This window comes from Pectinophora gossypiella, chromosome 15, assembly GCF_024362695.1.
Source record: "Pectinophora gossypiella chromosome 15, ilPecGoss1.1, whole genome shotgun sequence".
In the NCBI taxonomy this organism is placed as follows: Eukaryota; Metazoa; Arthropoda; class Insecta; order Lepidoptera; family Gelechiidae; genus Pectinophora; species Pectinophora gossypiella.
In genome coordinates this window covers 2,597,593-2,879,476 of record NC_065418.1, presented here as the reverse complement: position 1 = coordinate 2,879,476, position 281,884 = coordinate 2,597,593, and the positions used below count along the sequence as shown (strand labels likewise).

Sequence of the window (281,884 nt, the reverse complement as noted above, 5' to 3'; positions counted from 1 at the left end):
GTTACCTAATACTTGACGTTACCAATCGTCCATACAAAAATGCGGTCAAAAAATAACATACCTACTCGTACAGTCATGAGCAATGTAATGTACCCACTTTAGGACTCTGTCGCACTAACATATTTTGACATTTAGTGAGACTTACAGTTCAATTTGAGGAGCTCGGTGGCGCAGCGGTAAACGCGCTCGGTCTGCGATTGTTGAAGTTAAGCAACTTTCGCAAAGGCCGGTCATAGGATGGGTGACCACAAAAAAAAAGTTTTCATCTCGAGCTCCTCCGTGCTTCGGAAGGCACGTTAAGCCGTTGGTCCTGGCTGCATTAGCAGTCGTTAATAACCACCAATCCGCACTGGGCCCGCGTGGTGGTTTAAGGCCCGATCTCCCTATCCATCCATAGGGAAGGCCCGTGCCCCAGCAGTGGGGACGTTAATGGGCTGGTGATGATGATGACAGTTCAATTTGTCAAAAAAGTTAATGTGACATGGTACCAAAGTGTATACCTACATATTAATGCTCGTGGCCGTACATACATACACAATAATCCCTACCTACCTAACAATCAAAGCAACCTACCTAAATTATGGAAAATAGCAAAATGCATTTTTTGAAAAATACACAAACATACATAAACTCACGCCTACGAGTATTTCTCACCGGGGTAAGCGGAGACTATAAAATTAAGTACATTTGTTCCGATCCTGACCTGACACACTTCTCTTGCTTCCTCTACATTCATCAATCGCTTCATTCAGAGTAGATCGTACTAAACCTTTTCTAAGGACATCTCCAATTTGGTCAATATAAATCCTTCTAGGTCTTCCTCTGCCAGCCCTACCATCTGCCTTCGCTTTATAATTATACAGCTGTCGCAATATATAATTATATTTTTAACCTTACTATTTATTAGAAAATTTATCCTTTTTCAATCAACAGCAGTAGGTACGAGTATTATAAAATCTTACGTCATTCGACAAACAGTAATACAGTTCCATACAACTAAGTATTAACTATGTGAAGGATTATTAGACCACAAACCACGTAGAATACTAAGCAAGCCAGGAAATGTAGAGCAATTCTGTTGAAATCGACAAAATGTCAGTTAGTACTGTAAACATTTGCGCTACTGCGAGCGATATAGCGAAGTAGACATTTTAATTAATATTTTAGTAAGGAATCGACTCTCCGCTCCCCACCAGCGTCTGAGCTAGGTATACCTTGTATTATATTCAGTGCTCCGGTCAATAAACGATACGAATGTTATCTACGTAGATGGACGTCAAACGGCTATTGGTCAAAGGCATCGATATAATTCGCGCCGTGCGCGGCGCAGTTACCATGCAGACCTTGCTGGTATTATCTAAACATCAACATAACGCGTCGCGTTGTAAACCCTCGCCAGCTATGTTTGAAGTTCCTTGTAATTTTTTAAAGTTATGTTTGTACACATTCCCCGCTGCAGTCTCTCTTCGACAGTCGATCGTAAGCCTAAGGGCACCTTAGTGACCCGTAATTACAGAGTAGTATGGCACAAATTGATACGTATTCGAACCCACAACGCGCCTAAGACCGCGTGTGCGCCGCTTGGCAGGGTAAATGGAACAATGGTCAGTAATGTTTGTTTAGCCGAGAGAGTTTTCACATTATTATCTTCCAGCACTGTTGCGTATATGTTTACTGGGTACGAGCCCTCAACGCTCCGCAGCGAGAGACTTTCTATGGTACTTTCCCCAAGAACAATAAGAGATGCAACTTTAACTTGATAATTACCTATTTTCTCAATACTAATTACTAGTATGAAAAATAATTGCTGCTTTATATTTGGATCACATTATGTTGCTATCTATGCTTCTCTTTATTTTTTTGATCAGAATAATTAAAAAATTAAAAGGGGCATCATTATTATACCCAAAAACAAAGATAAAAGATGCATATGTCTGTTATCCATGAAATTGGAAGGTTAAACGAAGAAAAATCTGTACAGCGCCATCTATATTGTTTTTGAGGAACATAGCATGGAAAGCCCCTCATTGTCCAGTTTGTTTATGTGTGTGTGTATGTGTGTTTCCAGAATTTCTGTCCGAATAATGGCATTACACTGCCCATATTACATGAGACTTAAACATAGTTAGCGAGGAGTGGGTGTAACAAGACACCTCTTCCTGCCCTTTAGGGATACAGGCGTGAAGCTATGCAATGTCATATGGATTCGCAACTAGCGCTTGCGGCATCCTGAAAAGAAACTACTTCAAAAGTCGAACTATTTTTATTTTGACAGTTTAAAATAAAAACAGAGTCCGTCGACGAGTCGAATAGCAGTATGATTCTACATTAGACTGGGTGTAAACTGCTTAATTTCCGGGGCATCTCGTAATGAAGTGATTCTGCCCTTTCCAACATGTTTAAATCATTAATTATGAGGGATGAGCTGAACACGACTCCATACGTGAAATCGTATTATAACTCCAAACTCCAATTTCTGCGATTTTTGGAAACTCGTCAATTTTGGCCATCTATCACTCGCTGTACCAGAAACGAAATTAATGGAACAAATTCAGCGGGATCTGCATAGCAACCACACCGCCATAGCTATCTACGCAGATATACCTATATATTTCGATTCTGCTCCGCACTACCCAAATCATCTGATAGTTGCGGCTTCCAAATATATCCCGCTTAGGGACGGCACTGAAAAGTATCGGCGTCGGAAGGACGTAATATACGATCCTGATGACCCGATTCGTTGACTCTAGTCATAGAGGCAGCTAATCAGCTCGCGACAACAAACACTTCAGAACCTCGTGACCCCGCCGGCGTGGTCGACGATTTCCCTCATTCAGCGCTTATCGCTATCGACCCATTAGAGTCGATTCATTCTTTCAAATTCTCGAGGTTCGTGCCGAGCTGGGCAACCTTAAGTCTGTTGTCTTATATACCGATTGAGAGCTATTATCGCTCCCCCTTTTTCCAGCCAAGACGTTACTTCATGTCATTTGCGACAAATCTACAATAAATTACTATTGACTGAAACCCTCGATATAATTCGCGCCAAACGCGGCATGGCTGCTATGCAAACCCAGCTGAAGTAAAACGTAATTTTGTCTGATGTGGCAGACTGACGCGATCCTTATCAATTGCGGATATGAAGTAAGTTTATAAGAAGAATTGAGTCAAGATTTAGGCTTAGATATTGAACTAGGTATTTCAAATGCCATTTTTTTAATTTTAAATATACATTTTTGGAGATTTACGCGGTTTATTATCATAATTAAAACACAATACATGATGTGATCATGGCACTTGCAAGTGTTGAATTATTGGGAGTCTCAAATCCCTGAATTTAACGCGGTAAGAACCCGATATTATAATTATGTTTTAATATCAAATAAAATTCAAAATGTGATTTCACAGTGAAATTTTCTTGTATCATACTTTTTAGAGCGCGATTTCTGCATTGTGTTGTAAAAAGTATGACTAAAATATTACTATTGCATGCCAAATGTAGCCTATCATCCCATCCAGATAGTTTTACTGACGGAACATCCATATATCTAGATTCAAAGCGAAATAAATGTCGATTTTATGGCTTCTAAAAAAATAAAAAATAGACGTTATCAAAGCACACATTCAAATAACTTGCCTGAAGGTAATAAACATAGATTTACTACTACCGTAGATTAAACGTCAGCGCTCAAAAAGTGGGACGCAAACTTACTGTTAATATAGCGACGTTGACAGTACTTTACCTCATTGCGCGATTAGACGCCGAACTGGCAATACGGGTAAAAACTTGCAAAAATAGAAGCTCAAAGCGAAAAAAAGAAGAATGGAACATCATATTTCTAATTATTAATGACATTGTGCATGTTACTATAGTAAAAACATTTAAATTTTCACAGTAAACCCACCAAAACCATTATTTAAGTTTAAAATGCACTAAAACAAGTACTCCCGGTCAATCCGAGTCGCAGTATAACCCGACCGCGTTACGAAGCACCACACGCTATATACGTAATAAGACGATGCGTACTTTCTTAATTTGACATTTTATTGAATCTATACCATACCACAGTGTTCGAATGAATATCTAAACAAGCGTCGAGTTTTCGCTGCATTTTTTTGTATAAGCGCTGTGTCTACGGTAGTGGTAAATCAATGGTAATAAAAAAAAAACAGAAAAAAGTTAGGCCTACTCGGAAAACAGAAAATTGAATAATAAGCTTCTTCTTCTAACGTGTTGTTGTAAGGTCAGTGATCGACCGCATCAAGTCTGGTTAATGTTATAGGATTACTGTTGGTTGACTTCAAACACTGCCATCTAGGAACATTGAAATCTCTTCTCTTCTTTTTTATTTCTTTTTTCATTGATCTTCTATTCAATGTACCGTTGCTTTAATTATTTTTTTAAATATTTGTACGCCATAATATTTGTATGCATGCAGGCCGAACATATCATAACATTGTTGTAAAATTATTTTACCACCTTTTTGGATTTTATGTGTTCTCGCAAATATTTTTTTTTTTATAAAACGATATAAATCTAAAAATAATAAAATGGTTCCGTATCCGACCGTGACTGTTATTTTACTGCGTTATTTAGCATTTATAGAGTATAACATATAGTATATAAACCTGATCTTATATTCTGTGAACTTTATATGCCAAACGGAGTGATAGTGGAATGCTGCACTGATCTAAGCATGTTTGTACTTTTATATTGAAAGGAAAAATGTAAAATATATATTTATATATGTTTTCTTTCGCATAAACAATACAAATAAATTATGAAATAAATTGATTTGATTTTATTTGACCCGAGGTCTTTTCTAACCTAATAGGGATTGCTAGTGTGTTATACCTTGTTTCATTTAAAATCCGTCATGATAATGATGATGAATACGTCAAAACAGATATTACGTAATAGGTACTTACTGTATAACAGTTTCAAGGTTTATTATTAAGCTTTAGATTATCCCACATTCTTGCCTGAATTTATTGTGGGAACAAAAATGATTGATTCCTTCATTATAATTTAATTAGACAGATATAATTATATTTTTTTATACACAAACAACACATTTTGTATCTAACAATTCTTAGTACGACGGATGATTGACAACTATTAATTTTAAAATGGATGAATAACCCGGGCGCAACAAATAGGCATCTCACTGGTATGCAACCCGTTTGACGTGTGCCGTCAACTTAATTCTGTCGGGTATTTGGCCAATATATAAATTTGGGAGGATTTTTAAAATTCTTGCCTAAAATTGACAACATATGTGTTCCATAAATTTTATGCGTGTCGATTACCCGCCCCTTTCCTTTTCGGCGGATAAGAAAATGACAGGTGTAACTTAAAATAAAATTAGATATCAGAATTTCAGGGCGGTTAAAATGACCACATCGAAACAATTCGTCTAAGAAAGCAATACTGCAATTTGACATTTGCGCATATACTAAAAGTAAGTGCGCAATGCAAACAAATGTCAAATAGCAATATTGCTTTCATAGATGAATTGCTTCGATGTAGCAATTTTAACCGCCCCCAGTACTCAGACCGTTAAGTAAAGTTAACTAACATAAATCAAAAAAATCCGTACCTAATAATAATTTTACACTGATCCAAAATAATGCCAGATGCCCTGTAAGACCTTTTGTGTACCGAAGACCTTGATGAATCACAATGTTCTTTACTCTAGTAGCTCTGATACAAATAATAAGACATACTCTAAAGTTCACACAGGTACCTATCTCGGACCAGGAACTTTACCGAATCACGATTTGTTGAAATATCTAAACCGTTAGCAAAAAAACAAACTATTATTTTCCTTCAGACAACTCGTTCGCAAAAACGTCTGACCGCAACGAATTACTTTTAAAATCTATAGGTACTTAGGTTTTTATGTTACATACATACATAAACTCACGCCTATTTCCCACCGGGTTAAGCAGAGACTATGGAATTCCATTTGCTTCGATCCTGACACACTTCTCTTGATTCTTCCACATTCATCAATCGTTTTATACACACACGCCGGTTCAAAGTAGATCGTATGTACTGAACCATTTCTAAGGACATCTCCAATTTGGTCAATGCACGTTCTTGTAGGTCTTCGTCTGCCAGCCCTACCACCAACCTAATAAATACTAATTAAATAGTGATTTTTATTTTACATGATAGAGAATAATAATTGTTACGTGGAATGGGCTGAACCCTTGTCAAAAATCAAAATTCAAATTTTCAAAATTCAAATGTATTTTTATTCAGTAGGTAACATAGTTACACTTTGAATCGTCAATTTTTACATTTTACTACAGCTTCTCACAACTTGTATAGCCGGGGAAAAGAAGCTGCAAGAAAAACCTCGGCACAGGGCCCTAGACATTCTTTACAAAAAAAACATAAAATATTGTCACATAAGGTTCATATGATGAACCATCTTAGGACTTCGTCACAACAACAGTGGCTGCTAGTTGTCTTTGACTTTACAGGCTTGAATCACCTGACTGTCTCAAAAAGTAAGAAGATTCTGTGCTTCGGAGTGCAAGTTAAGCCATTAGCTAATAGCCGGGTTACCCGTAAAAAACACCTCGACCTAACTGCAGCGGAGCAGCGTGGTGAAGTATGTCCCATACTTCCGGTTACTTACCGGTTGATTGAAGGGAGGCTTATGCCCAGCTGTGGGATGTATAGGCGGTTTATGTTGTGTTATGTTTACTCCCAGTATAGCAGGAATGTTCCGTTCCCCACACAAAAAACTGGATGTATTCTAGAAAATCCTGTGGTTTCACTTTTATTTTTTAATTCCCACATCCTATCTGGAGGCGGAGAAAATCCGCTTTACGTCCGCCCAGCACAAAGCCTCTAATGTCATTTCCGGTTTTCGATACCAATTTGCAGTAACATCCTGTTCTTCGTCTACCCTCAAACGCAATCTTTAAAAAACAAACTGCGGGTCTATCTCTTGGAGACTCTTCCATTGCTTTGTGTCCTAGATCTTTATTTTATGGTGTAAATAGGTAAGCGTTAATGGATGTGGAAGTGAGCGATTTTAACAGTGGCATTTGCCGATATGTCTTCCCTTTTGTTTCAATTAGTAGGAACCAGGAACATTATTGCCCATGTTAGGTTCTTGTTTTTTGATATTCGCCCACGCACGAGTGTGTTAAGTATTTTAATGAATTAATGTACTTCGTCCATATCACTGTTGTTGAAACTAATTATTATTTATATACCCTTATAATAATGTCCTCTTGATATCAAGTTTTGAGTGGTTGCAAGTCCCCTAGTAGAGGAGTCAATGAAGGGTTTCACTTGCCAGAACTCTCTTAATTTTTGAAGTTGAACTTTGAGACCCTCTGACAGACAGACGGAAAAATGGATTAGGAGTACTAATCGGAACCCGTCTCTGTACAGAATCAGAAAAGTACATTGAATCCATTTTTCGTTGGAACAAAAAATCTAACTTTTTTTTTATAAGATCGAAATATTTATTTGCCCCAATCAAATTGTTTTTTATTTAAAGAAAAAATAAAATCAAACTCGGCCCTGTCCCTGGCTTATAAGAAGTTAGTAAGGAAAACAAATTCGACAATCATTGACTAGGCCTGTGCTGGATTCGAACTGGAGACCTCAAAGTGAGAGGCAACCGTTTTACCGACTGGGCTACCACGGCTTTTGTCATAATTCAATACAAAATCCTAAATATTTTTTCCAGAGAATAAAATAAACTTTATTAAACGGAATCGTATTTATCAAATTATAATGGCCAAAGGCATTTTGACGTCATGCGAGCGACAACATCGCATTTTTTTTTAAGTAAGTACCTACAATGACTTTTTTTAAATTGACGATGCAGCAAAAAAAACCAGTGAAACACGGAAACAACTAATTGACAATGAAATGACATCCCGTATCGATTAATGTGAATTGATTCATGATCGGAAAGTATCCTTGATTGCGACGAACGCTTAAGAAATAGAGAGGTACCGATTTTATAAGTACTTATTTTTTTCTAATGTACATGCTCGATACAATCCTTAAGACCAAAGGTTCGAAACCTGATGTAAGTATCACACCTGCGCAAAAAACCCGAGTATATGGCCACAGCAATGCAGACAACTGGCAAATAGCAATATTGATTTTTTAGATGAATTGCTTTGATGTGGCCTTACTCCCTGATTTTTGTTATGTCAGGTAGTTATTTACCATTATTGCTTCATTTCTTTCTACTTTTTTTACAGGTACCTAATCTGTGGCTATGACTCAATTCACGCTACTCAGCTGAGTAGGATGGAGTATCCCATTAGCTAGTCCTATTCAGTGAACATTACACTACTATACTCTCAGAGGGGATTTTAGTGTTTGAGAGTCCCACATAACCCAGCTGCTTTCCCGAGCTTTTTTCTATAAAAAAAAAATCTGTGGCTAGAGTTTAAATCATTTAGAAATATTTTTCGCATATCTACTATTTATATTTTTCTACATATCATGCAAATATTGATGTCACATTTATCTTTCAGAACTGAGCCATAAACCTTATTCGATTTATGAACAGAAAAGTACCAGTAAATCTAAAGAGATTTTTTCGTTTATAAAGCTTTAGTCCACCAGAACAAATTGCTTTTACTAATACTGAACAAATCTATCCGTTAGCCGATTCAATCAAAATGAGATTTATACAGAATTGTGGACAAAACCTCACTTGATGAAATAAAACTATGATGCAATAAAACTATTTTGGAAAGGTATTGTGTTCATAAAACTTACTTAATATTATAAGTAAAGCCAAATTGCACTGCGCCTTACTGGACTTACTCGAGACCTTTCAGAAGATAAATTTAGGTACTACAAATAGTGTTGGACTGGTGGCAAATAAAATTGATACATTAAAATTCTCAGCCGTTTTTCTTACCCGTAAAACTGTTCAAAATATGTTAACGCCAGCCGAGAATAATAAAAAAACACGTGTGTTACCAACAAAACACACTCATTTATCAAAATGAGTGCCTGTCAAAAAAACATGCGCAATGACACGTTTCGTCATTTTGATCTATAATTAAATCATTTATAAGTCAAGTGATACTGCGAGTTAGTTCTCATAATATCAACTAGATGGCGCCACTAGTATTTTAGAACGCGGTTACGATTATAACTCGCGAAGTTATAAGGGACAGAAGTTTATTGTCACTCGTTGCCATCAGGAGGGTCTTAACTGACTCGACTGAACAGCGAGTGATGACTCAGGAAATGATCCTTTGTGATTAAACTCCGCTCACGCACATCTCAACTATCGCAGAGGTGTGCGTAGAAGAACTGACGCTGTTTTTGGCCAACTTATAAAAACCACAAATACCCCGAATTTCAAACTGGAAGTAATTCGGTTCGGTTTGACTTTACCGAGAATATTCAGCCGAATTATTTAATTTTGCTTGGCAATATCTTCACTTTTTTTTTTTTTTGACGTGACTTATTGTAGATTTGCCGCAGATGGCATTAACTACTTGGCCGGACAAATGGGGAGCGCTGAAGGCTCTCACCCGGTACAACGTTTAAGACAACAGGCCTGAGGGTGCCCAGTTGGGCGCGAACCTCGGCTCAGGGCGTCGTCTGAGAGGAAAAATATTTGAAAGAATTAATCGACCCTAGTGGGTCGATAGCGATAAGCGCTGAATGAGGGAAATCGTCGACCACGCCGGCGGGGTCGGTATCGGGGTCGTGAAGTGTTTGGTGTCGCGAGCTGATTGGCTGCCTCTATGGCTAGAGTAATCGGGTCGTCGGGATCGTATATTACGTCCTTCGGGCGCCGATACTTTTCAGTACCGTCCCTAAGCGGAATGTACTCGGAAGCCGCAACTACCAGGGGATTTGGGTGGTGCGGAGCAGAATCGAAAAAACGTTTGGAAGCTAATTTGAGCCATTGGGCAATGGTTGGCAGACCTAGGTCAATGTGCAGATTTTCATTGCGAAGGAACCACGGAGCTCCCGTGGCTTTCCGCATGAAACGATTTTGTATTACCTGTAGACGGTGAATTTGAGAGGGACTCGCGTGAGCGAATTATCTTCACTAACTGACTAATTGACTATGTCTTATCTGAACTTTTGAACTAATCTGAGGAAATAATCTTGTTTTAAAATCTATCCATTCATACAACTTTCAAGTTATTTTTAATTTAAAAAAATGAATTTGCGTTTGATCACAAGACATTATATGCGACCTCAAAACCGAATATATTATAATAAAATGATACCCAATTATAATAACAATGAGTTATTTCAAGAACCTGCTATGCATTGTGTAAATGTTAAATTTTTAGCTACGGTATTTCGGGAACATCTGAGTCAGCTACATTTCATATTTCATTACCTATCTAATTAAGATATTCAACTAACAAGCAAGCTAATTGGTGTGTAATTTCTGCAACAACATTGCAAGCAAATTATATTGGGCGTAAACATTTCGTACGATACAACTTTATTGTGTTGAATTTTGAATAGGTATTGTGTGTAATTGAAATAATAGTACGTTAGGTATATCTTTTTAAGATTGTGACGATCCCGACGACCCGATTACTCTAGCCATAGAGGCAGCCAATCAGCTCGCGACACCAAACACTTCAGGATACCGACCCCGCCGGCGTGGTCGACGACTTCCCTCAATCAGCGCTTATCGCTATCGACCCACTAGGTCGATTAATTCTTTCAAATATTTTTCCTCTCAGGAAACGCCCTGAGCCGAGGTTCGCGCCCTACTGGGCACCCTCAGGCCTATTGTCTTAAACGTTGTACCGGGTGTTTTAATTACTTATTAAGTACTTTCATTCTTAATTGTTGATTGTTCTGATTTTATTGCATGTACCTAATAATTATTAATAATAATTCTCATTCCCAAAGGTTGTTACTCCACCTCACCCACACGACAGAAGGAGAAGAATAAGTAATTTATTTAATTGTATTAAAATTAATAAATTAGTATTTAATTATTTAATTTTTCTAGGTAAGTAATTTCTATGTCGGTTTCCTTTCTTTTTTTTTGTCGGTTTTTTTTATAGTGTAAATAAATATTGCTATATTTTTCAAGTGCGTTCTTAAGCTTTTAACTAACATATAAGTACTCAGTCACTAACTAATTATAGCATAAAAAATATACTGTTGTACTATTGACCGACTAGTCGGCACATCTACTCATCGTATTATCATTATCGTAGATTAATAAATGATATATATGTGTATATATATACATAATCTAAGTCCAACGAAATTACTATCGCACAAAAACTAGAACAAATTGATTACCTATTTAATTATAATATTTTCACGCTTTATTATCGAGCGAAAAATTAAATTGTTCCGCTGAGTAACCATCCTTCCCTTTGCAAATGTCTGACAAAATTAATTTTACATGCATAGATAATATCACGCCCGTATCCACTAATGGGGTGGGCAGAGCCACAACTAATCAGAAGACAACCTGCTTCTTATACGAATTCTACTACTGTACTGTGGGTTGTGAGGTGGATTACCAACCCCATCAACCGCTTTTGATTTTATGTGTCAACTTATTCCGGCCAAGTAGAGTGCGACCAAGTATATCAGAGGCAAATCTACTAAAAGTGACGTCACAAAACACAGCCTTGGGATCATTGATGTATAATATGTTACTTCTTCTCTTCTTATCGTGTGGGTTGTGAGGTGGAATACCAACCTCATCACCCCGGTATCAGGGTCATTATATTACTGAGCCGCCAAAGGACCACGGAGGTCGGAGGTTTGTTGTGTCAGGTATTTACCTTAATTGCTTCATTTCTTTCTACTTATTTCATCATCATCATCACCAGCCCATTAACGTCCCCACTGCAGGGGCACGGGCCTTCCCTATGGATGGATAGGGAGATCGGGCCTTAAACCACCACGCGGGCCCAGTGCGGATTGGTGGTTATTAACGACTGCTAATGCAACCGGGACCAACGGCTTAACGTGCCTTCCGAAGCACGGAGGACCTCGAGATGAAAACTTTTTTTTTGTGGTTACCCATCCTATGACCGGCCTTTGCGAAAGTTGCTTAACTTCAACAATCGCAGACCGAGCGCGTTTACCGCTGCGCCACCGAGCTCCTCCTACTCTACTTATTTACAGGTACCTAATCTGTGGTTATTACACACACAGATGCGCAGTGTCTGTGTAAAACGAGGTTTTTTGTATGAAGTGTCCGGGGTATGACTATTGTAACGCTAGGGACACCTTACCCAGGTACCGACCCGGTATAGTTACCTACGTGTCAATGATAAATATCTCTAACAAGTAATACCTACAATGCGGTTATTTTTTACAACGATATTAACAAAAAAAAAAGATTGACCTTAAAAAAGTTCACACGTAAATCGACGTAGTTCGCATAGACCATACGATTCGCAACGGTGCGTCGTTTTATTTGTGATACTATTAAATAATGTTACTGCTTATTTTTTTTTAAATAATATTTTAATAAGTTTATTTTAACATAGTTTATTTATTTAAAAAAAAGAGAATCAAAATGTTACTAGAGATGCGAATTCGTCGGCCTTAAAAAATATTATAGGTAATAGGTCACACACAAACACACACACACACACACAAAACACACATTCACACACACACACACACACACACACATTTAAACTGAACAACACCATCAACTTATATTGTTTTTGGTGAACATAGCCTGGAAAGTCCCTGATTAAATACACCATGAAAAAACTATTTGCTTAAAAAAATTAAAGGTTGCACCGTAATAATGCGCATGGCGTGTAGACATGAATCAGAGCGGCGTAAGCGGCGGCGCGCGCGACTGTCAAGTTCACCAGTTTTTATGATGGTTATGCAATGCCTTTGTTGTTTGAACGGTCGGAAGACTGGTTCATAACAGGTTGATACTTTTGATGGTACTCAAGAGCCCTGACCAAGCGTGGTGGAATATCATAATATGCTAAGACGAAGATCTGGTAGCCTAGTTAGTCCAATGTGTGCGGAGCTGGAGTTATTTAAATGAAATTGCGCATAAAAGTTGCTATCGCAATTGATAACAATTGATATCACGTGGTTTCCAATATTTGTGTCAGGTTGAAGTCTCGTCCCCTATTGGGACAACATGGGACTAAGGGTGGTATTAATAAACTAATCTCAGCTTGGAGACTGCCCTCAAGATCATGTCAATGTGACTGTTCTCATATAAAAACAGGGACTTGAGCATGATCTTGAGGACTGTCTCAGCTGAGATTAGTTTATTAATACCACCTTTAAACATAGCTGACGAGGAGTGAGTGTATATGCTGTACACCACTGCCTACTCCTTCGGGGATACTGGCGTAATGTTGTATCAAAAGTCCTAATCCCACTGACATGCACGCCATATTTAAATCATAAAAGCAGATTATAATTTTCACTAGTGAGTGAGAGTCTTTTTAACCCCACTCTCTGGGGATTCCTGGATGAAAGTCCCGCTATTCAGTAAAGACCTTTATGGCAAGGCAAAGACCAGAAAATTTATATTCCATCTAATAACTCACTTCCTTCCCGACAGATAATAAAAAATCAGCCGACATTTATCGCAGTTAACCGCTGAAATCTCTTTTTTTTCGTATCGGTTTCAATCTCTGATGGCTATAAATACGGATTGGCGTATCTCCTGGGAAATACATACTCTGACAGTACGATATACCGGCGAGGTGAGACTGTGCGTTTGTTTTGCATATAAAATGAGGATATTTTATACCGAAAGATGTAAATTAGAGTGTCGCTGATAATTTGCTCGGGTGAAAAGTTTCTTTGTTTTTATTCGAAATGGATTTGCGGCTGAGACAATGTTCTTACCGACCCCGCCAGAAAGCTTGGCGCTTTCCTTCACAAGTTCCCTCCTTTGTTTATTTTATATTCTTCGGAAAACCAACTGCAATAGAAATAATAGATTGGTTTTTAAACAATTATAGGTTTTCGAAAATAACAACTTAATATCTATATAAGATGAGAATAGCTAACTCGCCAAAAAAATTCACGCCCCAGCATTTGGAACCCGCTTAGCATACACAGAAAAACCACAACTCAGCTGGTGCCTAATAGGTCTAATATTAAACAGATCTTCCTGCAATTGGGTGGTGTAGGCCAAGGTTGACTGTAGACAGATGACAATATAAATAAATAACATAACATAAGATCACGACTATAACCCATTTGGGGTAGTCAGAGATAAATTAATTGTAAGATAAACTATGTTTTTAATAGTTAAGCCGTTGGTCCTCAGCAGTGGGACGTATATATAGGCTGTTTAAACCATTCTACTTCAAGAAACTCATATTCATTGACATGTCATTACAACCATTGCCAAACAATATAACATGGAATAAGCGTGAAAATTGTTCATTTGCCTCGAACAAACATGTGTGCAAAGTTTAGCGTACGTGTAAGGAATGACGGATTGGGTTGCGACATATTGGCTTCATTTTGGTCTCCTTTAGAACATGAGACCAAATAGAAACATTGGAATTAGACTCAGCCCTTTTTAGGACTGCAAATAACGCGTTGAAGTCTAGATGCCTTATGACAAAAGGAAGAATGAAGATACAACTGATTTATAAACGTCCACACATATATCCTACATACAGGTTGATAGTGACATCGTAACGAATACCGAGGGGATGATTCAAACCATGATTCTGAGTTAATATCAAGTGGATTTTTCCGTCGCAAAATTATGGAACAGAAAATAAACAGATTAAACAAAAAAATAATTCATGTCTTTTTCGACAGGAAATTCCACTTGATATCAACTCAGAATCATAGTCTGAATCATCCCTCCAAGGTTTCGTTACGATATCAATAACACCGTAAATATGTGTGATGTGAGTTTAATTTTCTACTAGTCCACCGCGTAAAAACAACCACAGGATACTCAATTTAATATCAGTTACAAAATGTTTACGCCTCTTAATCAAAAAGGAAGGATATTAAACAATAAATACATTTATTATGTTACCTTTAACGATCGCGATGCGGTGTTTTTCCAACCATTTGTTTCAAGATCCACAGATAAAGAATAAAATAAATCATCGCATTATGCTGATAGACCAAGTCTGAATGGTTTTCAAACTAAAATAGACCATTATGTACATCCTAATGAAACAAACAAGAATTTAATTTTGAATTTTCAGTCTTACAAAACATCATTCAATTGCGCAGATTTTCGCAAAATAATTGTTACTTGCCTTAAAAAATGTGTCTGCATATATAACCCCAACCTGCTGTTTAAGTTATAATTAGACATTAATGCAATGTTCTGTGCATAAATAATCTGTCTGACGCGAAAAAAAAAACCTAAGTAGGTACTTATCTACTATTGGGGTACATTTGCAAATGACGATTTGTATTTGTATTGTATTGTTTAGAACCCGAGCCGAAAATCACAATCGAATGTGAAGAAAGGCGCTTTCGTGGTTTTCAGTGTAAGGCTACTATACGGTCGTAAGACCCAGATGCCTTTTAAAATCCAAATCCCATTGTTTAACTATTGTGTCTGGAAATCCGGGCCTTACGAGGATACAGTATTTAGAAATAGTTCCCCAGCAACAACCCTCGCCACTTTAAACTGCGGTATCGCAGAACAGACTACAGAAGTACCTATAGCAACAAGTACTTGCGTATGAGTAAATGAGTGTTCGTATTTAACGTTTCATAACCTCCAAGGCGCGATGATTCACAGCGTGCACAGAACTAGGGCGATAGTTCAATAAACAAGACAGGTGTAAGGTTGGTAAAACAGGCTGGGGTTACAGCTTATTTGATTTCGATTTCACCTATGGACAGTCAGGACAGTTTGTTCAGAGACTCCACTCTGCAGACTGTCTGGATGCAGAAGAAACTGCCTACCATATAATCCTGCCGAGTCTGCCTGACAACCGCGTCGCGCGCGGCGCGAATTATATTGAGCGCTTCGAATGCTATCTACTTAGATAGACGTCAAACGGCTATTAGTCGAAGGCCTCGATATAATTTGAGCCGCGCGCGGCGCGGTTACCGTGCAGAGCCTACTGGAATGCACAGGATTGACAGCACAAACAGTACAAATGCTCAAAGTAATGGCGTCGTTCTGCGAATCTTGTGAAAACCCCAGGCGGCTTCTGATCTTCCGAAAGAACTTATGTTAGCTTACATGGTCAACATTATGACGACCTCGCCGGCGGTGGCGTGGTCGACAATTTAAAAGGTTCATCAAATCCATTTTAGAACTAAATATTGCTTTATATTTACTGTTTTGTTGAGCTACTTATATGTACTTATTTAAATCTAAATATATGTATAAAAGGAGAAACTGACTGGCTCACTGACTGACATATCAACGCACAGCCTAACCGGCTAAACGTAGGCAATTGAAATTTGGAAGGGACGTAGCTTAGGTACCCTAGAGGTGCACTAAGAAAGGAATTCCCGAAATTCCCACGGGAACGGGAATTATATGAAATTAATAAACTAAAATAAAATAAATATCTGAGGGCACGGCAGTGCCCCGACCAGTTGCCAAACATTAACAGTGTCTGAAATGTCTTCTGATTACTTGTGGCTCTACCCATGCCATCAAGGATTACGGGCGTGAATTTTTTGTGTAATGCTCTGTCGCGGGGTCACCATTTCCAATAGAGTTGAAAACTATAATAGTTTAATTGAAATTCAAATAATTTATTTCTGATAGTTGTTAGTAATATGACTTATTCTATGTTAGTATCATTAAATTATGCGAATAGTAAAAATTACAAAATGACACAAATAAATTAACAATAATAATATACTTGTACATTTTAATAACACTAACTAGCTTACTAACACCGCCATCCAGTGGTTAGCAATAGGACACTCAAGCTTACCCCCGATCGGACCTGTGGGTCCGATCATAGGTCCCGTGCTGTAGGGCTCCCCAAGTGTTCCGGGCAGCCCTCGGCGGAGGGGGAGGCGCTTGACGCGCTCCCATGGACGCTGGGCCCCAAGGGCACCCGCCGGCGGGGACGCGGTTGTGAGCAATTGCACCGTTGGGTTTTAGAGGGTATACCGGGTGGCGACACCCGGGGAGTCCCACATAACCACGTCGCCCCCCCCCCCCCCCCCCCCGGCGTAACGCATTTCACAACGTTAAAAAAAAACTTACCCCGATCACCTGTAATGTACGCATAAAATCTTTTCACGTACACTATGTACGTAGTACGTACATTAAACTATATCGTTCTCAACTGTACTGGAAGGGGAGGCCCCGCGACAGAGCATCACACATTTTTTTGTATATTTACAAAATTACTGCAGAGTTCCATTGTTTTGCATACCGTAAACACATTTACTCCATATACGGTAGTATGCAACATCAGGCGGCGCCCACACTGAGCTTCGATATTCAATCGGACAGCTATGAAGTGCCAAAGTTTCAAGCTGATTCACACTCCCACTAGTTGCTAGTGCCGCTGCAACCCCCATATTTTTTCAAGAGACAGCTTTAATCTAAAAATCCTATTATACAGGATGTTAGTGACATCGTAACGAAAACTTTGTGGCATGATTCTGAGTTGATATAAAATGGAATGTATATAGAAGAGTATAGATAAGAAAATAATTTAAAAAAGACATAAATTTCAAATTAAAAAAAAATCTAATATTATCTTTATTCAGTAGGTAACATAGTTACACTTTGAATCGACAATTTTTACATAACGAACGTCTCATCCGCCTAAAACTACTGCAGACTCTCACCACCTGTATAGCCGGGGAAAAGAAGCTGCAAGAAAAACCTCGGCACAGGGCCCTAGACGTTCTTTAAAAAAATAACATACATAAACATAAACAGCCTATATACGTCCCACTGCTGGGCACAGGCCTCCCCTCAATCAACCGGAGGGGGTACAAAAATAAAATAAACGTAAAATATATATATATTCTAAGAGTACAGTACATCCTAACCTACGAGGCCCTTGCTTCCCTGCGTGTACGTCTCTTCCCGGTGCGCGGGCGGCAGGATTCAGCCTACAGTGTTCAGTTCCGCATCGCCGAGCGGCGCTGCCGCGCGACCTATTGATATTTATGTGAATTCTTAAGTTATTCGAATACTTATAGGCATATTTCTTTCTTGATTTTTTTCTTTTTTTTAATATTGCATAAATGATCTACAAATAGTATGGTCACTACAGATAAGAAGTTCAAAACTATCGATAACGTATTTTGTTTTTTGTCATCGATAAACTATCGTTTGCTAACGACACTGGTCTATCGAGCGCTCGAGCGGCAATATTACTTACTAGCTGAGAGTCAATTGAAACTTCAGTACAAAGAGCATGAAGTATCAAGTGTCTTTTTTTTTTACTTCAAAATAGACCTCTCTTAACGTTAGAAAGCTAAAAATTCTGCGCTAAAAATCAACCAGTTTGCAAGAGAAATTGTAATTGATACGAAGTATAGCGCTTATCGCTATCGACCTGCTAGGGTCGATTAATTCTTTCACATATTATCAAGAATAAGAATAAGAAACGTGAAGCTGTGTAGGTACATACATGCAGGTGACATTATAAAAGTCTCAACAGCATGTCCATGTCGTGACGTATCCTCTCAGGCGACGCCCTGAGCCGAGGTTCGCGCCTAACTGGACATCCTCAAGCCTCATCATCAGCCCATTAACGTCCCCACTGCTGGGGCACGGGCCTTCCCTATGGATGGATAGGGAGATCGGGCCTTAAACCACCACGCGGGCCCAGTGCGGATTGGTGGTTATTAACGACTGCTAATGCAGCCGGGACCAACGGCTTAACGTGCCTTCCGAAGCACGGAGGAGCCACCCATCCTATGACCGGCCTTTGCGAAAGTTGCTTAACTTCAACAATCGCAGACCGAGCGCGTTTACCGCTGCGCCATCGAGCCCCTCAAGTCTATTGTCTTAAATGTTGTACCGAGTGAGACCCCTCAGTGCTCCCGATTTGTCCGGCCAAGTAGTTAAGTGTGGTCAAAAAACTAAATCATGTAGGTATCGACTATCTACCCAATCAACGATGTGCCGTTCCGTTAGCAGTAAAAACGCGCAAAACTTATGTACTTACTTAAAAAGAACTTTATTACCACATCTTTACACAAATTAGATCAGAGAAAAGCAGCGGGAACACGGCCTCCGTGGTCCAGTGGTTGAGCGTTGGACTCACGATCCGGAGGCCCCGGGTTTGAATCCCGGTGGGGGCATATCACATTCCAGGCTGATCACCCGATAGTCCGAAAGGAAGATGATCCGTGCTTCGCAAGGCACGTTAAGCCGTTGGTCCCGGTTTCTACTCACTGATCTAAGTATGTAGTCGTTACATGAGGCATGACACGATAAGAAGAAGACGGGAACATTTCCTTGGTCACACCACTGGACCAAACTAAAATAGTTTAGGTACTATGTACAGAACTACGTAAATGTTTTCGGTTTTCTACTAAACGTGCTTCCAGGGAATCTTAAGCTAGAACAAAGACTGTCGAAGTTCTAAAACTCTTAAAGTGCTAACTCTAAGTTCAAACAGTGTTAATTGACCGTGGGGTGTTCACACTACATTCGCCCTTGACCGGGTCATATGGTTTATGGATACCTACCATCGACGATACAAGCTCTAAACTCCTAACAACGGGCAAACGGGTTTTGTCAACGCATCTGACTTATCGATCAGATATAAGATACCGCCCGACAACATTCGACCAATCGAAACCACTTTCGCGACCTTTCGACGTGTTTCGGGTTTTAAGTGCAGTGTCCTGCTTCCCTCACCTTACCTCAGTTAGCTGATGGGATGAAGTTGATGTAAAAAAAGCCGGTTAATTTTTAAATGACAATGAATTTTACTTTCGGAATAACTCTGCTTATATACTTATATACTTACTTACTGTAATATAATTATATAAATATTGGCACACATGCTGCAGTTTGAATACATGCTTTAATTTAGAATAAAATCTTTTTTTATGATTATGTTTAAAAAATAATGATTAAAGTGTCTATTTGGTTTTATCGGCGATGATGTCTACTTTGTGCAAAATAGTACTTATGAGAACAAAGCGAAAAGCCGACCAAATAATAACGCTTTAGTTCTGCAGAACCTATTTATTATTATTTAGTAAGTACTTATAGTACTTACTTATTCTAAGTTTTGAACTATTTAATAATGCATGTAACAGTTATAAGCTTTTTGTGATTATACAGAATATTGGTATTATATTGTTGAAAGGGCGGATTAGAATACTCCAGTAGCAAATTAATAAAATCTATTTTATAGTCAAATAAATTATTTTTGACCTGAATGACTTGAGTTCTATGACCTTAGTCTGATATACAAGGCGTTAGTGACATCGTAACTAATACTGAGGGGGATGATTCAGACCATGATTCTGAGTTGATATCAAGTGCAATTTTCCGTCGCAAAATTCAACATTTTTTTTTAGTTTTTTTACATTATTTTCAAGTCTATACTTTTGAGATGGAAAATTCCACTGAATCATCGGAATCATCCCTCTCAGTATTTGTTACGATGTCCCATAAACCCCGTACAAGTACGTACAGGTAGCCATACAAGTGGGTATGGGTGTTAGTGAAACCGTAACCAATACTGAGAGGATGATTCAGACCATGATTATGTGTCGATATTAAGTGAAATTTCCTGTCAGAAAATTCATGAAAATTTTAGTGTTTTTTTTTTAATTTTTTTTCAGTTCCAGGTCGTATGTCATGAAAATATTTAGTTCTTTTTAAATTATTTTCAATTTCATACTTTTGCGACGGAAAATTCGACATGTCATCGACTCAGAATCATAATTCGAATCATCCCTCAAAGTTTTCGTTACGATGTCACTAACAGCCAGTGTAGGGTATACACACACTCCTCGCCAGCTATGTTTAAATCCCATGTAAGGGGCGCGCCTATTTGTATTAACCACTTGTACCCCAAACTTCCCCTCCCCCTAACCCCTATACCAAGACTAATTTAATTTAATCTCACATATCTCATGTCTTAGACGATGCTTCCATTAGTCCAGTCATGTTCACCAAGGGCTAACAAATTGCGAACATGCGAGATTTATCTGCGGTTCTCGCATTCTATTCTGCTTCATCCAATCTGGATGATTTACAATTACAAGAGATTTAACAATATTGGTTCGCGTATACGAGTAGTCTAATTTGCCTTGTTCCGAAAGGATGTTAGCATGGAGCTGCCGAGTCCCTTTACGCAGATTCTGTTTAAAGGAGGAAGAGACGCCATTACACCTGCTGTGCAGCTGTGAGGCTCTCATACACAGTAGAAACCGAACACTGAGGGCCCCCATAATGGATCCCCAGGAGGTAATGGAGCTTCCTCTCAAAAAGACGCTGGATCTAATCGAACGGATTGGTCTAGAGAAGAATTTTTAAATAAAGGGATTTGGTCACAATAGATCTCGCTAAGTCGCAGTGGCCATTCGGGCTGCATCAGCTCCAGCCTTCTCGAACTCAAATAATAATAAAAAGATGTTAGTATTCTCTCGAATGGGTTGTGAGATCAATGACCGACCTGATCAACCCTAACGACCTCCGTGGTCCAGTGGTTGAGCGTTGGGCTCACGATCCGGAGGTCCTGGGTTCGATTCCCGGTGGGGAGATATCACAAAAATACTTTGTGGTCCCTAGTTTGGTTAGGACATTACAGTCTGATCACCTGATAGTCCAAAAGTAAGATGATCCGTGCTTCGGAAGGCACGTTAAGCCGTTGGTCCCAGTTACTACTTACGGAAGCCGTTTTTAGGGTTGTTTGTTCTCTATCTATTTAAACACTTAACAATCTGACATTCCTTTCAAGGCTAGCGACGCGACCTTCTTGTAACAGTACATTTCGCGTTGTTTACTTTTTTGCAACAATTGTAATTCACTTGCTTAAAATTAACTAACTATCTACTCGTTATAAATAGAAATAGGCAGTAGTTTCCTTCACAAGTTGGTATGGTCACGGACACGGTCAAATTCCATCAGCCTGGTTGAATTCAAATAACATTATAATTGCGTTCACAGACGATTTTGTCTGTTTTGATCTTATCAAATCAAATCAAATGTTCTGTATTGCACACACTAGCACTAAAACGTAGGTATATAGACTATAGTTAGTATTAATAAACTAATCTCAGCTGAGACTGCCCTCAAGATCATGCTCAAGTCTGTTTTTATATAAGAAATGTCATATTGACATGATCTTGAGGGCAGTCTCAAAGCTGAGATTAGTTTATTAATACCACTCTATATTAAAATTTATGTTTGACACACATGCACGAAGCATTTTAAAACAGATAAAAAGATTAGAGCACAATTAGCAAATTTGAATTCTTCGTGAGTTTCACTGAGCACTGGTAGTGATATAAAGTGATACAATCGATTCTAATGATCTCTTTTGTGTATTTGAGACCCCATGGCTAAGATTTATAATTTAATTCAGTAGGTAAAACAGGCGATTTACCACTATCTCTAAAACGCAAACTCATGGACATGTGCATTGTCCCGAAACTTATCGATTTCGACCCACTTGATTGGTTCTTTCAATTATAATCGTCACATGACGCCCTGAGCATACCCTACTGGGCACTCGGGCCTGTTATCTTACTGAATGAAAGCCCTCTGCGCTCCCCAGTTGTCCGGCCAAGTAGCTATAGTGCCATCGGAAGTAAACCTACAGGTAAGTGACATCAAACAAAAGACAATGTCATAGTGAACCAAATAAAATTAAACGGCCTTCGTGGTCCAATGGTTGAGAGTTGGGCTCACGATCCGGAGGTCCCGGATCCCAATCCCGGTGGGTACACGTCATAAAAATCACTTTGTGATCTCTAGTTTGGTTAGGACATTACAGGTTGATCACCTGATTGTCCGATAAGATGATCCGTGTTTCGGAAGGCATGTTTAGCCGTTGGTCTCGGTTACTACTTACGGAGGCCGTTTTTAGGGTTGTTTGTGCTCTATTGTCCGATAAGATGCTCCGTGTTTCGGAAGGCATGTTAAGCCGTTGGTGCCGGTTACTATTTACTGATGTAAGCGTGTAGTCGTTACGTGAGTCATGTCAGGGGCATTTGGCGGCTCAATAGTAATCCTGACACCAGGGTTGAAGGGTGGTATTCCACCTTACAACCCACACGATAAGAAGAAGAATGAACGAAAACAACATTACGCAAACTAGTTTCCCAGACAAAATCCGTTTGATTGAACTCAAATCCTTATTGCGCAATAGCGTAATTCGCAGGCAACAAAGCAGTGAGGGATTAGAAACATTATAGGTGGCTCCATCTGATCGCCAATGAGCGTTATGGGCTCACCGCGATCTGATACCATCGCGGATCCCTAGCTCTGATACTAAAACCCCTACCACGCGTCTCTTTAATAATGCTGAACAAAAACACGGACCCTGTCTACTGTATGCAAAGCCTCGTTTACAGAAACGTGTCGTGACACGGAAGAAGCGCGAGTGATATATCAGGAACGTAGGAAGTGGAATTCCGTGGCCTCTGCCTACCCCAAAGTGGAACAAGCGTAATCTTATGTATACAAAAGCATGTGATTGAAAAATAATTAAAAAAGAACACAAAATATCATGAATTTTGTAAAGGGAAATTCGACTTGATATTAACCCAGAATCCTGATTTGAATCATCACCCTTAGTATTCGGTACAGTGTCACTATGCTTTTGCGTACGGTACGCTCTCATACATCGGCATATGTCTGTATTTACCGCGCGAAGCGCCGCTAGCACCCCATAACCCTTATTGCTGACTTAAATTTTTATCATACCAATATAGTAATTTATTCTATTTGCTTATATATTTTTATTTATACTATCGATTATGATTTAACCCCTTGGCATACTACTGATTTTCATATCATACTTTGTTAACATTATTTATTTATTTATTTTTTTCGTTTTTACAATTCACGGCACGGTTTTTTGTTAACACTTTCAATTAATTTATTACCAATTGATAAGCGTAATTTGGGTACTGGCAGAATATTGGTGTTGGTGAGAGTGGGTACTTGTACCATATTCTTAGCAACAATATACTGAGTCAGTCCCATTTCCCTGGGCAGTGTTAGCTACTAGTCACAAATTGTTAATCTTAATTTATGTAAATGCTTTTGTAACCTTCACTGTTTTGGGAATAAAGTTATTCTATTCTATTCTATAACGAGCCAATCTGTGACCAAATGATACATTGAGAATCCAGATTAAAAGGCAATATGAGTAAAATTTACAGGTATTGTTCATCAGGTTGTATGTTACGCTTCCTGCCTAGAGCTCTATTTTAAGATTTTACGCCTTGTGATAAGTAATACCTGCAACTAATTGCCGTTACTACACAACTAGCAATGTTTTGTACTAAGTGCTATGGAATTAAATAACTAAATTGGCTATTATCGATTGCTATGACTTAATCAGAAGCCTCTATGGGATTTAAGTCAAAAATTACTTCAACTTCTTGTACCTACATACATAAAAAATCCACTTGATATTAACACAGAATCATGGTTTGAATCATCCCCCTCAGTATTCGTTACGATGTCAGTAACACCCGGTATATACATAAACTCACTACTATTTCGCACCTACCTCAGAGACTATGGAATTCCATTTGCTTCAATCCTGACACACTTCTTTCTTCCTCCACATTCATCAATCGTTTCATACACGCACGTCGGTTCACTCTGAACTTTTGATCGTATTAAACCTTTTCTAAGGACATCTGCAATTTGGTCAATGGCCAACTTCTTGTACTCAGATAAATTATGCATCGATATTAGATCCAGTGGTTCAATGTTCTTCGGCAATCATCTTTTTTCCGAATGCTAAACAAACGAATTTCCATGTTCATCAATTGTTAGATAAATCGTGTATTAGAAATTAAATTCAAGATCCCACATTGAAAATAAACGGCTCTTTTTATTGAACAAGGGCTTTAGCCAAGTTGCAAACGATTTATGATAATCGAGTGAGAGTAATAAAGATATATGGGATCACATGTCACGTTACGTCAAATCCATACATTTTTATCACTGTCACTCTTGATTGCCATAAACGTTTGTAACTTGTCTAACCCCCAAAGACTTATGTCCTTTGTCCTAAATTAAATAAGTAGCAGAACTCATTCTATGTTATCTCTTTCCCCTTTGTCTAAGTAGCGAAGAAATAAAAAATACCCTTTAACCTCAGAAACCAAGAGTCTTTAGTAAGGGCAACAGCGTTTGAGAAACGTTTTCCCATTTAGTTGCGATCCTTTGTATTCTTGCGATAAATGCATGTTCGCTTCTGGTTTCTTTCGTGGTTCGCGATTACCTTCAGTTGTGCACTTTACTCGTTTATCGTATTCTTATCTGCTTTCGATTTGCCACCAAAACGGTCGGTTGGAAATTAGCCCACGCGACGCGCCCCACGAGTTATGCGTTTGGAGCGCGCTCTGCTTTTTAAAGGTTGATTTTTTTCGGGTAGTTTTATTTCTTGTAGATCTTGACTTCGATTACTTCGTCCTTTTCCTAAATACCTTTTTATTTTTCGTACGAATGCTAGTAAAATGGAGACTTAAACTTAGCTGGCAAGGTGTGGGTACATACATAACTCACTCCAATTTCGCACCGGGGTAAGCAGAGACTATGGATTTCCATTTCCATTGATCCTGATATTACTTCTTTATTTATACTTTGATGACGATGCTTTTTTATTTTCCTCCTCATTCATCGATCGTTTCGGCGCACGCCGGTTCAGAGTAGATCGTACTAAACCTTTTCTAAGGACATCCCCGATTTGGTCACCGAGCTCATACACTTCGCAGCAGAAAATTGAGCATTTTATGAACATGTCCCACTTAAATTGCCATTATAGTGGTGATTATGGAAACGTCCTTTGAATATAAAAGAGGCAGGTATCCAGCATAACAAAAGTAGTGCAGGGCCTGGGAACGTCTCAAATAAAGCAAAACTTACTGCTGCAGTCATCGTCCTTGACTTGACAGGCTTTTTTCAAGCGTCTGCCTATCTGACCTTCCAACTAGCGAAGAAAAAAACCAGTCCAATATAGGATAGGTACACCGAAACGCATCTCTCTGGAATGTGGGTTTCCGTACGATTTTTTTTTTGTGATAGTTAAGCGTTCTTCCAACAAGACTACCACTGTTTCTCTGGGCTACCACCACTCCTCTGGGTTACCACCGCTCCTCTGGGTTACCACGGTTCCTCTGGGCTACCACGACTATTAAAGGAATAAAATAATAACACAGGGAAATCATAGACCACAGTAACACATTAGTCACACATAATTTCCCCCTATCAGCCACTCTTCAAGATCGGATTAAGATAATAGTAGCAAATTAATACTAAACTCAGGGTTGGCAACATGAAAAATTTAACAATTTTATACAATAAAATGTTTATTAAATTAGCACCTCCTGTGGTATAACCTTGACCTTGACCATCAAATCGGAGGTCGAGGTTAGATGTCGGGTTTAATAGGGCTTGTAAATGATCTGTCTAACCGTATGGGAAAAAGGCGTCATTTTATAATGTGTATGTAAGTACATGTCGTATTAGTAACGTTCAGATTATTATGGAACTAGTCGATAGAGTCCTTAATGTTAGCCACTAGTTTTAAAAAAAGAAAAACAATAGCATAGATATTTTTCCTACAACTGGCAACCCTACAAACCATACACACATACATAACAACAGGTGCACCGTGGGAACTGACCAACCTTGCTAGATTCCTCTAAATTGAATAATAATAACTACATTAGTGCGTGTTAAATAATACCATGAAAATAAATTACTATAATAATATAAAATATTACTAATAAAAAGTGCAGAAATTAATTTAAAAATTAAAAGACGGCAAAAGAATGGTTAGATTATGTAGTTTTATGCAGAGTAGGAAGCGATTACACAGATTAACATTGTGATGTCATTCTAAACTTAATGATAGATAATAATAATTATTATATTTCAATGATGCATAACAAGTGAGTCAGTAAATAGAACAATACATACTTAGGTATATTATACAGTACAGTAAGAAGTTTTCATCTCGAGCTCCTCCGTGCTTCGGAGGGCACGTTAAGCCGTTGGTCCCGGCTGCATTAGCAGTCGTTAATAACCATCAATCCGTACTGGGCCCGCGTGATGGTTTAAGGCCCGATCTCCCTATCCATCCATAGGGAAGGCCCGTGCCCCAGCAGTGGGGACGTTAATGGGCTGATGATGATGACAGTACAGTAAGTAGTACAGTTGGTAGAACGCTTGCCCCTCACTTTGAGGTCGCAAGTTCCAATCCAGCACAGGCCTATACCAATGATTGTCGGATTTGTTTTTGAATTCATGTTTCGATTTTAAACGATTATCACGTGTGCAACGGTGAAGGAAAACATCGTGAGGAAACTCACATTCCCGACAAATGCATTTTCGGAGGTATGTGACCTAGCCTGTATTGGGTTAGTTTTCCCTTCGCGGGTTGGCTAGCAAGACAGGCAGTCGCTTCTGTAAAAAACCGGATCTATCAAATCGTCAGATAATATAAGCGGAACCTGTGAAAAACGGGATATTGCTAGGGGGATGAATAAGTAGTATGTGAAGTGAAGTGGTAATCAGTATGGTTCTGTCCAATGCGGGTTAGTGGAGGTGTTTTTACCAATTAAGTAATATATGCAACTCAAGGAAGCACAGATAAACATTAGAGTGTCAATTAAAATGTTTTTTCCGCCAAAATGGGGGTCACTTTGACAATTTAAAACAACATAATATGCCTTAAAGAATGCCAGTTGCAAGAGATTTTGTTTTGAGAAAAAAACTAAATGTATATTTTTGTAAGTATGACATGTTTGACGTAAATTGTTTTAAATACGTAAAAATAATTGTGTAGTTGCAGAACTCTCAAATAGGTAAAAAAGATCTTGTGACTGGCCTAAGTACCAGAATCGAATTGCTATGCTTAAACCAATATTTGGTAAACCAAATTACCTAGATAATGGTGCTGATTGCAGTACACAGCATCTTATTTTATTTTAACATATACTTGTCATTTTCTTATCCACCGAAAAGGAAAGGGACGGGTAATCGACAGACATAAAATTTATGGAACTCACGTCAATTATGGGCACAAATCAAAACAACCCTCTAAAAATTTTATATTGGCCAATTACCCGACAGAATTAAGTTGACAGCACACGTCAAACGGTTTGCATACTAGCGAGGTAACAATTTAATTCGCCCGGGCTATTCATTAATTATTTTTAAAACAACTGTCAATCGTCCGTCCCTTTCCTTTTCGGCGCAAAAGAAAATGTCTGCAGGAATCGGGGCCAATGCCGCATTAGGTTTTTGATAAATAGGCAGTATGAATGCGTTCCGTTGTCTTCCTTTATGAGGCTACCGTGTCATAGCGAGATATAGCCCTAAATATACATGATCATTGATCGACCATACTTAAGTCTAATAGGCTGGTTTCCAACTAGTCAAATCAGTTACTTTTTACTAAACGCCAAAACACGAAATCACTAGGGAAATGGTATGAAAATGCACACAAATACAAAGCGTAATAAAATGTCCGACTTATTATAACGCTTTTCTTGATTAAAATTCATAAGTAAGTTAAATAGATTAAAAGAAAACGTTTTTCTTTATTTTTAGATCTGTCTTTATTTAGTACCTAATCAGAATTTCTTAATTTACCACGACCAAATTATTCTCAATCGTAATCATTATCTATGCGACATCAGTTGAAGCCTATTTCTATGCATATTGAAGCATGTAATGATGAGAGAATGTCGCCATACCCTTGTAACGTATCATTGTCACCGCCAGACTTACTGAACCTTAAACACTATAAACTTGAGGTTTTCCCACAAAAAATTGGGCACGTCCTTAGCGAGGCCGCTCCAATTATTCGTTGGACTGTACTTGGGTGTTTTATTCGCACCTTTGTACGTGCTATGACGTGATTGCGTGAAGTGTAAGTGTAAAGGTGCACCTACACCGGAGCGGAGTTAGACATTTTCAATATTTTTTGTAACATTAAAAAAATAGCTTAACACTTTCAAGGACAGAATGTCTAATGACGTTCCGATCCCAAGGTATCATATTAGTACCTATTATGAACCATCAATGACCCATGATCTCTGTCCGTGAAAGGATTAATATAATGGCCTCTGTGGTCCAGTGGTTGAGCGTTGGATTCAAGATCCGGGGGCCCCGGGTTCGAATCCCGGTAGGGACATATCACAAAAATCACTTTGTGATCCCAAGTTTGGTTAAGACATTACAGGCTGATCACCTGATTGTCCGTAAGTAAGATGATCCGTGCTTCGGAAGGCACGTTAAGCCGTTGGTCCCGGTTACTCTACTTACTGATGTAAGTAAGTAGTCGTTACATGAGCCATGTCAGGGGCCTTTGGCGGCTCAATAGTAACCCTGACACCAGGGTTGATGAGGCTGGTATTCCACCTCACAACCCACACGATAAGAAGAAGAAGAAGATTAATGTAAATAATTTAAAATTACTTATTGGGTAAGTACATTAAGCTGTTACGGTCCCGGTGGTCCCGATTACTACTTACTGATGTATACGTAGTAAATGAGCCATGCTGTGATGTGCCGGTCCAGGGAATGTTCCCATTTTGGGAATATCTCCGGCAGTAAAAAGGCGCAAAACCTATGTCATCATCATCTTCACCAGCCCATTAACGTCCCCACTGCTGGAGCACGGGCCTTCCCTATGGATGGATAGGGAGATCGGGCCTTAAACCACCACGCGGGCCTAGTGCGGATTGGTGGTTATTAACGACTGCTAATGCAGCCGGGACCAACGGCTTAACGTGCCTTCCGAAGCACGGAGGAGCTCGAGATGAAAACTTTTTTTTGTGGTCACCCATCCTATGACCAGCCTTTGCGCAAGTTGCTTAACTTCAACAATCGCAGACCGAGCGCGTTAACCGCTGCGCCACCGAGCTCCTCAAAACCTATGTAAATGAGCTCTATTACCTAACCTTTAGGCAGATAAGTTCAGAGTACAAGAACAGTTTGAAAAAGTAAAGCAGCCAGTGTCCTTAATATTAAAGAGTTTTTACAACGGGAACATTCCCGCTTTGGGAATGTCAGAGGCCCTTGGCGGCTCAATAATAACCCTGACATCTGGGTTGATGTGGTTGGTCATCCGCCTCATAACCCATATGATATAAGAACTTAATATTACTCGAGTTGCCTGATTATTTATCTATTTTTGACAAGACTTATTTTCCGTAGTTAATGAACTGCTTGGCCGGACAAATGGGGAGCGCTGGAAGCCATCCCGGTACAAAATTTAAGACAACAGACCTGAGGGTGCCCAGGTGAACGTAAACTTTGGTTCAAGGTGTCGTCTGATAGGTTTATATTCAAAAGAATTAATCGACTCTAGTGGGTCGATAGCGATAAGCGCTGAATAAGGGAAATCGTCGACCATGCCGGCTATATTTGAATATAGTGAAGTGAAGTGATAGGTAGAAAATTGTAAAAGTATTACGAAATAAACCTACTATATTGGCTACAAAGTTACCGTCGAGTCTAGGGCCTAGACATATGTAGACCCTGCAGGTATAGGCTTTGAGAGCAATTCTTGAGCCTATCTCTTATGGCATCTAGCCATAAACTTATATTTATTGATGCTCACTGAATAGGCAAGCTTTAAAATCAATTTATGTGTATACTAAGTTCATTTATACATAACATGGCATTACACTTGTCCAAACACGAATTCAAACGAAGTCGAATCCAATAGCAATGGTAGGTATTAGAATTTTACATATCTACTTATATGAATAGTATTCCCATTGGGGTGTGCTGAACTTCCTCTCATTAATGAGACCTACACTGAAATCCTTTCAAGATTTGAATGATCTGGTTATAATAGTGGGCCCATCGCACAATGTGACAGTTCGTCATTTTGGAAATCAATTTTGTTCCAAGCAACAAAATCGAAGTTAATAAATAGCACTCCAGTAGCAAGAAGAGTATCTATAGAAGCGACCCTCCTCACAGCACGACGCGATTGGTGCAATATCGAAAAAATTGACGGTTTAGCTACCTATAAGGTAGATGAATTATAACGTATGATTTTCATTTTGTTTTGTAACTTAATGTAGATTTGCAGTAGCATTAACTACTTGGCTGGACAAATAGGAGCGCTGAGTGTTCTCACCCTGTACAAAATTTAAGACAACAGATCAAAGGGTGCCCAGTCAAAACGCATCAAAATATGGAATTTGTATGAAATAATAAGTTTAAGTCTTTGTATCGTCTGGGATCCAATTGGGGAATCTCGCGAGATTTCGGCTAATTTTTCGGGATCAATCCATATTAAGACGAGATCCCGTTCAAAATTGACGGGATTGGGCGAGTCTCCTTGAGTTATACTTTTTGTTTTGATTATGCTGATTTCGCTGATAACAGCCTCCGTGGTCAACAGCCTCCGTGGTCAACAGCCTCCGTGGTCAACAGCCTCCGTGGTCTAGTGGTTAGAGCGTTAGGCTCACGATCTGGAGGTCCGGGTTCGATTCCCGATGGGGACATTGTCGAAATCACTTCGTGAGACTGTCCTTTGTTTGGTAAGGACTTTTCAGGCTTGAATCACCTGATTGTCCGAAAAAGTAAGATGATTCCGTGCTTCGGAGGGCACGTTAAGCCGTTCGTCCCGGCTATTAGCCGTAAAAACACCTCCACCAACCCGCAGTGGAGCAGCGTGGTGGAGTATGCTCCATACCCCCTCCGGTTGATTGAGGGGAGGCCTGTGCCCAGCAGTGGGACGTATATAGGCAGTTTATGTTATATGCTGATTTCCAAAGAAATCTTAATTATTTAGTTAGTAATATTGATAAATAAAGTATTTTGTTTTCTTTCGAAAAATATTTTGTATTAATTAACCTCACAATCACAAGCAAGCAGTTTTCGGCGTTTCCAGCCATCCTAATTAATATTTTTTATGAACTAGGCGAAATCCCGAAAATTTCCACTTCTCGCGATTCTCTCGAATTTGCGATCTCGAGTCGGGATTGCATTCCCTAGGTCCAATACTTTAAACTTATAATATCGAATCGTGCTGTGGGGAAGATCCCGAAGAATCCACATATTAGCAATTATTATAAAACAATGCCCCTAGAGCGATACAGCCCGTATAAGGAAGTTATGTTATTGTTTGCAATTTTGTTTGATGCGCAATTTGGATCGTAAGACTGAAATTGGTTTAATGTTCACATTTAATATACTATAGGCAACTACGCGTAACCGTGACTCCCACTCTGAGGTCGTAGGTTCGAGTCCAGCACGGGCCTAAACCAATGGTTTTCGAATTCATGTTTGTATCATAAATTATTTATCACATGCTCAGCGGTGCAACCAGCAGCGATTTTTTTTATGAAGACCACAGGTTATTTATTTATTTGGTTCAAGCAACCAAGGTCTATACAATATATACCTAAGTACCTTAACCTAAGAATACGTACAATACTATAATTATCATTAAAATATAAATCTATTTAGGGAATTTATTGTTCGCCTTCTAAGGAGAAGGGGAAGGTTTTCTAACGAAAACCACTCCCTCTGGCCTGAAGACTGCACTAAGCAGCTCAGCAGCGAGTGTTGTAGAGACACGAAGTTTGAAGGACCTAAAGCTTGTAGGCCTCTCAGACTTGAGGAGAACCTCCACCCGCATCGGCTTCGCTAGAATAAAATAGAAATAGTTTATTATAAAAGGGCGCCACACACAAAAAAAGACAACAACATCATATCAAATTTCCACTAAAACAATTACAAAAAAGCAAGACGGATGTTTGTCGAAATGATCACAAGGTGGTGGTGGACGTCAAAATCAAACTCAAAATCAAATCATTTATTCGCATAGGATTCATGGTTTCGTAAACAGTTGATATTATGTTTTATGTTCCAAGTATCACATAATCCGCTAGATATAAGCATGCGAAAATTTAGGAGGTAAGTAGGTAGATACGTAAGTAACTAATATAAATCTACTTACTAACTTAACTAACCTAATATAAATGTAATAAAAAAATAAAGAAAACAAACTTACAATAATTAACAAAAATAAATATATATCCTCAAAACTTTCTAAACATTATTAATATTAAACTTTTTAGCATCTTCAAAATAACTTTTTATACAATAATAATATACAGTTGAGATTTAAAATAATTTTGTTTGCAATTCTTTAATGAGTCCTGAGATAAATGGGCTTCACTCAGCACAAGTCGCGGCGTGAACCACTACATCAGCTGCTGGGCGTCCTCGGCGCGTCTTCTTAATGTGTCCTGGATATTATATATGAATGGTCCATCGTGTTAGAATGAACACCATCACACTGTCTGTCTCTTTTCTCATAGTAAACATACCATGCATAATTATCCTCATAAAGTTGGAATGTTCTTGCACAGAACTAATAATCCTATTTTACACAGACCTCTTTAAAAAATATTATATTTCTTGAGTTCATGTTCCACTGCAGTATCATACAAACTTACCTTAAGATGCAACGTTAGTGCTAAAACTCCATACAAATTGCCTAATGTCGTCGTAACTCAAAAAGAAAAGACTGTACATTTTTCTTCTTTTATTTTAGGTACCATCTTGTACAAGCACCTAACTATCTACGTATTGCAGTCTTTACTTAAAAAAAAAAAATACATAACATAAACAGCCTATATACGCCACACTGCTGGGAAAAGACCTCCCCTCAATCAACCGGAGGGGTAAGGATCATACTCCACCACGCTGCTCTACTGCGAGTTGGTGGAAGGGTTTTTACGGCAAAAAGCCGGGACCAACAGCTAAACGCGCCCTCCGAAACACGAAATCATTTTACTTTTTCGGACAATCAAGTAATTAGAATCTGCAACATCAATGCAGTTGATTTTTCATTACATAGATGTTTTAAAAGCTGTATAAAATTATTAATTAAAAATGGAATCACCATCATGTGTGTGTGTGTAATGTATGTGTCTTTAGTATTAGATAAGCTCTTATATTTTTTTCTATTTGCCGATATTTCTCTACGTTTAAAACAACCAGATAACCCAAAATAAATGAAGCATGAATATTGTAAGTTGTAAACATAATAAATATATAAAATCCGTAATTAATACAAAATAACAAACAAAATTATATATACCAAGCACGTTTAAAAAAATACCGTGCAAATAGTTAATAATACATCATTAATAAAGCCCTGAAAAAAAAAAACACATTTAAGTCTTCAAAACACACCTACATTCCAAACAAAAGAACAAAACTGTTCTAATTTCAAATACATACCTAACCTAACAACAACATCCCTTGTTGCAACGAATTCCAAGGCGGTATCCTTGGTCATTGAAAAAATGCAATAATTGGGGCTCTCCATATTCACTAGCACAACTTCATACAACCACCTTAAGGTATAAAAGCTAAGTGCGCAAGAGTCGGTCATCAGTCGTCTATTGTACAGTGTGGTGCAAACTAAACAAGCAACATGAAATTCTTGGTAAGGACCTCTTTTGACTACGCTCGAAGTTTATTATTTTCGGCATTTAAAAAATATTAACTTAAAAAAATAATTGTTCGAAATACGAAAATGTTCTGTGCGAAGTGTTTGTTTCAAAAAGGCGGGAAAGTACAATTCTATTTTTGAATTTTGATGTTATTTTTTTAAACATAGAAGGTAAATAATGTTTGTGAATAAATCAAAATTATGTTGTTTAAAAATATTACTAACAAGACTGACAGGCACTTACAAAAAAAATACAATAAGTAAACCTTCAATCGTATTACCAAATATTAATAAATTAAGTAAGTATAAAGAAAATAAATAAAATACACCAATTTTTATTGTAGCTACGAAATGAAAATAGTTCTTCTTTGCTAAAATGTAAATTTTACTTTACTTTATACACGAATTGCATTTTAGTTGCAAAGCGAGATTGTTCCAAACTATTTCAGTTGAAGAGTTTCATGAGTATGACTATAAGTATACTCATATACTCAGTGAGATTTTGAGCGCGAAGGTGAGTTAAGAAATAAAGTTTTACTAATCTCATTAGATATTCAACTAGTTTGCATATTTCGGGAATAAATTACATACCTATACACATACAGTGCATACGATGTCTTAGTTTTATCACAGATAGTACCTTATTTAAAAATTAAAAGAATAACAATGCATAGGTAAGGTATCTACCAAGTTTCCCAAGGGTGGGCAAAGGTGTATAGTACAAACACCCTATTCTCGCCAGCTACGTTAAAGCCCATTTAACGGAGGGCGGCTTGTTACCATTGTTAACGTATATTTTATCTATTAAAATGTATTTTTTTAAAACAGAAAAACGCTAAAAAACTTGTGTGAAAAAGAAAATACATGTACTTTCGTATTCCATGTCAGAGAATACCGAAATAAAGATACTATTTTACCACAAGAATATCTGAAATAATATATACCTACTGTTTGTTCTAGACAATTTTATATCATGCGTATAATATATTTTTCTAACCTAAAGAAAATTACAATACTGAACACAAAACTGTAGAAAAGATGTAGTCTATTTATTAGATAGCATAATAGAAATATGAGGAATTTATTTACTAAATATATTACCAAAACGTCTTGCTAAAATTAATTAACTAAGTAACTTATGAATTCCGATTTAATATTCAGTAACTGTAAGTACATTTTATTTTAATTATAACTTTGAAATGTTTTACTAATGTGTCACTGGTTCGTATCGCGGCTCTAAACCAGTGAATTCGAATTTATGAGTTTGAATTCATGTTTGGATCTTAGATAATTGATATCACGTGGCTCCAGGATTTGTGCCCGGTTAATGGCAATAGGCTCACCCCTATTATATGGGACTCAAACATGGCTGGCGCGGAGTGGGTACAGTCATGAGCAATATAATGTACCCACTTTAGGACTCTGTCGCACTAACATATTTGACATTTATTGAGACTTACAGTTCAATTTGTCAAAAAAGTTAATGTGACATGGTACCAAAATGTACATATATTAACCTCTCATATGCCGAGATACCAGACACAATAGATTTTACATTGTGTCTGGTCGAGATCCGCGTTCCGGCGTTCGAAAGATTAATGCTCGTAACCGTACACTCTACATTTCTGATAACCCCTTCGTAACATTTCCTATGTCATGTTCATTATTATGCACAACAATAGGGTATTTGACTGACTCAAAGATAAATTATAAAACGCTAATCTAGAAATAGAAACCAGTATAAGATAATCAAAAATCAATCCCATTTTAGTTTTCGAGTTATGTTCGAATTTTATTTATGAATTACTAGCGACCCTAGCGGCTTCGCTCGGGTGCAATGCTGAGAAAAAAAATGAAATTATTTACATCACCTTAAAAACCTCAAAAATAACAGTATTTCTCTACTATTTAATGGATGCTATTATACATATAAACCTTCCTCTTGAATCACTCTATCTACTAAAACAAACCGCATCAAAATTTTTGCGTACTTTTAAAGATTTAAGCGTACCTATGTACGCTTTAAAGATTTAAGCGTACCTATATTCCAATGGATATAGGGACAGAAAAAACGATTTTGTTTTATGTATTGAAGTAACAATGAGTACGACGTTTGATCGCTTTTATTGATGACGTCACAGGATTGTATTCCATACATATTCCATAGAAACTTTCGTAAAAAGTATCTCATTTGACCAGGTTGTCAAGTAGCCTATTATGTCATTAACATTTACCCAGCTAGGTTTCCCAACTTCATATCATGTCTAATCAACCCTTTGTTGTGTTTGAGGAAGTTGTAGCCTCATTACTCCATAGGTTGGTTGGCTTGGTTGGTTGAAGGTCGAATTTGTACATTCTACTAATGTATACAATTAGTGTTTCTGCGTCATTTCGGCCAATTTTAGGTACTGGTACTTTGTGATTAGAGATATGGTCGAAGAATCAGCTGCATAATATTATGGTACATTAAATTGGGTAGCTTCCTAGGTCAAAGATAAATTATGAAATTCTGATTTCTAAACAAAGACAAATCTAAAGATGACAAGAAATGTTTTCTCTTAATTAAAGCACATAATAACGGGTTCTTACCGCGTTTAAATGGGGATATGAGACTCCCGATATTTCGACACTGTTGCAAGTGCCATGATCCCGGGATGACTGATGAGATTGGAGTGGAGTAGGTAGATCCATAATTTTCTACGATGTCGAAATATCGGGAGTCTCATATCCCCATTTAAACGCGGTAAGAACCCGTTATTATGTGCTTTAATTATGATAATAACCGCGTAAACTTAAAACAATGTTTTCTCTTTTCTATTCCACTTATTTGTGAATTTTAATAAAGAAAAATGTAATAATATGTGCGACATTTTTCACGTTTTTCTATGACGTTTCAGGTTGCTTTTTCAGCAATTTCGTATTTTAACGTTTAGTAAAAAGTAACTTATTTGGTTGGTTGGAAACTACCCTATTTTTTTTTTAATTTATTTATTTGATAAACTTTGAGTATACAGTTTTGACGCATAGCATCGCTAAACCAGGAATGGTTTGTTTGTATTGCAGACGTAGATACGTATACATGCTTGAATTGGCCCCAACTTTAAAAAGAAAATTTGTATGGTGTGGGTGATATATACGAATGTAAGAACCCGTCTATTTAGTGATGGGATATTGTGATTATGATATGCAAGTAAAATGGAACCTTACTGAAACAGAAGTTATAAGAATGAGAGCCGTCAGCGCTCGCTATTTGTCCGGCCAAGTAGTTAATACTATCTAAAACAAACCTATAATAAGTCAACATATTGATGACCTTCCATTTCATATACTTTTTAACATTTTTTAAACTGCAATAGTAGTTTTTTTTTTTCACCTAACATTAACTATTTGGCCGGACAAATGGGGATAATGAACGTGAGCACAGTACGTATAATTTAATCATTTTTTTATTTCTCTTGCAGATCGTAGCAGCTCTTGCCATCGCGGCAGTGTGCGCCGAAGAGGCTAAAAAGACCGAGAAACGAGGTCTGTCCGGTCTCGGCTATGGCGGTCTAGGATACGATGGCGGTCTCGGCTATGGAAGCGGTCTCGGCTATGGAGGCGGTCTCGGCTATGGAGGCGTCGGCTATGGCGGTTACGGCGGCTATGGTAAGTGAACTGACACGTAACTCAACTGTGTCAATAACACTATTGACTAACGATCCTACGATCTGCCCTTCACTACGGCACTAAAAATACGTTATATACGATCCTGACGACGCGATTACTCTAGCCATAGAGGCGGCCAATCAGCTCGCGACAACAAACACTTCAGGACCCCGACACCCCGCGTGGTCGACGATTTCCCTCTTTCGGTGCTTACCGCTATCGACCCACTAGGGTCGATTAATTATTTCAAATATGATCCCTTCAGACGACGCCGAAGCTAAGGTTCGCGCCTACCTTGCCCAATTTGCCCTTCACTGATGGACTATTTGTGCATAATAGTTTATTGTATCTATTCAGGACAATACTTAGAAACAAATACAATGGGGACATTAGATACAAAAGGTATAGCATTGCAGTCTGTGCACATAAAATACGCGTGCATGTTAGATACTTATATTACGCAATTTCTGTTCTCATAATTTTCGTAAATTTTTTTTTTCTACTTGACAAACTTGTCAAATGAGATACTTTTTTCCAACGTCAACACGAAAGTTTTCTTTGAAGTTTGTTTGGAAATACTGTCCTGTGACGTCATCAATAAAAACGGTCAAACGTCGTCCTCATGGTTACTTAATTCATAAATAAAATTCGTAAATAAGTCGAAAAGGAAAATAAGATTTATTTTATTCAATTCCTAGATTAGCATTATATTAATTATCTTTGACCCACTAAAATACACATAACATAACATAACAAATACTTTATTGCACAAACAGGAAAAACAAAATACAAAACAAAAGAGAAACAGACACACACACACACTATAGTATACAGAGTGTTAGTGACATCGTAACGAAAACTTTGAGGGATGATTCAGACCGTCATTCTGAGTTTATATCAAGTGAAATTTTCCGTCGCTAAAAACACTAAAATTTGCTTGACTTTTCCTACAAGAAACACTTGATATCAACTCAGAATTATGGTCTGGATCATCCCCTTCAGTATTCGTTAAAATGTCACTAACACCTTGTATTTTATCTGTTTCGATTCTTAACCGCAATGCGGAACCCATAAGGCTGGATTCTTTACTTTATTACTTTAGACAAGTGCTTTGGTTTATAGTTAATTTGAACGAGGCTCAATAGCCTGGAAAGGCCACTTGAGTGTAGTATTAGATCGATAAGAGTGCACTTACTAGAGTCAGCTCTGAAACACGCCAATCTTTATTCTAGAACTGGTTTGGAAATAAAAAACAACATTCAAATCTAATCATTTATTTAATTTGTATTATACATTTATTTCATTGAGTAATCATCTTATTTGATTCATTTGTTTGTTTATATAAGTAAAGAAATAACAATCTAAGATAACATAACATTTCATCGGCAGCTATCGCCTTTTAGAAACGATATAAGAATAACATTTTTTAATTTATATAATTATATTAGCAAATATGTATACTTAAAACAAACTTTAAGTATAACTATAACTTTGGATAGTATCATTTACAAAAAAGTAATAATGATGGTGAATTTTACACCAAAGTATAGGTAAGAAGCAGAATTCGAGTTAATCTTTTTACTTACAAAAAAGCAATGTAGAGAAGACAAACACAACTCAACACATTTGGTAGTTGAGGATTTGTGCCCGGTTAATAGCAATAGGCTCGTTCGTATTAACTGGCTAGTATACATCTCTGCCTACCCTTTCAGAGATAGAAGGCGTAATGCCATGTTATGTTGTGTCATAAAAAGTTTTCAGATGACATCAGAAACGAAACGCCAATTCTCAATCGCCATCTTTGCTTCAAAAATCTATTTACCTATACCCACGACAAAATGTAAGTTCCCCAAACACAACTTCTCAACAATAATACCACTGTTCGAAATTCAAAACCTAGTTTTCACGTATCAATAGCTCATAAAACTTACACAGCGCCCTCAGGCCTTAGCCGACCAAGTTTAAATTGACCAAAAGCTTTTAGTTTCCGCCGTAGTAGCCGGCAGTTTGAATTCAAAAGGTTTTCATTTTCTTCAATTTGCAGTTTGTGAGTTGGAATAGAATTGTTCGGGAGGAAATTTTGTTGATTTCGGAGGGGGTTGCTATTTGACAGTGACTGTCAAGTGTCAAAGTCTGTTGCGATTAGTTTGTAACTTCATACTAAAAGTAATAGCAGATAAATAGTTCTGTTCCGGGACTAATTGATATGGCAGCCATTTTTTAACCGACTTCATAAACGAGTAGAGAAAGGTTTTTACAGAAACAAATGCCGTTTAACCTTCCCTTTGACAGTAAACCAGGTACATAATAATTCTCAAGTGTGTCAAATTTAATACAAATGTTCGTTAAATTCTGGCTCATTAAAAGTTTCTAATATAATTTATCTTTGTTTAATTCAACACGTGAACAAAATTTCTAAGCGCCAAATGAGCCAGCACCGTAGCTAGGGTGTTAATACAGCCAGTGTAGCTTCCTAACATAACATAAGCTCACGACTATATCCCAATTGGGGTAGTCAGAGGTAGAAGACAAGATGAACTAAGTACCCACACCTCAACGAGCTTTCGGTACCTACCTATACCATAAATCATACATCAGAATCGGAAATCAGAATCATTTATTCAACGTAATTATCATGGATAAACTTGTTGAAGATCAGTTTACCATTTTGGTATCTACGACATTTCACAAGGTGTTATGACTGAGGAGAAGAAATGACAAGACACTGCAACAGCAACACATCTTTTAAATCAATGAGGAGAAACACATTTAATACCAGGCCTTTTTATCACTAATATTTTAATAAGCATTTGTAACTATCACAACAGTTTCCAACAAAGAAGAAGAGCCTAATAGTCTGAAGGTATATTAACCAAATCATCCTCCCAAACGTGCCGATAATATTCGCGACGTTACCTCTGTAAAGCCAACGAGATTCCTGAAGCTAAAAAATATGAATTTATCAAATGTAAATTAATTAAAATCTCGTGTTGATTATGAAGCCAAGCAACCCATTCATTCATCCTTGGGGTGACACCATTGACATGTATAATACCAGTTCGCTGGACCTCATTTTCTAAACAAAATGACAGGTTTTATGTGCCGCCGTGTAGTTTGGACTTGCCTATAATAATTGTCGTGCAATATTGTGTAACGTTTAATATAACACTTAATCTGTGCCTTTACCTATTTGTTTTGCGATAATTATCATTTTTGGTACCTACATACCTACTATTGAGGTTTAATCTTTTTAGAAATGTCGATTTTGTCACAATATTTTATCGATTGCTATGTGTCATCCCTAATATTAGTTCCGTGGGCGCTCACGCGAAGTCCCGCAGCAATCAGCGCCAAAATGACGGCCTCCGTGGTCCAGTGGTTGAGCGTTGCGCTCACGATCCGGAGGTCCCGGGTTCGAATCCCGGTGGGGATATTTCACAAAAATCATTTTGGGATCCCTAGTTTGGTTAGGACATTGCAGTCTGATCACCTGTATGTCCGAAAGTAAGATAATCCGTGCTTCGGAAGGCACGTTACGCCGTTGGTCCCGGTTACTACTTACTAATGTAAGTACGTCAGGGACCTTTGGCGACTCAGTAATAACCGTGATACCAGAGTTGATGAGGTTGATAATCCACCTCACAACCCACACGATAAGAAGGATGATGAAAATCTAATATGGTATGATTTTGGCATCACCAATCCAGCGTACTTGTATTATACCTGAGGTAGACCGGGTGTCCCCAGCCTGGCGGCGCCACTGAATCTAACTAGCAGACTTTCTAACTTTGTTAAAGATTCCCCAAACTGGTAGTCAAATTAATTTTGTATTCGTGCATAGTGTTAGGTATTTAGTGATGTCATTTCAGCGACAAGATATTCCCTTAGGTTTAGGGACTGGAATTCATAGATTATACTATTAAATTAACACATTGCAAGGTGTGTATTACACATTCAAAAATGATATGGAGCGTACTTTACCACACTTAGCTTATAGAATATCATGGCTCCCCGGAGTGGTTGATGATTTCCATTATTCACCGCTTATCACTATCATACCCTTCCTTCGAATTTCAAATATAGTCCTTTCAATCGAACGTCCTGAACCGAGGTTCGCGCCCAACTGGAACCCTTAGTGGGCGCTCCCCATTTTTCCGTCCAAGTATAATTAATGTTATATTCCACAAATCTACTTAAAAAAATACTATTTGGCTGCCATCACTACTTTCCCAGTCGAAAAGGGAAGGAGTAAATTGTTTTATGATAAGAATTACATGCCACAATTGTACTTATATAAAGTGTCTATAAAAGAACCGGCTTTAAAAAGTAAATTATCTGCACTAAGTCTGCCTTGAAGTTTACACTGTACTAAATGAGAAAATAAAAGCAGTAATTAGTTAAACGCACAAGTTCGTAAGTAATAGGGAGGGGGAACTAAAGTGCCTTCCAAGTCTGCAGCGCTCGTTACTCATAGAGACGCCCGTACGGATAACCAGATTTATCCGGATACATACATAAAATTGGAGGAGCTCGGTGGCGCAGCGGTAAACGCGCTCGGTCTGCGATTGTTGTAGTTAAGCAACTTTCGCAAAGGCCGGTCATAGGATGGGTGACCACAAAAAAAAGTTTTCATCTCGAGCTCCTTCGTGCTTCGGAAGGCACGGTAAGCCGTTGGTCCCGGCTGCATTAGCAGTCGTTAATAACCATCAATCCGCACTGGGCCCGCGTGGTGGTTTAAGGCCCGATCTCCCTATCCATCCATAGGGAAGGCCCGTGCCCCAGCAGTGGGGACGTTAATGGGCTGGTGATGATGACATACATAACATAAGCAAGAGAAGTACGTGAGGATCGAAGCAAATGGAAGTCCAAAGTCTCCTAGACCTTTGGGAAATATGCGTGAGTTGAGTCACACATAAAACCTCATCAATTTCCCATTGACTTTGTGACGTAACTTATTGAAGATTAACAGCAAATGTTATTAACTACTAGACCGGATTTGGGGTAAGAGAGACGATGGAATATCAGTTACTGCCATCCTTAAATATGTAGTACAATGGGGTGTTACATAGGCATAGGAACTAAAACATGGATCCTGTAGAGCACAGCAACGTTGAAGGGAAGAGAGGAAGTGTGCTAAAATTAAAACTTATCATTTAAAAATTTGCAGTTACTGTTTAGCATATTCCTACCACTATTCTGTGAAATGCAAACACTTTTAATCCTGAACGTCACACCCCTAAGTCCAACAACACTGCAGCTCAACTTGCCGACAATATTATACGGAACCTTGCCATTTCACTTCAATCTCTTCTTATAGGGCTTGAATAACAGATTTCCACTCCTCGCGATCTTCTGCAGCCTCTGTAGCTTGCTCCCATGATATGCCGAGAGAGATTAAATTAATTAAAGATAATTATCATAGGTTGTATCACAGAGATAATTGGCATCATTTCTGTAATTTCGTGCCTAGTTAATAGCCCCGATTCCTGCAGACACCGTCTAATTTTATTTTAAGTTATATCCGTCATTTTCATATCCGTCGAAAAGGAAAAAAAAAAAAAAAAAATAAAATAAAATACATTTATTTCAAGCAACATAAGGCTCATATACAATACTTTTGACACAATACAGTAAAAATAAAAAATAAATAAAAAAAACAAAATGAAATGACAACTAGATGATATAAAATACAATGAAAATAAACTAAAATAAAATTAAAATGAAATAAAAAAAAAAAAGGACGGATGATTCACAGCTCTTAATTTTAGGAAGAATGAGTGAATGAATGAATAACCCGGGCGAATCAAAAGGTACGTCGCTGGTATGCAATCCGTTTTACGTGCTGTCTAATTAACTGTGTCGGGTTATTGACTGATGTAAAATTTTTAGACGGTTGGTTTAGATTTGTGCTTAAAATTGACGTGTGTTCCATAAATTTTATGCTTGTCGATTACCCGTCCCTTTCCTTTTCGGCGGATAAGAAAATGACAGATATAACTTAAAATAAAATTAGATGGTATTTACAGGAATTAGCACCAATGGCAATAGACTCGCCCGCTATTACATAGGACAAAAACATAGCTGCCGTGAAGTGGGTGTATATAAAGGTATTACACACCTCTACTTACTCCTTCTACCCAGGTCTGCCAACCATTGCCCAATGGCTCAAATTAGCTTCAAAACGTTTTTTCGGTCCCCTGGTAGTTGCGGCTTCCGAATACATCCCGCTTAGGGACGGTACTGAAAAGTATCGGCGTCCGAAGGATGTAATATACGATCCCGACGACCCGATTACTCTAGCCATAGAGGCAGCTGTAATTGTGATGCCGGGTGAGAGCCTTCAGCGCTCCCCATTTGTCCGGCCAAGTAGTCAATACCACCTGTGGCAAATCTACAATAAGTCACGTCAAAATAAAATAATTACTCCTTCGGGGTACAGGCGTAATATAATGTTTTGTGTTAAGAGCTAAAGCTTTTTTCAAATAATTGATTTAGGTACTGAAAAAGTACTATGCCACCATTTTATTATAATTATCTAGTAGATAATTTTAGGATTAATTATACTACTAGTAGGGTAAGCAGTACTACTGTTTCCCTGGTATGTACACAGGGTGTTAGTGATACCGTACTAAATACTGAGGGGAATGATTCAGACCATGATTCTGAGTTAATATCAAGTGGAATTTTCCGTCGCAAAATACATAAAAATTTTGTGTGTCTTTTAATTATTTTCAGTTTCATACTTTTGCAACGGAGAATTCCACTTGATATCAACTCAGGATCATCAGCTGAATCATCCTTCAAAGTTTTCGTTACGATGTCACTTACACCTTAAATGTACTATATTCACCCAATACTCGTTAACAATGTTTAAGTCCCACGATTGCGGGCGAGTTTGCTATTAACCAGTCATAGATCATGGAAACCACGTGATATGAATTATCTATGATCCAAACATGAATTCAAAAACAAATTCGACAATCATTGGTATAGGCCTGAAATGAATAAATGATTATCACGTGCTCAGCGGTGAAGGGAAACATCGTGAGGAAACCCACACTCCCGAGAAATGCATTTCGGAGGTATGAGACCTAACCTGTATTGGGCTGGTTTTCCCTTCGCGGGTTGGAAGGTCAGACTGGCAGTCGCTTCAGTAAAAAACCGGACCTGTCAAATCTTCAGGTTAGGTAAGAAGACCCTGTGAAAAATAAGGATAACGCTAGGGAGATAATGATTATGTAACAATGTATTGACGTCAAAATTGCATTGAAGTGTCAGAGTTCTTGCTAATCTGGCAGCTGGTTTAATAGTCCAAGATACTCTGGGCAAGCAACGGCCTGCCCAGCTGGTGTTCAAAGATACAAATTGAACTTAATAACATTCGCAATCAGGAACCATTAGCTTCAAGGGCCTTAGGGAGGAATGCAATGCTCTATTTCAGTCTACGTACTGAACTTACTCCAATCTAACAGTATATATAATGTTATACAATAACAAAGGCGTTGAGCGGTAATATCAACTCTATACAATATGTTTAGTGACACCGAATACTGAGGGGTATGATTCAACTCATGATCACAATACAATACAAAAATATATTTTATTGCGCCAAAATAAAAGGAAACATTTACAAAAAAACTCTTAACTATGTACATGGCAAATGGCGGCCTTATCGCTTAAAGCGATTTCTTCCAGACAACCATAAGGCGAGGAAAAATTTGAAAATTGAAATTGAAAAATAGCGGGAACTACAAATACATACATACGGAATTCTATAGTGTCTGCTTACCCCAGTGGGAAATAGGCGTGAGTTTATGTATGTATTATGTGTAATGTATTTTTATGTGTAATGTTTGTGTATTTGTATGTATGTGTAAATAAAATATTACTGCCCTGAGAGAAAAAAAAAACGTCGTAAACACGAAAATAATTTGTATTGTTCTAAACGGGAAGTGAATACCATAATAAGCATATAATTAAAACTTGCTTCCTACCACCTTCTTTGATGGTCACCACACTCGGACGGTAGGTTTCACCATCCATAGCGGTCACGTATACAATGTCACACGGTGCAATGACAAACATAAAAACGTGGGAATAATCCTTGACATACTAAGAAACGTAATTATTCGGTTTGTAACTTCATAATTTTATTATTACCATTAATTTGACGTAATTTCATAGGAAGCTCAATTAGGGCATTGACCTCTGAACTTATGTTGCTTCCTGAAGAGGTTTTGCTCTGTCTACCCATGGGGGATAGCAGGTGTGAATGTATGTACAAAATATACTAAATACAAATATTACTTTATTGCACACAACAGCCTCCGTGGTCTAGTGGTTAGAGCGTTAGGCTCACGATCTGGAGGTCCGGATTCGATTCCCGATGGGGACATTGTCGAAATCACTTTGTGAGACTGTCCTTTGTTTGGTAAGGACTTGAATCACCTGATTGTCCGACAAAGTAAGATGATTCCGTGCTTCGGAGGGCACGTTAAGCCGTTGGTCCCGGCTATTAGCCGTAAAAACACCTCCACCAACCCGCAGTGGAGCAGCGTGGTGGAGTATGCTCCATACCCCCTACGGTTGATTGAGGGGAGGTCTGTGCCCAGTAGCGGGACGAATGTAGGCTATTTATGTACTATTAAGTATTTTGTTACAAACTGGATAAATCAATGATAAATTGATAAAGTGTTCACACTTCAGCAGGTACATAACCTTTAAAGGAAGTAGGTATGACTATGTCACCCTGAAATATAAAAAAACGAGTTTTTTTTTCATTGTTTTTTTTTATATGTTCAATGCCTAACAAATTATTAATCAAACTGACAAAGGCCGAATGTTTTTGTGATAAGTTTAAAAAAGTAACCACTCAATGAACTTTTTTTAGACAATACTCGCGTGACCAGTGATTTGGCCTTTCCCGGGAATGTTCCCAAAGTGGGAATGTACCCGTTGTAAAAACTGGCTGCCTTTTTAAAATTGATATGTCTCATGGAGGAGCTCGGTGGCGCAGCGGTAAACGCGCTCGGTCTGCGATTGTTGAAGTAACGCAACTTTCGCAAAGGCCGGTCATAGGATGGGTGACCACAAAAAAGTTTTCATCTCGAGCTCCTCCGTGCTTCGGAAGGCACGTTAAGCCGTTGGTCCCGGCTGCATTAGCAGTCGTTAATAACCACCTATCCGCACTGGGCCCGCGTGGTGGTTTAAGGCCCGATCTCCCTATCCATCCATAGGGAAGGCCCGTGCCCCAGCAGTGGGGACGTTAATGGGCTGATGATGATGATCTCGACTAAGGGTGTCGTCTGGGAGGATTATATTTGAGAGATTCGGCAAAACTGCATCCAACCCATGATAATTAATAATGGTAGGTATAAACTACGATACTAAGTGATACTAAGTGTGTGTAGCTGACATCTGATGGACAACCATAGTGTGAATTTTATGGACAATTAACATAAAAACCGTATTTTTTTCGTTTCAGCCGCTCCCGTTGCAGTTAGCAAGGTCGCCTACACCACCCACCACGTGCCCAGCTATGGCGGCTATGGCGCATATGGCGGTCTAGGCGGCTATGGGGGCTATGGCGGTCTTGGTATGTCACCCTTTTACAATCACTTGATTAGACCCAGAATGTTTTAAAGAAAGACCAGGAAAAGAGTATTCTAAACCGGCGAGCGTGCATGAAGTCATTGATGAGCATGGAAGTAGCTAAAGTGGTGTGTCAGGGTCGTAGTAAGTCGAATTCTGTGGTCTCTGCCAACCCTAACGGGTACTCTACTGGATGGAGCTGATTTAAGTACCTTGTAGGCCCTTGGTATATATAAGCTCACGACTATATCCCAATTGGGATAGTCAGAGAGCTTCCTGTAAGGCGTGATAGATAGGTCTTAGTATACGCAATTAACAAAGATATTAAAAGTTTTCATACCACCAACAACCTGTACCTGTACGTAAAAATGTATCTCTCCTTCCGAGAAACTGTGAAAGGCATACTTACAATACAAGAAATAAACATAAAATTGCTATTCAAAATTCTAGATTAAGTAAATTAAATTCATTTTTTTTGGGGTTATGTATACGTTTTTACAATAAAATACCAGATAATATTTCAAATTTGTCAGAAAATAAATTTAAAGCTCATGTGAAGCTTGCTTTATGTAAAAAAGCTTATTATAAGATTAATGACTACCTAAATGATAAAAATGTCTGGTATTGAATGTGTTCCTCTAGTTATTAAATAACTTGTAATGTATATCCTCATTGGTTTTTAAAAGATGCGTTGCTGTTGCAGTTTCTTGTCATTTCTTCTCCTCAGCCATAACACCTTGCGAAATGACGTAAATTCAAAAATGTTACATTGACCATCAACAAGTTTATCCATGATAATTACGTTGAATAAATGATTCTGATTTCTGATTTCCTGCAGTGGAGCAGCGTGGTGGAGTATGCTCCACACCCTTCAGGTTTATCGAGGGGAGGCCTAGGCCCACCAGTGGGGAAAGTTTTAATCTTTGCAATTTACAAAATTGCAACAAATTGAAGTATAATCCATACAGCCAATAGTCAATAGTCAAAGTAGTTATCTACCTATACTTTTAACCAAATTTTCAGTATTTCTGTACTTAAAAAGGATATTTCATAACACCACCGCATACAAAGGAAGCGAAATATTACCGATAAGTTGATTGTGTATAGACTCTCAGGTTATTATCACATGAAATCTATATCAATTGTTTGAGGGGGTCAATGTATACATGTTTCCCACAGTCAGACAATTAGTGACTAAATTAGACAGCACAACGATTGTAGACTTTATTACCATGGCATAAACTTAGTGCGTACTGTTTCTGTGACATAATACGTGTGTCTTTGACCTTATTTCTAGATTGAGTACTATATTTCTGTTGATTCATCAACTCTTTGTCTTTTTTATATTACCCTGAGTCTGTTTTTATAGGTTTGCTTCCCTTTGCGGCAAATCTACACAATAAGTCACGCCAAAAAAAGATGTGAATCTCGACTACCCCTTCATATCAGAATCATCCAAAGCGCCTCATTTTCAATTGCCCAATTTTTCCATCACATGGTCTATGATACGGTAGTTATACTATTATACATAGTTTCATAATATACTTCTTATTTTCAGGCGGTTACGGAGGTCATTATGGTCCCGCTTTGAGCTACTCTAACTACAACGGCTACAGCGGTCTTGGCGGCTATGGCGGCTACGGCGGACACAGCGGCTATGGCGGCTATGGAGGCTATGGCGGCTATGCCGGCTATGGCGGATATGGCGGACACGGTCTCGGATATGGCGGTCTCGGCTACTACGGTCATCACTAACTCCAACATCGAAGAAACGACGACATTGTGTTCAAATTCTCCGCTCTTAATACTCATGGTTTTATGATTGTATTTAATTGACTCACTGCCAATTTTGATTTCCATTTTTTACAATCGCTTTTCCCAAAGATTCGTAAGGTTTTCGGAATCGATTTTTTTAATGTATTATAACACGTTGTACCTTTAAATTGAGTACAAGTTCGAGTCAATTTTATTGATTTTTACAACGAATTTTACGCCCAAGAGTCTTTGTAAATAATAATTAAATAAAATGTAATAAAAATGATACTGTATTTCATTAAATTTACTATAATACTAATATTACAAATGCAACTAAAAACTTCTTCTTATCGTGTGGGTTGTGAGATGGAATACCAACCTTATCAACTCTGGTGTCAGGGTTATTACGGAGCCGCCAAATGACCCTGACATGGCTCATGTAACGACGACATACTTACACCAGTAAGTAGTAACCGGGACCAACGGCTTAACGTGCCTTCCGAAGCACGGATCATCTTACTTTCGGACAATCAGGTGATCAGCCAGTAATGTCCTAACCAAACTAGTGATCACAAAGTGATTTTCGTGATCTGAGCCCAACGCTCAACTACTGGACCACGGAAGCCGTAAAAACTAAGTAAAAACTCACAAACTATTCATTAGCGTTTGATCATTTATTGAAATGAGGCAGTAAGTACCACTATACTAATGAACGGTACACATCTATACAATGAGGGAGTTTTCAGGGTACGTTCCCCAAGAAAAATGTAGATGGGGCTGTACAGAGTTGCCTTCCTTTAGCCTTCTTCTTCTAATTTCATGGATAACAGGCATAATTATGCATCCTTAGGCGATTTGCACACGGCGCCGCGCACCGCCGCGGTGGGCGGTGAGGCGGTTCTCATGTCGCATTGGCCTGTATGAAATCCGTTGGTGCCTCACACACGTACACCGCCCGACCGCGCGGTGAAGCGGTGCTTTCGCCGCCACCGCCCCTCCGCGCTGCCATCCGCGCGAATCGTCGTGAGTGCAGGAGGTGTTAATGCAATTTAAAAATGGATTTCGATGTCGAGAAGTTTATTTCGGAGATTGAAAGTCGCTCTGCTATATGGGACATGAAAAAACTTTTATCGAATAATATGAATATCCCATTTCGAGTTCTGCTTTGCAAAAATGGATGAACCCAATATCTTCTCATTTTTTTCTTTCTACGCCATAAATAACTCCACTAGAGCCAGATTGCTGCCACCACTTCAGCGTCCATTATTGCCAGTGTCTGTGATCAAACTGTCCAAAACCGCGCTAAATCCATCCGCGCGGACAGGTGCGTAAACCGCCTCACCGCGCGGAGCACTGCTACGAAATCCGCTTCACCGTCGCCGTCCTCCGCGGCGGTGCGCGGCGCCGTGTGAAAACCGCCTTATCTTTGTTTTTGGCTATAAATGATGACCCTTGTTTTTACACCCGGGCACAACACACCTTCCACCCATTATTATTCTGATCAAAATAAAGAGAAGCAATTTAGGTAGCAACATAATTCTATACATAAAAATAAAATAAATAAAATAAAATAAGCCTTTATTGCTGTTACTTATGTTACTTACATTGTACATCTAATTGCCAATACTTTATAAAACTAAACTTAATCTGTTATTTAATCAACTGTATCTGTAACGGCCTCTGTGGTCCAGTAGTTGAGCGTTGGACTCACGATCCGGAGGTCCCGGGTTCGAATCCCGGTGGGAAGATATCACAAAAATCACTTTGTGATCCCTAGTTTGGTTAGGACATTACAGACTGATCACCTGATTGTCCGAAAGTAAGATGATCCGTGCTTCAAAAGGCACGTTAAGCAGTTGGTCCCGGTTACTATTTACTGATGTAAGTGAGTAATCGTTACATGAGCCATGTCTTTGGCGGCTCAATCATAACCCTGACACCAGGGTTGATGAGACTGGTATTCCACCTCACAACGCACACGATAAGAAGAAGAAGATCAACTGTATAGACGAACGGTTGATGATTTGCGACAGCTTGTCTTTCGACAAAGGCCTCCTCTAAACATTTCCATCCGGTTCTATCCCTTGCTATTCAGGTCCATAATGGTCCCGCCACTTTTTTGATATCTCCCACCTTGTCATCTGTCTACCTCTACTTCTTTTAGCATTTATTGGGTACCATTCTGTTGTTTTAAGTTTACGCGGTTATTATCATAATTAAAACACATAATAACGGGTTCTTACCTCGTTTAAATGGGGATATGAGACTCCCGATATTTCGGGTATAAGACGGGTTCAAATTATCGACCATGTGGAATCCAGTAGTAGGTGTTGTAAAAAGCTTAAAACGGCCTAATGTGGTGAAAAAACATGAGGACACAGTGAGTGCGGTTTGTCGTAGTGAGTTTGGTGCGAGTTCAGATGGTTCCGAACATTCCGATATCAAAAACATAAATAAGCGGCAAAGAAAGAGGGTAGACAGATATGTCTGCCCGTAGAAAATTATGGATCTACCTACTCCACTCCAATCGCATCAGTCATCCCGTGATCATGGCACTTGCAACAGTATCGAAATATCGGGAGTCTCATATCCCCATTTAAACGCGGTAAGAACCCGTTATTATGTGTTTTAATTACCATTCTGTTATTAATTTGGTCCATTTCTCTTTCTCTTCTCTCATTATGTGTCCTGTCCATCTCCATTTCGTTTTTTTAGAAACTGTTAACGAATTTTTAAATTTAGTTTTTCTTTTTATTTCGTCTGTTTTAAATCTATCTATTCTTTTAACCCCGACGACACTTCTTTCTATACCATTGGTAATTCTATATAATGTGATTCAAATATCAAGCAACAATTTTTTTTATATAGGTATTCCTCTGCACTTACATGCAGATGTAGAATGAGAAATAGGTAATTATCACGTTAAATCTATACATTGCCATCTAGTCTCGAAAGTCCGGAAACCGCTTTATATATTTAGATAAGGTTAGACAAAATAAATTATATATTATGATAGGCTGGTGCCCGATGTATCATTCGTACTAGTATACTAAATTTTATAAGTAAAATATCTGGTACCTTATGTCTCACGACATTAGCATGTATGAATTATTGAGACCATGCAAAGTAAGACGCGCCGATGTTACTCACGATCGGACATGGTACGACTGAATGGTATGAAGGAACAGGCAAGAGGATAACCTAGTTAAATAGGATGCATTTTACAAAACTTCAAAACACACTCATAAAATCGAGGCTTGTGACGTCATCAATAAACATATAATTATTCAAAGGTCGTACTCTTTGTTATGACATGACATGGACTTTCCATACTAAGTTCACCTATACAATACAAATGGCTTTGTATAGTTTTAACGTGATACATACATACATAAACTCACGCCTTTTTCCCACCGGGGTAAGCAGAGACTATAGAATTCCATTTGCTTCGATCCTGACACACTTCTCTTGCTTCCTCAACATTCATCAATCGCTTCATACACGCACGCCGGTTCAGAGTAGATCGTATTGAACCTTTTCTGAGGACATCTCCAATTTGATCATCGTAAGTCCTTCTCGGTCTTCCTCTGCCAGCCCTACCATCAACTTTCGCTTTATATACCGCTTTTGAAATTCTATTATCCTTCATCCGCTCAACGTGTCCAAACCAACCTAACATTCCCTTCTCAATCCTAGTCACTATATCGTCTTTTACACCACATCTGTGTCTCTTTTTAACGTGATAGTTACCTATTTTCTCTTTTTTTTTATTATTAGCGAAAGTTGATGGTAAGGCTGGCAGAGGAAGACCTAGAAGGACTTACATTGACCAAATTGGAGATGTCCTTAGAAAAGGTTTAATACGATCTACTCTGAACCGGCGTGCGTGCATGAAGCGATTGATGAATGTGGGTGAGAAGTGTGTCAGGATCGAAGCAAATGGAATTCTATAGTCTCTGCTTACCCCGGTGGGAAATAGGCGTGAGTTTATGTATGTGTATGTATGTCATTATTCTGGTACATTTTTATACCAAAATACAATGTAATGGCAGAAGCATATATAAAAATAATTGTTGCTTGATATTTGGATCACATTATGTATACGTAGAATTACGTTGCTACCTACGTATATTGCTTCTCTATATTTTGATCAGAATAACAATAAATGGAAGATATGTTATGTGCTTCTATGCTGTTCTGGGAGCAAATAAAAAACATAGAACACGTTCAGCTGCTTGTCTTCCCGGGTATGTCGTAAAAACCGACAGAGGGATTGCGTCCTCTAACATGATGGACTAATGTTATGGGCGATAGGCTGATCCCTTATCACCGTAAGGTTCATCATATCCATCTTAGGACTTCGTATCAACAGTGGCTGCAAGTTGTCTTTGATTACTTGTGGCTCTGCCCACCCCATTTGGGATTATGGGCGTGAGTTTATGTATGTATGTGTATGTTATTGTGCCTGGGTGTAATAAAAAGGGTCCTCATTTATACCCAAAAACAAAGACAAAAGATTCATAGCCATGATATTAGAAGGTTAAACGTAGAAAATACTATGTACAATGCCATCTATTTTTCAGGAACGTAACACCATGTGTTATCGAAGGCCAAATTTAAGGAAAAAGAGGAAGATATAGAATGTAAGGAACCGCTTGAGGAACAGACATCACAGATCAAATAATTCGCATGACTGAAGACAGCGTCGTATTATATAGACGACTAGGTTGTACAGTCATGAGCAATATAATGTACCCACTTTAGGACTCTGTCGCACTAACATATTTGACATTTAGTGAGACATACAGTACAATTTGTCAAAAAATTTAATAAAAAAAAAGAGTTTATTTCGGACATGTTCCATAGTGGTTAGTAACAAGCAATAAACAACTTAATCTAGTGTTAGTAATAGAACGATTAAAATAAAATAACATTTACACACGACACGGCTCGACAATTATAAACAACAAGAAAACGTACACATTAATACAACACATTACTAATAAGCAGGCTCCCACCGCCTGGTCACCGGTATCTGCAAGTCCACTTCAGTATGTAAGCGCATCCAGTGGCCCAGCAGCGGAGAGTCCCACCTATCAGTCAACACGCTCAGAATGCCGTTCGAGCTGGAACGTGACATGGTACCAAAGTGTATACGTATTAATGCTCGTGACCGTACCAAACACGTCGATCCATACAAAACCAACGAAACGTAGAAAAAATGTATTATTCAGAAAGGTGAGGCAAAGTTGAGGTAATGACGTGTGTAAGTGATGGCAGTTTGAGCCGTTTTCGGCTTGGAAGCTCGGCTTGAAGCCGCAAGCCGGCTTTAGCACCATCTTCTTCAGTCCTGAACAGTGACCATTAGTTTATTTAGAAAATTAACTTGTTAGTTCTTTTGTTTCAACTAGTTACATTTTAGCTACATTAATGTAACTAGTTGACTGACTTTTAGTCCAAGTACTTACCTATGTACATCAATTTGAAATTAATTAAATTGTACTTTATCAATAAAAAAAATATATTATTATATATATTATTATTATTTATATATATATATCATATTCTGAATCATCCCTCAAAGTTTTCGTTACGATGTCACTAACACCCTGTATTTTGTTTAAAACTTACTGGATCTGATAGCGGTATGTACAGTCATGAGCAATATAATGTACCCACTTTAGGACTCTGTCGCACTAACATATTTGCCATTTAGTGAGACTTACAGTTTAATTTGTCAAAAAAGTTAATGTGACATGGTACCAAAGTGTATACATATTAATGCTCGTGACCGTACCCTTAGGCCTTTCTTCTCCAACTCTACCACTTCCACCCGCATAAAAAAAAAATATACTTAACTTATTTCGAATCACACGGGATTTGTAAAGACATGATAATGCTAGCGAAATGATGATGACGAATTATAAGTGTGCCTTCGCAAGCAAGTAAATTGTGGACAGTCCCACAAACAGCTTGTGTTTGCAAACCACTCAGAATTTATCTCATCCAATAACTACACGCTATATTGTTAATTAACAGTGGCCAATAATCTGTGGCTATATCTGTATCACTCGACATTACTACAAACTGAATTGACACTTGTAGTAAGTGCCTCTTAGTACATAGTTAAGTAGGTACACACATACATAAACTTACGCCTATATGTATAGGCATTAGGGAATATTCCCTAATGAGATTTTCATAGCCATAAGTATCCACTATGTTTCTGTGTATCATCATAGAATGAAATACAAGTACTTCCATACTTAGTCAGCTATGGTACCTAATCAGTTATATTTTATGTCAAATAACAACAAATAAAATAATCAGATGACAACTTGATGACTTTATTTTTGTTGATATATATTGTGATTTTGCATTTCTCTAAGCAGAATTTTCAGTAAATACTGAACACCGATTTCCAAAACGCACCTAATATTTAAATGTAAATAGCTAACCTACAAACGATATTTTAATATTAACCGCACAAAACACAACGCCTCCTCGAACGAAATAGCAAAGAACGTGTGCGTAATTGCCATTGTTTTATCGGCAGGCGCTTTTAAAATTCTGCTTACATTGGTGACCAAGCAATAAATAAAACATGCAAATCGTATGTAAATGACTGCTGATATAATATTTATTGCAAATGGTCGCTGACACAGCAGTTTACGAAGCTCCGAGCTAATAGGGCTTAAATCGGCAAAAGGTTGTTAAATATATTTATTTAAAGTGCTGCCCGTCTCAATGCCAGCGATTTACTCTTAAAATATTACTTCTTAATCCTAAAATGTTACTCAATTTATGTAAGAAATTATTAAAAAATGCAAATTTTAACCTTTTGTTTCGGTTGTTTATTGATCATACCTATCGTTAAGGATGTGATGGTTCACACACGTAAATGGGAATAAGTGATTTTAAATGTATCTAAGAGTTTACAGCTATTGTGTAAAATAATAAAATTTAGACAAAAAAATCGTGAATTGGACTTAAATAATTATTGTACCTATTTTATTAATTCAGGCACTTATCTTTATAAATGTCTATTACAGAATTACAGCGTATATTTTTCTTTCCCCGGGAACAGAATTTGTGGGAATTTCGTCGTTTTCATTGTTTTAGGTGGATTAATTGTTACAAGGCATTTTTTCCTCCTCTTTTTTGTGCCTAACAATTAATTGGCTAAACGTTCCTCCAATATTTCGCGTTTGCACTTTCGTTATTTACTTTTTTATAAAGTAAACAAAAAGTTATTTCCTATTTAGATTTTCGGAATCCAATTAGGATCTGTCGGTTATTGGACACAGAAACTTTTCGTTTATTTCGTTTTCATTTTTTTACACCTGACAAAAGCGAAATAGCTGACTCAAACTGAAAACATATTGGTTTGTTTCCAAATCGTACGCGCTGTATGGATTTCTAGTTTTGTATGGAATTATAATGACACAACAGACATGAAACATAACAACACAATCACAGAACTGACAAGTTACACCCGTACGTGTAAGTACTTCCTCTCTCTCTCTCTTTATTTAAGAGCTGCGCTCTTGTCGGTGGAGTAATCGCCATTCCTCTCTTCTTCCCGCCAAATCCTTCACCTTCTGAGACCTTCTCTTTGCTGCTGCAAATTGCTGGAAAGAGTTGAAGAAAGGAGAACCATAATGAAGACTATAGAGAACCGGAGAGGAAATATGATTGGCCACCTGATACGACACGATTAATTAAGGAAAAATTGAAGGGAAGACAGGAAGGGGTAGATCTAGGAGAACATTTACGAAACAAGTAAGTACTTCCACGAGGTGTAATATATTGTATTATAATTAAACTCTATTTAATAGTAAATAAATACCTAGTATGCATTAGCCTGAATGCAATATTATTCAGAACAATGTTTCCAGAAATTTGAAATTACTCGTATCAATAGCAATGACAAATGCAATATTGAACAACAATTATGAAAGTGCTTTTAATTTCATTAGAACGGCTTGATAGGTGAACTACTAGAAATTAACTTTCACCAACGTTCGAGGGTCTTGTTCTAGTCCAAAAGCAAAATGGAAAATAAAATAACTATCATAAATCCTTGCTTACACGGAAACTTCCTAATAAATCGCCTGTTTAAAAAAAAACTTAAAATACCAAAATCTGTCGTAACTTTCTTCCTAGTCCTGCAGTTATGTTTCGGCGTCGACTGTGGTTTTGGCGAACTATACGAAGGGAAGAAACGTAATGCTTTAAAACAAATATCTACTTTCGTTGCGTTTGTCATATCAATCATATTATTTTCACCAATCATAATTCTGTACCATGAGATGTGGTATTGGTGTACCTTCGTCAAATACATTGTTCACTTTTTGACGTTGAAATTGACTAAATACAGGGTCTTTCACTTTCTCAAAGATATCCACGATTTGGGCGAAAAAATACCTGCAATTGATAATGAAAATTTCGGTGTACTAATTTTGTTTTACACCTCAGCTATGTTCTTCTTGAAGCTGTCTTTGGTCACAACGCGTTGTATTATAGGGAAATCTAAGTATTGTAATAGATTTAGTGCTGCTTTCTATATCACATACAGTACCTCTGGCATTAGTGCTGACACTATATCTGGTGTCTTGATCGTTATTTTGTATTATACCTATTCTTTTGTCGTCCATGTTAAGCATTGCCTAAAATCTGAGATGAATTTGGACATTTTTGAAAGGAATTATGTTGCTCTTTCTGCGTTTTGTGATAAAATACGACAGTTTTATGCCAGAATTGTAAGTATTACAATAGTTTTCATTTTTATAATGTAGTTACTACTTAATTTAATAGACTTAACTTTGATGCTTTTGTCGCGTCATAAGCTCCTACTAATTTAATGGAAGTCCAACAAATTTCAAATAATTGTGCTTGCTAAGCACAACAAAGGAATTTAATGTCTCTAGCTTTTGATTACCCTTTTAGCAGAGGCATCAAAATAAAAACAAAATATCCATTTGACACTATTAATTACTCTTTATTTTTACAAATTGACATTACAAAGTATACTGGTTTAACATCAGTAAGTTACTTTGAGTAAATATTAAATACCACTGTAGCAAAATTAAACTTAGACCTTTACTTACTAGGCACATAGCCCTTGACCTGACCCTTTTAATTATTATAAGTGAATTGAATAGAAAGTGTCGCGAATAAGTAAATTATATTTGTATCAATTACATTGATTACATATATCTAGTAAATGTTCACGGCTTTGTTCACATCTTCATCTTTAATAACAATATTCACTTATTACATACAGATGGTACTTATTGTAGTTTCATCTTTATTATTACTGATTTTAGTATCACTATTCTTTTTTAGCTTACTTGTAGTTATTTCCTTATTCATCATTACTTGTTTGTCGGACTGGGAGTTACTTCCTTACTAGAGTGAAGCAAAAACACATAAAACGTTGACCTAAAGACTGATATATCCAATTTCGGACTTTAATTAGAACTCATAACCAATTCTGACTGCAAGTTGTCTGTTGGCTTATGTCATATTCATTCAGATAGAAATTACAGGCGTGGGTAGTTAGCCATTTGCTATTTACTTCGCTATTTTTTTTCATCAATCTACCCATTACACTATTGATAATGTAATTATTCAATAGAAATGTCATTACTAGTAATAGTGTTCACTCCAGACAGCTAATATAAAACTGTTGCCGTAACACAATTTGTTTTTTTGTATGTGTGGATGTATTGCTGAAAAGTCATTAATTCCTTCTAATATTACGTTGAGTGCACACCTGTCAATGGCAACATTTCAATTTAATCTGATACAAGTGCGTGAAAACAATATTTTAGCTAAAATGCCGCAAAATAAAATCCCAAACTCCATCGTAACTTTTTTCCTTGCATTTCAAATATTTCACGGAGTAGACAACGGATTTGCTGAGATTTTCGAAGGCAGAGCTCGCATTCTATTCAAATTTGCATCTACAATCACGGCTGCAGCGGTTGTAATGCTGATGTTATCTGTAATAGTATTAAACCTTAAAGACACTTGGGCTTGGCTCATGTTAACTAAAGCTGTGCTTGAATTTTTCGCTGTAAAGCTGTCAAAGTATAAGCTTTACAATTTTCTAAACGATGTTCACGAAATTGGTGTTGACGAGGCTTCGCTTCAAAGCAATTCTTTTGGAATTTGGCTTATAAATTACACAGTTATTCTTAATTTCCTCAAATTGACTTTAGTTTTGGTCCGGTGTGAGTATCTAACAAACCTCTATTGCAATAAAATGAGTAAAATACATCATGGTATCTATAGTGCAAGTGGGCTCGTCACCGAAACACACACCTGTATATTACTTTCAATAATGTACTACATCTATCGTTTCGTCAAATACATGAAAGAATCGTTCGAAACCGATAGGAATCTTAAACTACTTGAAGAGAGATATGTAGCCATAGCGACGTGTTGTGATAAAATCAAACCCTTATATAATCGTGTTGTAAGTATTCTCCACAATATAACTTCATCGTTTTGTTGTGTGCAATTTTGTAGCTATGTTTATGTTGTAATTAAAACCAGTAGACATCCTGTTAAACAACCGAACTAGAAAGATAAAGCAAAATATCAGGGAGATCGTAATTTTGTTGGTCAGAAAACAAAACATATAGGTTCAATAACATTCACAATGAAGCTCATCATGTTATAAACATCGTAACGGAAAAACTTACTGAAATAAATACTAGAAAAGTAACAGACTTAGAACTTAGGAATTGGTCGTGGTAGATTCACTACTTGGCCTTAGTTTAGGATTACAAGTCAGGCGTAGTACTGAACAACATCTAAATCTACAATTAATCTTGGCAAAAATCGAACAACTTCAATCACATCATCAAACATGAACGGACTTCTTTAACGATATCACTTCACTTTAATAAAAAAGGCGAATCTCAGAGGGGACAAATCACAAAAATCACTTTGTGATCCTTAGTTTGGTTAGAACATTACAGGCTGATCACCTGATTATCTAAAAGTAAGATGATCCATGCTTCGGTAGGCACGTTAAGCCGTAGGTCTCGGTTATTACTTACTGATTTAAGTACGTAGTCGTTACATGACTCCTGTCACGGGCCTATGGCGGCTCAACAATAATCCTGACATCGAGGTTGGTAATCCACCTCACAACCCACATGATAGAAGAGAAGAATCAAAAATCAATTAAGTTATTCCATAAGTGTCTAATTCAGGATTGCTTACCATATACAGTAAATGTCAAAGTGTTTTAGATTTATTAATGGTAAAAAAATATAGTAACAGGAAATTTTTAATATAGTAATGAAATGAAGTCATCACTTTAACGTACACACGTGGTACCTACGTGGCATTAATAACGACATGTTTCACTTAAAATGTTCGTATTTTATCGTTAAGTGTGCTGGGAAGTCCCAATATGGAAACTCCTCCAGAAATAAAGACAAGTAACAATAATTATTTTTCTGAAACAACAGATATGAAGATTCCAAAATCAATATCAACGTTTTTCTTTACAATTCAACTATGTTTTGGAATGGATACTGGGTTTACTAAATTATTGAAGTCACGTACAGCTGTTGCTATTAAACGTTTTTCAGTTTCTATTGCTTTGGCTATATTCTTAACTTTCTTGTCCACTCTAAGAACGACATATGCCACAATGTGGTTTTGGTGTGTATACCTGAAGTACATAGTATATTTTTCAGTCTACAAAACGGCTGCATCCAAAATTTACGATTACATAAATGAAACACATATTTTAATGGGAAATTTAACAACCTCTGAATTAAATTTTGTTGGTATATATACACTCGCTGCCACTTTATTGATGTTCATTGCAAAGTATAGTATCATTACTGTATGTTATGTTATTGGTAAATCTAGATACTGCAATGATGTTAGCGATAATAAAGTACATCATGTATTCTTTACGTATGCTGAAATCAGTGCGGACATGAGCTTTGGTACAATTTTTATTACAATTTACTATTTATATTTCTCTGTGAAAAATATGAAAGACGATTACAAAAGAATGAGAAATGTTATCGAACTTGAAAAGCGTTACGTAGCAGTAACTGATTGCTTCAATAAAATTGTGCCGCTATATACTCGTATGGTAAGTGTGTCATACAACTCTTGAAATGAATTACTTCTAAGAAATAGATCAATTTCTTCCAAAAAGAAAAGCACAAAGTACTTTTTTTTATTCTGACTGATTTCAAGTAAATTAACTCTTCCTCAACACTTGTCGTTATCAAGAAGCAGTTTTTTCCGAACACAAACATCTAAACAAAAAACGTCTTTAAGACGGGTGAACTTATAGCACAAATCCTACTTTGAGAAGCTATACATTCGAGCATTTAGATGTGTAGATTCTTCCTTCCGAACATTATTTTTTGTATAAGTAATTAGTTTCCATAAAGACGTCAAAAAATAATATTAAGAATTGGATGTTACAATAGTTGATATGGTGTAAATACATTTCTTTGAATTAATTATATTCGAAGTAAGGAATTAAGTTCCATTAGTTTAATGACTTAATATAAATTGTTATTATTATCACATTTTTATACTTAATATTTCATGTCATAATGTCGCCCACGTTGTGAAGTCATAATATGGTAACCGAAATAAGTACTTAAAACATTTTTAAGGCAATGGATAAAAAGATATCGAAGTGGATTTTGACGTTCTTTTTCACAATTCAAATATGTTTTGGAATGGAGACGGGATTCACAAAATTGTTGAGGCCTTCAACAGCATTTGCTATTAAACGCTTTTCAGTTTCCATTGCTTTTGCTATCATATTCACGTTATTATCAACTGTCAGATATACATATTCGTTAATATGGTTTTGGTGTATAGTTTTAAAGTATATTTTATACTTTTTAGCCTTCAAAACCAATAACTACAATGTTTACGATTACATAGAAGAATTGCATAATATAAATGAAAATTTTCCAAACTCAGATTTGAATTTAGCTGGTGCTCTTACACTTTCTTTCACTCTGCTGATGTTTATTTCAAAACTTACAATTAATATAGTATGTTTTGTTATTGGTACATCTAGTTACTGCAGTGATATTGGTGACAATAAGTTCTATAATGTCATTTATAACTACTCTGTAATTAGCTCCGACATGAGCAGCGGTACCATTATTATTATTATTTACTATTTATATTTTTTTACAAGAAATCTGAAAAACAATTATAAAAGTGCGAGAAATTTAATTGAACTTGAAAAGCGTTACGTAGCTTTAGCTGATTGCTTCGGCAGAATAACACCTCTATATACTCGTATGGTAAGCTCTAATCAATTCTTTGCCTTTTTAAAGACACTTTGAATAATTTGTTACCTACTGTAAATTTACTTCACTTACTTACTTACTTCAGTACTTCACTTAAAACATTATTTTGTGTTACGTATATTAAATATTTATTTGTTATAGTACATTATATTTCTTCGCTAGAAATATTAAAGACAATTTTATGAGTGTCAAAAAATTTACCAAACTTGAAAAGCGTTAGCTTTAGCTGATTACGTCTGATCAAGTCAATTCAAAGAAATTCCAAAAGATCTCGAGGAGTCTCCAAATAATACTATGAACGTATACGATGATAAGCGACGTCAAAGTTTTAGTTAGAATGAGTATGTGCGGAGAAAGATTCGCACTTTGGTGTATTTTTTAGAGAAACATAATAATTTGACTTTCTACTTGATAGTATCTTGTAAGTAACACTTATTCGTCATGTTAATGATAATGGATTACTAAAACAAAATATTTTTAATTACTTAAGTTAATTTCTAATGCCATTAACTAGATCGCACTTATGTATTCCAATGTTAATGTTATACAAGCATCAAGAACAGAACCTCGTGGCAGTTCAAGAAATTAAAATATAAAAGTCGATATTTCTACAAAAAAGATGGATAATAGTATTCCTAAATCGGTTATGACTTTTTTCTTAACAATTCAAATATGTTTTGGAATGGATACCGGATTTACGACTCCTTTAAAGCCATCGATTGCAACCGCCATTAAACGTTTTTCTGCATTCGTAGCTCTTGCAATGATATTAATTTTTATATCGGCTATTAAATGGGCCTACGTGCAATTATGGTTTTGGTGCATATTTCTCAAGTATATTTTGAGCTTATTACTGTTTCATAATATTCGGTACACCATTTACAACTACGTTACTGATCTGCATAGTATGAAAAATGAAATTTCAACTTCAGAGTTGAGTCTAATCGGTGTACTTACGCTCATATTTACTATTTCCATGTTCATTGTAAAATTTACAATTATCACTTCATGTTTCATCATCAGTGAATTGAAATATTGTAGTGACGTCAATAGTACTAAGTTGCATAATGCATTATTTACTTTCTGCTTGGTTGGATCTGATATGAGCAGTGGGGCCGTTGTGATAACAATCTTCTATATATATAGCATTTTGAAAAAATTAAAAAATAATTTCAAGAAAAACAACAATTTGAAAGAATTTGAACAGCGTTTTATAGACTTAGCCGATTGCTATGATAAAATTGGACCACTACAGTCACTTATGGTAGGTATTATACCATAATATTAATTAACCAAGTGCACAAATCCTTCACTAAGATGTGCCATTCGGTTTTAGTTTCAAATTAGCGTCGCATTCCATTGGATCATAATACAAGTGATGATCATTTTTATAAGCATCAGTTTCTCAGAGTCCATTGGCATCAATTTAATCTATTTTTCTTTTCAGATCATCATCGAGCTGTTCATCAACACACCTCGACTGATGGTGACTCTGTGGTGTATGCTGCTCTACATTAAGGAAAATGTTAGTGGAAATGTATATTAACGTTCATTCGTTTACCTCTATCCTAAATTGACTGCAAGTTTATTTCTGCAAATTCCTGCAACAAAACTCAAAATATATTTTTTTCAGTTGGTTACACAAAATAGTAAATTATTACATAAATATATTTTTTGTCAAACTTCTCATCCGACTAGAACTACTGCAGATTCTCACAACCCGCATAGTCGAGGAAAAGTAACTGCAAAAAAGCCTTGTAATCCTTTTAAAAATCTCAGTACAGAATTTTACCAGAAGACATTATGCTTGAGCTATAAAAATGTCGTGGTCTCCGTGGTCTGACATCCTCCGTGGTCTAGTGGTTAGAGCGTCAGGCTCACGATCTGGAGGTCCGGGTTCGATTCCCGATGGGGACATAGTCAAAATCACTTTGTGAGACTGTCCTTTGTTTGGTAAGGATTTTTCAGGCTTGAATCACCTGATTGTCTGAAAAAGTAAGATGATTCCGTGCTTCGGAGGGCACGTTAAGCTGTTAGTCCCGGCTATTAGCCGTAAAACACCTTCACCAACCCGCAGTGGAGCAGCGTGGTGGAGTATGCTCCATATCCCCTCCGGTTGATCGAGGGGAGGCATGTGCCCAGCAGTGGGACATATATAGGCTGTTTATGTAAGACTCAAATAGTATCTCGCTTCAGCGTAAGTACTTTATGAACGATATTACCCGAGCTGATAATGCTGACCGATGAATCTTTAATCGCTAATTCGTGTGGGATTTTCTACCTATCCTATCCAAAGCCATTTTTTGACTTCTTTTTATGGCATGACTTTCGCCTTCTCCTTGTTTTGTTCCATGTATCCCCTTCCTTGATCTTTAACCTGCATATTGATGATGAACTGCTTATTACAGGCGGAATGGTACTCGTATACCAGCGAGTGGCTGTTCGCGTTCCACCTGACCATTCAGATGTGCATCCCAGCGGTAGTCGCTGAGATGGTTAACTGCCAAATGGATTCCATCAAGCTTATGCTCGCTGAACAACGGCGTCTGGAGAGAGGTATAGTATTATATTCTTCAGATGCCATTAATCATTATTATCATGTTTTTTGACATGACTTATCGTAGATTTGCCGCGAATGACATTAGTTACTTTACCCGGCAAATGAGGTGTGCTGAGGGTTCTCAATCGGTAACAAAATTTTAAGACAGGGCTAACATATACACAACATGATAAAATTATCGATCGATTTAATAAATTTTGTAGAAATCGATATGTTTTTTTTCCCCTAACATGCGTGCTACGTAATTTTGTTCGTATTTTGACAGAACGACATGACTTATTCACATATTAGCATCAATCGACAAAACGACATAATTATAATAATATCGCCAGAATCGATGAAATGACCGTGGCAAAATTTTATCACGTCGCGCATGTTTACTAGCTTTGACAGCGACTCCCCGACGGTCGATTCCCTCGGGGGCGAGTCTTTCAACGGCGAGTGGCTCTACACACAGACACTCTGCACAGTTCAAGACACAATAAAAAAAACTAAAGTTAATATAAGTAATAATATAGTAATAATATATTTACTTTAGTTTTACTTTTAGATATTTATTTTTTTGTTGCACCAACCCGCATCCAAGTTGTTTTTAAATGTTTGCTTGCCTTCTAAATGGTTACCTGGAAGAAATTGCTCTAGAGCAATAAGGCCGCCCAAATTGTACTGTATTCATGTGTTATGTCTGATTGTTGAAATTTAGTTCTGTGCAATAAAGTATATTCACCTCACAACCCACACGATAGAAGAAGAAGAAGTATATTTCATTTGATTTGATTTTGATTTGAAATGGAATTTATCTTTTTTATATTTTCGTTTACAGATCGAGAAAAGTCCGAGGAGTTAACTCGAATATTCCGCTACATCAAGACTCGTCGATTACAAAATGAAATCTGGCGAGTTGTGCCGATTGACTTGCGACTTCCCCTGGCTTTGATCAGCCTTTGCACTACATACTTCATTGTCATTCTGCAGTTCACACACCTTTATGACTAATTCTATGCTTTTGGTTCTATTAAAAAAAAAAGCTACTGTCTCCATTTGCTTTAGATTATGTGTGGTTTCGTGGAATGCTAGACTGTTTTTAATATAAACTACTTAAACGTAAATCTTGACTTGTGAATAATGCACTTTTGGTTTTCGAATAATAAACTTAATAAGTATCATAACTTTTCATTTTAGGTTACCAATACATCCAGCACATAAGCAAAGAATAAAAAATAATAGTACCTATGGAACGGTTATTTTCCTCCGGCCAATTAGTTAATGCCACCTGCGGCAAATCTACAATAAGTCACGAAAAAAAATGATATTTTCCGCCCCGCACCAATTCGTGTCGGGCGCCGACTTCACCCGCTCTGAGTCTTACTTTAGTCTTATATGGCCGTAAACCGGTAAGGAGTAAGGGGAAAGGGCGCGGACTGTATCCCGCTCGCACTTACGTGTTAGGTGGCACACAGTAAGAATTAGATTTTTGAATGGTGGGTCCGAGGTGTGCCATAGAATTACAATACAATATAAATACACTTTATTGCACCAAAACAAAAAGAAATAATTACAAAAAGACATGACATGAGAGGATTAATTAGTTATACCTATCATGATGAAAAATTCAGAGTTTTTCTTTTAATCTCTGATTGAGACGTATGTAGAATATGAGTACCTAATCATGAAAAAGAACCAAATTTAATGACCTTTTAATATATGATCATATGACCTTTAAAAAGAGTGGACAATTAGGTACTAAATCGTTTGCGATAACATCAAAAAGATGTCGTGAGACATTGGGCTATCGACTCGCCTCGGCTCCGCACGCGGCAGAGCATATCCCCCGATCCTACTTACCTCGTGAATCACTTCTTTTATTGGTGTAAACATTGATATATGATGTAAACTAACGCTGCCCAACTATCGATAGTCGTATGTTGCTATGTAGCACAATATCGCGTCAACTCGTGATCGGGTGCTTTGTATGTGGACAGGCCTGCTTCTCTCAGGGAGCTCATAAAACACTGTTTCTGTGATAAAGTCACATAAACTCTTTATTTTTCACATTCCTTCCACCGACTGTAAATATTATGTTATAAATTATGTAATACAAACTGGATTTAAAAAAGAAAGGAAAACATGAAACTGTAGGACTAGGGCCCTGTGCTGGGCCTTTTCTGGCCACGTCTTTCCCTCAGCGTTACAGATTCCGATGTGGTAGTAGTTTTACAGCTAGTTACATAATATGTAATTTAATTTTTGACGTTCAAAAAGCGCTTTGTAAGCCAATTTTGAAAAATAAATATTTTTGAATATTTTTGAATACTTACTATCGTCACACAGCAGAAAAAAATAACAAAAAACATAAAAAAACTGTTCCTCCCCCCGACTCACCTTTTATTTGTGTGAAATGCGGCTAAAGGTGCCGTGCTGCTATTGGCTTGATAATTCACAAGAGATTCTGCAGCAAAACTTGACAGCTACGCAGCTACTCAGCTTGTGGCCCATGATGATAATTGTCACACAATATTTTATGATTATTTTTAAAAATCTAGGGCCCTGTGTTGAGGTTATTCTTGCAGCTTCTTTTAAAAGTCTAGGGCCCTGTGTTGAGGTTATTCTTGCAGCTTCTTTTCCCCGGCTATATAGGTTGTGAAAATCTGCAGTAGTTTTAGGCGGACGAGACATTCGTTTTGTAAAAATTGACGATTCAACTTTAGTGTAACTATGTTACTTACTGAATAAAGATGTTTTTGAATTTGAATTTTTGAATTTGAACACAGCAACACTATTGCAAAAACTATAGATAAAGATAATAAATTATCGATAGTATTGCTTATAGAGAGATGCTATCAACTTAGAATCACGGTCTGAATCATACCCCTTAGTATTCGTTACAATTCCTGGTTTTGGTCGGCTAAGCATTGCGTTAAAGTCTTCTGGTCCATCTGTCTACGCCCTAATAAAAAAATCACAATGCAAATAACTAAATGAAGAACTTTCAGCGTTAACGAGGGCAACACCAACCCACTGAAAATAACAAATGGCAACACCGCCTTGCAACAATTAATTCAGTCCAAAGCAATTAAAGCTAAGCCAAATTGCCTTATTTTTTCAAAGTCGTTTTTACCGGGGGAGAGAAGTTTTTCGCCTAAATTATGTAAATGTGACGAACACGCTTGAATCTGACCACGGAGGGAAAATACGGAAAAATATAAAAAAAAATGGCGCCGCGCCGCTCGGGCTCAAATTCAACAGCAATTTAAGTATTGTGAAAGTTTTTGAATATCAACTTAAGTACGTTCTCAGCTTCGCAATTTCGAGGTCTTCAACTTTTTCGCATGAAAAGCTTGAGAAAGATATTTTTATATGCAAATAATGGTGACCATAAATATTGAATTACAAAAAAATAACACCTTTGTATATTGTTTATTTTTTAAATTAATATTAAATATTTAAATAATAGTCGTTTGGTTCGCCGCTGTTTAGTAAGTGTTGTAAAATATTGTTGACATAAAAAAAAAAATAACCACCGCACACGCCATTAGCATTGCAGACTACTAAATGTTCCAATTAGCTAGTAGCTATTATGTAGATACAGATATGCTAAATCAAGCCAAGAATTTCCTTTAGCCATCCTACAAACTAGTTGCTTATCGATAGGCGACTCATCATCATCATCATCAGCCCATTAACGTCCCCACTGCTGGGGCAAGGGCCTTCCCTATGGATGGATAGGGAGATCGGGCCTTAAACCATCACGCAGGCCCAGTGCGGATTAATGGTTATTAACGACTGCTAATGCAGCCGGGACCAACGGCTTAACGTGCCTTCCGAAGCACGGGGGAGCTCGAGATGTTTTTTTTTGTGGTCACCCATTCTATGACCGGCCTTTGCGAAAGTTGCTTAACTTCAACAATCGCAGACCGAGCGCGTTTACCGCTGCGCCACCGAGCTCCTCAGATAGGCGACTATCGATAGACAATCGATAGTTTAAAAAAAACAATAGTATCGATAGTTCTTGCAATAATCAGAAGCAATACTATAGTCACATAAACTCTTTATTTTTCACTTTCCTACCACCGACTGCAACTGTATGACTGACTGTACTTAAGTTCATAAATTATGTAATACAAACTGAATTTAAAAAAAGAAAGGAAAACATGAAAACGTAGGACTAGGGCCTTGTGCTGGGAGGTTTTCTGTTCAGGTTGGTTTTTAATACAAATACAAATTCCATAGTAATTTCGTGTTTCGACGTTTAGTAAAATGTAACTGATTTGACTAGTCGGAAACTAGCCTGTTTAACAAATTGGGTACCTATTTGGCAACGTCTTAGCTCCACCCACGACTGGCCTGTAATCACTTTGTGCCTCATCATCAGCCCATTGACGTCCCCACTGCTGGGGCACGGGCCTTCCCTATGGATGGATAGGGAGATCGGGCCTTAAACCATCAGGCGGGCCCAGTGCGGATTGATGGTTATTAACGACAGCTAATGCAGCCGGGACCAACGGCTTAACGTGCCTTCCGAAGCACGGAGGAGCTCGAGATGAAAACTTTTTTTTTGTGGTCACCCATCCTATGACCGGCCTTTGCGAATGTTGCTTAACTTTAGCAATCGCAGACCGAGCGCGTTTACCGCTGCGCCACCGAGCTCCTCAACGACTTTGTGCCTAAAAATCCCAAATTCATTCCTCCCAGATTGAACAAAGCAATCCTAAGCACCTTTAGTAAGTAATTGAAGGTTTTAATCAAACAACGATTAAAACTCAATTTGATTGAGACGACGATTGAAGTAAGGCACGTTTCAATCAGGGTGATAATCTTTATTGTTCGGTAGAACTGTAATTACCCACTTTGATTCGGTGATAGTTGTCGGATTGACACTGCGTGTATTGAGCAATAGATTCTAATAAAAACAAAAGAAGCAGGTTGGTTTTGTAAAGGCTTGACTTTCAAATTTACTTGCACCAATGAGTTATATTTTTTTTATAAATGCAGTTTTCACTAACACAGTTGGCTCGACCATTACAGACGGCGATACGGCTCACCACCACACACATACACCACACACACATCACACAAACACACACACACACACGCACGCGCGCGTCACATTGGTGTAACAGAAAACATAGTCTTCTATCGTGTAATTATGTAATTGTTGTTATGTACCAACCCTGGTGTCAGAATAACTACTGAGCCGACTTGCATTCCTCCGATCATGACTTGTGCGAATCGTTTTTCCACAGGCGCGTAGAACGGAATTTCACACTTGAATCCCAACAATACATTTTCATATAAAATGTTGCCAAGACGAGTGAATATCGATCGTAAAAAAACTATGGGGGGGGGGTTGAAATGGCCTCATCGAAGCAATTCATCTAAGAAAGCAATATAGCTATTTGACATTTGTTTGCATTGCGCACTTACTTTTACATGCGTACCAGTCAAATTGCAATTAGATGAATTACGTTCATGTGGCCATTTTAACTCCCCAGATCTCATTCAGAGCCAAGCTTCTAACTCTACACGCATTAACTATACGTGCCCTAATTTAACAAGTTAGGCAAAATATACCTATGGCTTGGCCGTTTCGTTACTACAAGGACTATATAACAAAATGGTAATGAACAGTCAATAAATTTGTTACCTTACGCAAACGGTGACGGCAGCGAAATAGTTTTATCACTTTACGCTCATGTGATGGTAACGAAACAGCCATACATTTTGCCTACCGTGTTGAGTTTGTGAACTTAGAGTAGAAAAGGTGTGTAGTGCCCTGCCCTTGCGCTTTGCTAGTCTTGGCGGGGGCACTTCCGTGCCCCCATATTTGGACGTAATTATTTTTTCTTAAGGGTGAATATACATTCTTACACCCCTTGACAGTTTCTATCTATTTTATCTTCCTTAAATGTCTTCCGTCTACCTAACCTCATCTTTGAACAATGACAATGATAAATATAACGCCATAGTGTCATTTTTATTATGAAAACGTTACACGAGGCAGGGGCAGGAAATTACAGCAAGAAAAAAACGGCTAAGAGCGAGTCGGGGTTTGCATAATTAAAGTAACGTATTTTTTTTTTAACGTGACTTATTGTAGATTTGCCGCAGATGGCATTAACTACTTGGCCGGATAAATGGAGCGCGATGAGGGCTCTCACCCGGTACAAAATTCAAGACAACAGTCCTGAGTATGCCCAGTTGGGCGCAAACCTCGGCTCAGGGCGTCGTCTGAGAGGAAGAAATATAAAAAAATATAAAGGAAAACCATTTACAAAAATTATTACACATTTTATCGTTGTTTTTTTTTCAATATCTACCTACTATTGTGTATAGGTCTGCCTTTCTATCTATTTCTAAATCATCTGACCATTTAAGGTACGGAACCCTAAAAATCGTTTGTCCTCGTGTAGGCGAGGTCAAAACCTCAATTTTTAAATGATTTGTTTACTCGCTGGTCATCAAGAAATCATTTCCTTGAAAAAGGAAACGAAAATTGCTCGAATGTTATGCGAAAGTTGATATCGCTTGTCCTTATTTACAGTTTTGTCCAATTTTTTTCATGTTATGAAAATTACTCGTACAATTGCTGGGAAACTAACTGCAACTAATATCGACTTGTGTCCCAAGATACACTTGAGGGCTTAGCAAGTTGCAAACACACCATCACGCCTGTATCCCATAAGAGGTAAGCAGAGTTTTTTTAGTACATACACATCCTCATCAGCAATATTTTATGTCTTATGTTCTTCTTCGATTACTCACTTAAGTACATCAGTAAATAGTAATCGGGACCAACGGCTTAATATGCCTTTCGAAGCACGGATCGTCTTACTTTCGGACAATCAGGTGATTAGCCTGTAATTTTCTAACCAAACTAGGGATCAAAAAGTGATTTTTTGTGATATGTCCCTACCGGGATTTGAACCCGAGGCCTGCAGATCGTGAGTCCAACGCTCAACCACTGGACCACGGAGGCCGTTATCACAAAATGTCTTATGTAATAGGGGGTAGGCCTATTGCCATTAACCAGGCACAAATCCTTGAAACTTGATCATTGTGACATGAATTCAAACTCATAAAGTCGATTTCAGTGGTTTAGAGCCTGCTTCGAACCCGGGACACTACGGTATAGGTGATATAAGTCACGCTTTCTCCTAACCGGGTTATCCGGGATTTGCTAAGTAGCAAACAATTGGATCGCGTAGGTTCAAGATAAATTATGAAATTCTAATTACTGAACAAAGACAGATCTAAAACTGTCGGAAAACATTTTCATTTTTTTATTAATTTATTTATGAATCAAGAAAAACGTAATAATAAGTCCGACATTTTATCACGTTTTTCTTTGACGTCACAGTGTGCCCTTTCATACAAATTCCATAGTAATTTCGTGTTTTGACGTTTAGTAAAAAGTAACTGATTTGACTAGTTGGCAACTAGCCTATTGGGACTTGTACTAGGTTCACGATAAATTATGAAATTCTGATTACTAAATCAAGACAGACCTAAAACTGACGGAAAACATTATCTTTTTTTCTATTTAATTAAGAAAAGCGCAATAATAAGTCTGACATTTTATCATGTTTTAAAGTTATTTAGTCTTTTGTCGTTAAGTAAAAAGTGACTGATTTGACTAAAGTAGCCTATTACTACGGAAAACGACTGTGTAATCGAATAAAATGTGTTATCAAACTCTACAATAAAACGTAAATATTAGTAACATACCCAGTTTTAATCAGTAAATGTTAAGTACCACAAAATATCACTCTTATTACGGAAACCAAATATTATTACTACAAATTATAATAAGAAATATTATACAAAAGAATACAGCAACTAGTCTTTTACTTTTCGCTTCTCTCGACAATTATCGTCTTCACTTGTTTTTTCTTCGTAGTCCCAGACGGAACACCGGCCAAAACGTTTTTCTCTTAAAAAGTGACGTGACGTTCCTTTTTTGAAAGTGCCAACAAATGTATGTGACCTCAAGTCAATCCCCTTGTTTTATTCCAAGATAAAAACAGGAATCTCTGCAATATATGAGGTTATTCTAAAGCATTAGACTTTATGGAAGGTACGCGTGTGTGGAGAGCAGATGTTATAATTTTATGAACGATCACGCTGGTACGGTTTACGAGCAAACTTGGATCGTATCGTGTGTGGTGGGTTGCCAGCTTCAAATATTAATCAACGTTTACCTGCCTGAAAGGACATTGCTAAACTTTGTATAAGCTTTGGTCCAAATCTTTAAAATATATTAGCAGAGTCCAAGACAGTATGTTCTAACTATAATGGTAACGTTTGAACATGACTTCTGCGATACGGACTTTAGCCTAGTGCAGGAGTTACAGCTAATCTTGTAAGAATGTCTAATAACAGTTAAATATGTACCAATACTTTCATAATCATAATCATTTATTTCCTTAAAACATGGTAACAAGTGTAAATAGGTACATCATGTTTTGCTTAAAAAATAGGCATGCAATATTGGTAGTGCGACGGGTAATCTTCATCAGTTTTATCTCATAAATTCTTCAATTTTATAGTAATTTTGTCTTAAGTTGATTGTTTGTAAATAATTATAACTAATGTTTGTTTCGGAATAAAATATTATTATTAATATTTAAATAATAATGAGTGAAGAAAATCATTTAAAAAACAAAAGAGAAACATGAATTTGCGACAGAAAATTAAGTAACACAGTACCGAATATTCAGCTCACTATTCTGAGTTAATATCAAGTGGAATTTTCCGTCGCAAAATAAATTCATGATTGTTTTTTAGTTTTTTTATTATTATTTTCATTTCTATACTTTTGCAATGGAAAATTCTACTTGATATCAACTCAGAATCATAGCCTGAATCATCCCTCAAAGTTTTGGTTACGATGTCACTAACACCCTGTATATAACAAACAAGATGCGTCATCAGCCACATTGGGTCCCCGTATAAGGTACACCCATACGGCGCGGGTTATTGCTGATGACAGGTGCGGGCTAAACCCTTTGTTCCACCATACAGACAAATATAATATCTGAATACGATCCCTTTTGCTTCCCTAGCAGGATCAACTATTCATTAATTATGTAATATGAGCTGAAAACGTGAAGCGAAGGCAACAATGTTTTTGTGCACTTACTGTAGCTATAGGTATCAATGCTTACATAGGTACTATAGGTCACCTCAGAGGGTACAAATAACCACAAGACAACTTGTATTTACACTTTGTGGTGTTAAAGCCTGACTTTTAAATCGGATTAAAGCCTTCAGCACTCCCCATTTAATTTTATCCGACCAAGTAAGCAGTTAATGCCACTTGCGGCAAATCTACAATAAATTATGTCGAAGAAAACCTAAAAATGAAACGATTAATGATAGAACGAACTTAGAACGCCGTCTATTTTTCTGTAAAACTGGTAAAACCTTTCAGCAACTGCAAAACATCACGATAAACCAGTTTCGCTACATCTCGTGCGTACAAGAAGTCCAGATGAGCGAAATTCTCATAAGGTACAATATGGAACGTGAAATGATTCCTGAGTTTGGCCATGAGTATCTCCAAATCTTGCCGATCAGCCACCCAATCCGCAAGTGCATGGAATATTGCCATCGGCACTGTTATCTTCTCCACTTCATAACGGGGCGGCTCTCTATATCCATACATTTCTACATTGTCCAGTTTATAATCGAATCTTCGAAAATATCCAGATTCTATGCTCTGCGCGAAGTGCTCAAGTTGCTTAGTAGCTGCACCACCAGGAGAGTGATTATTGATCGTAGCCAGAGCTCTATAATTCAACTGGGCATTATCGAATCCCATGAAGAGAAACATTATATTGTTACAAAGGATGTTTTTTATGATATTCCCGTTGCAGAAAACAGCTTTAAGCACGGCTGTAAGTGGGTCGTTATGTGATATTGATGGCCCTAAAACCTTCCGCATTATGGAGTTGTCATCTTGAGCGAAAGGGGCAAGATACTGGAATAGAGGACTGGTGGTGTGAGACATCCAGGCGACTGGAGCCAAAGCGACCATAAAGGATATCTTCTTGTTATATTCTGGCAACTCAGAGCAAAGGACGAAGAAGGCCGTTGTACCCTAAAAATAAATAAAATAATAAATTTTACTAACCTAGAGGTTTACTCCTAAATGAAACTGTAATACCGGTAAAGATACGTTTTTATCGTTGAAAAAAGACAGAAAAGGCATTGCTTCTAATATTTAACAAGACTTTATAAAAGGGTTTAGTTTCAAACACAAGTTAAATGAGAAAAAGTATCAAGATAGTAACATAATTACCTGAGAATGCCCGATATATATGAGATTTGGCTTTTCGTTTAACTCCAATATGTAGTCTATCACCGCTGGCAGGTCGTATCTTCCTATTTCATCCCAACTGAAGTTCCAGAACGCTTCATCATCAGGCGATAACCTTACATGTTGTTGACAGTGCTTGTTTCCACGAGCATTGCCTATCCACACATCATATCCTGCATCTGCTAGCAAGTACGCTAACCCAGTGTCAGGTCCTGTCACCACCCAATCATCAGAATTTGATAAAAATCCATGCTCCAAGTACACGATGGTACCGTTACTTGGAATCCTAAATATCTTCAGAATATATCCATCTCTGGTTGTCACATAATGCGTCTCGGATTTGTAACCATATTTTTTTAAAAGTTGAGTGATGTTTAAATCTTGATCACCTGTTTTGACACCTTCTTCGTATTCAGCAATATGGTCTAGGGATATGTCTCCAATTAAGGCTTCAAGAGTGAGTTTGGGCTTGGCAACACTCAGCACTGTGTTTATAAATTCCACTAATTCGTTTCTTCCAGTTGGGACAGAAGTAACTTTCGGGCTGGCATTTGGTTCTAACGCAGTTGTAGAATTGCAAAGAATATCTATAATTTGAGGAACTACCAAAAATGAACGGAAGATTGCAAAATCTGCACAACCAGTTCCCGGCATGGTGGAGACAGTTTTGAAATCGACTCTGAAAGAAAACTGCTTTATCACTCTAAATATCAACTTGTCTTGTCAAAATAATCTCGTGTGAAATTACTAAACGTCTCGCAATAATATTGAATGTGGAATTTAATAACACTAACACTTCTCGTATTTCTGAGGAAATCGCTTGAGGATAAAGACGCCAATTTACACTTCAGAGCGTTTTAGGACGGTTCTCATTCAGTTTCGGACCGCAAAAAAATATATTTGAGAGGTTCACTTAACTTGGGATATTGGGAATAAAACTTCTAAACATTTTATTCCGTTTTATTTTCTGGTCAACGTTTGTTAAAAATATTCAAACCATAACTCGTTTCTTGTGGGACATGAAAGGCTAGAAAAAAAACCCTTGGCCTGGTAACCCGCGGTGGAGCAGCGTGGTGGAGTATGCTCCATACCCCCTTCGATGATTGAGGGGAGGTCTGTGCTCAGTAGTAGGACGTGTATTGACTGTTTAAACCCCGCAAACTAGCGTCTCTCGAGCGTCGACGACTATTTGTGGGGGTCTCTTTATGAATGTATGGCTCGAGATGTAGGCTGAGTTCTTTATAATGCTGAAAGCACGTAGGATTCATTCACTGTCAGGATTTACAGTCATGAGCAATATAATTGGGTACTTTAGGACTCTGTCGCACTAACATATTTGACATTTAGTGAGACTTACAGTTCAATTTGTCAAAAAAGTTAATGTGACAAGGTACAAAAGTGTATACATATTAATGCTCGTGACCGTACCTGGTACTATTTTGTTTGTTTTGAAAAATTCAGTGTGAAAAACATCGAATTTAGGGAATTTTTGCGTTGACAGCGACTCCCCAAACGGCGATTCCCGCTACGTTGAGTCTCTTTACGGCAAGTGGCTTGATGTCGCTCGATTTTTTTTTGTATAGTACAGTCATGGTGAAAAGCTGATTTCCAAACAGTTTTTCAACAATTCATTCTTGGTGGCATCCGATTGAAAACAAAATCATTAATCGACCAAATCCACCTTATCTTATTCGGCCAGGGTATACGCTTCGATTCGATTTCGATGGGTGACCACAAAAAAAAAGTTTTCATCTCGAGCTCCTCCGTGCTTCGGAAGGCACGTTAAGCCGTTGGTCCCGGCTGCATTAGCAATCGTTAATAACCACCAATCCGCACTGGGCTCGCGTGGTGGTTTAAGGCCCGATCTCCCTATCCATCCATAGGGAAGGTCCGTGCCCAGCAGTGGCGTTAATGGGCTGGTGCTGATGATATGCTTCGAAAGAATCCTGATGTAGGTAATTTCAATTTATATAATTATTATAATTATTCATTTTTGAGCATATTACTACGACTGCTATTAATTAAAAAAGAAGCAAGATAGTAATATCCGAGTGTTTTACCAAACACAACAGCTGGTGAAGTCTGTACTATAGAAGCAATTCTATTCTAAGCATAACCTAACTTTGTTTCAAGTATTATGTTTGACAACCGAAATGAGATCCGTACGGAGGACCGTATGACGTAGTTACGTAACATTTTGCACAGAGGAGATATACAAGCAGTGTGGTAACTTCCCTTTCATTTAGACCAGGATTAAAAGCTACAATGCAATATAATGTTAAGGGTAAGGTAGACATCGGGCAGTCAGTTAGTACCTGCCGTTTGTGTTGGTCACTTGGACCCTTATTTTCATACAGAGTGGGAAAAACTTAGGCGTTTACCATTTTCCGAAAAACTAGCCAATCTCGTTGTAGGGTAATCAACATTGCTGTAGAGTAATAAGCTCGCCTCTTTATAATCATTTTATTTTTATGTAACATAACATAACTTCATGCCTCTACCTCCAAAAGGATAGGTCAATGTGTATAGTACAGTCATGGGCAATATAATGTACCCACTTTAGGACTCTGTCGCACTAACATACTTGACATTTAGTGAGACTTACAGTTCAATTTGTCAGAAAAGTTAATGTGACATGGTATCAAAGTGTATACATATTAATGCTCGTGACCGTACATACATCCTCTCCTCGTCAGCTATGTTCAAGTGCCATGTAATAGAGGGCGACCCTATTGACAATCACAAGATATCAATTATTTATTAAATTCAGTACGAAAACTTCAGTACGATCTACTCTGAACCGGGGCGTGCGTGTATGAACCGATTGATGAATGTGGAGGAAACAAGAGAAGTATGTCAGGATCGAAGCAAATGGAATTCCATAGTCTCTGCTTACCCCGGTGGGAAATAGGCGTGAGTTTATAATCATACATACGTATGTAAGTATTAAATATGAATGTGTTTTATGTGTAACTAAATATAACATTTTTTATGTCCTTTATTTTGTGCAATAAGTCATAACATTTGATTGAAATCTGTATGAAGCTATGGTACTGCTTGAATGGTACGTATATTGTGCCATAGATGTCTGTGCCAGTCAGAAAATGTATCGTGGGAACGTATTGACTTCGCTTCGATGTATGCATGAATTAGTACAATTGGAAAACTAAGAAACACAGGATTCATGTTGCTTAGGTAGGATGATTCAGAGTTGATATTGAGTGGAATATCCCACACTGGAGCAGCGTAGTCATAATCATCATCACATAGGAATTACTACGACTTAATGTCATTACACACTGCTTCCCCCTCCGGGTATACAAGCGTGATAATATGTTATATTATTGACCTATAATGCGCACAGGTTAATGAAAATTTCTGATCTCAACCACAATTTTTTAACTGGCTTAAAGCTTGTCTACTTCGAGGTTTTATTAACAAGAAAAACATAAAGATGTGATTAAAAAAGCGCTTACGTAATTTTCATTATAAGACGATGATACAAGCCATCCGAAGCACGGATCTTACTTCCAGACAATCGGGTGATCAGTTTGCAATTTTCTAACCAAACTGGGGATAACAAAGTGATTTATGTGAAACGTCCCGCGATTAGAACCCGGGACCGCCAGATCGTGAGCCCAACGCTCAACCACGGAAGGCGTTATACGATAACATAGTTCAGTATCAAATATAGCAACATGTAAATTCGCTTGGAACTGAAACGGACAAGTAACAAATGGGACAAATCTGTCGGCAGGCGTGACACATCGCACAAGGCTATCCCGTGACAGGTTTGACATAGAAATTGATACCAGGATTCCGGGATGAAGCCAAGTTTCTATCCCAGGATTTATAGCGAGTCGTTGAATTGATAGCAGTTTACTTTCAGATCGACTATTTTTAGGGATAATCATATTGAATATATTATAAAATGTATGTTTTTGTAGCTGTTTTTGATCTATTACAGAAACGACATGTAACCCGGAGGTCTTATGTGCAACCAGTTAATTTATTACTTTGCAAGAAACTGATTGGACTTTTGCACCTTATCGTACCTCTGATTGTCCCAATCGGAGTTATTAATCGAAAATAATTATGCTGTCAGGATATCAGACATGATAATGATATGAAAAAAACATGTCTTTCTGTACAAAGTCGAGAATAGATATTTAAACTTGGAAGATACAAGTTTTACCCAAAACATACACGAAAGATATAGTATCTGGCGGCCTTGCTAAGCAGCAATTTCTTCCACCAACGGTACCTAAAAAGAAATATATGATAAACCACACCAAATTTTATTATAATTTGGTGTGGTTTATCATAACTTACATTACATCATCGCTTATTTAAGAGCCACGCTCTTGTCGGTGCAGCATTCTCCATTCTTGTCTATCAAAGGCCAATTCTTTCACTTCCTTATAAGACACGACGTGCACCTTCTCTCTAATCCGTTCCATGTAATCTCTTCTTGGTCTTTCCTTGCTTTCCTTGTTGCTTCCCTTCTATGATGTTTTAAACATACTTACATGTATATTGCTTCGTGTTTACGTAGTTATTATCATAATGAAAACACATAATACCGTGTTCTTACCGCCTTAAATATCGGGAGTCTCATATCCCTGAATAACGCGGTAAGAACCCGGTGTTATGTGTTTTAAATATACTTACATGTGTTAAAAATAGACAAGCACCTACCTACTCATATGTTTGCTCAACCCGTTCATTAAACCCACCAATGAGTCAACATGGTGCAATTTTGTGTGACTAAACGTTTCCTTTAAAATGTCTCAATAGCCCTTAAGTATATTTTTATAACTTACTATTTCGATATTTCGACGCTAAAATGCAAAAGACGACGACAAAGAAGACGTTTCAAATTTTACCCGACTGCAAAAAGGAGTGTTATTATGACCGCTATGTATATGATATATTATGTTTGACCGCTATGTATTAAGCATTGTAGAATAATTGTAGTCAAGTGATTCAAACCCGATACCAAACTTGCACCAATGTGTTTTAAGCAAAGTTTTCACTAACACAGTTGGCTCGCAGCTCACTACCCAAGTAGCAACCGATTGTCTTAAAAGAGAATTGTAGATATCTTGAAGGCAAGTAGACTAAATCAAACCCTTGTCTTGGATAAGTCTTATAGGTCTCCAAGATATCCCTCAAGATATCTTGAAGATACAGTTTAGTAAAAGTGGGCACATACTTTAACTCTTATACAAGACAGACTTAAGACAACGTTAAGTCAGACTTAAACCCTACTTTAGACAATGTTCTTGCATATTCTAAACTTAGAATTCTTGTAGTATCACTTAATACCAAGAATGTATACTTGAAGATATCTACAATACTTAGTTAAGACTATAGGATTGAATTGCACTGAGTCAATTGTAACTTAACGAAGTAAAACTTCAGGTCATACTAAAACGATTTTTACTTCACGCGTCTTTATTTTAGAATATAATGGCGAACATTTATATTAACACAAGAAATGAAGTCTGTAAGAAAATGGCGTCTAAAATATTTGTTAAGTTGTTTTAACAAAAGGTTATTCTGCCGTTTCACATACAGGAAATTATAAACGCATGATTGTTTCTCGTGTAAAATCGATAGAAAGTGTTAAAAAACAGAAGGGCCTTTAATATACCAGAAAAATAATAATAAAATTTGGCTTGATTATACAGCAAATAAAAAAAATGGTGACATATAGTATAGAGAAATTCATTTTCTATTAATATGTGACAGCTGAATGCAGTAATTGTTACTACAACAGAAATATATATTAATTTACTTCAGTTTTTGACGATAATATTGTCAAAAAAATATTACATGTTTTCTTCCTGTAAGTGCAAAATGGCGTTAAGTAATATTTTTCTAAATGAAGTAAGACTTTAGAAACAATTGATTTCGTAAGAATCAGTTTAGAAAAGTAAAGTCAAGTTGCACTTCATCAAGTACTAGTTAAGATAAATTTTACTTCAATTGTCTAGGAGTATACCAACTTAAGACAAAAAGTATTTAGTGAATTCCTACTTAAAACTCTTATATCTAAAGTGATCCTCTATTTTGATTTAGTAAAGTAATGTCGTAAAATCATGTTTGTTTATTCTGTGCCAGAATCATCTATGTAACAAGTAACAATTAAAATCGAACAAGCTTAAAACCTATGGAAAGTATGTTTGTTTGAGAGGTAAGTTTTTCGACTCGTGGAAGATAAAAAAATATTGTTATGCTGAGTTCTTACTTGGATAGGAATGTGATTTACTTAATTATTTAATATTTATCACAATTTTGAACTAACAAACATAAACTCAATTTGCTAATGAGTCTCCGCGCATACATTCTCATAGGTACCTACATGGTTCGCTGACGCAAAGTAGGTACGATCACCGCGCTTCTAATTGCCAACGGAAACAATGTGATTATTGTAAAAATTAACGAGTATCCGTTGAATATTGTATATACGAAGAACCCTTGCAATTTGATTAACGTCGTGTGTGTGCGCGGTAGTTTCTAATCCCACCTAAAACATTATTGTTAAAAAAGGCGGCCAAATTCCCGATGTCTTTATCAAGCTAAAAAAATAAAGGAATCGAATCTAATGCCCACTTTAAATGCATTTAACCATACACAAAACTTAAAATAGATAATAATATGTTTTGTTTATGATTGTGAATAAAGCTTAGTTAAAAATAGGTACATTTTTAAAATTATTAAAAGAAAGAATGAAAGAAAAGTATCTAGACACGCGTTAGCATGTCAAGCCAAGTTCAAGAAATAGAACTGGCGAGCCGCACCGTGTGTATTATTACACGAACCATTTGGAGCCACTTTTGACCCCCTCATAAATCAAAAACTATTTCACATAAACGTATCAAATTTGGCTCATATATTGAGACTTGTAAGATACATATAAGTGTTCTGAATTTCATAAGCTTATCTCAAACGGTTATTTAGATATTAATGTCCAAAATCCTCATTTTTATCATTGACTGACTGACTGACTCATTTTTATCAAAACTCTAACCCAGTTCCAGATGACCTAGAGAGTTAAAATTTGGTATGCAGATAGGTAATTAGATGAATATAAAGGAAAAAATAAAAAAACTGGCAACTTTTTAATAATTAGATTCTATCATGAACGCTTAACATAAATACCTAATTAGTGCCTGTACCTAACTATAGATGTAAGAATCAGTAAGTAATCAAAACTCATGACAGCCGGTCTTTTTGTGGTAGGTATGTAGAATAACTTAACATAACATACAATCACGCCTATATGCCCTATCGGGGTAGGCAGAGCACTAAGTGATCATAAAACCACTTGATGCCACATTCGACAAGTACTTTAAGGGTAGGTAAGCAAGTTGGAACATGTGTTTAGCGGTGATAGGTTGTCAGCTTTTCGCCCACGATACAACACAACTCTCATCCATTTTACTGGCTAATTATTTTTTTTTAACTTAACGTGAATCTTAAACGAGTTTAATAGGTATTCAAATGTTTTATACCTATAAAGTCGACGTTTAGTTTTGAATTTGTCCTTTTAAAAGGACCCACGCGTTACGAAGATATGTACTTACCTACAATAAGACAGACCTTAGGCTACAATATATTATCTTATGTTATAAGAAGATATGATATGTTATACTGTTACTTATAAATAAATTTCAAGACTGACTATTGAACTTGGCATCCATTTAGATCTCACTTCTTTTGTCGTTGAAGTCAACAACCAAAGCATTTATCATAATATTGAACTTGGCTCTCATTTCACATTTATGTTTTTGATTGGATTTATTTATTATTAGACTAATAGGTACCTAATTTTATATTTGAACTTAGCAGGTTTTAATATAAAACTCGATTTTTCATGGTGTAGTGTTGCCGTGCGCTTAGACTAGGTTAGACTAGCTTAGTCATTTTTGAGAAGATTTGTGCGAGACGTAGGTACCTGGGCCGCCACACGCTGGATCGGATTTGAAAAACAGGAACTTACGATTTTTTTGCCAAAATTAAATGATTGTGTTATACCAATCGATATAAAAAAAATGATGGCAATGAAGAAGATATCGCATCGCTAACAAAAACAGTGGGATGTGCATTATCACAGGTTAATTTTCTGTATTTAATATTCTGCCTTCGAAAACCACCAGATCCTGTTATTATTTGGACTTCATCCATCTTTCTGCTTGCTTCTATTTCGATTTTATCGTCCATTGAATAGACTTTTCTTATGTTTTACTTATTGTAGTCAAAAACGAATAAAACAGTCTTGTATAGGAGCAACAAATAATAAAAATTGCCTTAAGTATATCTAGGCAATCAATTTTTACTTTACAAGACTAAACTGATACTTCACTAAATCAATTTAGTGTTAAGTGAGCCTTTAAATAATCTGAGTAAAGTAAAAGAATACTTGTAGACTTAACAGTAGGCTGAGATAAGACTAAATAGTTTTGTGAATACTTAACTTGGTTTTGTGTATTCTAAATTATCTAAAGTAGGATTTGTTGAAAACTATATAGTATTAAAGAAGGAAATGAATTTATGAAGTCCTAATAAGTCCTATTTGATTTGGATAAATCTCACTTTAGCTTAAGTTTAGACATATATGACTTAACCACAATTCTTGATTGCTACTTGGGTACCTACCTATCACATTGGTCTTGTGATCAGAAAGGTCGTGAAGTGTGGGTAGTTCGTCTTGCGATGGATGTACCTCTGACTACCCCAATAGGGATATAGTCGTGGGCTAATGTTATGTTGTTACTCACAATGTGTACTTACTCTCTTCAGCCCAACTGTTTACTTTAGTAGTCGTGAACTTATAATACGTAAAAATTAAAAGAAATTTATATCGAGTAATTTCAAGAAATGCCATTTCAATAAAAATAATTGAAAATGAACCTTTGAACAAAATTTAGTCAAATTAGAAATAAAAATACATTTTATTCTGTAATTTAATCTAATTTTGTATAAAAACTCCATTAAAATCAAAACATCAACAGGAAATGTGTAATTTCACTTACGAGCAATTACACAGTAATTATATTTATAAACTTTATTTACTTGCTATAAATTTTACGTGGTCGAGATTTCAAATTCAAGTCTGTGAGAACTTGATAGAAGCAAATCAAAACAAGGCCATTTCTGCTTGCTTTTAAAAAAAGAAACTTTGATACTATAAGTATTTTTGTGTTAGACGACTAATGAGGACTACTACATTGTTTTTTATTATAAATAATATATAAATAAAACTAATAATTATTAATAATAAAAAGTTTCTTTTATGTTTTTCAGTTTATCGCTTTCCCGGTGTGCTGTGCTGTACTGAAAAGATTTCTACTAGAAATAAGCTGGACTGTTTGTCTGTCTTGTGTTAGTCTAATTATTTTTATATCCTGTTCTATGTGCTATAAATTGTTAAATAAAATAAATAAATAAACAAATCAATAAATTGTTAAATGGCATATGATAGACAAGAACGGAGAATATTATACGTACAAGAGCGTGGCTCTTAAATTAATGAATAATAAACGGGAACGACTTTTATGTACATATTATAAATAAATAAATAAAAAATAAATAAATAAATTATAGGTACCTACTATCTGACTCCAAGGTGCTCCAAGCTAAATATACAATAAGTCATCATCTCCCTAGCTTTATCCCGTTTTCCACAGGGTCCGTCTACCTAACCTGAAGATTTGACAGGTCCGGTTTTTTACAGATGCCTTTACAGAAGTCTACCCTTCCAACCCGCGAAGGGAAAACTAGCCCAATACAGGTTAGTTCACATAGGTATCTCCGTTTTCCTTCAACGCTGAGCACGTAATAATCATTTATGATCCAAATATGAATTCGAAAACAAATTCAACAATCATTGGTTTAGCCCTGTGCTAGATTCGAACCTGCAACCTCAAAGTTAGAGGCAAGCGTTCTACCAACTGGGCTACCACGGGTTATCCAAATCTACAATAAGTAATTACAAAAAACTTTTTCGTACGTCAAGTTTAACGTCTCTCATTTTACATCGCCCATTAACATTTTACGATCTTTTATAAACTTTTCGCGATAACATGTGACTTTGCAGATATAAAAGGCATAAAAACAATAAAGGGTTTTAAAAAGTTACATTTAACACAGATAACTCACTCCATCTCTATAGCGTGTAGATTTATTAATTTTATCTTATCTAGCCTAAAGTGTCCCACTGCTCATTGTCACCTACGAAACCAAAGCCAACCCCACCTGCACGTTAGTACTTCCTGCTGAACAACAGACGGGACTCTGGCGAAACGTATGGCTAACTGAGGCTTGTGTAAATCTACACTAAAGGCTCGGTTATTATTATTATTTGAAAATTGTGAGGGTCGGACTGAAAAACAGCCCGAGAGATCACTGCGACCGCGACAGATCTATTGTGACCTTTAGGGGGGGGTTAGGGGGTTTTAACCCTACATTTAAAAATCCTCCTCTAGACCGATCCGTTCGAAGAGATCCAACATCTTTTTGGGAGAAAGCTCCATGACTACCTGAGGATCCATTATGTGGCCCCCAAGTGTACGGCTTCTACTATGTATGAGAGCCTTACAGCTGCACAGCAGATGTAGTGGCGTCTCATCTTCCCCTAAGCAGAATCTGCATAAGGGAGACTCGGTCAGCTCCATTCTGTGTAGGTGCTTATTGAGCCTGCAATGCCCCGTGAGGGCTCTTATTAATATCCTAACCTGCCCCCTAGTAAAGGCTCGGTTAGTGCAGTCGGTGTCAAAGCAGGACATCGACTTAGAGCGACGGCGGAAGAATGTCCAGAACATCAACGGCGGCGCTCCAATGTCGCATCAGCAGCCTTACTGCTTACCTGCCAATTTGTCTAAACCCCTCCAAACAAATATTACCACTTCCAATAATGTTAGGCCCTCAGTGCCCGGCAGCCTTGGGCGCCTTGCTGATGACGGTTGGCAAGGTGATACTGAAGCAGGGGGTGCTAAAATCCCCGTGCGCGATCGCTTCTCCGTCAAACGACCTGTGCTAAACCCAAAACGGACACCGAAATTTTATTAAAAAAATAAATACATGCCTCACGCGGCATTTCAATGGTTTTTAATTTATTGTAAATGTAATTGTAATTTAGATTTATTTTATACCTGGTGTTAGTGATATCGTATTAAATATCAGGGGGATGATTCAGCTCATGATTCTGAGCTAATAACAAGTGGGATTTTTCGTCGCAAAATTCATGATTTTCTTTGTGTTTTCTTAGATAATTTTCAACTCTATACTTTCGCGATAGACTTGATATAATTCAAGTTATATCTAGGTACTCTAGAGCATCAGAGTTTCGCAACATTACATATCAAAAATAACACTGCACTGAACCAGACGGACAACTTGACCGGTTCTTGATGTAGTGATGAGGGGCCGCCGAGATTGTGTTATGAAATACCTACTTACTTACTGTTAGTTGTAACTTAGTGCTCGTTTTTGTTGGCTAGAAAGGAAAGAGGAATGATCCGAAGCAAGCAACCCTATTTTTTTTCGAAAGCCTATTCAAACAGTGACAACTATGAACTGGTCCCATCGTGGTAGTCGATGACGTTATGTCACGGTCCCCTCTCGTACTATCATATTTTGTCAGCGAATAATAGTTGAAATAGTACTCAATAATTGGTGCCCACTTAAATCCGCGTAGTGCCTATCACCAGACATTTCTTTCCCGCGTATTTTAAAAATAAAATAACATATAAAGGTGACCAGTAATAGCCTCCGTGGTCTAGTGGTTAGAGCGTTAGGCTCACGATATAGAGGTCCGGGTTCGATTCCCGATGGGGACATTGTCGAAATCACTTTGTGAGACTGTCCTTTGTTTGGTAAGGACTTTTCAGGCTTGAATCACCTGATTGTCCGAAAAAGTAAGATGATTCCGTGCTTCGGAGGGCACGTTAAGCCGTTGGTCCCGGCTATTAGCCGTAAAAACACCTCCACCAACCCGCAGTGGAGCAGCGTGGTGGAGTATGCTCCATACCCCCTCCGGTTGATTGAGGGGAGGCCTGTGCCCAGCAGTGGGACGTATATAGGTAGTTTATGTATGTATGTATGGTGACCAGTAAAGCCTACTACCTACCCGTAATCCTCTTAACAGCACGAGTAGAATCGAGTGGGGCAATTTTCCTGCTATTTTTGATAATTATAATGAGACAATCTACAACCGTCCAATGTGTTAGAAATGACACAATCTCTTTGTGGGTGTTACGACACACCTAAAGATAAGCAGCTGGTTGAATCACGCATTAAATAATAAGACCATAACATAGACAGCGTGAAGGTACACTTCTCACCACTGCGCACGCCGCACAGGCCTCCTCAGAGCGCGTATGGAGCATACTCCACAATGGAACGTACTTTCATCATCTGCTAGCATTATCCCGTTTTTCACAGGGTCATAGCCTAACATAAAGATTTTGAATTGACAGGTCTATTTTTTACAGAAGGGACGGCCTGTCTAACCTCTATAATATACATTCTTCTCCAAACATTTCAAGTGTTATGTAAACTATCTATTCAGTTTTACTTCTGAATTCTACATCTTAGTTCACCTCTATTACGTATTGTTGGTGTTTAGAAAGGTTTCGGCTCTGTTGCAAATATAAATCGTAATTCTTGTTTCAATTGTTTTATTATTTAAACAGCTCTAGGGCGGGTGGTGAAAATGTTTTATTTATTTTTAATTTTATTTTTATTTATTTCACACCCTCCACACAGAACAGCCTCCGTGGTCTAGTGGTAAGAGCGTTAGGCTCACGATCTGGAGGTCCGGGTTCGATTCCCGATGGGGACATTGTCGAAATCACTTTGTGAGACTGTCCTTTGTTTGGTAAGGACTTTTCAGGCTTGAATCACCTGATTGTCCGGAAAAGTAAGTTGATTCCGTGCTTCGGAGGGCACGTTAAGCCGTTGGTCCCGGCTATTAGCCGTAAAAAACACCTCCACCAACCCGCAGTGGAGCAGCGTGGTGGAGTATGCTCCATACCCTCTCCGGTTGATTGAGAGGAGGCCTGTGCCCAGCAGTGGGACGTATATAGGCTATTTATGTTTATGTTATGTTTTTTATTTATTTATTTACAGACTTTGTGGTCTAGAGGTTAAAGCGGCAGAAGCGGCAAAGGTTAGGTTAGGTTAATCTTCTTAGGCTTCTTCTTCTTATCGTGTGGGTTATGAGGTGGATTACCAACCACATCAAACCTGGTGTCAGGGTTATTATTGAGCCGCCAAAGGCCCCTGACATGGCTCATGTAACGACTACATACTTACATCAGTAAGTAGTAACAGGAACCGACAGCTTAACATGCCTTCAGAAGCACGGATCATCTTACTGTCGGGCAATCAGGTGATCAGCCTGTAATGTCCTAACCAAACTAGGGATTACAAATGATTTGAATTGTTTTAAATAATGTGTGTGTTGTTAAAATTATGATTTGTTTATGTATTTTAATGTGTGTTCATACAAATATTTTATGCAGTAACTAAATTTTAATAACAAATCATTATCACAATCAAACCCCGACATAATAACACATAAAGTAGGGTATAAAATATCTAAATAAGATAATTATTTGCGCATGAGTTGTGCAACTAGTACGGCGACCCTAGCAGGGCGGTTTACGAAAGTTGCAAGTCAATTAAACGCGGTAGACAGACCACTGGAGTTGGTACGCGCACGGGTGTGCCAACATGTGTGACCCTAAACTCAGATCGACGAGAATCGGCGCGTGCGCAGCGAAAATACAACATACATGTACGGTCACGAGCATTCATATGTATACACTTAACTTAACATTAATATGTATACACGTACCATGTCACATTAACTTTTTTGACAAATGAAACTGTAAGTCTCATTAAATGTCAAATATGTTAGTATGACAGGGTTCTAAAATGGGTACATAATGACTTATGACTGTATACATAAACTCAAATCAGATCCAGGATGTTTTAAATAAAGGTTAGGTTAGTAAGTAATTAGGCGAGCATCTATGAAGTCTTTGATGAGAGTGGAATTCCGTAGTTTCTGCCTACCCCAACAGGAAATGGGCGTGGTCTTATGTTTCTTTGTATGCATTAACTCAAACCTATTTCCAACCGGGGTAAAGAGAGACTATGAAATTATATTTGTTTCGATCCTGACACACTTCCCTTGCTTCTGTAACATTAGTCATTCCAAAAAAAAAAATACAATAATTTTACTTTAATAAAGAACCTTTATTCCTCCCACTGCTAGCCACAGACTTCTCTATCAACCGGAGGAGATATGGAGTATTCTTTCTCATGCTGTTCCACTGTGGGTTGACAGAGTAGGTAGTCCTAGAATTATCCCGTTTTTCACGGAGACAAACTTGAAGATTCGGATTTGACAGGTCCATTTTTTTATAGAAGGTACTACCAATTAGGTCTTTCGACTCTAGGGGAAAACCAGCTCAATAATAGGTTAGGTCACATACCTCATTTCTCGGGTATGTGGGTTTCCTCACAACGTTTTCCTTCACCTGAGGTAGTGTATTGCACTGATGTATTAGCGGTGAAATTGACAGTGAACGGTTTCAGGGCATTACATTACATTTCTTTTGCCGATGGCCCCGGTTACTACTTACTGATGTAAGTGAGTAATCGTTACATGAGCCATGTCAGGGGCATTGGGCGGCTAAATAATAACCCTGACACCAGAGTTGCTGAGGTTGGTATTCCACCTCACAGCCTACACGATAGAAGAAGAAGAAGACCGAAAAGTACACGACGAGCCAAATGCAATAGGCTTATTTCTCTCGCACGTTTTATAATATACGAAACACTATAAAGTATGCAGAAAATATTCACACAGCCAATACACACATTCACCATTATAAAGCGCATAAGTGACATGCGCAAGAGCATATAAGCGACAGCGCGCACCCGGCGTGCGCACTATCATCGATCGACCGCGCTCAGGACCATATTTACGCACGGATTGCGCGCAAGCGCACGAATAGATCTAATAGTGACAGTAAACGTCCAAAATGAAGTTAACGGTGCGTCTTTTTTGTTCTATTATGGTTTTATTATTTTAGTTAAATATTATTGTGTAACTTGTGAAAGTTTGTGGTGAAGAAGCTTCGCGACTAGTTGTTTGAGTGCATCACTTGTGTTTTGTTCTATTTTAGTTGTACATTAGAATGTTTATGTTACGTTAAAGTGTAGGTATTTCGCTGATGATGATCATTGGTTTGATGACCGCTGCTATTAAGAATAGAATTATTTTAGTGCGTACACTATATTTTGTAGTGTTAGACAAATTATTATCATCCCAAGACGGCTATAAAAAGCGGCTATTTCACAATAGAACACCATGGTCTCTTCATTTATCATGTGGGTTGTGAAGTGGATTACCAACCTCATCAACCCTGTCAGGATTATTATTGATCCACCAAAGGCCCCTGACATGACTCATGTAACGACTACGTTCTTACATCAGTAAGTAGTAACCGGAACCACCGGGAACGTGCCTTCCACGGACCATCTTACGTTTAGACAATCAGGTGATCAGCCTGTAATGTCCTAACCAAACTAGGGATCACAAAGTGATTTTTCTGATATGTACCCACTGGTATTCGAACCCGAGGTCTCCGGATCGTGAGCACAACGCTCAACCACTGGACCACGGAGGCCGTTAACACCATGAACATCATGGTGGCGTGGTCTTGTTCGTTGCGCAACCAAGAAGACACTACCATGGTTGAGCCATCATGGTGTCCTAGTGAGATAGAGCCCTAAGGGATTATAATTCAAATAAAAAATAAAACATTATTACTTACTTCTTTTTTCGAAGTCTGTTAAAATATACATTCGGCAAAAACATGAAAAAAAATAATCTGTGCAGGTAGCGTTACTTCTGCTAGCTGCTGTAAGCCAGGCCGCAGAGGAGCAATCATCTTCTAGAAGTAGTGCACCTTCTAGAAGTAAACAGAAGACAACGCAGAGTAACACTGAGAAGCGAGCGCTGGTAGAAGGAAACGCGGGAGTAGAGAAAAGAACTCCTGCTGTTCCTAACGGTAAGCTTTTTTAAGATTTTATACATACCCTAAGTACATAACATGAACACCCTATATACGCCCCACTGCTGGGCACTGGTCTTCCCTCAATCAACCGGAGGGGGTTGTAGGAGGTGTTTTGGGCTAATATCCCGGGACCAACGGCTTATCATGCCTTCCGAAGCACAGAATCATCTGACTTTTTCGGACAATCAGGTGATTCAAGCCTGAAAAGTCCTTACCAAACAAAGGACAGTCTCACAAAGTGATTTCATCGGGAATCGAACCCGGACCTCCAGATCGTGAATCCGACGCTCTCACCACTAGACCACGGAGGCTGTTCCTAGACCCTCAGGATACCACTATTTTTTTAATGTGGCTTATTGTAGGTTTGCCTCAGGGATCGCATTAGATGTAAATGACCCACGAACACTTTTATCATGGCTTTTATACATTTGATAATTTATATACAATCTCTTTAGTTTATAAGAATTTCTATGTTTTATTCTTCTACTTCAATCAACCGGAGGGGGTATGGAGCATACTCCACCACGCTGCTCCACTGCGGTTGATTGAGGGGAGGCCTGTGCCCAGAAGTGGGACGTATATAGGCTTTTTATGTATGTGTATGTATGTATTATTCTACTTATATGGTTTGATTGTCGTTTGTCTTTTTTCTTCAAATTTTTCGCTCTCACTAAGAACGGTCGTTGTTTTTAAGTTCCTTTTTATTTTCGCTTTTATTTTAAGTATGTATTTTCCTTTTCTTTTGTGTAATTATTTAGTAAAAGGGTCATACGTTTAGTTTTCCTTTTTATTTCCGTTCACTCGCTGCCGACCATTTGCAAGGGAGTTCTGAGGGCTCTGGCTCGGGACAAAAAGTAATATTATCGATTAAGCCGTGGTAGCCCAGTTGATAAAACGCTTGCCTCTCACTCTGAGGTCGCAGGTTCGAATCCAGCACAGGCGTAAAGCAATGATTGTCGAATTTGTTTTCGAATTCATGTTTGGGTCATAAATTATTATCACATGCTCAGCAGTAAAAATAACAGTACAATTGGCGGCATTATTGCTCTAAGCAATTTCTTCCAGGCGACCAGAGACAGGAATATTTTTGTTTTGCTTTCAACTATCGATAGGCAACAGGAATCGTAATGAGACAACAGAGAATACATATATTTTACTTTTTTATTTATTATATTATTTTTGATACCTATGCCATACCTAGGACACTTCATACTTACACACTCGTTTTACACAGACACTACACATTAACTTTATCGTACACGCGCATCTGTGTGTGTGACGTCTATTCAAGTCTAAACTATCTTCGAAGGGGGTGAGGTAAACCTAGCTCAGACGCTGGTGGGGAGCGGAGAGTTGCCGTTCTATACGTAGCATCAACAAAAACAATCTCTCACAGTCCTTATTTATAAGCATGTAGAACCTGTGACATTTCACGGAATATTCATTAAATAGTTTGTTCCGAACCATCTCTTTGCCCTGTTACTACAAATTACTGAGTGGAATAAAGGTCGTCTATTAAGGAATAAAAGTCCCAAGACTAAGTATAGAATCTTAGCATGCGTAAATATTTAGTAGAAGATAATAACTGAGATTTAAATTTGAGACGACTATCTAGAATAAAACAATACTGCTAAAGTGAATTCCAAAATTAGAATAAAGAATGGGTGTACAGTCACGAGCATTAATATGTATACACTTTTGTACCATGTCACATTAACTTTTTTGACAAATTGAACTGTAAGTTTTACTAAATGTCAAATATGTTAGTGAGACACCAAGTGGCTTTTACCAAGATTCAACATACCCTTTCATCCGACTTTTTTTTTACCTTTGATGGATTTGTAAAGTAACTGGTAGTTGGAAATTAGCCTATTGATGCGGAGCGGGGAGTTACCATTCTACACGTACAGTCATGAGCAACATAATGTACCCACTTTAGGACACTGTCGCACTAACATATTTGACATTTAGTGAGACTTACAGTTCAATTTGTCAAAAAAGTTAATGTGACATGGTACAAAAGTGTACATACATATTAATGCTCGTGACTGTACACCCATTCTTTATTCTAATTTTGGAATTCACTTTAGCAGTATTGTTTTATTCTAGATAGTCGTCTCAAATTTAAATCTCAGTCATTATCGAAATATTTTTTTATGAATAGAAGAATTGCTATATTTGATCGATTGTGAAAATACAATACCTATAGATAACACGTCATCATCACCAGCCCATTAACGTCCACACTGCTGGGGCACGGGCCTTGCCTATGGATGGACAGGGAGATCGGGCCTTAAACCACCACGCGGGCCCAGTGCGGATTCGTGGTTATTAACGACTGCTAATGCAGCCGGGACCAACGGCTTAACGTGCCTTCCGAAGCACGGAGGAGCTCGAGATGAAAACTTTTTTTTGTGGAAAGTTGCTTAACTTCAACAATCGCAGACCGAGCGTGTTTACCGCTGCGCCACCGACCTCCTCAAGTAGATAACACGTAACGTAACATAACCTCACAACTATATCCCAATGGGGTAGTCAGAGGTACATCCATCGTAAAATCAACTAAGTACCCACACGTCACCGAGCTTTCTATACCACCAACGTGATATTATTAATTAGATACTATTGTGAGCCGTGGCAGCCCAGTTGGTAGAACGCTTGACTCTCAATTTGAGGTCGCACGTTCGAAGCCCAGCATAGGCCTAAAAAACCAATGATTTTCGAATGTTTGGATCATAAATTGTTACCACGTGCTCAGCGGTGAAGGATTATCGTGAAGAAACTCACGTTCCCGAATGCGTTTCGGAGGTATGCCACCTAACCTATATTGGGCTGGTTTACCCTTCGCGGGTTGGAAGGTCAGACAGGCAGTTGCTTCTGTAAAAAACCGGACCTGTCAAATCTTCAGGTTAGGTAAGCGGACCCCGTGCAAAACGGGATGACGCTAGGGAGATGAATAAAATACTATCAATTTGACTAGATAATATTAATTTGAATACTAATTAAATTCTGTATGTTTCTTCATTTAAATATTTTTTGTCAAGGAATTAGTTATTTTTTTAGTCTTTTATTTATTTAAGGGCACAAAAAAAAAACATAAACAGCCTATATACGTCTCACTGCTGGGCACAGGCCTCCCCTCAATCAACCGGAGGGGGTATGGAGCACACTCCACCACGCTGCTCCAATGCGGGTTGGTGGAGGTGTTTTTACGGCTAATAGCCGGGACCAACGGCTTAACGTGCCCTCCGAAGCACGGAATCATCTTACTTTTTCGGACAATCAGGTGATTCAAACCTGAAAAGTCCTTACCAAACAAAGGACAGTCTCACAAAGTGATTTCGACAATGTCCCCATCGGGAATCGAACCCGGACCTCCAGCTCGTGAGCCTAACGCTGTAACCACTAGACCACGGAGGCTGTACTTAAGGGCTTTTAACAAAAATTATTATAATTATTATTTTGCAGCACTGCCGTCTCCAACACCGGGCATAGAGTACGCAGACTCCAAAGAACTTCACACCGACAAATCTCCGCAACAAGTAAGCATATTTTCATCTTTTATTCTTATAAATTATCACATCACTCAGTACGTTTGTTATGTTTGAATCCGTGTTAGCCCAGTTGGTAGATCGCTTGCCTCTCACTTTGAAGTCGCAAGTTTGAATCCAACACAGGCCTGAACCAATGATTGTCGAATTTGTTTTCGAATTAATGTTTGGATCATAAATGATTATCACGTGCTCAGCGGTAAAGGAAAACATCGTGAGGAAACTCACATTTCCGAGAAATGCATTTTCGGAGGTATGTGATGTGACATAACCTAGATTGGGCTGGTTTTTCCAACCCGGAAGGTCAGGTAGACAGTCGATTCAGTAAAAAACCGGACCTGTCAAGTCATCAGGTTAGGTAAGCGGACCCTGTGAAAAACGGAATAATGCTAGGGAGATACTTATGGTAGATTTGGCTTGGACCACCTTGGAGTCAGAAAGTAGTTATAATAATATGTGTCTATATGTTTGTTTATCTATATGTTTGTTGACAGCCTCCGTGGTCTAGTGGTTAGAGCGTTAGGCTCACGATGTGGAGGTCCGGGTTCGATTCCCGATGGGGACATTGTCGAAATCACTTTGTGAGACTGTCCTTTGTTTGGTAAGGACTTTTCAGGCTTGAATCACCTGATTGTCCGAAAAAGTAAGATGATTCCGTGCTTCGGAAGGCACGTTAAGCCGTTGGTCCCGGCTATTAGCCGTAAAAACACCTCCACCAACCCGCAGTGGAGCAGCGTGGTGGAGTATGCTCCATACCCCCTCCAGTTGATTGAGGGGAGGCCTGTGCCCAGCAGTGGGACGTATATAGGCAGTTTATGTATGTTATGTATATGTTTGTTTGCACCGGTTCGAACCCCGGTATCAGAATTGCGCCAATGAGTTACGAGTTTTTTTCTTAAGTTTTCCACAGGTGGCTCGACCATTACAGACGGCGATATGGCACATCACCTATCACGTTAGTCTAACAGAAAGCTCGGTGAGTCGTAGGTACTCAGTTCATCTTGCGATGGATGTACCTCTGACTACCCCAATTGGGATATAATCGTGAGCTGATGATATATGTTGTTACTCAGTCTGTGTACTCTCTTCAGTAACTGTTTACCTTTGTATTTCTAAAGCTACAAACAGAATACGAAACCACAGCTCGGACACTCCATACAAAAATCTGTTTCTTACCGTTTGCCGCCTAATTCGTAAGTGCGAGCGAGACAGATAGTCCGCGTGCTCTCCTTTACTCCTTAGCGGCTTATGACCATTTACGACTAAAGTAAAACCCAGAAGGGGAGCTCGGCACCCGATACGAATTGGTGCGGAGAGTTACACTTCTATATTATTCTTTAATCTATGACGAAAGCTCCATCATCTTAGGCAACAATAAAGTGGTGGAAGCGATTGTATATAACATCCCATGAGGTCAGAGGTGCTGCAAGGGCGACGAATACAATGCAACGCACTGACATTTTGTTAGCAAGACGTAATCGTTTGATCATTTAGTATTGCATTTGCTTGTTAGGGAGACTAAGGCGCTGCGCGAAAATAGTTTCAATAATTCAAATTCAATTTGCACGAAAATCAAAGGAAATAGTTACAAAAGAGACTAATGAATGTTAAGAGAGAATAATGAGGTACCTACTTGTAAACTTCATTAAATATTAGCTGGAGTAGAATGACAGCTGGCAGAACATCAAATTTTCCTTATAATGTCTCTTTCATACTAGCACACCCCGGAAATTTCAAACAAAAAACTCATTCTTACTTTAACTGCCTCCGTGGTCCAGTGGTTTGAGCGTTGGGCTCACGATCCGGAGGTCCCCGGTTCGAATCCCGGTGGGGGGGACACAACACGAAAATAACTTTGTAATCCCTAGTTTGGTTATAGGTCATTACAGGCTGATAACCTGATTGTCCGAAAGAAAGATGATCTGTGCTTCGGAAGGCACGTTAAGCCGTTGGTCCCGGTTACTACTTACCGATGTAAGTTAGTAGTCGTTACATGAGCCATGTCAGGAACCTTTGGCTCAATAGTAACCCTGACACTTGGGTTGATGGGGTTGGTAATCCACCTCACAACCCACACGACAGAAGAGAAGAAGACAACCTATACAGCCACTCTAGATATCCGCCTCAAGATTATACTATGATCTTCTTCTTCTATCGTGTGGGTTGTGTAGGTGGAGAATCAACCTCATCAACCGCCTCATTGAGCCACTAAAGGCCCCTTAACATGGCTCATGTAACGACTACTAACTTACATCAGTAAGTAGTAACCGGGACCAACGGCTTAACGTGCCTTCCGAAGCACGGATCATCTTTCATGTCTAGGTTGTCGTATTGATGTCCTACTCCCCTAATCAATAACTCATGTTATCGAGAAAAAAAACTATTGCAAAGACTAGGAAAGTCGAGTCGTAAAGTATGGCTTCGTAAAAAAAGGTTGACGAAATTCTCTCGTGGTAATTTATCGTTTTACTTCGTTCGAGGACAACTTTTATATTAAATTTCTTCAGAGAAAGTTGTTGAGTTGGTATTCAGTAACGTGTTCTTGATGCATTGTCAGGTTACATAATACACAATCGAGATTTAAACGACTGTTTTGACACAGGAAAGAATTTGGGGACACAGTTCGCTATAATTAAAGCACATAATAACGGGTTCTTACCGCGTTTAAATGGGGATATGAGACTCCCGTGAACCCGTTATTATGTGCTTTAATTATGATAATAACCGCATAAACTTAAAACAGTTCGCTATGTAAGAAGTCTAATAAAAAGTGGATAATTGTGTTAATTCCTGTAGACATCATCTAATTTTATTTTAAGTTATACCTGTCTTTTTCTTATCCGCTGAAAAAAAGGGACGGGCGATCGACAGCCATAAAATTTATGGAACACACGTCAATTTTAGTCAGAAATCTAAAACAACCCTCCAAAAATTTTACATCGGCCAATAACACGACAGGATTAAGTTAATAGCACACCTCAAACAAGGTACCATATATTAACGAGATGCCTAATGTACCTACGTAGGAAACTTACCAATGAGTTACTTTCCTCAAAATCAATATAGATGGCGCTGTAAAGATTTTTTTTCGTTTAACCTTCTAATTTCATAGATTTACATCTTCGGTTTTGGGTACAAATGATGACCCTTTTTATTACACCCAGGCACAATTACATCTTCCATCCATTATTATTCTGATCAAAATAAAGAGAAGCAATATAGGTACCATCATAATTCTATACATAATGTGATCCAAATATCAAGCAACAATTATTTTTATATATGCTGCTGTCATTACATGGTATTTTGGAATGATTATGTACCCGATTAATGAGAAAATAGTTAACTATCACGTTTAAAGTAAACAACGCCATCTATATTGTTTTTGGTGAACGAATCTTGGAAAGTTCCTCATTGCCTACTTTGAACGAACCCGTCTTGAAAATCTTGACGCCAAACGCCATATCCGAAAAACTCGACCCAAGCCGTAGGAGGGCTTGGGTCTTGGCACTACACTTATAACTCAAATGGGACTCTCTATTGTGCTTCTTGCAACAGGACTTTCAAAACTAAATTTGGTTTTGCTAGTCACGCCCGCGCCCATGCAAGAGCCCAGGCTAACACTAGCTAAGGGTGTCGCTGTCGACGGATACGTCTGGAAGGACATCATCATCATCACTTCTGGATGTAATTTTAAACAAAAATAAACTTACTCCAACGTAATAAAGTAATAATTACATTTAAAGAACAATACCCTTACTTAGCTTCAGACGGTTAATTATAATAATTCACGGTGAATTATAATGCAATTTATTTATCTTCAAATTTATTACTATGGCATCTAAATTAACCCAGATAATAAAAGATACGTTAGTCATAATATGAGAATCTTGATAATAATAATTGTCTTTGTCAAATTATTGTGGGAATTGGACCAATGGTTGCTACGATAATGTTAAAAATTACCATTAAGGTCCGTATTGCCTTAAATTGCATTTTTGGCTGACAAAATGTCACACATAAATTAAGTAGGACTGTATTTTTTGTCTTCAGTTTTGATGACAGTTTTGATAGTTTTCATGTCTCTCTCTCTCTCTCTCCTTGGCATTTATTATTTCCATCTGATGGTAGGGTCTGCCTTCTTCGTTTTTCTCACAAAAAAGACTGTTAACAGTTTTGATGTGTTATGTGAATGTACAGGGTGTTAGTGACATCGTAACGAAAACTTTGAGGGATGATTCAGACCATGATTCTGAGTTGACATCAAGTGGAAATTTCTGAAAAAAATTCAATAAAAACCACTAAAATTATCATGAATTTTCCGACATCCCGCTATTACCATATTAACATATTAACTCCGAATCATGGTCTGAAACATCTCTCTTGGTATTCGCTACGAAGTTATTTTTTTTGACGTGACTTATTGTAGATTTGCCGCAGATGGCATTAACTACTTGGCCGGACAAATGGGAAGAGCTGAAGGCTCTCACCCGGTACAACGTTTAAGACAACAGGCCTGAGGGTGCCCAGTTGGGCGCGAACCTCGTTACGAAGCCACTAACATTCTGTATATATTATTTATATTTTCTAAAAACCGCTCCTACAGACATTCTATTAAGTAGGTACTATCTTTATTTTAAAATTAAATTTTGTAATTTTATTTTCTAAATAGGAGTTAATAAGACGTTTTAATAAGATAGACGAAAATTTTCCTATATTTAAATTACAAAATTACTGTTATTATTAAAATAACATTTAATTAAAATTACATCGAAATATAATTAATTGAAAGATGCCTGTCAATATTAATACTTAATGCCTAATAACCCGACAATGAAAAGTTTCTTGTTTTTCGATAGCGTAATTAACACGGCCATTAATTTTCGTTTCTTAACCTTTTTAGTTGGAACGAAGTTTAAAATGACGGATAATTTATAAAATAAAAGCCTTTTTAAGCAAAAAGGCCACTTCGAAGCAACTCATATATATAAAAGCAATATTGCTATTTGACATTTGTTTTCATTCTGCACTCGCATATCGCTGGCTGTTCAACGTGGAAACGCAGCCAGCATTATGGGTACATTTGCACCAGGTACGATTCGAGGCGGGCTTCTTAATTAATATAGTTTATTGTAAGTGTTAATTGTACGTAATTTATTTTATTTTGAGTTCTGTTTATTTGTTTTAGTTTCATTTGTTTTGTTTCATATTTTTCTAATATTTTTGTTATGTAACTGTTTATGGTGTAAATATGAAAGTAATTGTATGTATTACTAATAAATAAACTTTTTCGTCACTTACTTTTATATGCGCAAAATGTCAAAGTGCAATGTCTTTTTTTAGAAGAATTGCTTGGATTGGATGAACAGGGGGGTAAATTGGTCACATCGAAGCAACTGGACTTGCACCAATGAGTTATTAACTCGACTATTATATACGGCGATACGGCTCATGCGCCTATCACGTTGGTCTAACAGAAACCTCGTTGAGGTGTGAGTACTTAGTTCATCTTGCAATGGATAAACCCGTTTAGGCGCAGAATGTCCAATTCGCAAAATGTCCAATTCGTAAAACGTCCAATTCGCAGAATGTCCAGTTCGCAAATGGTCCAATTCGCAAAATGTCCAGTTCGCAAATTGTCCAATTCGCAGAATGTCCAATATTCATCGTAACGTGATTAATTTACTAATTAAAAAAGTTGGGTTCTAATGCTAAGTCAAGTTATAAGTATATACATATAAGTGGTCCACTGATTGTAATTTTAAACCTACGGGACTCTCTCCTTTAAATCAACAGGACTTTAAAAGATTCAAACTTTTTAGGGAACTGTTATACAAACGTGACGTCAAATACAAAGAAACCACGAGACAATTGGAAAATAATTAGGCAGTTTGTTTTTGGAAAAATTGAATTGTATTGACATTTAGATAAACCTACTTCACCATGAGCTTCTGTTGTTTACGGAATTGATATAAGCGAAAAGCCGAGAGTGAAACAAACGCATAGTTAAAAGTGTTACGTGGCAAAATTGAATAAATTAGCGACGTCACCACCGAATGCATGTGTAAATTGCATTCGCTGAAGTTTTCAACCGCGTCAGAAAGGAAAATTAAAAAAAAATATCTGTCACTGCCGAAATTAAACTGAACATTTCCTCTTTAAACTTCTGCACAATTTTAAATGCAATAAAAAATTCGTTTACATTTTTCATAAAATCAACAAGTTATAGTGTTTCCCATTAAGCTTGAAAAGTCTGTGTTTCAGTTTTACAATTCAGTAGAAATTAACTTAGAATTAAAAATAAATAAAAAAATGTAAGTAAGTGTCATTAAATTTTTGTCTGGATTAATTACTTTATATGTTTGTGTGTAAACGTGTTTGTGTGCGTGAATGTTCAATTCTGTGTGTGTATGTGTATAATAGAGTGTGCGTGAAAATAATTTTAAAAAATATTTGACTGTATTTACGTGCCATTTTCAATAGAATAAAATATGGTAATACACAGGCCATATTTTTTACTATTTTTAAGTACCTATAGGTACTAAATACACGTCGACGTATGCGTACACTATTACAGATTAAAGATTTAATTTAAAAAATAAGTTATACTTAACAATTTTTTAAAATAAAATTTCACCCAAAACCTCTCCGTCATCATTTTTCTCACGGTCAGCTTACCTAACCTGAAGATTTGACAGGTCCGGTTTTTTTACAGAAGCGACTGCCTGTCTGACCTTCCAACCCGCGAAGGGAAAACCATAGGTCACATGCCTCCGAAAATGCATTTCTCAGGATGAACGTGGGTTTTCTCACGATGTTTTCCGTCACCGCTGAACAGGTGATAATCATTTATTAATATTAATAGCCCGCAAGGTCCCACTGCAGGGCAAAGACCTCAAAAAAGGGAAAAGAAAGGAAAGGGAAAGAGGAATGGGAAGGAGGAGTGGAAGAAGGGATAATCATTTATGAACCTAAAAGCATTTAAAGTCAGTATAAACAAGAAAGAATAAAAAAAAGGGTAAAAGCTAAATAAAACCGTTTAAAAAAAATCCGTTGGGTAGCTAAACACCCCCACAATCATAATATTCGATTTTGCATACGATGCACCTTTTTTTTGACGTGACTTATTGTAGATTTGCCGCAGATGGTATTAACTACTTAGCCGGACAAATGGGGAGCGCTGAAGGCTCTCACCCGGTATACTACACGATGCACCAAACATCCCGTATATATTAGATTAACCATAAATTAATGCTCGCCTTTCGATATTCTTATTCAATAAACAAGTATTTTTTTGCGTAATCTTGTTCCAAAACAACATAAGTAAAAGGCGAATAAGGTTTTTATTATTACTAGCTCGACATTCTATTATACTATAATATTATGTAAGGCAAATACTTGCTCGATTATCAGATGACTAGTTTTTATTTTTATTGCGAATAATCCGGTTTGTGATAGGTCAGTTATCAGTACAGTCGTGTACAAAAGCTGTTTCATGTTAAGTAGTATGAGGTATATTCGACCTAACCCTAACCTAACGTGTATTAGGCTAGTTTCCCTTCATAGGATGAAAGGTCAGATAGCCAGTCGCTTCTATAAAATTCGGACCTTGTTGTTAAGTACATTCATAAAACATTTTTGTGACATAGGTTTTTAATCACTGCTCGTTCGCGAAATTCACAGAAGTCACTATTAGATTATTTAAGTTATTCAATTCAATTCTTTATTCATAATAAATATTACACGTCAACAAATATTTCGATGAGTATGTACACATTATATCAATTACTTTACAATATTTCAATATTACATCACAATAAAATCATAACAATATACAAATTACATCGCTATATTGTCGTCATCTAATTTTATGTTATTGAGAAACTCTGTTAAGTCATAATAAATAGGCTTTATGAACCATATAATGTTTTAATTTATTTCCGAAGCATGCGTCGCTGGGTGCACCCCTGATATCACTGGGTATGGCGTTATACACTTGTGGTTGTGGCCCAATCACATCAAAGAGCCTGCCGGTTTTGTGGCATCTCGTCCCGTATTGTTAAAGAAAATAGATTGTTTTTATTATGTTATACATATTATTATGTGGTACACAGATTTCTAAGTTTATTGTAGAAGTAAATTTATTAATGACTATGTGTATTGAATACTTTATAATAAATTAATAAAATAAATAAATAACTTCTATCATTACGGGATTAGATTCTGTGTGTTCAAATTCTTAATTATATGGTAATTATGTATAGGACGCAGAACAGCTGCCAGAACAGTAGGTTATTTTTTTGTCTGTCTCTTTTGCACTACACTGTATTCTATAATTCTGTTCTGCTCTGCTAAGTACGTACCACAGAACGCATAGAGTATAATGGTACTTTATAATGAATGCTGTAGGTGATTGTACCCAAGCGATGCGTGCGCACCAAAGCAGGTCCGCTAAACTTTAACCAACTTTCACAAGCCACGCCCTGCACCTGAACTGTATCATACATGACTCATACAATATATTAAATACATGCAACAACATGATTAATAAATTTAAATAATGTAATGTACAGGTATAAATTATTATGTGCCTCATGCGTTCAAGGCCTCCGTGGTCCAGTGGTTTGAGCGTTGGGCCCACGATCCGGAGGTCCCGGGTTCAAATCCCGGTGGGGACACATCACGAAGATCACTTTGTGATCCCTAGTTTGGTTACAGGACATTACAGGCTCATCACCTGATTGTCCGAAAGAAAGATGATCCGTGCTTCGGTAGGCACGTTAAGTCGTTGGTCCCGGTTACTATTTACTGATATAAGTGAGTAATCGTTACATGAGCCAAGTCAGAGGCCTTTGGCGGCTCAAAAGTAACCCTGACACCAAGGTTGATGGGGTTGCTAGTCCACCTCACAACCGACACCATAGAAGTTCAAGCGCTACATTTTATTTGCTTAAATATTTATTTTATTTGCGAATTGCGAAATCGTTTATATACTGAATCCCAAGGAAGCAAGCCTCTAAAACCGTCTTATGTACCTACGTAATCTATCATCATTTTTAATAGAGTTAAATTGTAAACTTCAGCTTCGGTCGGACGGAAGGATGAAGTCTATGATTAAGAACTACATAATATGATATTTAATGTACTTCTTACATAAATGTATATATATAAACTCGTTTGTAATCTTCGTTCAGATGGGCCGAGCTAAAATTTTGCTCTAGATGAAACTGTAAATGGATAACAGAGATGAAGAGTATGACAGAGCTTTCTGTTAGACCAACGTGATAGGTGAGCCGTATCGCAGTCTACGTATAATGATCGAGCCAACTGTCTTAGTGAAAACTGCATTTAAGTACTTCATCATTTTCTTAGGCCAATTTAACTTGTCGTAGTATGTACGGTAAAATTTATTTATTTGTATTGTATTTGAAATAGTCACATGAACAGCCCACTGCTGGACACAGGCCTCAATCAACCGGAGCGGGTTGGTGGAGGTGTTTTTACGGCTAATAGCCGGGACCACCGGCTTAACGTGCCCTCCGAAGCACGGAATCATCTTACTTTTTCGGACAATCAGGTGATTCAAGCCCGAACAAAGAACAGTCTTACAAAGTAATTTCGACAATGTCCCTATCGGGAATCGAACCCGGACCTCCAGATCGTGAGCCTAACGCTCTAACCACTAGACCACTTGAAACTTAAAATTAGACACATTTGAAATATTTATTTATTTATTAACACAAATTACATAGACATTACAGGCAGTCCCAATTCGACTATGTAATGCAATTATAACCATAGTCAATCACATTTAAATGTGAACGAATGTGTGTGAATGTTAATGTGTGAGATCATCTGAATGACAGCGATATGTAAATGACATTATATTTATTCATTTATATAAAGTACTGCCACATGATATACATTATACATACATAAACTCACGCCCGTAATCCTTAATGGGTGGGCAGAGCCACAACTAATCAAAGACAACTTGCAGCCACTGTTGATACGATGTCGTAAGCTGGATATGATAAACCTTATGGTGATAAAGGATCAGCCTATCGCCCATAACATTAGTCCATCATGGTAACACACATAGTATACATTAATCATTTACTTATTTCTAATCTTAAAATTATAAAAGGGTCTGATCTAGACCACAGTAACGGCGTACATAGCTCTATCTATAAGTTTAAGTGTTAAACTTTGTAACAATCAAGAATATGAAAATTTTTAAATCTAACATAAATGTTCCAACAGATTTATTAGATTAGAAATTAACATAAATATCGTGAAATACAACTAAATCTAATATATTATTATTTCTATTATTTTTAGTCCCTGGCAAATTCGAACTGAGCCACTATGTATCAATCACAGATATCAAAAGCATTAATAGTATTATATTGAGTCGCTAATGAGGTCAGATTATAAAGTAGCCATTAATATAAGTCACGAATTGGAAACAATATCGCACCACCTACCTATGTGATTGCATACAATGAGCTACCATTGCACAATCGAACATATTATCTTCCGAACCACAGATACAACAATGTCATATAGAATTGAATAGGGCAACTTAATTTAGTAGACGTTAGTCGATAGAGTCGTCATTATTGTTAAAAAATATAAATTATTATTTAAATATATTATTATAAAAAATATTATTTGACAATAACATAAACAGCTTAACATCCCACTGCTGGGCACAGGCCTCCCCTCAATCAACCGGAGGGGGTATGGATCATTCTCCACCACGCTGCTCCACTGCGGGTTGGTGGAGGTATTTTCATGGCTGATAGCCTATTCAACAATAATAATAAGATAATAATTTTTAATTCAGAAATTATTACATCCACATTTTATTACATTATTAAAAATATACAGGGTGCAATTGACACCGTAATAATTAATTACAGATTAATAAGTTATTTTGTCCAGACAAAAACAAATTGTGGTCACCCTAATCTTATGACAAGTGTTCCCAATTAGGAACCGGGATTTTCGTTACTGGTTTAATAATAGATACTCTAACATTAGATGAGATCGTGGTCAAACGCGACTATTAAAATAATAAAAGAATGTTCTCGTTCCAAAAACTCTTTCGTAGTAAGGACACTGGCTGCTTTTCTTTATCAAATCGTTCTTTCTTTTACTCTAATCTTATTCGCCTTCTTCTATCGTGTAGGTTGTGACGTGGATTACTAACCTCATCAACCCTGGTGTCAGGGTTACAATTGAGCCGCCAAAGGTCCCTGACATGACTCATGTAACGACTAAGTACATCAGGAAGTAATAACCGGGACCAACGGTTTAACGTGCCTTCCGAAGCATTTTCGGACAATCAGGCGATCAGCCTGTAATGTACCAAATTAGGGACCACATAGTAATTTTTGTGATAAGTCCGATCGTCTTACTTTCTTATTCGCCTAAAGGTTAAGTAATAAAGATCTTTTACATAAGTTTTGAGGAGCTCGGTGGCGCAGCGGTAAACGCGCTCGGTCTGCGATTGTTGAAGTTAAGCAACTTTCGCAAAGGCCGGTCATAGGATGGGTGACCACAAAAAAAGTTTTCATCTCGAGCTCCTCCGTGCTTCGGAAGGCACGTTAAGCCGTTGGTCCCGGCTGCATTAGCAGTCGTTAATAACCACCAATCCGCACTGGGCCCGCGTGGTGGTTTAAGGCCCGTTCTCCCTATCCATCCATAGGGAAGGCCCGTGCCCCAGTAGTGGGGACGTTAATGGGCTGATGATGACATAAGTTTTGCGCCTGTTTACTTCTGGGAATGTTCCTACGTGCGACACCTACATGATATGCATCACCATGACCTGTTCTAGAAGTGGTCTAATGTGGTCCAGCCCGGTCCAAAGCGGTCCAATACTTTCAACGCGACCGGTTGTTACGAGTCCGATTGGGTCATATCCTGTATGAGCTTATGCAATCTGTGGTCACATCTTTATGTGTGAGAAGTGGACATTTAATTACATAAACATATTGAATCGTTAACATTAATATTCATACATATGCGTACATACTTACTTACGCCAGCAAAGTTGAAGTGTTGTTGTTGTTAAAGTGTATTTGTATTGTATTGTATTGTATTGTATTGTATTGTATTGTTGAATAAGTTACAATTGCGTATTTTCTTCTTCTTCACTTACGAAAAGCACTTACTTAAAAAACATGACTTACCCAGGTGGACATTGTGAGGTACGTCGGAAAGCAATGGATGACAATGCATCTCTCTCCTTCCGAGAAACTGTGAAAGGCATACTTACCATACAAGAAATAAAAATAAAATTGCTATTCAAAATTCTAGATTAAGTAAATTAAATTCATCTTTTTTGGGGTTATGTATACGTTTTTACAATAAAATACCAGATAATATTTTAACATACATACATACATTAACTCACGCCTATTTCCCACCGGGGTAAGCAGAGAGTATAGAATTCCATTTGCTTCAATCCTGACACACTTCTCTTGCTTCCTCCACATTCATCAGAGTAGATCGTATTAAACCTTTCCTAAGGACATCCCCAATTTGGTCATCGTAAGTCCTTCTCGGTCTTCCTCTGCCAGCCCTACTAAATAATAAAATAATAATAATATTTAAAAATAATAATCTATAATATCTATAATATTTTGAATTTGTCAGAAAATAAATTTAAAGCTAATGTGAAGCTTACTTTATGTAAAAAAGCTTATTATAAGATTAATGACTACCTAAATGATAAAAATGTCTGGAATTGAATGTGTTCCTCTAGTTATTAAATAACTTATAATGTAACGCTGTTTGAATCATCTGATAAAGATGTAAAGGCCTGAGATGATGAGATGATACCCTCATTGGTTTTTAAAAGATGTGTTGCTGTTGCAGTTTCTTGTCATTTCTTCTTCTCAGCCATAACACCTTGCGAAATGACGTAAATTCAAAAATGTTACATTGACCTTCAACAAGTTTATCCATGATAATTACGTTGAATAAATGATTCTGATTTCTGATAAGACTCGCTCAGAACCGGAAAGGACGGCGTGGAAGAGAGGAGGCCTATACCCAGCAGTGGATGGACACAGGTTGAGTAGATAGATAGATAGACCTTGGTGGGATGGGGGGATTAGTAATGTTCTAGAATGCCCATATTATATACACACACATTCTCAAACTCGCCCGTAAACCTTAGGCAGGAAAGTAATTAGAAGATAAGTACTTAATCGTTTTTAGGGTTCCGTAGCCTAATGGCAAAAAAGGAACCCTTATAGATTCGTCATGTCTGTCCGTAAAAAAATATATGTTGTAGATTAGCATGCAAACTACCAACGAAAATTAGTTTGAACCAGTGAAGTAGTTTTTTTTTAATACATCATAAATCGTAAACCGTAATTTACTTTTATATTATGTTACTTGCTGTTACGGAACCGGGCGAGTCCGACTCGCACTTGGCCGCTTTTTATAAAAAAACGCGTACTAAACAGCGGAATGCGTTCTATGTTTTCTTTTTTCGCTCCAGAGTGATTGGGAAGCGAATGAATGAATGGATATTCAGCAATATTATCATTTATTTTTAAAGAAGTAAGTACTACTAACTCACTTCACAAACACACAGTATATAGGTACCAAAACTGGAAAATGCCTGGGCCGTACTTAAAATAAAATAAAACGGACAGAATTCCCGAAGGATAATTAAAAAGTCGAAAATAACCGGAATATTTGGCATTTAATCCAAGGGCTTGCCGGTTGCGATAAAATTCAGTAGAATTACAGTTCCCTAACGGCGCTCCATGGTGCTCCAAATAATTTAACAATGTGGGAGAAAACTCCATTGTGTATGAGCGAGTAATAATATTTTCGTAACATTTCGTAGCTTTTAAAGGTTTAACCTATCTTTTTTTACTACCGAAACCTTTTTTTAAGTTTGTAAGTAGGTTCTGTCATTGTATTGTGAAAACTACGTACAATTTATTCGACTATACTGTCGTTTTTCTTTCTGTTCTGTCACTTCAGGACCCCGATACCGACCCCGCCGGCGCGGTTGACGATTTCCCTCATTTAGCGTTTACCGCTATCGACCCAGTAGGGTCGATTAATGCTTCCAATATGATCCCCTCAGACGACGCCCGACGCCAAGGCCGACGCCAATTGCGAATGTAAACCTATAGAAAAAGTAAACTGTGTAACTTACCTTGGAGTTAAAGTAGATTGTAACTTTTCTTGGTCAGCTCATATAGACTATATTATCAATAAATTAAGATTGTTGCTTAGCAAATTTTACCACTTAAGTTTCAAAGTTCCTCTTAGCACGTTAAAATGTATATACTTTGCATTAGTAGACTCAATCTTGGGTTATGCCCTTGATTGCTATGGCCTTACATTCAAAACCTATATTGACAAATTAGAAGCAATACAAATCAGATTTCTAAAGTTACTGGTAAATAAAAAGACTAAAAATAATTGCAAAGGAGACTACAGTAAATTATTCAAAATTTGTAAAATTCTTCCCGTACATTTAAAACATAAATACCTTTTGGCTATTAACCACCATGGCAATCAAGAGCATGACCAACTATCTTTAGCAAGCCATAGCTATGGCACGAGGTCGGTGTGCGCGGGCAAATTCGAAGTCCCTAGAGTTAATAATTACTATGGCGATAGAACTCTAAAAAAGAGACTTCCCTATTTGCTTAATAGTTTGCCTGAGAACATCCGTCTAGAACCAAATAAAAGTAAATATAAAAAATTACTTAAACAACACCTTCTAGACTCGTGTCCTAGCTAACTTATTGTATGTTATTAATTGACTATTAGATATAAGTTCATATTATTAATAGAGACTCTTTTCCTGCAGACAAACTGTTTAAACAGTTTTGCAGGGCATTGATATTTGTATTTTTAGCATTAAGATTTAATAATAAAATAAATAAAAATAAATAAAAGGTTCGCGCCCAACTGGGCACCCTCACGCCTATTGTCTTAAATTTTGTACCGGAGGAGAGCCCTCAACGCTCTCCATTTGTCCAGCCAAATAGTTAATGCCATTTGCGCCAAATCACGTCAAAAAAACTGACGTTATTTGTAATCGTTTGCGACTTGGCTAAGACCTCAACTTGTCCTAGTTTTTTTTTTAATGTATCGCGTTTTAGGTTTTAAATAACTTGTAATGTACCCTCATTGATTTAAAAGATGTGTTGCTGTTGCAGTTTCTTGTCATTTCTTCTCCTCAGCCATAACCCCTTGCGAAATGACGTAAATTAAAAAATGTTACATTGACCTTCAACAAGTTTATCCATGATAATTACGTTGAATAAATGATTCTGATTCTGATTCTGAAAGTACGTAAATCAATACGAAATACGCTACAACTTGGTAGAAACTCAGCATTAAGGTTTCACCATAATGAATGTCCGCCAATACGTTACTCCGCATATAAAAGAAAAATAAATTACCTTTCCCAAACTTTAATTCCATTTTTACAGGGTACGCATTGCCAATAAGAAATAGAGTTTTCCTATACGGTTAAAAGGACTCTAGCTTAAAAGGGAAAGGACTTCTGGCTTCACATTGTGGACTTATAAGAGGTTTGGAGAGCACTCCAACTTAATAGGCTTAACAGTTATTTTGAATACTTATTAAAATGCTATCGTGTGGAGAAGGTGAAGTGCCAACCTCATCAACCCTGGTGTCAGGGTTACTATTGAGCCGCCAAAAGCCCCTGACATGACTCATGTAACGGCTACTTACTCACATCAGTAAGTAGTAACCGCGACCAACGGCCTTCCGAAGCACGGATCATCTTACTTTCGGACAATCCAATTTAGGGACCACAAAGTAATTTTTGTGATATGTCCCCACCGGGAATCGAACCCATCACCTCCGGATCGTGAGCCCAACCCTCAACCACTGGACCAAAGAGGTCGTTCGAAATTATTATGTTGACGCGTACTTCCCGACACGCGTACATCCATCGCAAGATGAACTAAGTGCCCACGCAGCCACGCCCCACCGAACTTTCTATTAGACCAATGTGGACAGGCGGCAAATGGGATTCTCTTAAAATGCATAAATGGTTTTGTCATAATTTTAATTATCATAATCCTTTTCGCATAACGTTTTTAAGTATAATAGTACTTTCCCATAATAACATCTAAGAATACTGGTTTGTTAGGTATAACTTATTTTTGGACTAATATTTGTTGGTATAAATTTGATTCGCATATAAATAGGTATCCATAATTCTTTTTTAGAATAATAGTGTTTTGTCATAATTTTTTCAAGGCATAACAGTAGATTAGGGTGCGGCGGGGGTGGCCCTCGGGCCACCCCTACGCCGCCTGCATATTTATCTTACACACGAAAAGTATGCTGAATGATGACCAACAGCATGAAGTAGAGTCAAAAAATATAAAAAGTCACAATCATGAACCAAATGCAGCCAAGGAAAAAGTAAGTTTCGGAAATGTTTAAAGTTATGCCAATTTTTTTCTTTTTCGGAGTATAGTTTTTATGCTTATAATAATTATGCTTATATATCATTAGTTATTGTCATTAATTATTATTCTTTAAGTAGTTATGAGTTTCAAAATTATGCTTAAAAAGTTATGACAAATTAATACTATGCGTAACTAATAATAGGACAAGTAACATTATGCCATGGTAAATTATTACATTAAAATTTATGCGTAAAAATAGAGAACCGCGGCAAATCTAAACCCAACCTAAGCCTAATAAGTATTTCATAAATTAAAGTTAGAACAAGGAATCTGCCCTATTATATAATAAGATTATCATAATAAGTAATATCTATTGAAATAAAGTTCAAATGACAATAAGCATTCCTTTAAAAATAAACCCGTTTCTATTGTGTGATACAACCTAAAACTACCAGGTAATAAAGTATTCGCTAGTACACTTCTGTTGCTATTAATTCTTAAACGCTTAGACTATAAGCTGGCAATGAAAAACTCGAGCACGTCCATATAATGTTTGCATATTCGTATACTTACCGAGGACACATACCCGAGAAATACGTTTCGGAGGTGTGTGACCTAACCTGTACTGGGCTGCTTTCCTTTGCGGTTTGCAAGGTCAGACAGTGGTGATCGTTTGTGTAAAAAACGGACCTGTCAAACCTTCAAGGTAGGTAAGTGAACCCTGTGAATACAGGATTACGCTAAGGAGATAGATATCTTGTTGAAACGTGCTGAAGTTATGCTCAGAAGTTAAGCTTCGTTTGAATATATGGCTCTGAGTTGGTGCTATTGCTAAATACCGCGCTATAAAAGCATTGATAATGTTTAACCGACTAAATTCGGTGTAATATATGATTGTTTACACTTCGTAGAATTTAGCTAGAAGCGTGGGAAGGGTTTGAGGATTTCCGAATTGGTTTATTTATAGTACCTTTGCTGACAATTTAGACAATTAACTACACATATTACACGTTTTGTTCCGTAGAAGACTTGGAGAAATACTTGTAACAATATATTTTAAATAAAAGCTTAAAAATGGATTTTCATTATTCGGACTTTTTGTATGCAACTTTGGGATGATTGGTGTCCTTAGCTCGGGAAGAACCAGGTATTAAGTGTTTTAATTATCATTCTTTGTTTTTTTACTCCAGCAAAACAGACCAGTCCAGTTTGCCTATGAATAAGTTTCCCAAGACACTACAACGTCTGCGTTACTCTTCTTTGAAAATTTTCCTCACGAAAATTACACCCAGTCATTTAGAAGCTGCACCTTTATAGCCATATTTGAATAGATATTCTTTTTTCTTCAGAAATATTCATATGCCGTCCAAAATTTACATAGAAATGGCAAGTTTAGCTAAATTGGACCTTTTGAGGATGCATGATAAGCTTTATATTGACTAGACCTTGTAGATAAAAGCTTCCGCAACCTGCGATTGTAAAGCCCGGACTCCACCTATACAGGGGGATGTGTAATGCGGAGAGACATGCGTAGATAACCAAAATAATCTACCAGATGATCGCCGTCACAGCGTTCACTATTTTTGTCCGGTCAAGTTTTTAGTAATCTGACGTAAACGTCATCATCATCATCATCAATTAAAGAGCCACGCTCTTGTCGGTGCAGCATTTTCCATGCTACTTTTTTAGGAAAAAATAAGGCAGTGGTTTCCCTCTTGCCTTCCGCCCCGTAGTACTCTGTCTGTAACTGGCTGCCGTCGACTGTTTTTACGACTAGTTATAATTTAGGAGTCTTCAAGGCTAGAGTGAATAGGCATTTGCTAGGTAAGCGTGATCCACCCTAGACCACATCGTCACTTAACATCAGGTGAGATTGTGATCAAACGCGAGTTATTATACATACATACATACATAAACAGCCTATATACGTCCCACTGCTGGGCACAGGCCTCCCCTCAAATAACCGGAGGGGGTATGGAGCATACTCCACCACGCTACTCCAATGCAACCTGCATTGGAGGTGGAGGTGTTTTTACGGCTAATAACCGGGACAAACGGCTTATCCGAGTTATTATATTCAAAAAAAAAGTTGATCTAACAAAAAGGTCGGTGAAGCGTGGGTACTTAGTTCATCTTGCGATGGATGTACCTCTGACTACCCCAATTAGAATGTACGAATGTAAAATTAAAATATTATTATGTAACGTCATGGATCTTTAAAAGTGACTCAGTGATTGTAAGGCATACTTACAAGGAATAAAAATAAAATTGTTGTTCAAAATTCTACATTAAGTAAATTAAATTCATCTTTTTTGGGGTTATGTTACGTTTTTACAATAAAATACCAGAAAATATTTTAAATTTGTCAGAGAATAAATTTAAAGCTCACGTGAAGCTTACTTTATGTAAAAAAGCTTATTATAAGATTAATGATTACCTAAATGATAAAAATGTCTGGTATTGAATGTGTTCCTCTAGTTATTAAATAACTTGTAATGTACCCTCATTGATTTAAAAGATGTGTTGCTGTTGCAGTTTCTTGTCATTTCTTCTCCTCAGCCATAACACCTTGCGAAATGACGTAAATTCAAAAATGTTATATTGACCTTCAACAAGTTTATCCATGATAATTACGTTGAATAAATGATTCTGATTCTGATTCTATGTATAATACATAAAACTATACTTACTTACAGTAAAAAAGTCAAAAACAAAAATGTTGAAACGTCCGCAGTTTCCAAAGCCGAAAAAAACTGGTTAGAAAAAAAAAGAAAATCGAGGAAAGAAGCCTCTGTGAACGGTGCACATTGTCTAAGTGTTGACGATATTATGACGCTAATCGTCTTATCTGTACCCGGGGAAGAACCCCCTCCATTACCGCTTCCTGCTACCACCTTTGTCCTCTCAAATTGGACTTCTATAGGGAGACTCTTTGCGCAGCTCAGAGTAGGACAGTGACGTAGGTTGGAATCTAAACTTCAAAACAAAACACGACATTGCTATGAACTTTGTATACCTAAAACACACACTACCCTGTGACGTCATAGAAAAACGTGATAAAATGTATCGAAAGAAGAAAATGCTTTTCGTTAGTTTTATATGTGCCTTTATTTAGTATCAGAATTTTCATAATTTATCTTTAGGTACCTATGTCACAACCAATCGTGTGCCATTCCCGAGAAGGTTCCCTGAGTGCGAATGTTCCCGTTATAAAAACTCTTTAATAATAAGGACATTGGCTGCTTTTCTTTTTTTAAATTATTTTTTCTTGTATTCTACGGGCCTAGCACCGTAACCACGCGACTCTTTCTCGCCGCGACAGAGATCGTCCGTCTCTTTCTGTGCATCACTGTGAGAGAGTGACAGGTGACGTATGTCGAGGCGAGAAAGAGTCGTGCGCTTACGGTGCTAAGCCCGCTGGTTTTATCTGTCTAAAGGTTTCGTAAACTCTTTTTTTATAAATGAAATGTGGCACCAACCGGCGATTATCCCTGTATGCACTATGGGAGTGCACCCAAAGACAAATCCCGGTTGGAGTAGGACTATTGCAGATTTTATATTTTTACTTAGCTTATTCCGGCGCTTCTGTGCGTAAATACGTTTTCAATATAACGTCTAATCACGGTCATTCGTAGATTATAAACGTTCCAATTTCAATACTTTTTTTTTTCCCTTTCCAAACACATACATTTTACATAGTTGCGGTAGCAGTTATATATTACTTAGCTATGATTTAAAATTAACAAAAATTTTACGTACCTTGCGTTTGGCCACAATGTTGTCTTACAGCAAATGCCTATTCACTCTAACCTAGAAGACTCTCAAACACACACTTGCGATATAATAATCCATAATTAATAACTTGTGAACAGACTTACCAGTTACGACAACATAATCCAGCACCATGTTTACTTGTAAAACTTCGAGTAAATTAATATATTGAACGGGAAGTACTGATCTCGATATGTGATAAGTTTGATCGTTATCGGAAAATATGGAACTTGAGTGTTAAACGTGAGAGACGTGTAGATCGAGGTTTACATAACTCTTTATATAACATACTGTCACAGCCCGAACGTCCAGCCAAGTAGTTAAACCGGCCAAGTAGGTAATGCCATCTGCGGAAAATCTACAATAAGTCACGTGAAAAAAAAACGTTAGCCCGAACACATGCATATGTACAGGGTGTTAGTGACATCGTAACGAATACTGAGGGGGATGATTCAGACCATGATTCTGAGTTGGTATCAAGTGGAATTTTCCATCGCAAAATTCATGTTTTTCTTTTAATTATGTTCTTTTTTTGCGATGGAAATTTAACTTTTCCTAGGTCAAAGATAAATTAGCAAAAGTCTGATTACTAAATAAAGACAGATTTAAAACTGACGAAAAACATTTTCTTTTTTTATTTAACTTATTTATGAATTTCAATCAAGAAAAATATCCTAGTTCAGTTCGCTTACTGAGCATATTGATACCTCGTCCTCAATTTAGGACAATTGTCATTATCATATCATACAGCAGGCGTATTTTCGTCATTCATTTCGCATTGAATTTCTAATTTATTATAATTTCGTTAGAAACGTTTCTAGTTATAGGTGGAAGGTTGAAAATGTTTTGATTTTGAAAACGTGAATTTACTTTTGAAAATGTTTAGTTTTTGATTGACTTAGAGCGCCTACAAATTAGTCGCGTTGCACTGAATCCGCGCGACATTCTCGCTGCAAGATAAATCCATAGAAGTTGTGTTGCGCTGATGTAAAGCTGCAGCAGGACAATAAGCAGAAAAGTAATAATGATCTATAATACAGATAACTCTTATATAGTTTAGGCGCCAGTTACACAAAATCAATAAAAATCAAACATTTATAAAATATAAACATTTGTAGACTAACTTAACATTTTATTTTTAATTAGAGTAGGTACATGTCATAACAAACAAAAAGAAAAAAAAAAGAAAATGTTGTAGGTAAAAGTTAGTAACAGGGAGGATTGGTAGAAAGAAAGAGAGGCCTTTGCCCTGCAGTAGGACACCGAGGGCTATTAATAATAATAATAACAGGTCATACATTATTTAGTTTTCAGATTTTATAGTGTTTTTTTTTTTTTGATAAAATAAAAGGAAAATTATTGTTATTATTATTTGTATGTCGTTGCGATATCTCGGGACCATGGAGTCCCGGACTTTTGGAAGGCCCTTAAGACAATTTAATCTAAATTTCTTTGAAATTAAATACCAAGTGAAGCTGTTACTCAAATCACAAAGTGATTTCAGATAATAATAGTCTAAAAGACAAACGCACTAAGTGCAAAATTTTCATTTTCATTCATACGGCCCAAAATCGAACCCTAGACCTTCTCGAGACACTCTAACCACTAAACCACTCAAGCCATAACCTCTTTAAAAACCGCCTGTTAAGTTCAGTTCATTTCCTAGGTGAAGTTGAACTAACAGCTGTTTGTTAAACTCTAATCAGACAGTACAAGTTAGATTAACAATTGAACTTACTATGAAGCTAAGCGAACGTCCTCACGGCGCGACGTAATTTATGCGATGTCGAAACAAGTTAGCGACGATTTGAGTGTAGTTTTCAATAATCTCTATCTAGTTAAGCGTCCAGACTACCTGGAGAATGCGCCACGTTGCACATTCACCAAGATAAGCTCATGAAGCGTCTAGACTGCCTAGAGAATGCGCTACGTTGCATAAGATAAGCCGTGATGAGATCAGACGCTTGGTCCCTTCCCATTAGTTTTTAAAGTAGTCTTAAGCTGAACTTCTTTTAGAGAATACGTGTGTCTTATTCTAAATAAATAGTTTTAAATTCAATTAAATTGTCTTTTTAAAAACAGTCCTCTCACCCCGGGTGATTTATCTGGCGCAGCCGGTAGGATATTTGCATTAAGGCTGCACCTGAGGACTAGAAAATCGGTCGTCGGGTCAAAAAAGTCGCAGATATCCACGAACCAAATAAATAAGTTAAACACAAGTGAGTGAGCGGACAGAGTGAAAATCGTTTTCACATAATACGAGAGACACATAATTCTACGAAGTTCAGTGCAGCTTTATCGTGGAGGATATGGCAGTAAGCAGCTTGTGAGTGACTAATTCGCATTCCACTTCTTATGCTTATCTATTCCTGTTAGTTGCGGGCTCAATTATTAATAAGTGAACTCTATAGCTCTATATAGTTTGTTTCAGTTAACTTCACTGAGATAAAGAATATCTGATTTTCACATATCGCACTAAAATAGGTGATAAGTGAACTTTTAAGTATTTTTATTACTTTTGTTTGTTACATTTATTTTATTTTGTGTGTGTTTCGTTATAAAACTATAAATATGGCTCAAGTAACGTTAGTTCCCAAAGAAATGCTGTGTTTGATACCGAAGTTTAGTGGTCAACCTGAACAGCTTAATTTATTCTTATCTAAAGCTCAATATGTACTAGATAGTTACACGATACAGGGTAACCTTGCTCAGAGCACATACCTTTTCCATTGTATAAGTAGTAGGCTTGTAGATAGAGCAGCTACCCTTATCAGTGAGAGACAAGACATTACGTCCTGGGATGCATTGAAATCTGTGTTACTTCAGCATTTCGGTGACCCACGCTCAGAGGAGTGCATTAGTATTGAACTCGAGAGCATGAAAATAAAGTCGGGGGAATCCTACAATGAGTTCTGTAACCGCATTCAACATGTTCGCAGCGCCTTATTTGCTAAAGTAAACCGGTTGACCGACGAAGGCGTGAAAGCAGCCAAAATGATCATTTACAATAACAGCGCGCTCAATGTTTTTCTATATAACCTTCCGGAAAACCTAATACGTATTGTTCGCCTAAAAGGTTGCTCCACTCTCGAAAATGCGTTAGGCATCGTAACTGAAGAGGTGAATTTCCAGCACCAATATAACTCTAAACACAAACAGTTAACTTCAACACATAATGTACAACCACAAAATTCTCAAAATGTTCAACCCCAGAATTTTAAATTTAATATTCCACAAAATACACCTGTCTTTCGACCAAGTGCTTTACAACAGTTCCGGATGCCATTACCTGGAAATCCTCAATTTAAATTTGGGATTCCACAGCAGATGGGCTATAAGCCAAACCTGACCCAAAACCAAAATAATTTTAAACCAAACCCTCAATTTAAATTCGGTATTCCCCAACCTCAAGGTTTTAGACCCAACTTCAATCAAAACACACAGGGTTTCAAATTCGGGATTCCCAATCAGTATCGGTTCGGGATTCCACCCCAGCCTCAGGGATACAGACCCCCTGTAAACAACTCCAAACCATTGGACACTGATGTCTCTATGCGAACAGCAACAAGACAGTACATGTTAGATGAACCTGAAGGTAATAATAACCTTTTCTATAACTACGAACTTGCGGAAACTTACTGCCATCCAAATGAAGGAGATTATGAAGCATATTACGATCTGTATGAAGAGCCGACCAGCTCGGAAACAACCAAAAACTACCCCGGATTTTCACGAGCCGGCCGCACCCAACAACCCGAGATAGTAAATCTTAATTGTGATAGCTTATTAAAATTACCACACATCAACTTACCTGAGATAAATGCTCGTTTTATGATAGACACGGGAAGCACTCGATCGTTTATCAGCCCAAGGAAAGTTGACGAGTTCTTCGCCAACTATAAGTTCTTCGAACCCTTCGAGGTTGTAAGCACTCACGCTCGTAGCAGACACGACGAAGTCATCGTCATACCCCTTCTGAAAACTTTTAAGAGCATGTTACAACATAAGTTTTATGTTTATGACGTCGATAATCGCTACGATGGCTTGATCGGTTCCGACCTTCTAAAACAACTAGGCGCCACAATCGATATGCAGAATCAAGTTCTCCGAACGAAAAATGTAGAAATACCAATAATATATAACCCACCATACGAAGTGCAGCTTCAACCACGTACTGAAACACGCGTGACGATTCCTGCGGACCTGAAAGATGGAGAGGCGATTATTAATTTCGTAGATTTCGGTAAAGACGTGCGTATGCCGAGCGCAATAGTGACATACAAGAATGGCAAGCAAAATATCAACGCGGACGCGTTATCCCATATAAGGCTAAATGCTTTAGGTAAAGACGATACTGAATCCATGCAGGTGAATGTAGACGAATCTGAAAGACGATTACATTCTTACTTGGATGATGTGGTTTCTGAAATTGAAAGGTTAAGTAACGCGCAACCAAATCGGAAAGACGAAGTAATATCAATAAGCAGTGGAGAGAAAGAAGAAACAACAAAGCATGAGTTAGAAACTGAGTACCCTATATTATCGCCTTCTGAAAGCACCATTACAATACCAGAAGGAACGATGAGTAACATGTCTCTATCACAAACTGTTCATTCGGCACCAGACATGGACACAAATGGCATACCTATTCTAAACGAAGCCATAGACTCTAAACCTAATCAGATGTTAATTTATACATGGAACAGAAACGAAACGGCTGTAAAGAATATCTCTAGTAACAATCAAAAGATATTAGAAGCACATTTACCAACAAATAGGCCAGATTTGGTCACTCAATTCCTAAAAGAATATGTAAAACCGAAAACTAAGCATTTCATATATTTTGAAAATGAAATTCACCGTAAACAGTTTACACAAGCGGCTATAAAACTTTTTAGAAAAGGGACAGTCAAACTATTTGAATGCACTAAAAGAGTTATACATGTAGAGGACGAAGAAGAGCAACGACAAATTGTTTTAAAATACCACGAGAGTAAGACATGTCATCGAGGAATCAACGAAACTCTCATGAAGCTGAAACGCGTATACTACTGGAACAATATGAACATAACAGTCAGCAGCGTGATAAACGCGTGTGAAATTTGTAAAGCAATGAAGTACGACCGCAAACCATACAAACCTGAATTGCAGTTGACACAGACGCAGACAAAACCTTTCCAAGAATTGTTTATGGATTTGTTCTCAATAGAAGGGAAATACTTCCTGACCATCATTGATGCGTTTAGTAAACTAGGACAGGCTTTCGAAATTCCTAATCGCTCTACACCGGAAGTAGTAAGAGCTCTGATAAAATACTTTTCATTCTACGGTGTCCCTGAGAAGATAAGTGCTGATCCCGGATCAGAGTTCAATAATACATTAATGAAAGAAACGTTAAAATTTTATAAAATAAACTTACACATAGGGACACCTCATAACCCGAATTCTATGGGCATGATCGAAAGATTTCACTCTACCATCCTAGAAATTTATCGCCTTGCGAAATACGAGCAGAAAATTACGGACGCAACTTCGATCATGACATACGCAATAATGGCGTACAATCACACCATACATTCGACAACAGGACTTACACCTTTTGAAGTCGTATTTGGACATACCGACTGTACTAATGCTTTTAACGTCGAGTTTGACAAATATTACACGCAAAAACTGGTAGCCGAACACGCGAGACGAACCAAATATCTGTATAAATATATGACGGAGGAAATGCTAGAAAAAAAGGAAAGGGTTAAAGAAAGACGGGGAGGAGAGACAGGGTTTAATCTAGCAGAAGGAGACACGATATTTATAAAAGGGGTAAACACAAGACGCGGTAAAGATAAGCCCCGGTTTCAAAAAGCAGAAGTGGTTGGAGAGATAAGTAGGAATGTAGTACCTGTCGATGTTAGGAACCGTAATACCAATGTACCTATTAAGGACATTCGTCGTCCTCCACAGGGTCGTGCTCCTGCTGGTGGTCCAGTTGAGCCAGAGCCAGGAGGAGGCCAAGCTACAACGGATTGAACACAATCCCGGGATACTTCCTGTAAAAGAGGGAACTGCTATTATAAGTTACGATAAGTGGATAATAATTAAGAATCTAGATTTAAGTTTAGTATACGATGATATAGAGTTTAATTTCAACCGCTATGCGAACCTCAACAAACACGTCCTAAACCATTTTGGCAAGAATGTTTTTAATTTCGAACTCGCGAATGTCAAAAGTCAAACTGATCACCTAAAACACATAACTTTCACTAAACTCAGACAATTAAATCCATCAAAAAGAATAAAACGTGGACTACTAAACCCTTTAGGGTCACTTATAAAAGTAATAACTGGCAACTTGGACAATGAGGATGCTGTGAAGTATGATAAAATGTTAAATGAACTCAAAACTCGACAAATTTCAGAATTAAAGAAAATGAGTCTGGTCACTGAAATGTTGGGGACATTTACGAATAACAGCAATGTAACAAAAAATAATTTCATCCAATTGGATAGGGAAATTTGGGACATTAGAAAAATACTGAATGAGTCAATGACAAATTTTACAAACAATAGATTAATTCATATTTACAATTTATTTTTACATAACTTCCAAATGTTGTATATCAGATTGGATGAAATAGAAACAGCAATAGCATTTAGCAAAATGGGAACTCTCCACCAGTCAATATTAGACACTGACGAATTTGTAACTGTTTTAGGAAAAATTGAACGTAAAGAGAGCCTTGCATATCCCGTAAATTATGTAAATTTAATTAAAATAGAGCAGTGTGTAGAGATTAAGGCATATATCAAAGAAAATCAGATAGTCTTTATCATCGAAGTTCCCTTGGTCAAAAAGGGAATATACGATTATTATCACGTCTTTCCTCTACCTATTACAAACAACCTAAATCAATCCGTCCTAATTATCCCAAAACAACCTTACCTTATTGCGAATGGTTCGAACACATTCTCACTCACCAAACGCTGCAAAGAGTTGGAGAGAGGCTTCTTTATTTGCTACGAAGAACACATTCCCCCAAGATCCATGGAGGATACCTGTGTGGCGGACTTAATGAAGTTTACTATGAATATTACCACCTGTTATCCTATCCTGGTGGAAGTGAAGACAATTAAAGTAGAGCCCATACAACCTAATCGATGGATTCTCTACTCTAAAGCCAACATCCTTTTGAAGACACGCTGTGGAAGTGAGATGAGCAGAATCTACATCAGAGGTACTTACCTGGCTGTGATCGATGATAACTGCGAACTAAAAATCGATGACGTCACACTGAGGCATCATAGTTCCGAAGCATCTCCAATACTATATCCCAAGTTACCTCTTATAAATTTTCCGGAAATCCCAACTTCAGCAGCAGCATCGCCCTGGAAGCCTATCAACTTGGATGAGGTCGACCTGCGACATCTCCAAGTGTTGTCGTACGCCCTAAAAAAAGCTGACAGTGTTGTGCTAAGTGAAAGTGATAAAAGTGTAAGTGCGGTAAATATAAATAGCATTAGTATAGGAACTCTATTTTTATATATAATCTTAGTTTTAACAATTTTTATCGGTATCTTCATAACTTTAAGAAGACGTCGAAATTCTCAGTCTCAAAAATCATCCCCTGAGAATTTCGAAGTTATGGAGGGAGGAGTTAAGCGTCCAGACTACCTGGAGAATGCGCCACGTTGCACATTCACCAAGATAAGCTCATGAAGCGTCTAGACTGCCTAGAGAATGCGCTACGTTGCATAAGATAAGCCGTGATGAGATCAGACGCTTGGTCCCTTCCCATTAGTTTTTAAAGTAGTCTTAAGCTGAACTTCTTTTAGAGAATACGTGTGTCTTATTCTAAATAAATAGTTTTAAATTCAATTAAATTGTCTTTTTAAAAACAGTCCTCTCACCCCGGGTGATTTATCTATCTATTGTATTCAAACATAACATAACGTAAGCTCATGACTATAGTCAGAAGTACATAACATAACATAACATAAACAGCCTATATACGTCCCACTATAGTATAGGCTGTTTATGTTATGTTATGTACTTCTGACTATAGTCACGTATACGTCCCACTGCTGGGCACAGGCCTCCCCTCAATCAATCGGAGGGGGTATGGAGCCTACTCCACCACGCTGCCCCACTGCGGGTTGGTGGAGGTGTTTTTAAGCAAGTAGTCGGCCTTTGGCGGCGCAATAATACCCCTGACACCAGGGCCGTTAGCCAGGGTTGATAGGGTTGGTAACCCACCTTCCAACCCACACGATAGAAGAAGACCCTAAAATCGCACAGGTATGCAATATCGCGCCGTGAGAAGAATCCCTTGCAGTTGGACTTACCTCTATGGAGCTAACTGTACTGTGAACTACAAACTCGGTTGTACTAACTTCCTTACTGCTTTAACCTAGGATATTGTTAACTTTTATTTTCTAGGCATGACATACATACATACATAAACTCACGCCCGTAATCCCAAATGGGGTGGGCAGAGCCACAAGTAATCAAAGACAACTTGCAGCCACTGTTGATACGAAGTCCTAAGATGGATATGATGAACCTTATGGTGATAAGGGATCAGCCATGAAGTTAGAGAGAAAGAGAAACAGATACATCCTTTAATCCACACTTTCTTATTCATAAAGATCATTGAACCCTTACGTGCCTATCTATGAGCTGTATGTCTGTTTACGAGCATACACGCGCATTAATAATCACTACATAGTATAAAACAAAGTCGCTTTTTCTGTACCTATATCCCTATGTACGCTTAAATCTTTAAAACTATTCACCAGATTTTGATGCGGTTTTTTTATAGATAAAGTGATTCAAGAGGAAGGTTTATATGCATAATAACATCCATTAAATAGTGGAGAAATACTGTTATTTTTGAGGTTTTTAATGTGATGTCGTAAATAATTTCATTTTTTCCTCAGCATTACACCAGCGCGAAGCCGGGGCGGGTCGCTAGTGTATTTAATAAACGGCCTCTATGGTCCAGTGGTTGAGCATTCTGCTCACGATCCGGAGGTCCCAGGTTCGAATCCCTTTGTGATTCCTAGTTTAGTTAGGACATTGCAGGCTGATCACCTGATTGTCCAGAAGTAAGATGATCCGTGCTTCGGAAGGCACGTTACGCCGTTGGTAACGGTGACTACTTACTGATGTAAGTACGTAGTCGGTACTTCAGTCACGTCAGAGACCTTTGGCGGCTCAATAATAACCCTGACACCAGGGTTGATGAGGTTGGTCATCCGCCTCACAACCCACACGATAGAAGAAGAAGACGGTGTCACTAACAGCCATACGTACTCGTATGACTACTTGTACGTACTTTATGTATAGTCATGATATTGATTTAGAAATAGATAAATTAACATACACTTTAATGACTGCTAGAGACAAGTTTGTCCCGATGGACAATCTAAATTACCAAATTAAAAGAGTACCCCGTTTTATCAAACAACTTATTAAAGCTAAAGACAGACTACGTTACCTCGACCAACGAAACCAAAATCTCTACGTACGTAAAGTTATAAAATCCGAAATAAAAACACTAAAACTCCGAATTAAGATTGCCCTTCAACATTTTAATGATAGGTTATGGCAAAAGAAACTCTCCAAAATTGATAACCCAAAATCGGATATTTGGCGCATAGTTAGGTCATTAAACCGAAAACCTGACAGTTTACCTTCATTGATCAAGCCCGACGGTACTCGTACTAGGAACACCCGGCAACAATGCAATGCATTGGCAGAGGCTTTTCACCAAAATACGATGCTAACTGCAGATTGGTCTGATGTTGAAACTGTTGAGAAGGTTCATACCTCCACAAATAAACTGCGAGAATACTCGGGCACAGATTTTGTAAAACTTACTTCCCCAAGGGAACTGTGGAAGCACCTTCGTGGACTTAAGCGCCGAAATTCTCCTGGCTTGGATGATGTCCATAATATAATTTTGATAAATTTGTCCCAGAAATGTATAGTCTTGCTAACTAAAATATTCAATGGATGTCTCCAGTTAAACTATTTTCCTAACTGTTGGAAAGAAGGAAAAATTATTGCAATCAAAAAACCAGGCAAGGATCATACGCTTCCTGTCAATTATCGCCCAATCAGTCTTCTTCCATCACTCGGTAAACTATTTGAAAGGATTATAAGAGATCGCTTGCAAATTTACATTAGTAAACTGGTTATTAATGAACAATTTGGCTTTCGAGAATCGCATTCTACCGTCCATCAACTGGCTAGAGTGAGTGAGCATATTTCCCACAATCTTAACTTGAAGCGTTCTACGGGCATGTATTTACTCGACATAGAAAAAGCATTCGACTCCGTCTGGCATGATGGTGTTCTTCATAAACTTATGGAAATGGGTGTTCCCTTGAACTTGGTAAAAATGGTACAATCTTATCTCAGGGACCGTACCTATAGAGTTCATGTCGAGGCTCAAACATCGGAATTGTTTCATGTCCTTGCTGGCGTCCCCCAGGGGTCAGTGCTCGGACCAATCCTATTTCTCGCCTACGTTAACGATATTCCCAAACAACCCCGAACGGATCTAGCTTGTTTTGCAGATGACACAGCTGTGTTCACCACATCTGAAGACGAAGATCTGATTATTGGTCGACTCCAACTCTCGATATCCCTAATGTGTTCTTATTTCAAAAAATGGCGATTAAAACTCAATGAATCAAAAACCGAAGCTATCATCTTTACTCGCAAGCGCAGAAATCCTGCAAGAAACTTACTCATAAATGGCTATAAAATTCCCTGGAAGCGCACTGTAAAATACTTAGGGGTAAACCTCGACTCTAAATTAAACTGGACTACACACATTGATGTCACACGAACTAAAGGCATTAAATGCCTTAATGCGTTGAGCACCATCTTGAACAGACGGAGTAATCTTAGTCCCAAGACAAAACTTAAAATTTACACTACTCTTGTTCGTCCGTGTATCACATATGGGTCTCCAGTATGGAGTAGCACATGTGACGCAAATTACAATAAACTTCAAATAATCCAAAATAGAGCTTTAAAAATATGTTACAATACTCCTTTCTATACAAACTTAAAATTACTTCATGAAAAAATTGGACTAAAATTTATAAAAGACTTCATTTTAAAACTTTCTAAGACATTCTACATTATTCGAAACCCACATCACAAAAATAATTTAATTTCAAAAATAGGACGTTCACGCTTTACAAATCTTCCATTTGTCGATACTTACGGAGGTTATCGACTACCACATCACTATTTCCTCGGCTACTCGCCCATTGACGAGCCGTAATTATGGTAGGTATGTCGATCTCTGCAATGCATCATACCTATGCCCGCGCGCTGTGAAGTCTACCTACCAATGTTAATGTTACATTTTGTTGCGATGATTGTTGGCATTCTATTGCTTATTACTTAATATTATTTATATTCTTAGCTGCTATAAATGAGAACGTACTGTACTCTCATATTACCATCTACATTCATATAAATTGTCGCTGTGTGATATAGGTTGGCTGTGTGGGTATTATTAATACTCCATTCCTGATTGATAATGCCAACATAGTTAACTTTTCAAAATAGTTCTCAATGTATGTGTCATAAATTTCCGTATGGCTTTATGGCCGGCGAAATATTTGTATTAAATTCATTCTTGTAAGTATTGTTAGACTGTGTCTGTAATACTGTAATCTATTATTGTGTAATAAAGACTTTTGAAATCAAAATCAATCACTCGTATGACTACTTGTACGTACTTTATGTATAGGTCTTTGGTACAATGTCGTCTAAAATTATTGACAAATTATTATGTTCTAAAACTTATTTTCGGACAATCGGGTGATCAGCCTGCAATGTTACCACGGCTCACGGGATTTTTGTAATGAATCCCCACCAGGACCTCCGGATCGTGAGCCCCACTAACGATCAACCACTGGGCCGTTGCGTTGGTGAGATTCTAATAGCTAACATTACATTTGTGTTTGTTTCAGCAAATATACGCAACACCAGTGCCGCAGCTAGCTAAGATATCCGACGTCTTGACAGGCCAGGGTCCACCATTCCAAGCTGCCATCGCCAGTCATCTCTTCTCGCCTGTCTCCATCTATACGCCGCGGGTATGATAACGTAACATTGGTAGTCAGAAGTACAACCATCAAATATTGAACTCAGCCCCCTTGCATTATCCCGTTATTCACAGGGTCCGCTTACCTAACATGAGATTTGACATGTCCGGTTTTTACAAAAGCGACTGCCTGCCTGATCCTCCAACCCGAGAAGGGAAATCCAGCCCAATACAGGTTAGGTCACTTCCGAAAATGCATTTCTTGGGAATGTGGATTTCCTCACGATGTTTTCCTTCACCGCTGAGAACGTGATAATCAATATGATCCAAACATGAATTCGAAAACAAATTCGACAATCATTGGTTTAGGCCTGTGCTGGATTCGAACCCGACGTCAAAATGAGAGGCAAGCGTTCTACCAACTGGGCTACCACGGCTCTTCTTTCTAATAATGAACTTCTTCTTCTTTGTGAGTCGATGGCGATCGATACTAAATTTTTGCTGACCAATAATTGGCCACGCTTACGGCATTGTCAGTGGCTTCGTAAAGGTCTTTAATAGTGCAGGTGTTAGGGCACTTAGGACAGCACAAAAGGTGAGCCATAGTTTGTGGTGATACTCCACACTCGCAATCATCGCAACCATCAACCAGATATCCCCACCTGCAGAGATTATCCTTTGAACTTTCAACTGGTCACTAGTCTAATAGACTTTACAACAAATTCACAACAAGTCCTTAAAAGGTCAAAATTAAAGAAAGAAAAGGTATGAAAACTACCTACGTAAAATTGAGACTTGTAACCTCATTACTAGGTATCATGGCTGTGTGAAAATAAATAAATTATAACTATTTATTATCTGTTTGTGTTCTTAAATAACAATTCTTTCATCCAATTACCGAAGCCACTCGAAAAGAAAACCTCTGCAATTAAAACCCCTCTCATCTGAAAGATAAAAGCTATACTAATCTCCATTCGGGCGTGAAATCAAAACGCCCCTAATCACCTAATTCGAAAACTTTGTCTACAGTTGGCTTCACCAACGTATGAAATTTCCGCACCAGTGCCTTCGCAACTCGCTTACTCGGAGAAGATTACTTATCGGCCGCAAACTCCTGAGCAGTTCACGCCACAAGTCTTCAAGAAGCCCAACTTCCCAAGGCCGACGTATCCTCAACAGATCCAGTATCAACAATTGCCTCAGCAACAACAAGTTTTGCAATATCAACCACCTCAGCAGCTGCCTCAACAGATTGTTCAGTTCCAGCAACCTCAAATATTGCAACAGCAGCCTCAGGTTCTACCTCAGCAATATCAACAGTTACAACCAGTGTACAACCCTCAACCAGTTCAGTACCAGAATCCTGTCCAGTACACTCAACAACCGATTTATATTCCGCAACAATTGCCTGCGCCCGCTCAACCCGGGATCGTCTACGCTCAACAAGAACAAGTCAACCAGAAACCTATTCAAAGAGAATTGAAAACCGCTGAAACAGCTCAAAACAACCCACCTGAGAAACCTGAACAGGTAAAAATATTCTTCTTTTATTTTTAACTTTAATCAGATAACTTTTATATTTGACGTAACTTTTTGAAGGTTTTCCTCAGAAGGAATTTAGTATTTGGCCGAACAAACAAATGATGGATAAGTAGATCGTCCTTTAAATAGCAACTTTAAATGCGAAGGTCAATTATATATTTTCATGTTTAAAAAGTTGCATTGATTTGGATGGAAACTAGCACTTAAACAGATTGAAATCCAGGGCTGGATATAAGGAACTTTTCAGAAAAATACGCATATATATAGAAGTCCACGAGGACGAATAGATAGCAACACTTAAATTTTTAAACTCTGACTCATTATCACTAAACGTATTGTCCCAACTAGTCTAATAGATGCAATAACTTTCGACAGTGCCACCATCGAATGTAATGACAATAATGGAACGTATCCTATTAATAAATCCATGTTGAAACTGCATTTGCGTATATCAGATAAGACAATGACAGTTTTATAATTGCTCGTTTAGAAGAAGAAGTATTATTAGTTCCGAAACCAAATTTCGTCATGACGTCTTGATTTGTTGATAATCTTCCATCAACCTATTTGGATATAGGAACCAATGAGATTTCAAAAAAAAATGTACTGTCTTATTACAATTAATTGCTGAATCCGATTGGGATGAAGATAAAAAGTATACTAGTAATTACGGACATGCAATAAATAATATTACGTTCAAAATGTCTCTAAGCACTCATCAACATTACCCAACTATAATACGGAAAACTTAGCCACATATGATCATCTCGAATACCGCAGTGTCTTAAGATGAAGGTCTTTGACCAGTGTGTGTTGCCAGTGATGACTTAAGAAATGCGATGGAAAGGGTTATGCTCGGAGTTTCTCTGCGTGACCTAATCAGGAACGAGGAGATCCGCAGACGAACGAAAGTCACTGACATAGCCCAAACAATTACTAAACTGAAGTGGCAGTGGGCAGGGCACATCGCTCTTAGAACGGACGGCCAATGGGGCCGTAGGGTTCTCGAGTGGGCGACCGGGGACCGGAAAGCACAGTGTAAGCAGCCCCCACAAGGTGGACCGATGACGTTCTGAAGGTCGCGCGTGAACGCTGGATGCGGGCAGCAGAGGATCGGTCACAGTGTCGAATCTTGGGAGGGACCTATGTCCAGCAGTGGTCGATTTCCGGCTGATGATGATAATGAACAACAATACACACACTAGACACACACACATTATAATATATTATGTATACAATTATGTTATAAAGACGATTCGAGATATCAGAATATGCACAAAATTTCGATTTCAAATAAAATAGTGTATTTGATTGCCTACATAGGGTAGTTTATGAGGCTAATTAATTCGTGTGAATGGCCAAATGCCCATGTATGAATATACGAATGTAAAGAGACTATAACAAGAGGTCAGCCAGCCTATTGTGCTCTTTATTTCTATAATCTGGGAGGTCCAAAACGGCCACAACACAATGTTGAGCATTTCGTCTAAAAACAGCAATATTGCGTATTTGATATTTGGGCCCATTACGTTACATTAGGAGTATGTGCGACAAGTGAAATAAATGACAACATCACAACACAGAATTACGCATATATCCCTCTAGGCTGTTGGCAGAGGCGTATAGTACACCCACTCCTCGTCAGCTATGTTTAAGTCCCATGTCAAATGACAATTTTGCTTTTGGAAATGCTCAAATTGACATTAGTCTGGTCTATCATGTGCTGGTGTTGTACTAATTTATGTGTCTTAATTTCTCTTAAATCTCTTACAGAACTACAATAAAGCTGCCCAAGGAGCAGTCAGCTACGCGAGTTTCTCAGTGGGGCCAGCTACACCATCCCAGCAGAAATATCAACCTCAACCCCAGACAGAAGCACAATACAGACCCCAACCACAGCTGCCGCAGCAACAACCACAACTCCAAACTCAACCCGAAATTCAGTACCGGCAATCTCTGCAACCACAAATTCAGTATCAACCCCAACCGCAAACCCAGACTGAACAATACCGACCCCTACCACAGCAACAGATCCAATACCAACCACAAATTCAACAATACCAAACTCAAACCCCACAAATACAGCAGATACAAAACCAGCAGTACCAAATTCAAAAGCAACCGCTGCCGCAATTCACTCCTCAATACCAAAATTACCAGTACCAGTTGCAACCACAACACCAATTTCAGATCCAACCACAGATAATACAGAAATTAGAACCGTCCCCGGTTAATTCCGTGGCGGTACCATCGAAGGCAGTAGCCGTGGGGTCGGAAAAACAGATTTCCTATTACAGACCCGACCCTGTGGTGTACCAACCGCAAGGTTACCAACATAACTATGCATTCGAAAATCAATTTGCCACTCAAGCGTTAGCAGTACCAACTTTCCCGCCAGTTCAGTTCTTCGGAAAATTTGCTCAATCGATTTTCAAGAACTACCAGCAATAAATTGTTAGTAAAATTTTGAATTGTTTAGGCAACGGTGACATAATTGGTATGCCACAATATTGAATCGCGCCTATTAATAAGCTATTTTAAGTTAAATAAATTCTAAGATGTTTGAATGTATGTTAGTGAAAAACTATAGAAATGTATGAGTCAATTTATTATAAGTACTTACCAACCATTACATTATAACATTTTCGTATTTTCGCACGTTATTTATGATTTTATGTTTTAAGACCATTAAGATAGTATTATAGTAAAATAAAGCATAATAAAATACTGTACTTAATCAAATTATCTGTAATTTACTGTTCTTTAAATAGTATTAGCAACATACAGAGGTGTTGAAAACTGTGATATCAAAAATTTTCATATTTTTCATGCTCTGAGATTTTTATACAAAATATATTTTTACATTTAAATGTAGCTGTTTCATTTAATAAATATAAAAAAATATAATGGAATACTCACACAAAATTTTTTTTTTATTAATTTTTAAAAAAATATTTTTATAAAAACAAATTGTTGTTTGATATTTGAATCAGATTATGTAAAGAATTATGTTGCTACCTATATTTCTTCTCTTTATTTATATCAGTATAATAATGGGTAGAAAATGTGTTGTGCCTGGATGTAATAAAAAAAGATCATCATTTATACCCACTAATCTTCTTCTATCGTGTGGGTTGTGAGGTGGATTACCAACCCCATCAACCCTGGTGTCAGGGTTATTATTGAGCCGCCATGGGCCCCTAACATGACTCATGTAACGACTACGTACGTAAGTAGTAACCGGGACCAACGGATTAACGTGCCTTCCGAAGCACGAATCATCTTACTTTTTGGACAATCAGGTGATCAGCCTGTAATGTCCTAACCAAACTAGGGATCACAAAGTGATTTTTGTGATTTGTCCCCACCGGGATTCAAACCCGGGACCTCCGGATCGTGAGCACAACGCTCAACCACTAGACCACGGAGGCCGTTACCCGCTCATAAAGATAAAAGATGCATTTCTGTTACCTCTGTTATGATATTAGAAGGTTAAACGAAGGCTACATTTGACAGCGCCATCTGTTACCGGGTGAGAGCCTTCAGCGCTCCCCAAGTAGTTAATGCCATCTGCGGCAAATCTACAATAAGTCACGTCAAAAAAAAAAAAAACAGCGCCATCTGTTTTTTATTTTTGGGAAACGGAAAAGTCCCTCATTGGAACTATCAAATATTATACGGCAAAATAGCGTTTTACCTACTCTTGTAAGTTAAACCAGCGCAGGAAATTGTCTACTTGCGAAATATATTACTTTCATCTCTAACCACAAAACGAATTGCTTGCCTATTTCCGTTAATTTCTTTTTATTTTACTAAGGGGGATGATACAGATCATAATTCTGAGTTAATATCAAGTGGAATTTACCGTCGCAAAATCCATGTAAGTATTTTTGTGTTTTCGTTTAATTATTTTCAGTTCCATAATTTTGCGACGGAAAATTCCAGTTAATATCAACTCAGTATCAATCATCTCTCAAAGTTTCGTCACGATGTTTTTGAAGTAAGAGACTTGAAAATGTACTTTTTATGCTCTATAGATTTGTAAAGACACGACGAATTTATTAAAAACATCATAGAAGGGAAGACAGAAGGAAAGAGAGGAAGGGGAAGACCAAGAAGCTTAAATGGGGCAAATTAAAGAGAAGACGAATGGTTTGCCTTCAGCGCTCCCCATTTGTCCGGCCAAGTAGTTAATGCCATTTGTGGCAAATCTACAATAAGTCACGTCAAAAAAAAGTACACTAAAAAGAGCGTGAATTAAATTGATGATGATAATGATAGATAGTGTAGAAGTGTACTAATAATGGCCCCGATTCCTGCAAACACATCCTAATTTTATTTTAAGTTATACCTGTCTTTTTCTTATCCGCGGAAGAGGAAAGGGACGGATGATTAACAACTGTTAATTTTAAAATGAATGAATAACCCGGGCGAATAAAATAGGCTTCTCGCTCATATGCAACCCGTTTGACGTGTGCTGTCAACTTAATTTTATCGAGTTATTGGGCAATGTAAAATTTTGGAAGGACTTTTTAAACTACTGCCCAAAACTGACGTGTTCCATAAGTTTTATGCCTGTCGGTTGACGCGTCCCTTTCTTTTTCAGCTGATAGAAAAATGACAGGTATAACTTAAAATTAGATGGTGTGTACAGGAATCAGCATCATTCTCTCTCTCTCTCTCTCTCTCTCTCTCTCTCTCTCTCTCTCTCTCTGTTTATTTAAGAGCTGCGCTCTTGTCGGTGGAGTAATCGTCATTCCTCTCTTCTTCCCGCCAAAACCTTCACCTCCTGATACGACACGACCTGCTCAGAAGGTTCTCTTTTAACATCATTGTATCTTTAAAAATCAACCCCCTTTAAAAATGATAAATAACTCCACGCGTTCGCCAAAGCTATTTCACTACCAAAATATAATTACGTGTGACTAATTTTGGGCGATGATTACACCTTCGTTCATACCCTAAATTGCCTTTTAAAGCGATGCGTACCGAAACCTCATTTGTATGTAACCGCAGCTCAGATAAATTACTTGAAATGAAGATGATCATGCGAGATCAAAGCCAGTGCGGCGACTCGGAATAACAAACTGTCGGTAAGGAGGTCTTGTGAAAATATGAGCTTGTAAAACATTGCGACGCGTATGCCTCTGTGTACCCTTACATTTTGGCGAGGTATGTGCAACCAGTGCTGTGCCGTGCCCGGAAATGTCCCCAAAGTAGGAATGTTCCCGTTGTAAAAACTATTTAATAGTAAGTATACGACGATCTGGTGAAGGTCGCGGGAAGCCGCTGGATGCGAGCAGCTCAGGACCGATCGTCGTGGAGATCCTTGGGGGAGGCCTATGCCCAGCAGTGGGCGTCGTACGGCTGATGATGATGATGAGTAAGTATACTGGCTACTTTTCTTTTCAAATGGTTCTTTCTTGTACAGTCAGAAGCAAATAGTTATTAACAGCCAAGGTATACATTATAGTTAGCAACATCAAGAATGTCCAACCATTAGGGACGTTCAAGGTGGCCGTATAGATAGTAACACTCTAAGTGACCAAAAACATCGGCCCAACCCGCGTGTTCAAAAAGTTGGCAACAACCTAATCGTCCACATATTTTTGTACATCTTGACTGCTTGAATATCATTTGCGCAGTTACTGTTGTCATATTTACACCGAAATAATTGAGCCGCACTATTTGACATTGTAAGTGTCTCGCGAATCTGGTTGATTAAGTTGTCGCCAACTTTTTGAACACGCAGATTGTGCCGATGTTTTTGGTCACTGGAACATTATTTTGTTTTTACATAAATCTCATAGATCACAGGCATGAATATGCCGCCATTTTCCATATAGGTGCCTAGTTAAGTCTTTTTTTAACTATTTTACTTATTTTGGTGCAATAAAGTATAGTAAGTGTAGTAAGTGTTAGTGTAGTTTAGGTAGTGGTGTGGTGTAGTGGTCGTGTCGTATCGGGAGGTGAAGGTTTTGGCGGGAAGAAGAGAGGAATGGCGGTTACTCCACCGACAAGAGCGCAGCTCTTAAATAGAGAGAGAGAAAGTATAATTACTACATGTATGAAAGTGTTTCAAGACCACAAAAACTAACTAAATAGGCTATATTATATACACCTCGCATCCCAACACCTATAAAATCCAACGTAAATGTAGTAGGTAACTAACAGGATAGTAAACTAAGATGTAATGACCCTAGTTAATGGGGGTCTACGACAACTTTACTATGGTGAGTTTATGAACCCTTTATTAAGCAAGCCTCTAAGTGGTTCATGTCTGCGTAAGCGCGCGGAACTGGTGTTAAATAGCCTAAGCTGTATTTTCTTCACGATAATACGCGTAGCAACACTTTTGGAATAACACCGGTTAACGGCAACCCGGACTCACTGGTTTCGAACAATAAATGTGGTTGTTTTTTTCGACTAGAATAGTGATTCTCTAAGGTGTGACACCGTAACCTCTGGCCAAGTAGTTAATGCCATCTGCGGCAAATCTACAATAAGTCACGTCAAGAAAAAAACACCGTAACGAAAACAAAATACTAAACGTCCATTTGATTGCACTGAAAACGATGGTTGGTGTTTTTCATGTCAGAAATATTTAATTAAAAATTTTAAGTTTTTGCTGCTCTAAACTATACATATACATAAATTATACAACATAACATGAGGGTAACATAATATCCATCGCATCGTATATCAGACAAAATGCCACATTTTCAGTTAAAAATACAACGATTCTAAAGATACAGACGTTCAAAGGTTGGACAAACAAGCAGACGAAGGCGGTGAAAGCTTCGCAATACGATCTGTTTTAGGAGATAAGGAACCCTAAAAGGTACTAACAAAAGGAAAATTACGTAGAGTCTTTATGACACTGCGCTAGGTTTCAGTCTAAAAGAAAAACTAAAACTTTTGCAGTATAATGTTACGTCTAAAACGCCTGCAGCTAATCACACGGCAAATACACGCATCGACAGTTATAATCAGACACAGATTTCAGGCACTGTAGTTGAATCCATGTCAATACCAGGGATAATAATTCATTATACTTACTAATTAGGCACGATAAGCCGTTGTTAACGGCTACTATTCCAAACTTCCACCAACTCGCACTGAAACAGTTTGTTGGATGGCTGGATGGGCCAGCAGTGGGACGTAATATGTTACTTTATTTTTATTTCATGTTATTATTCATTCGACAATGTCCCCATCGGGAATCGAACCCGGACCTCCAGATTGTGAGCCTAACGCTCTAACCACTAGACCACGGAGGCTGTTCACTTTGTGAGACTGTCCTTTGTTTGGTAAGGACTTTTCAGGCATGAATCACCTGATTGTCCGAAAAAGTAAGATGATTCCGTGTTTCGGAGGGCACGTTACAGCCGTTGGTCCCGGCTATTAGCCGTAAAAACACCTCCACCAACCCGCATTGGAGCAACGTGGTGGAGTATGCTCCATACCCCCTCCGGTCGATTGAGGGGAGGCCTGTGCCCAGCAGTGGGACGTATATAGGCTGTTATGTTATGTTATTATTCATTAATACATATTATTAATTAATAAAATGGTCATAATATACGCTCTAGTGTTGACCTCATGAAGGTCCACGATGACAAAGGCGGGAGAACATGGGATGAGTTAATAGCGACCCCGCTCCTTTATAACAGATTACCGTGCTGCGTTTACACGAAGGAGAGTTAGTCTTCTTCTTGTCGTGTCGATGGCCAACTACTATCGGCCGAAAACTTGGCAACAAGTATGGCGCTATCTGCAGCGTTCATCAGATCCTCCTACGTGCAGGTGTTTGAACATGCAGGACACGATGTAAGATGTTCCAACGTTTGGGGAACACTGCCGCACTTGCACTTTAAGTCCGAGCCACCCGAGAAACCCCACCTGAACAAATTGTGCTTACTTCGACCCACCTGAGTCCGAAGTCTATTTAGACATTTCCAGGTAAGCCAAGGCAAATCAAGACCTGGCGGAGGTCTCTCGGACGGTGAAACAAAAGGGTTTGGGAGGTGTACCCGTTCCTGCCAAATCCTGCATCTTTCCTTAGAGCGGTCATCATCGTGTAGAGGCGACAGACATTTGGCGAAACTTTTACAGCTTCTCAGCCTTTGGGGCACAGGATGATAGCTATGGAGTGGATGCCGTGTGTCGTTTGTCATTTGGAGAATTAGTTAGTCTTTGAGTATTTAAATAATAATAATAATAATAAAACACTTTATTGCACACAAATTCACAAAACATTTACAGGATAAACTTATTCTAAGGTGGGCAAAGGCGGCCTTATCGCTAAGAGCGATCTCTTCCAGACAACCTTCGGCAGAGGATATAGTACACTTGTACAGCTGCAGTATAGCGCGCAAAAAAGTAAAATAAAATAAGAGAAAGAAAAAATAAATAAATAAAAAATATATATAATTACATATATATATATATATATATATATATATATATATATATATATATATATATATATATATATATATAAATCATATATATATATATATATATATCACTATAAATATATACATACAATGATACATATAAGTAAAAATAGAGTTAGTGAAAGTGAGATGCTACTTAAAATATTTTAGAGGGATAACTGGGAGGAGAAAAAGTGACGCCTATATCCAGCAGAACGAATAACAATATATAATTGTAGCAAATACTTATACACTTGACGTGGGACACGTTAGATGACATTTAAAAAAAAAACAAATGCGATAAACATAAATAATCGTCTGGAATAGTCGTCTGGAAAGTCTCTCATCCTGTGGAGGTAATACGATCGTACCTAAAAATGTTGTGGACGAATTTATACGTTTATTAAAATTACTTACATTGCAATTGTGCCTAGGTGTAATAACAAGGCACTCTACCGTTATTAAATTTCTAGTACACACCAAACAAACTACACACGTTATACACTCAGTTCAGAGAGGCAAGTCAAATTTTGAGGTTAGTACTTAGTTTGGACGAAGAAGCAAGTAGGTATTTAGTAAACTATAGAGTACGTCTAAACGAGCCTAAAGCTCGTAGAGGTAAGATCAAATTATAATTTTGATGCTAATTGCACCGACCCGCGTCTACCCAAACAATGGCCTTAAGACAATGTGGACGCCACTTTATATCACTACTGTCACATATTTTAGGTTAGGTTAGCTTAATTAAGTACCTACTGTCAACGACATAAATTTCCCCGTTACAATCGAATTTATGCCCTAATACCAAGGTGCAGGTACGAATATTATTTTTAGGACGTAATTAAGCCAAGGTTATCAATTTATGTCGTGATAAGTTTGTTCGCCGAATAAAGACATGGGCTAGGTTTGGTTTTTGGCAAGAATTTATTGAGAAATAAGATATACCTGAGCGTGCTGCATATTAATTTACCTATTGGGCGAAACGAGAATTCGAAGATAACGGGATGGAAAAGGCCATATCGACGACGAGAGGCTGGTATTCCACCTCACAATCCACACGATAAGAAGAAGAGTAAGACCCAGAGGGAGTGAGGTCGGCGCCCGATAAAAATTGGTGCGGGCGGAGAGTTACCGTTCTATACGTGTTATTCTTTAATCTGTGCGCGACTCTCGCTCACGTAGGTGGCGCCTATCCTAGTCACATATGTAAATCGCGACCTCCCGTCAACACCGAATGACCTCCCATTATTTCCTGTCCGATAAGTTTTTGAACAGACAACTTGTCTTTTAGAATTCCGTAGCGAATGACGAGTAAACCTTTTTCTAACTACTAGCCAAGCTTTATTTTTTTAATCGACGGCTTATTAAAAATACTTTTTCATTCTGACGTGACTTATAGTAGATTTGTCGGCAATGGCATTTATTACTTAGCTGGACAAATGGAGAGCACTGAGGGCTCTCATCCGGATATTTTATAGCCATAATTATTGTTTATTATGGTAAAATGGCACACAGTATCCGTTTGTCACACAGAATTCCCGATTGTGCGATTGTGCGATTGTGTTAGTCTACAAACGTAACTTATGTAAAATATTTTATTTAGTGATACTTACAGTAAGTAAATGAAATAACACGAAATCAATTGGTCTCCTGCTTCTTGCACATTAAAACTTTCGTAAAATGCTTTCGCTTCAGAAAATCCAAGCTCTCAGCCAACATTTTCAAAGTTCTGGGGGTGTTAAAAAGGCCACATAAAAATAATAATAAAGCAATATTGCTATTTGACATTTGCGCAAGTGGACAAATAATAATAATATTAAATATTGTTTAATATTGATATAATATTAATATTGCTTTTTAGATAAATTGCTTCAATTTGCCTTTTTGACACCTGGTCTTATCCTTAGTCGCTCCAGAATAGACGTAGTGCTTTTAATTATTTCTTGATATAACCTTTACCCTAAGAGCCAGCGGTTGCCAGACCTCCGTTATTTTATAAAAGCTAAAAGTAATTTGCACATAGTACCAAACACAGAGCAATGTTCATAAAATATGAAACAATGTACTTCAAGTACAGATTTTTCGACTATATAATACCTATACGACGGATGCTTGCCAAGTTACAACGCTTGCGGTAAGAATTACCTCTACTCTGTGCGTGGAAAGCTTAAGAATTGATTGTACTATTCAAAAGCTCCAGAACCCTACGCGACCATTGCCGATACTGACTTGGCTGGTTTTATTTTCGCCTACATTCAATGAAGGTGGCAAATAGACGGTGACATATTGGCTATTATAGAGATTTATGGATCCTCAAGTCCTACATAGTGGGTTAAGGTACATTAACGGTGTGTCTAAAAGACCTAAATTACCTGGATAATTATGTTGCTAAGATAGAAAATAGATGCATAATTAGGTATTCGAATCTCATTCTTTTCATTCTAAATCGTCCAAAAAATGTTAATAATATTTAAATTTAATGTAGGTACCGACTAAATAATTATTAAGTACCTAATTGCTTAAACACTTTTTAATATCTAGGCTTATCAAATTAATAAAAATAATTATTTATTAAATTATCGTGTTTTTGGTAATAAGCAGAGTCCATTCTCTAGCATTTTTTTAAACTCGTAGGCATCAATTATATCGAATGTGAATCTTATTATTTACTTACGAAAAAAAAACTTCAGCTTTATTCAAACCATAATCGACCTGAATTGTTCTGTGCTTTAAATCAAATACAAAGTTCTTTAAAGAGAATGTATAAAGAAAGAAAGAAATTGTACAATAATTAAGTGTTATAGTTTAAAAAAGTTATTTAAGTACACTTACTTTATCTTTATAAGTAACATAGTCGATCATATTGTGTCATAAAAGACCGTGGAACAATATCCGAATGGATAGCCTTTCCCCAGCATGTATGGGAACAATGTGGCCTCGAAGTAAGCGGGACTTTCCGGTTCAATCATCATCACTAATTTAAGAGCCATGCTCTTGTCAGTGTAGCTGCATTCTTGTTTATCAAAGACCAATTCCTTCACCTCCTTATAAAACACGACGTTCGCCTTCTCTTTAATCTGTTCCATGTAAACTCTTCTTGGTCTTCCCCTTCCTCTCTTTCCTTGTAGCTTCCCTTCTACGATGTTTTTTAATAAATTCATCGTGTCTTTAAGTGTCCAATCATCTTGCCTCTTCTGTCCTCTATAACTCTCAATATTTGCCTCTTCTCCCTTACTCTTACTAGCACTTCCTCATTAGTAACACTTTCAGTCCAACTTATTCTTTCCATCCTCCTCCAACACCACAAAGGTTCAAAGGCCTCGAGTCTCTCTCTGATTCAATAACTTGTCAGAAAAAATCTAACAAATATTGCACTCCATAGTATTTTTGTTCTTTTTTTTGACGTAACAGATTGTAGGTTTGCCGCAGATGGCATTATCTACTTGGCCGGACAAATGGGGAGCGCTAAGAGCTCTGACACGGTACAAAATTTAACACAACAGGGTGCTTGTTGGGCGCGAACTTCTGAGGATTACCTATATTTGTAAGAATTAATCGACCCTAGTGGGTTTATAGCGATAAGCGCTAAATAAGGGAGGACAACTTCACAAAGGTTTCAAAATTGATGAAAATGGGTCGGCGACGGGAAATTCCACTTGATATTGACTTTAAATCAAGGTCAGAATCATCCCTCAAAATTTTCGTTTCGATGTCACTAACACCTTGTATTTGTAACGTTTTTTCTGACAAGTTATTAAATCAGAAAGTTCATTTATAACAACTGTCTATTTATAGTCCATTTATAACAATCGCAGATCGCTTGTTTAATGGCCTCTCATATGGAAGGTTCTCACGGCATAGGCACACGACCAAACTGCAAAGAAACTGCAGTCCAACACCTCGACTGATCGGAACACAACGCAAACTTGAGAATTATAGAATTTAAATACATTTAAATATAAATATGAATATTCTTAAGTAATTCTAAATCTTTTTTTTATAATTTATGAAATTTTGGTGTTCTCAACGGCAACGCGTTTGAATTTTAAGGTAAGTTTCTTAATTACCCTTTTAAATAGGTTCCTTTCAAGTTCTTTATTTATCCAATGAACATTATATCCTCGGTCGTTACTTGCGGGGTTCGCAGTGTGTGGTGTATTGAGATGATTGCATCTGAATATCGTTTATAAGGAGTTTAAAAATCTTTTGAGTTTGAATTCATATTTGGATGGTAGAGAATTGAACATACATACATAAACTCACACTATTTCCCACCGGGGTAAGTAAAGACTATGGAATTCCATTTGCGTTAGATGTGTCAGGAGACACAACTCTCCTGCTTCCTCCACATTCATCAATCGTTTCATACACGCACGCCGGTTCAGAGTAGAGCGTACTAAACCTTTTCTAAGGACATCTCCAATTTGGTCAATATACGTTCTTCTGGGTAGAAAATTGATATCACGTGGTTTTCAGGGTTTGTGCCTGATTATGGCAATAGGCTCACCCTTTACAAGGAACTTAAAGCTGGCGAGGAATGGATGTACAGTCATGAGCAATATAATGTACCCACTTTAGGACTCTGTCGCACTAACATATTTGACATTTAATGAGACTTGCAGTTCAATTTGTCAAAAAAGTTAATGTGACATGGTACCAAAGTGTATACGTATTAATGCTCGTGACCGTATGTAATATACCTAGACTTATGCCTACCCTTTCGTGTTATAGAAATAGAGAAGTCTTATTGCGACGTAAAAAATGTGGTGTTATAGAAATACAGAAGTAAGTATTATAGTATCAACATGGACCCGGTAAGGGCACTGCAACTGGTAGAGAGGACAAGATACTTACTTATATAATTATTAGTCAGTGATAAAATTTGTATTTGTCATACTTATTATAGATTTTTTATTACTTATATAAAAAAAAATTGGGATCTCGTCTAGTTAATAAAAAAATATAAAGTTAGGATGGCTGAGAACGATGAAAACTTGTTTGTGATATTGAAGTTAATTATAACAAAATATTTTTTGAAAGAAAACAAAAGCCTTTATTCAAATTCACTTATTACATAACGAACGTCTCATCCGCCTAAAACTACTGCAATATTATTATTCTTCATAGTACCTACCTACTAACTAAATAATTATTTTTTCTTCAGAAATCAGCATATTCAAAACAAAAAGTGTAACTCAAGAAGATTCGCCCAATCCCGTCAATCTCGAATGGTATCTCGTCGTATTATGCTTCGTGCGTGATTGATCCCGAGAAATTAGACGATATCTTGCGAGATCGGGATCCCGGGAAATCGGGATTGCATTCCCTAGATGGTATTCCATAGTCTTTGCTTTCGCTATTTATTTTATTATTTATTTTATTTTATTCGGGTAGCTTACAGCCTCTTTTACAAAGTAAGTAGATATTTATATTATTTATAAATATTATTTATTTGTTAATATATTTTTTTTATTATTATTTTTTTATTTATTTACTTCTATGTTGATTATAATCCAGAGTATTTCCTTTCATTTTATCAATATTTATGTCATACACATTATAACTAAGTGATGTGACCTAGAATGAAGTCATAACAAGGTGTCTTGCTAAAGAAATTAATAGCTCCCCGATAAAGACTGTTTTTAATTAAAAATGACCCAGTATAGACAACTTTCTAAGCTTCGTAAAATTTATTTGCGTTTTTTACTAAATACATTAGACACAAAAATCAATATGGCTAATTAAGAAGTAGAGACATACATACAACTCTCGCCTATTTCCCATCCGGGTAAGCAGAGCCTATGGAATTCCATTTATTTGCTTCGTTCCTGACACACTAAACTTGTCATGCTTCCCCCACATTCATCAACCGTTCAAAAAGGAAAGGCCAGTATGTGCAGAGTTTGCATTCTGCTACAAGTTTTTATACAAAAACAGGAGAGCATGATCTTGAGGGCAGTCTCAGTTGAGATTAGTTTATTAATACCACACTTAAACTACCTCCACAGGCACCAAAAAATATTATCAACCGACAGATAGAGTTACTTACGCTTTTCTATAGTAAAAGTAGACTTAAAACTAATTAAAAGATAGAAATAATTAGTACGTAGTAGTTTATTTAGTAGTTAGTTACTAACTACTAGTTACTAACTACTAAAATACTTATTACTAATTATTATTATCTTTGAATTAGTACTGCGTGGTCGTGGTGTTAGTGGTTGTCTATCATCCCGGACTTCCGAAAAGTGGCACTAAGTAGTTTTAACTTCAGGTAAATTACCAACCTGGTGTCAGGGTTATTAGTGACCCGCCAAAGGCCCCCGACATGGCTCACGTAACAACTAAGTAGTAACCGGGACCAACAGTTTAATTTGCTTTCCGAAGCACGGATCATCTTACTTTCGGGCAATCTCGTGATCAGCCTGTAAGTCCTAACCAAACTAGGTACCAAAGTGATTATTGTGATATGTCCTCACCGGGATTCGAACTCGGGACCTCCGCCCAATGCTCAACCACTGGACCACAGAGGCCGGTAGTTGTTTTAACATCTATGCAAGGAACAGGCGGGGGTGTGTATATTTATTAAATTAAGTTTATCTATTATTTTCAGATGAAGACCTACCTCATCCTTACCGTCGCTTTGACACAACTGCACCCAGTCTTCAACTTTCCGATGCAGACGTCGAAACTACCCAAAATGGCCGACCACATCAACCATATGACTGAAACAAAGCGCCAGCAACGAAACCAAAACATACCTCTATCTTTACCAATAACCCATCAATTCTTAGTACCGTCAAGTCTTCACGTGATACCAATTCAAAATGTCTACCAAAACAAGATCTCGGTTTCGCATCAAAATAGAACAATCGGTACGCAACTGTTTCCCATTTATTCGTACATACCTGTACATCATAATTATTTAGTTCCTGTTCAGGACTTGGCTGTGATACCGTTGAACCATCAGAGTCATCCAAGTCACTACCATGCTGTGGAGAAGAGGCGTGAAGAGGAAGACGTGAATAGATATAGGACTTTCTATGGGGGCTATGGAACAGGGCTGTACTTCGGAGGACACGGCGCCGGTCATGGGTTTTATGTGTATGGGTAAAAAGGTGATTTTAACGTTTTTATAATAAATAAATTATTTAAACAAATTGCGACTTTTGTTATTTTTATTACTTTATTCTGTTTTGTTGTGAAGCCTCTTCCGAATACGTCCAGCTTAGAGACGGTACTGAAAAGTATCGGCGTCCGAAGGACGTAATATACGATCCCGACGACCCGATTACTCTAGCCATAGAAGCGGCCAATCAGCTCGCGACACCAAACACTTCAGAACCCCGATACCGACCCCGCCGGCGTGGTCGACGATTTCCCTCATTCAGCGCTTATCGCTATCGACCCTAGAAATGTTCGTAATAAGATTTCGGGGGGGACCATTTTTTATTTTTTGAACTGAAAGTTGAAAACTACTTTTAGCGCCATCTCAAAGAAACGAATGGAACTTACGAGTAAGCTATGTATAGGTAGAACAGAAACATAAGAGTATGAACCACCTTTCAGTTTTTAGTTCTCAGAGATTCAGCTAGATGGCACGATTACATTCGTTTTCAACTGGCAATGGCCCCGATTCCTGCAGACACCGCCTAATTTTATTTTAAGTTATATCCATCATTTTCATATCCGTCGAAAAGGAAAGGGACGGATGATTCACAGCTCTTAGTTTTAGGAAGAATGAGTAAATGAATGAATAACCCGGGCGAATCAAAAAGGTACGTCTCTGGTATGCAATCCGTTTGACGTGCCGTCTTTAATACTTAACTGTGTCGGGTTATTGACTGATGTAAAATTTTTAGACGGTTGGTTTAGATTTGTGCTTAAAATTGACGTGTGTTCCATAAATTTTATACTTATCGATTACCCGTCCATTTCCTTTTCGGCGGATAAGAAAATGACAGACACAACTTAAAATAAAATTAGATGGTATTTACAGGAATTAGCACCAATGTGGTTCCTAATTGTATGGCATCAAGGTATCTTCTTATTAGTCTGTGATCAAGATGAGGCCTTTGCTCAGTAGTACACCTCAGACACTTCATACAAACCACGTAGTTTTACACAAACACCTCATTGTGCACGCGCATCTGTGTGTGTGACGTCTAACACCACACGATTGAAGACTAAACTATATCCACTATATCTATGGACTGTAGTCTGAGAATAAATGATTTTTATTTTTATTTTTTTTTTATATCCGATTGGGGTGAGGTAAACCTAGCTCAGACGCTGGTGGGGAGCGGAGAGTTGCCGTTCTATATGTAGTACTTATTCTATGTCAGTAGTAAAACCACACTGTGGTGGCCGAAATGTTGAAGACTAAAACAAAAATTTTGAAAAAGAAACTCATTGATTCTACCAGAAGCTCATGTACTTAGCTTCACCAATAATTACTTTCCACTTTAATCGTCTCTCTTTCCGTAAATAGGTATTGTTTTAATTGTCGTTAAGCATGTATCTCGTAGAACTGAATTGGTTTATCTATCAGTTATATTGAGATTTCGATTAGTTTTCTCCTTCACTAGGGTTGTTACTTTATAAATTATAGTCAAACGTTCCATTTTAGGTGTTACTGTTAGACACAAACCTCTTTTCATCAATTGGAGAAAGCACTGCGTAGACCATAATACTCCTTATTTTCTAACGTGAGTTATTGTAGATTTACCTCACATGGCATCAGCGGTCGGACAAATAGGGAGCGTCTCAGCGCTCAGGCTCTTATATCAACTGTAGGTACCCGAGCAATGAGAAAATAGATAATTATCAAGTTAAATCTGACCAGCGCCATCTATATTTTTTGGAGAACGTAGCCTGGAAAGTTCCTCATTACCACGTAAGTAACTATTGAATGGCCACATCAATAATATTGCTATTTGACATTTGGTTGCACTGTGCACTTACTTTTACTTATATGCGCAAATGTCAAATTGCAATATTGCTTTCTTAGATGAATTGCTTCGATGTGGCCATTTTCGCCCCCCTGGTCTCTCCTTTATACCGTCAATAATTTTAAATTTCGAATCGAATCATTCTATTTCACAATTCATTTTATTCTGCTCTGACTCATTACATCCTCGACCCTGATAAGAGTAACATCTATAAGTGTATTGCTTAACTGTGGCCGTGTCTACTAACTGATATCCACTTGTCCATTACATCTTATTTTCTTTATCTTGTACGCTATATAATTATTATCGTTGAACTGTTTAAGTTCCTGTTTATGAAGTGCCAATTAATAAATTGTTTACTGTTCGACTCCTGTCGTGCTACTCTGCCGGCGGGTGTCCTTTAACTTACACATTTTAATAATTGAAAAGTGAAATGGCTATCAACATTTCACAAGGCGTCTCATACAATTTGTTTAGATTTTTTCATGTGTATGAAAACTAACATTATTTTATTAAATTTATGTTTTGTTATTGTTATGAATATTGATATTACGCACATTAAGATTATGCGTATTTATTTTATACAAATTAAGAGTATGCGGTTTTATAATTATGCGGATTATGTTATGCGAATTAAAAATAGGAGTATAATAATGTATGCGTTTTAATATAGACCCCTCTGCCGGCAAGTCGGGACTCTGGGCCTTCGCCTCCACCCGCCCCGTGCCCGCACTAGTACGCACTAGCATGTAATATTTTTTCCTTATTCTATGGTAGTAGCGCAAACTCATGGACATGTGCATTCTTCCCATTCTTACCTACGGCGCTCAGACTTGGTCTTTGACTGACATCCAAAAGTCCAGACTCAAGGTTTGCCAGAGACGTATGGAATGCAGCATCCTTGGTGTTAAATTGATCGATCGGATCCGAAACACCACGCTGCGTTCCAAAACTAAAATAGCAGACGTAGCGAGAAAGGCTGCCTGCTTGAAATGGGACTGGGCTGGACATGTTGCCCGAATGCCCGATGACCTCTGGGCCAAAAAAGCTACAGAGTGGGTTCCTGCAATTCTGTCAGACGTCGGGGAAGGCCACGGAAAAGATGGCGCGACGAGCGACCGCTTCTCGAAACGGTGGCGCGAGCAAGCTGGGGACAGGGAGGAGTGGAAGAAGGGAAGAGAGGCCTTTGCCCTGCAGTGGGACATTGAGGGCTATTAATAATAATAATTCTATGGTAGTACTTTAAGAGCAACGCGGAAGTCCGTGTTGCTCTATGAGTACTTGCCAATCCGGTTTGTCCCTAGAAGCAAATATTTGGTAAAACTGTCGCAATTCTGTGTACGTATAACGTGACGGCCCTGACTTTCCCTACAATCGTGTACTACTATTTATTAATCAACAGTCATTAAGTTATCGATGTTTACTAATGGATTGAAAGCATGATGTATTAGTCACCTAGTTTCTTGTCGCGCCTTCTACCGAGTGGACTTCTGTGGCAATTTATTTTATTTTTTATTTCATTCATAATGAAGTGAGTACGTTTTTATAATATTATTATATTAGTAAATACCATAAAATAAAAATAAAGTTCAATCGAATTATTTGAAAATTGAGGTCACTTTTGCTTACCTACCATTGTGATAAAACCTCTAATTTTGAATTAGGTAGCCTTGCCGCGCTAAGTTTTAAATCTGTGCTAGTGACACCGTAACGAATACTGAAGGGGATGATTCAGACCATGATTCTGCGTTGATATCAAGTAGAATTTCCTGTCGAAAATTCATGATTTTGGTGTTTTATTTAATTATTTTTAGTTCCATACTTTTGCGACGGAAAATTCCACTTGATATCAACACGCCTAGTTTGGTTAGGACATTACAGGCTGATCGCCTGATTGTCCAAAAAGTAAGATGATCCGTGCTTCGGAAGGCACGTTAAGCCGTTGGTCCCTGTTATTACTTACTGATGTAAGTACGTAGTCGTTACATAAGTCATGTCAGGGGCCTATGGCAGCTCAGTAATAACCCTGACACGAGGGTTGATTAGGTAATCCACCTCACAATCCACACGATAGAAGATGTTTTCAAATAAGCGTGCGACGTGTGGTAAGCTCGGTGAGGTGTGGGTACTTAGTTCATCTTGCGATGGATGTACCTCTGACTACCCCAATTGGGATATAGTCGTGAGCTTACGTTTTGTTATGTTATTTTTTTTTTCTTTTTCTCTCTTTTTTGTGTGTAATTTAAATAATGACATTGTAAAACATTTTATTACTATTTCATAATTAATGTGGCTAATGACTGAATAAATTATCAATTTTATTTTATTTAACAATTTGCATGTTATATAAATAAATAAATAAATAAAAATTGTTTATTTCAGGCAAATATTTTAATTATACAACACAATTAATACACCCACCCATAATATCATTATTATTAAGTACATTATTTTTTCCACTTAAATAATTAATTCATTAAATTGAAATTATTATTAATTGAAATTGTAATAATTATCAATAATAATAATAATAAATAAGTAACATTAGTTATAATTTAAATAACTAAAAATGTAGACCAAATTTTAAATGCTGACCATCTGCAAACTGTAATACCATTTTTATTACGAATGAATTAAGTATGTCAGTCAATAAGTCAATTGCTCTTCTTTTTCAGATTTTTAGCAGCTGTTTTACTCTTGGCAGTTGCTTGTTTAGCACATGGCGATGATGGAGTACAAAAAGGTAAGTGTTAAATGGGGTAGACAGAGCCACTAATAATCAAAGACAACATGCAGTCACTTTTTGTATACATGAACTTTATTATGACAAGGGATCAGTCTATCGCCCATAACAACTGGGTAGTTCTAGGTCAAAGATAAATTATGAAATTCTGATTACTAAATAAATACTTACAGATCTAAAGGTGACAAAAAATGTATTTTTTATATATTTTTTTATTTATTAAATCTTAACACTAAGAACACAATTTGTCGCTGCCCTGCAAAACTGTTTAAACAATTTGTCTGCAGGAAAGACTCTCTACTAATAATATGAACTTATATCTAATAGTCAATTAATAACATAAGTTAACTAGGAATAATAAGTTAGCTAGGACACGAGTCTAGAAGGTGTTGTTTAAGTAATTTAACTTATTTATGAATTTTAACAATGAAAATAGTAATAATAAGTGCGACGTGAACGTGTTCTATGCACGTGTTGTGTGTTTAGTATTATGTATCATTTATAACCGACTTCAAATAAAGGAGGAGGTTCTAAACGCAACTCTTCATCATGTTTAAGATAGATAATTTATTATGTTACAATAAACTATAAAATAAAATGTAATTGTACTTTTAGATGAAACAATAAACAAAACGAATGAAAAAGCTTACAAATTAATTTATGTGGCTGAAACATGGGACGTAGCTAAAAAGAAATGCGAAGAAAATGGAGCAAAACTTGCAGTTCCTAAATCTGAGGTAATTAGATTTATTTATTATACTTAGGGCATTAATTTACAGCAGTTAAAACACCGTAAAATATAATTCACAACAAATTCCACTAATTAATAGTTAAAATATGTTTATAGTGGAGTCAATAAAACCAGAAACAACCTCCGTGGTCCAGTGGTTGGGCGTTAGGCTCACGATCCGGAGGTCCCGGGTTTGAATCCCGGTGGGGAAATATCACAAAAATTACTTTGTGACCCTAATTTGGTTAGGACATTACAGGCTGATCACCTGATTGTCCGAAAGTAAGATGATCTGTGCTTCAGAAGGCACGTTGGTCCCGATTACTACTTACTGATGTAAACAAGTAGTCATTACATGAGTCATGTCAGGGGCCTTTGGCGGCTCAATAGTAACCCTGACACCAGGGTTGATGAGGTTGGTAATCCACCTCACAACCCACACGAGAGAAGAAGAAGAAGAATAAAACCAGAGCTTCCTAACTAACTTCTTATTTGCGAGGTATAAGTCCGATTTTCATGATTTTTTTCTTTAGTAGGTGAAGGAAAGTGTGCTTGTATAATATATCTTTCTTTCTCTTTCAGGAAGAGTTTCTGTTTCTACAAAAAGAAGTTGTGCGCAAAATGCATTATCCCAGTATAATTGGTTCGAATTATAAATACCTCGTGTGGTTGGGGATTGATAACAGGAATGATAACTTTGTATGGAGAGATGTTGATGGTAGGTAAACACGAAATGTCGGCACATCAAGATATGCTGACACATCATGATATGGCGGCACATCATGATATACCGGCACATCTTCATATGCCGGCACATCATGATATGCCGGCACATCATGATATGCCGGCACATCATGATATGCCGGCGCATCTTCATATACCGGCACATCATGATATGCCGGCACATATTCATATGCCGGCACATCATGATATGCCGGCGCATCTTCATATACCGGCACATCATGATATGCCGGCACATATTCATATGCCGGCACATCATGATATGCCGGCGCATCTTCATATACCGGCACATCATGATATGGCGGCACATCATGATATACCGGCACATCTTCATATGCCGGCACATAGCATACGGATAAATAAATTATTTATTCGTATGCTGGAAGAAACCTCTTTGTTTCAAGATAAACTTACTGTACTGTCTGTCTATATTTTTTGTGACTGTTTTATTGTGTACAAATATATAAATGGCTGAATGCGCATGCATATTTTAATATTATGGTCTAGTTTTATGTTAGACTTCATTTTCAAATTTTCACGACTGCAACTAGTTATGTGTGCCAAATAAATATACATAAATAAAACTTTCTTTTCAGGTAATAATATAGTGGAGAATGGATATAACGTATGGTCTGGAGATAATGGAAAAATTACTAAATTTAGGTAGGTACCTTTTTTGTTGACGAAAGTCTTTGACCAGTGCGTGTTGCCAGTGATGACCTACGGCAGTGAGACGTGGCCGCTTACTATGGGTCTCGTGAGGAGGCTCGGTGTCGCTCAGCGGGCAATGGAGAGAGCTATGCTCGGTATTTCCCTGCTGGATCGAATCAGAAATGAGGAGATCTGCAGGAGAACTAAAGTCACCGACATAGCTCGGAGAATTGCAAAGCTGAAGTGGCAGTGGGCAGGACACATAGCGAGGAGAACCGATGGCCGATGGGGCGGAAAGGTTCTGGAGTGGCGACCACGTGTCGGACGACGCTCAGTGGGTAGGCCCGCTACAAGGTGGACCGACGATCTGGTGAAGGTCGCGGGAAGCCGCTGGATGCGGGCAGCGCAGGACCGATCGTCGTGGAGATCCTTGGGGGAGGCCCATGCCCAGCAGTGGGCGTCATACGGCTGATGATGATGATGATGACCTTTTTTGTACGTAACCCTTCATTTGTAATCTCCAATTAATACCGACGGCTACACTTTTCACCACCTACCACATTATAGTATAAGTACTTATATAGTTTATAAAGCTCGGTAAAGTTCATCATGCGATGGGTGAACCTCTGACTACCCCATATGTAGTTTTTCTTCTTCCAATCGTGTGGATTGTGAGGTGGAGTACCAACCCCATCAAACCTGGTGTCAGGAGTAAGAGCCGCCTAAGGCCCCTGACATGCTCATCTAACGACTACTAATTTACATCAGTAAGAGTAACCGGGACCAACGGGTGCCATCCGAAGAACGGATCATCTTACTTACGGACGATCAGGTGATCAGCCTAGCATCACAAAGTAATATTTGTGATATGTCCCCACCGGGTTTTCAATATGTAGTTGTTAACACCGTAACAACTACAAACAAAAAACATAGAACACGTTCAGTTGCTTCTCTTCCCGGGCATGTCGTAAAAACCGACAGAGGGATTGTGTCCTCTAAATGACGGATTAATATTATGGGCGATTGGCTGATCCCTTATCACCATAAGGTTCATCATATCCATCTTAGGACTTCGTATCAACAGTGGCTGCAAGTTGTCTTTGATCACTTGTGGCTCTGCCCACCCCATTAGGGATTATGGGCGTGAGTTTGTGTTTGTTTGTTTGTTTATGTAACACACGTAACATAACATACCATCACGCTTGTATCCCCGAAAGGGTAGGCAGGTGTATCTCCTCGCCAATTATCTTTAATTTCCTCGTAAAAGGGGCGAGTCTCTTGCCATGAGCCATGTAGACGTTATGTAATATTTATTTTTGGCGGCAAGGGTGTGCTGCCGCCAAAGGATGTTTTCGGGGTAGAACAGAGCATAGTACCCCGCTAGTCACAAGTTGGTAGTGTGACTAGGGATCGACGATCCAACGGTGTTATGTTGGAAGTTGTATATACGCGTCTTGCTGTGTAAACTTCGATATCGCGTTTCACGACTGCTTGAAGACTGCATTATTGAATGTGGCGCCATCTGTTGCATGTGGGCGGAACTAGCTGGCCAACTAGTTGGGTCCGCCACACATTTATTTCTTTTTTATATGATTTATTTCCAGCGCTAACCCGGCTGAGCCACATTGTGTCGGCATGGACGCTGCCAATCATGGTCTTCGCGATTTTTGGTGCCATCTCCCACAGCCGTATGTCTGCGAGACACTATTGGACAAGACTCTCTGAGTGTTTTAGTGCGTACAGGACACTATTACACACAACACGTGGTGCACGTGGTGCACTATTATTTATTCGTAGGTCACTACACGGTGTCGTCGACACAGTGCCTCTACACCGTGTCGACAGAGGGATGTGTCAGACCGTGGAACTAAGGGTGGTATTAATAAACTAATCTCAGCTGAGACAGCCCTCAAGATCACATTGACATGATCTTGAGTGCAGTCTCGAAGCTAAGATTAGTTATTAATACCACCCTAACACTCCGTATAGGTATAAACTGTGAGGCTGCGTACATAGTAAAGGTTCCTATCGTCTAGAATCTACTGAGTAGTCTCCATAGCCAAATGAGTTACTTTTTACTAAACGTCAAAGCAAAAATAAATACCTAGCTACTATTTTTTATGAAAACTTACATCGTGAGGATATAAAAAATACTGACGTAATGTTTTAATTAAAATGATTAAATATATTAAATAATGTTTTTGTAGTTTTAGACTTGTAGTTTAGTACCTAATAACATTTCATAATTCATTTTAATATAGAAAACTACCCCATTATATTTTACATATCTACTTACTTACTTACCTACTTAGTAAATAATTTAAATGAAAAATAAATTATTGTTATTAAAAAAATCGTCTTGTCATTCTGCTCGGAATTTTATATAATTTAAGTACTTATTTTATAATAATAAATTAGGGTAATGTGTACATAATAATACCTCAGGGAAATGCTAATTAATGTGTACCAGTAAAATTTTCATTCGCTATAAATACTTAATAGAATATCAAGTTTCAACAGATTGATTTTATGCTTTTGTACTTTACCTAACTTAGACCAAACAAATCGGGGTTTATTACTTACACCGCCATTCGTGATGCACTTACCTACTAAGTACCCTACCTACCTAACAAAACTACCGAACAAACATAAAACAAATGTAAAAATAGTAAGTAATTACACTATAATAGTATATGAAAGTACAATAAATTGATATTTAACTTTTATACATGTAAGTAACCTTTTTAATCCGGTACCTAGCTACCTACCATCCCACTCGCGTCAGACAGAGTACTGCGGGGCGGAAGGCAAGAGGGAAACCACTGCCCTATTTTTCCCTAAAAAAGTAGCATGGAGAGTTAGGAGAACGCTACACCGACAAGAGCTAGCCTACCTAGTCAATATCAACTGAGGCAAACCGAGTCGAAAAGCGAGTCGGAATGCGCCACAGTAATACTTACAAGGAATCATGTCGATTCGTCGATGACAGACACTACTTGGCCGGACGAGTGTGGAACGCTGAAGCAGTTACCAACGCATCTCTAACGCCATCTTTCTCAAATCTGAGGAACAAACTTGCGGATTTGCTCTCAAGGGTTCGTATTGATTGAACCGGCAGACTCTCTGGCGCCGAGCGACAAAGAATAGATATTTTATGCACAGATGACAACTTGGAGAGTTTGTGATAGAAGGTACTATACTCACGACTAAGCATAATTATATTATCCCTACTGGGATAGTCAGAAGCAGGGATGTTATGGAGCTCCGTAACCGTAACCGAAACTATCGGATATCCGATATAAAAAATCATCCGTAACCGTAACCGAATCCGAAATAAAAGTTTCGGGTAATATCGGTAGTTATGAAAAGTTGTTTGGATCGGCTGGCCGCTGCCAGTGCCGATACAGAAGCCGCGCGCATTGTTTGTTTTTTCTACTTTTCTTGACATAACATAATAATAACATTATCAATCATCCGTCCCTTTCCTTTTCAGCGGATAAGAAAATGACAGGTCTAACTTAAAATAAAATTAGGGGGTGTGAGCAGGAATCGGGGACAATTCCTTTAAACAAGGGACAGAAAAGGCACTGCGCGTATTATTTTTATTTTTCCCCCTGTAGACCTATTCTACCTACTCAGAAGGTTTGTTATTTTCATAATCTTTGTCTAAGTCTGAGCGGGCGTGATCTACGTCATTCATCCCTCAGACGGAGTCGAAATCTATTTGTGGAAGTTATTACCAGCCAGTGAATTAAATCTGTAAGTAACTAGCCATAATATCCTGATACATAACACATAAATAGTCTATATACTACCCACTGCTGGGCACAGGCCTCCCGAATCCAACCGGAGGGGCTATGGAGCATACTCCACCAAGCTGCTCCATGGCGGATTCCCGGTAATGTACCAGCTGTTGCCCACGGTTTCGCTCGCGTTAAACTCGGGGTAACACGGTTCCCCTCATTCGTTGTTTAGAACACAGATGAGAACTTGGAATAGAACATTATTTTAATACGCTACTGTAGACGATATTATAATAATATGTCTTTCCATTTGGGGATAAAATGTAAAGTTTTTAGCTTCCTACCTTGATTACTGCGAAAAGTCCCATATAAAATTTCATCCCCTTCTTGATGGGGTTGGTTGCAGAATTAAAAAATACATACATGCACGATTTTTTTTTGTTAGAAGTCCGCGTACCAATTTATAGCTTTCAACCTTTTAAAATTGCTGAATGCTCGATACACTTCCACTCTCTATTTTAGGGAAGTGGGGGTTTAGAAACAGACAGACACACACATACACTTTCCTATTGACACTATTAGTATGGATTATAATAATATCCATCACAACACACTTAATATTTCAAGGGACTAGAAGTGAATCGAAAGTGAAAGAAGAGATAGCATTTAGCAATTTGGCATTTGCCAAGTTGTGAAAAAATGTTTGTTGATTGAATTATACAAAGTGGTGATAATCTGTGTTTTTATTCTCCCACTGAAGTTGGTTTCAAGATATTTTACATTTTCATTTCTATACTTTTGCGATGGAAAATTCGTCTTGATATCAACTCTGAATCAGAAAGTTTTCGTTACGGTGTCACTAGTCTTAATTCTCAGTCTTGCAGAATCTATAACGACTACCTACTTACTACCTTACTTATGTTTTCAGAACAAAATGGGTCTACCACAGCTTCAAACTTGCTGTTTTGTACTGGATCTCAAAACTGGCAACATTGTTCTTGGGTGCATTAATGCAGTAAGTGTTTGATTTTAGAGTCATAATTTGTTGGAATATACTTTACTCTTGTAGGAATGGAAATAAATTATAGTAAGTAAGTATATATTGGTGTTGATTCCAGTCCACACCATCTAAGTTTGAGTTATACCTGTCATTATCTTATCCACCGAAAAGGAAAGGGACGGGTAATCGACAGGCATAAAGTTTATGGAGCACACGTAAATTTTAGGCAGAAATATAAAAATAAACCCTTCCAGAATTTTATATTGGCCCATAACCCGACATAAATAAGTTGATAGCACACGTCAAACGGTTTGCATATAACGCGAGATGCCTATTTCGTTCGCCCGGGTTAAAATTGACAGTTTTAATCATCTGTCCCTTTTCTATTCGGCAGATAAGAGAATGACGGGTAAAACTTAAAATAAAATTAGGAGGTGTCTGCAGGAATCGGGGTCATTATGTAATAAGTAATAGGTAAAGTTATAGGCCTGTAGTATGCGATAGAAATTACCCCTCCAAAAAAAGTGTTAGTAAAAAGGGGTAGTAAAATTTAGTGTGACCTAATGATAAAAGTCCTGTAAGGCTAATATACGCAACGTGATAAAATTTTGTCACGGTCATTTTATCGATTGGGACGATAACTATGTCGTTTTGTCGATTGGTGCTAACATGTGTTGTAAAATAAGTAAGTTAGTTATTTTATAACTTCAAAATAGATAGGAAAAAATTAAATTATTTAGACATCACATTAAAAACCTCAAAAAATAACAGTATTTCTCCTCTATTTAATGGATGTTATTATACTTACATAATTATAAACCTTCCTCTTGAATCGGTCTATCTAATTAAAAAAACCGCATCAAAATGCGTTGCGTAGTTTTAAAGATTTAAGCGTACATAGGGATATAGGGACAGAAAAAGTGACTTTGTTTTATACTATGTAGTGAATAAAAGTTCCCAATAGAAAACGTGACTTTATCAATTTCCAGTTACTGTCGTTCATCATGTTCGTGGTGATGATAGTGGTGGCTGTGACGGTGTCCAGCGCCGAGGACTCGGGGGTGATGAATGAGTTGGATGTGGAGCAGCAGGCCGAGCTGACGGGGATGTACGCCATGTCCGTCATCCTGGTCTTCATGTTCATGGCCAAGTTCTGCTTCGACGTCTTCTTCGTCTATGGCGTCGTTAAGGTAAGTTCACTTGTATAATAAGTCCACCTGTATATATGTATAAATAATAAGTTCACTTGTATAATAAGTAGTTCGATCACCTGTATAAATAATAAGTTCACTTGTATAATTCAAATTACAAAATATCTCTAATATAATGTATGGAGACAACAGTTTTCCAACGGCAAAAAATATAGTTTACAAACTTATTTACATAGAATCACGCCTGTATCCCCAAAGGGGTAGACAGAGGTGTGTAGTATTATACAGTCACTCATTGCCAGCTATGTTACGTGCATGCGTGTTTTGTGTTGCTATTAATATTGTGTCAGGTATGTCTTTAATTGCAAATCTTTGTTTTTTTGACGACGACGCAACGCTGCAACGCAGAGGGTTATAAGTTTCATCCCTTTATCTATGTATCGTAGCTCCAGACCAGATGGTTCGATTTAGATGCAGTTTTTTTGTTTGGTAAGTGGTATTAGCGAGAAGGTCTTCTTCTTCTATCGTGTGGGTTGTGAGGTAGAGTACCAACTTTATCAACCCTAGTGTCAGGGTTACTATTGAGCTGCCAAAGGTCCCTGACATGGCTCATGTAACGACTACATACTTACATCAGTAAGTAGTAACCGGGACTAACAGTTTAACGCGCTTTCCGAAGCACGGATCACCTTACTTTCGGACAATCTGGTGATCAGCCAGTAATGTTCTAACCAAACTAGGAACCACAAAGTATAATTGATATGGCCCCCCGGGACCTCCGGATCGTGAGCCCAATGCTCGACCACTGTATAATGGAGAAGGTTCTTGATTAAAGGAGCCAGATGACCAGATGGCAATTTGTGCGTGAGTCAGACTTGCCGGTCAAGTACGGTCACGAGCATTAATATGTATACACTTTGGTACCATGTCACATTAACTTTTTTGACAAATTGAACTATAAGTCTCACTAAATGTCAAATATGTTAGTGCGACAGAGTCCTAAAGTGGGTACATTATATTGCTCATGACTGACTGTACCTGGTTTTTTTTAATTAGGTTTGAAAATTAAGTACACCAACTTTTATATATTTGCAGGAGAGAGCTGGCATCATCAGAGCGTACTTCATCATGTGGATAGTATTCTTCCTTCTATCGGTCACCACATTCTTCCTGAACGTGATATCCTACGGGATGGGAACCATCTTTACTGAGGTATTTTATATCGGTGAGTTATCAGATGTCATTATAATATAAAACATAAACAGCCTATACACGTCCCACTGCTGAGCACAGGCCTCCCCTCAATCAACCGGAGGGGGTATGGAGCATACTCCACCAAGCTGCTCCAATGTGGGTTGGTGGGGGTGTTTTTACGGCTAATAGCCGGGACCAACGGCTTAACGTGCCTTCCGAAGCATGGAATCATCTTACTTTTTCGGACAATCAGGTGATTCAAGCCTGAAAAGTCCTTACCAAACAAAGGACAGTCTCACAAAGTGATTTCGACAATGTCACCATCGGGAATAGTACCCGGACCTCCAGATCGTGAGCCTAAAGCTCTAACCACTAGACCACGGAAGCTGTTCATTGTAATATAGAAAGAAATAAATAAATTATGAGGGTGTCAAAAGTGGCTCCAAATGGTTCGTGTAGTATTACACACGGTGCTGCTCACCAGTTCTGTTACTTGAACTTGGCTTGATACGCTACCGAGTGTCTAGATTATTTATTATACAAGTCAAAGAACGCCTCACACAATAACGACCTCCGTGGTCCAGTGGTTGAGCGTTGGGCTCACGATCCGGAGGTCCCGGGTTCAATTCCCGGTGGGGACATATCACAAAAAATACTTTGTGGTTCCTAGTTTGGTTAGGACATTACTGGCTGATCACCAGATTGTCCGAAAATAAGATGATCCGTGCTTCGGAAGACACGTTAAGCCGTTGGTCCCGGTTACTACATACTGATGTAAGTAATCGTTACATGAGCCATCTCAGGGGCCTTTGGCGACTCAAAATAGTAACCCTGACACCAGAGTTGATGAGGTTGGTACTCCACCTCACAACCCACATGATAGAAGAAGAAGAATAATTAGAATTTAATTTTAAACACAATTAATTAGAATTTAATTTTTTTTCGAAATTATTTTCAGGTCTCAACATCTACGCTATTCTGTTGAGCCACAGCTTCTACAAGCTGTTGAACGAAAGGGAAGAAGTGTAAACAACTTAATTTTTTTTTCCATAAAACATTTCTCATCAAAAAACGCAACACCTCTAAAGTTTATGATATAAAATTATTGACATTTTGTGGGTATTATAAAGTTTTTGGTTCAAATCCCTTATTTAAAATGTAATTAAACTCGTGATCAGTCTCGGATACTTACTTCAAATAATTTCAGATTATCCGTTGGTTGTAGATATAATATTTTTCAGAAATTATAAAATTTAAATTAGGTATTGCTTATTGCATACACTTGATCCCAGTAAGAGCCGTGGTAGCCCAGTTGGTAGAACGCTTGCCTCACACTTTGAGGTCGCAGGTTCGAATCCAGCACAGGCCTAAACCAATGATTGTCGAAATTGTTTTCGAATTCAGGTTTGGATCAAAAATGATTATCACGTGTTCAGCGGTGAAGGTAAACATCGTGAGGAAACCCAATTCCGAGAAATGCATTTTCGGGAGGTATGTGACCTAACCTGTACTGGGCTGGTTTTCCCGTCGCAGGTTGGAAGGTCAGACAGGCAGTTGTTTCTGTAAAAAACCGGACCTGTCAAATCTTCAGGTTAGGTAAGCGGACCCTGTGAAAAACGGGATAATGCTAGGAAGTTGAATGATTTACACTTCTATCTATCTATAACTTGATCCTACTGGTGGACAAAGGACTCCCGCAGGTCTTTCTACGACTCATGGTCCCATGTGAGCACCGTCCAGTCCCTCCGATAACAGACAAGATCATCACGCTATATTATCCGGGGCCTACCATAAAATAAGAGAATGATACGGCTTTATTCATGATTCATATTTTTTTTTTCTGTTTTATTATATTGAGTATGTAAGTATTATTATGTAAAGTGTATTTGTTAAATATTACCTGTAAGTAGTTATTTTATTACCCGTTGTTGTATCGCCTCCAAGTTTTTTTAAGGCTGATTCCTGCCGGGTGTGCATGACAACCGCGCCGCGCGCGTCGCGAGTTACATCGAGCGCTAGGACCAATAAACGATACGAATGCTATCTACGTAGAAAGACGTCAAATGGCTATTGGTCGAAGCTCAATATAATTCGCGCCCCGAGCGGCGCGGTTGTCATGCAGATCCGGCTGGTAGTGGTTGCCTAGAATAAATCAATAAGTTTCGCGTAGCAGTTAAACTGGCTTGCAGATAGATGCTTTTACAGCGTAAAAGAATATTTAGATTACAAATAACAGGTTTTAAGTGTATAATTGAAAGCATGTATTAAGTGTGTAGATTATTTGTAAAATTGATATTATTATTTGTTATTGTTTTTAAATAATCTGTGTGTATGCCTGAAAAGGCAGTATTTGGTGATACTCAATGAAAAAGAACAGCTGTTTGTAAATACCATGCACAGAATAAATTTCATTTCATTTCAATAGCATCAGAGTTGATCAGAGCAATAAAGCCACACATCAGTACTGTTGCTAAATGTTTTATAATTGTTTGTATGTTTTATTTGTGGGCAATAAAGTATATTTGATTTGAAATTGTAAGTAATCCCACATTGACTGACTAGTTACGAAACAATAGAAAAAAGGAATAATGCATGCTTTAATCAGGGGACGGATAGAAAGAACTCTCCGAAATTATCCGAAACTTTATGTCGGTTGCGATTCCACTCCATCCCTGATATAAAACGACTAATGTCACGCCCTCCGCGTAAGTGTATAAAATATCTGAAAATGGTATTAACTACTTGGCCGAACAAATAGGGAGCGCTGAGGGCTCTCACCCGGTACAAAATTTAAGACAACAGGCCTGATGGTGCCTAGTTATTGGGCGCGAACCTCGGCTCAGGGCCTCGTCTGAGAGGAAGAATATTTGAAAGAATTAATCGACCCTAGTGGGTCGATAGCGATAAGCGCTGAATGAGGGAAATCGTCGATCACGCCGGCGGGGTCGGTATTGGGGTTCTGAAGTGTTTGATGTCGCGAGCTTGGCCGCCTCTATAGCTAGAGTAATCGGGTCGTCGGGATCGTATATTACGGAAGCCAAACCGTTTATCTGCTTTGTGTGTAATCTAGGCACGTAGTTGTCGCTATGATTTGATCTGTCCAGAATAAATGATTAAATAAATAAATTAAATATTTACTCATTTAAGAATGTATCTATTATTCAATTGCAACATTTATTTGTAACATTTAAATAACTAATTATGTACGAAAAAGTGAGATTAAATAAAAAAAAATATTTACTCATTTAAGAATGTATGTATCTATTATTCAATTGTGACATTTATTTGTAACATTTAAATAACTAATTATGTACGAAAAAAGAGAAATTGAATAAATAAATTATATATTTACTCATTTTAGAATGTAGCTTGGCAATTTGTAACATTTATTTGTAACATTTACATAACTAATTATGTACGAAAAAAGATAAATCAAAGGCTAGTATTAAGTCAATTACTGTTTTTAATATTAATGGTTATCAACTTAATAAAAATATATTATATAAAGTTGAGTAGGTATTTTTCACTTATCATCTAATATAAAACTAATTACTTAAATGCTAAATACAGAGCCGGGATATGAAGGCAAACTTATTTGTCATAGAATAACAACACAATACTACCTTCGCATAAAACTAAATACTAACACGAGCTTGGAGCGAGCTTGATCATAGAATAAGGAATAATACTACGTATAGACGTATCTATCTATCTATAGAACGGTAACTCTCCGCTCCCCACCAGCATATGGACTAGTTTTACCTCCCCCCCCCCCCCCCCTCGGACAAGGTCTAGACTTGAATCGTATGACGTCAGATGTCACATACACACAGATGCGCCTATACCATAAGGTCAATGAAAAATTATAATAACATACGAAAGGAAAATTATAACCAGAGCTTGAAAGCGAAAGGTATACAAGTGGTATAAGTTTACGCTACCGATTACTACGGTACCGATTTCCTATGAGTCAGTCAAATCAGTGGCGTAATTGCCCATAACGTAAAAAGACCATATCGAAGTAATTCATCTAAAACGGTAATGTTGCAATGCACACTTACGTAAAAGCACACCCCGGGCACTTCATACAAACAACCTCGTTTTACACAGACACTACACATTGACATTATCGTACACGCGCATCTGTGTGTGTGACGTCTGACGCCATACGATGCAAGTCTAAACTGTGTCCGAGGGGGATGATGCAAGCTTAGCTCAGACGCTAGTGGGAAGCGGAGAGTTGCCGTTCTATACATAGTATTATTACTTATTCTATGGTAAAAGTACAATTTTAATTTTAGATGAATTGCTTCAATGTGACATTTTCAGCTACCCTGGTCAGAATAGGTTTATCAAGACGATTTCAAGTCACAGGGCTATGTAATAAGAAGGACACGACTCTTCGCTGTCCGTTGTACCCGAGATATCGATAAATGCAAAACTCGCTCGGGAACGAGATCCAGTGTTAGTTGACCGCATATAGCTGAGGCAGGTCAACATACAGTGGTCGATGAACAATGTTGTAGAACCATCCAGCATAAGTTGTCGGAGCCGTGCGAATTTTAGTGTACTTACAACTAAAGCGGTAATTACACTACCCAAACTATCCAGACCGATGCGTCAAGGTCACATCGAGATTGGAAAAATCGACGCTATTAGACTAGCTCAAGATCATGGTTTCCATGGTTACGCCTCACCAATTCGCTTGAGATCGTGGTTACCATGGTTACGCTTACGCACACGGAATAGAAGAAAGAAGTTGGGTCCTAACGCGCATTCTGTATGAGACATAGAGCAACACGGGCCTCCGCTTTCAATCCCACTCTCTTTTATTACTACTCCTGTAAACATAACTATGATAGCTCTACTGCTTCTCAAATTCCATAGCCACTTTACCGGCAATGTACATTTTATGTGATAGACTACAATTTTATCATTACTTAATGTAAGAGAATGCATCCAAAAGTATTTTTAGTAGTATTTTTTTTTTTTTTTGATAAATAGCCGATCATTCCGAGGTTTTTATGTGATAACGAGGGATCTCTTTGCACGATTGTCGATAATTGCTTTTTTAGCCTGCATATTATAATGCACAAGACGACCGTTTCATATACTAACGCGGAGCTCCGTGCATCGTAAAGTTTGTGGAGGAGTGGAGTGCAAAGTTGAAGTATTAACAATTTGCTCACACTTGTATGTCGCGCGTTTTATGCTCCCTTGGCCCTTCCAACCTCTTTCTTCTATTCCCTGGTTACGCTCCACCAACACGCCTGTGACCTTGACGCATTGGGCAGGATGGATTGGCAAATGTAAAAACCGCTTGAAGCAGGTATGGGTAGATTTTCCTACCCATACCGTCCTTGTCGTAGGCGTTCATTCTTGACTAACATCATTCAAACTGCCCTCCAGAATAGCGATATCGTCGTCCAACTTGCGATGAGAAGCGAACCCGTATACCTTGCCTCGCAACATCCCGTCATACACCGTTTGTACCACCACTAAGAAGTGTATGTACACCACTGAAACAAAAAAAGGTTTTTACACTTTATTAGAATCAGAATCTCATAGATAAATTTGTTGAAGGTCAATGTAAAATTTTTGAATCTACGTCATTTCCCAAGGTGTTATGGCTGAGAAGAAATGACAAGAAACTGCAACAGCAACACATCTTTTAAATACATTACAAGTTATTTAATAACTGATTATCATCAATTTAAGAGCCACGCTCACGACGTTAACCTTTTCTTTAATCTGTTCCGTGTAAGCTCTTCTTGGTCTTCCCCTTCCTCTCTTTTCTTCAAGCTTGTTTAATAACTAGGGAAACAAATTTAATACCAGGCATTTCTATATCATTTAAGTAATCATTAACCTATAATACTTACTTCAAAAAAATGTTAAGTAGGTATAACAAGATAGAAAAACCAGTTGAGGATTTATTAGTTCTAATACTTAGTTTAGTGCCTTAAACAAACATATGACAACGGCCTGTGTGGTCCAGTGGTTAGCGTTGAGCTCGGTGGGGACATATCACAAAAATTACTTTGTGAGCCCAAGCTTATTGCAGACTGATCACCCGATTCTCCGAAAGTAAAATGATCCCTGCTTCGGAAGACCCGTTAAGCCGTTGGTCCCGGTTACTACTTACTGAAGGAAGTTATGAGTCGTTACATGACCCATGTCACGGGTCTTAGGCGGCTCAATAGTAACCCTGACACCAGGGTTGGTGGGTAATCTATCTCACAACCCACACGATAGAAGGTTCGAATAGTGACAAGTTTAAAAAGTTCTGTAAGTAAATGCTGTCCCTTTCCTTACGAAAAAGCGATCAACTTTTTTGAGAATAAAATGTGTTTTTATTTTGTATGTATTGTTTAGTGATATTTTTGGTGGTCTTTCGGGGTCCCCTGAGCATGGTCTCATGTGCCCGCATGGTAAAGACGGTATTAATAAATGAGTACTTACAAGAAGCAATGAATATAGCACCAGACGTCCACCACATGCATTTCAGAAGAAGAAGCAGAGCGCCAATGTTGCATAGGATGGTGAAGAAGAGACCATAGCCGAAGTAGAACAGGAGGAAACCCGGCTTTTTCTGAAAACATATAAAAATAGGTTCATAAGTGCGTATATACTTACTAAAGACTAATTAGTTTCTCGCAAACACTGGTGCAGTTAAGACTTTCTGGTGACGTGTCGTTTCTATTATAAACCACAAACACCTACAAAAATATCTAATGACTTCATAATTTCATCCTTGCTAGCGCACCCACAGCTTTTCGCACTTTTTAGCACTTACTTTAACAGCCTCCATGGTGTAGTGGTTAGGCTCACGATCTGGAGGTCCGGGTTCGATTCTCGATGGGGATATTGTCGAAATCACTTTGTGAGACTGTCCTTTGTTTGGTAAGGACTTTTGATTGTCCGAAAAAGTAAGATGATTCCGTGCTTCTGGAGGGCACATTAAGCCGTTGGTCCCGGCTATTAGCTGTAAAAACACCTCCACCAACCCGCAGTGGAGTAGCATGGTGGAGTATGCTCCATACCCCCTCCGGTTGACTGAAGGGAGGCCTGTGCCCAGCAGTGGGACGTATATAGGCTGTTTATGTATGTAGCTACACCCATATTCTAAGATGTTTACTAGAACGTTCTTTAATTCCGGTCCTTAGTTGAAGACACCGAAAGACCTCGAACTCTGCTCAAAATCGGTATTCTTAGACCTCCCCTCAATCTTACCTCAAGTTTACTCCATTAAAGCATGACGTCCTTATTTTCGTAGGTATTATTTTGCTTGCAGTATGATATTCTGGACTCCAGTGAGTGAAATCCTCGTACTTACATAAATGTCAACTTAAAAACATCAAAATTCTCAGGTGAGGCCGAGTCGAGTGGAGGAAGTTTCGAGTGAACATCTTGAAATACGGGTGTTAGTGGTTGTAAAAAGGAATATTGTGATTTGACATTTGCGCATACCAAAATAAGTGCGCAATGCCAACAAATGTCAAAAAGCAATATTGCTTTTTTAGATGAACTGCTTCGATGTGGCCTTTTTAACCCCCCGAAACTAGACTGTATGATCGCAAGATCGAACCCTGCTTCCTGTTGCATTTTGTTTCTTCCATCCATTATACATACATACATAAACAGCCTATATACGTCCCACTGCTGGGCACAGGCCTCCCCTCAATCAACCGGAGGGGGTATGGAGCATACTCCACCACGCTGTTCCAATGCGGGTTGGTGGAGGTGTTTCTACGGCTAATAGCCGGGCCCAATGGCTTAACGTTATTTCCGAATCACGGAATCATCTTACTTTCTGGGACAATCAGGCGATTCAAGCCTGAAGAGTCCTTACCAAACAAAGGACAGTCTCACAAAGTAATTTCGACAATGTCCCATCGGGAATCGAACCCAGACCTCCAGATCGTGAGCCTAATGCTCTAACCACTAGACCACGCAGAGGCTGCTCCACAATACACCATACCATAATATAAACAGGATAAAGTACGTGTGCTACAAAAGTAGCATGGAGAATGCTACACCGACAAGAGCGTGGCTCTTAAATTAGTGACAAAAATACGTGTTTAAGTGGGTACAGTCGTATATAACCCACTTTAGAACCCTATCGCAATAACATACTTGATGTTTAGTGAATCTTGTAGTTCAATTTGTCAAAAAAGTTAATGTGACATGGTATCAAAGTGCATAAGCACCAACCTAATCTATACCCACATAAATGCTCGTGAAAAAGGTTTCTCTCTTACCTTGCTTATTCCAATCAGCAATAAAACAGAAGACAGCAGCAACAGGATTCCCATAAAGATGATAATGCAAAGAACGATTCTTATGCTGGATCTTGAGACGTAAGTCTCGAATAACGTGTGCAAGTTGTGTTCCAAGTGATCTTTACGATCTATTTCTGAATGATCCAACACGAAAATTGTAGCTGATAATATTGTTAGTACTAGCGAAAATATCTGCAAGAAAGAAAAATAGGTTAATTGCATTGTGGGACCCTCGCTATGTTATTTTCGGCGACAATAGATGGCGTAAATGTAGCCACATTATTCGGTGATTGAAATATGTTTTTGTCATAGATAAACTAAGCTAAATGAGCTCTAGTCCTTTTTGCCACTACTTGAAGGTCTAGAGAACCTACAAACAATAAAAAATATTATAAACACTCCTATTTTCTTCAGGTTTGCCCTGGGTCTGAAGCTATTGACAACTACCTATTTATATGTTTTTTTTTTATTAAGTAAGTACTTATTATTATTCAGAAGCTACATACCTATAAAAAAGTTTTGGAAATGATTATTTAAGTACGTTTATTTGTAACGTAAAATAAAGTAGGTACCTACCTAGCTTAATAAATCCTTTTGTATGGGAGTGTATATTAAATTAATAATTTAAAGAAAATACATTATTACTTTACCTCTAAAGACGACTTTACGAACTAGACTAGGGTCGCTTAGTGGTTTCGCTTACGAAAGAGGTTTACAAGTCGAAGGTTGATGGTTGGTCTGAAGACCTAAGTGTGTTTGTGTGAGTGTTGGGGGGTCCATGAGGGCCAAACCCCGGCGACTGGTTGGGTCATGGGTGGCCACCGCAATTACTTCATCATCATCAGCCGTACGACGCCCACTGCTGGGCATAGGTCTCCCCCAAGGATCTCCACGACGATCGGTCCTGCGCTGCCCGCATCCAGTGGCTTCCCGCGACCTTCACCAGATCGTCGGTCCACCTTGTAGCGGGCCTACCCACTGAGCGTCGTCCGACACGCGGCCGCCACTCCAGAACCCTTCCGCCCCAGCGGCCATCGGTTCTCCTCGCTATGTGTCCTGCCCACTGCCACTTCAGCTTTGCAATTCTTCGAGCTATGTCGGTGACTTTAGTTCTCCTGCGGATCTCCTCATTTCTGATTTGATCAAGCAGGAAAATACCGAGCATAGCTCTCTCCATTGCCCGCTGAGCGACACCGAGCCTCCTCACGAGACCCATAGTAAGCGGCCACGTCTCACTGCCGTAGGTCATCACTGGCAACACGCACTGATCAAAGACTTTCGTCTTGAGACACTGAGGTATTTTGGACGAATTACTTAATTCCGCAATTACTTACAGGTATCTAATTCCCTACGGAGATACGTAGTCTGCGACCTAGTGACTCCCCCCTCCCCATACACACGTAATAAACTGGATCCACTCCCGGGCGAGGAGTGTATGTAACTATACACCTCCGGGTATACAGGCGTAATGCAATATGTGAATAATCAAGGAAAAAAAATGCTTTCTACTGGCAATATTTCGCCAGTCTAGCAATATTCTATACATTACCTACAACCAAACAAAGTTACGTAGGTACAAGCTTAATAAGGATGTAAGTAATATGAGAAATAGGATTACATTACCGATTTCAAAACCCAAGAATAGCATGTGAAGCAATATCCAATCAAGGGGAATTCCCGAACCAAACTCACTGCTAGGTATAATATAAATACCAAAAAATATACAGATGTTGCTGTTAATAGTTTCCTTTTCATGGATGACGACGATGACGGCCTCCGTGGTCCAGTAGTTGAGCGTTGGACTCACGATCCGGAGGCCCCGGGTTCGAATCCCGGTGGGGACATACCACAAAAATCACCTTGTGTTCCCTAGTTTAGTTAGGACATTACAGGCTGATCACCTGATTGCCTGAAAGTAACACGTTCCGTGCTTCAGAAAGCACGTTAAGCCGTTGGTCCCTGTTACTATTTACGTGAGAAATCGCTACATGAGCCATGTCAGGGGCCTTTGGCGGCTCAATAATAACCCTGACGCTAGGGTTGATGAGGTTGGTATTCCACCTTACAACCCACACGATAAGAAGAAGAAGATTTCATGGATACAGACATATTTATGCATCTTTTATCTTTGTTTTTGGGCTTATAAATGATGACCCTTTTTATTACACACATCTTCCTCCACCCACTATTGTTCTGATTAAAATAAAGAAAAATAATATAGGTAGCAACATCCACATATGAGCCATATCAAGCAACAGATGGCTACGCTAATGTTGTGCAAATTTGAATTTATTACATGAAGACCTGGAATTCAAATTGTGGGACAGGGCATGAAGGAAACGATTATTATTTATTTACCTTTGTTTATATCAAACGTTTTATAATTTTCTACGTTTTCCTCTTTAAAAACAACCGTCCGCCATTTCCCTGTCATTCCGCAATCCTCTCTTCTCTCTCGCTCACTCGTCACTCTCTCTTTCACACACCTTTGCGTTACGTTTCATTCAGCCTACCATTCCTACACTTGCTCATAACTAATTAGACCCCGATACCGACCCCGCCGGCGTGGTCGACGATTTCCCTCATTCAGCGCTTATCGCTATCGACCCACTAGGGTCGATTAATTCTTTCAAATATTTTTCCTCTCAGACGACGCCCTGAGCCGAGGTTCGCGCCCAACTGGGCACCCTCAGGCCTGTTGTCTTAAACGTTGTATCGGGTGAGAGCCTTCAGCGCTCCCCATTTGTCCGGCCAAGTAGTTAATGCCATCTGCGGCAAATCTACAATAAGTCACGTCAAAAAAAATCATAACTAATTCAAATATGAACTTAGACGGCCAATACTCTCGCATGTGATTTTTAGATAATGACAGAGTTAGCACACTTCGGGTTGATACCCAACTTCCGTTACACCCTGTATATGCCTCTACCATTACATTCTACTTTTGAATAATGATGTACAGTCATGAGCAATATAATGTACCCACTTTAGGACTCTGTCGCACTAACATATTTGACATTCAGTGAGACTTACAGTTCAATTTGTCAAAAAAGTTAATGTGACATGGTACCAAAGTGTATATTAATGCTCGTGACCGTACCCCGAGCAATGAGAAACTAGGTAATTATCACGTTAAATCTGTACAACGCCATCTATATTGTTTTTCGGGGACGTAGCCTGGAAAGTCCCTATTTACCCTCCTACCTACCTACCTTATTATGAAAAGTAAAGTCACGTCCCTACCTACTCGCTTACAACAACAAGTTATTAATAAACAAACAGCTTTGCAACCGCTTCGTTGCTAATATAATTGCTTACATACATACATACATACATACATAAACTCACGCCCGTAATCCCTAATGGGGTGGGCAGAGCCACAAGAAATCAAAGACAACTTGCAGCCACTGTTGATACGATGTCGTAAGCTGGATATGATAAACCTTATGGTGATAAGGGACCAGCCTATCGCCCATAACATTAGTCCATCATGTTAGAGGACACAATCCCTCTGTCGGTTGTCGGTCGGTAATATAATTGCTTACTCACTTATAAACACAGACAGCATAACATAATAATATATATACGTATAAGCTCATGCGACCATGTCATATACCGTTCCTGGGAATACTCCCGTTGTAAAAACTCTTTAATTGTAGAGACACTGGCGACATTTCTTTTTCAAATTGTTCTTTCTTTTACTCTGGCCTTATCTGCCTAAAGGTATGGTCTTCTTCTTATCGTGTCGATGGCAAACTAAATAGTATCGGCCCAAAACTTGGCAACAAGTATGGCGCTAGCGTGCAGGTGTTCGGGCACGCAGGACAAGAATAAATCAATTTTTACATACTCATGTTTTGCGTCTTTTTACTGTCGGGGTTTTAATTCCCAAGAATGACACATTAATCACGACTGATAGTCGGAGGTACAGACATGGCGAGATGAACTAAGTACCCACACCTCACCGAGCTTTCTGTTAGACCAACGTGATAGGTGGTGAGCCGTGTCGCCGTCTATAATGGTCGAGCCAACTGTGTTAGTGAAAAATGCACTTTATAAGACGTGTATTTGTATTGATAGTAAGTAAATAATGCCGGAACATGCATTAACTCATACTATGCACGATATATTTCCCGTTGGGGTAGGCAGAGCGCACGGATTTAGTTCTACTTAATACGATCCTGACACACCCCTTTCGCTTGCAATCTCATCAAAATCTAGAGTAATAGGTAATCTTGACCTGGGGGGTTAAAATGGCCACATCGAAGCAATTCATCTAAGAAACCAATATTGCTATTTGACATTTGCCCATATAAAAGTAAGTGCGCAATGCACAAAAAAGTCAAATAAGTAGCAATATTGCTTTCTTAGATGACGCTTCGATGTGGCCATTTTAACTCCCCAGTGCCGTGTTTATCAAACTTACAAGTCTCGTGTAAGACAAAAGTTACAAGTTACTCACAAGTACGTGTAAATTACGTTTTTCAAAAAAAAAAGTAGAGGGATTATTAAATAGATACTTGTGTAATAAATATTGACAAATAAATAATATTGATATTGATTGATATGATAAAAGAATTGCGAAAGCGGCATGTAAAACTAAAGTTGATGGTAGGGCTGGCAGAGGAAGACCTAGAAGGACTTACATTGACCAAATTGGAGATGTCCTTAGAAAAACTTTAGTACGATCTACTCTGAACCGGCGTGCGGTTATGAAGCGATTGATGAATATGGAGGAAGCAAGAGTGTCAAGATCGACGCAAATGGAATTCTAAAGTCTCTACTTACCCCGGTGGGAAATAGCTTGAGTTTATGTATGTATGTATGTTATAAATATTGACACTTGTAACGTGTAATTTACATACATGTGCAGTTTTTGATGAACACATTCTTGTAATAGGTAATGAAAATTTCTTGTACTTAATACAGGGCTTGTAATTTTTAATAAACAGGGCACTGGCGTATCTATAACTCGTTCTGGATTTGATAGCACAGCTAGGCCTTCCTATTCCAACTCTGAACACCCGTATAATAACTAAATCTTTTTCGTAAGTCTACTTTCATTCAATCGCTCTGCATGTCTGGCCATCTAAGCGCCCTTTTTCTCGTCACATTTTTTCACATACAACATGTAATAAATATTGCTAATAATAATAACTTTCTTAATAATAATAATGTAATAAATAATAACTTACAAGACTTCCGATGCCTATCAGACCACAGCCCAATTCCAATTTCAGGAAAAAACAACATTTTTCGGCAAAACACATTTTATATTCGATACTTCACTATTTCACGTTCTGTAAGTTACTGTTTCTTTTACCTTATTAAATGCACTAGTTAGGTTTTTCTATTTTAATGCTTTATATTAATTATTTTTTCCTTATATCCGATTACGGACTCATTCGTACACATAAAACAGTAACAATAGCTAATAAACTTATATGATTTTCCTTCCGTTGATTTTTATTTTCCTCTTTATAAAATTACTTATAACAATAATCCAGCCAAGCTTATTTTGAATTTGGAACGCACTGTTCACAGAGTCAAAAGTCAAAACACAATGCAAAAAGCTGTTTAGACATACTTGACGTTCTCTACCTGAAGTCACTAAAGTTTGCGTAGGTACGTCACGCCCTCTAAGCGTTCTAATTGGTCAATCCCATTCCGAAGTTGCCTTCGATTGGTTAGTAATTTAAATAGACGTAGTCAGTGACTTTGTTTCAGGGATGGATGTCCGCATGAGTTTAGAGTGCGTTTTTAGGGTTCCATAACGAGACCAGGGGCGTTAAAATGGCAACATCGAAGCAATTCATCTAAGAAAGCAATATTACAATTTGACATTTGCGCATATAAAAGTAAGTGCGCAATGCAAATAAGTGTCACATAGCAATATTGCTTTCTTAGATGAATTGCTTCAATGTGGCGATTTTCACCCCCCAGATCACTGGTCCCTTTCCATATCTATCTTCTCACTTTCAGAAGCTTGTATCTTTTGATACGTAATAAGTAAGTATAGTTGATAATTTCAATGTAAAACTTGGCGTTATACATACATACATCACGTATTTAAGCAGGGACCAGGGGCCTGTTTAATAAAACTTACAATTGTAAATTACAACGACAATTTGATGTTCATTACGTAGCTAATATGAAACTGCAAAATATTCGTGATCACACACTCCGCAATGTACATCAAATTGTCATTGTAATTTACAATTGTAAGTTTTATTAAACAGGCCCCAGGGCGGTGTAGTTAAAAAGGGCAAAATATAAAGTAAAACAAGAACTAACTGCTAAAATAGGTACCTAAAAAGCCTAAAAAAAGTTAATGGAAAGCAAAGTTGAAAGTTGGTATTTAATTACCTAAATAATAATGTAAGTAGGTACATTTTCCAAAGTAAACTCAAATAGTCAAAATACTACAAAAATGTGATAGTTGTGGTACGGAATCCTCAATGCGCAACTCAAATACACTTGACCTATTTTTATCAAATTCATAGAACACTTAGTCTTGACTCTTGTTTAAACATAAACAACAGTGGGGTAATAAATATTTTTAACGAACGACCTCTGTGGTCCAGTGGTTGAGCGTTGGGATAACGATCCGGAGGTCCCGGGTTCGAATCCCGGTAGGGACATTATGACAAAAACCACTTTGTGATCTCTAGTTTGGTTAGGACATTACAGGCTGATCACTTGATTAATAGAACGAAAAATGATCCGTGCTTTGGAAGGTATTAAGCTATTGGTCCTAGGTTACTAGCCCAAACGCTTGACCAACCCACACTGGAGCAGCGTGGTGAAGTATGGTCATACGCCCCTTCGGGTGGTCGAGGGGACGCCTGAGCCTAGTGGGACATAAGGCTGTCTACGAGTATAATATTATGTATCTATGTTATGCATGCATATTATGTTATGTTACGATCTCAGATTTTTTGTCACACTTATTTAATATTAATTGTTATTGATACCGTAACGAATACAGAGGGGAATGATTCAGCCCATGATTCTGAGTTAATATCAAGTGGAAAGTCTCGTCACAAAATTCATACCTACCTAAAAATTTTAGTTCCGTTTTCTTTGTGTACAATTATTTTCAATTCTAAGTAGGTACTCACTTATACTTTTGCGATAGATAATTAGAAATAGAAAATTTTCATGAATTTTCCGACATTACACTTGATATTAACTAATAATGTGCTGAATCATCCCCCTTAGTACTCGAATCGTAAAAATGTCACTTACATCCCGTATAAGTACGTACAGGTAACCATACGAGTACATAATACATATATTATATTATATGGGTCTTAGTGACATCTAATGAACACTGAGAGGGATGGTTCAGAACATTATTCTGAATTAATATCAAGTGTACCTAATGTCGGAAAATTCATAATAATTTTAGTGATTTTTACGAAATAATTTTCAGAAAATTGCACTTGATATTTCCCAGAAGCATAGTCTGAATCATCCCTCTAAGTTTTCGTAACGATGTCACTAACACCCTGAGTTTCTTTGTATGCCTGTAAGGGTCGTATTAATAAACTAATCTCAACTGGGACTGCCCTCAAAATGATGCTTAAGTTCCTGTTTTTATATAAGATCTGTCACATTGACATGATCTTGAGGGCAGTCTCAAAGCTGAGATTAGTTTATTAATACCACCCTTAAACGGGCAGTCAAGCAAGGAGGCTCGGTGACGTGTGGGTAGTTAGTTCACCTTGCGATGGATGTACGTCTGACCACCCCAATTGGGATATAGTTGTGAACTTATGTTAAAACAGGCAGGAATAAAATATAACCTGTGTCATTTTTGTATAAATGTAGGTACCTATACCTACCCTTGTCTACTTACGAATAAATGCTCTCTGTTTGTCAAGTGTTAAATAGTTTATTAATGACGAAGAATGTAAAATCAAAACGCAATGTCAAGAGGTTATTTATCGCCATCGGCCCTTATCTTACCAGGAACTTTAAACATAAACATAAACTGTCAAGTATGTCAATTTATTGTAGCATGCAAACCCACGCGCTGAGTCTTGTAAACAAAAAAGTTACTTAGGTACATTTTTTTCGAATCGCTTTAGGACTTCGTATCAAGTGGCTTCAAGTTGTTTTCGGTTTCCTCGTGGCTCTGCCCATCTTAGGGATTCCGTATAATTATGTACCTGAAATGCAGTATAGTAGGTATGTCGCTAGCAGGTACCTACCTATCATAAAATAAGTACCTACCTACGTGGAAGCATGGTAAAAGAAGACCGGTTGTGCTCAATCCTATGACCAGCGGCCTTTGCTAGCCCATTGATGACTTAAGTGTTACCATTCAATTGGTATCTCCAATATTCCAAGGACGTAAATTTTAAAAATTAAGTGAATTACTGACTATTGTAAGTATTTAATTACTGTTATTTGTCACATATACAAAAATGATTAAAATTGTACGTAAAACTTTTACTAAAAGTACAAAATTTCCTTGTATAACTAGTTAAATTAAAAACATAGGACGTGGATAATTTATTTTTTACGAAATGGCAACGCAGGGTCGGATGACGTCAGCTGGGCTAACCTTGAAATGCTAGCTGTCAGTTTTAAGCATACCTAGTCAATACCTGGTCTTCTTATACCTACCATGTGTGGAAGTATTCCTAAGGATAATTAATAAATAATAATAATTATTACTTATTCTTACTTCAACACATAAATTCATGCCTATTTCCCATGGCCCATGACGGTATTCATTACCTACTTACGATATGACTAGGTAAGTAGGTACTCATAGAGATAGGATTTTTTTTAAACTATAATTTTAATTTTTGGTCCGGGTTCGATTCCCGATGGGGACATTGTTGAAATCACTTTGTGAGACTGTCCTTTGTTTGGTAAGGACTTTTCAGGCTTGATTCACCTGATTGTCCGAAAAAGTAAGTTGATTCCGTGCTTCGGAGGGCACGTTAAGCCGTTAGTCCCGGCTATTAGCCGTAAAAACACCTCCACCAACCCGCAGTGGAGCAGCGTGGTGGAGTATGCTCCATACCCTCTCCGGTTGATTGAGAGGAGGCCTGTGCCCAGCAGTGGGACGTATATAGGCTATTTATGTTATGTTATGTTAAAATTTTAAAACTCTTTTGTCGCGGAGGTCCGTGTTGCTCTATGTCTTTTATATGTCTATTCTTGTGTCTATATGCAATTTGATATAAGTACCTATTTACTAATAAGTACTTGGTCTTTGTCTATGTGACTACTAGGTACCATCTTCCGGTTTGAGGTAAGAAGAAAAAACAAAACCGTTTGACAGTGACGTTTGTTACTAGTGTGACCATTACATAAGGTTTTACCTATTTATTTTTAATTTTGTGGCTTTTCTTGTCTTAAGAGATGAATCTTTATCATTCCTATCTGTAGTGTTCTTTTTTGTATTAAAAATTTGAATGAGGGACTACAAAAACCAAAAACACGTTTATTAAGTTTTTTCTACGTTTAACCTTCTAATTTTATGGATAACAGACATAATTATGCATTTTTTATCTTTGGTTTTGGGTGTCAATGATGACCCTATTTATAACACCAAGGTACAATTACAACTTCCAGACACTCTCATTCTGATCAAAATGAAGAAAAGCAATTTAGGTAGCAACATCATTCTATACGCAATGTGATCCAAATATCAAGCAACAATTAGTTTTTATATGCTTCTGCCATTACATTACATTTTTGAATAATTATGTACCCCGTCAATGAGAAAACAGATAATTATCGCGTTAAAAGTGAACAACGCCATCTTTGTGTGCTTATAATGTATTTTTTTTATCCTATTGAAATTAACAATAGGTAATCTTACCTATTTACTTAAACACCTATTATTTTAATATACTGGTGTCTTTGTCAAAAACATTTTGAACCAGAAAAAAGAAAAGAAGAATCGAAGCCGACAATGCATAAAGAACCAAAAACTAGACTTTAAGTGGCATGCGCGCACGCATTGTACTATTGTTGTACTATGACCTTAGTTAGCCTCATCCTTAGGGCCAATAGAAAAAAGCAAGAATCACATTGACAATGAAGAAAAGTAAATCCAAAAATAATTTACTTATAATAGATAATAAACCTTCTAATTTCAAGGATTTTAGGCATAATGCATCTTTTATCTTTGGATATTAAAAATGACGATCGTTTTACACCCATGCGCAACACATCTTCCACCAAAGACCTTGTCTTTGTCTTCCACCCATTATTATTCTGATCAAAATTAAGACGCGATCAAAATATCAAGCAACAATTATTTTTATATGCCTCTGCTATTAAATTATATTTTTGAATAATTATGTACCCGAGCAATGAGAAAATAAGAAAATATCACGTCAAATTATACAGCATAGCCTAGAAAGTCCCTCATCACAAAAAACACTGCCGGATAGTTGTTTTTAATTGGCCACACTATTTATAAACGTCACACATTATTTCTCTTTTGTTCTGGGCTAGTAATGTTTGTTTTGTTTGTTTTTCGCGGGTTTTAAAAAGTTAATAAAACAGCTAATTGTGTAATTTTTAAAATACAATCAGTACGTGAAGATAATACGTTTTAAGTTCTGTGTTTTTATATGATTCTTTAGTAAGAAAAACATTATGTGTCCTTGATATATGCAGTGAAAGGAAAAGGGTAAAGAGAAAGTCATATTGCTTTTTTTACTATTATTTTATTCCACTGTCGAACACGATAAATATGTTATTAAATAATATTTTAGTTTATTAAGTTATTATTTACAAAAATATTCGATCCGCTGTGCTTAATTCCAGAAGTTTTATCAAGTTCATGATCTATTCTGTAATTAGAAGAGAAACATTTTGCTTCCCATTCAAACATTATAAAATTGTTACTAACGAGCATGTATGAAGACTGATGAGATTGGAAGAAATGAAAGTGATGTGTAAGGATCTTTGTAAGTGGAATTCCATGGTCTGCTGATGCTATGTATGTAAAATTGTTCTTAAGAAGTACTTATTTTATAGAGTTTTAAATCACTTGCATTATAAGAACAAAGTGATCCTATAAAGAACCTATTATTAGCATGTCACTGCTAATTACTCTACCTTGGTAGAAATTTTAAATTCAAGGTGCAAATGTATAAAAATTGCTTGGTAGAGGTTCCCGCAGGGAGGAAAAGTGATGCAATCATTTATGTACCTCTATCTGTAAAGTTATTAATGTTGTTTATCAAGCTTAGCTTTATTAAATTTATCTGCAAATGATTGATTATATTTTATGTGTAAGTATATGTTTAAATTGTGTTAATACAACATTATCAACACAAGCATGCGAAAATGCAAAAGGAGGCGGTCCAAAGAGACCTGGTGACGCTCGGTTGCCTGGGATTTTAAAACTCGGTATGTCATGGGAGCTAGCTAGGCTGTGAGGCTGCAAAAGATTGCAAGGGGTGGAAATCTGTTATTTCAAGCACCACATCCCAACTCGGGATAAAAGGATTAGACAAAGAAGATACTACATAATCAAGATCAAAATAAATAAAAATTGTATAATTCATAAGGAGGTACCTTTATCACGCAAAATAGGCGCACAGACGTCGAGTTGCGGACACCGGCCCGCGAATACCAATACCAAAGGAGGTACATTTAAGAATGTATAGGCCCATTGTGGAATAGACTTATGAAGATACATAGTACTTTAAAAGTGAAGACTGTGAGTGAAGAAATAGTCGGCCCTAAATAGGATAATAGACATTTACTGGGTTGTCATGTTCTACAGTCACTAAAACAGTTGACCCAACCATTATTTTTATTTAATTTAATTTATTTGGTTTACTAACAATCACTTACATTAATACATTGTAATAATTAACACATTTGCAACTTATAAGCTAAATGTAGTGATAAGTAAACACAGCATGCATTGATATAAACTGCTATATGGCTCACCATCTATCACATTCATCTAACAGAAAGCGTGGTGAGGTGTGGGTACTTAGTTCATCTTGTGATACATATACCTCCGACTACACGAATTGGGATATTGTCGTGTAACATGAAACCGCATTGGGAGTCTTTGTACTTCAAAGATTATAAAAGAAACAGCTAATTAGACTAATTTTTAACTTCAAAAGAGTATTGTTCGGCTGAAGTCCGTACAAAATCAGTTCAACCAAGCACAGTTAACATATATTTCTTGTAGATAATGTTATTAACATAATGTTTTTCAGTTGTGACCAGTACTGTATGGAATTAGAGATAAGTGGTACGTGTGGTAGAGCTCTTGCATCATGGATAAAATATATTTTACAGTCAACGGTGAACATTATAGCCTGTGTAAGTATGATATGTTTAATGTTATTATCTAGTTTATGTACTCATAAGTGTATCTATTTGTATATTTATTTTTATACATATATTCGCATACTGCACTGCCCTGCTATATTATACAATATTAAATATCTCCTATACTTAAAGGTTGTGAAACAACCAAAACAAAAGGTGGGAAGACGATCTACCACAAGGTTGGAGAAGGTTAACAGGCGACAGACAGGTGTGGCGAAATAAGGAGGAGCCTATGTCCTAGGACAGCCCGACAAACAAATAAACATATTATAGATAATTTAAAACTATCTAATAATGTCTGTGATTAAAGGCTATTTTTATTTTTTATTTATTTTTATACTTAAAGGTTGCCTGGAAGAGATTGCTACTAGGCAATAAGGCCGCCTATTGTGCTCATTCTATTTCTCTTTTGTTTTGTACTTTGTTTTTTCCTGTTTGTGAAATGAAGTATTTGTTATAACTTTTACAAAGTTCCGGATGGACATTACCCAATTTATTGTGTCCGAGTGTAGCTGTTTCATCCGAATTTGATTCTATTTAATAACTCATTTATTCTCTTCTATACTTTAATGAAACTCTTGAGGGTTGATTTCTCCACATGGAAAAAAAAAATTGACCTTATATAAGCTGTAGAGACACATTTAAATACTTACTTTTTAAGAGTTTTTAAACCTAGCTTAGCCGCTTGTGGGGAGAGAGTTGCCGTGCTAAGTATACGTAGTATCATTCCTTATTCTTTGCTTGTGGCCAGCGGGGTTCAATGCTCAGTTCGGTAAAAACATCCTTTGCACTCTCTCACCGCCAAAATCATAGGTATACAATAAAGTATTTACACCAACTAGATATAGTAAAATGTTATATTGTATCTTCCAGCGGGATCAGAAGTGAGCCCGGAGACTTCGTTAAACGATTACCTGCGTAACACCCTTCAGCTACATGGCACTAAGGCCATGTGCCATGAAGGCGGCTGCGGCGCATGCGTCGTTTGTGTCACGCTCACACACCCTGTCACTAAGGAGAAAACTATGCTTTCTGTCAACTCTGTAAGTATCATATTAATTACTTACTTGTTATGTCTTACTTACAAATGCACACACACTTACACGCCCTCATATATACATAGACATACACACCAACCCATAGGTGCATAACGGCCTCCGTGGTCCCGTGGTTGAGCGTTGGGCTCGCGATCCGGAGGTGCCCGGGTTCGAATCCCGGTGGGGACATATCACAAAAATCACTTTGTGATCCCTAGTTTGGTTTGGACATTACAGGCTGATCCCCTGATTGTCCAAAAAGTAAGATGATCCGTGCTTCGGAAGGCACGTTAAGCCGTTGGTTCCGGTTACTTCTTACTAATGTAAGTAAGTAGTCGTTACATGAGCCATGTCAGGGGCCTTTGGCGGCTCATTAGTAACCCTGACACCAGGGTTGATGAGGTTGGTACTCCACCTCACAACCTACACGATAGAAGAAGAAGATAGGTGTACATATTACAAAAAGTTTTTTTTTTTTACTTTTTAAAAATGGAACCCTTATGGGATCACTTTGTTGTCAGGCCATCTGTCTGTTTGTCAAGACTCAAGCACAACATGGGACTGAAAATAATAAAATAAAAAAAAAAAACAAAAATAAATCTTTAGTTTTTCGACAGGAAATTCCACTTGATATAGAATAGAATAGAAATAGTTTATTATAAAGGGACGCCTCAGACAAAAACAAGACGACAACATCATTTAAAATTTTCACAAAACAATTACAAAAAGCAAACAGATGTTCGTTGAAATGATCATAACGTGGTGGTGGACGTCCTGAGATAAAAAAGGCCTCACTCAGCACAAGTCGCGGCGGGAACCACCATGCTGGTATTGGCCCCGATTCCTGCAGACACCGCCTAATTTTATTTTAAGTTATATCCGTCATTTTCAAATCCGTCGAAAAGGAAAGGGACGGATGATTCACAGCTCTTAATTTTTGGGAAGAATGAGTAATTGAATGAATAACCCGGGCGAATCAAAAGGTACGTTGCTGGTATGTAATCCATTTGACGTGCTGTCTACTTAACTGTGTCGGGTTATTGACGGATGTAAAATTTTTAGACGGTTGGTTTAGATTTGTGCTTAAAATTGACGTGTGTTTATGCTTGTCGATTACCCGTCCCTTTCCTTTTCGGCGGATAAGAAAATGACAGATATAACTTAAAATAAAATTAGATGGTATTTACAGGAATTAGCACCATTATGTGGACCCTGTCTGATATCAACTCAGAATCATGGTCTGAATCATCCCTCAAAGTTTTCGTTACGGTGTCAATAACACCCTGTATATTTTTTGCCTCCAGTGCCTAGTCCACATCCTGTCTTGCCACCAATGGGACATAACTACCATAGAAGGGGTGGGCAACCGCAAAGATGGCTACCATGCCCTGCAGAAACGGCTGGCTGCTTTCAACGGGACTCAGTGTGGGTACTGTACCCCGGGGTGGATCATGAATATGTACAGGTATGTTTCTTCAGCCTCTGTGGTCTAGTGGCTAGAGCATTGGGTTCATGCCCTTCAGGTCCAGCTTCGATTCCCGATGGGGACATCGTCGAAAATCACTTTGCGAGACTGTCCTTTGTTTGACATTGCCGGTTGGATCACCGGATTGTCCGAAAAAGTATATTGGTTCCGTGCTTCGGAAGGCACGATAAGCCGTTGCTCCCGGGCTGCTGGCCTAAATGCCTCCACCAACCCGCAATGGAATAGCGTGGTATGCTCCATACCCCCTCCGGTTGATCGAGGGGAGGCCTGTGCCCGAACACCTGCACGCAGGAAGATCTGACGAGCGCTGCAGATAGCGCCATACTTGTTGCCAAGTATTGGGCCGACACTATTTAGTTTGCCATCGACGCGATAAGAAGAGAAGATAGTCCTCACTTTTTTTTATCTAAGTATCCACCCCTGGCCGTGCTGTTAGACCTTCTGAACATACTTAAACGGATGATACGTTTCAGCCTGTACGAGGGTTCGAAGAAGAAGTTGACGATGGATGAGATAGAGAGGTCTTTTGGGGGCAACATGTGTCGCTGCACCGGCTACCGGCCCATCCTGGACGCCTTCAAATCCTTCGCTGAAGACGCTGATCAGAGCCTGAAGGATAAATTACCGGTAAACTTGGGTTGTAAGATCAATGACTGATCTCGTGTTGACGAGCCTATGTCACTTTCCATCCCTTCAACTATCTCCATTTAAAAATCATGACAATTCATCGCTTCGTTTTGCCGTGAAAGACGGACACACAAACAGACAGGCACGCTTTGACATTTATAATATTAGTATAGATTTATAATATTAATATAGATTTACTTACATAACTTTTTAAACCTCTCACAGTTCGAATCTCCTATCGTGTAGGTTGTAAGGTAGATTACCAACTCTACCAACTCTGGTGTGAGGGTTACTATTGAATCGCCAATTGCTCCTGTAATGGCTCATGTAACTGTTTATGTGGTCACATACTTATTCTTCTTCTATCGTGTGGGATGTGCGGTGGAGTACCAACCTCGTCAACCCTGGTGTCAGGGTTATTATTGAGCCGCCAAAGGCCCCTGGCATGACTCATGTAACGACTACTTACTTACATCAGTAAGTAGTAACCGGGACCAACGGCTAAACGTGCCTTCCGAAGCACGGATCATCTTACTTTCGGACAATCAGGTGATCAGCCTGTAGGTAATGTCCTAACGAAACTAGGGATCACAAAGTGATTTTTGTGATATGTCCCAACCGGGATTCGAACCCGGGGCCTCTGGATCGTGACACCAACGGTCAAACCACTAGACCACGGAGGCTGTTACATACTTATTTAGTAAATAATAGCCGGGACCGATTGTTTAACGTGCCAATTTCGGACAATCATGTGATCAGCCTGCGATGTCCTAACCAACTAATCATAAAGCAATCTCGACCACATCCTCATCAGGAATGGAACCCGGGACCTCCGGATCGTGAACCCAACGCTCAACCACTGCGCCACGGAGGTCGTTGCCGTTGAGACTGGTCAAACGCGCAACTGTTTTGATAAAATATTTGTTTTCTTCACAGGACATAGAAGACCTCTTGCCGGTAACGTGTGGGAAAGTAGAATGCCCGCGCAAATGCAGCCTGGTTGGCGAGGAGTGGTGTGTCGTAGACAAACAGCCCGGCGAAATGTTGGAGTTGGACCTCCGCGGCAGTCGCTGGTACAAGGCGTTCAGTGTCCAGGATGTTTTTAAAGTAAGTAAAAGTTCATCCATGGTATAAGGAAACCAGGTATGCTCAAAACTGACAGCTAGCATTTCCAGGTTAGCCCAGCTGACGTCATCCGACCCTGAGTTGCTATTTCGTAACAAATAAATTACCCACAATTTTGTACTTTTAGTAAAAGATTTACGTACAGTTGTAATGATTTTTATATAGTGTGACAAATAATAGTAATTAAATACATTAGTCAGTAATTCACTTAATTTTCAATAATAAAATTTACGTCCTTAGAATGTCGGAGATACCAATTGAATAGTAACACTTACGTCATCAATGGGCTAGGAATGGCGGCTTGTACTATCATGCATAGGATTGAACTTACCGGGGGGGAGTTAAAATGGCCACATCGAAGCAATTCATCTAAGAAAGCAATATTGCTATTTGACATTTGTTTGCAATGCGCACTTACTTTTATATGCGCAATTCTTAGATGAAATGCTTTGATGTGGCTATTTTAACTCCTCTGGGCTTCTTACACCATGAGTTCATCTTTAATTTAAGAGCCACGCTCTTGTTGTCTCTTGTGTCACTAACACTCTGTATACTTCGATACGGCTCACCACCGTTGGTCTAACAGAAAGCTTGATGAGGCATGAGGTGTGTGTACCCTTGACTACTCCAACTGGGATGTAGACGTGAGCTTATTTGGTGTTCTTCGTTGCAGGTTTTGGCGAAAGAAGGAATTGATAGCTACACTCTCATGGCTGGGAACACTTTTTTTTTTTTTTTTTTTTTTTTTTTTTTTTTTTTTTTTTTTTTTTTTTTTTTTTTTTTCCTAGTACCCCTGCCGCACAGGATAGGCAGGGACGTTTTTACAGTTACATAACATATCTCTTCTTCTACTTGTATTCTCTATAATGCCCGCAACAGGGCCCTACTCTCCGAACACATCCATTCCAGTCCTCTATTACCATACCAGTTCTCGCATTTATGCCTCTCGCACTTTCATTCGTCATCTTTCATTCTTTGCATTCCTAGTCCCTACTCTACTTCTTATTTCTACTAGGATGTACACAGGGGGGGTTATCTTTATTTTATTTTTATTGATTACAATATTACTTATTCTTACATGCTAACATTATTTGATAATTTTGCAACTTATATCTATTTACTTATGTCTATTTCTTTCTTATGACTACGATAGGTATATTCAATATACAATCTAGTCATTTTACTTATTAACTATTTTTCTTATTTACTAACCTTACTATATTAATTATATATCTAACAAATGTTTCGCGATGTTTCTTATTAGTTACAAGCTGACTTAAATTACTAATTTCTATCTTGTAACCAGTTCTCTGTTCCAGGTCATACCTCTCCCTGCCATATATGGGGCAATCCACAAGAAGGTGGGGAACCGTTTCTGCAGTGTCCGGGTCGCAGGCGCACGCTGGGTTGTCCTTGCATTTGAAGCGAGTCAAATACTCGGAGAACCCACCGTGCCCCGTTAGAGCCTGGCTCTGAGGACACTTGTTTTGGTTGGCCTGCTACCACGCTTGCATAGGAGGGTTGTGCGATGGTTTCGTTCCTCCTCTCTATGGACTCTTTTAGCTCCTCGAGCTTCCTTCCATTTTCCAGTAAGAGTGCCATCTGTTCTTCCATCTTTCCCAATATCCTATCCTCGGTCTCTTTGTCTGTTTTCTCTTTTCCTACCGTTCCTAGTTCCCTTTCCATCTCTTCCCTACTTAATACCACTTTTTCTTTTTCAGGTCCCTGCATCGTTCCCCATGCTGTAGCTTTGTCCGCCTCCGCTTCTTTGTAGCATTTGTACAAATTGTCGAGGGCGGCAGTGAGGCCGTTTTTGAGCTCGGTCTTTATGTTTCTTGACTCGCTCAGGTAAGTTTTCCCCTTTGTCACCCAGGTCCTAGCCTTGGCAGCTCGGGTGACAGGTGTAGAGGGGAGCGTTGGTGAGTCAATTTGTGCTGTTGCCCGTGCTCGTTGTGAAGGAGCTCGCTTGCGCTGGGTGGATTTGGGGGGGGCAACTACATTTGCTGGCCTGGGGTGCGAGGGGGGTGTGACCTGAGTCGAATTTGCTACTTCGCCTGCCTCCCAGGCGTCTATGCTGAGCCTGACGTTTGGTTTCGTGCTTGAGCTGGCTCTTAGTTTTTCAGGGGCCTTGGGGGATTCGGGCCTGGTCATGTCACGTTTTGCAGGTGTTCTAAAGCCAAAACTCATTTTCACTCACAGGGGTACGCGTCAATAAATGTCAAAAGTATAATGTTCTCTAAAAGTGGAGACAGTTAATATAATATAAAAATTGTAAAAGTAAAGATAGATGTAAAAATAAAATTGTAAAAATATATGCGTTACTTAATAATTTATTAATTTTTGTCCTTCTTTTCAGGTTTGCTGCGCGGCAACGTGTCAACTCTACGAGTTCCGGTATGGTCAGTCTGTGTGGACGCGTCTACGCCGGTCAACCCGGAACTGCAGGTGTGTGGAGTAAATAAGGTAAGTGTTAAGGTAAGTGTTGCTGTTTGTATATGTGTGTGTGTGTATGTGTGTGTGTGTATGTATGTATATGTGTATGTGTGTGCGTGGGTGTGTGTGTATGTGTGTGTGTGTATTGATGTATGTGCGTCGCCAAGTTGTCCCTGTAGCCGTCTGTCAAGCTGTAGAAATGTGGCAGAGACAGTAGAGCAGATATAACCCAAAATATACAATACAGAGACTTCCAATAGTAATGTATAGACTCCCTGTGGTGAAATGGTAACCAGTGGGAGCCGTCAGAGACACAAAAATTTAGAAAAGTAACAATGTATATACAAGTGTAAATATTTTGACTCTAGGTAGAGTCCGGTCGCGTTCTATCCCTGGAGTCGCCCCTATAGGTCCTATTTGGGTCTAGGCCAAGAAGAAATCTGGTTGTGTTCGGACGATTTCCAGAGATAGAGTCGAAAAACTATTTGCGCTCTATGTAGAGTCACAAGTTATATGTCAAAAGAAAGGCCTTAGGAAGCCCTATTATCCAAAAGAAATCGCGTTGCGATAGCTCCAGTGGTTCTCGAGTTATAGCGTCTTGAAATATTCCAAGATGGCGGCTCAAGTGTCAAGTTTACACTTTGATGAAGTGTAGCTCCGCCGTTATTTGTCGTAGACCACTAGAGCTTCGGCTTATTTATATCGGCCAGACCTCCTCTATCCACCGGAATGGCTTTCAGGCTGAAAAAGTTTCAGGTGCCCAATTTTCCTGAAAACCACCCCAAGGGACAGTCCAGACCGGGGGACGGTCAGCAAAGAAAGTCCCAGGCAAATCGGACGATATGGAGCGGAGCCAGAGCAGTCCAAACTTTTTTTTTGGCAGCTGTCAAACTCTATGTTTGACCGCGTGTATCTCCGTAACTACAAGAGCTACGGTATCGGAGTTTGGGCTTCTCCGTATCAGCACCACCTGAAGTTTTTACTGAAACCACTTTCAGGCCAAAAAAAATTTTCAGGACGCCGATCGTCCTGAAATTCAGAAGGCGGATAGGGGTGAAGCCCCTGAAGCCAAGGAAAGAAATCCCAGTGTCCTAGGCCCCGTACTCACCGAGCTATGGGGCGTCAAAGTTGGTTTGACAGCTGACCTAGCTGTCAAAGTCCGACTTTGGGGGCGAATTGCTCAGCTCCTATTGCTCCTAGAAGCACGGGGTTTTGGATGCCGGGTTTGGCCCGATCTCCTCTACCTCCTGAAAGTGGTTTCAGGCGAGAAAAAAAAATTTCAGGCGTCCGATTCGCCTGAAACTGGCTACGCACGTAGCTTAGCTGATGCCCTCGTCAGCCTTCAAAACCCCAATCTCGTAGGGTTTGTATTTCGGGAGTTATTAATAATTTAAAAAAAATACAAAATGGCCGAAAAGGTGACCGATTTCGCGTGAAATCGGCTCCTATTAAGCTAGGAGCCCAATCTTTGGGTTCTATAGGTCCGAGGGGACTATCTAAACCTATTTCTGGTCGAAGAATTTTAAATTTACTATTAATTTAGAATTTATTGCGAAAAAACACTAAAAATTCAATAACTCCTGAAACACTTAACTTAAAAATACAAATAGGGGCTCTAAAATCGTGTAAATTACGGCGCTATAATGTATTTTAAAAATAAATATCGTAAGAAATTTTTTAACAAAGATATTACTGAAAAACTAAGTTTTTCAGGAATTAGCCCGCAATTCCCCGATTTCAGCCCCGAAAATTCTGGGGTCTTGTTATCCTGTAGGGCTAATTAGCGCGCAACAGGGCGTCAAATCACAACACGGATATACACAGTAGTTATGGAGATATAAAAATTCAAAGTTTGCAATTTACAATTAAAATAACTTAAAAAGTATTAGTCCAAAAATTTTCAAAATTTTTCAGGAAGTCTTCCCACTGATGGACGGATGTTTCGGCGTTTAAACGGGGAGTCTAGCTCAACCCGTTCGATGACCACGTTGCACGTGCAAGTTGTTTTTCAGTCAAAAAAGTTGACTTCCCGAAGTGGGAAAAATCCCGAAAAATTCCAGGATGCACTCCTTAGGGATCTCCAGAAGACCCAAAAAGAATTTTCAGGGCCGTCGCATTCCTTCCCGAGATTTGCAGCTCCAAGTTATTAATTTGAGGTTATGTACCCTTTTTCCAGCTTTCCTGGGTGCACTGAAATCCTGTACTTGTCACTCACTATTTCACTGTATAGATCTCACTGAGACACACACTTTGACACTTGTTTCGTGAGAATCGGACAAGATTTACTAATTTTTTCGATTTTTCGAAGTGGGAGCACTATAGAAGAGCTGTTAACTCGTCAACGGGAGGCTTGCGACGTCGGCTGGGAACACTGGTCGAGGTTAGTCTAGTACTATTTTAGAGTTAGTACCCTATGAGTACTCTAAACCGGCGAGCATGCATGAAGAGTCTTTGATGAGAGTGAAAGAACCGAAAGTGGCGTGTCAGAATCGTGTAAGTGGAATTCCGTCTATGCCTACCCCAACGGGAAATAGGCGTGATCTTATTTATATACTATGAAAAAGTAACGAATTAACATCATCATCATTTCTCTAGCGTTGTCCCGTTTTCACAGGGTCCGCTTACCTGAGTATTTGACAGGTCCGGTTTTGTACAGAAGCGACTGCCTGACTGACATTCCAACCAGAATTCCAAAAATCAGCCTAGTACAGGTTAGGTCACATACATCTGAAACGCATTTTTCGGGTACGTAGGTCGTGTGTGTGCTCATGTATAATTCATAAATGATTATTACGTGCTCAGCGGTGAAGGAAAACATTCCCGAGAAATGCATTTTTGGAGGTATGTGACCTAACCTGTATTGGGCTGGTTTTTCCCTCGCGGGTTGGAAGATCAGACAGGCAGTCGCTTCTGTAAAAAACCGGACCTGTCAAATCCACAGGTTAATCCACAGGTTATAAAAACGGGATAATGCTAGGGAGATGATGATGATGGTGGTGGATTATGTGTGTGTTGTGGAAAAAGTAACGAATTAACATTGACCCGAAAGAACAAGATTAAGCGCACTGCTAGGGAGTGGAATTCTTTGCCGTCTTCTGTATTTCCGAATGCATATAACCCGGGTGCTTTGAAGGCCAGCCTGAACAGGCACTTTCTAGGCGAGCTCGCTCCATCTTAGGCCTCGACTATGCCTTCGGACAGGTCTGGCCAAGAACAAACCCATCAAAGGTTAAAAAAAAGATTTTGGTAATTGAAAACTCACGGTTGATAGCTTTTTTATCATTACAACAGTGCTGATGAAATCGGTGTTAATTTTATTGTATTGTGTAATTAGTATTGGTAACGATTTGATATGTTATCGAAATATGTTTATATAGAATAATCCAGTATATACCTAATAGACAATCCTTTATCTGCATGAGATAATGCGTGTCGTAAGTGATCTGCATGGTCTGCGCGGCGCGAATAGGCTACTTGACAACCTAGTCAAATGAGATACTTTTTACGAAACGTCAAAACGAAAGTTTTCTTTGGTGTTAGTATGGAAATACTGTCCTGTGACGTCATCAATAAAAGCGTTCAAACGTCGTACTCATTGTTACTTAATTCATAAATAAAATTCGAAAATAAGTCCAAAAATAAAATGAGATTGATTTTTGATCATCCTAGACTGGCTTCTTTTTCTAGATTAGCGTTTTATAATTTATCTTTTATCCAATCAAATACCCTATTATATCGAGGGTTACGTCGTACGGCTATTGGTTAACGCCCTCAATATAATTCGCGACGACATAACATAGTATAGCATAACATAACATAGCATAACATAGCATAACATAGCATAACATAGCATAACATAGCATAACATAGCATAACATAGCATAACATAGCATAACATAGCATAACATAGCATAACATAGCATAACATAGCATATCATAGCATAACATAGCAGAGCATAACATAACAAATACTTTATTATACAAACAGGAAATACAAAACAAAAGATCCATCTATCTACTAACACTCTATCTCTATCTGGATCTAGGTATATTCTTTTTTAATACTTTTTAGAGCGTGATTTTTCCGTAGTCAGGGGGGTTAACCCCCCTCGAAAATGGCCACATCGAAGTAATTCATCTAACAAAGCAATATTGCAATTTGACATTTGCGCATATAAAAGTAAGTGCGCAATGCAAACAACTATCAAATGGCAATATTGCTTTCTTAGATTAATTACTTCGATGTGGGTATTTTAACCCCCCCCCCCCCAGGTCTTAGTTTCTTTACATTTTTTTTTATCATTCTCTTCCAGTTCAACACAGATGATTTCATAATTTATCTTTGACCTAGGGAACTACTCAATTATAGGAATTATCAAATCGATAGACGTATGAAGAAGATTTTGATAGATAAGTAATAAATAAGTAGTTAGGCGGCAGTGACGTACATTAATTTTATCAATGAATCAATGCTTATCAGTTTGTATGAGCAATAAACACACAGCCACGAAGTTATTACCCAATTTAATCCTTATTTAATTTTGATAGGCAGGCGTCTCTATAACATATACAGGGTGTGACAGAGAAAGACCTAGAAGGACGTACATTGACCAAATTGGAGATGTCCTTAGAAAAGGTTGAATACTATCTAAGCCGGCGTGCGTGTATGAAACGATTGGTGAATGTGGAGGAAGCAAGAGAAGTGTGTCAGGACCGAAGCAAATGGAATTGCATAGTCTGCTTACTCCGGTGGGAAATAGGTGTGAGTTTATATTATGTTATTACTTTTAAAACAAAGGGGCTCTATTTGGTTTTGATTTGGGAGATTAGATACTTTAACTTTCTCTACTAACCTTAGCAGAACTGAAGCGCTCGAAGGACGACACAATTTTAAAAATAAAAATATATACTTTAAATTAATGTATATTTAATAAATGTTTTATTAATCCCTAATAATTATTACAACAACAAATTATTAAAACAGTAAATAACAATTACACAAACATAAATGTACCTCACACTGACGAATACAATTTGACGTTTCGAGATTTACATTATGAATCCAACGGATTCTACATAACTACAAATGCATCAAAAGATAATGCGATTTTTAATTATATTTACTTTCTAAGCTAGAATCACTGTGGTTCTGTACACTGGCTTGCTTCTCAAGTGGGGAGCGCCAGCCCGAAGTACCGAACTTGCATTAAAGAGTTATTAATTTAAGCAGGATCGCAGGGTCCTGCATAACCCTGCGATCCTACAAGCTATCGGGCTGCAGGTCCCAAATCTACGGCTGAGGCATAGTCCGCGGAATCAATTTTTTTATATACCCAAGAGTCGCACTAATATAATGAGGCAAGATCCCGTTACCACCGTCTAAATATATTAAATGAGGTTGCCAAAGAAATAGACCTATTCAATTGTGCATTGGCGAAGTTCGCAGAGGCTATAATTAAAATTGTAATTGATAAGTTTAGTATATAAGTATAATACTGTAAATATTGAAATAATAATTTAAGTTTATATTAACTTTATGTGCCTAAGTTACATGGTAACTTATAGTTGTAATTATTAGATAAATAAATAAATAAATTTATCATAAGTGCAGGTTTCGCTAACACAGGTGGCTTGACCATTATAGACGGCGATACGACTTACCAACTATCACGTTGGTCCAACAGTAAGCTCGGTGAGATGTGGGTACTTGGTTCATCTTGCGATGGATGTACCTCTGACTATCCCATTGGGATGTAGTCGTGAGCTTATGTTTCCTACGCTAGAGTCCTATCGCTATGTTCAGTGGATAATACAGTCTCACGTATTTCCCCATTACCAACATCTCCAACATCTGTTCTCTTGACAAACCTAAGAGGGATACCTCCAACAACATTTTGAACTATAGTCGTCTTCGGATCTGCCTCTAAATGGAATTTTGTTTCCTCTGAAGGAACCACAGAAAACCTTGAAAGTACGGCTGCCAACCCCGCTATAGACTGCATCTTGCCTAGACGACCACCTGCAAAAGGCAAAAAAAAAAACACTTTATATTTATTCAAAATTACCAATTGTTTGAATTATGTTGAGACTTGAGAGGAGTCATACACTGATCTAATTCTGGAGCCAAGTATCTTGCAAACACAGATAGAAAACACCTCTGAGAGAATACCTCTACAGAAAAAATACCTCCACAGAATAAACAGAGGAAACTTCTTCCAATGATCTGACAAAGAGGTATTTCTCTGTTCTTACAGACATCAGCATTGCAAGACAACGGTAACTAAGTTATATTATCTCCCTTTCCCACAACGTTATCCTTACCTATGCAAGAGCGAGGTCCTTCTCCGAATGGCAAATAGACATACTTGTGTCTCTTAGCCACTTCTTCTGGCGAGAACCGTTCAGGGCGAAACTCTGTCGGGTTTTCGAAATACTGCGGATCATTGTGTATCGCCTGCAACGGAATCACGACGTTGAATCCTTCGTCTATAGTCACGGAAGTACCAGGAATAGTATATTTCTTTGTACACTGCCTCATAAGATACCCGCTCGAAGGAAACATACGCATCGCCTCCAAGAAAGTCCATTCCAAATAGTGCATTTCTTTGATTGCGTCGAAACATAATTTGTCGTCGTATCTGGCCAGGACTTTGTCGATATCAGCTTGAACTTTCTTTTGTACCTCGGGATTAAAAGCGAGTTGATGCAATGTGAAACTCGTTGCTGAAGACGAAGTTTCAAAACCAGCAGCGAAGAATATAAATGCCTGAGCAGCCATTAGTTCATCATCCATCTCCATTTCTACTGTTTCCGGAGTGCCGTCCCTATTGACACGTTCTAGTGATTCCACCACAATCTTACCCTTCTCTTTCAACTCTAGTAACAGATCAATAAAGTCGTTTCGTCCAGATGGCTTGTAATTCCTTTGCTTTTGAATACTGTTGACAATCCCCAATATTTCATCTTCTACTTCTTGTCCCAAAAACTTCAAATTCTTAAAGATATAAGGGAACAAACTTTTAAGAATGGTAGTGATAGCACGAGTTGGAGTAATGGCGAAGATTTTCAAACCTAGTTTGCGGAATTCTGAGTTGTCGTCATTTATCGAGTCAGGGTCGAGACCGAAGCCGACAGACCCGATGAAGTCTGTAGTATAACGTGCCATGACGTCTCTCGCGTCTAGAGTTTTCGATTGCTCAGCTTTGGTCAGCATTGTTTGGAGTCTCGTAGCCTTTTCACATACCAATGGGAACATACCGCGAAGCTTCCCGCTGCTGAATGCTGGAGTCATGCGTTGCCTTAGTAGTCTCCACAGGTCACCGTCGACGAAGAACAAATTGCGCAATAGAGGCTCCATAACTTTGTGTTTCTGGGAGAGACCACGTCGGTAAAAGGATGTGAAGTCATTGACGATGATCTGTTTTATGAGGTCAGGGTCACGAATTACCAGTTCCGGTTTGTTGCCTCGAAAGTATCCGACGAAGCGTTCCTTAGGGTACTTCCAGTAGACCTCTGCAGCCATATCTGTGACGCTTTTTTGGAGGAAGTATCTTCGAGCGTCCGTTCCGAAGAAGGGGATCGGGTGGTCATGCTTCACTCCTTGCTTGGCCCAGTAGTCAAAGTTTCTTTTACCGTAGTGATAAAATAGAACTATGAGTATTGCTACAATTGCTATGGTGATCATGTTTGTGTTTTTGACTCCGAAATGTACCTTGTTCGCGTCTGTCGTTCAGTGTCGACTGTAAGTGAAATTTGACACCCTTTGGTTATATACTAATTTTTAAATTGATATCAATTACGATAAGGACGAAACGCTTGCTTACGGAATATTACTCATTGTGTTTTGATGTGATAAATTACCGGAACCTGTGCCCAAAGTTACACATGTCGTCATTTTTGGGTTCCGAATAAAAATGATAAATATACTTAATTATGATTCGAAAAAAGATTAGATAGTATGTTGCGACTGTGTCCGTCTGACACAGATGGTGGTTTCAGATAATGCTTGCTCATCTTTATCACAAATAGAAAGAAAACAACATGTAGGTACATACAAAGATACTAACAGCGCATGTGGTGTGACGTTCACCTATAATTATTAGGTAGATTACTTCTTCTATCGTGTGGGTTGAGGTGGATTACCAACCTCATCAAGCCTGGTGTCAGGGTTACTACCGACTACGTACTTCTACGTACTTACATCATTAAGTAGTAACCGGGACCAACGGCTTAACGTGCCTTCTGAAACACGGATCGTCTTACTTTCGGACAATCGGATCACAAAGTGATTTTTGTGATATGTCCCCACCGGGAATCGAACCCGGGACCTCCGGATCGTGAGCCCAACGCTCAACCACTGGACCACGGAGGTCGTTAATGACCACTATTGCATAAACATTTTCCGTCTCTGATGTCCTGGTAGATATTCATTTAAAAGATTAGATTGTGTTAGAATTTACGGATCTTTGATTCAGTCAATTAATTGTGATTGATTTCAATTATCTTTTTCGAAAACGCCCCCTTAAACTAGGTACTTTCTAGATGGTTATCTTTTTCATTGAGATTTTGTGATCGCGTTCAGATTTTTTAAGCTATCAGCTGCTTAATTATTAATAAGCAGGTAAGTAACATTCTGTGACGCAAATTGGACGTTTTACGCACATGTACTATTATTAGATTCATAAATTATCTGATAATAGCGTCAAAAAATCAAAGCTGTTTTATTGGTAGTCGGTTTGTATACGAAGTCAATGGTTATTAATTATTTAATGGTTATATATTATTATTTGTTCTACCAAACGTAATGTGAAGCTTACTTTATGTAAAAAAGCTTATTATAAGATTGAGACTACCTAAATAATAAAAATGTGTTTCTCTAGTTATTAAATAATTGTAATGTATACCCTCATTGATTTAAAAGATGTGTTGCTGTTGCAGTTTCTTGTCATTTCTTCTCCTCAGCCATAACACCTTGCGAAATGACGTAAATTAAAAAATGTTACATTGACCTTCAACTTCAACAAGTTTATCCATGATGATTATGTTGAATAGATGATTCTGATATCTGATTACTGCAGTGTTACTAATGAGTATGCCTTTAGTGGCTCAATAGTAACCCTGGTACCAGGGTTGATGAGGCCAGGTACCTTACAACTCACAGAGGAGACTAATTAGTCATTTCTCTTTCAGGAGTGTACCCAGAATCAATGCAACCACGAATATACATCGATATCTCCTCAATCGAGGCGTTGAAAGAGTCTATACATGATGCGAACTTAGTCCTTGGAGCCGGCATGACTCTAACGGATATGATGCTTACATTCCGCAAATGGGCTGACTCGAATGAAGACTTCAGATATTTGAATGAGTTCTACAAACATGTAGATTTGGTTGCACATGTGCCTGTTAGAAATGTAAGTATACCTTTTGCGTCACATAGAGCCGTGGTAGCCCAGTTGGTAGAACGCTTGCCTCTCACTTTGAGGTCGCAGGTTGGAATCCAGCACAGGCCTAAACCAACGATTGTCGTTTTTATATCATGTTTGGATAATAAATGATTATCACGTGCTCAGCGGTGAAGGTAAACATCATGAGGAAACTCACGTTCACAAAAAATGCATTTTCGAAGGTATGTGACTTAACCTCTATTGGGCTGGTTTTCCCTTCGCGGGTTGGAAGTATACTTATTACACATTCAGAAATACTTTACACAATTTATAGGTACTCCGTTATATCCCTACCTCGGTAAAACTTTATTGCACAAAATAAGGGAAGTACAAATATGTTTACTTATTACTAAAAATGTGCTTATTATATTCTAAATATTCTAAACAGGAGTTGTACAGGGGTCCCCAAACTAGGTAGTGCCTGAATGGGGAACCAGTTATTATTTTTTTTATTAAAAACTAGCCTTAGTATTACTTACAATATAAAATTATAACATAAAAAGAATATTCCAGGATGAGTAACCAGTCTGTTAACACGGCCTTTCCTACCGGAATAGAGCAGTCTATAATACAGCAGGACTTAGTTACTGCATTGTAAGTGCGAGATGTCACTAACTCTCCAAATCTGCTCGCGAAAGCCGACGTGGATCATTATATCCAGCTTAAGCTCCTCTAACCAAGTCTCTGCCGCATCCGTCATACAGTGCAGCCCGGCGGTGTTTGCAAGTGAGACATGTTATGCGCCAAACAGAGCACCGGATAGAAAGATTTTTATCTATCCGAGAAATAACTAGTCTGAAATACCGAGACGCTAATCTCTATAGGCACGTCGTTTAATTACGCATTTATGAAGATAATTTTCGTGACGAACCTAAACAACAGGTGTTAGTCGGAAATAATACCTAATACAATAATAGTTGGAACTAGTTGGAAGCCAATTAACAGATAAGATTAATTTGTTCCCTAAGCGATCATATACAGGGTGTTAGTGACATAGTAACGAATACTAAGGCGGATGATACATCCCTGCTTACGCTATAATAACATTGTTCTTAATCATTATTTCTTTTGGACCACCTATCTTTGTCTAACAGAAAGCTCGGTGAGTCGTGGGCACTTAGATGTACCTCTGACTACCCCAGTTGGGATATAGTCATGATCGGTTAGCAACCCATACGGAATGTAGTCGCGAGCATATATTATGTCACTGCAGGTTGGCACCATCGGTGGTAACTTGGCAATCAAGAACATTCATCCGGACTTCCCTTCAGATATCTTCTTACTTCTGGAGACTGTCCAGGCGACAGTCACTATTGGTATGTATTCTTCTCTCGTGTCAGTTGTCAGTTTAATGACCAATCTCAGCAACTAGTCTAATCAGTTAATTATTACTATACGTCAAAAACACAAAGTTACTATGGAATTTGTATGAAAAAGCAACCTGTGACGTATTCTTGATTAAAATTCATAAATAAGTTAAATAGAAAAAAGAAAATGTTTTTCACTAGTTTTAGATCTGCCTTTATTTAGTAATCAGAATTTGATAATTTATCTTTGACCTAGGAAACTACGCAATTGTTGAGCCAAAAAGTTTGTCAGGTGTAACATGGCTCATATATCGACTAGATGCGTACACCACACTACACATTGACATTATCATACACGCATCTGTGTGTGTGACATCTGACACCATACGATTCAAGTCTAAACTATGTTCGAGGGGGGTGAGGTAAACCTAGCTCAGAAACTGGTGGGGAGCGGAGAGTTGCCGTCCTATATTAATTATCCCTTATTCTATAACAGGACCCTAGGCGTTCTTAAATAATAAAAGTAATAAAACATAAAATAAAAAGAAATGTTGTAATACAATTTCAGTCTTCTCTTGTGTGGGTTGTACGGTCAATGTCCTACCTCATCAACCCTAGTGTAAGGGCTCAATAGTAAGCCGCCAAAGGCCCCAGACATGGCATGTAACGACTATATACTTAATAAGTAAATAGTAGCCAAAAATGACTGCTAAACTTGTCGAAGGTGTGCTCCTGAAGAAAAAACAAAAGTGAAGTGAAGTGTACCTTTGTCTACATATGTATATTACATTATGTATAGTACCTACTTCTAATACCCACTTGTCTCCATGAATATATCTTGTACCTTATTCACCATGTTTGACGCAAATAAAGTTTCTATTCTATTCTCCATAAATTTTACCTGTCGATCACCTGTCCCTTTCCTTTTCGGCAGATACTAAAATGACGGGTATATTAAAATATAATTAGATGATGTCTACAGGAATCAGCACGTGTGTGTGATTCATGGAGTATTATAAATTAAAAAAAATGTATTGTTTCAGTAAATAATTCAATGGAAAAGAAGGAAGTCGGCATGCAGAACTTCTTAAAAGAGGACCTGAAGAATAAGCTAATACTGGATGTCAAGTTACCTCCTCTTGCGTCGAACTGCCTCGTTCGGACTTTCAAGGTTAGTAGAGTCAGATAACCTAGTTGCGAATATTCCTAGTTCTACACTCGTGTACCCGTTTGATAGGTAAATAAACCCTTCTTTCCCGAGGTCCAGGTGGACCTAGATTTAGTTCACCTGCCATATATTATTAAAGACAAAAAGATCGTGTGCTCAAAGGTGGACCACGGTTAAATAATAATTTCCACCAGGTGGACCACGGAAGAATATGTTTTCCCAAGGTCCACCAGGTCAACTAAATAGGTGGACCTCGGGAGAGAAGTTTAAATAAACACATAACATAAAGGAATCAACCGGAGGAGTTATGGAGCATACTCCACCACGCTGGTCTACTGCGGGTTGGTGAAGGTGTTTTTACGGCTTCTTCTTCTTCTTGTCGTGTGGGTTATGAGGTGGATTACCAACCCCAACAACCCTGGTATCAGGGTTATTATAGAACCGCAAAAATCCCCTGACATGGGTCATGTAACGACTACTAACTTACATCAGTAAGTAGTAACCGGGACCAACAGCTTAACGTGTCTTCCGAAGCATGGATCATCTTACTGTCGGACAATCATGTGATCAGCCTGTAATGGAAACAACCAAACTAGGTATCACAAAGTGATTTTCGTGATGTGTCCCCACCGGGATTTGGACCATGATTCTGAGTTAATATCAAGTGGAATTTTCTGCCGTCCTTTTCTACGGATAAAAAATGTCAGGTATAACTTAAAATAAAATTAAGTGGTGTCTACGGGCATTAGCTCCGTTATCTACATAGTCGGCCTTTCCAGCCGCTGTGACTCATTTAGCCAAAAAGCCCTTTTATGTGTTATAATTGGTGTTATATCTGTTACCATCGGAATGTTTCGATTTAAAAATAAATTAAGTTCTATTTGTTTAGAATAGAATAGAAATTGTTTATTATAAAATCACGCCACACACAAAGACAACACAATAACATCACTTAAATTTTTCACAAAACAATTACAAAAAGCATAGGAGGATGTTCATTAGAATGATCATAAGGTCGTGGTGGACGTCCTGAGATAAAAGTGCCTCACTCAGCACACAAGTCGCGGCGTGAAACCACGACGCTGGTATTATGTGGACCCTGTTGGGTGAGGCACGAACGTTATTATTTGTGTTTATTTTTATAATTGGAGATGTTCTTAGAAAAGTTTTATTGCCTACCTACGCGATCTACTCTGAACCGGCGTGCGTGTATGAAACGATTGATGAAAGTCGAGGAAGCAAGAGAAATGTGTCAGGATCGAAGCAAATGGAATTCCATAGTCTGCTTACCCCGGTGGAGAATAGGCGTGAGTTTATGTATGTAATGTATGTATGTCTGGATTTTATTACAAAGAATCGTCATATAATATTTATCAAGAGTTTTCATTGAAGTTCGTGATAATATCTTTCTTTCTATACATAGTAATTTATCATCATTAAATTTTTTGTTTTGAAGTTTGTATTAATTTCTGATATCATATGATCAGATATCATCTATTTCTTACTGTTATGTCCTGTTCTTGTTATATAGTAACTAAATACATTAGTCAGTAATTCACTTAATTTTCAATAATAACACTTACGTCATCAAAGGGCTAGCAATGGCGGCTTGTCATAGGATTTGAGCATACCTGGTCTTCTTAAACCATGTAATATACAATCCCGATGACCCGATTACTCTAGCAATAGAGGCGGCAGCTCGCGACAACAAACTCTTCAAAACTTCGATACCGACCCCGCTGGCGTGGTTTACGATTTCCCTCATTCAGCGCTTGTAGCTATCCACACACTAGGGTCGATTAATTCTTTCAAATATTCTTCCTCTCAGACGACGCCCTGAGCCGAGGGTCGCACCCAAGGTACCCTCAGACCTGTTGTCTTAAATTTTGTACCGGGTGAGAGCCCTCAGCGCTCCCCATTTGTCCGGCCAAGTAGTTAATGCCATCTGCGGCAAATCTACAATAAGTCACGTCAAAAAAATATAAAGGAAACCATCCAATTGTTTGTCTTGGATAGACAAAATCGACAAATGTAATACACTTACAGCCATCCGAAATCTGGGAGAAAGAATGAAACAGCAATAGCATCTCGTATAGTTTAATAACTTTTCTATGCTCTTTATTTAATTAAGTACATTATACAAAAAGTTTTAAAGGGTGAAATGCCTTGCAAGTTAATTTTGATAAATATAAGGACAGAATTACTGTTGTTTTAAGTTTACGCGGTTATTATTATAATTAAAACCCGTTATTATGTAATAACGGGTTCTTACCGCGTTTAAAGTAGGGATATGAGACGCATAATATAAGTCATCCCGTGATCACGGCACTTGCAACAGTGTCGAAATATCGGGAGTCTCATATACCTACTTTAAACGCGGTAAGAACCCGTTATTATCTGTTTTAATTAGAATTACTGTTGCTTATCGATAGACTATTGATAGTTTAAAAAATATAATTATATCGATAGTTCATATAGATGAATCCTATCGTTAAATATCGATATACCTATACGTTGCTTATCGCTATATCTTGAAAATCATCTGTATTATCGAAATTCCCTATAGTCAGAATCGATAGTACTGTTGTGTAACGATAGTTTTCATTTAAATAATCTTTCTATACCACTAATCCAATCTAATCTAGCCTACAAGATCCCACTGCTGGGCAAAGGCCTCCCCTTCCTCTTTCCATTTTTCGCGGTCCTGTGCGTAGGTATACCTCGGAATAGAAAAAAGAGAATGGAAAGGCCCAACGCGCATTTGTATGAGAACCGCTGTCGCCATTTCAACCCGTGTGGGGTTGGATAGGTCTAGCCACGGAATGGAAGAAGAGGTTGGAAACCAGCATTTAGTATGAGAACTGCTGTCGCCGGTTCAACCCGGGTGGGGTTGGATAGGTCTAGCCACGGAATATAAGAAAGATGTCAGAAACCCTCATTTTGTATGAGAACCGCCGTCGCCGGTTCAACCCCACCCTTTTTACTACTACTCTTGCAGACAGATAACTACGACAGCTCTACTGCTTCTAAAAAAATTCATAGCCACTTTACCGGCAATGTATATTTTTGTCAATACTGCATGCAAAAGTGTAGCTTTCCTGTGATAAGGAGGGATCTCTTTGCATCACATAACACACATAACACATAAACAGCCTATATACGTCCCACTAATGGGCACAGGCCTCCCCTCAATCAACCGGAGGGGGTATGGAGCATACTCCACCACGCTGTTTCAATGCGGGTTAGTGGAGGTGTTTTTACGGCTAATAGCCGGGACCAACGGGTTAACGTGCCCTCCGAAGCACGGAATCACCATAGCCGGTATTTGATTTTTTGCCCTGCCGGTTATAGTGTACAAGACGACCTTTTTATATACCATAGCGGAGCTCCGTGCGTCGTAAAGTTTGCAGAGTGGAGTGCAATGTATGAACTATTTATACTTGTATGATGCGCGTTTCGCGCTCATTTGGTTCTTCCAACCTCTTTCTTCTATTCCGTGATCTATACTATCGATAGAATCGATGATTTTCAAGGTCAACAATAGCAATATTATTATGCCAATTTATTTTAGTGACATTTTGTAATTTTTCACTTTTCGCAAGAATGATACTGAACCCCGACAGTGCTAGTGACGTTTTGTTCTTCTCCTTAGTTTTTTTGTCTGCTTTATCTATAATACGTTTTATTCTTGCAAACATCTGAAATAATCTTTAAATGCACCGCCGCCGCTGATTCTAATTGTGGTATTAATAAACTAATCTCAGATGAGACTGCCCTCAAGATCATGCTCAAGTTCTTGTTTTTTTATGAGAACTGTCACATTGACATGATCTTGAGGGCAGTCTCGAAGCTGAGATTAGTTTATTAACACCACCCTAAGATAAGATAAGATATTTATTGCATTCCTAATGTTTTCACAAAGGTAGTAAAAGAAGAGGAAAGTACAAACAGGGACCCTGTGAGGGCACTACAACAGCTTAAAATTATACACAATGAAAATAGAAAACCAAGAATAAAAATAATAAAGATCAAGTTAAAAAAAAATATTCATCATATCCATCTTTGGACTTCGTATCAACAGTGGCTGCAAGTTGTCTTTGATTACTTGTGGCTCTGCCCACCCCATTAGGGATTACGGGCGTGAGTTTATGTATGTATGTATGTAAGTTAAAAAAAATACGTACATACAATAACATACATTCTACTAACATACATACATTCTTATTCTTATAATTAAAGCACATAATAACGGGTTCTTACCGCGTTTAAATGGGGATATGAGACTCCCGATATTATGTGCTTATGTGCTTGTGTATTATGTGCTTTAATTATGATAATGGTGCTAATTCCTGTAAACACCATCTAATTTTATTTTAAGTTATATCTGTCACTTTCTTATCCGCCGAAAAGGAAAGGGACGGGTAATCGACAAGCATAAAATTTATGGAACACACGTCAATTTTAAGCACAAATCTAAAACAACCGTCTAAAAATTCGCCCGGGTTATTCATTTATTTACTCATTCTTCCTAAAATTAAGAGCTGTCAATCATCCGTCCCTTTCCTTTTCGGCGGATAAGAAAATGACAGGTATAACTTAAAGTAAAATTAAGAGATGTCTGCAGGAATCGGGGCCAATAACCGCGTAAACTTAAAACAATGGTGCTAATTCCTGTAAATACCATCTAATTTTATTTTAAGTTATATCTGTCATTTTCTTATCCGCCGAAAAGGAAAGGGACGGGTAATCGACAAGCATAAAATTTATGGAACACACGTCAATTTTAAGCACAAATCTAAAAATTCGCCCGGGTTATTCATTTATTTACTCATTCTTCCTAAAATTAAGAGCTGTCAATCATCCGTCCCTTTCCTTTTCGGCGGATAAGAAAATGACAGTTATAACTTAAAGTAAAATTAAGAGATGTCTGCAGGAATCGGGGCCAATGTATTCTTCTTCTGATTCTACGTTAGTAGAAGAAGAATTCTAAGAACCTATATTGCTAACAGCTATGGAACTTTTATTTTCTGAAATAATATATTTGAATTTGAATTTTGAATAGCTAGTCGAACTATGAATAGTTCGGCAACAGCAGCAGAAATACTTTTTAAAAGATGTACACACGAATATCAAAACATATTACCGTACCCCCCGGCCTATACATGCCTATATACCACACATTAAGTCCGCTTTCCCTCACCGGAATGAAATTAACGCTCTTTTCAATCTGACTTATATCAACTTTATCAAATACATAATTACCCTTATGAACTTTACATTGCCCATTAGGTTCTGTGTCGTAGTTGATCCCGCCGGCAATAAGGATTAGTTTCGTAATCATATTATTGCATGTAAGTTTCTTGTAATCTAAGTTGAATCTTGTTTTTTTGCCGAGCTTCTCGACGCCTGATCGGAATCTTGCATAGATGATCGACTCCTGTAGCATCGTCAGGTTTCCTGATAAATGAAGAATTGGTATAAGACTTTCACATACACACACCCTCACCCTCTTTCACAAATAGGTACACAAAACACACCCCCACACAGTCATTTCACATACCCTCCCTGTTGGTATAATGTTTATAAGCTTTTGTTTTTTTTTTCCCTATTATATTGAGTCACAGTTCCAACCATTCCAACCAACCAGTTGAATGTTGTATACGCCTGTAATGGTATAACATACGGTCATTGTCCGTTGAATTTTATTCATGTAATTTTTATGTATATACCGATGGTGTATCTTAAATAAATAAATAAATAACCAGTTTCAATTAACTACTTATGTATTTTTTTCTCTATGTAACACGTGGATAGCTATAATTGGCCTCTGAATGTGTATTACTAAGAACCGCTGTCGGCGGCTCAACCCCACTCTCATTAATGTGACATGGTTTCAAAGTGTATACATATTAGTACTCGTGAAGATGACCTCACACCTCAGAAGTACACCTCACCGAGCTTTGAACAGAAACAAGACCATCACGATAGGTGGTAATCCATATCGCCGTATGAAATGATCGACCCAAATGACGTGTTAGTGGAAAGTGCACTTAACTTTTTTATGCAAGTCCGGTACCGAAGCCAGGGGCCTGTTTAATAAAACTTACAATTGTAAATTACAACGACAATTTGGTGTTCATTACGTAGCTAATATGAAACTGCAAAATATTTGTGATCACACACTACGCAATGTACATCAAATTGTCACTGTAATTTACAATTGTAAGTTTTATTAAACAGGCCCCAGGTTCGAACCGGCGCGGGCTTAGTCACGTGTTTTAGAAGCCCACCTAGACCAACATAAGAGCGGGAATATTGTGCAAAATCAACAATGTTACATACATACACGTCAAACTTATAACCTCCTTTTAAGCATTCGCTTAAAAAGCCACACAATCTCAATCTATCAAAGGCAGATTATTACCAAATGTTTGTGTTTTTTATGATAATCATAATTAATGATACATTAAAATGAAATCAAGATTATTTGGTCCATTAGTTTGAGCGGTTAGCTCATATTCCGGACGTCCTGGGTTCAAATCCCGGTAGGGACATATCGCACAAAAATCATTTTGTGTTCCCTAGTTTGGTTAGGACAACACAGGCAGATCGTTAAGCCGTTGGTCCCGGATACTACTTACTGATGTAAATTAGTAGTCGTTACATGAGCCATGCCAGGGGCTTTTGGCGGCTCAATAGTTACTCTGGCACCTGGGTTGATGGAGTTGGTAATCCACCTCACAATCCACACGTTAGAAGAAGAAGATTTGATTACCTACCTCGTACGTAGGTCTTATTGTCCTGTTTATACTCTTCCACTATACCCATGAGGATGCTATTTCGGTCTTTGTCGAAGGGAGGATCAGGATTCTTGCACAAAGCGAAACTTACTACTTGCGATTTGTGAGCGCTCAAAATGAGCCGCCATTGAAGTATGAGAATAAAAACGGCAAAATAACATGACGACGTCATTTGACTTTTACCGAACAGTACTTCTTTAAAAGTAGTAGTGTGGATTTCGCTTGATAAATCGCTTCTATAGAGCCCTGTTCTCGGGTATTGTGACGTTCCAAATGTGATATTAATGTGTCGTCCGTACATTTAAAGTATCATCATCAATTACAAGTGCTGCAGAATTAAATAGCTATATAGATATTACGAAGTATTTCATTATGTCCATAGATCGAAATCACGGAGCAAACATTATTAAAACTATGGATATGCTCGCAGTTATTATTTTATTTATACATTAAATGTTACAAACATTATTTTTGGTCCCGACACCATACCCACAACATAATATACAGGGTGTTAGTGACATCGTAACGAATACTGAGGGGGATGATTCAGACCATGATTCTGAGTTAATATCAAGTGGTATTTTTTGTCGCGAAATTCATGATTTCTTTTTAGTTTTTTTTAATTATCTTCAATTCTATACTTTTGCGATTGATAATTCCAATTGATATTAACTCAGAATAATGAGCTAAATCAACCCCCTCAGTATTCGTTACGAGGTCACTTACACCCCTTACCAGTACATACAGGTACCCATACAAGTAGGTATGGGTGTTAGTGACACCGCAACGAATACTGAGGAGGATGATTCAGACCATGATTCAGAGTTGATATTAAGTGGAATTTCCTGTCGGAAAATTTATGATTTTTTAAATGTTTTTTTATATTATTTTCCGTTCCATACTTTTGCGACGGAAAATTCCACTTGATATCAACTCAGAATCATGGCCTGAAACATCCCTCAAAGTTTTCGTTACGACGTCACTAACACTCTGTATTAACGTAAATAAAATTTAAAGTTATTAAATGCGGGAACTATGTGAAATATTAGGGTAGATAACTGGGGTGAGTGGGTCATAGAAAGATAAATGTTAGTCTAGAAATAGAAAACAGTCAGTTATTATTTATTTTAATTTCCAAACTTTTAATTTCCGGGAATAGACTAGTTTCCTACTAGTCAAATCAGTAACTTTTTACTAAACGTCAAAACACGAAATTACTACGGAATTTGTATAAAAAACCACATTGTGTCATAGTAGAACGTGATAAAATGTCTTACTTATTACTACGTTTTTTTAATTAAAATTCATAAATAAGTTAAATAGAAAAAAGAAAATGATTTTCATTAGTTTTAGATCTGTCTTTTTTAGTAATCAGAGTTTCATAATTTATCTTGAACCTGGTACACGTCCCAATTGTTGACGGGAGTTGCCAAGCGTTCGATCCTCTCTTCTAAAGAGGTTTTAACTAAAGAGGAAATAAATAAAATAGTTTCTGTATGTACGCCGTCATGAGAGGTGATAATGCAGCATTCTTTTGACGCAGCCGACAGCAATAGAAATAGTGGGACAATCAGTCTGAATCAGTCCCAGTATTTCTATCAATGGAAATACGTAATAGAAATAGCGGGATACACCCAAGATGGCTGAAAGTAAGTAGGTACATGAACAGTCGTTCTTGTTTTGTTCAATTGTATGACGGTTTTGTTTTTTATGCGTTTATAGAAATGTTAAATTGTCTTGAACCTAGTCACCATCTGTAATTTAAGCGCCACGCTCTTGTCGGTGTAGCATTCTCCATTCTTGTCTATCAAAGACCAATTCCTTCACTTCCTTATAAGACACGACGTTCGCCTTCTCTTTAATCTGTTCCATGCAAGCTCTTGGTCTTCCCCTTCCTCTGTTTCTTGTAGTTTCCCTTCTATGAAGTTTTAATGAATTCGTCGTGTCTTATTAAGTATCCAATCATCTTGCCTCTTCTGTCCTCAATAACTCTCAATATTTGCCTCTTTTTGAACCGACCGTACACGACATACGACGTAGTACACGACCCAATTTCGGTTTAGTCATATCCATATTAATTCAGCGTACTGAAATGGCCCTGTGATTCCGATCACTGATAATGATCTTGGTGTCATTAGTGGTGATGTGAAAAAACTCTCATCTCTCATTATCTATTTATTTAAAAAGAATAAGTACAATATTAAAGATAACATAAATACATTATACATAATGCTGCTCATGCCTATGTAAAGAAAGAAAGAAATATATATATATAATGTCCCACCGAGGTAAGCAGAGACTGTGAAATTCCATTTGCTTCGATCCTGAGACACTTCTCTTGCTTCCTCCACATTCATCAATTGTTTCATACAATCACCTTATAAAAGGTTTAGTACGATTTATGAGCTAAACCACATCAGTAGATTTTATAAAAAAATTTGGCCCCATCAGAGAATGGGACAGCCAATAATTATTTATTAGGTAATTATTATAACCAGCCTCAGTATCCCATCCATTGCAGACCGAAGGCCTAGAGAGGTCGCGGGGAAAGGAGAGCTTCTCTCCTCTAAGTAATAAATATTTTCTCTCTTCACAGATAATGCCACGTAGTCAAAACGCACACGCAATTGTAAACGCTGGATTTATGTTCAAAATAGATTCTGCCAACAAAGTGGTCGAGGCAAACATCGTTTTTGGAGCCATCAGCCCTACTTTTATTAGAGCGAGACAAACCGAGGATGTTTTAAAAGGTAAGGGACAAAACATACAAAAACTCCTTCTATTTCCCACCGGATAAGATGATACTTGGGGCGGAAGGTAAGAGGGAAACCACTGCTTTTTGCATTTTTTGCTAAAAGTATCATGCTGCACCGACAAGAGGCTCTAAAATTAGTGATGAAGGTGAGACTATAGAAATCCATCTGCTCTACATTCATGAATTGTTTCAAACACTCGCGATTCACAGTAGATCATTCCCTCATTCAGCGCTTATCGCTATCGGCCTACTAGGGTCAATCAATTCTTTCAAATATTATCCTCTCAGACGACGTCTACAGCCGAGGTTCGCGCCCGCTGTGCATACTCAGGACTATTGTCTTAAATTTTGTACCGGATGAGAGCCCTCAGCGCTTCCCATCTATTCGGCCATCGGCAAATCCACAATAAGTAAAATTAAAAAAGAACTACTGAACCTTTTGAAGGCATACCCAATTTGAAATTAGAACAGAAAAAATCTAGAGTTCTATCGTATTTATGCGTGTTTCAGGTCAAAATCTATACAGTGAGGGTACATTGCAGACAACATTGACTAAACTGAAGAATGAGTTGATTCCCGTAGACGTTCCTCCTGAACCGTCCCCAGCATGCAGGAAGACCTTAGCCGTAGGTCTGCTTTACAAGGTAATATTTTCATATTTACTCCTTATGCATCATTTACTTCTTTTAGCGTGTGGGTTGTGAGGTGGATGACTTCTCGTAACCTCCGCAACTCTGGTGTCAGGGTCGTTATTCAGCTGCTGAAGGCCACTGACATGACTCATGTGTCGACCTGGGGTGTTAAAAAAGCCACATCGAAGCAATTCATCTAAAAAGCAATATTGCAATTTAACATTTGCGCATATGAAAGTAAGTGCGCAATGCAGAAAAATGTCAAATAGCAAAATGGCATTTTTCACCCCCCTGATGCAATCATTGAACGTTTTCCCAGCTGCTTTTCAAAAAGAGTTGGACCCCTAACTTCTCCGGTTCATAGCGACCATTAAACCACCAAAATAGTAGATTAAACATTACTTGACATTTTTCAGGCTATCCTATCATTCTGTACGTCAGTAAATCCACGGTACAAATCGGGAGGAACATTGCTAGAACGCGGCGTGTCCCATGGTACGCAAACCTTCGATACTGACAAAAAACTGTGGCCACTCAACCAGCCCATACCTAAACTAGAGGCGTTGACTCAGGTAACGTGATACAAAAATACCTCATTAAGTAATGGTGCTAATTCCTGCAGACGCCATCTAATTTTATTTTAAGTTATACCTGTCATTTTCTTATCCGCCGAAAAAGGGACGGGTAATCGACAGGCATAAAAAATATGGAACACACGTCAATTTTAAGCAGAAATCTAAAACAACCGTCTTAAAATTTTACATCGGCCAATAACCCGACAAGGTTAAGGTGATTCGTTTTCCATACAAAAGTTGATGCAGTGCTACAGGAAAACGGATAGAGGAATATTGTTATAAAACCGATAAATAGTAATATTTTGGTGTATTATTTTCGCAAACTAACAAAAATTTAGGGTCCGAATACGAGAAGTACCATATTTCAGACCCTCAATTTTGATCAATTCTACATTTGTAGTGGTGCAGATTACAGTGTATTTGCTGAGCGTGTAGAGGTGTCAATGTTAGTTTGTGTGCGTGATAGTTTTTTTTTCTCTAAAGGCTTTGACTACTTGACAAGTGTAATAGAATGTCAGTGACAATTTATAAAGAGATTTTGTATGAAGAGAATAAATATAAATAAAAAACTAAAAATACTACAATCTGAGAAAAGGAATATTGGAAAAATAATTTGTTTTAACGCATATTATTTAAACATTTTTAAATAATGGGTAAGTACCGTGTTTTAAAAGAGGACATATATTATAATAAAAAATCAATACATAAAATGAAATGGCTGTATGGGCATAGTTCCCTTTGCCTTACCCTTCGGGGAAAACCAAATCAAAAAAAAAGTTGTTGCATTTGCCGGCCTAAATAGTAGTCATTTTTAATTAATTGTTTTTCCATCCAACATACAGATTTATTTATATTCTCTTTGCCGCAGACTTTTTGGTAGAAACGGTAACGGGAAGGTTAATTTCTTCGTTGAATAATCTAAATAATCAATATGAAGTGGTGTTTTGTGGCTAATGATCACATTAAGTTAGTCGGAAAACATTCCCGATAGTATTATTAAATCGGAATATTCAATAAACAAAATGTATCTATCTATTTTCGCTTTGCGCCAACAAGCTGCTTACTTCGTTTGGGGTTCGGAGTAGGAGTCTGCTCCGAGGGTGGGGGCTTAGGTTTCATCATTTCATTAATCATCATCAAGAAAAAAAACACAAGACATGGCTGTATAGGCATAGATCCCTTTGCCTTGCCCTTTGGGAAAAAAAATAAGATAAATTTTGAAATTCTTGTGTATAATAAACAAACATCACAGACATCATGACAGATCTAAAACTAACGAAAATCTTTTTTATTTTTTCTATTTGACTTATTTATGAATTTTAATCAAGAAAACGTGATAATAAGTTTGACAGCAACCAGTTCAGGTCCCTGAAACAGCCCATTTCAGGCCGCGTATATATGGAAATACTACTTCAATACGTCCCAGCCTCGTCTTTTTTTAACGTCCTCGTTAAAAAAAGACGTCCTAACCTGAACTAACTAACCTAACAATAAACACCACGCGTAAATATAAGTCCAGAAATGCGCTGCAAGTCGTCTGGACTGGGCGCGAAAACAACATAGAATTCGATTAGCTGCTAAGTGTCCCGCATGCTATCACCAGCTGTCACTAACATACGTATGAAGTCCCGCGGATTTTATTGGAACTAAATGACAAGTCATAATAATTATATGCGGATACTGCGACATCAGCGCCGTGCTTGCGGGACGTCCTGAAGCGCTATTACATCTTTCAAACGCGATGCGACAAAGTTTGAACCGACGCAATTTAGGAAAAATCTACCTTATTATTACTGTACTGTGATCGTTATTTGTAAAATCATACAATACATATACACAATTCTTTATGCACAATATAATTATTATGACATATTGTGGACTTTTCGGTAGACCTACAAAAAAGGAACAATTCAACCATACGTTGTTTTGTTATATCTCAATGGGGTCAGGCAGTGTTTTCGCCGAAAGCTCCAAGTCGGCTATATTTGTAACGATAATTATGTTTGACATTCATCATCATTTTTGAACCATTTTATACAAAAAAAAAATACTTGTATAAATTATATACCCTAAAGCACGCCCATGAATCACTCTACTCATTGGTGAAAACCGTATGAAAATCCGTTCAGTAGTTTTTTAGTTAGCCGCATGTTCACTGATGCGATTAATGCCTGTTAGAATTTTACAAAATAAAAATACGGAAATTACGGAAGGTACTTTAGTGCAAATTACATTATTGTATAATTATAATATTATTGGTAAAAGTGATACTTTTTGAAAATTCCGTAACAAATAGACGGGTTCGCCAAATTCAATTGTAAAAAAAAATACAAAAAGTAAAAACAATTAAAACATGCACTTGGGTTTGAACCGTGAAACTTAAGAATGGCGGCGACTGCTTTACCAAATGCGCCATTTAGAAGTTAGAAGTAGACTTCAAATTATGCATCTCTTTTAATAGCTAACCTAGTTCGCATGTGTGTGTGACAGCTTCGTGTTTGTACACAAATTGAAATGACACCAACTTTTGATGCAATGTTTTAATATGATATCTGCAGTAAATACTTCAAAATTGTAGCTTAACTTAAAGATAATGTATGTAAGATTTCGCCACCTAACATTTCACTGGGTCAGAACTCAACACTAAACGAATAAATGGAAAAAAATACGAAAACTGCAGAAGTAACGCCATCTGCTGACGCAGCGTTACCTAGCTGAGTGAAACGCATCACCTTAAGTAGACAGCACATCAAACGGATTGCATACCAGCGAGATGCCTATTTTATTCGCCCGGGTTATTCATTCATTTACTCATTCTTCCTAAAATTAAGAGCTGTCTATCATCCGTCCCTTTCCTTTTCGCCGAATAAGAAAACCACAGGTATAACTTAAAATAAAATTAGGAGGTGACTGTAGGAATCGGTGCCATTAATTACTATTATTATTCTAACATTAAGTATTTGTGATAATATTTGTCTGTATTGTGTATTTTTGGCAGCCAAATTGCTAAATTGTATAACAGTATTAAATGTATTTTTTTAAAAGAACGTCTAGGTACCTCTGCCGAGGTTTTTCATGCAACTTCTTTTCCCCGGCTAGGTATATAGATTGTGGGAAGCTGCAGTAGCAGGTGGTGCAGGTAGGTGTAATGGTTAACACGCTTGTCCCGGCTTGACAAGAGCTGCGGGTTCAAGTCCCGTCCGAGTCAGAATTTCTTTCGATTTCAATTTTCTCTTTGTAGAATTGCCTGAAATGAATGGTCTATTTATTGTATTAAATTTAATGTAAGTAAATATTCCAGTGCTCCGGCGAAGTGAAGTACGTATGTGACGTCACAGGGACCCCTCGTGGAGCACATGTCGCGTTCGTGCTATCCACTATATGCGTCGGCGAGATAGACAGGTTCGATGCCAGTGAAGCTTTGGTGAGTCGTATTGGTTTTAACAAGTTATTGACCCCGATTCCTGTAGAGACCACCTAAATTTATTTTAAGTTATAACTTATATTTACTTTGCAAGGCAATTTTGAACTTTTAGTAAAAGATACAAAGATACAAAGTGTACATAAACATCTTAGACAATAGGGTTAAACATAACGGGTGATCATGTGTAAAGGCTGGAACCTATACTAGGATACCCTGTATTATAGGATTCCAGGCCTCCACCTCCAGATCAGCAGTCTTAATGGGTAGCCATAATTACAACTTAGAAAGAAACAAACGACTACAAAAATAAAAGAAATAAGGATAAAAATTAAAAAACTAATCAATCAATCAATAGGGAATTAAGTAGAACAACTATTTGTGTCAAAATATGTGATGGTGTGATTTGGTGTGCATGGTGTGTAAATGAAAGTATTGTGTGTGTGTGTGTGTGTGTAAAAATGGGTGACCACAAAATGGGAGTTAAAAGTCCATTTTAAGATTCCGAGATTTAGGCAAATCAAAATCGAGACAAAATATAAGAAATAAAAATAGAAATGATGCACCTAAGAAATTACGCTGAGGAGGTCTTCAGTCTCATCATATGTTAGTGTAAGTAACCAGTTTGTTACAGATTTCTTACACTTATAAATATTTAGGTTGTAAATATTACACCGTCTGTTAATTAACGTGTTAATTAAACGAATAACTGTCACTTTCTTATCCGCTGAAACGGAGTTATCAGAGTTGTCAAACTTTCAAATGTCAAATTTTATATATACTGTCAAATGTTGTTCCGAAAGCATTACGGAAATCCCGGTAGGATCTTGCCTTCATTATCTTATTCCTTCCTGTTCACTTCTAAGTCACAGCAGCCTTGTGATTCACTGGTTTGCTTCTCAAATGGGGAGCGCCGCTTCGAATCCCTTCGAACCTTTTTTTGACGTGACTAATCGTGATTATTATTATGTACACTTCTAAGTCTGCATTTATTTGTTTCAGAAACTCCCAGGAGTTTTAGCGTTCTACACAGCTAAAGATATTCCTGGCAAGAACACGTTCACACCAAGCGCCATACCCTGGCAAGAGTTTGAGGAAGAGATCTTTGCTTCGAAGCAGATCTCTTACTACGGCCAACCTCTTGGAATAGTCGCCGCGATCACACACAAGCTAGCCCTTAAAGCCGCTGATTTGGTCAAGGTCTTCTATAAGAAGTCTGAAGCGAAACCAGTTCTGAACATTAAAGACGCTTTGGCTGCTCCGGATAAGGATAGAAGGGTATGTCAATATTGTTTGCTCTTTTATTTATTTATAACATAGAACATCAACAGCATACAAAACAAAAATGTCTTTAAAATGTGGCGGATCGAACTAGTTGACCAGCTAGTTCCGCCCACATGCAACAGATGGCGCCACCATTCAATAATGCAAGCCTGAAACGCGCTATCGAAGATTAAAATTAAGTTTTGTTCTCCAGAATCAGCACCAAACTTAAACTTTATTTAATTATTTATCTATCAGCACCTTCTTATTGAAACTTAAATTTTATTTATTTTTTTACTTTCAAGGTCCGCAACGAAAAATCTATAACACCTACCAGCAAAGGCCAGGACATCCAACACGTTATTAAAGGCACTTTCGCAATGGGCTCGCAATACCACTACACTATGGAGACGCAGTGTTGTTCCGTGAGCAATACTGACCAGGGTGTCAGCGTGCGCGCATCCACGCAGTGGATGGACTTGGTGCACGTGGCCGTTGCTCAGATGCTGGCTTTACCCGAGAATAAGTGAGTTTTTTTTTGTAACGGACACATACAAGCCGACACGTGCGCATGCACGCACGCACGTACGCACGCACGCATGCATGCACGCACGTAAAGATCCACGTACGCATGCAAGGATGTTTTTACGCATCAGGACTATCATTGCGAGGCATCAGGAAATCTGCCTCCGTGGTCCAGTGCTTTGAGCGTTGGGCTCACGATCCGGAAGTCCCGGGTTCAAATCCCGGTGGGGACACATCACGAAAATCACTTTTGTGATCCCTAGTTTGGTTATAAGACAGTACAGGCAATATGATTGTATGAAAGAAAATGATCCATACTTCCGAAGGCACGTTACGCCGTTGGTCACGGTTACTACTTACTGATGTAAGTTAGTAGTCATTACATGAGTCATGCTAGGGGCCTTTGACGGCTCAATAGTAATCCTGACACTAGGGTTGATGGGGTTGATAATCCACCTCACAACCCACACGATAGAAGAAGAGGAAGATCAGGAAATAACTCTACTTGGACAGAAAATAATCACCAACAATTTCCTTACAGGGTAGAGGTGGTAGTCCCGCGGGTAGGCGGCGCGTACGGCGGCAAGGCGTCGCGGTCCGGGCTGGTGGCCTGCGCCTGCGCACTCGCCGCCTACAAGCTGAACCGCGACGCCACACTCGTCATGCCGCTCACCGACAACATGGCTTCCATAGGAAAACGACAATCCTGCTATGCCGAGTACGAGGTGAGTTTTTAACACAAATCAACGGCCCGGTGGAGCGAGGGAAAGCTCGGTGAGGTGTGGTACTTTGCTCATCTTGCGATGGATGTACTTCTGGCTACCCCAATTCTTATGTTTTATCAACGGCCCCCGTGGACCAATTGTTGAGAGTTGGGCTTACGATCCGAAAGTCCCGGTTTCGAATCCCAGTGAGGACATATCACAAAAATTACTTTGTCAAATCTTTGACCCAGGCACCCCCAATCCTCAACAGGTTGGCGTAGACAACGAAGGATTAATCCAGTACCTAAACCTGTCGTACTACTCCGACTGCGGGTTCTCCTTCAACGACACGTCCGCAGCAGAAGTGGCGGGAACCCTTACCAATCTATACGCCAGTGAAAGATGGTCCATCAGTGGCTACAGTGTGCTCACTGACACAGCTTCCAATACCTGGTGTCGCGCGCCTGGTAAGTACAGTCCCATCCTGGGCAAAGAATTCCCCCAAATTCAAAATAGGAAATTCGCCGCTCTGACGTTTCGCCAATCAGTTGCCAAACAAAGATATAGACTGAGATCCTTGTCGGTCTTTTAGGGTTTGGATGACATTGGCAGATGCACCATCTCCATAGTAATAAAATTAATTCTAGCTGTAGACGGTTAAGTAAGCTGGACAGAGACAGAATCGGTTCGCAGTGCTTACTTTCAGCAGCGCCGACAAGCTGCGACTCGAGTGGCTTTAACCCATGCACGTGTGTGCATATTGTTGTACATTATCTCCATAGTATTATCCCATATTTCACAGGGTCTGCTTACCTAACCTGAAAATTTGACAGGACCTTCCAACCCGCGAAGGGAAAACGAGCCCAATCCGAAAATGCATTTCTCGGAAATGTGGGTTTCCTCACGATGTTTTCCTTTACCGCTGATCACGTGATAATCATTTATGATCTAAACATGAATTTGAAAACAAATTCGGCAATCATTGGTTCAGGCCTGTGCTGGTTTCAAACCTGCGACCTCATAGTGTGACGCAAGCGTTCTACCAACTGAGCTACCACGGCTCTTGCCTACACTAGAAATAACTATACAAATATACTTCACTACACTTCTAACTTCATACATACATGAAGTCACGCCTACTTCCCACCGGGATAAGCAGACTTTTTTATTTGGTTTCTATGCAACTTAAACCACAATATGGGACTGGAAATAATTTAAAAATAAAACACTAACATTTTCATGAATTTTCCGACAGGAAATTCCGCTTGATATCAACTCGAAGTCATGGTCTGAATCATCTCATCCCCCAAGTTTTCGTTACGGTATCACTAACACCCTGAATATCCGCCCAATCCTTTCCAGGAACAACAGAGGCGACGGCGATAGTGGAACACCTCATGGAACGAATAGCGTTTACCACGAACAAAGACCCCGTCGACGTACGAATCGCCAACCTCGACGCAAAACACACCACGATCAAAGACATCATAACCTCTTTCGAACGCGACTGTCACTTCGACGAACGGAGATCCGAAATCAGTAGATACAACAACGGTAACGCTTGGAAGAAGAGAGCTTTAACGCTTTCTCTCATGTCTTATCCTATAGGATACTCCGGAAACTTTCCCGTGACAATATCAGTGTACCACGCTGATGGGACGGTCGCCATATCTCACGGAGGAATAGAGATGGGCCAAGGAATCAATACGAAAGTGGCTCAGGTTTGCGCGTACACTTTGAAGATACCCTTGGATAAAGTGTTGGTGAAAGGCAGCGATAACTTCGTGTCTCCCAACGCGATGGCCAGTAACGGTAGCATCACCAGCGAGTCCGTAGCCTACGCCACAGTAAGAGCCTGTAAGGCGTTACTCATGAGATTGGAGCCAGCGAGAAAGGAGCTAAATGAACCGACTTGGGAAGAAGTGGTCAAACAGGCGTATGAGAAAGGTAAGTTTTTGCGCCTTTCAGCATACCTGTACCAAAATACATATATACTATGCATCATCTATAAGCTAATGCGGTCGGTCTGCGATTGTTGAAGTTAAGCAACTTTCGCAAAGGCCGGTCATAGGATGGGTGACCACAAAAAAAAGTTTTCATCTTGAGCTCCTCCGTGCTTTGGAAGGCACGTTAAGCCGTTGGTCCCGGCTGCATTAGCGGTCGTTAATAACCATCAATCCGTACTGGGCCCGCGTGATGGTTTAAGGCCCGATCTCCCTATCCATCCATAGGGAAGGCCCGTGCCCCAGCAGTGGGGACGTTAATGGGCTGATGATGATGATAAGCTCTCGCTCGTGATCACTAATAAGGTGGGCAGAGCCGAAAGCAACCTGTGACGTCATAGAAAAACGTGTGAAATGTCGAACTTACTACATTGTTCTTGATTAAAATTCATAAATCACATTACAGGCTGATCACCTGATTGTCCAAAAAGTAAGATGAACCGTGCTTCTGAAGGCACGTTAAGCCGTTGGTCCCGGTTATTACTTACTGAGTTAAGTAAGTAGTCGTTACATGAGTCATGTCAGGAGCCTATGGCGGCTCAATAATAACCCTGAAATCAGGGTTGATGGGGTTGGTAATCCACCATAACCCACACGATAGAAGAAGTGTTCTCTTCTCCTCCAGGTATCAACCTTCAGTCCAGCTACATGATGTCCACAAACGACCCGATAGAGGGATACAGCGTGTACGGGTGCTGCGCCACCGAGGTGGAGCTGGACGTGCTCTCCGGAGCACACGTGGTGCGCCGCGTTGATCTGCTGGAGGACACTGCTGTTAGCCTCAGCCCGCAGGTCGACGTTGGACAGGTAAAATAAAATATAAGGTAAAAGAAAATCACTTTGTGATTACAGGCTGATCACCTTATTGTCCGAAAGTAAGATGATCCGTGCTTCCGAAGGCACGTTAAACTGTTGGTCCCGGTTACTACTTACTGATGTAAGTAAGTAGTCGTTACATGAGCCATGTCAGTGCTTTTAGCGGCTCAATAGTCACCCTGACACCAGGGTTGATGGGGTTGATAATCCACCTCACAACCCCTTTTGACTAAACGTCAATACACGAAATTACTAAGGAATTTGTATTAAAAAGCACACTGTGACGTCATAGAAAAAGTACCCATGTACCCACTTCAGAACCCTTGTCTCATTATCATATTTGACATTTAATGAGACTTACGGTTTAATTTGTCAGAAAAGTTAATGTGACATGGTATCAAAGTGTATACCATATTAGTACTCGTGACCGTACACGACCCAATTCGGGTAGTCAGAGGTATACTAGTATATAGCCTATTTATTTATTTATTTTTAATTTATTTTGTCCGGGAAGCTTACAGCTTAAAGCGATTAAGTCGTCTCTTATACAGGCTGTTAGTGACATCGTAACAAATACTGAGGAGGATGATTCAGACCATGATTCTGAGGTGATATCAAGTGGAATTGTATCAGGCATGTGCCAAGCTGTGGGATGTATATAGGTTGGTTATGTTATCTTTGTTTGTGCGTGTTCATAAAGCAAATAATGTAACCTATTTAAACATGCTACAATTAACTCGGAACTGATAAGAATTACATTTGTGGACAATGTAGCTGTTCATTTACATAGTACCTAGGTATTCTAGATTCTAGACAAACAATTGTGCATGTAATCATTTCCAATTGCGTAATGTTTCGCAAGACAGTGTTAATAACATTATATTAATCATTTTTGAAACTCTATCTGAAGTAAAATACGAATAATGTCGAAATTGGTGTGTAGAATACAATGCAAATAGGTACCTAATACACTTGATGGAGTCCAAAGGATAACAATGGGAGATTATCTTTTTTGAATTAAAAAAAAAACTTCTCAAGAACTTGTTATATGGCGCTTAACCAACTACGTTACTGGGCCATTGCCAAAAGCCAATGATAGAAAAAAAAACTTTCATTTAATTTAAGAAATAAACTAGACAAAGATTTCTTTCTTATTCTTATTCCCTCGTGACATACTGATAAGATTCTTTTTTCTTTCTTCGTTATTTGTTACTTAATTTTATTTTCAAAACATCATTTTGAAAAATACGGTTCGTTCACAACATAACGTTCTGTTCCTTGCAGTAACCTACAAAGTTCAGCGCCATCTATCCAGCTTTTTTGACGTGACTTATTGTAGATTTGCCGCAGATGGCATTAACTACTTGGCCGGATGAATGGGGAGCGCTGACCCACCCGGTAATCTATCCAGCAGTTAGGATACAAAATAAAAAGAAAATCCTTCATTGTATGTCCTCAGATCGAAGGCTCGTACATGATGGGTCTGGGTCTCTGGACGTCGGAGCAGCTGGTGTTCGACCGTAACACGGGCAGGCTGCTCACAGACCGGACCTGGACGTACAAGCCGTGCGGAGCCCGGGACGTGCCGCTGGACTTCCGAGTGAGCTTCCGAAGGAATTCCATCAATCGCGCCGGAGTCCTCCGGTCGAAAGGTAACTTAATTCAATCAATCACCCATTATGTAACGGACTCCGTGGTCCATTGGTTGAGCGATGGGCTCACGATCCGGAGGTCCTGGGTTCGAATCTCGGTGCAGACTTATCACAAAAATCACTTTGTGATACATAGTTTGGTTAGTATATTACAGGCTGATCACCTGATTGTCCGAAAGTAAGATGATCCGTGCTTCGGAAGGCACGTTAAGCCGTTAGTCCCGGTTACTACTTACTGATGTAAGTATGTAGTCGTTACATGAGCCATGTCAGGGGCCTTTGGCGGCTCAATAATAACCCTGACACCAGGGTTGATGAGGTTGGTATTCCAGCACACAACTCACAAGAAGAAGAACAGATGCTGTTTTCGTTTATATAAACGAAAGTTAAAATAAATCACACAATTTATTGTTTAAAATAAAATCAATTTAATAGAAGGAAATCCTTCAAGGAAGACCTAGAAGGACGTATATTGACCAAATCGGAGATATCCTTAGAAAAGTTTTAGTACGATGTACTCTGAACCGGCGTGCGTGTATGAAACGATTGATGAATGTGGCGGAAGCAAGAGATGTGTGTCAGGATCGAAGCAAATGGAATTCCATAGTCTCTGCTTTTCCGGTGGGAAATAGGCGTGAGTTTATATATGTATGAAATCCTCCACTCACATATGCTAATACGGATGTATTATAGTTGTCTAGTGACAACTATCATATTTACCTAGATTTATAAAAGCAGTCCGCCCTAACATAATGTCTCCACAGCGACCGGTGAGCCAGCGCTGGTGCTGGCAGTGGGCGTGACGCATGCGCTCCACAACGCCATAATGGACGCGCGCAAGGAGTTTGGATATAATGACATTGAGTGGATTCATGTTGGTAAGTAATTTCTATCCTGTGCGTTGTGAGGTGGATTACCAACCCCATCAACCCTGGTGTCAGGATAACTATTCAGCCGCCAAAGGCGCCATGGCTCATGTAACGACTACTTACTTACATCAGTAAGTAGTAATCGGGACCAACAGTATCCGAAAGTAAGATGATCCGTGCTTCGGAAGGCACGTTACGCCGTCGGACCCGGTTACTACTTACTGATATAAGTGAGTAATCGTTATATGTGCTATTTCAGGGGCTTTGGCGGCTCCATGGTAACCCTGAAACCAGGGTTGATGGAGTTGGTAATTCACCTCACAACCCACACGATAGAAGAAGAATAATAACCTATTCTTTATTTTCAGAGACTCCGTACAACATAGAGAACATTCTGAAAGCGATATCGCCGAACACAGAAAGTTATAAAATTAAATAAAGCATTTTTTCTCTATGAGATATACTTCAGATTTAAGATAATGGTGCTGATTCCTGTAGACACCATCTAATTTTATGTTGTTAATCATCCGTCCCTTTCATTTTCGGCAGATAAGAAAATGACGGGTATAACTTAATATAAAATTAGGCGTCTGCAGGAATCAGGGCCATTACCTATATAATGTTATAATATTCTCAAGCGTTAAATATAAGTATTTTTGTATTTAAATATTTTTTTTTGTTTCATCACACCCCGGAAACTCGATACGAAAATACCGTACTTACCGTGCGCGTGCGAGCGAGACTGACCGACCTAACGCGCCTTCTTTTTTTAATGCAGCACCGATAGAGAGAAAAATAAATTCGAATATTTGATGCGCTAATTAAAAATTTAATAAAATATACTGTACTAATTAATACTGTAGAAGGAATACGATAGATAATCCTTAAATTACGACATCTAAATTCACTCGGATATAATGGTACCGATTCTCTGACACGAACATACGCTGCGCAAAGGGTTATAGTGTAAAATATAATCATATTATGTTTGTAAACCCAAATAGTATGGGGAACTGCCAAAATTTAAGAACACTCAACAGTAGCGACGCGACACCTGATGGGAGAAAGGCAGTTTTTATCCTCACTGCTTCAATATGGTCTTTTTAACCCTCTGATCTTAATATACGTAGGTACCATGATGTTTTAAGATCTGCGTTCGATGTTTAACCAAATTCCGTCCATACTTTTCAGCAGAATTATTCGCGGGTCGTATCTCATCACCTTGGGGGTTCTCTCTGATGGTGTCACCCGAAAGTTGTATAGGAAGTGAGCGATTCCCAGCATAGATTGTATCTTCGCGAGACGTAGACCTGCAAGAAAATAAATTAGTTAACAAAGCCTGGTGGAAATAACCTTTACTCCCACTAATTGTATTGTACAGTACAGGGGCGTTAATAAGGCCACATCAAAGCAATTCACACTAAAAACGCAATATTGCTATTTGACCTTTGTTTGCATTGTGCACTTACTTTTATATGCGCAAATGTCAAATTGCAATATTGCTTTCTTAGACGAATTGCTTCAATGTGGCCATTTTAACCCCCCTGATCTCGTTAGGGAACCCTAAAAACGCACTCTAAACTCATGCGGATCCGACATCCATCCCTGAAACAAAGTCACTTACTACGTCATCAGAAATTAATTAACCAATCGAAGGCAACTTGGGAATGGGATTGACCAATTAGAACTTGTCACCCCGAGCTCTGTTAACACAACTACTGGGTTTTTCGTCACATTAGTTCTGTCAATCAGTAAGTACATCTGGGATATGCAGTTCCCATGAAATACTACTTCGCGGCCAACTTTAAGACATGGGTCCCACCTCGAACTTCCTTAAGATCCATTCTAACTGATACTCTTAGCTTGGGATAAGTACTCGTAGCCAATTGTAAAGCGTGTGGAAACAGTTGTCAGAGATTCCGAACATTTGCGTTTAAACGATATATGTCGATATTGCCGAGTGTCTTAATAATTTGGCACATATTGATTATAACAAATATCTGAAGCTCCCAGACTGTCACATATCTCGTTTCCACTTCTAACTTCCACTTCGTTCATTTCTCATTTAGTAACTTAACTATAATTAGAAACAAAACATTTCTCACCAATACAATTCCTCGGTCCTTCTCCAAATGGCATGTAAACATTATTCTCTTTACTGACTCTATTCTCCGGCAAGAATCGCGTCGGATCATACTTCTCCGGGTCAGGGAAATATTGTGGATCATTGTGTATAGCTTGTAGTGTGATGAAGAGCTTCGTGCCTTTTTCTATCGTGAAATTCATTTCAGGAATCCTGTAATTACTAACACATTGTCTCAACAACAAACCTCCAGTCGGATGCTTTCGCAAAGTCTCGTCAAATGCCGCTGAAACGTATTCCAACTCGTTCAACGCTTCATACGTCAATTCGCCTTTGTATTTCTCCATAATCTGTTTTATCTCATCATAGCACCGATCTTGAGCGCTCTGGTTGAAAGACAATTCATACAACATAAACGACATTGTCCCAGAAGAAGTTTCGAAGCCAGCAGCATAAAAAATCAACGCTTGAGCAGTTATAATTTCAACGGTGATCTCCATTTCTGTCACTCCCTCAGTTTTACCGTTGGTAATCGTCCCTTGCTCCTTCAGTTCAATCATGAGATCCATAAAATCTTTCCTGACCTTCGGTTTTCCTTCTCTTTCTTGAATGATTTGTCGCACAAGATTTATGAAAAAATCCCTTATTTCTTTTGGTGATAGAGTGATGCCTAATTGTTTAAAGATGCCTGGCTTAATGCCGTCTATAAAAACGGCGATCCGTCTTAGTAAACCTCGCGGAGCGAAGAGTTTTTCCGCCATCACGATAAATTCATTTCTGTTGTCCGTGAAAGTATCAATGTCAATCCCGAAAGCGACAGAAGTTATCGCCTTCAAAGTGTATTTCACGTTCAGCTCCCGAACTTCATGCGGTCCTTGTTGATCCACGACTTTGTCGAGATGCTGCATGTATTGTGTGACGCAGTTGTTGAGAAGGGGCATCATTTGCTTCAGTTTGCTCGTACTGAATAGAGGAGTCAACTTCTGTCTCAGAACTTTCCATTCTTCGCCGTCTAAGGAAAACAGATTTTTCGATAGCGGTTCATTTGTCAAGCTAAAACCTCGGTCTGCGAAATATGCGAAATCTTTAACGAGCACCTTTTTGATTAAATCAGGATCTCTGACTATCAGCACTGGTATCACGCCTTGGTAGAGTCCAATAAATTTCTCGTTTGGATATTCTTTGTAAAGTCTGACAGCGTATGAATTTACAGAGTCTTTCAGGGTTATGACCGTCTTGAAGTTGCCATATAGAAGTTGCGGTGTGGGTCCTTTTATTCCTTTCTTCTCCCAGTATAAATAAGTGTTACACAGCTTATAATAGAGAAAATAAGCCATGACACAGATAGCCGCGATTATAAAAGCGGCCATTGTGACCGAGCGTCTTCAAACTACTAGTTGTATTCAACTACTATTAACAAGTTAATATTGACTCACAGTGACATAATTTATTGTTTAAGTGTAGCGATAAGATAGAAGTAAACACGACTCCATTATTATAATGGGTGTTAGTGACGTCGTAACGAAAACTTTGAGGGATGATTCAGACTTTGATTCTGAGATGATATGAAGTGGAATTTTCCGTCGCAAAAGTATAGAACAGAAAATAATAAAAAGAGAAACAAAAATTTTCATGAATTTTCCGACTGAAAATTCCACTTGATATCAACTCAGAATCATGGTCTGAATCATCCCCCTCAGTATTCGTTACGATGTCACTAACACCCTGTATATTTATTGGGACTGCCTAAGCAATACACTTGAAGGAAAAGATACGTTTGAACAGTAGTTACTGTAATCCTTGCGTTGTATGTAGAATACATAGTTTTATTTTTATTGTTTTTATGATTTTGGTTTGTTTTTCTTTTTGTTTTGTATTTTTTTTCTGTGTACTTATTGATTCCGTGTGGTTTCTGTCCTGTGTTAAATGTAATGTACCTGTCTGTTTGTGTCTGTGGCGTCCGGAAGTAATAAAATGTTTCTTTCTAATCCGGCGTTGTGAGTTGATGATACTATCAACTAGATGTATATTATTTTGCTTAATAGAACAATTTTATTGCTTATTAATGACGCAAACGATTTTACACATTTGTGGCGTCTCTATTATCTCAATTAGCCACTATGGTTCATCGGTTTGCTGCTTGAGAGGAGTTCCGGTTCAATTCCCGATACCAGAATTACACCAATAGCTATCGAATTTTATAGAGGATGTTAAAGACATCGTAACAAAAACTTGAGGGTAATTCAGACCATGATTCTGAGTTGAAATATAAAGTTAAATATTCCGTCGCGAAAGTATGGAACTGAAAATAATATTAAAAAAACACAAACATTTTCATGAATTTTCCGACAGGAAACAGAAGTCTACCTGTACGTACTTTTACAGGGTGTAATGACATTGTAACGAGTACTGACGGGGATGATTTAGCTCATTATTCTGAGTTAATTATTATTAAGTGGAATTTTCAGTAAGGGGTCGCTAACACCCTGTATAGATGGCAATACGGTTCTTAATTCTCACAAGGGCAAACGCACAAGACTACCTCCTTAGTTCGTCATTCAGTGGTTGTACCTCTGCCTACCCCAGTTGGGGATAGCCATGGGGATAAAATGCTAAAGAATGTTTATTTTACAAACGTTTATTTCATTATGTGGAACTTAATTTCTATAATATTCCATAAAACGTAACGAACATTATTTACATGTTAACATTGGAAATTAAAACGAATACAGTACAGAGTATCTTTAAGAAAGCAAAAACGTTGAGTTCTCCAGGTATTTTCTACATAGATACAATCACGCCCACTTTGCCGACGGGGTGGACAGAACGCGAAAACGTAAGAAAACTAGAGTACCGTCACACCCGGATATTCTTTACAAAGATCTCGTTCTCACCGCCGCCTTAACACGTAAGTGCGTGCAAGACAGACAATCCGCGCAATAATACGTCGTATAGAACGCCGCTCCGCACCAAAAACCTACCTCGGTTTACCTCACCCCCTCTCGGTTTTACTTTAGCCTTATGTGGCCGTAAGCTGCTAAGTCTGTCTCGCTCGCGTTTACTTACGCGGTAAGGGGCCCTAACACTTGCGCTATTAAAGACCTTTACGAAGCCACTGACAATGCCGTAAGCGTGGCCAATTATTGGTCAGCAAAAATTTAGTATCGATCGCCATCGACTCGCAAAGAAGAAGGTAAGGGGCATGCGGTAAGAATAGTTTTTTCTTGTATACAGCGTCCGGGGTGCGTCTGTAGGTAAATAAGAACAATGAAACAGCTTCGTAGGAATCTACATAAAGCGCATTAATTAACATTATTATTACTTATTAGTTTGTTTTGTCTCACTTTATTTTTGCCGTTGCACCGACTTTTCGTCACGCACATTTAAACCATATTACATGAGTCATGTCAGGGGCCTTTGGCGGCTCAAGAGTAACCCTGACACCAGGGTTGATGAGGTTGGCAATCCACCTCACAACCCACACGATAGAAGAACCCATATTTAGCTCAAGCATGGTAGAAATAACACTCTTGGTATTTCTTACGCACTAGGTGTGTGCGCAAAATTTCTTTATTACGCGCGGCGAATTATATCGAGGGCTTCGACTAATAGCCATACAATGTTTATCCGCAAAAGCATCTGCATCTATTGGTCAAAAATACGTGAAAGAACCCTCCACCAACCCGCAGTGGAGCAGCGTGGTGGAGTATGCTCCATACCCCCTCCGGTTGATTGAGGGGAGGCCTGTGCCCAGCAGTGCGACGTATATAGGCTGTTTATGTACGTGAAAGAATCCGCCATGGCTACGTTCGGAGAACGTCCTACTTACATCGTAGTCATGGGTTTGAATCCCAGCTGGGATTTCTACCGAATTCGACTTAATGAGTTTGAATTCATGTTTGGATAATAGATAATTCATATCACCGGGTTTCCAGTAGGGCTAACATAAAATTTTGTCACTGTCATTTTATCGATTCTGACGATATAATCATTGGTGCTAATATGTGAACCCAAATAAGTCGCGCCGTTCAAAAAAAAAACAAAGTTATCGATTTCGGCAAAATCTATTGAATCGATCGATAATTTTATCAGGTTGCGTATGTTAGCCCTGCTGTATTTAAACATAGCTGACGAGGAGTGGGGGTGTATATGTTTTACACATCTGCCTAGCGACCTCAGTGGTCCAGTGGTTGAGCGTTGGGCTCACGATCCGGAGGTCCCGGGTTCAATTCCCGGTGGGGTCATATCACAAAAATTACTTTGTGGCCCCTAGTTTGGTTAGGACATTACTGGCTGATCACCAGATTGTCCGAAAGTAAGATGATCCGTGCTTCGGAAGGCACGTTAAGCCGTTAGTCCCGGTTACTACTAACTGATGTAAATAAGTAGTCGTTACATGTGCCATGTCAGCCTTTGGGGGCTCAATAGTAACCCTGAGACCAGGGGTGATGAGGTTGGTACTCCACCTCACAACCCACATGATAGAAGAAGAATCTGCCTAGCCGCGTATTGGCGTGATGTTATGTTATTGGTCAAAGCCCTCGGCACCCGCGCGCCGCTTTTCCGCACCATGTTAGAACGCAAAATACAAGAGGTGTCATTTTATTTTTAACAAAAGTCTTCTATGAGATGTCATTCCATTCCTGGGGGTAATGGCTCGACTGGGTTAGGCTGCACAGGAGGCGGCGTGTACGTTGGTTCCTGTCGAAGAAAATGTAATCTATTATTTATCAAATCAAATACACTATTGTTTCTTCTATACACATATACAACACGCACACACACATACGGTCACGAGCATTAATGTGTATATATCGTGGCCATATCATAGAATTGATCATTTCATGAAATGATCGACCATTTCATGAAATGGTCGTATTTCATGAAATAGAACAACATTCGTTGGCCACATCATGATGTGGCTTGGCCAGATCAATGAACACAAAACATTTAACGATATGACCAACTAAATGCATGATTACTTCATGATATGGCCAAACGTTAGCGATCATATCATAAAATAGTAACATTATCCACCGGTAGTGGCGCTGGTATCGCTTTGTTTATGTTTTGCATAATGGCGGCGGACAATAATTATTCTTGTGTGAACGCGAATAATACGAATAATAATGAGCAAATACAAGATAAAAGTGCATTGAAGCAATGTTTTGACACTAAGGTGAAAAGAAAAACTCGTATTAACAGTAGACAGCAACTTTATTTTTATTTTTAGGTTATATGGCAAATAATGAAGGTCGAGTGACCACGCTACGTAAATCAATGGACTATTATTGGATTTCAAAATATGATATAATTAAAACTGCGAATGAAGAGATATTAATTTTAAAAAAGAAAAATATAGACGTCAAAAAAAGAAACCTACTGTCCGTAAAGTTTCTTTTTTTGACGTGACTTATTGTAGATTTGCCGCAGATGGCATTAACTACTTGAAACGGGATTCTATTAAAACGCATAAATGTTTTTGTCATAATTTAAATTATCATAATCCTTTTTTTATAATTTTTACAAGGCATAACGGTAGGTTAGGGTGCGGCGGGGGTGGCCCTTGGGCCACCCCTACGCCGCCAGTATGTTTATCTTACACACGAAAAGTATACTGAATGATGACCAATGGCATGAAATAGTGTCAAAAAATATGACGACGACTTCAAAGCGAGATGCAGTTACGGCGTATATGTCAACTACATCAACACTCCGTTAATCGAAAATGACTTTTTAATTTTTATTTGACTTTTAAACATTTTTGTACTTTGTACTAGAGTAATACATTATTTCCTACCTTATTTCGCGTTTTTATTACACCACTTATCATGGACACCCTACATTAATGATATGGCCAAACGTGGATGGAAATATCATTAAACGCTGACGTTTAAACGATATGGTCAGTTGAAGTTGGCCATTTCATGAAATACGACCATTTCATGAAATGGTCGATCATTTCATGAAATGGTCAATTCTATGATCTGGCCACGACATATACACTTTGGTACCATGTCACATTAACTTTTTTGACAAATTGAACTGTAAGTCTTACTAAATGTCAAATATGTTAGTGCCTAAAGTGGATGTATTATAATATGGGTAATAACATGTACCCACTTTAGAACCCTGTCGCACTGTCATATTTGACATTTAATGAGACTTACTGTTTGATTTGTCAAAAATGTTAATGTGACATGGTTTCAAAGTGTATATACATATTAGTACTCGTGACCGTACCGATTCTTGCTATCGGCACTCTTGTTTTTCTTTTTGGGGAATCATCTGTTTTACGGACCTTAATCATGAACAGCAGAAGCTTTTTGGGCAGAAAGCAAGAGAGAAACCACTGCCCTATATTTCCCTAAAAAAGTAGCATGGAGAATGCTACACCGACAAGAGCGTGCCTCATAGTGATGAATTATGATATATGAAAATTAATAAAATATTTACAAGATGTTAGTGACGTCGTAACGAAACTTTGTGTGATAAGTCACACCGTGATTCTAAGTTGATATCAAGTGGCATTTTGCGCCGCAAAAGTATGGAATTGAAAATATTTTCAAAAAACACCAAAATTTTCATAATTCCGACAGGAAATTCCACTTGATATCAACTCAGAATCATGGTCTGAATCATCCCCTTTAGTATTTGTTTCGGTGTCATTAAAACCCATTCGTTACGTATTCGTATGGCCTGTAAGTACTTGTACGGGGTGTAGTGACATTGTAACGAATACTGAGGGGGATAATTCAGCTCATTATTCCGAGTTTATTATCAAGTTGAATTGAATTCTACAAACTACAGAATTTAAAATAATTAAAAAAACTCATGAATTTTGCGACGTAATATTACATGTGGTATCAACTCAGAATCATGGTCTGAATCATCCCCCTCAGTATTCGGTACGATGTGATTAACACGCTGTATAAAGGGGTTCGTACAGTCATGTAATAATATAATGTACCCACTTTAGGACTCTGTCGCACTAACATATTTGACGTTTAGTGAGACCTACAGTTTAATTTGTCAAAAAAGTTAATGTGACATGGTACCAAAGTGTATACATATAAATGCTCGTGACCGTACCTGATGCGGCGTAGTGAGCGCCAGCACATGCGGTGGCAGGCCGGGCCGGTCGGGCGGCGGCAGCTGGAGCACGTGCGCCCGCAGGGCGGGCAGCAGCGCGGGCGCGGCGGCCAGCGCGGCGTGCAGCGCCCGCGCCGGCAGCTGCGGCAGCAGCGCGCTGGACGCCGGCACCAGCCGCTCGCAGCACTTGATCCACCCCTCCCACGCCACCTTGTGGTTCCACACCTGCACGGGGGAAGTGTCCAATATTAGGTATAACCGGTAACCGCTTTAACTTCTTGCGGCCGAGATTTCCAGACACGATAGTTAAACAATAGGGTTTCGATTTTAAAAGGACATTCGTAACTAATTGTAACTGTCTTTTGTTTTGGTCCAATAAAGTATATTTGAATTGACTTGAACGGAAGTACACATCGTGACCTTGTAGCGAAAACCTTTCAAGCGCCTTTTTGAAAAATCTGATTTGGATGTGTCCACGTTGTGACTTATACGCGCTAGTTTCGATCCAGACAATAAATAAATGTAAAATGTAATAAATGTAAAGAAAAAAAAATGTCTGCTATGTCAGCTTAAAAGGAGGATCCAACCCTAATGTAACACTGTGTACTAAATGTTACTGCAACAAATGTGCATAATTAAGGATAATTTTATAAGTGTAATCAAGGTTGTGAGAAGATGCAGTAGTTTTAAGCTGATGAGAAGTTCCTTATGTAAAAAATGACGACTCAACGAACTATGTTATTAAATAAAAATACTTTTTAATTTGAGGTTGTTCGTTAAGTACGTGGGCCGTCGTCTTAGACAGCAAGGTTTTGACCCCGCTCCGGGTCTTACTTAGCTCAGAGGTTGTCCGTGGCAATCCAGCGCGGTAACGCTGCTAGTGTCATGGGCACTTTTGGGCCGAGTTTGACACGGAGTGGGTTCTAGGTTAAGTAATTTTAAGTTAGATTATTTGACGACTTTTGTGTCATTTGAGGTTGGGTTAGTTAAAGTTACTTATTTATTTATTTATTATTTGGAAAACCAACAGCTTACAAGACAATACAATTTAGATTCAAAAATACAAACAAATAGCCAATTACAGGTTTTCACCAAAAAAAACATAATAGGTAAAGCCAGCCGCTGGTGGCTGACAAAAGATTTGTCATCATTACGCTCGCTCAAATCGTCACGCATTACGCTTCCAAACATAGTAGACACAAAATGACAAGAACATAAAATAATTATGACGGTAGACAAATACAGTTACAACAAAGATGTTACCTCTCGTTCGACCAGCAATTCCAGTATGTTGATAGCGAGGGGGGCGCATGTGGGGTACAGAGTGAGTGCTTGTAACACACTGCGCATCAAAAGTACGGGGATCTCTGGCTCGGCGCTCAACCTCTGCAGAGCTGCTGATACTACCTAGAGAAATAGAAAAAAATCTATATAATTCCAAAACAATAAAAAAAAAATCACAAAATAGAAGAAAAAGATTGGAAAGGCCGCCCACATTGTACTGTATTCATGTGTTATGTCTGATTGTTGAAATTTAGTACTGTGCAATAAAGTATATTTGATTTGATTTGAAAGACCCGCGCATTTTGTATGCGAGCCGCTGTCGCCGGTTCAACCCCTCTCATTTGCTACTACTCCTGCAAACAGACTACGATAGCTTCCGGCCAAGTAATTAATGACATTTGCGGCAAATCAACAATAAGTCATGTCAAAAAAAAAACTACGCCCTACTGCCCTACTGCTTCTCAAATTCGATAGCCACTTTACAATCATTATAATCTTAATTCAAATTAAGATCTTGAATATTTGCTGCGTCGCAATGTTGTTGTACATTGACGACTTTTATTGTTATTTTTTTTTATTCTACGGGACTTCTTCTATCGTGTGGGTTGTGAGGTGAATTACCAACCTCATCAACCCTGGTGTCAGGGTTATTATTGAGCCGCCAAAGGCCCCTGACATAGCTCATGTAACGACTACTTACTTACATCAGTAAGTAGTAACCGGGACCAACGGCTTCACGTGCCTTCTGAAGCACGGATCATCTTATTTTTGGGACAATCAGGTGATCAGCCTGTAATGTCCTAACCAAACTTGAGGTCACAAAGTGATTTTTGTGATATGTCCCCACCGGGATTCGAACTCAGGATCTCCGGATCGTGAGCCCAACGCTCAACCACTGGACCACGGAGGTCTTCATCATCATCAATTTAAGAGCCACGCTCTTGTCGGTGAAGCATTTTCCATTCCAGTCTATCAAAGGCCAATTCCTTGACTTCCCTATAAGACACGGCGTTAACCTTTTCTTTAATCTGTTTCATGTTAGCTCTTCTTGGACGGAGGTCTTATGGGACTGAAAATAATTGGAAAAAGCACAAACCGATTTCATGAATTTTCCGACAGGAAATTCCACTTGATATCATCTGATCATGATTTTAGAACATCCCCGAAAGTTTTCGTTACGGTGTCACTAACAAACTGTATATAACTTACGTCCTGCGTGAATATGTTCTTCTCAGCGAAGCAGAGTGCCGTCGCCTTGATAATGTACTTGAGTTCCGCCTTCGCCGGGTCTATGAGGTGAAGCGCCACCAGCAACTCCGTAGGAGAAACTTAAAATATTATTTTTTTCGGTTAATACATGTCAGACGAATCGATAAATAAATTAAAAAAAATAAAATATAGTGCTGTAGGTACTATAAAGTTTTTAATTCTTAATTAATGTTCCAAACTCAAATTTAAAATATAAACACGTGATTTGGTGAAGAAAATTTCTGAAGTGTTTCTATTACCCAGAAGGGGTCGATGGCCGATATGAAATGGTGGAGACAATGAGAATAAAAACTAGAAGCCCAAATGTAGACAGCACTGTTGAGTGTTCCTCAATTTTATATTCTCCATACCGTCCAGCTAATATTCGTATTAAACTACTATAAAATGCGGAGCAACGACTGTATCTCGTCTGAAGGAGTTACAAAAAAGAAAAGCAGTCAGTTGTAAAAAGGCAGTTTTGATTAAAAGTAAGGTTTTCTAAGATTTCTTCTTTCCGAACTTTAGGGAATAAAATATAACACTATGATTTTGCAGCTAAATCCTGCGCAAAGGGTTATAGTGTAAAAATATAACCAAAACAATATGTTTGTTTACCCAAATAGTATGGGGAACTGTCAAAATTTAAGAACACTCAACAGTAGCGACATCTGATGGGAGAAATAGGCAGATTTTATCCTCATTGTTGAAAACTATCTTCAGTGCGTGCAAGTGCAAATAACACTCACATTTTGTGTTTAAACGTTTATCAAATATTTGTTATTTATACTTACAAATTATACAAACTGAAATTTAATAAACATATGTTAATTCTAAAATATTATATCTCAATACAAATTATATTATTTCTCGCTTAGTTTAGGGAAAGATTTTTGGGCAAAAAGTAACTTGATTCGGACGGCACACCAAGCCGTCGGTGCTGGCTACTGGCCCAAACGCCTTTACCAACCCGCAGTGGAGAAGCCTGGTGAGGTATCCTCCACACCCCCTCTGTCGATTGAGCGGATGCCTATGCCCAATGGGACGTGTAAAAACTGTTATATTGTAAGTATTAGAGCAGTGGTAACCCAGGAAGAAAGCCTGACTCTCACTGTGAGAGATTCCAGATTTCGTGTTTGGATCTTAAACGATTATCACATCTTCAGTGTGAAGGGAAAAATCGTGAGGAAACCCACATTCCCGAGAAATGCGTTTCGGAGATATGTGACCTAACCTGTTTTGCATTGAGCTAGTTTTTTTCAGGTTGGGAGGTCACTGTATAAAACCGGGACCTGTCAAATCTTCAGGTTAGATAAGCGGACCCTGTAAAAAAGGGATAGTGCTAGGGAGATGATGACAGATTGACAGCAGGACAGCGAGTTTTTTAGTCTGGTGGGTAAACCTTGATACCAGAGTTGATGAGGTTGGTCATTGATTTCACAATCTATACGAGAGAAGGATGATTACTGGTTAAGTATTTACATGACAAAATAATGTTGAAAATAAAGTTACCTGGCCCATTATCCGTTTCAGGATTTCCCAGCAATTTGTTGAATACTTCTTTTACAACCACAGGGTTCAGTTTTATAAGCTTCGGTAACGCTGCCAAAATCTGGAACAGCGAATATATATATACGATATTAAAAACATGATTATGTAAACTTCACATAGATGTCAGATACTTATCGATAGGATACAATGCCAGTCGTGCGGCCGCTACTGTCGCTCTCGCATTGGACTTTACAGCCATTTTAAAAGCTGCCACAGAAACGCTGTTTGAATCATCTGATAAAGATGTAAAGGCCTGAGATGATCGATAGGCGACCAATCGAGATGAAACATACTCATGTCTATTTGCCACAAGGGTAAACAGAATTCCATTTGCTTAGATCCTGACTCACTTCTCTTGCTTCCTCCACATTCATCAATCGTTTCATACACGCACGCCGGTTCAGAGTAGATCTTACTAAACATTTTCTAAGGACATAACGAAACATTGTTATGTAATACTTTATTGCACAAACAGGAAAATACAAAAGAGAAATAGAAAGAGTACAATAGACGGCCCTATTGCTAAGTAGCAATCTCTTCCAGGCAAACTTCTCTAATTTGGTCAATATGCGTCTTCCTTGGAGGATTTCCTTTTCATGTGGATCTTTTGTAGGTACTTTTCGAATCTCTTTTTGTAATATCTACTAATGGGAAAGAAGTTGGATAGGTAAACATGATATAGAATATTCAACTACCTCCTTATTTGACAGTCCGGAGAGAACAGGGATCAAGAATCGTACGTCCGATACTCTCGTCGCGTACAGCTCGCGCACTTTTGATACTAGTTCCGGCGATGGCGGCGCTGAAACAAAATTGGAACACATTCTAATCTTCTTCTTATCGTGTGGGTTGTGAGGTGGAATACCAACTTCATCAACCCTGGTGTCAGGGTTATTATTGAGCCGCCAAAGAACATGGCTCATGTAACGATTACTCACTTATATCAGTAACTAGTAACCGGGATCAACGGCTTAACGAGCCTTCCGAAGCACGACATTCTAATGAGCTGGTTTCGGTTCAACCCTAACTGGGTACCCTTAGGCCTGTTGTCCTATACAGGTGTATTTGACACCGTAACGAATTGCTAGGGAGATGACTTAGGTCATCATGATTCTGAGCCTCGCCAAAGCATGAAATTGAAAATAATAATAAAAAAAATGTCCACTCGATATTACCTCAGAATCATGAGCTGAATCATTCCCCTCAGTATTCGTTACGATGTCACTAACATCTCGTATATGTCACTGCCAATACATTATATTTTTGAATAACTATGTACCCGAGCGAAGAGAAAATAGGTAACTGTCATGTTAGATTTGGACAGGGCCTAAAACTTTGAGGGATGATTCAGACAATAAACTTTTTTATTATAATTTTTTTATTATTATTAATTATTCTGAGTAATAATCAAGTGCAATTTTTTATCGCAAAATTATAGAACTGAAAATGATTGAAAAAAAAACACTAAAATTTTCATGAATTTTCCAACAGGCTAGCCGTAAAAACACCTCCACCAACCTGCATTGGAGCAGCGTGGTGGAGTATGCTCCATACCCCCTCCGGTTGATTGAGGGGAGGCCTGTGCCCAGCAGTGGGACGTATATAGGCTGGTTATGTTATGTTTCCAACAGGAATTTCCATTTGATATTAACTCAAGCTTATGCATTTTTTGGTGGAGTGTGACCGGAACAAAGAGGTTAGAAGGAAATTATTCCACCAAAATCTACATGGAGGAGAGATTGGGTGCCTCTTGGCAGATCGAGTATCCGTAGCGGCAAGGCTTGTATATAAATACTGTACTGTGAGTGGCTCAAGCTTCGATAAAAATTAGATAAACAAAAATATATTAACTCAGAATCATGGTCTGAATCATCCCCCTCAGTATTCGTTACGGTGTCGCTAACATCCTGTAATTTTTTTTTGAATGTGGGCTGAAAAGTTGCTGATTGGTGACGGGCTTACCCCTCTCGGTGAGCAGATGCACGAGCCTGGTGAGCAGCGTCTCTGCGCCGCGCGGGCAGTCGTCCAGCAGCGCGGCCAGCGCGGGCCGCAGCGGCGCCCCGCGCGCCATGGTGGCCCGCAGCGGCGCCTCCACCGCGCGCAGCACGCAGCGCTTGGCCTCCGCGCCCGCGCACCCGTACACGCGCGCTATCTCCATTATTAGCTCTGCAACCAAGCGTTTCAATCTCCATCGAGGAATACCCACTGGTATATAACAGGGGGGTTAAAATTCCACATCGAAGCAATAAATCTAAAAAACCGTTAAATGGGGCTTAAAGGAGTCGCCATACTGTGAATGTGGTCACCCGGATCAAACCATAAGAATCCTAAGAAGAAGAAGGGTCACATAGTGAACGAGTGCCCTCTGTACCGGTTCCCAGGTAGCATAGCCAGGCTGCATTGTGTGACGGATGCGGCAGAGACTTGGTTAGGGGAGAATAAGCTGGATATATGATCCACACAGGATATTTTATTTTTGTCTGCCATACGCAATAATAATAATCCAAAAAACTAATATTGCAATTTTACATCTGCGCATATAAAAGTTAGTGCGTTATGTAAACAAATGTCAAGTAGCATTAATGCTTTTTTAGGAGAATTGCTTCAATGTGGCCTTTTTAACCCCCCTGGTTACATTGTGAGTTATCAATAAACAAGGGTAAGTGTTATAGAAGCAAAACAGACAGTGACAGAGTATTGCCATTCGATTCATCGCCTCCAACTTAGAATTCCATACGTAACATTGGCAAACCACATACCTTCCTTCTCCAGGAACAGTCCCATGATTAAATTGAGGCAGATCTTGTACATGTCGTCGGTCCAGGGCACGCGGATTGTGCGCCCGCGCAGCAGCTCCGGCGGCGGCGTGCTCAGGGATATGAACCTGGGAAGATAATATTATGGTGACAGATATAGTGAACTTTCCTTTCAAATTCCACTTGATGTCGAATCAGAATCATGGTCTGAATCATGCCTCGAAGTTTCGTCTCTAACACCCTGTAGTAACGCCCATTATTAGCGTTAGTTATTTTTAACGTTATCGCATTATTTTTTACCTGTGATATCACTACTGCAGCGCCCTCTGGCGAGCGACTTACCTTTTTTGCTGCCAATTTCAAAATGGCTACAACCCGCGCCTTCTAACTTTTCCGCACCCCGCAATTTTGTTTTTGTTTAAACCGCTGACGTTATTCAACGCCCTTGTGCCACAAACACCTATTGTACACGCAACAACTCAAAAATACATCATAACACTTCAAACATTCGAAAAGTGGTGAGTGATAGTTTTAGACCCCGCGCGATCCCTTAGTAAGTAATTTGACTTTTTGAAACACTATTCCCATTATTATATTCCTGCCTAGCCTACGCTCAACGACCACCAGGGGAAGTTGGTGCCCGGCGTAGCTACCCTGTATAAGTCCCAATGCTGGGGTAATGGGCGGAACCAGGGGGGGAAGGGGGTTATCACTAAGGTCACTGCAATTTTATCTAATTTTCTTACTTTCTCACGGAGATAGGTGATAAAAGCTGAATCCGCTTCTAGCTGGGGTAGACTTGCCAAACAATCGAAGGCAAGCATACTCAACGATGCGGCCAGACGAGGCTCTACTGCGTTTTGGGCTAAAAATCGACCAAATTACCAGACTTTTCAAGCCACTAAGGCCTCTGGCTTGACTTAAGAACTATTAACATGTATCAACAGACAGAGTACTCCATATAGTATCTATCATCTTCTGGGTAAGCTCGTTCCACCGTCGACCTCTTCTTCTCCTTGCGGAAGAACGAAGAGCAAACCCATCTTAATTAAAAAAATAAATAAAAAGTAAATATAGTCAATACAAATTACGTACCCAAGGTAAAGCAGAGCATGTTTCTCTATAGTCCGGCGCACCGCGTCCGTCCCTCGACCATAGATCTTCAGCGATAACTTCAACGCCATATCACGGATCTCCACATTTTGACTTACTGAAAAGTAAAGAATCTAATATTTATGTTTTGTTTTTGCTAGTTGTAGTATATCTATGATGTTTCTCTATGGTTTTTCTGTCATGTCAGATGTCAATCGTATTTTATTTGTTTTCTCAATAAAAATGCAAGATTTCACCGCCGTTTCATTGAATTTTCAACATTTTATTTTCACGATGTTTCTTTCAACATAAAGACTAAATACAAAGAGAAGAAATGACATTCTTCTTTGTCTATCGTGTTAGTTGTCAGGTGGATGCCTATCCCCAGAAACTGTAGTATCGGGATGTTATTGAGGCGCCATAGGCCCCTGACATGACTCATGTAACGACCAACTACTTATCTCAATAAGTAGTACCGTGACCCACGGCTTAACGTGCGGTCATCAGCATGTAAAGTGCTAACCAAACTAGGGATTTCAAACTGTTGTTTGTGATATTTCCCCGGGATTCGAATCCTAGGATCATGAGACCAGCGTTCAACCACTGGACTCCGGAGGACGTTAGCCTGACCTAACATTATTGTAGGTGCACAAAAAACAAGTTTCATACTTACAGACATGACAAACCAACGAAGCCATGTATTTATGCGCTCGCGGCGGTCTCATAACACACAGCTCCTCTAACAGCTCAAGCGCCAGAAACCCGACTTTCTCTTCCGTCACCAAATGCTTCAAATAGTCCACAGCCTCATCCGTAACCAGCGGAGCTTCTAAATATATCTTCCTCAGTAAAATATCCTTAGCATTCTCTATTGCCGGTTCGCCTCTCTCAAATATCTGCGTGATCAAAGCGCAAAGAAGCTGATTGTAATTCTGGTCGTGTTTCTCGTGAACCTTAGGCTGCAAGGTCACAGGATGCCGATTAAAACCTTGCATGAAGGCATATTCTTCATACAACCAGGACAAAGCTAAATCGATTCTGCTGGAAGGGTCTTCCAGTATGTAATTCAGGATCAAATCACGCAGTTCAGGGGTATAGCTTGATGCAAAGATAGATATGAACTTGGCACGGATTTGCGATGCGCCTCCTATCGCTGCTTCTTTCTCAGCGTTCAGGATCCTCGCCACAGCTTGTATCATCAGCTTCTCTTTAATTTCCTTAGGTATAGGTCGCGTTATCTCCTGCAGTTTCAGCAACTTTACCCTCTGCTTCAACTTCGGAACTGTCGGTGTCGGAGGTGGGATCTGTTTTTCCTTTTCTTTCTCTTTCTCTTTCGTTCTACGTTCCTCCTCTTTCAAGTGATCCTGTCTCGTTTCCTCCATCAGCTTAGAAACTGCACTTTCCACCTTTCTGTCCGCTTTGGTTGATTCTTGGAGTTTTGCCACGGCATTCTTTAGTGTAACTTTTTCTTCGTCTTCTTTCAGCAAGGGTATTTTAGCTGCGATGTCGATCAAAGTAGGAGGCGTAGGCGCCGATTCGTTTTTAATAACAGCAAGTAGCATTTTAGCTAGTTCTTTCTTCTGTGCCTTAGTTCCGGAGTTAGGAATAGGTTTATAGTTTTGTATAAAGTCATCTGGCATGCTATTGGGCAGATTGTTTACTAACGTCGCCATTACAAGTTTGACTACATTCTCTACCGTGTCGAGGCCTTCAATTATTGTCTCTTCGGTGGCTGTAGCCTTAGTTATAGGTGCAGGTAACACAGCACTTGTACTATCTTCGTCAAAGTTGAAGTCGCTTCGGCTGTTGCTATCACTACCTTGACTGTTGCTCTGTGGTGAATCTACTCTGAATCTTTTAGCTGGAGCGTCATAACTCTTCAACTCTCCCAAGCGTTTGTTCCTTCGTTCTTTGGGTATCGCTTTGTTAATCTCTTGCGTCGTCATTCCAATGTCTAGGAGCAACTGAGTAAGTTGTGGGAGCATCTCATTTGACGACGGGTGTTTAATAATGTTCACGAGCAACATCTTGAGATGTTTTCTGACGGAGTTTACTTGGGATTGCGACAGTGTCGGTGGTAGGGTTGTGTGGAGGTCTCCCAAAGCCTGTACCACTCGCGGCATGTACTTCGGTCGGAACTTCGCCAGCAGACATAGAGTTGTCATGCAGGCCATCAGGTTGACGCTTGAGATGTGTTGTGAATTGTGGAATTTGACTAACAGAGTGAATATGTGTCTGAAAGAGGAAAATGCATTGGTTTACATGGTCTAGATTATATTGAATTAAATTCACGTACTATAGCCTATAACCACCAGACAATTCTGATAAGTGGTTTAGAAATTAGGAGGTTATATAGGTGTTACTCAATTTTGGATGAATACTACAGTAGTATTAACTAGGTGGCGACTCCTCCGAATAACAGCACCAATTCGGATGACTCGACGCCTACTATTTGTAAAGAGTGGCGTTTCATCCACGGATGAAATACATCTGCGGATGAGCTGTCACCCAAGCCACAGGTTCTGAGGGTACAGACATACATACATAGCGGCCAAACACATAACCCTCCATTTTTCTTCGCCGAAGTTAGGTGAAAATTTGCAGGTCTCATTATTTCACTAACAAGGTTTTCACGAAATACAATTTAAAAAACTGATTATTAAAAACTTACTCAGCCTCCTCCTCAAGAGCTTTCCTCTTGATGAACGGCAGATGAGTTGGCAAGTTGTCCAGAGAGAATCCTTCGTCGGACATGTCTCCGGCCGTCTGCAGCAGGACCACCTCCTCAAGGAACTTGATGGAGTGTGTCCTGATGCCTTCATTCTCGCTGTCTATCATGTTCAAGACTATTAGCTGGAAAAGAAAGATTATATTGCAAACGGATAGGCAACATAACAAAGCAATAAACAAAGTGTTATCCCGTAACCTAAATCTCTTAGAGTCGTAAGATCGAATGTCTTCTTTTTTTTTATTCCTATTTTAACGAGGCTTTGAACACACTGAGTGATTATGCCAGCCTCATAGTTGCTTTCATGTACCTATCCCTTAGGCAAAGGATTGGTCAACCAGATAATATAAACTAAAACCCATATCTCTTAAAGCCGTAAGACCGAATGTCTTCTTAAACAGCCTTATTTGATTATAATTAAACAATGAGGCTGGCATAACTACCAAGAGTTGCTCAAGCCTCAATATAAAAATTAGATAAATAAACAAACAGTATTAGGAGGTCAAAGCACAGCAAGATAAGAGTGACATATGTTTTGTCTCTTTCATACTAAGCTGTAAACAGTTTGTGTAAAACAGACATATCTCACGTCTCTTTCGCAGTAAATGCCTTTTAATTTTATTTAGAATTATTATCGGTAACACTATATTCCTCAGCACTTTGGTTGAAACCCATTATGGTAAATATGAGGCCAAGGGCCGAACTAGGAATCGAATCCTGGACCTCTGGTTCTGTGGTATTAGACCACAAAACAGAGGAAAACATGCGATAGTACATACTTTCAGCTCAGACAAATGCTGCCACACATATTGTAGGTCGGTGACGTCTTCTTCGGTGTTGCACATCCATATTAATGTGTTGCGGTAGACAATGCTAGCTGCCTGGATAGCTCTCTTCTGCACTGCGATCACACTGTCCACAACCAGCATACGAAGTTGCCCGATCACCTTCGGTAGATATTGTGGATGGAGTTTGCTGAAACGAAGACTTTGATGTTGGCATATCTTTGCTGAAGAGTTAATTAGTTAGTGGACTCTAGTTTCTCCATATATACTCTTAAACAGTCCATTATGCATGTTATATAAAATAAAATCTTTGCTGAATTTTTACTTATACTATATTCAACCTCATCAACCCTGGTATCAAGGTTATTATTGCTCCACCAAAAACCCCTGTGGTTGAGAACGTTGGTCATCCACTTGGCAACCCACATGATAGAAGATAAACTATATTAGGATATTCTCCACCAAGCCGCGATGGAGCAGTGTGGTTGAGTATGCTCCATAACACACTAGTTGATTGAGGTGAGACTTGTGCCCAGCAGTGAGATTTGTATAAGCAGTTTCTGTTTATCAATTAGGTTTAACCAACTTTGATGTTGATTTTGCTTTAAAACTTGAGTTTTCCGAGTGTTTATAGTTGTTTTTTACCTGCATTTAATATTGAATTGTCATTTCGGTCTACTTTAGGATACCAACGTAAATTGGTTAACTAAGAGTAAACGGGAACATTATGTGATGTGTGTATTTTTGGCAAATCAATTCAAATGCCTGAGTAGCTTCAGTCAATCTTGCCTTTACACTATTTTGATTGAAATGTTGTAAGACTCGATACAAAAACCCAATATAATTCTTTACCTTATTTCCTCAATAAAGGCCACAACTAGCTTCTTAACCTCAGTGGATTTGTCGCTACTGTAGCTGAGAATGTTATCCATGTACACAGGAACCATTTGTGACGCTTGATGGAGAAGGACCTCGATGATCTTTCGAAGCAGGTCGGACTTCTTGTTCCCTTCCGCCATTCCAGCGTCGTTTATCCATTGTACCAGCTAAAACGATCATCGAAAACTATAGAAAGATTTCTTCATGATAATTACAAAATATTGTGCAAATAAGGTAAATAATACATATTATTTATTGCACTTAACTACCTAGTTACATTACAAACATGAAATTGACGTTAACAAGGGAGTACTTATTTCTAAGAGAGATCTCTTCCAGCCAACCCGAAGGTAGTACCAGAATAGCTCTGGGAGAACAATAATATCGTTTTATCTAAAAAGAAAACAGTGATAAAAAGTGAAACGAAAAATGTTGCTAAACGAACCTGGTTTTGCGCAGCTATATTAGCTGGCTGAGTGTATTTACTCGCCATTTTCCTTACAAATAAGATTCGATACTATTATTTATCGGGATTTCATTTCAACTTCACGGTAATATTTGGAAAATTAAATAAAATGCTTTTGCAACCAACAATGCCGCTCACGCAAATGTATTATGCTAACAAAATATAAAGTTACTTTGGTTTCAGCCAGTAAAAAAATGCAAGATAAGACTTCGTGGGTGGACATAAGAACGAAAGAGATAACAAATGATTCCGTACACATGTCAATACTACTGCATTTTGTTGGTTAATACTTTGACAGTTAACTGCGTTTTTTCATTGTGCTCAGGCAAGAGGCATTAACTTAAACAGCCACTTAGAATAAAATCAGATAGGAATTCAAAGTGAATGGATTACTTATTTCTTAGTTACGTGATTAATGATTATCTATTTACCATCATAGTGCAACACAGTATCTTGGGAATCAAAATGCCGCATTCCGCCGCGCTGTATGTAGATAGAATATAAATAAAATGACATTATTTATAATTATAACCATTTATTAAACAATTAAGAAGCATAGTTACAATATCCATCCATCCATCCATCCATCTTTGGACTTCGTATCAACAGTGGCTGCAAGTTGTCTTTGATTACTTGTGGCTCTGCCCACCCCATTAGGGATTACGGGCGTGTGTTTATGTATGTATGTATGTAGTTACAATATCGAACTTTTATTACGAAATTATTTTAACTAAATCAAAGGCACGGTATGTTGAGGGTTATAAATATTATGCATCTCGTACACTCTAGGTTTGTTCTGTTCTTCCATCTCTTGGTATGCGCTTCGTACTACTACGAGGCAGTAAAACAGGATTACTGAAAAATTAAGATTAGTTTTAGATATAAAAATGTGCAAAGATGGCTTGATTACCTTACCATCTATGTAAGGTCAATCCAAAAAAGGCTTTGGATAAAGTGGAAATTGAACGAGGAATACTTACTGCACCACTTGAGCAGCGGTATGGTGGCAAGCACTCCGAAGAATACAAGGCTGACGACGACCAGAGCCGATGCCAGAACCAGCAGCACCAACGCCGAGTTGAAGTAGTAGCGGAGGTATAGCGATCTGTTCTGTAAGAAATATGGTATAAGAATTTAAACAACTTTCATATAAGTAAGGTGTCCCTCAGACATTCTTTGTATCTAAACCTCAGGCACACATAAGCGGTTATTACCTTGCTCTGTCCGTCGGGCTAAATCTAGGCTAGATGCTTCAAGGTCACAGGTTCCATGGTAACCACGATCTCGAGCGATTTGGTGGCAAGTAACCATGGTAACTGTGACCTTGCCGCATCTATCCCGATGGATACCTACGGTAATGTAATAACCGCTATTATACAAAAATCTCACAATGGAAGTGGGAAGCAGGTAAGTAGATATGTAGGCAGAACCGGGACATTGAAATTGATTCGGCCCTTAGGTCCGTTTGACCGAAAGGTTTGTAGTACTATGAGAAGGTGGTAGGTTATGTCCCAGTTCTGCGTGAAGCAGGTGAAAAAGGTATCTTAGTCTTTTATCATTCGGCTAGAAAGGATTTGATGAAGATTTATAAATGAATTGGGTAATTTAAATGGTTTAATTTCAATAAACAGTATAATGAAGTTCCCACAAGACAATTTTAAGAGTCATTCAACTCATTCACATTTTTAACAAAAGCTAAACTACATTCTAAGTCTATGTTTACAAGGGACCTACAACTAGTTTTATTAACACTTAGCAGAAGTCTCCTTCGTAGATCGGATCATCTTCCTTCTTATCACACAATAAAGTTTTATGGATGACGTCTTCAAAGCGCAGTGCATTCAATCCTTTAGGCTCAGCCACCTTTACTTTCACATCTCCTGGGTACAATAAGTCTCCTTTACTCTTCAAACTACCCATCACTAGGGTCTTCTGCAACTTGTCTATGCATGCAATCTCCGAAGGGACCACTTTCTTGATCGGACTTCCCAATGATGATTCAAAGTTACGCACATCTTTCACCAGCTGAGCGAGTTCTGACGGTGTCAGAGAACAAACATGGTCAGTTCCTTTCATCGACTTGTCCAAGGTTATATGCTTCTCCAATACTTTAGCTCCTAATGCTACTGCGCCTAAAGCGACTGCAATTCCTAACTCGTGTCCTGAATATCCAACCGGAATGTCAAAGGTATCTTTGTAGTCCTGGAGTACTGAGAGATTGCAGTCTTCGTAAGGTACGGGGTAAGCTGATATGCAATGTAGCAAGCAAAATTGCTTGTGTTGAGCCGATATTGTATCGTAGATCAATTTGACGGCTCGTTTGTCCACCATACCCGTTGAAATAATCAGGGGAAGTTTCTTCGACGCCGCATGCTTCAACAGGAGCGTGTTATTTGAGTCCCCTGAGCCAATTTTAATGAATGGCACTTGAAGATTCACGAGGAAGTCAAATGATACAATATCCATTGCAGATGCTGTGAAGAGGATGCCCACTTCTTGAGCATACTTGAACAGTTCCTTGTACTGGCTGTGTGAGAACTCTAGGTGTCTCTTGTGGTCTCCATAAGTCTTGCCCCAGGAGTTCCGGTTATCATAAGGCCGTTCCAAGTATTTCTTCGTAAACTTTTCTTCGAGGCATGTCTTTTGGAATTTCACGCAATTGGCACCAGCTTCTTTGGCTGCCTTAATTAACTCTTTAGCTAATCCGATATCACCTTGGTGGTTCTGTCCGACTTCAGCGATTATAAAACACGGGTTGTTGCCTCCTATTTGGATTTCCTTCGTTATCGTGACTTCTGGCATTTTCTCGAATATTCCACAAAACAAAAAATAAGCTGTTTCCTTGCAATGGATACACTAGTACTGTGAAGTTAAAGGTTTATTGACCTCATTCAAGATCAGATTGGGTACTTAAATTGAATCAATTGAATATAAAGCGACTTGTTCCGCCAACGCCTGTATCGGTAGTGAACTGAGCGGCTCGTCCCGCCTGTCGGAATCGAATAAAAACATCAGAATGTTGTCAGCATATTGTGATTCAGCCAACACAGGACAGTCTCACATAGCGGATTCGTCCCCATTGGAAATAGAACCTGGACATCCAGATAGATAGTTATCTAGATGAAATATTTATTTAGGTTTAAGACTTTACATAACTCCTTCTAACAAGTATTTCTTCATGAAACAGACATGTAGGTTGAATCACCAGTCCGAAAAAGTAAGATGAATCCGGAAAGCACGTTAAGCTGTTGGTCCCGGGCTATTAGCCCAAACACCTTCACCAACCCGAACTGGAGTAAAATGGTGGAGTATGTTCCATTCTCCTTATAGACCTGTGTCCTGCAGTGGCTCGGCTTCATCATCTCCCTATTAGCGTTAGGTATCCCATGTTCACTGCCGCTTAAGCACTGGGACGCGTGTAGACTATTTATGTTATGTACCTATGTATTTTATTTAAATATAAGGTTGCTTACCCCGGTGGGAAATAGGCGTGAGTTTATGTATGTATGTATAAGGTTTCATCTCCCCAGCACGATCCCGTTTCTCACAGGGTCCTCTTACCTAACTTGAAGATTTGACAGGTCCGGTTTTTTACAGAAGCGACTGCCTGTCTGACATTCCAACCCGCGAAGGGAAAACCAGCCCAATACAGGTTAGGTCACATACCTCCAAAAATGCATTTCTCGGGAATGTGGGTTTCCTCACGATGTTTTCCTTTACCGCGAATACTTAATTCGAAAATTTGACAATCATTGGTTTAGGCCTGTACTGGATTCGAACCGACTGTTCGAATATACTTAAGGTTTAAAACGGAAAATCATACCTACTAGCCGAACGCTGTTTTGTGTCATCATCACTAAGAGCCACGCTCTTGTCGGTGTAGCATTCCTCTCCATGCTATTTTTTAGGGAAGAATAGGGCAGTGGTTTCCCTCTTGCCTCTGGCCCATGCTATTTTGTGTACTTACACTTTCAAAAAAGAAATCCTTACCCGATGCACGCCAACGATCAGCAGAACGCTAATAACAGTATAGTACATCAGCACTAATAGATAGTACGCGTGTGAGATGTACAGACTGAGGGCGACCCTCGCGACTTCCTCAGGCGGATGGCCGTTCAGCTCCGGCTCGTGTTTATGAGCCCTCATGTACGCTACTACGGCGTACAGCGACCAGGATATCGCAGCCATAGATAATGTTGATATAAACTGAAAGAAATGAACATAATATAGTTACAAACTGGAAGAAATGAAGAGTTTTCTTCTTCTATCGTTTAGGTTGTGAGGTGAATTACCAACTTCATCAACTATCAGGGTTATTATTAAGCCGCCAAAGGCCCCTGACATGGCTCATGTAACGACTACTTACTTACATCAGTAAGTAGTAACCGGGACCAACGGCTTGACGTGCCTTCCGAAGCACGGATCATCTTACTTTTTGGACAATCAGGTGATCAGCCTATAATGTCCTAACCAAACTAGGGATCGCAAAGTGATTTTTTGTGGCATGTTCCCACCCGGATTCGAACCCGGGACCTCCGGATCGTGAGCCCAACGCTCAACGACTTGACCACGGAGGGCGTCAGACATGAAGAGTAAGACAAATAGTTTGCTTCTCGTCTGAAGGTTTAACCACAGTCACAGCACGCAAACGCTTTTACAAGAGCAACGGGGAAATTGAGACTAGCTGATTACAATATAGTGGTTTAATGGCCCAAATTGGTCAAATGGAGTTAGGCCCAAGGACGGTCGAATCCCGTTAGGTACATCACAAAAATCACATTGTGATGCCTATTTCCGTAACAACATTACAGACTAATCATCCGATTGTACGAAAGTAAGATGATCCATGCTTCACACATGTTTAAGTCATTATTATCCCTAGCGTTTTTCCATTTCTCAGAGGGTCCGCTTACCTACCCTGAAGATTTGACAGGTCCGATTTTTATAGAACGTCCGATTCCGCCAAGGTCTGATTTTTTACCTTCCAACCCGAAGGGAAAACTAGCCCAATACACACATGTTTAAGTATATTATTATAGGTACTTAAACATGTGTGCAAGTGTGTGAAATAAGCTAAGCCTTGGCTAAGCCTTCTGGGTTGACTGGGAGTTTAAAAACATAGATGTGTTTTGTCTATTTACATTTTACAATTTCTTCTTTTAAATTGTTAGTAAGTACAGTCATGAGCAATATAATGTTACCTACTTTAGGACTCTGTCGCACTAACATATTTTACATTTAGTGAGACCTACAGTTCAATTTGTCAAAAAAGTTAATGTGACATGGTACCAAAGTGTATACATATTAATGCTCGTGACCGTACACTACCAAATTTGCATGCCTTTGCTATGTCTGAATATATGCTTATTTATTTATTGTTACCACCTAAAATACCATATTTTGTGCAATTTTGATAGATTGATTGATAGAAAAGCATTCACCTGCTTATCTTCCCGTGCATGTCGCAAAAAGCAATGGGTTTGTGTCCTTTCTAACATAATGGCTGATCGTTCGCTTGTCATCATATTCAAATTGAAAAATATATTTTTTGAGTAGGTACTTAGGTAACACTTTGAATCGTCAAATTTAACACAACGAACGTCTCATCGACCTAAAACTAGCAGATTCTCACAACCTGTATAACCAGGGAAAAGCAGCTGCAAGAAAATCCACAGTACTTGCAGGACGTTCTTAAAATAAAACCATAGAATATAGTTTATACAATTCATATCCTATCCGTCATGAGGACTTCGTATCAAAAGTGGCTGGAAGTTGTCTTCTGATTACTTGTGGCTGAGCCCATCCCATTAGTTACAAACTTACAACCCAACAGAGTTTTTTTGACGTGACGCAGACGGCGTTAACTACTTAGCCGGACAAATGGGGACCGCTGAGGGCTCTCACCCGGTACAAAATTTAAGACAACAGGCCTGAGGGTGCCCAGTTGGGCGCGAACCTCGGCTCAGGGCGTCGTCTGGGAGGAAGAATATTTGAAGGAATTAATTGACCCTAGTGGGTCGAGGACCCTAGTGGTAGCCGAGAGTTTATGAATGTAAGGTAAGTAATACTTACAAGTGAAACATATCCAATTAGCAATGATCCGGTTCTTAAATTAAAACAGCAACAGCATTTGCTTATTCTTGGCCAAAATGCTAGATCCATTTTGTTCCCAAAACTCAACACTTTTTTAACACAAGTTACTTAAAATCTGCAAAGTTTTGCATTCCAAATATATTATAAGTAGGTATTGGTCACAAAAATTTCAACCACAAACCCGCTACTTTATTATGTTGTGAACTCTGAGTAATCACTAATACTGGCTTATCTTCATATCTGATAAGAAGAGGGCGTCTGATAACGCGTCTAAATAGTGTCATTTTCGATTTTTTTTTTACCAAATGGTTAGTCATTGATTTTTATGCTCAATAGTAGAGCTTAAAATAGGTATACCTACTTACCTAACTAACCATGATTCTTGTAAGAATAAGTAATTTCTGTTTCAGGGAAAATGTAAAACTTAATTTGCAAATATCTGATTCTATGCTCATGGACCAAGAAGCCAAAATAAAAAAAATCACGTTTCAAATAGTACCCTCTTTCCTCTTTGGGAATTTTACATCAGGCCTTATTTGGGCAAATGCCAGCATGCGGGCCTTATTTTGTAAAAACAAATGAATTATTTCTTCAAATCTTAAAAAAATGGGATAAATCCCAATATTTTCATCAGATTTTCTTGAACTAGACAGCTAATCTCAGACAGACGCGGCTGTCTATACTTAGAAATATTCATCTCTTCAAACATTTTATCCAATATTATTCTAGCTTCTTTAATATTCTCTAGCCAACAGTTATTCGGATTCACACTCAGCGTTAGAGCAGAAATTGGTGGAGGACAGTCAAATTGCTTCTTTGTTACCATATGAGCTGTTTTACTGTCACTATCGTGCAGTTTTTCGCAAACGAAACATTCAAACCTATTGATAACATCTTCTATGTTAAATTGGTAAGATCTAGCTGCTACTTCCTTAATTAAATTCTGATTTGAAATAAGCCCTAAAGTCTTGTGTTCAAGGTGTTCTTCGTAGGCCGTGTCGTTCTGTAGAAGGTAGTGCAAGTGTTGGCTGAGCAGCTCCGGCGTGGGGAAGTCCTCCAGCAGTATGGCTGACTTGTTGTTCGGCAACCAGTCCCTGATCAGCGGTGAGCCGAAGTAGATCGGTACTGTGCCAACATCTATCGCGCGCCAGAATTTTTCAGTTACATAATCATTGCAAACAGCGTTTTCTATAGCTATAATAAACTTATACTGAGCTAAAAAACTCATCAGTTCTTGGTCAAACATATAAGAGGTGTAAGAAGCCTTTATGTAATTAAACTTTGGACTTAAGGGCAACACTTTATTTTGAAGGCAACGCCCGTAAGAGTCTACAGGGATATACTCCATCAACTTTTGAACATACGCGTCTCTTTCTGTGGCTGAATGACAATCTGACTGTAAGTACACAACTGGAGCAAAACTTTGCAATAATGAATTTTTCACAGAAGTTTGCAAGAAATACTTTGTATTCGTTATGTCACTTAGTATTTTTATCGAACGTACAGGGAAAGGGACATCACTATATCTGCTGTAAGTCGCTGAGAAATTAAACAAATTCAAGGCGTCTTCATATAGAAGTATCGGACTAGTGTAAGGAGTTTCATCGTGGAATAACCCCCAAATAGTCCCCGGGTCTCTCGGTAAAGGGACTCTGTCCAACGTAGCCCCGTAAAACATGTAAGCATCTGGGTTATCAGCTATTGATCCTGGGTGAAACACATCACATCCAAAAAAGCGAGAACCATTAAAACAACTAATTTTGCTATGACGATTATTTCTGTAAATGACAGTATGATTTAGCCAGGCTATTATGGGAGGTTTCGGAGATTTATTTAATTTAGAGTTCAATGTTAAATAGACAATATTGAAGTCTATGCAGGATCCTATATGGTTCAGCCAAATTAGCACTGCGAAAAGTGTGAGAGATGCGATGGAAATTGCTATAATAATTTGTCCTATTTTAGGATACTCTTTTCTTGGCTCCTTTTGTGTAAAAATCTTACACACTTTGCAAAATATTTGGTGCCACTCGCGCGGTTGCGCAGCTGAATGTTGATCATGTTTCTGCACCTTTGACATTCTGTTTTTCATTTGCAACATCCACACATACTAATATTTGCTATTAAAAGCTGACATAACCTATACGGTGGTGTTACGGACACTGAAAATATACTCAACTTCTTACAATGCTTTAGCTTATATGGTTTTACTAAAGTCACGGTTCTGAAGAAAATACTAAAGAGAAGCCTGTGATCAATTAGATGGAATTTCTCGGTGGCGCGAAATTATTGAAATCAAATAGAATATAGCTTACACACTGCGTTATTACAATTATAACAAACGATGTCAATTTGATAGATACCAAAGACCATCCTAAAACTAAAGACTAAAATACTTATTATAGACGATTTCGTATAATTATACTTTCGCACGAGTGCATTGCTGATTACATCACAGGATTACATGATACAAATACAAATCAATGCATAGTCACTATGGAATTTGATATAAAAGTAGCCCCAAGTTGTATTCTCATCACCAAACTAATAACGTTTGAAATACGTTCGAGCCTTGTTTGGACGAATGGCTTTGGATTGGTCGGGCTTATTTAAAATAACATAAAACAAGATCTTTTTTTAATAATCTAAGAAAATGGCATTGCACCCAACAACTTCATCACATTCTCTCGAACTAAACAGCTCGTTTCGGATTGCCGCTGCTCTCTATATTTTGAAATATTATTTTCTTTTAATAATTTATCAATAATTAATCTCGTTTCCTTTAATTTCTCTAGCCAACAGCTCTCTGGGTTCACCCTCAGCGTTAGAGCAGTAATTGGTAGGGGACAGTCAAAATGCTTCTTTGTTACAATATTGACTGCTCTACTGTCCCTATCATGCAGTTTTTCGCAAATGAAACATTCAAACCTATGAATAACATCTTCTATGTTAAATTGGTACGGCCTAGCTGCTACTTCATTAATTAAATTCTGATTTGTAATTAGCCCTGAAGTTTTGTGTTCAAGGTATTCTTCGTACGCCGTGTCATTCAGCAGGAGGTAGTGCAGGTGTTGGCTCAGCAGCTCCGGCGTTGGAAAGTCCTCCAGCAGTATGGCTGACTTGTTGTTCGGCAACCAGTCCCTGATCAGCGGCGAACCGAAGTAGATCGGTACTGTACCCGCTTCTATCGCGCGCCAGAATTTTTCAGTTATATAATCATTGCAAACAGCGTTTTCTATCGCTATAATAAACTTATACTGAGCTAAAAATCTCATTAATTCTTGGTCAAATATATAGGAGACATATGAACCCTTTATGTAATTAAACTTTGGACTTAAAGGCAAAACTTTAGTTTGAAGGCAAAGTCCGTAAGAATCTACGGGGATATACTTCATCAACTGTCGAACATACGCGTCTCTTTCTGTGGACGTATGACAATTTGTCTGCAAGTACATAACAGGAGCCAAATTTTGCAGCAATGAATTTTTCAAGGATGATTCTAAAAAATACGATGTATTCGTTATGATGTCTAGTTTTCTCATCCAACGTAAGGGTAAAGGAACGTCACTGTATCTGCTAAAAGTTGCTGAAAAATTGAATAAACTCAAGACATCTTCGTACAGAAATACTAGTCTGGTGGAAGGCGTTTCGTCGTGGAATAACCCCCAAATAGAGCCAGGGTCTCTTGGTAAAGGGACTCTATCAAACGTAGCCCCGTTAAACAAATAAGCGTCTGGATTATCAATTATGGAGCCTGGGTGAAACACATCACATCCAAAAAAGCGTGAACCATTAAAACAGCTGATCTTACTATGACGAGCAGTTTTGTAAATGACTGGATTATTAAACCAGGCTATTACCGGACTTTTCGGAGATTTCTTTACTAAAGTATTCATAGTTAAGTAGGTAACATCGAAGTGTATACCGGATCCAACATGATTGAGCCAAATTAGAACGGCGAAAAGTGTGGCCGCTGCGACGCCAATTGCTATAATAATTTGTGCTATTTTAGGATGCTCTTTTCCTGGCTTCTCTTGTGTAAAAACCCTGCTTATTTTATAAAATATCTGGAGCCACTCGCGAGGTTGCGCAGTTGATTGTGGGTCATAATTCGTCATTTTTGCCATTCTATATTTCGTCTGCAAATATAAATTGTTGAGAGCGTCCACAGTGTCCAAATTCACTAATAAGGACATAAAGCGCAGATAATTCACACGGCGTAACGGACCTCGCGGCGCACTGAGCATAATAATCTGCAAAAAACGTAATTAATAGTGAATTATATTCTCTTTGACAGCAGCCGCGTTAATAAAAACATGTACGGTCACGAGTACCAATATGTATACTTTGAAACCATGTCACATTAACTTTTTTGACAAATTAAACCGCAAGTCACATTAAATGTCAAATATGACAGTGCGACAGGGTTTTAAAATGTTCTTTATATGATATTGTTATTGGCTGTACATACTCTTAATATGACAATGATACATTGACAGCTACCAAAGACTAAAATGCATTCATGGCTCGTTTACATTACAAGACTTCTCGGCACAAGGCGTTGTATTAAGGGGGAGGGAGGCAAGGAAAGTCCTCCAGCAGTATGGCTGACTTGTTGTTCGGCAGCCAGTCCCTGATAAGTGGCGAGCCGAAGTAGATCGGTACTGTGCCAACTTCTATCGCGCGCCAGAATTTTTCAGTTATGTAGTCATTGCAAACAGCGTAAATACACCTACTGCATGCATCAGGCCCGAAAAATCTGTGTTGCTCTAAAACTGTAATAGAACCTTTCATTATCATCAGCCGTACGACGCCCTTATGAACTTTGCTTGGCTATCACATGCTTAAACCCACGTTCATCCCTGGTTTATTTTTTATTTGTAAGTTGGTTAGGGATTATATTCCTTTTCAATGAGATTTTGTGTAATAACCCGGTCCGTCGGTGGCCTGTGTTGCGCTCTGGTAATGAACTTAAAAAATCATACCTTTTTGTAGGTTTTGTAATAATACAACCAATGTTCTGATAACTTTTTTTATACGGTTCATCATAATGATCCATCCTAAGATTTCATATTAAAAAAAGACTAAGGTGTTTTATGTTTAGTTTTGGCTCTGCCCACCACATTAGGAATTACGAGCGAAGACTTATGTTTAATGGTCATACAAGGTCGTTTAAGTAGTAGCTACATCCTAAAAGTAAAGTAAAACAACAAAATATGTCATAAAAACTAACTAAGCATGATGAACCGGGCTCTCGTTAAAGATTTTTGTATGTTATTTTTGCGTAAGTCCGGGTAGCACTTAGCTTTTTTATTGTCTACGCTATCTTCATTTATATTCTAAATAATTTATAGCAAAAATACATTGTTCGGGCCTTATTTGGACGAACGGCTCTGGCTTAATTGTAATATAAAGTAAATAGCCACGTATATATATGAATATCATCATCATCAGTCGTACGACCCTCAATAGTAACCCTGACACCAGGGTAGATGAGGTTGGTAATTCACCTCACAACCCACACGATAGTAGTAGTAGTAGTCGTACGACGCCCATGGGTCAGTACAAGTGCCCGTAGTCTACCCAGGTGAACTTGCTAGGTGTACTACGGATCAGGAAGGGCCCACTGCTGGGCATAGGCCTCCCCGAAGGATCTCCACGACGATCGGTCCTACGCTGCCCGTATCCAGCGGCTTCCCGCGACCTTCACCAGATTGTCCACCTTGTAGCGGGCCTACCCACTGAGCGTCGTCCGCCACGTGGTCGCCGATATATAATATCAAAGTAGGTACCTAATTTTAAAGTACGTTTTACGTAACTTAAAACGGTATTAAACCGAGCATTTTCATCACATTCTCTTGACCAATACAGCTCGTCTCGGACTGCCGCGGCTGTCTATCTGAACTATTCATCTCTTCAAGCAGTTGATCTATTATTAATCTAGCTTCTTTAATATTCTCTAGCCAACAGCTGTTCGGATTCAATTCAAGAGTTAGAGCTGTAATTGGTAGGGGACAGTCAAAATGCTTCTTTGTTACCATACTGACTGTTCTACTGTCCCTATTGTGCAGTTTTTCGCAAATGAAACATTCAAACTTATTGATAACATCGTCAATGTTGACTTGGTAAGGTCTAGCTGCTACTTCATCGATTAAATTCTGATTTGAAATAAGTCCTAAAGTCTTATGCTCAAGGTATTCTTCGTAGGCCGTGTCGTTCTGTAGGAGGTAGTGCAAGTGTTGGCTGAGCAGCTCCGGCGTAGGAAAGTCCTCCAGCAGTATGGCTGACTTGTTGTTCGGCAGCCAGTCCCTGATAAGTGGCGAGCCGAAGTAGATCGGTACTGTGCCAACTTCTATCGCGCGCCAGAATTTTTCAGTTATGTAGTCATTGCAAACAGCGTTCTCTATGACTATAATAAGCTTATACTGAGCCAAAAAATTCATCAGTTCTTCGTCAAATAAACAAGAAATGTATGCAGCCTTCTTATCAATATTCTTAAACTTTGAACTTAAAGGTAGCACTTTATTTTGAACACAACTCCCGTAAGAGTCTACGGGGATATACTTCATCAATTTTTGAACATACGCGTCTCTTTCTGTGAACGTATGGCAATCTGATTGCAAGTACATAACCGGTGCGAAATGTTGCAATAATGCATTTTTCACAGAAGTTTGCAAGAAATACGATGTATCCGTTACGATATCTAGGTTTCTCATCCAACGCACGGGAAAAGGAACATCACTGTATCTGCTATAAGTTGCTGAGAAATTGAACAAATTCAATGTATCTTCATACAGAAATACCGGTCTAGTGGAAGGCGTTTCATCGTGGAACAACCCCCAAATAGTCTCCGGATCTCGTGGTAAAGGGACTCTGTCCAACGTAGCCCCGTATGATATGTAAGCATCTGGGTTATCAGCTATTAATCCTGGACGAAACACATCACATCCGAAAAAGCGCGAACCATTGAAACAGCTGATTTTGCGATGACGAATAGTTGTATTGACTGAAGTATTAAACCAGGCTATGACGGGAGTTTTTGGGTATTTCTTCTTCATTATGGTGTTCGTAGCTGAATACGCAATATCGAAGTCTATACAGGATCCTATATGCAAGAGCCAAATGAGTATAGTGAAAAGTGTCGTGGCTGTAACGCAAGTTGCTACGATATGTTGTACCGTTTTAGGATTTTTTGGTTCCTCTTGTGTAATCGTGCATAGTTTACGTACAGTCTGGAAGCACTCCCTAGATTGCGCAGCAGAGCGTGACAATTCACGCTCCAGCACCTTTGACATAGGTACTTGAATTAGTCCACAATACAAACAAAATCCGTAACGTAGCGATTATATTCTCTTTGATAAAAATAATTGTAACACAGCGTTATTATAACAAGGACAATGTCAATATGGTTTTTTTTGAGTCAAATTGATTGCTACCAAAGATTGTAATACTTCTTTAATAAAGGAGATTTTCTGCAATAGTGCAGATTCGATTCTGCTCCGCATCACCCAAATCCCCTGGTAGTTGCGGCTTCCGAATACATTCCGCTTAGGGACGTTACTGAAAAGTATCGGCGTCCAAAGGACGTAATATACGATCCCGACCACCCGATTACTCTAGCCATAGAGGCAGCCAATCAGCTCGCGACACCAAACACTTCAGGACCCCGATACCGACCCTGCCCGCGTGGTCGACGATTTCCCTCATTTAGCGCTTATCGCTATCGACCCACTAGGGTCGATTAATTCTTTCAAATATTTTTCCTCTCAGACGACGCCCTGAGCCGAGGTTCGCGCCCAACTGGGCACCCTCAGGCCTGTTGTATTAAACGTTGTACCGGGTGAGAGCCTTCAGCGGTCCTCATTTGTCCGGCCAAGTAGTTAATGCCATCTGCGGCAAATCTACAATAAGTCACGTCAAAAAAAAATATAATGCAATAGTGCAGAATCCGATCATAGGAACGGATCAATGCATAGCATAGAGCAACACGGACCTCCTTGAAGCATAAGAAATATGGCCTCCGGCATACGAGTTCCAGTTCGGAATTTTTGGTGAGCGCATTCCTCTCGCACATGGCTTTATTATTTGTTACCTACCTTCATTTATAATAATAAATATACACATTTAACATTTACGGGCCTTATTTGGACGAACTGCAAATAAGGCCCGAACCGAAGCCTACAACAATGAATAACATATCGAGTATATACTTTTATAATCACTTTATTTCATGATCAAAAAAAAAATCATTACAATTATGTCCATAAATTAAATAAAGAAGAAATGTGTGTTGATCAGGGGGGTTAAAATGGCCACATCGAAGCAGTTCATCTAAGAAAGCAATATTGCAATTTGACATTTGCGCATATAAAAGTAAGTGCGCAATGCAAACAAAATCTGCGATGTTGCCTATCTAACAGCGACTAAGCTGTGACATCGCGGCGATAAAACAGGATCAAATAATTTAACTAAAAACACCTTATCGAACCCATTTTCACATAAATACAACAACCTATCTAATAATATTACACTTTCAATAACTTGAGCTAGACATAACCTTAATAAATAAAATAGCACTAGTTTTTTCCATTGTCCATCCATTTCTTTGTGTAATTCTTGTAAATATTTTTCGGGCAAGTTATCCATTATGTTTAGTTTCAATATCGAGTCGGCCATTTTGAAATACTGTTGGAAAGTCTCGCATTTCGCGATGCGTTTGAGCTTTCCTTCAGAGAGAACAGCGTCTGGTAAATGTTGTTTAATTATTACCTGTAAAAAAATGAAAAACAATGAGATACTTTCCAGGGTACTTTCCTCAAAAAAATATAGATGCGCTGGAAGTTCGTATAATTTTGTAATTTTACATACATATATTATGTTTTATCTTTGTTTTTGTGTATAAATGATGACCCTCATAATTATACTCAAGCTGAGGAGCTCGGTGGCGCAGCGGTAAACGCGCTCGGTCTGCGATTGTTGAAGTTAAGCAACTTTCGCAAAGGTCGGTCAATAGAATGATAGTTTCCTTAGAACATTACAGGCTGATTACCTGATTTTCCAAAAAAGTAAGATGATCCGTGCTTCGGAAGGCACGTTAAACCGTTGGTCCCGGTTACTACTTACTGATGTAAGTAAGTAGTCGTTACATGTTACATGAGCCATGTCACAGCCATGTCATGGGCCTTTGGCGGCGTAATAAAAATCCTGACACCAGGGTTGATGAGGTTGGTAATTCACCTCACAACCTACACGATATAAGAAATTTTCTGTGTTAATTAATTTTGAATTTCCTATCAAAAGTGGCTGCAGATAGTATTAAGATTACTTGTGGCTCTGCGCTCCCCATTAGGTTCCAGGGGTGAGTTTGTGTATGTATGTTTATATACGCACCTGAAGCAAAGCTCTGTAAATTAAACTCTTGTTAGGTAGCTGACGATGATGTAACACGCGGTCTATGGACTGAGCAGCAAGCATCCGGGCATTCCTACCGAGGTTCAAACCTGCACAGACAATACAATACAAACACTGCTATGAACTTGTGAAAAACGAAGCGCACCAATTGGCTACATGACACTTTCGGATAAGTATTCTAAAAATAACAATTCCTTATTTTATACCTCTTAAAATATTTTATTTTCTCGAAAAAGATTTATAATAATACAATAGAAAAAACACATTTCTTCAATTAATTTAAATTTTAGCGCGAAAACGGTTGGTCACGTGACATTTAACCCAGTGACGTCACATTTCAACAAACCTGACAGTTATTTTTGTTTATTTGAAATGTGACGTCACATGAACTCAATCATGGCCGCTCGTGTTTCGGGTTTTGTAATACACAGAACCAAAAATCGCATTTTTATTTTGAAAAATAAAAAAAATAAAACTATTGGATGATAATCGTTAAATTAAAAAAGTTATTGTTATAACTGTCAGATAGCCAATTATGGTAAGTGTGTAAAATACAACTTTGCCACCCGTTGTAACTTGCCCGGAAGCGTATTTTTTTAAGCAAATCATGATGATGACGTCATCCAGCCGATTTCGGCTACGGCGACTGCTTCAACTCCGACGTTCATGTGCTCGCATGTGGCTTATATAGCTAATTTTATTGGAAAAGATCCTCGCACATAGAATAGAATAGAAATAGTTTATTATAAAAGGGCGCCACGCACAAAAAAAGACAACAACATCATATCAAATTACCACTAAAACAATTACAAAAAAGCAAGACGGATGTTTGTCGAAATGATTATAAGGTGGTGGTGGACGTCCTGAGATAAAAGGGCCTCACTCAGCACAAGTCGCGGCGTGAACCACGACGCTGATATTATGTGGACCCAAATAGCGGGCATGTGTACACCACAAAGCAAATCATAGCAAATCCATTAAATAAGGTATTCTAGAACAACGGCAATTTTAATAATTTTCACTTTCTTTGTGATCTTTCTTTCTTCCGGCAAAGTTAGCACGAATGGCAAAGTTAGCGTATTACACCGGCAAAAGCTAAATATTTACCTTTTAAATGCTCTGACATGGGGAACCCAGTCATTCCATTTTGACCTCCGTAATTCCTTTGGAAGACGTCGAACAACCCTTCATCTATTTGTTCAGTTAGCAGATGATAGCAACATGGCACGTTGAAAACAGCTGCTGTTGTCGGCTGGTGGGTAAAGATACGCAGAGAATCCGGACCTAGGTTACCGCAAGTGTGGAGACCTGGAAAATACTCGTATGCTTTATTAGATTACATAAATAGCCTATATGTATACGTCCCACTGCTGGGCACAGGCCTCCTCTCAATCAACCGGAGAGGGTATGGAGCATACTCCACCACGCTGCTCCACTGCGGGTTGGTGGATTTTATTAGATTATATTTCACGATTGAAAATGGACTGAATGATGAAGCCGTTGGTCCCGGTTACTACTTACTGATGTAAGTACGTAGTCGCTACATGAGTCATGTCAGGGGCCTATGGCGACTAATTATAACCCTGACACCAGAGTTGATGAAGTTCGTAATCACCACACGATAGAAGGAATGACAGAGTTGGAAGTTTTTCTTAAGTTTTACACGAGTGGTTTTCTAAACAGCTGTATTATATAATTTTGTAACTATATCAAGGGGAGGCCTTTGCCCAGCATTGGGATCGTATAGGCTAAATAAGATAAGATAATTTTGTATCTAATTACTTAACAGTAATATTTTCTTTTATATTGCCGTGCCCTTGCAGGGCGTCACATGTAACTTTTTACTATGTTCCACTTTAATTTATGTTTGTGACATGCAATTAATGCATATGAATAGGCCTAGCCTTTAGGCAGATAGTATTAGAGTGAAAAATTAAAAAATATATGGAAATTGAAAAAATGAAAATGGAACAATTAAAAAAAAAAGACTATTAGATAAACAGCCAGTGTCCTTATTAATAAAGAGTTTTTACAACACTCTTGACCACCATTCCGTAACCGTTCGAATTCAGAACATTTCAACAATAGGCCAGACCACAGTGTTATAAACCGGTGAGCGAGAGACTTTGATGAGAATGGAAGAAGGAATGTATGAGAAAGGAAAGTGATGTGTTAGGATCGTGATAAGAGCCATTCCATGTTGTCTACCAACCCCAATGGGCAATTGGCGTGATCTTTTGTGTGTATATTATAAACTTCGTAGCTTTTACTTACCAGTAAGCAACACAGTGACGCCATCATCTTTATATTCCGGGAAGCTCTGGCGCACCACGCCGGCGAGGTCGGTCTCGCTGGTCACGAACGCTGCCGCGAAGCGATGCAAGTCGCCCGTGTGACGAGCCACCCGCTCTTCAGTGCCGTTGTGAATCTTCTTCGCTATCGCGTGCCATTGTTTCTGTAAAAGCAATTAACAATAATACATGTACAGGGTGTTAGTGACATCGTAACGAAAACTTTGAGGGATGATTCAGACCATGATTCTGAGTTGATATCAAGTGGAATTTTCCGTCGCAAAAGTAAGGAACAGAAAATAATTTAAAAAATCACAAAAAAAAACATAAATTTTCCGACATGAAATTCCATTTAATGTCAACTCAGAATCATGGTCTGAATCATCCCCCTCAGTATTCGTTACGGTGTCCCTAACAACCATATCTAATTGTATGGCTACCTGTATGTACTGGTACGGGGTGTAAGTGACATCGTAACGAATACTGAGGTGGATGATTCAGCTCTATTCTCAGTTAATATCAAATGGAATTTTCGAACGCAAAAGTATAGAATTGAAAATAATGAAACTAAAAAAAACATGAATTTTGCGACGGAAAATTCCACTTGATATCAACTCAGAATCATGGTTTGAATTACCCCTTAGTATTCATTACAGTCACTAACATCCTGTATAACCCACATACCCGAGAAATGCGTTTCGGAGGTATTTAACCTAAGCTGTACCTATTGGGCTGGTTTTCCCTTCGCGGGTTGGAAGGTCAGACAGGCAGTTGTCTTAAATTTCTGCCAGGTAAGATACCTCAGCGCTCCCCATTTGTTCGGTTAAATAGTTCCGAGGAAACTCTACAATGTTTTTCTATAGTTTGGGTTGGTGAGGTGGATTACCGACTGCCAAATGCCCTTGACAAGGCATGTAAAGACTACGTATGTACATAAATAAGAAGGAACCGGGACCTACGGCTTAACGCGCCTTCCAATCCAAACCAAGGCTCGCAAAGGGATTTTTGTGATTTGTAGGGATTCCTTTTTGATGCGAACAGCAAAGAACTGGACCTGTTTGCCGTCGTTTGTATTTCCAACTATGTAGTTATAATCTGGGAGTCTTCAAGGATACAGTGAATAGACATTTGCCAGATAAGCGTGATCCATCCTAGACCACATCGTAACTTACCATCAGGCGAGATAGAATTCAAACGCGAGGCTATTATATTTAAAAAAAAAATGTGCTCACCGGGATTCTTACCCGGATCTTGAGCCCAACACTCAACCATGGAGGCCGTTAACTTACCTATCGAAAATAATATGAAAAAAGTATATCTACTTACACTAATCTTTCTAGCCCGGTCAGCGGCCGCGCGCACATAGGTCTCATCGCAGTCTACCGTGAGACTGGGCGCTCCGTGCGAGAGACTCAGTGACGTCAGGAGGTGACCACGCCCGCCGCCCACCTCCACACAACACGAACTGCCGCATACTTCGTGGAGAGACGCCACTAGACCACTCATTGTTTGCACCTGAAGAGTAGAGTCTATTAATATTCCCAATTGGGTAGTTTCTTAGGCGTAATCAAACAATTCAGCAATTCTCTTGAATAATGTTATATTTTCATAAACAATGTTAACTCTCCAACTCTTCACAACAGATTACCGCAACCGAACAAAATTCCACGTCACCGCCTTTTAAAAAGGCGGGAAAACGAACTCTTATGAAAGACAGATCTAAAGGTGACAAGAAACGTTTTCTTTTTTCTATTTAACCTATTTGTTATAGAAAGAAAAATGTAATCATAAGTGCGTCATTTTGTCACGTTTTTCTATGACGTCACAGGTTGCTTTTTCACACAAATTCCATAGTAATTTCGTGTTTCGACGTTTACTACAAAGTAACTGATTTGACTAGTTGGAAACTACCCTACTGGAATAGTCGAAGGTACATCCTTCGCAAGATGAATTGAGCAACCACGCTTCTCCTGCGCTTTCGAAGAGGAGAGTTATGGATAGTTGTAAAGCAGTTTCAAGTTGCCTAACTTTTTGTTTTAGCGTCCAAAACTATAATGACGTCTTTGTACTTGACTACTTGCCGTTTCATTTAATTCGGACAGGTTACACTACTAACACAATAGAATAAGGAATAATATTACGTTACATATTCGTCCGGCTACCTTGGCTATGTCTCCAGAAAGGTTTCTATATTACATCTTAGTTTATAGGCATCTTGGCTAAGCGAAATCGCTGTTTAAATCTGTTCTGTCATATTTAGCCTAGTTTTCTACACAGGGGGCATATAAAAGTAAGTGCGCAATGCAAACAAATGTCAAATTGCAATATTGCTTTCTTGAATGAATTGCTTCGATGTGGCCATTTTAAATTTTAACCCCCGAGTTTTGCTCAAACCTATAGCATTGTACCTCTACAAGAGTCTTCACGCCTATTTTAAACGCAAACGTAAAATATATCTTAGAATCTTTTGTCTTTTTGCTAATACCCAGTTATCTAGAACTTATGTGTATCTCCTAATTATGTTCATCATCAATAATTTAAGAGCCACGCTCTTGTCGGTGTAGCATTCTCCATGCTACTTTTTTAGGGAAAAATAGGGCACTGGTTTCCCTCTTGCCTTTCGCTCGGCAGTACTCTAGTCTGACGCGAGTGGGATGGCGCCCAGAGTAGTATATTTCAAAGCCGTACTAGGACTCCTGTCCTCCGCCTCTGAACAGTACTGACAGTTACTGCTGCCCTCAGTCAGGTTAGCGTTAATGATATTGACCTCCGGTGTTCGAAGCTCCACCCGCATGCAGAAGCATTGTCATAGTTCTCCATATAAAAGTTCTCAGACTTACCTCATAACTTTTCTTGCTGTTCATAAACTCTGAGACTTTAATCTCAGGCTTGATCTCTCCTCCCCAAGCTTTGATACGATCACTCAGTTGTTCTCTAGTCAGGCAGTAATCATTGTTAGCTAATATACAATGTGACCGGGCGTTGACAATCCATTTGTCTAGCTCTGAGGTACCTGTAAAAAGTAAAAATTAACATTTCATAGCATAACATAAGCTAACGACTATATCCCAATTGGAGTAGTCAGAGGTACATTCATTGGATGATCTAAGTACCTCAACATTAATCAAATCAAATATACTTTATTGCACACAACACACAAAACAAATTTACACAAATGGATGATAGATACAGTACAATCTGGCGACCTTATTGATAAGCAGCAATTTCATTAATATTTTGTTTATCAGTAGCTTCCAAAAAACTTCCATGATGTCTTTCAGAATTTGCTGGCGGAAGGTGTTTTTTAGACACAATTTATAGTTTTAACATTATCTTGTCGGGACATATGATGAGAGACAGGACCAACGGCTTAACGTGCTTTCCGAAGCACCGATCACCGTACATTAAGAGAATCAGGTGATCAGCCTTTTAAATCCTGACCAATCTGTGATTTTTTTTTTATATGTCCTGACTGGGATTTGAACCTGGTACCTCCAGATCGTGAGCCCAACACTCAGCCACTGGACCGTGGAGACCTTTGAACCATGAATACTTACAATTCTTCACATCCAGACTCATCCAGAAGTTCTCAACGGCATCATTCAGCTCCATAGAATCCAAACTTTCCGTCAGTGGTCTTGGTAGAAGCTTCTCCCAGTGATTGTGTGTTAGAAACTCCACCATATGGCAGTTAGCTAGTGGCAGCAATGGAGTTAGGTATTTGATGATGGAATCAAGATTGTGACGGATTTTCGTGACTTTGGAATCCATTTTGAAAAGCCTCATCTGAAAATTGTGTTTTTACTTAAGTTAGTTACAAGTAGCAATATCATGTACCCAGATTAGAACCCTATTGCATTAACAAATTTGACATTTAGTGAAAATTATATGATAAAAATATGTACATTTGGCGGCGAGGGTGTGCACTTGAGTCATGTTGGAAGTAGTTTAATATGCGTCTTGATGTGTAAACTTTGATATCGCGATTCAGGACTGAATTATTGAATGTGGCGCCATCTGTTACATGTGGGCGGAACTAGCTGGTCGACTAGTTGGGTCTGCCACATACATATATGTTAATATAAAGATATACAACTACCTAATAATGATTTATCTACTAAGGCCAATGATCAAGCAATAATAGTAGAAAAACTGGTAAAACAGAATGGACTTTACTCTTTCATGTTTTTGCTAGTTAGCAGATACTGTTTTTTAATACCTTAGTACCTATAGCAATAGTAATGAATTTCGAAGATAAAGGTTTAAAAAAAGAATTTTCCAAAGTGGTGTAGGTGTGTTTGAGTAATTGTGGAACGTACATAAATACTCCTTTTTTGAAGTAGGTTAAAAAGTATCTTTCATTTTATAATAATCTTAAGATTACCAGAATATTAATAATGAGAAATAAAAATGTATTTACCAGAACCTTCAAAATGACACTCCAGCGTCGTAAGGATTTGCAGAAGATATTTTCAACATAGCACAAGCTTTTTTATACTGAGCTCTTATAGTCTCTGCCATGCCCAGTATATCCTGATCCTCAGAGTTTTCCCGAGGGTAAGAATCAATGAGCTCTTTGACTTTGGACAGCTGACTGATTATTTTTTCTGAAAGTTTTGCTTCTGACTTCTTGTTAGCTTCAATGTTGTGTGTGACTATACCGTAGTAGTAACCTGAAAATGACAGAAGTAATCTACGTTCATGTTCACTTCTTACGCCCGTAATCCCTAATGGGGTGAGCAGAGCACAAGTAATCAAAAACAATTTGCAGTCACTGTTAATACTAAGTCCTAAGTTAAATATGATGAACTTTATGGTGACTAGGGATCAGACAGGGATCATTTCTCAAAAGATAATACCTAGAATTCCTTTTTCAAACTGCACTAGGTACATCTTTTTTTAAAATCAATTCAAACTTATTTGCGATATGATGTGCTAGATCCATCTTCTCTTCAGTTTTTAGATCCTACCTAACTGGATGTGGCTTAAATAATCTAATCTTAATCTAGTCAAAATCAAGATCCCACTGCTGGCAATATTCCTTTCCAATTTACGCGTACATGTATGTTCACGGGATTAGTCCCTCCAGTAAGTATCAGTATTAGTCATCTCTTACGGGTCTGCATTTACTCGCACTAAAGCACCCAATGCATGGCAACCAGCGCTATACATTGAGGGTGCATGCGACAAACATGTCCGGCCCAATAAAATTACATTTAAGCCTTATAACCATAATGCTGACGATAACTATTTACTAACCCAGTTCCCGTCCAAGTTCAGCTCCTCTATGATATCCCAAGTGATAACCTTCAGGATTTCCTGCAGAGCTACCAGACTTGAACCCTTCCTCGTAACTTTCCTTATGCTGCGTTTCCTCTCGCAGGAAAATATTGTCTAAGACGTCATTAAAATCTGCGTCAGCCATTTACGCTTATTGGCATTATTTTCTTAATAGATTTACAAGAAAATCTTCAGATTCTAATTTCCAAATTTTCCAATTCACGTATTTTTAGGTTATATTTTTGTTTACGTTTTAAGGTTATGTGAACTTTTTTAAATGCACAAATGTACCTTACATACAGCCTCTTTGTTAACACATTGATTGTCTGTATATTATTTTACTCAAACTAACGAAATACTTCGAATTTTTTGTATTGTGTGGCTTGTTTTTACACTCAATTTCGAGGGTTGAAAGCCAAATGGGTTTAAGCGACATTTTGGGCGAAACTGACTTATATATATATTCGGAATCAGCGATTTTTTCCGCGTCGACTGATCTTGGTTTCAGATCAATCGAAGCTACTTTTTGGCGCTTCAACCAATTAGCACTTTGGGTACATTTTTAAAAACCCGTGTTTTAACCGACAAAAAAATGCACAAAATTCTGGGCGGGTGGCAAATCAGTCGTATTCCGGGATATGAGTCGGTCACATAAGCTGTTATGTCTTTTCATTTTCATGATTTGAAGTCTGTTAAAGCGTTTTCCCTGACAGTGTTTTGTTATAGATAAGTCGGTTAAATCATTTGTCCTTAGACGAAACGAAAATAGATTTGGCGCTTAAATCTTTTTGCTTTAATCCAGATTTTATAAATATTGTCGCTTCAACCGTTTTGCCTTCGACAGTTTAAAAGTAAAATTGGCACTTGAACTGTTTTGCCTTTACCGAAAATATTCATAGAATTTGACTTCAGCTATTTATGCTACATTTTTTTAATTTTTTTGTCGTATAAAACAACTATAATTTTCTTTTGAAAGGACTTAAAACGTTTTTCCAAAACAAAAAAGAAATAATGTTAACATTTCAGTCATCGCAATTTTGTATGAAACCTTGTGCCCGCATCACTTCAACATATCAAAATAAGTATGGGCAGGTCCTGGTTGGGCGGTTCACACAGCTAAAAATTACGATTGGGAAGACCGGGAGTGTGCGTGTCATCATGTCACCCAAGCCGTATCCGTTGATGGTGACTTCTATTTGCGTCTATCCCAAGTCGTTGTTGTGGTAGACTTTGACGTGGCTAGCGGAACCGAACTTCGAATTGAAGATCTGGTAACATGGCATACAATCAAGCTGGCCAGCCGAGTTTACCGTGTAATTGTAGGAAGGTTTCCGTTGAGTTTTCCGTATTTGGCGTCTTGGACTAAGATTTTCGAGGACTATATCACGCGCTATTCCAGGTTCAGACACACTCATGCCAACTATCAGTTGGCATGTTGAAAGCCACATGGTTGCGCTTGAGTACGTCTTTGTACCGCAGGTATTGTTCACCTTGTTTACAGTTCCTTCTAGACACCTCGAAATAGAAAACCTTTCTGTCATCCATTCGCATGACGTGACCGCACCATCGTAGGTGATGTTTTATGATGAGAGCTTCTATTCCGAATATGCCAGAACGACGTAATACTTCTGTTATTGGAAAACCATCTTGCCGCTTTATGCGAAGGATGGACCTTAGACATTTAAAGTGTTACGTATCAAGTACGCCGCTGAGACTTTGTACACTAATATTTTAAGTTTTCCAAAGGCTGCCACCGCACCTGTTATCCGGGCTGGCAACTTCGATGACTTTGGAGACATTTCATATTTGAGAACCCAAATATTTTAATTATGAAACTTCCTCCAGCTCAGCGCCATTTAAAGCAACATTGGAAGAAGCTACATCCCCGGAGCATCCCCTGGATGGTTATTTTAAAAGGGTTTTGCACAAAACTATAAATATTCTGGTGTATGACTCAATTGAATCGGCCATTCCTCGGCCAGTTTGGTTAACTGACGCATAGATGTGAGATGTGAGAGATCAAAAATGATCTTATTCATTTTAGCCTTAATTTCAATTAAGCTATAAATAACAATTCCACAGAGTATCCCACTTATGCGTGATACAGAAGCGATATATAAAGAAAATAGACTAGGAACCATGGCTCCATGTGTTATGACATAGCCTTGTTTCGCGCCGTAGGTAACGACGAATAGCTCTGAAATCAAACTGTCGTCATCATGTCGTCATGATATTGTCGTATCAGGATAAGTCATAACTTTTCAGGACAATCTGTTTTCTTTAGAGCAATCCACAAGCCGCGTGAAGCCTCACGCAGCACATAACAAAGGCCGATGTTGTTCAAGCCTTTTGGCCTGAATCTGTTTAATAACTAAACCGTACCCCCATATCTCTGTCCGGACAAAATCATCATTGGGTTTCCGGAAGTACCTTTTCTGCATCACGGGATAGAATAACGTTAAGGCTAAAATTTAATATCGATCGCCATCGACTCGCAAAGAGGAAGAAGGCTAAAATCATTCCAGCAGCTGACTCCCATATCTTCAGGATGAGTTTGTATAACCAGTTATTAATGTGTAGGCATATTATACAGTTCAGATGGTATTTTTGATGTGTTGGTATTCGTCATCCTTCTTAGCGCGGTAAGAAGTTCTTCAAAGGTCGGGGGTGCCGCTAGATCTTAAGCGAAACCCCCGACCTTGTTGTAACAAACTCGACCGATATAGGATATGTAACAAACAAGTCACTATTGGGATTACTATTGGGATTTAAGACATCGTTAAAATGTGTCCAAAGCGCTGCTAATAAGTCTTTCTGATCAGTGAGGCGTTGGGTCTTTTCCTTGTTGTAGATTGAAACTCTCTTCAAAGTTTGTAGCCGAAAACAGTCTTGAAGCTGTCGAAAATCTACCGGAACTGGATTGATAAGAATCAGCATAGAGCTGAATTTCACAAGCTTATTCCACCTGGCATTTGTTTTTGAGATATATGGTGACAGAAAAGCCCGCCTGTAGTTCCCCACGAGCTGATTTTCACGTTAGAACCATCGCACCAATCTTAGTTTTGCGGTCTGGTTTACCAACCAATAACTTCGGTAGAGCAGAGCACAGCTATAAAAATGCTCGGCAAAGGAACACCATCTATTTATTATTATTATCATCTATTATCTCATCGACAGATGTGTCTGCTGCGATGTCCGACGTATCTCGGCTTTAAAAGCATGATCAAGTTCTGTTATTGTTTGTCAACTTCGACGGTATCTTATGGCCAGCTCGAAGTGGAGGTTTTAGGCGCAAATTTAACAGAAATTTTGATCAAACAAGTCGCTGATCTACCCACCCCTGGCCGCCTCTTAATATGAGAGCAATCAGTACTTCACTGCAGTCTGTCCTAGTACCGCGTACCATCTAGTAGGAGCCAGTGCTTGGAACTTGCATCCAGCCACGTGGTCTTAAATTTTTCAGTAAATCGGAAACAGGTTGTGATAGTGAGATTAAACTCAGCACAGAGTATAAGCATATTGAGACTTTTTCAAAGCTATATTTGTTTCTTTTATTGCCCGCATTCAGTTGGTGACAGTCATCTGTCATCCGCCATCATACGCGGTTTACCATATACTTAAAAAGTCGAATTAAGCATGTGTAACAATCTTTATGGTTATATTCTAGATCCTGTTTCTTAATTAAATCGATTTACTCATTATATCCACCGTGATTTTTCCTAATATTGTAAGGTACAAATATCTGTAAATGCCTTGCCCGACTAAAATCTCTCCCAGGAAAAACGGCTTAAGGACCGACTTTATTTCCGATCTTACTAATATTTGGATTTCATACAATTGAAATTAGTAGCGGATGGTCACTTAAGATATTTTCCTTCCCTGTCATATAACCTTTTATGGAGGTTAAGCTGATTTGCCTCTAGTCTTCTTTTTTTAAGAAGTCGTTTAACTCATTTAGCTTTAGTCAAACTAATAAGTGAGAGGTCTCTTAAAGCATTTTGCTTTTAGCCAATATTTGGCTCTAGTGGATATCAACCGTTTTTCCTTCAACTGTAATTTAGTTCAATTGAGGCATTTTGTATTAAGCGACTTCTAAAATCTATAACTGATGTGTTTTTCGAACCAAATAAATACAGAATTGTGCAACGTTTAATTTAAAATAATTCTTAGCATTTTGAACACTTTTGATTCAGTAGTTTTTTTTATATGAATTTTTTTCGAAAAAATAAAACTTTAAATGGCTCTCCTGTAAAGTTCACAAAATGTCGCTTAAACCCATTTGCCTTTCAACCCTCGATTTATTCAGGAAAGGAAGATTCTTGCTATTGGCCCCGATTCCTGCAGACATCTCTTAATTTTACTTTAAGTTATACCTGTCATTTTCTTATCCGCCGAAAAGGAAAGGGACGGATGATTGACAGCTCTTAATTTTAGGAAGAATGAGTAAATAAATGAATAACCCGGGCGAATTTTTAGACGGTTGTTTTAGATTTGTGCTTGAAATTGACGTGTGTTCCATAAATTTTATGCTTGTCGATTACCCATCCCTTTCCTTTTCGGCGGATAAGAAAATGACAGATATAACCTAAAATAAAATTAGATGGTATTTACAGGAATTAGCACCATTATGTATTTTTATTTAGACTTATTAATATTTATTGTTATTAAGATTTCGAAAAGCAACCTTACTCCATAAACATCTGTGATGAGCAAGTTATTTTTTTGACAGTCAGCTGACAAGTAGCTGGCTGTTCGGCTGTAATTTTTCATATTCAATTTTTCAAAATTCAAGTGTCCAATAAAATCTATCAGCGTACCACTTTCAAACAGAGGAGCATATCGGCCTAACCATGAGCATTTCTGCAGCAGAAGTAAAGAAACATAGAACTAAGAACAGTTGTTGGATGGTGATCAACAACGATGTCTATGATGTTACTGCCTTCTTAAATGAGGTGAGGTTTAAAAAATTAAGTAGCTTTTAAAACAACAAGATTAACATACGCGCAAGAATATTATAACATAGGTCTCATTTTAAATATATAATAAACCTGTCATTTATATACTAACATGTGTTTCACATTATATTGCAATTTGCCTTTCACTTCCTTTTAAACTACCGAGGCCTCGACAAGTATCCAATAACCTCAGAAACATGTTCAATCATTTTTATAGACTCGTACTTTAACTGTCCACACTGTGTATTTCTGGCGATTTATACTTTTTCTAAAAATAAAAAATATTCTGAGTTTGTATTTATTATAATTTATAATACCTACTTATTCTTTTTCTTATCTTACTTTGAGGATAAGAGAAATATTATTTTTAAATAAAATGGTTTTTAAGCCCTAAATTCGTAACATATTTTATCTGCTGAGTTTCATTCTTATCATCTCATTAGTTATGTATGCATTATTAATTACGTAAACTATTTGGCCAAGAATCTGTATGCTATTTGAGGCACAAACTTCTTCTCAATCAAGCAGAGGGGGTTTGCAACATGTTCCACAAAGTGGCTCCAAAACCTAATACTTTTTTCCTGAGTTACCTATATTTGTAATCAGTAACCATCCATTTGTCTTACAATGAGCAGATCTGAAATAGAACTTGGCGAAAAAAGTATAAAATATTTTTTAATATATTTCAGCATCCTGGAGGAGAGGATGCTCTGTTGAAATACGGTGGCAAAGATGGTACCCAGGCATTTGAAGATGTGGGTCACAGTCCAGATGCCAGGTTAGATTTACATTGCCCACTTACAGTTGCCTACCCAGTTTTTTGCCAAAGGATGGGCAACATACATAATTAAACAAAAAACAAATACAGCAATAAAATCTATACAACTAAAAAATATGGGGATATTGTCGAAATCACTTTGTTAGATTATCCATTGTTTGGTAAGGACATTGCAGGTTTGAGTCACCTGATGGTCCGAAAAAGTACAATCAGGTGACTCAGGTGGGCACGTTAAGCTGTTAGTCTCAGCTATGAGCCGTAACTCCGACCCATAGTGGAGCAGTGTGGTGGATCCTTCGGTAAACTTGGTTGGCACAAAATTATCTTGCATTTCCATAATATTCACATCCGTAAGCCACAATGGGTTAATGTGAGTTCTTTTAAGGCAAGACTGAACACAGATCTTTCGACTAAGCTCATTACATCGTTGACACTTTTTTAATCTCATTAAGAGGCAGAATGGTGTAAAGAGTAAACCCATTTGATTAAAAAAAATGGTGTGAACAGAGCCACAAGTAGTTAGAGGGCAACTTAGATCCACTTTTATGCAAAGTCATTGTTAATTTATAATGAGTTTCAATTATCTTTTTCCAGGGAGTTGATGAAGAAGTTTAAAATCGGATCTCTGCACCCGCAAGAGCGTAAATTTTATGTTGACCCTTGGTGAGTAGTGAGTTTAAGAATTATTTTCTTTATTTAATTTTCATTTTCAGCACTGTGACATGTGACACACAAAAAAAAGTAAAACATAAATATGATTAGATACTTAACAGAAAATAGTTCAAGTTGTAAAGTCAAGAAAAGGCAGTATTTAAGAAGTAATTTATTTATTGTACTAAACTTAAAATAGTTTAGAATATAAGTATCCCCAACAGAGAAATACTTTTCATTGCAGTTGTCAAGCGGCAGTGTCGAAAAATCCAAGGTTATTATTTTTTTTTTATCATACCCTTTGATATCAGGTAGTTATGTATCATCAATCCAAAAGTTGACAGAAATGAAATTGATTATGCTTTTGGAATTTGTTTTTAAAATTTACCAATTGGCAATTTTAAGGCATTTTGGTGTTGGTTGGTGGTGAATGAAATGAATGATGAAAATTAGATTGTTTCACTAGCTTACAATGTAGTTAATTTCAAAATATACATAATTATAATATACATTTTAAGAGACTCAGTAGGTATGTTTATATTAAAAATATGTAATATTATAATATAATATATACATATGACAATGACTCAATGATGATGTAGTTAAGTATGTAATGATTATACAAGTACCTATTATTTATAATATTTCAACATGAATACAATACAATAAAAAAACTATTACACTTAAAACAAACATTAAAAATGCACACTAAATTAAATTTTTAATGTACTTTTTATTTATTGACGATTGAACTGTAGAAAGATTTTTTAACATTTAAAATTTTAAGTTATACCTGTCACTTTAAAGGGACGCCTGATTGACAATACTTAATTTTAAAATGAATGAGTGAATCAAAAGGTGGCGAATTAAATAGGTATCTCGTTGGTATGCAAACCGTTTGATGTGTGCTGTCAACTTAATTAGGTCGGGTTATTTACCAATGTAAATGGGTTGTTTTAGATTTGTGCTTAATATTTACGTGTGTTCCATAAATGTTATGCATGTCGATTATCCGTCCCTTTCTTTTTCAGCGGATAAGAAAATGACAGGTAGGTATAACTTAAAATAATATTAGATTTCATGTACTAGAATCAACACCATTATTACTAAGTAATCTAAGTATGTATAATGTTTAAAGATATATAATGGTGCACCGTGTAAGATTATGGTGTAACAGTAGTTAGTTTACAAACTTATTATGTTTTAGTTGCGCAGGCGTAAAGCGACTAGTGGAATCAAAGTCGGATTCATCATGGCGAACCTATGACGGGTCTGCTCGAGACAGGTTTATAGCTCTACTACTCTACTTGTTAATTCTTTATAGAGGCTCACCATTGCCGAAGCAAGATCCCGTCGGTGTAATAAGAAGTATTCCCTCTAGTAGATGTGGCAGGTCCTCTTTTTATTTTATTTTATTTGTATAATTCAGTCCCCTCGACACGGGAACAGCGCCGCGCGCGTAGTATATCTACGTAGTATGTCGGCTTCGATCGATAGACGCAGTGTGTCAAAACCCTCTACTTCGCGCTACGTAGGGTTTCCATGGCGAGGGAGCAGGGCCTCAGTCGAAAAAACTCATTTCTTGCTCTCAAATCAACTTTCCTGTGGTTTGTAATTGTAAGGTCCATTACCGATCTGACCAACCCTGGAATTCGATTCCCGGTGGGAATATATCTCCCTAGTTTGTTTAGGACAGTGAAGGCTGATCACTCCATTGTCCGAAGGTAGATGTTCCGTGCTTCAGCGAGCGGTCTCGGCTACTATTTAGTTAAGTATGTAGCCGTTACATGAGTCATGTCAGGAGCCTTTGGTGGCTCAATAGTGACTCTGACATCAGGGTTGTAGGTCTCATGACCCACACGGGTGAAGCAGACCAACTCGGGTGTCAGGGTTGGTATTGAATCGCCAGAGCTACTTGTACTGACACTTTTAAAGACAAACTTCACCCGTATTCTAAGATGTTAACTCAAACCTTCCTTACTCCGTAGTCAGTTGAGGTGACCTTAAGGAACACCATGAACTTGGCTCAAATTAGGTATTCTTAGATGCCTTATTACTTCAGTGAGGTTGAGTGGAAGCATGACGTCATTATTTTCATTATTATTTGTTGACAGTATGTATTCGACTCCAGTGAGAAACGTTTGTTTGTTTGTTTGTATACTCTTTATTGCTTTAGAATACAAAGAAAATAACGTTCTCAAGTCGAGGACATAAATGTCAATTTAAAATACGAAAATTTCGAGTTAAACATCTTAGAATACGGGTGTTAGAACAGTTACTTAACGCTAGCGGAGGAATTCGGGTAGCAGCTACTTAGTCAACAATAAACCATATCAGAAACAGGACAGTCAAGTAACATTTTTATCGTTTTGCACCAGCCAATATGTGACACCGAAATCGAGTTTCAAAGGAGTACCTTCAATAACATCATGTGGAAGAGTTAACGCCATAGTTGTACCTCGAGAAAGGTTATTATTTAATCTTTTTTGTCTAATTTTTATAATTAATTGGTAACACCGAACTATGTTAAACTGTATTCGGCTAGCTTTCCCTTCGCGGGTTGGAAGGTCAGACAGGCAGTCGCTTCTGACCTGTAAAAAACCGGATCTGTCGAATCAGGTTAGGTGAGCGGACCCTGTGAAAAAGGGATAACGCTATGGGATGGTGACTGAACTATGTTAATTTTTGTTATTTGATGATTAACAAGTCTGAATTTTATTATCTAATGTATTTTACGTATATATATTTTTTAATTCTGCATCAAATATAATATACCTCGAGTAGTAACAATAAATTAAATAACAGATTTTTCATCGGTGAATATTTTATTAAGTTTGCGGAAGGTCAAATCAAGTGTCGCTCGCTAAAGTAGCTTCAAGAGCAGGAACGGAAATTGAACTTTGCACTCTACCTAAATGCTTCTTCTAGACCTAGTGTATTTTGTAAAAAGAAACATATTTACTAAAAGCCGACTATTTACCGATTATCTATGTATTTATTGCAACGTATATGTTATTTTCACACACTTCACATGCTGATGCCAGCAGACACTTAAATGTATTTTAAGTTGTACCTGTCATTTTCTTATCCGCCGAATAGGAAAGGGATGGATGGCTGACAGCTGTTAGTTTTAAATTGAATGAAACAATAACCCGGATCAAATAAGTGTACTGTCAATTTCATTCTGTTGGATTTGTGCCTAGTATTGATGATGTTTTTTAGGCAGTCAGTTAACCGTCTCTTTACTTTCGGTGGATAAGACAGTAAAAACTTAAAATGATATTAAGTGTCTGCTGGAATCAACACCAGTGTCTGTGTTTAATCACTTTCATGTTTACATTATCAAGTACAATAACTTAGCAGATGAATGAGAGCAAAAAATCTCTGCACAATTGAATTGTTAAGCAATTTCTGATACTGACCCCATTTCCTAGCGATATAAACCAACTGAGATAGTTAGAAAAAAATGAATTTTCTTTCTTTTTAAGACGACCCCGGGGCCATCCTTGCGGCAGGTGGATCTCCATACTCCATACTCCTAGTAGATAGAGCGGTAGAGTAAATAACGTTGTGTATTGTTCAAGGTCACAAACACGATCGGAAACATCCCTACCCCCACCTCCACCACCCAGGTTTTGTTCAGTATTACGTTTATTTTACACATTACCTAAGGTCGTTCGTACTTTGGTTCGCTTTCGTATGAATTCGTGCAAACACTGGTCTATTACGATAAAGTAGTTGGAGGGTTGTTCTTACGTGTTTTTACGGTCAGTGCAGTAACATAAGCAAGTGTACCTACTGTTATGTACTTATCTTATTGCTCTGACAGTACGTCACACCCCGGACACTCCATTCAAAAATTATTATTTCGTGTGCCGCCTTACCGCGTAAGTGCAAGCGAGATAGATAGTCAGCGCGCGCTCTCCCACACTCCTTACCGGCTTACGGTCATTTAGACTACAGTATAAACCCAAAGGGGTACGGTAAATTTAGCTCGGCGCCCGATACGAATTGGCGCGGAGCGGAGAGTTACCGTTCTATATGTAGTGTTATCTTTTATTCTATGCTGCACGTGTACACACGAGTAACATTCGTATGAAAATACATCTCAAGTGCGATCGATCCTAAGTTTGCTGCACAAGCCCCGTCTGCCGGAGTGTATGGTGCATCAAGCTTCAGGGGTTTGAGGAACTGTCGAAACTAAACTAAATTGAAGTCAATACCCGCGGCCATTTTATTTTATTAAAAGTCGGGTTCTAATAGAGCTGAGGTAAAACCATAAGTGAATTTGAACCTAGTTTGGCCTTAGATATATACTAGTAGGTGCCGACTTAGGTAAGGATTAGAGTATAAAGTTGTGTAAGTTGTTGTTATAGTGTGTAGGTCCCTACACTAATCGTGTAAAATTCTGTATTAACTTCTTAATTATTTTCAAGGCGTTTTGTTAGCGTGTTATCTATATTAATGTTTATTCTGTAATTATACCTATTAAGTAGTTGTTTTAGAATTGTAATTACTTTGCAGGGTTTATACTTTTCTTCTGATACCTACAGACACTTAAATTTATTTTAAGTTATACATGTTATTTTCTTCGGCGGTTGAACTCGAACATTACATTAAAAAATCGGCCCCGAAAGCTCTCAACGCTTTTGTGTGCAGCGAACTCAAAAGAGTGATGCTTAATGTTCAAAACATTTTTTGTAGGTTACCTATGTATCAACTGCATTTACCTTGTAACTCCCAGATTTCCAGACAATGGGGTTATGGGGTTTGGATTTTAAAAGAACATTTAGTCTTACGACTTTAACGGATGCTTTTTCTTTTTCAGTAATAAATGGAAATGGATAATGCTAGCTTTGGCTGCTGCTATCATTGCCGGCGTCGCAGCGCGAAGATACTACGCTCCAGGGTAGACAGGCACACGCGAGGAAGCGAGGGTCCAAATGTAACTGGTCCACTCCAGTTACAACTTATTAAGTCTAGTTGGAACTAGTTATAAGCTAATGTAATAAGATAATGCGTTGCAGAAATTACATATTTGATGTGGAATATTTTAGTAGAAAGACTATTTAGAATGATATTTATGCAAAATCGAGAATTAGATATGCGTATAGTTCGTACAATCGTAGCCGCTTTCTCGTGTATACAATAATGAAGTGAAAGCTGAAGGTGACAGTAAAACTTGGAGAGAATTCCGTATCACCTGACTATATTGTTACGTTTTACCACTATATTATAGAGAGAATACGGAAAGGTATATACATTTTATGTTATTATATTCTATTCTAAATGATACTCGAGTGTTAGTAGTTAACATATTGTAGGCAGAAGTACCTACAAACCACAGGTATATAAGTAGGTATGTGTGTAGTGTACCTATCTAGTACAAGATATTATAGCATTTATTACACACAGAACAAAAATATATTTTATGAAATGACCAAGTAGTTGAGAGGGTTGTTCATCTGTGTTTGTACGGTCAATGCATAAGCAAGTTATATTATTGTATTGACTGTACGTCACATCCCAGACACCCAATACAAAAATATAATTCTTACGTGTGCCGCCTTACTGCGCAAGTGCGAGCGAGCTAGATACACAAACTGTGCGTGCTCCCCCTTACTCCTTAGCGGCTTGCAGCCATTTAGACTAAAGTAAAAACCCAGAGGGGATGATGAAGTAAATCATAATCAAGCGTGTAGTTAACTTATTGTAGGCAAAAATACCTAGAAACCTAATTTCCACAAGTATTTATTTAGGTATGTGAGTAGTATACCTATCTAATACAAGTAATATAGCATTTATTATGCACACAGAACAAAAGTATATTTTTTGAAACGTTTTTATATTTCGTTAGCTAATTTTAAAATTGTTATAATTTGATTTTGGACGGGCAAAGCTTCAGTATGTTTTGGTTTGGCAGTTCTAATAATAGTATCATCCTTCACTTTCCCTTATAAAGGTCTTAAGTAAGAAAGAGATGGTGCTAGTTTTAGAACCGTCATACTAAACTAAATCCAAGTTAGAGTAGGACCAATTTAATACTCATAATAAACGGGAGCCGTAGTGGAAGATTATACATAACATCACGCTTGTATCCCCGAAGGGGAAGGCAGAGGTGTATAGTACACCCTCTCCTCCCATTGCCATTGGGCACAAATCCTGGAAACCACTGATATTAAACCTTAAAACTGTGACATTAAGGAAACGTCAAATGTGATCTCTTAAATTGGCCCTACTATACGTAGTGTATAAAAAAGTCATTCTTATAATAATTTCGGTGCTACTTTTTCTGAAACTTTGGATTTATATTTTTAATATTTTAACTTTACTGCTCGGTTACATATTAGAAGTGTAGGTATTATATCAACAGTTAAGCATTATAAATGTGATGACAATAATGATTTGTTTGATTTAACAGTATCTATAATGTATGCACTAGGTTAAGTACCAACCTACCTACACAATTAAGACACTGATGTTGATTCCAGCAGATACCTCTTAAATTTATTTTAAGTTAAAACTATTTTTTTATCCGCCGCATTTTTGTATGGTTTGTCCGGGAAAAATACCTCATTCTTACCGCCGCTACACGCTTTACCTAGAAGTGCGAGCGAGACGGTCAGTCTGCGCGCGCTCCCTCTTACTAATTACGTACGGTGTTGGTCTTCCCCGAAGGGCAAGGCAAAGGGAACTATGCCCATACAGCCATGTTTTATGATTTTTTTTCTTGATGATGAAAGGTGATGACGATGAATGATGAAACCTAAGCGTTCCCTCGGAGCAGACTGCTACTCCGAACTCCAAACGAATTAACTCACAAGTCCGCATAAACATTCGAGTTATGAAGCGGCTTGTTGGCAATCGAAAATAGGTACACTTCGTTTATTAAATATTCCGATATCACACAATATATATAATTACACTATCGCGAATGTTTTCCGACTAACTTACTGCGATTATTATTAACCACAAAACTTTATTATTTAGATTATTTAATGAAGAAAGCAACCGTCCCGTTTCCGTTCCCGCCAAAAAGCCAGATTCTGTGGAGTTTTGACACGTTACATGATATACATGTCCAAGCTGTCAATTTTATCTTTTGATAAGGAAAAATGAGGTTGGATTACAGTCTTTTAGCTTCAATGAGAGACTTTCCAGATGAAGTCCTTGAAAATCACATAGATGACGTTGTTGAGTTGAGTTCAGAATGCAAGCTGGAAAGTCCCTCATTGGCGTGGATTTGTTAAAGGATTCAACACGTAAAGTATGCATGTTGCCAAATACAAAAATGTTTTTTTTTTTACAAAATAGCTACATCGGTTTCCCGCCGTGATAAACGTTTACCGTGACTGTAATTTAAATGTTCCACTTTTCGGCCAATGGTCTTGTAACCAAAGCCGCAATAAATTAAAAAAAAACTGTAATTTAATCGAGCGTGTCACGCATGTTAGGGGAAACGACAAAGATCAACAATTTTATCACGTTGCGTAGAAGGGCATGTGAGGGGAATCTGGCACAGCGCCCGATACGACTTGGTGCGGGACGGAAAGATACCGTTCGCATACGTGATATTATTCTTTGTTTTATGATTAAGGTATGTGGCTACTTATCGGGCACTGACTGCGCACTTATATCAGTCAATATAAGTTTATTGGTAGAGATATATAGGTAAGTATATTGCATTAATTCTCGCCTAACCTCCGAAATGGGGTTGTAGGCATATAAACGTTTTTATGACAATGTTTATTTTTTTCTACAACATTACAAAACAACACTTTACAATTCCGGGATGGATCCCCACATATTTTAAGCTTACTTCACAATTAGGTAGTGTCCATGTTCAATTATGAAATTTTGATTTTCACTAAATAAAGACAGATGTAAAGGTAACAAAAAACGTTTACTTTTTTCTATTTTTAAATTATTTTTTTAAATTTTAATAAAGAAAAATGTAATAATAAGTGCGACATTTTATCACGTTTCTATGACGTTACAATGTGCTTTTTTATACCAGTTCCTCAGAACAATAACTAAAGCATAGAAGGAAGGCTAAAATAGCAACAGAACTCTATAATTCTGCTCTACTTTATCTTACGGAACCGGCGTAATGTTAGACAAAGACGCATATACAAAAATTGTTTCGTAATTTCGTAGGTTGTCACAAGTTTTTCATTGCCTAGTGTTGGGTTTCACTTTAGTATATGTCGATAAAATTAAATTTACTTACAATTAATGTCGATATTTTTTTTTTTTTTTTTACAAGATTTATTTTTATAGGACGCAATTATCTTCTTCTTGATGAAAGGAGACTCTGTCTCTGATAGGTAAGTATCTAACCATTTTTGGATTATATTGTCTGGTTTATATTAGTTTGGAGCTGCAGCTCACATTCAGGAAGGAAATAAAATAGCCAACTGTTATCGTTTCATCGGTAAGTATTTTGTAATATTCGAATTTATTTATGATGTCATCCGCCGTGCACTGGTGTTGATCGACGTGCCGTGCAAATTGGAACCGCCGGGTCTAACCCGCACAGACGGTAAAAGGCCCGATGGGCTCACGCTCATACCCTAGGAGAGGGGGCGTGCTTTATTGTGGGACGCGATCTGCGCTTGCAGGGCCGGCTGCCGAGTGGGCCGCTACCCAAAAACTGGCGAAATATGGGAATTTAACACGGACCCACAATTTTGTCCCTTTTGCCGTCGAGACTTCGGGTGTGTGGTGCTCGGCCGTAATTACCATTTCATCTGTCTGATCTATAATGTTCAATGTAGGAATAGCATCGTCTCGAAGACGTCTCCACTTCGAATTAGGAACACACATAAATGAATCCGCAGTAAAATGTTTCGAGCAAATACGGCTGTACTTATTTGGAATAAAAAGAAAGAAAGTGCATTTCTTCGAGGCAATGACGTCATAAATCGTCCGAAACAGACGTATAAGGCCAATGTATGTATGTATTTGGAATCCAATTTCGTCTATTAATGCGAATTATCCATTCTTTCTCTTTGTTATCGTCTACAGGAAATCTAAAAATTAAAAGTATCGATAATTTTAGTACATCACTATGGACAATCAACATAACCTCAAATCAATTCCGTATTCATCGATGAAACGTATAATATAATGGATATCTCAAATATTTTATGCTACAAATCTATTCAGCAAAACATATTACTTTCCTAAAATTGTTCAGCAGTTCACATTTCACTAGAAAATTACAAAAAACTTACCGATGAAACGACAGAAGTTGTTGGCTATTTTCTTTTCTTCCTGAATGTGAGCTGCAGCCCCATACAGTGTTGCCAACTTTATTTTCACCAGCCCACCAAATGCGGCCGTGCAAACCACCAGAAACCACTAAAACTGAGCGGTCTCTCGAACCACCAGAATTTCACTAGATAAAATACATACATACATACATAAACTCACGCCTACTTCCCACCGGGGTAAGCAGAGACTATAGAATCACTAGACAACCCAAAGCCGAATCAGTGCAATCAGATCGTGGGATGTTTTTCCCCCTCTTTAGCGCCGCGTCGTAGGTAATAATAATAATAATAAAAATATGTTTATTACTCTCACATCAACACGATAATTGGTAATTAACAATAAAACAAGATTATGATACAGTGGTTGGTGAGAGAGACTGGGGTCTGTGAGAAGCGTTAGCTTGTAGTACAGAACCCCAGGCTCCCCCCTCGGATGATTAGTGTCTATAGCTACTTATTTTATGTTTATATAACACAAATTAGCAGAGATGAGATTTGATGATACATAAGACAAAATTTTTTTTTTAAATTGTTTGTGAGCGTATGCGCGTGCGTGTGTGTGTGTGTGTGTGTGTGTGTGTGTGTGTGTGCGTGCGTGTGTGTGTATTTGCATGGGCGTATAATAGTTTAATTATTAATTTATAATAATATATTTAGCTTCTACATTATTAATAGACTTTTACTATTGCACTGGTATAAGTAATGCTTCAGTACAATCATAGTTCAGTGACATGAGCCATGTCTTCACAATTTCTTTGCATTCATACATAGAAACTGGGTAAATTGTAATGTATTTGCTAATCCGGTTATAAAGATAGGGGCCAATTGCGTAACATTGTCTTGCGGCTAGAGCAGTCCTGACCGGGATTGTCTGAATAATTCTGTCTTTCCTACGCAAAGATGAAAACTTACGGGGATCAAATTTGGACGATGTATGGGTTCGTAAGATTACTTGTAAAATGAATAACTGCCTCACCGTCAAAACTTGACACTCAGAATATAGCAGAGTTGTTGGGTATCTGAAGTTTTTCCCACTCATTACCTTTATGATAGCCCTTTGTGACCTTTCCAGAGTTAGAAGAGTGGTTTTGTGTGTACCACCCCAGGCAGCAATGCAGTAGCTGAGAATTGACTGTGTTAGTGAATAGTATACCATTTTTAATACAGTATCTGACGCAGCATTTCTCAACTTCTTAAATATAAAAATTAATTTCCTAGTTCGGGCACTTAGCGCCTGTATGTGTGACTTCCAAGAAAGCGTTTGGTCAATGAGAACACCAAGATACTTAACACTCTCAGTATGGATTAAAATTGGACATGAGCACATGCAGCCTTGCCGGAGGTCACACTGATGAGCCTT

The 281,884-nt window shown here is 38.3% G+C and overlaps 18 protein-coding genes and 1 non-coding gene across 22 annotated transcripts in view; 8 read left to right on the top strand and 11 right to left on the bottom strand.

Moving 5' to 3' along the window:
- Positions 1-29,208: 29,208 nt before the first annotated feature.
- Positions 29,209-29,280, top strand: Trnal-caa (transfer RNA leucine (anticodon CAA)). The gene has a single exon. It is a non-coding gene; the product is annotated as a tRNA-Leu (tRNA).
- Positions 29,281-34,512: 5,232 nt separating this feature from the next.
- LOC126373224 (keratin-associated protein 19-2-like) lies at positions 34,513-49,853 on the top strand. Of its 2 annotated transcripts, XM_050019279.1 has the most exons (5): positions 34,513-34,569; positions 38,037-38,139; positions 38,176-38,223; positions 47,708-47,818; positions 49,373-49,853. In XM_050019279.1, exons 1-5 carry the CDS (start codon positions 34,558-34,560, stop codon positions 49,567-49,569), a joined length of 471 nt encoding a protein of 156 aa, XP_049875236.1. In that variant the 5' UTR covers positions 34,513-34,557; the 3' UTR covers positions 49,570-49,853. The 2 variants fall into 2 exon arrangements, with proteins under 2 accessions (XP_049875236.1, XP_049875235.1); XM_050019278.1 differs by having other exon boundaries at positions 38,037-38,223.
- Positions 49,854-74,848: 24,995 nt separating this feature from the next.
- LOC126373434 (lipase 3-like) lies at positions 74,849-76,423 on the bottom strand. Its single transcript, XM_050019592.1, has 2 exons — positions 75,752-76,423; positions 74,849-75,550 (listed from the first exon to the last, which is right to left on the bottom strand). Exons 1-2 carry the CDS (start codon positions 76,421-76,423, stop codon positions 74,849-74,851), a joined length of 1,374 nt encoding a protein of 457 aa, XP_049875549.1.
- A 14,329-nt stretch (positions 76,424-90,752) lies between these two features.
- On the top strand, positions 90,753-132,011 carry LOC126373131 (transcription factor SPT20 homolog). The gene is made up of 6 exons (XM_050019153.1): positions 90,753-90,843; positions 91,692-91,863; positions 95,338-95,411; positions 127,619-127,744; positions 128,722-129,222; positions 131,008-132,011. Exons 1-6 carry the CDS (start codon positions 90,832-90,834, stop codon positions 131,683-131,685), a joined length of 1,563 nt encoding a protein of 520 aa, XP_049875110.1. The 5' UTR covers positions 90,753-90,831; the 3' UTR covers positions 131,686-132,011.
- A 9,599-nt stretch (positions 132,012-141,610) lies between these two features.
- Positions 141,611-144,780, top strand: LOC126373249 (uncharacterized). The gene is made up of 2 exons (XM_050019312.1): positions 141,611-141,719; positions 144,280-144,780. The coding sequence occupies exon 2, from the start codon at positions 144,280-144,282 to the stop codon at positions 144,778-144,780; it is 501 nt and encodes a 166-aa protein (XP_049875269.1). The 5' UTR covers positions 141,611-141,719.
- Positions 144,781-148,048: 3,268 nt separating this feature from the next.
- Positions 148,049-153,680, top strand: LOC126373220 (collectin-12-like). Its single transcript, XM_050019275.1, has 6 exons — positions 148,049-148,148; positions 149,293-149,360; positions 149,976-150,097; positions 150,673-150,808; positions 151,428-151,494; positions 153,087-153,680. The coding sequence occupies exons 1-6, from the start codon at positions 148,144-148,146 to the stop codon at positions 153,205-153,207; spliced, it is 519 nt and encodes a 172-aa protein (XP_049875232.1). The 5' UTR covers positions 148,049-148,143; the 3' UTR covers positions 153,208-153,680.
- Positions 153,681-153,782: 102 nt separating this feature from the next.
- Positions 153,783-161,715, top strand: LOC126373228 (uncharacterized). Its single transcript, XM_050019286.1, has 5 exons — positions 153,783-155,241; positions 156,154-156,240; positions 157,215-157,415; positions 158,472-158,601; positions 159,529-161,715. Exons 2-5 carry the CDS (start codon positions 156,160-156,162, stop codon positions 159,597-159,599), a joined length of 483 nt encoding a protein of 160 aa, XP_049875243.1. The 5' UTR covers positions 153,783-155,241; positions 156,154-156,159; the 3' UTR covers positions 159,600-161,715.
- A 1,753-nt stretch (positions 161,716-163,468) lies between these two features.
- Positions 163,469-172,420, bottom strand: LOC126373215 (uncharacterized). 2 transcript variants are annotated; one of them, XM_050019268.1, is made up of 4 exons: positions 172,048-172,420; positions 166,832-167,044; positions 165,033-165,162; positions 163,469-164,089 (listed from the first exon to the last, which is right to left on the bottom strand). In XM_050019268.1, exons 1-4 carry the CDS (start codon positions 172,120-172,122, stop codon positions 163,944-163,946), a joined length of 564 nt encoding a protein of 187 aa, XP_049875225.1. In that variant the 5' UTR covers positions 172,123-172,420; the 3' UTR covers positions 163,469-163,943. The 2 variants fall into 2 exon arrangements, with proteins under 2 accessions (XP_049875225.1, XP_049875226.1); XM_050019269.1 differs by lacking the exon at positions 172,048-172,420 and adding an exon at positions 168,187-168,308.
- Positions 172,421-177,331: 4,911 nt separating this feature from the next.
- LOC126373077 (uncharacterized) lies at positions 177,332-220,490 on the top strand. Of its 2 annotated transcripts, XM_050019058.1 has the most exons (23): positions 177,332-177,515; positions 179,071-179,176; positions 180,059-180,228; positions 181,527-181,687; positions 182,182-182,335; positions 183,272-183,442; positions 184,134-184,185; positions 195,077-195,306; positions 196,553-196,655; positions 197,690-197,817; positions 207,211-207,364; positions 207,880-208,013; positions 208,418-208,573; positions 211,878-212,000; positions 213,000-213,275; positions 213,566-213,786; positions 214,327-214,510; positions 214,761-214,956; positions 215,852-216,436; positions 217,118-217,299; positions 218,768-218,960; positions 219,725-219,838; positions 220,198-220,490. In XM_050019058.1, the coding sequence occupies exons 2-23, from the start codon at positions 179,131-179,133 to the stop codon at positions 220,266-220,268; spliced, it is 3,804 nt and encodes a 1,267-aa protein (XP_049875015.1). In that variant the 5' UTR covers positions 177,332-177,515; positions 179,071-179,130; the 3' UTR covers positions 220,269-220,490. The 2 variants fall into 2 exon arrangements, with proteins under 2 accessions (XP_049875015.1, XP_049875014.1); XM_050019057.1 differs by lacking the exons at positions 177,332-177,515; positions 179,071-179,176; positions 180,059-180,228; ... (2 more) ...; positions 183,272-183,442; positions 184,134-184,185 and adding an exon at positions 188,260-188,273 and having other exon boundaries at positions 195,083-195,306.
- Positions 190,804-193,622, bottom strand: LOC126373122 (cytochrome P450 6B7-like). The gene is made up of 2 exons (XM_050019131.1): positions 192,215-193,622; positions 190,804-191,912 (listed from the first exon to the last, which is right to left on the bottom strand). The coding sequence occupies exons 1-2, from the start codon at positions 193,575-193,577 to the stop codon at positions 191,668-191,670; spliced, it is 1,608 nt and encodes a 535-aa protein (XP_049875088.1). The 5' UTR covers positions 193,578-193,622; the 3' UTR covers positions 190,804-191,667.
- Positions 220,491-220,523: 33 nt separating the features above from the next.
- Positions 220,524-223,314, bottom strand: LOC126373136 (cytochrome P450 6B5-like). The gene is made up of 2 exons (XM_050019158.1): positions 221,935-223,314; positions 220,524-221,139 (listed from the first exon to the last, which is right to left on the bottom strand). The coding sequence occupies exons 1-2, from the start codon at positions 223,280-223,282 to the stop codon at positions 220,973-220,975; spliced, it is 1,515 nt and encodes a 504-aa protein (XP_049875115.1). The 5' UTR covers positions 223,283-223,314; the 3' UTR covers positions 220,524-220,972.
- A 1,220-nt stretch (positions 223,315-224,534) lies between these two features.
- On the bottom strand, positions 224,535-241,945 carry LOC126373072 (symplekin). The gene is made up of 14 exons (XM_050019044.1): positions 241,770-241,945; positions 241,298-241,491; positions 240,440-240,635; positions 239,604-239,785; positions 237,606-239,167; positions 236,936-237,050; positions 235,844-235,968; positions 235,047-235,250; positions 233,780-233,886; positions 233,046-233,145; positions 231,498-231,616; positions 230,268-230,411; positions 229,005-229,229; positions 224,535-226,613 (listed from the first exon to the last, which is right to left on the bottom strand). The coding sequence occupies exons 1-14, from the start codon at positions 241,815-241,817 to the stop codon at positions 226,545-226,547; spliced, it is 3,390 nt and encodes a 1,129-aa protein (XP_049875001.1). The 5' UTR covers positions 241,818-241,945; the 3' UTR covers positions 224,535-226,544.
- A 366-nt stretch (positions 241,946-242,311) lies between these two features.
- Positions 242,312-248,088, bottom strand: LOC126373216 (uncharacterized). Its single transcript, XM_050019271.1, has 4 exons — positions 247,863-248,088; positions 245,781-245,996; positions 242,771-242,900; positions 242,312-242,645 (listed from the first exon to the last, which is right to left on the bottom strand). Exons 1-4 carry the CDS (start codon positions 247,950-247,952, stop codon positions 242,521-242,523), a joined length of 561 nt encoding a protein of 186 aa, XP_049875228.1. The 5' UTR covers positions 247,953-248,088; the 3' UTR covers positions 242,312-242,520.
- On the bottom strand, positions 242,940-244,918 carry LOC126373167 (sialic acid synthase-like). Its single transcript, XM_050019201.1, has one exon. It carries the CDS (start codon positions 244,590-244,592, stop codon positions 243,543-243,545), a length of 1,050 nt encoding a protein of 349 aa, XP_049875158.1. The 5' UTR covers positions 244,593-244,918; the 3' UTR covers positions 242,940-243,542.
- Positions 248,089-248,117: 29 nt separating the features above from the next.
- LOC126373433 (alpha-(1,3)-fucosyltransferase 10-like) lies at positions 248,118-251,158 on the bottom strand. Its single transcript, XM_050019591.1, has 5 exons — positions 250,812-251,158; positions 250,041-250,045; positions 249,471-249,590; positions 248,707-249,077; positions 248,118-248,123 (listed from the first exon to the last, which is right to left on the bottom strand). Exons 1-5 carry the CDS (start codon positions 251,156-251,158, stop codon positions 248,118-248,120), a joined length of 849 nt encoding a protein of 282 aa, XP_049875548.1.
- Positions 251,159-256,090: 4,932 nt separating this feature from the next.
- Positions 256,091-263,356, bottom strand: LOC126373143 (probable methyltransferase-like protein 25). The gene is made up of 7 exons (XM_050019167.1): positions 263,143-263,356; positions 262,426-262,598; positions 260,912-261,100; positions 259,569-259,749; positions 258,402-258,602; positions 257,274-257,383; positions 256,091-256,652 (listed from the first exon to the last, which is right to left on the bottom strand). Exons 1-7 carry the CDS (start codon positions 263,354-263,356, stop codon positions 256,293-256,295), a joined length of 1,428 nt encoding a protein of 475 aa, XP_049875124.1. The 3' UTR covers positions 256,091-256,292.
- Positions 263,233-265,140, bottom strand: LOC126373247 (protein LTO1 homolog). Its single transcript, XM_050019310.1, has 3 exons — positions 264,845-265,140; positions 264,006-264,258; positions 263,233-263,371 (listed from the first exon to the last, which is right to left on the bottom strand). Exons 1-2 carry the CDS (start codon positions 265,008-265,010, stop codon positions 264,014-264,016), a joined length of 411 nt encoding a protein of 136 aa, XP_049875267.1. The 5' UTR covers positions 265,011-265,140; the 3' UTR covers positions 263,233-263,371; positions 264,006-264,013.
- A 4,438-nt stretch (positions 265,141-269,578) lies between these two features.
- Positions 269,579-277,650, top strand: LOC126373239 (cytochrome b5-like). The gene is made up of 4 exons (XM_050019302.1): positions 269,579-269,817; positions 270,510-270,598; positions 271,193-271,261; positions 276,078-277,650. Exons 1-4 carry the CDS (start codon positions 269,716-269,718, stop codon positions 276,160-276,162), a joined length of 345 nt encoding a protein of 114 aa, XP_049875259.1. The 5' UTR covers positions 269,579-269,715; the 3' UTR covers positions 276,163-277,650.
- Positions 277,651-280,565: 2,915 nt separating this feature from the next.
- LOC126373130 (alkaline phosphatase) overlaps positions 280,566-281,884 on the bottom strand; it is a 13,170-nt gene continuing 11,851 nt past the window's right edge. Inside the window, exon 9 of the mRNA XM_050019152.1 lies at positions 280,566-281,884. This exon is cut by the window's right edge and continues 1,891 nt beyond it. The gene's annotated coding sequence lies outside the window, so the exon portion shown is untranslated.

Coding starts and splice junctions, on each gene's coding strand:
- LOC126373224 (XM_050019278.1), top strand. Junction 38,224..47,707: donor TGGCGGTTACGGCGGCTATG/GTAAGTGAACTG, acceptor TTTTCGTTTCAG/CCGCTCCCGTTGCAGTTAGC. Junction 47,819..49,372: donor TGGGGGCTATGGCGGTCTTG/GTATGTCACCCT, acceptor TCTTATTTTCAG/GCGGTTACGGAGGTCATTAT.
- LOC126373072 (XM_050019044.1), bottom strand. CDS start 241,817: ATGGCGAGTAAATACACTCAGCCAGCTAATATAGCTGCGCAAAACCAG. Junction 241,492..241,769: donor ATATAGCTGCGCAAAACCAG/GTTCGTTTAGCA, acceptor TGATCGTTTTAG/CTGGTACAATGGATAAACGA. Junction 233,146..233,779: donor CCGGACTGTCAAATAAGGAG/GTAGTTGAATAT, acceptor TCGCTGTTCCAG/ATTTTGGCAGCGTTACCGAA.
- LOC126373216 (XM_050019271.1), bottom strand. CDS start 247,952: ATGGATCTAGCATTTTGGCCAAGAATAAGCAAATGCTGTTGCTGTTTT. Junction 245,997..247,862: donor TAATTGGATATGTTTCACTT/GTAAGTATTACT, acceptor CATTTCTTTCAG/TTTATATCAACATTATCTAT. Junction 242,646..242,770: donor ACCGCTGCTCAAGTGGTGCA/GTAAGTATTCCT, acceptor TTAATTTTTCAG/TAATCCTGTTTTACTGCCTC.
- LOC126373249 (XM_050019312.1), top strand. CDS start 144,280: ATGAAGACCTACCTCATCCTTACCGTCGCTTTGACACAACTGCACCCA.
- LOC126373215 (XM_050019268.1), bottom strand. CDS start 172,122: ATGTGTTTTGCCGAAAAATGTTGTTTTTTCCTGAAATTGGAATTGGGC. Junction 165,163..166,831: donor TGCTGATTGGAATAAGCAAG/GTAAGAGAGAAA, acceptor ATATGTTTTCAG/AAAAAGCCGGGTTTCCTCCT. Junction 164,090..165,032: donor TGCTATATTCATTGCTTCTT/GTAAGTACTCAT, acceptor TTTTTGTTTCAG/TGGTGTACATACACTTCTTA.
- LOC126373122 (XM_050019131.1), bottom strand. CDS start 193,577: ATGATCACCATAGCAATTGTAGCAATACTCATAGTTCTATTTTATCAC. Junction 191,913..192,214: donor AGGACCTCGCTCTTGCATAG/GTAAGGATAACG, acceptor TGCCTTTTGCAG/GTGGTCGTCTAGGCAAGATG.
- LOC126373131 (XM_050019153.1), top strand. Junction 91,864..95,337: donor AACTCCTGCTGTTCCTAACG/GTAAGCTTTTTT, acceptor ATTATTTTGCAG/CACTGCCGTCTCCAACACCG. Junction 127,745..128,721: donor TCTCCATCTATACGCCGCGG/GTATGATAACGT, acceptor CTTTGTCTACAG/TTGGCTTCACCAACGTATGA.
- LOC126373239 (XM_050019302.1), top strand. CDS start 269,716: ATGAGCATTTCTGCAGCAGAAGTAAAGAAACATAGAACTAAGAACAGT. Junction 270,599..271,192: donor GGTCACAGTCCAGATGCCAG/GTTAGATTTACA, acceptor ATCTTTTTCCAG/GGAGTTGATGAAGAAGTTTA. Junction 271,262..276,077: donor AAATTTTATGTTGACCCTTG/GTGAGTAGTGAG, acceptor TTTCTTTTTCAG/TAATAAATGGAAATGGATAA.
- LOC126373220 (XM_050019275.1), top strand. Junction 149,361..149,975: donor CGATGATGGAGTACAAAAAG/GTAAGTGTTAAA, acceptor TTGTACTTTTAG/ATGAAACAATAAACAAAACG. Junction 150,098..150,672: donor TTGCAGTTCCTAAATCTGAG/GTAATTAGATTT, acceptor TTTCTCTTTCAG/GAAGAGTTTCTGTTTCTACA.
- LOC126373136 (XM_050019158.1), bottom strand. CDS start 223,282: ATGGCCGCTTTTATAATCGCGGCTATCTGTGTCATGGCTTATTTTCTC. Junction 221,140..221,934: donor AGGACCGAGGAATTGTATTG/GTGAGAAATGTT, acceptor ATTTTCTTGCAG/GTCTACGTCTCGCGAAGATA.
- LOC126373077 (XM_050019058.1), top strand. CDS start 179,131: ATGGATAAAATATATTTTACAGTCAACGGTGAACATTATAGCCTGT. Junction 195,307..196,552: donor CACATGTGCCTGTTAGAAAT/GTAAGTATACCT, acceptor ATGTCACTGCAG/GTTGGCACCATCGGTGGTAA. Junction 214,511..214,760: donor CCTGCTATGCCGAGTACGAG/GTGAGTTTTTAA, acceptor AATCCTCAACAG/GTTGGCGTAGACAACGAAGG.
- LOC126373167 (XM_050019201.1), bottom strand. CDS start 244,592: ATGCCAGAAGTCACGATAACGAAGGAAATCCAAATAGGAGGCAACAAC.
- LOC126373247 (XM_050019310.1), bottom strand. CDS start 265,010: ATGGCTGACGCAGATTTTAATGACGTCTTAGACAATATTTTCCTGCGA. Junction 264,259..264,844: donor TGAACTTGGACGGGAACTGG/GTTAGTAAATAG, acceptor TGTCATTTTCAG/GTTACTACTACGGTATAGTC.
- LOC126373143 (XM_050019167.1), bottom strand. CDS start 263,356: ATGGATTCCAAAGTCACGAAAATCCGTCACAATCTTGATTCCATCATC. Junction 259,750..260,911: donor ACCGGGCTAGAAAGATTAGT/GTAAGTAGATAT, acceptor TTGCTTTTACAG/AAACAATGGCACGCGATAGC. Junction 257,384..258,401: donor CATGTCAGAGCATTTAAAAG/GTAAATATTTAG, acceptor TTGTCTGTGCAG/GTTTGAACCTCGGTAGGAAT.
- LOC126373433 (XM_050019591.1), bottom strand. CDS start 251,158: ATGAGATTTTTAGCTCAGTATAAGTTTATTATAGCGATAGAAAACGCT. Junction 249,078..249,470: donor CGATGAAACTCCTTACACTA/GTCCGATACTTC, acceptor AGTTTATTATAG/CTATAGAAAACGCTGTTTGC.
- LOC126373228 (XM_050019286.1), top strand. CDS start 156,160: ATGGGTCTACCACAGCTTCAAACTTGCTGTTTTGTACTGGATCTCAAA. Junction 157,416..158,471: donor TCGTCTATGGCGTCGTTAAG/GTAAGTTCACTT, acceptor ATATATTTGCAG/GAGAGAGCTGGCATCATCAG. Junction 158,602..159,528: donor TACTGAGGTATTTTATATCG/GTGAGTTATCAG, acceptor AATTATTTTCAG/GTCTCAACATCTACGCTATT.
- LOC126373434 (XM_050019592.1), bottom strand. CDS start 76,423: ATGCCGGGAACTGGTTGTGCAGATTTTGCAATCTTCCGTTCATTTTTG. Junction 75,551..75,751: donor TATATATCGGGCATTCTCAG/GTAATTATGTTA, acceptor ATTTATTTTTAG/GGTACAACGGCCTTCTTCGT.